This window comes from Triturus cristatus, chromosome 2_1 (assembly GCF_964204655.1).
Source record: "Triturus cristatus chromosome 2_1, aTriCri1.1, whole genome shotgun sequence".
NCBI lineage: Eukaryota > Metazoa > Chordata > Amphibia > Caudata > Salamandridae > Triturus > Triturus cristatus.
In genome coordinates, this window is record NC_140581.1 from 44,815,133 (window position 1) to 45,058,925 (window position 243,793).

A 243,793-nucleotide genomic window follows, 5' to 3' on the forward strand; every position below is an offset into this window, starting at 1 on the left:
TAAAATCGACCAACTGTCTCGCTATATTCATAGCATTGTTGCTTTTTCGCAAGATACTTCCCGGCTGTTATCCAGATAAAAATCATTCAAAGCAGCTTTAGTCACTTTTATCAAATCAGTAACCGTAGAGAGATCCCCACTTTTATTAACCATCTCAATTAGTTCAGTCTCCAAAAGAGCGATTTTCTGATAGTAGCCTTTAATTTGTTCTGAGCTCTTTCTTTGCTTAATCAAGCTATGCACTGCTGATGACGTCACATATTACATCACTCATGACATGGTCAGTGACATCACTGATGACATCACTGATGACATCATCCATGTGATAATCTGATGCACCTCCTTGTACCCTAATATAACTTTTGATACACCCACTCTAAATTACAGACTACCATTCTCAAACTATAGACACTCCAATACCAATAACTAGAAACCCACTCACTGATTCTTAGGACTACACACACACATCCAGTCACTCATCTGTTCAATCATTCATACTTATCGTCACTCAGTACAGGACTATCATATGCACTCATACACCTATATAAACACTCACACACCACCACTCATCCATAGAGGTACTCACACACCTAGTCAGTCATTCAAATAATTAATCACACTGTCATTTACTCACCTATACAGTTATCCACACACCAGCTCACTTACTCATAAAAATACTAGCACATACTTACTCTCTTATAAAATCACTGATACAAGCACAGACTCATCCATACAGCCACTCTCACAATCACACACTCTCACGTATAGCCATTTATATACTCCAACACACATATATACTAACTTTCATATATGTAGTTACTCACATATGTACCACTGAGATATACCCTCACTCACTACCACACCTATACACACACTCACCCACCCATACAGTCCATCACAGATGCACTCTAGAAACCATGCACCCACTGAATCACCCACTCACACATCTATGCACAGAGCAACACACACCCCACCCACATAAACACTCAGGCACCCTACAGATACTCAGACAAACAATCAATAACCCATATACACACTCATGTAGCTATTCACAAAACCATGTAGCCACTTACACACCAACAGACAGATGGATACAGACATTCACACAGTTTAGTCGCTAACCCATACATTCAGTAAGATACGTTTTATCACTCCCTTATAGAGTCAGTCACGCACCTACTAAATCATCCATTCAGACACTTATACACCCACTCATTCTTCAATACGCCTTTCCCTATATATATTAAACATATTTAAACTTTACAGAAACACACAGTCACTGGATGATGTCATTTGAGATGTCATCAGTGATGTCATCAGTGATGTCACTGACCATGTCATGAGTGATGTAATATGTGACATCATCAGCAGTGCATTGCGGGGGCGTGAGTTATAGTTAGCTGAACTAACTATAACGGGGGAATTTCTATGGTTTTGAACGAGTAAAATGTTCAACTAACTATAACTTTCCCTAAAACCTATGGTTTTTTCAGTGAATATATATATATATATATATATACATATATATATATATTTATATAGATATGGATATACATGTATTTTTTTTACTTTACTGCTACAAAAGAAAGAAGGAAAGAAAGAAAAAGAAAGGAAGAAAAAACCTTTAACGCCCTCCTATGTACTGTTCTATATCTCATCCTATACCTCTCCGAGTATATCCTCTGCCTCCACTCTCTGACTCATCTCAAAACTCAATCTACTACTATGATCTCGCTAAGATCCTTTCTTGACTCACCCCTCCTCTATCCCTCCTTGACTCAACCTAAACCTCAAACTACTACTGTGATCTCCCTAAGATCCTTTCTTGACTCAACCCTCCTCTATCCCTCCTTGACTCACCCCAAACCTCAGTCTACTACTATGATCTCCCTAAGATCCTTTCTTGACTCATCCCTCCTCTATCCCTTCTTGACTCACCCCAAACCTCAGTCTACTCCTATGATCTTACTAAGATCCTTTCTTGACTCACCCCTCCTCTATCCTTCCTTGACTCACCCCAAACCTCAGTCTACTACTATGATCTCCCTAAGATCCTTTCTTGACTCATCCCTCCTCTATCCCTTCTTGACTCACCCCAAACCTCAGTCTACTCCTATGATCTCCCTAAGATCCTTTCTTGACTCGCCCCTCCTCTATCCCTCCTTGACTCAACCCAAACCTCAGTCTACTCCTATGATCTTACTAAGATCCTTTCTTGACTCACCCCTCCTCTATCCCTCCTTGACTCCCCCCAACCTCAGTCTACTCCTATGATCTTACTAAGATCCTTTCTTGACTCACCCCTCCTCTATCCCTCCTTGACTCACCCCAAACCTCAGTCTACTCCTATGATCTTACTAAGATCCTTTCTTGACTCACCCCTCCTCTATCCTTCCTTGACTCACCCCAAACCTCAGTCTACTACTATGATCTCCCTAAGATCCTTTCTTGACTCACCCCTCCTCTATCCCTCCTTGACTCACCCCAAACCTCAGTCTACTCCTATGATCTTACTAAGATCCTTTCTTGACTCACCCCTCCTCTATCCCTCCTTGACTCACCCCAAACCTCAGTCTACTCCTATGATCTTACTAAGATCCTTTCTTGACTCACCCCTCCTCTATCCTTCCTTGACTCACCCCAAACCTCAGTCTACTACTATGATCTCCCTAAGATCCTTTCTTGACTCACCCTCCTCTATCCCTCCTTGACTCACTCCAAACCTCAGTCTACTCCTATGATCTTACTAAGATCCTTTCTTGACTCACCCCTCCTCTATCCCTCCTTGACTCACTCCAAACCTCAGTCTACTCCTATGATCTTACTAAGATCCTTTCTTGACTCACCCCTCCTCTATCCCTCCTTGACTCACTCCAAACCTCAGTCTACTACCACGATCTCCCAAATAACACTTTCTAGGCTCTTCCCTCTTCCCTTCTCTCCCCTATTCAATTGAACTAACTGACTCACATGTCCACCGCACAAATTAACAACTTATGTTTCCCTATGCTAATCCACCACTCATTCTTTGGGTTTTGGGGTAGCGTGCTACTTGCTGAAAAGCGCTTCAACTCCTCATCAGAGGTATAAGTGCTATATAAATAAAATTACAATTACACTGGGCTGTGCATGCTTCAAAAAAGGACTGTCTATCTCAGTCAAGGGGTGGCAAGGAGGTAACACCTCTCTAACCTACTTCAAGAAAACATGCCCTGCACTCCCTGCGCTACGCACTCTGGAGATGCTCATGGGAGCTAGTGAGGCAGAAGGGTTCCTGGCCTTCAACAAGTGGGTTATTCAATGTAGCTTGATACTTTCAGGGCTCAAAATTAGACGCTCTCTTAACAGGTGCATCTATTGATGCATTCACATAGTTCTTGTCTTCAGTGCTGAATGCAGTTCAATCAGTGGCTAAGTACTAATCGGAGATTAAAGACCGGCTCACGTGTTTAGCAACATATTTATTTTTGCAATGTTATTAGCATGAATTTAACCTGAGAGCATTAGAACACATTACATGAACATTAGACCTTGCATATTTTTTAGGCGCAGTGAGGTTGCATGAAGTGCCCAGAATCACAGGATGTTGTACTGAGGATGGGATTCGAACCTGGTGCCCCATTTCCAAAGTCGTTTGGCCTGTATCAAGCTCACCCAGGCTTCAATGCCTCTTGTTCAGTATATCTTCATCGAGAAGCATACCTCCTCGAGTTTGACCTGTTCTTCATCCAGAAGCACACTTAAACTGGCTAGACTGCTGACTTTGGAGCTGGGAAACCAAGGTTCAAGCCTCGGGGTCGACTCCACATCCTGTGAATCTAGGCTAATCACGTAATCTTCCTGTGCCTACCATAAAAAAAAAGAATGTGTCCTTGTGTAATGTAACTGGTGCTCATGTAAAGCGCTCCAGTACCTTTGGGAAGATTTCTACTGTGCCTTGCCTACTACTCTTGGTACGTCCTCTGCGCAGTCACATCTTCACAAGCCTTGAATCACCCCTTATATCCAGACACATAAGCTGAAGATTCATGTCCTACTCTAGAAGTCTGAAGAGACCTCCCCAACCATCCAGACATGTAAAAGGCCTTACTCGCCTGCCTCACCTCTACCCTCCATAAAGTCCAGCATGCACAGTTCCCCAATCTCGTTTCCCTCACGCCCAGCCTCACCAGCCTATCAGCGACCCTCCTTGCAGCCCCGCAGCACATTCCCCGCTACCCGCAGCCGGTGTACCCTGCTTGTTCATCTACAAGAGCAGCACAACCATGACTCACCAGTGACCTTCATCGGCATCATGTGCCACCTTCTGTACCTTCACACATGCTCACCTGCATTGCAGTCGAGTCTTTGAGGACCCTTCCCAGTGGATCCGGTGCCATCCTTGGTGGAAGCAGCCATTCCTGGAGCCCGTCCAACCCCTTTATACTCAACCAACTCTCATGTCGCTTATCGCCCAAGCAGACGCCTGCCTTTACCCTTACGAGGGAAGCCCTCTCCCTCTGTGCCCGTCCAACCCCTTTATACTCAACCAACTCTCATGTCGCTAATCGCCCAAGCAGACGCCTGCCTTTACCCTTACGAGGGAAGCACTGTGCCTCTGTGCCCATGCCGTTCCATGGATGCAGGTTCAGAGGCCATCGGGATGTCGTAAATTGGCTGCGATTAAATTAGCGTTAGCAGAATCCATCTGGTATTTAGAGGCTATCTTGTACATTTTGTGGAATCCATTTTGTATTTCTGGCAGCCATTTTGTTTACCCTTGTGCTCTGTTTAAAGGACTGGTTATACTTAGACTCTGCTACCCTGCACATGCGCAGGAATATCTAACTGTCCATACATCTGTTTTTAGTCTGTAACTATCAGGTTGTTTCTACCAGAGTCAGCAACTGCTAGCTCCTCCCTTGCTATTGACAGTGCATTTCTGTATGACCATCTATGTATGTAACTCTTCTCATGTATGCCTGCACCGCCCTTTTCCTGAGCCCCTGTGTGGGTATAAAAGACCCATGGTTCTTCTACTCTGTGTGCTACCTTCATTCAGCACCACAGGGTGCTGGGTGAATGTGGTTCCACTTCATGAAGGTTTATTAAACTTTGTATTTTCTATTTCAGTTTCTGTGCCAACTTCTTTCTAATAGTCTGAGGACTCTGTGCAGAGAAGGGCGAACCCCTTGCACTGGTAGGCCTAGCTGAGGCCTATTTTCTACAAATTGGCGCCTCAACGTGGGACTCATCGGTGACTCGGATGCCCAAAGGATTGGTCGCGACAAAAGGATTGGAATCTCGCTCTGGACGCGATCGCTGCCCGATGAGACCCCAGTCTTGGCAACCACGGCGTTTTTCCTTTCCTTTTGATCTGACCATCCAGGTGGTGCCGGTCCTCGACTGAGATCTCTTCTGTTGATTCGCCGTGCAGTGACCATTTGGTCAATTTTAGAACTTGGCAGTTGGAACCTGGACACCAAGTGATTGGTAAGTGTCCTTCTGTGGCGCTTGTTGTTGGTTTTGATGCCTGGGATTGGTAAGGTAGTTTAGTAACGCTTACTGTGGCTTTTGGAATTTGGAGATTTGTGTTGGCCAACTTGGTTTGTTATGATATATTGATATATGGGTTGCAATCTATATAGGCAGGTAATGAGGAGAATTTTCTCTATCTGAATTGATTTGAACGGCACATCGTACTAAAGGTACCTTAAGTGCTACTTTGATTATAATACTGCATATTCTGCACTATTTTTGGCATGCCTGTTTTTAGCACACTTCATTGGAGGTGTAGCTCTGGTAATGGTACCAATTTGAATTTTGAAACTAGATGAAGCACAACCAGGCCCCCGGAGGGGACGCCTAATAGGGATATGTATATTAAGTATGGTTTTTTCTTCTATAATGTACAGCGCATTATGGAATAAATACACTCGTAAGGATCCTGAGTTGCGTTGGCCTATGCATGGGTCATTTGATTTACGAAAGATTGAGTATGTGGAACAATGTATGTTTCAGCAAAAGACTAGGCAAAGAGATGTTTGATTGTGTACGAATGTGGCAGAAAAGGTGCGTGAATGAATGAATGTGTTTCTTTCTTGGATGTACCATTTCTTTTGTATATAATTAGCCGGCTCCCCTAGAGGGGATACTTAACTAGGTTTAGGTATATAGAAGTTTTTCTTCGTTGGTGACTAGTACCCCGAGGAACTAAAAATGTACATAAAAGGATCCTGGTCTGTGCACTTAGTAACATTCATAAGTGGTGAGATGCAGAGCGTTTTTTTTGTGTTCTGCCAGCCAAATCTAGTGAATATGACTTGCAACTAGTATTTACAAATGGTTTGGTTTAAGTACAGTCTGTGGGCTGTCTTTTGTTTCTGTCTTAAGTGTTGATCTGTGGGTTAAATGTGTGTTTACATGTTACGGTGTGGTAAATTGTGTTTTGGATGTTGCTAGCACTGGAAAAAGCGTGTGATTGAATGACTGTGAATATGTGAAAGAATTCTGAGAAGTGAAATTGTTAAGGAGTAAATTTAATTTGGTCTCATCACCATCAATAAGTCGCAAAAGGAAATTGAGAGGGGTGTAGCTAGAGAAAGAGCAACCTCTGTGATTTGATGACACCCTTAATGTACAAAAGTATTAATGAAGAGTAATTAGGGACCGGTTAAAAGTTTAGCTTGAGAAAATTGTGGGTATTTCGAATTTGCTAATTGTTCCTATGCAGCTTTGTGTTCTTGGTGGTTCAGTGAGCCAATGTGCTGGGTCCAGAGGGTTGTAGGTTCTAATTTAAGTTGATCCTGCTAATCTGAGAATTGAAAATAAACTTCTGACCCCTGAAAGGAAATTGTATATTAAAATAAATTTTTCCATAGGCCAAATTATTGCAGTGTAGATGAAATTAGGAAGGCTTTTTGTCTTTGACAGCTTCAGGGCTGTGCGAGGCAGATTTTGACCTTGCAGCCTGTAAGGTGGGGGCCAGGAGCACTCGCTGTGGCCCGGTTCTGCGCTGAGGGGCTATTTTTAGCTTCTCTGATAAGACAGGGCAGCTGAGGAACGAAACTCAAGGAGCCTTCCTTGGCCCTATTTGGTGCAAGACTAGTTAGACTTTCCATAGAAAACTGTTTTTATTTTTTTTAAAAACTGTTGCATTAATCCTAGAGAAAAAGTAAAAAGAGGCTCTTGCTTGAAATTTTAAGGGCTATATGCCTATATAAAAACGATTTTCCAATTAAGAATTAATTTTCTCATTGGAAATTGTGGCCCAAAGCTAACATGGACTCTCAGATAAGTAGTTTTACTTTTAGAAAGTTACAATTAAGATGATCTGTGTGTCAGAAGCGACACAGTCAGTTCAGCTGACAGCTGGTCATTCATAAAGATGACCTACTGTCAGATGGGGGTGAGTAAGGCAAGGAAATCTGTTATTGATTTTAAGCTTGACAAATTAAGCAGGGCAGAATATTCGACTCTGAGCTGTAGGTTCAGTAATTGCGCATCACTGCTCATTTATATATGTTATTGTAATTTGTCTATGCTTTCTGTGCTTGGTATACTGATGGCTTGGCATATGTATTTTTATTTTATATATGTTTTGTTTTTGTCGTATTGACAATTCTATTTTAATACTAGTACAAGGAAATCAGGTTTCCTTTTTCATATTCTTTATATGGGGATAAAAACCAAACGAAATTGTGTGTTTTACAATAGATTAAATTCAGATACAAAATGTCACAGCATTTATCCTTCTGTATTAGGTATTAAAAGGCGTTCACATTATCTGAGTGAGTTGGTTGTTCCTGCACTAAAGTACATATTACAGAACGACAGATTTGTGTTGGCTTGAAAGGTTTACTTGAAGGGCGTGTGAATTCGACTCCTTTACGTGTCAAACAGCTGTGTCAGCAAGACTATTTCTATTTCGGACTCCGGCCACAGAGAACAGCTGAAGTCAAACACGGTGTAAAATGCGGCATTTCAGACTGCTGTTTTAAAAGTTAGAAATATAGTTTCATTATTTTTGATAAATAGAGGACAGATTGACAGTAGGGATTTATTTTCTTAATGCCTTTTAAAATAAGGATAAGAGTGGTTTTTTATGTTAAATAATAATGACTGTCTTTTAAAAGTGGCGCAGACTCTCAAGTTAAGTTTCTGTTCTTAGGGCTGTGAATGACTGCGTTTAAATATGATAGGCAAGGGATGCAGCCCGCTTTTCATATGTAGACTCATCAAAATGATTAGATTTATTTAAAAAATATATATATATTTTGATTATATAAAAAATGATATTTCAAATAGGTGCATTAAATTCGTTTTTTACTATTCATAATGCCTAATCATGATGCTGTGACCTCCTAGCATCCAAACTGAATTTAAGCCGTGCTATACAGCAATAGGGGGTCCTTTATATGTGAGATGTCACTTTACCCAGGCGTACAAAACTCATTTTTATAAGGGTATACATTATAAATGCCTGATGCCACATCTCTGGGATATGTAGAGGACATTCTGGGGATGACTATTATGCAAAAACATTGTAGGATATAAATTTTTAAGTGCCTTACACATCAAAGTCGAAATTGAGTAAAATTCACTATTTAAATGAGGTTTTTTCAGTCAGAACACCTTATAAACTGCATTAGGCTCTAGTAAATGCACATGTGTAAGCATAGACTTAATAGCTAAACATCTATACTGCTAAGACAAGCACTCGGCACACTGCTTATACATATAACTATATACAAAAACTGGCAGAAGTTATTAAGCTTACCTCTGAATTGCTGGTAGACACGATTGGAGTGGGTTGCCTTCGGTCTCTAGGGTCACTTTGACTCTGGAGCACCGCATGACAATCTTGCATACAAGATGGAACAGCTGCATAGGTTAAAGGCCGAACTCCTACATTTAGAAGCCTGGCAGGGCTCAGCGCAATATGTGTTTTGACATTTCGACATTTGAAAGACGAAATGGCAGGGCAGGGAAAGAAAGAGGTTTTGCTTACCTTTTTTTTTTTTTTGGCAAAAGCAAGTTTTTGTGCACTCAATGAACATAGTATAATGGTATATGTGACCTCTCTTTAAAAGACAATGTCTCAGCCATATATATATAGCACTGATGCTTTTAGGGCTGGATTAAGGCAGCTATGGGATTTAGCTTGAATTCATGTGCCCTCATGTTGCACTAGTACATTTGCTAAAGGAATATGTTCTTTGGCTAGCTGAAATGTGCGATTTAGCTCCTCAGAGTTTGTTTATGCCCAGTTGCTACAAATTGGGGTTGATAGTGTTGACAGAATTAAACCTGGTACAGGTTTCTTACTGTCAAAACTGGGGAGAGGAGGATAGCTCCTCTACAAATTAAGGGTAGGCAAATTTATGTGTTCTCCCTCTTTTTCTTAATTTCTCATGAGACATTTAATTGGCTATTCAGTAATACTATTTTAAACATTATTAGCATTAATAAAATGAATAAATATATTTTGCTATGTTACTACCCATGCTCTCAGATGGAATTATGAGAGGATGAGTAGTCTAGATTGCTGCTTCCTTATTTGATCTTTAAGGGGAACTAGCTGTGGGTAGTTTTTGTTCGAAAATTCTCAGGTGACAACACCACTATTGTTTGTTATTCTCATGCTACATACAGTTTTGCAAGGGCATTGCTAGTTTTTATTAGCTAGTCTGTGTAAATAAACTGACAGTCCTTACTAGAGCTGATGTTGCATAGTTTGGATTGTGAAAAATAGAATGCAGAGAAGATGCCCATGTGATCCTTAGCAAACATTTTTGAGGAAAATATTGTTTTATAGGAGTCTGTTAGTCACAAGATGTTCCGCTGGAGAACATGTACCCATTATGTTGAAGTTTTTAGTTCTGTATGTAATAGGAATCCCTGTTAAATTAACAGTTTTAGATTTTCCTGTTGCTCCTATAACATGAGAGCATGGTCCTAAGTATACAATGTAGGTGCTTTTATTAAGAGAAATCATATTAGAAGTGTCTGCAGTCCTGTACAAGTAATGCAAAGTCTATGAGTAAAAGTGTATAACATTGCCCTTTTCTTGAGGGTCTTTAGAAATGAACACAGACTTCGTTGACTGCTTGGGATTGGGTGACGTATTACTCTTGTCAGTTCACTAAAGAGTTCCTTTTATACTTGCCAATAGGTTCAGGCTGTTGTTTTATTTACTCTCACATATATGAAAGTGGTTCTAGGGTGCCTTGTTAATATATGGGGCGTCTCTAGACTAGGAAGTACTCTGAGACTATCCTCTCTGTTGATAGATTATTTCTGTGCCTTGTCTAAAGACCTTTTGTTCTGTCCACCAATAGATATTTGCTGCTTTACAACCATTGCCAGAAGGGCGTGGACATCAGATCTAGCTTGAGGAGTCAACACCAGTCCAGCTTGAAGTCAAAGTGAAGGTAACCAGCACAGGCATTGCTGGCAACCAGGACCTCAGTGAAGGTAGAAGGCCGGAAGCACTGGGATGAATGTACCCCTGCTACTATCTTGGGCGAAAGACGGGGTCACAAATCAGAAAGGAGAAATCGTGGATCAAGCTTTTGATGCCCAGCCGAGAGTCACAGACTGACCAGGAAGGCGAGAACGTTTTTGCTTGAGGTAACCCCCTTTGAAACAAGGGTTGCTTCAGAGATCCTAGCATCAGGCCTCTGAATCCTGGCCCTAAAGTGGCTGTTAGGGAAGGACTTGAGTTCAGGGTACAGGTGCTGTGTCTCTGGTGCCTGTTACATTGAAATGAAGAAAACTGGTGCACTGCCTGAGACACTGGACAGGATCGCTGAGCGCATTTGCCCCGGTGGGTGATTGCCCTATCCTGAAAGAAGAAACTTTTCCCTTGAAACTAGGCCATGATTCCTGAGTTGCGAGTTGTGCAGCTCCACCGTGGGAACAACAAGAGCCTGCCTGTGAGGCTCAAACGGACACAGGGAGAAGACTCCCCTCTGGTTGGTTGTACAGCGGCTTTAATTTCCCAAGGACTTCTTTTTCTTTTTTGTTGGAAATGTACCCCATTGGTCGTCCCATTGTTTAGGAGGAGCAGCCCTTTGCAGCTCTTCGTCCTAATTCTCATGGTCCTGTGTAGCCCTCCTGGTCCTCTGGATCCAGGATCATTTTTGTAATAATATGTCTGACTGCTTTCATAATTGTATTAGGAATAATGTTTATTCTATGATAGAAAAGTTCATCTGAGCAGTAGAGAGATGGTGCATTTCCTTGATAATGATGGATACTCTAGCCCTCATAAAAGAAACACTGGAAAAGTCTAGCGAAAATGTTTTTATTAGATATGTACTATTGGACATTTTTTGAAATTGATGGTAACTAAAATGCATAGGAGCCTTGAAAATGTTTTTACTGGATGGTTCTAGGATTTGCTTAGGACTAGAAAGCTAATAGTTCTGTTTCTGATAATAGTAATTACTCTCTCCTGCTATCTGTATGACCCAATTCTCTGTTCCCTTTGTACTTCTGTTTATACCTCATACATACCCGCTTAACAATATTTAGAATGAGAAATGCCCACCTAGCAATGAATTAGGATATTTTCTAAAAAAAAAAACAATTTTAATTTAAAATTAATATGCATATTTTTCGTTTTCCTACTGGATTATGGGAGATGTCTTCAGCTAACGCTAAAAGGGTCGTCTGTCGTAAATTGGCTGCGATTAAATTAGCGTTAGCAGAATCCATCTGGTATTTAGAGGCTATCTTGTACATTTTGTGGAATCCATTTTGTATTTCTGGCAGCCATTTTGTTTACCCTTGTGCTCTGTTTAAAGGACTGGTTATACTTAGACTCTGCTACCCTGCACATGCGCAGGAATATCTAACTGTCCATACATCTGTTTTTAGTCTGTAACTATCAGGTTGTTTCTACCAGAGTCAGCAACTGCTAGCTCCTCCTTTACTGTTGACTGTGCATTTCTGTATGACCATCTATGTATGTAACTCTTCTCATGTATGCTTGTACCGCCCTCTTTCTGAGCCCCTGTGTGGGTATAAAAGACCCATGGTTCTTCTATTCTGGGTGCTACCTTCATTCAGCACCACAGGGTGCTGGGTGAATGTGGTTCCACTTCATGAAGGTTTATTAAACTTTGTATTTTCTATTTCAGTTTCTGTGCCAACTTCTTCCCAATAGTCTGAGGACTCTGTGCAGAGAAGGGCGAACCCCTTGCACTGGTAGGCCTAGCTGAGGCCTATTTTCTACAGGGAGGCATGCCACTTTGCTACAAAAAGTTGGGGCACAGTCAGTGCTTCAGAGAGGATACCCCGGACATCCCCCTGCAGGTGGGTGCAGTGATTCTATTTCTTTATGTATTTGTCACATCAGATAAAATCCATCAACAAAGAGAAATAAAACAAAGACATATTTACAATTCTTCTATTCACTTACAAAAGGTATTTAAAAGGAAGGTGAGTCCAACATTTCAAAACCATTTATTATAATACATTGACTATGGTTGGATGAGATTAATATATACATTTGGCGCCATGCATACTTCAGTCTCAACAATTATTTCCCTGTTTTGAGACAGAAAATACCACAGGAAGGCTCATGTCAGATGTACAAATCCTAACCGCTGCTTTGTGGCGTCTGATTCCCAACAAAGGACAGACGAACAATCCATTGTGATCTCTGAGTCACTGCTCGCACACACCCGCAGGAGCTCTGTGCTCCCCTTTGTGAAGCAGGCGGGTACCACCTGCACAGTTAAAGAGCGAGCGTCTGCGTTTCCTGTTGCACTAATGCCCTGCTCCGATGGCAACACATCTGGGGCTGTATTATATAGTGCGGTACATTTTCCTTGTTTGTGCGAGCGCACCTTTCAAAAGGTGCACCCAGCGCTAACAAGAAGAGTGCGCCTTATTAGATTGAATGCGCTGCCTTCAGGTCAGCTGGGAAGTCGTCCTGCCCTGGGGGCAGTGCATTCAAGTGAAATACTGAGTGCCTTTGAAGCCATCGCTCCGTGTTTTACCTTGCAGGCGGCAAACTGCTTTTAAGGAGGATTATAGATCCCCTTGGAGGCGGGTGCAGTGAGTGACTGCACCGGTCTGCAAGAGGTTCTATGGGAGATCCATGGGACCGCCTTCCCCCCTTCAAGAGGGGTGCTATCAGGGGGCGCACTGACTGGATACCTCCTGGCAGCTTCTTTGCCTCTGCGCCCGCATCTATAATACAGCGCGGCAGCAGAGGCAGAGGGATTCCCTCATGCAGAGCCTCTGGTGATAGCGCTGGCGCTGTATGTGCACCAGTACTATCTGTATTGAAGAAAGGGCCGCACAAGCATCTGCAGTCTCTTCTGCAATACCAAAGTGACCCGGGCGCACCCACAGCAGACACACATGCCCATCACCCCACACACCCCTAGGCACTTTTCATAATACAGTCACTGACTGCACCCGCCTGCAAGGGGATCTCTAATCCCTCTTAAATGTGCAGATGGGTTGCCGTCTGCATGGTGAAATACGGAGCACCTGCTTCAAAGCCGCTATGTATTTCACCTGAGTTTCCAGCTGCTCTAGGGGTAGCGTTTACTTCTTGATAGGCTGCAATTTCTCTGTCTGTGCCCGGTGCACCTGCTTTAAGGTGTGCCGTGGCACAAGCATAGAAAGTGCACCCTATCTATAATAGGGCCCTTGGTGGCCTCAATGTTAGAGAATGAGGACAAAGATGAACGTAATGCTAGAACTTCATGGATTTAATTGTGGGTCTGTCTGCAAAGTTATAACACGCCAAACCCCTTAGTAGGTGCAGCTTCAAAGATCCACAATTGAATACCTATCCCTGCCTGACTGGTAGATGTCTGCGTGTGCCACTACGTCACGCAATGAGGCTAGCACGAGCCTCCTCCCGCCGGCTAGGGCCTACCACGAGGCCTGCGCTTTGAGGTTGGACATGTCATTGAGGGAAGATCTGAGGACTGAGAACGTAGACTGAAACGCTCGCACAATTGTACTTGTAAGATGGATATTTTGGGCAGGGAGGGGTGCTGTTATTTTTTGTTGGAGACTATTCATCTGTTATATATAAATCATTCTCTGCCCCTGCCTGTTCAGTGCATTTTCTCAGTGTCCAAGTCTAGTTATTGCATGTGGCACAGGCGAAAATGAGAAGCTAACGATTGGATGGGGAAACGGGGCAGTGTTTATAACCTTCGACCCTCGATACAAGGAACTTGTACATATTGGAGTCACGTGGTTTCCCTTAATCTTTTGCAGAAGACACACTCTCTATTCAGAAACAAATTGGCTTTACTTGGGATCCAAGCAACCAGGTTTACTGAAAAAAGTATGGTAGACACTTGAACACCTTCACCATTGGGTTAAATGCAAAGGAAGAGCTGAACATGTGCAGCCGGACATCCCACCTGATATGTATGTTTTTATCTTCTAAATCTGTCTTGTGCATGAACAATTGGCAAGAAAATGAAAGAATCACTGTTGACGTGCAAACCGTCCTCCCATAATGAGCATGTGCCTGGGGACAACTGTCCTTTAAGTAGCTATTCACTTATTGCAGTAAGTCAATACTCTTTTAGAAGAACACTTCAGTATTGCGACTAGTCCAGTTTATGAGCCAAGTTTGGAATTGTGTCGTGCTGCAGAGGGCTGAACTACAAACGTATCCTTCTCAGTTTCAATAAAGCTGGTGCATAGAAACAAGCCTTATTTCATAGCATAGTGCGGCTAGGGCTTCCGGGCTAAACAATTTGAAGATTATTTCGACCAAGATGAATTTGTGTTTAAAGTGTGTTTCTGAGCATTTAATGCACATTTGAGGCAATGTCACCCCTTTTCTCTCTGCCCCTAAGAAACCAAGCAGTGTATGCGAGCTGCAGGGCTCCACTTGTTGAGCCTAGGGTTAGGCTGCCCGGTCTCCAACCCCTAGGGCTGCCATTGGCACCAGGTCACCTGACAAGCAGAGCTTTCCCTTCTACTTGAACAGTTCAACAGGCATCCAGCTAAAGGGTGACAGGTGGAGGTGCGGCCTCTTAAGCAGTGCTTAATTTGTAAAAGAATAAGTACTGGGCCCAAAGTTTTAAGTCGCGGTCTTTGCTATTGAATGTCAGGGTTGCTGAATGCCAATGTTGTTTACTTTTGATTCCAGCTCAACCCTCTTTCACCCACCACCAGGCACTCATTGCCCTTTAACTCACATTTTCAGGTTCTTTTTCTTGCCCACTTTCTTCCCTTGTGGCTGTTTTTCTTTCTTTCTCTTCCTCCTTCTTTCCCTCCTTTATGTTTTTCTCTCTCTTATTCTGGATCACAGTCTGATGAGGAAAAATAATTGGAGGTCCCCAAAAATGTGTTCCACTGCTCCATACCTGCAGCCACCGGCTCAAAATAAGCAGCGGGAAGGACATTTTAAGGGATGGCAAAGTGGACAATTGCCCTGGTGTCCCAAATTCCAAGGGCCCTCCCAGCGAAAGGACACTCTCTCCCTCCAGCTCACCTGTCTGCCTCCTTTCATCTCGCTGCCTAACTCCATCTACCATTGGTTCAGTTTAGCTTTGCCCAGAATTATTTTAAGGATGTGGGGGTCCCCAGGAAAGATGCATTTCATCGGTTTTGTGTCACCACTGTTTCTAAAAGTCTGTTTTGCTTCAATTAGGTGAAATAAGTAATGCAATTCAAAATTGTTATTAACAGAGGCCATTGAAATATGCCTTGCTCAGTGTACCCCAAAAAACGTAAACGTACGCTGCATTACTGGTGGGGGGGGGGGTATTTGGCAGCATTTCACAAATGCTGTGGGTCGTTTTAAAATGACAAGTTTGGTGTTTTTAGGTCTCGCATAGGCAGCGCATGCGCTGCCTCTATGAGGCATGAAGTAATCTGTATTGTTGGGTGGAACTCTGCCTATTGCTGGTAGTTTCTCCTGCTGCTTGCCGATTGTTAACTCTGGCATTTATTTTGTTAGTGGGCTTATAGTTGGCTTGATATCTGATGCAGCACTTCCGTTTTGCTTCCCATTTGCAGGAAGCAGCACCGACCAACTACTGTTTCGTTCGGCTACTCAGCGTTATGTAGTCTGGCCAAACCCGTTTTTTTTGCCTCCCACGTGCTCACTCTGCACGCGCACTACCTGTGGTTGCCCTGGTGATCTGCACGTGTTCGCACGACTCAAGCTGCTCACTTCCGGCCCTGGCAGCAGTTCCCCAGCACCGACACGCTTCATGCCTTCCTCCTCCTGCCTGTGTGCGGAGGTTCCCCGCAACCTCCTCACCTTGCCTGCAGAACTCCCAGACGTTGCAGCTCCATGTCGCTGCCGCCACACTCGACCAGCAATACCACCGCAGCACCGATGCAGCTCGCCACAAGCTCCACCACGGCAGCCCAGCACGTTGCGCGTTCGGGTACCGACTTGTTCCTAATATGGTGAGTGACCTGTGCCTTCTTGTTGGCCATCGCATAACGTTCACACTTCCTCCTTGTTTTATATGCGCGGTATTTTTTGTATGCATGCGCCCGTTTGTTACTTTTTCCACTTCTGCCGCATTTCCTCTTAAATCATGGCTGCCAATTACAAAGGCCGCATAACTTTGTTTTGTTCTGCCTGGTGCCACACTAGCTTCTTCCAGGCTTAGGGCGGCTACAGAGGACGCCACAGTTTATTGGTTGCTTTCTCTGCCCATTGGGGAGGGTCAAAGTCACTTCATATTTGGAAAATGAAAAGTATATTGTATGCCTATTTGGCACCATGGCATTTGATGTTGATAAACATCTCCTCATTGATTTTGATGTATAATCGTTCTGTGCATGTATCCCATAGACCAATGCATTAGAGACCTTCAAACCTTTTTTGTACTTGAGCCCTACAGCGCAGATTCTCCCCTCGGTGTTCATTATACAATATGCCACTTAGTCATCTCAGAGTACTTCTTTAATTTTCAGCGCAACTACAGTGGACGCTGCAGTCACAAAAAAATCTACACGATATAGAGGGCAGCGGATCACAAGTGTCAAAGCTGTTTTTGGAAGATTGTCGCACAAAGAGCCTGTGTCTGAAAGCACCTTTATAATGCAAATGGGTCCATTTTATGTTCTCTTAATAAATTGTTCTGCCTCACTGCTTTTCCCTGTGGCTTTGAGTTCTGCCTGCTTGGGTAAGAAAAAAGAAATAAATAATATATTGCAGACCGCATTCTGCCTTCTTATAAGCAGCGCATGTATTATTTGCTTAAGGACCAGTGACTATTATAGAAGAGTGTACGTTTTCACATCAAAAACATTTTAGCCATTTATTTTTTAAAGATTGACGAGGGTCCGACAGCCAAGTTCAAAGTACATTTATTTCAGTTAATAAAAAGCATTAAATTTTCTACATGGAATCTAGAGTTGGAATGTTAAACATCATTAACATATTCTGATAACGGAACATTATGTTATGTTCAGCCATACTTCTAGATTAAAGTGCAAGGTATTAGTGCAAATTTCGCTAAAAAGTGCAATACAGTAAGATTGTAAACTAGTTCAAGCAGGATATTCACATCCATATATTCCTGTTTGCTTGGTCAGCAGCAGTAAAGCTAAAATATTTGTTGAAATTTTGGTGCAGTGCAAAAGTCGTAATATGATACACTAATGAAGATACTATCATTGTCTCTCATAATGTCTCCTGTCATTACAGCCACGTTCTTGATATAAAGTGCAAAGCTGTTAGTGCACATCTCGCTGAAAGTGCAGAGCTGTAAACATAATACAAATAAAACCTCTGCTTTCAATATTTTCTTGTTTCCTTAGTCAGATAAATTAAGGATGGGGATAATAGTGCAAATTTCACTAAAAGTGTATGGCATTAAAATTGCTAATCGCCACATCCATATGTTCTCTATAGAGTGAACAATGATACAGCCTCATAGATCTAGCTCGCAATGTTTATTGTGCCTGCTGCAAAACGGTGATGTGTCCTTTTGCTGCCAATAACCTGTCCCCTATTGTGATGGATTTTATGAAGGCTGCAAGCGCTGGTTTTTAATGGCACCTCAAATCATGGGATGGCTTCTGTCCTGAATCAGTCATGCCACAATCTGCATGCCTGTGTTGCATCCATAACTTTAATTTCAATTGATTTTTTTTATTAGATAACTTCAAAGTCAAAGGGTCCTTATTATGGTGTTATTCAGAACTATTGATCCATATGATGTGTTCGATTAAATGTCACAATTCCATCACACACCTCGGAGAGCAGGCTTCCTCCCTTATCATGCTATATTCTTTGACTTTGGCCCGATTTGCGCTAACGCTTGTGGCGTGCGCTGTGTAATATACATTTAACATACTTGGGGGCATATTAACAAGGGCTTTATCTCCGCTTTTTTGGCTTTAAAAGCTAAAAAGGCGGAGATAAAACTATCGCCCCATTTACAAGAGGGTGCTAACGTGCATAATCACATGTTAGGACCCTTTTTCCCCGACGCCCTCCTTTGCATCTCTAATGAGATGCAAAGTGGCCGCCACTGGGCAGTACAGCCTTGCAAATATCGCTGATGTGCACATCGCGATATTTACAAGGCTGCCCCAGGATTTTAGCAGACGTTAATTTTTGGAGAAAACCGCTGTTTTTTCCAAAAACTAACGTCTGCTAAAATCCTGACTTACCCATCCCTAACATAGGGGGTGGATTAAGCTGCTACGACCACAGGGTCGTATCAGCAAGGTTATCGCCTTTTTGCAGGGAGCATCGCTGGAAAACCAGTGATGTTCCCTGTAAAAAGGGCGATTTCCCCGCTATCTCTGGAATTTTTATCGCCCTGGAGCAATGCGTTGTTGATAACGCGCTACCAGAGCGATAAATTCCAAAGATAGACGGCGATGAATAACAAAGCGCTAAGCGCGCTTTGCGTTATTCATCGCCGTTCCTTGCTGATATGCCCCTTGGAAAGGCCCAAAAACTTTAACATACACCACACCAATAGCTCTCGGGTTGCCAAAACCTATTCTTTCTTCAGCACTATTTATAACGGCTCCTAGTAGCTTTTCAAAATAACAAACGGGTACTTCATGATGTACAAAATACTACAGAAAAACACATCATTATTTTATTGAGGTTGGGAGGGAATATCTATTGCATAGGTAAAAAATATTGACATTTAAATGCCAATGGCTCCAACTTCAGTAAATGCGAGACATGTTGAATTTCCAATGCTTGTTTTATGTTTTGCACCTGCGCGTGTCTGAAAGCGCATCTCTCCCTCCAGATGCTGGAGCTGGGGAAGCTTGGCATCGACTGTGCCACTCGCACAACGGGGGCACCCACAGGGGGCTGCAACTTTTAAGCATCACTATTGTCTAGTTCCATCACTTTTCAGCACAGACTCTGGCTGCTCTTCCTACGGAGGGGAGTGGGGAGGGGAGGAGGGGGGTCAGACTGAATGAGAAAAAGGTTGGTATTAGGAAGTGATCGAGTCGAGTCAACCCGGTATTTCCCGGTATATCCATGTGGTGGGCAGAATGTCATAAAAACTGGTGTTGACAATTTAGTGCCGGTGTTTAGCACCGGAACCCATCGGCTCAACTTAAGTACTGCTCTTGGGCCTCTCAGCCTGAAATGGGCCAGGGCCATGGACTCTGCCTCTCTACCTCCAGCCCTCCAGGTAAGCAGCCACTCAACACCACATGAGATGTTCACCATTGAACTCTATGGGACTAGCACACCTGGGTGGCAACACTCAAAAAAACTCCAGGGGGAGGATTACTGGTACTGAGCTCCAGGGAGCTATTCCCCCCTGGGTACAGCTCATCTATAGGGGTCTACTGTCTCTAGGCACCTACCAATCTGGGTACAGTCCACCAGTGGGTCAATTAGACAGGTAACCGCCCCAGGTACAAGCCACCTCCTATTCCGAAGGAAGAAGTAGTTAACCCTGGGACATCAACTCTCCCCTCAGGCAGCTGCACCAGGGTCTGCCCGCTCTGCCTCTGCCACAAGATGGCGGTCAATGACTCTAGTCTTCCTGAGGACCCTCCCCGTCTCAGTCTGTGTCTACATATGACAGCACATGCCAGGACTCTGCCTGGCCCTTCTTCCTCAACAGGACAGAGGTTTGAAAAGTCAAGTGGAACATTACTGACAACTGGAGGCTCAGACACTGCATACAGCAGCCCTCCTACCCAACCACTCAGTGACAACCAGGCAGCTTTGCAAAGACTGGTGGGGGATGCATCCAGTGCTGGCCACCTTAGGACTCTAGCATAGTCCCCTGCTGACCCTAAACAGTCAGATACCCTGAACACCAAGAAGGATGTTTACAACAAAGTGCATCCCGCAGCCCCCCAGCCAGTCACTGTTAGACCTGGCACCTTGGCGTGAGTCTCCCTTCCACTTTTTTGTTGCTGTGCCTCATGTATTTTTATGGTGTTGGCCGCTCAGCGCACTGTGCCACTGCCAACCAGTGCCGCAGTGCAAGTGCTCCCTATGTAAAATGTATATGTTGGTTGGATTCCATGATTGGCCTATTTGGTTTACTGTCAGACCCCAGTAAAGTGCACCAGGAGTGCCAGGGCGTGTAAATACAAATGCCGCTGGTGGGCTTGCAGCACTGATTGTGCCACCCACAGAAGCGGCCTGGTAAAATGTGTCTAGGTCTGCCACTGCAGAACCTGCGTGCAGTCTGGTACTGACATGCTGACTGGCAAGTGCACACACTTGCCAGTCCCTAAACCTTCCCTTAACTTCATGTTAGTCATTCCTATGGTAGGCCCGAGGGCAGGGTGCGTTGTAAGCATAAGGTAGGACAAGCCCTGATGTGCGTGGCATGTCCTAATAGTGAATTACTGCCATTTTCGTTGTTCACTATTGTAAGGCCACCCTGTTCTCATAGGCCAGAATGGGCGGTTAAGATTGTTACATCCTATGATCCTAACCGACCCAGGGAACATGGCAGAAGATCGATTTTAGTATGCCTGAACTCGGAATAATACGGTACATTTTTTCGTAAGGTTTATTTTAATATTCTGCGTTTGCAAATGCCGCTTTTAGAAAGCTGGCCTTTGCTTGCCTGACCATTTCAGCCCACCTCTGCGTGATGTGTATCTGCTGTCTGGCTTGCGTGAGTGACAGGGCTGGGGGAACCCAGATGGGCAGGGCTAGGTAGCCTGGTGGTGAATAGAAAGATTGACAGGTAGATGGGTGGGAGGAGTACACCTGGACTCTGAATAGGACTGTGCTCTGCCACCACAATTCCGGCTCCGCCCCCTGTGGAGCATCTGATCACTCTGCCCTGCACTCTGAAAGAAGAAGCCTGCATCGCGTCAACAAAGTGCTCCAGAACTGGACTGAAATAGGAAAGGGCCCCCCTGGCCTGGGAGAACAAAAGAAATGCAGTATAAATGTAGGAGCCCTGCTCCTAAGAAATCAGATCCGCTTTGAATCAAGAAGAATCTCTGCCTGAGGAGGAGGCGCCAGGAAAGCTGTAAGGAGGAAGACTGTCCCTATCCTGGGGGACTGGCCTGCAGTGGTGACCTTGCTGCCAAAGGAGAGAAGAGGAACCCTTTTCTAAAGACTTTGCTTCATTTTTATTTTCAAGAAACTTGTGCTTTCAAAAACGATCTCCAAGGGCTTGGAAGCGAGCTTGCCCCCTGAACTGAGCCCTAGGACCATTGGGCTCATCCTGACCTTCACTCGCCTACCGCTGGACTGTGGTGTTCTCTCCCTCGCCGGAGCCGTGACTCCCGTGCCCATCAGAACCTCCTTGAGCCGTGACCAGACTGCTTAGCCGCCCCTGCCTTGGGAAAAGCCTTGCTCAATCTGAGCCGCTCTCCCTACGCGGTGCTGGGCTGCCCCCGTCACCTCGCTCGCCGGAGGCCCGCTGCGCACCTTCACCCCTCCCGCCGGAATAGGCGCTGTGAGCATCTCCAAGCCTCGGACGGCCCAGACGTGGAAAGCGTGCCCGGCTGCCCCGCTCTGCTCACCTGCCAACCTGAAACACCCCGCTCAGGCTGTGAGCCTGAAGGACCAGACCCCCCTCGTAAAGTGCTGGAGCCCCGGACGCCGCCTCGCCCTTCTGAAGGGCCGCTGAGCGCCCCGCACCCGCCTTCACGAAAAGAAACAAGGTACTGTAACTTACAAGATCAACCGCGAGCTCGCATCAGATCCAGGGTCCGCAACGTTCTGTCTGACGCGTGCCACCCGGTCACCGTCTCAGCGCGAAGAGCGCTAAGTCTCACAGTTCACCTTGTTGCCCGTATACTTTCCGTATAAAAGAACTTTCCGTAATCATAGAGATCGTGGCCCCACCATTTCACCGTTACTGGGTCTTGAAATATGTCTGCTTAAAATATATAAAAGCCTTATTTTTGTATACAACCTGCCTGGTGTCCGTTTGTGGCGCATGCAAGGTATTTGTTGTGTGTATTATTGCAAGTGCTTAACCGTGTACGCCCTGAAGTTTAGCCTTGACTGCTCGCGCCACGCACCTAGAGGGTGAGCAAGGGTTATTCTAAGGAGCCATCCTTCGCCCTGACTAGAAGTAAAGGGTCCCTGCTTGTCGCTGGTACTTGCCTGCGCCAACCAGAGCCCCCTCATTTCTAACAGTCACATACACTGAACACCAAGAAGGATGTTTACAACACAGTGCACCCTGCAGACCCCAAACAGTCACACCAAGAAGGATGTTTATAACACAGTGCACCCTGCAGACCCCAAACAGTCACATACCCTGAACACCAAGAAGGATGTTTATAACACAGTGCGCCCTGTAGACCCCCAAACAATAACACAGTGCACTCTGAAGACCCCAAACTGTCACATACCCTGAACACCAAGAAGAACGTTTACAACACAGTACAGCCTTGCAGACCCCAAACAAACACATAGCCTGAACACCAAGAAGGATGTTTACAACACAGTGCATCCTGCAGACCCCAGTCACATACCCTGAACATCAAGAAGGATGTTTACAACACAGTGCACCCTGCAGACCCCCAAACAATAATACAGTGCCCCCTGCAGATTCTAAACAGTCATATACCCTGAACACCAAGAAGGGTTTTTACAACACAGTGCATTCTGCAGACATCAAACAGACACATACCCTGAACACCAAGAAGGATGTTTATAACACAGTACACACTTGCAGACCCCAGTCACATACCCTGAACATCAAGAAGGATGTTTACAAACAGTGCACCCTGCAGATCCCCAGAAAATAACACAGTGCACCCTGCAGACCCCAAACAGTCACATACCCTGAACACCAAGAAGGATGTTTACAACACAGTGCACACTTGCAGACCACAAACAGTTACATACCCTGAACACCAAGAAGGATGTTCATAACACAGTGAACCCTGCAGACCCCAAACAGTCTCACACCCTGAACAACAAGAAGGATGTATATAACACAGTGCATCCTGCGGACCCCCAAACAATAATACAGTGCACCCTGCAGACCACAAACAGTCACATACCCTGAACACTAAGAAGGATGTTTACAACACAGGGCACCCTGCAGACCCCAAACAGTCACATACCCTGAACACCAAGAAGGATGTTTACAACACAGTCAATATTGGGAAAGTTTGTTAACTGATTTTTCGCAATGGCAATCATATGAAGGAGAACTGCAACAGCCAATCCAGGTGTATCACAGATTCTCACACACTCCTTCTCCATACCTGTGACCCCCCCCCCAGAGCCATATGTTTACAGATTGAACAACCTCCTGATACCACCAGCATAAGTAATGGGATTCACAACATTCAGAAACATTACCAATACAATCAAGGTACCTGCAGAGGTAATAACTGCTGTCGGCATGCCAAAAACTGTAAAAAGTTCACACTTCCTCATCTATCACACTGCCAAGCGCCACACCCCCTGACAAAATACCCGCATGCCACAAACTCTAAAAATGTCACACTTCCTCATCTATAACACTACCAAGTGCCCCGCCCCCTAACAAGATAACCACACGCCACAAACTTAAAATATTCACACTTCCTTTATCCAATGCACTGTCAAGTGCCTCGCCCCCTAACAAGATAACCACACGCCACAAACTTAAAATATTCACACTTCCTTTATCCAATGCACTGTCAAGTGCCACACCCCTAACAAGATAACCACACCTCAGTGCTCATCAGTTGCGATAGGGAGGAGAGGAATCAGGGAAACGATTGTGGAAAAATGGGGGAAATGAATAGAGAGAGAAAAAAATTGGAATGACCTGCAACTTCTGTTTACAATCAGTGATAGCCCTATACCCACATTGCAGGTTCTAGAAACTTTACTGTTCATCCGCGACTGGATAAACAGCAATCATCTGAAGATAAACTCTGCTAAAACAGAGATAGTAATCACTAAAAACAGACCCAACCTCTGGAACCCTTCCTTCTGGCCCAGTGAGATGGGCTGCCCCACCCCCTTCCATCCTTATCATTGATGAGGAGCTATCTCTTGGGCAGCAGGCTGGCACAGTGACGTCCGCTAGCTTTATTCATCTTCACCGCATTAAGAAGATAAAGACATTTCTCACCACAGACACCTTGGTTCAAGTTATCATGGCTATAATCATAACAAGAATTGACTTCGCCAATTCCCTCTATCTGTGTCTCCCTAAATACCTCACAGGTGGCTCCCGCGGATTCAAAACCAGGCCGTCCGGCTGATATATCGCCTGCAAAGACACTGCCACATCTCTCAGGTGACCAACGAGCGCCACTGGGTCCCAGTTGCACAGAGATCCACATTCAAAGTATGTTGTACTGTCTTCAAGGCCTTGCACATGGACAGTCCAGCCTTCATCAAATCTTGGATTATTAAATATTCCCCCAACAGAGAACTGAGATCCAGTCATCTACATTATCAAGTTGTCCCTCACTTCAGGAGGAAGAGCACACGCAGCACTAGGTTCTCAGTCACTGGCCCTGTTCTTGAAACTTGCTGCCTGTGGAACTTAGGACCATCACTAACTATGCTAAATTCAGACAGCCGCTGAAGACCTGGCAATTTAAGGAAGCCTACCAAGGAAATTCTTGAGCCACGCTGACTCAGTTACCTGGCGCAAAGACACCATTTGGTAAAAGTGTGCTCTAGAAATTGCAGTAACATAATATAACCATGCGGAGGAAACTTAGAGCAAAGTAAGAAAGATGCAGAAAGGAAGGCATGGAAAGTGGAAATAGATGGAGAGAGCGAAAAGGGAGTCAGAAAATTAGAAGAAACTGAGTGTAGGGACAGAATGATGGTGAAGGTAGAAAAGAGGTGAAGGAGCGCCACTGGCTCCCCATTCACAAACGAGCACAATTCAAACTCCCCACCCACACTTTCAAGGCACTACATAACACTGTCCCAGCATCACTCAACAACCGCATCTGCTTTCACAAACCTACCAGACACCTATGCTCACTGGGACTCCTACTTGCACAAATCCCAGACACACGGAAAACCAGATCTGGAGTTCTGGCATTCTCCTACATCGCTCCTAAAGCATGGGATGATCTGATGCTATACATTAGAGCCTCCTCGTCACTTCTTGAATACCGCAAGACGCTGAAGACCTGGCTTTTTTAGTATCCTCACGAGGCCCTAGGTGTGGCTAGATTCACCTGTTCCGGTTCAGGGAGGATCTGGCCTGGCAGTTCAGGCTGGACTGCTCTCATGAGGAACAGGGTCAAGACTGATTTGCATATAGTGGAGCGCAAACTGAGGTGGCATGGTGAGCAAAAGAACAATGGGTTGGAGTGCTACCCTGAGCAATTGCCAGTGATTTGATGTATTGCAAACAGCCTCCTTTCACCTTTTGTGTGTTTCATGGCTAGACTCACACCTGCTCAGTGCCAGGATACCCTCACCAGTGATAGTGCGCCCTGCCTAGATTCACACCCGCAAAGGTGCCAGGATACCCTCACCGGTGACAGTGCGCCGGGCCTAGAGTCACACCCGCGAAGGTGCCAGGATACCCTCACTGGTGATAGTGTGCCCTGCCTAGGCTCACAGCTGCTCAGTGCCAGGATACCCTCACCAGTGAAAGTGCACCCTGCCTAGACTCACACCTGCTCAGTGCCAGGATACCCTCACCAGTGATATTGCGCCCTGCCTAGACTCACACCTGCTCAGGGCCAGGATACCCTCACGGGTGATAGTGCGCCCTGCCTAGACTCACACCTGCTCAGTGCTGGGATACCCTCACCGGTGATAGTGTGCCCTCCCTAGACTCACTCCCGCTCAGTGTCAGGATCCCCTAACCGGTGATAGAGCGCCCTGCCTAGACTCACACCCGCGAAGGTGCCAGGATACCCTCACCGGTGATAGTGCGCCCTGCCTAGACTCACACCCGCTCAATGCCGGGATTCCCTCACTGGTGATAGTGCGCCCTGCCTAGACTCACACACGCTCAGTGCCAGGATACCCTCACTGGTGATAGAGCGCCCTGCCTAGACTCACACCCGCAAAGGTGCCAGGATACCCTCACCGCTGATAGTGCACCCTGCCTAGACTCACACTCGCTCAGTGCCAGGATACCCTCACCGGTGATAGAGCGCCCTGCCTAGGCTCACACCTGCTCAGTGACAGGATACCCTCACCGGTGATAGTGCGCCCTGACTAGACTCACACCCGCTCAGTGCCAGGATACCCTCACCGGTGATAATGCGCCCTGCCTAGACTCACACTCGTGAAGGTGCCAGGATACCCTCACCGGTGATAGTGTGCCCTGCATAGGCTCACACCTGCTCAGTGCCAGGATACCCTCACTGGTGATAGTGCGCCCTGCCTAGGCTCACACCTGCTCAGTTCCTGGATACCCTCACCGGTGATAGTGCGCCCTGCCTAGGCTCACACCTGCTCAGTGCCAGGATACCCTCACCAGTAATAGTGCGCCCTGCCTAGACTCACACCTGCTCAGGGCCAGGTTACCCTAACGGGTGATAGTGCGCCCTGCCTAGACTCACACCCGCGAAGGTGCCAGGATACCCTCACTGGTGATAGTACACCCTGTCTAGACTCACACCCGCTCAGTGCCGGGATACCCTCACCGGTGATAGAGCGCCCTGCCTAGACTCACACCCGCAAAGGTGCCAGGATACCATCACCGGTGATAGTGCGCCCTGCCTAGACTCACACCCGCTCAGTGCCAGGATACCCTCACCGGTGATAGTGCGCCCTGCCTAGACTCACACCTGCTCAGTGCCAGGATACCCTCACCGGTGATAGAGCGCCCTGCCTAGGCTCACACCTGCTCAGTGGCAGGATACCCTCACCGGTGATAGAGCGCCCTGCCTAGGCTCACACCTGCTCAGTGCCAGGATACCCTCACCGGTGATAGAGCGCCCTGCCTAGACTCACACCTGCTCAGTGCCTTGATACCCTCACCGGTGATAGTGCGCCCTGCCTAGACTCACACCCGCTCAGTGCCAGGATACCCTCACCGGTGATAGTGCACCCTGCCTAGGCTCACACCTGCTCAGTGCCAGGATACCCTCACCGGTGATAGAGCGCCCTGCCTAGGCTCACACCTGCTCAGTGCCAGGATACCCTCACCGGTGATAGAGCACCCTGCCTAGGCTCACACCTGTTCAGTGCCTGGATACCCTCACTGGTGATAGAGCACCCTGCCTAGGCTCACACCTGCTCAGTGCCAGGATACCCTCACCAGTGAAAGTGCACCCTGCCTAGGCTCACACCTGCTCAGTGCCTGGATACCCTCACTGGTGATAGAGCACCCTGCCTAGGCTCACACCTGCTCAGTCCCAGGATACCCTCACCGGTGATAGTGTGCCCTGTCTAGACTCACACCTGCTCAGTGCCAGGATACCCTCACCGGTGATAAAGCACCCTGCCTAGGCTCACACCTGCTCAGTGCCTTGATACCCTCACCGGTGATAGTGCGCCCTGCCTAGACTCACACCTGCTCAGTGCCAGGATACCCTCACTGGGGATAGTGCGCCCTGCCTAGGTTCACACCTGCTCAGTGCCTGGATACCCTCACTGGTGATAGAGCACCCTGCCTAGGCTCACACCTGCTCAGTGCCAGGATACCCTCACCGGTGATAGTGTGCCCTGTCTAGACTCACACCTGCTCAGTGCCAGGATACCCTCACCTGTGATAAAGCACCCTGCCTAGGCTCACACCTGCTCAGTGCCTGGATACCCTCACCGGTGATAGTGTGCCCTGCCTAGACTCACACCTGCTCAGTGCCAGGATACCCTCACTGGGGATAGTGCGCCCTGCCTAAGTTCACACCTGCTCAGTGCCTGGATACCCTTACCGGTGATAGTGTGCACTGCCTAGACTCACACCTGCTCAGTGCCAGGATACCCTCACCGGTGATAGTGTGCACTGCCTAGACTCACACCTGCTCAGTGCCAGGATACCCTCACCGGTGATAGAGTGCCCTGCCTAGGCTCACACCTGCTCAGTGCCGAGATACCCTCACCGGTGATAGAGTGCCCTGCCTAGGCTCACACCTACTCAGTGCCGAGATACCCTCACCGGTGATAGTGCGCCATGCCTAGACTCACACCTGCTCAGTGCCGGGATACCCTCACCGGTGATAGTGCGCCCTGCCTAGACTCACACCCGCTCAGTGCCAGGATGCCCTCACCGGTGATAGTGCACCCTGCCTAGACTCACACCTGCTCAGTGCCAGGATACCCTCACCGGTGATAGTGCGCCCTGCCTAGGCTCACACCCGCTCAGTGACTGGATACCCTCACCTGTGATAGAGCACCCTGCCTAGGGGAACAACCTTTACAACGCAACTTTTACAACGCACTACCATTACAACGAAACTGTTACAACGCGAGTGCATTAACAACGCAGGACATTACAACGCAAGTCTTTACATCGACTTGCACTAGATGGCGTGCTAACAGTAAAAATAGTGTAGTTTACTATCCCAACACCTTCCCTACTGTTACGTGGACTGGAGTTGGAATAGTAAATTACACTTTTTTAATGTTAACACGCCATCTAGTGCAAGTCGATGTAAAGACTTGCGTTGTAATGTCCTGCGTTGTAAATGCACTCGCGTTGTAAAACTTTCGTTGTAACAGCATGCGTTGTAACAGCATGCGTTGTAACATCATACATCCCCCTGCCTAGGCTCACACCCGCTCAGTGCCAGGATACCCTCACCGGTGATAAAGCACCCTGCCTAGGCTCACACCTGCTCAGTGCCTGGATACCCTCACCGGTGATAGTGCGCCCTGCCTAGACTCCCACCTGCTCAGTGCCAGGATACCCTCACCGGTGATAGAGCGCCCTGCCTAGGCTCACACCTGCTCAGTGCCAGGATACCCTCACCGGTGATAGAGCGCCCTGCCTAGGCTCACACCTGCTCAGTGCCAGGATACCCTCACCGGTGATAAAGCGCCCTGCCTAGGCTCACACCTGCTCAGTGCCAGGATACCCTCACCAGTGAAAGTGCACCCTGCCTAGACTCACACCTGCTCAGTGCCAGGATACCCTCACCGGTGATAGAGCGCCCTGCCTAGGCTCACACCTGTTCAGTGCCAGGATACCCTCACCAGTGATAGTGCGTCCTGCCTAGACTCACACCTGCTCAGTGCCAGGATACCCTCACCGGTGATAGAGCGCCCTGCCTAGGCTCACACCTGCTCAGTGCCAGGATACCCTCACCGGTGATAGAGCACCCTGCCTAGGCTCACACCTGCTCAGTGCCAGGAAACCCTCACTGGTGATAGTGCGCCCTGCCTAGACTCACACCTACTCAGTGCCAGGATACCCTCACCGGTGATAGAGCGCCCTGCCTAGGCTCACACCTGCTCAGTTCCAGGATACCCTCACCGGTGATAGTGCGCCCTGCCTAAGTTCACACCTGCTCAGTGCCTGGATACCCTCACCGGTGATAGTGCACCCTGCCTAGACTCACACCCGCGAATGTGCAAGGTTACCCTCACCGGTGATAGAGCGCCCTGCCTAGGCTCACACCTGCTCAGTGCCAGGAAACCCTCACTGGTGATAGTGCGCCCTGCCTAGACTCACACCTACTCAGTGCCAGGATACCCTCACCGGTGATAGAGCGCCCTGCCTAGGCTCACACCTGCTCAGTTCCAGGATACCCTCACCGGTAATAGTGCGCCCTGCCTAAGTTCACACCTGCTCAGTGCCTGGATACCCTCACCGGTGATAGTGCGCCCTGCCTAGACTCACACCCGCGAATGTGCCAGGTTACCCTCACCGGTGATAGAGCGCCCTGCCTAGGCTCACACCTGCTCAGTGCCAGGATACCCTCACCGGTGATAGTGCACCCTGCCTAGACTCACACCTGCTCAGTGCCAGGATACCCTCACCGGTGATAGTGCGCCCTGCCTAGACTCACACCCGCTCAGTGCCAGGATACCCTCACCGGTGATAGTGCGCCCTGCCTAGACTCACACCCGCTCAGTGCCAGGATACCCTCACCGGTGATAGTGCGCCCTGCCTAGACTCACACCCGCTCAGTGCCAGGATACCCTCACCGGTGATAGTGCGCCCTGCCTAGACTCACACCCGCTCAGTGCCAGGATACCCTCACCGGTGATAGAGCGCCGGGCCTAGGCTAACACCTGCTCAGTGCCAGGATACCCTCACCGGTGATAGTGCGCACTGCCTAGACTCACACCTGCTCAGTGCCTTGATACCCTCACCGGTGATAGTGCGCCCTTACTAGACTCACACCCGCTCAGTGCCAGGATACCCTCACCGGTGATAGTGCACCCTGCCTAGACTCACACCTGCACAGTGCCAGGATACCCTCACCGGTGATAGAGCGCCCTGCCTAGGCTCACACCTGCTCAGTGACAGGATACCCTCACCGGTGATAGAGCGCCCTGCCTAGGCTCACACCTGCTCAGTGCCGGGATACCCTCACTGGTGATAGTGCGCCCTGCTAGGCTCACACCTGCTCAGTGCCAGGATACCCTCACCGGTGATAGTGCACCCTGCCTAGGCTCACACCTGCTCAGTGCCTATATACCCTCACCAGTGATAGTGCGCCCTGCCTAGACTCACACCTGCTCAGTGCCAGGATACCCTCACTGGGGATAGTGCGCCCTGCCTAAGTTCACACCTGCTCAGTGCCTGGATACCCTCACCGGTGATAGTGTGCACTGCCTAGACTCACACCTGCTCAGTGCCAGGATACCCTCACCGGTGATAGTGTGCACTGCCTAGACTCACACCTGCTCAGTGCCAGGATACCCTCACCGGTGATAGAGTGCCCTGCCTAGGCTCACACCTGCTCAGTGCCAGGATACCCTCACCGGTGATAGAGTGCCCTGCCTAGGCTCACACCTGCTCAGTGCCAGGATACCCTCACCGGTGATAGTGCGCCCTGCCTAGACTCTCACCTACTCAGTGAAAGGATACCCTCACCGGTGATAGAGCGCCCTGCCTAGGCTCACACCTGCTCAGTGCCAGGATACCCTCACCGGTGATAGTGCGCCCTGCCTAGGCTCACACCTGCTCAGTGCCTGGATACCCTCACCGGTGATAGTGCGCCCTGCCTAGACTCACACCTGCTCAGTGCCAGGATACCCTCACCGGTGATAGAGCGCCCTGCCTAGACTCACACCTGCTCAGTGCCAGGATACCCTCACCGGTGATAGAGTGCCCTGCCTAGGCTCACACCTGCTCAGTGCCAGGATACCCTCACCGGTGATAGTGCGCCCTGCCTAGACTCACACCTACTCAGTGCCAGGATACCCTCACCGGTGATAGAGCGCCCTGCCTAGGCTCACACCTGCTCAGTGCCAGGATACCCTCACCGGTGATAGAGCACCCTGCCTAGGCTCACACCTGTTCAGTGCCTGGATACCCTCACTGGTGATAGAGCACCCTGCCTAGGCTCACACCTGCTCAGTGCCAGGATACCCTCACCAGTGAAAGTGCACCCTGCCTAGGCTCACACCTGCTCAGTGCCTGGATACCCTCACTGGTGATAGAGCACCCTGCCTAGGCTCACACCTGCTCAGTCCCAGGATACCCTCACCGGTGATAGTGTGCACTGTCTAGACTCACACCTGCTCAGTGCCAGGATACCCTCACCGGTGATAAAGCACCCTGCCTAGGCTCACACCTGCTCAGTGCCTTGATACCCTCACCGGTGATAGTGCGCCCTGCCTAGACTCACACCTGCTCAGTGCCAGGATACCCTCACTGGGGATAGTGCGCCCTGCCTAGGTTCACACCTGCTCAGTGCCTGGATACCCTCACTGGTGATAGAGCACCCTGCCTAGGCTCACACCTGCTCAGTGCCAGGATACCCTCACCGGTGATAGTGTGCCCTGTCTAGACTCACACCTGCTCAGTGCCAGGATACCCTCACCTGTGATAAAGCACCCTGCCTAGGCTCACACCTGCTCAGTGCCTGGATACCCTCACCGGTGATAGTGTGCCCTGCCTAGACTCACACCTGCTCAGTGCCAGGATACCCTCACTGGGGATAGTGCGCCCTGCCTAAGTTCACACCTGCTCAGTGCCTGGATACCCTCACCGGTGATAGTGTGCACTGCCTAGACTCACACCTGCTCAGTGCCAGGATACCCTCACCGGTGATAGTGTGCACTGCCTAGACTCACACCTGCTCAGTGCCAGGATACCCTCACCGGTGATAGAGTGCCCTGCCTAGGCTCACACCTGCTCAGTGCCGAGATACCCTCACCGGTGATAGAGTGCCCTGCCTAGGCTCACACCTGCTCAGTGCCGAGATACCCTCACCGGTGATAGTGCGCCATGCCTAGACTCACACCTGCTCAGTGCCGGGATACCCTCACCGGTGATAGTGCGCCCTGCCTAGACTCACACCCGCTCAGTGCCAGGATGCCCTCACCGGTGATAGTGCACCCTGCCTAGACTCACACCTGCTCAGTGCCAGGATACCCTCACCGGTGATAGTGCGCCCTGCCTAGGCTCACACCCGCTCAGTGACTGGATACCCTCACCTGTGATAGAGCACCCTGCCTAGGGGAACAACCTTTACAACGCAACTTTTACAACGCACTACCATTACAACGAAACTGTTACAACGCGAGTGCATTAACAACGCAGGACATTACAACGCAAGTCTTTACATCGACTTGCACTAGATGGCGTGCTAACAGTAAAAATAGTGTAGTTTACTATCCCAACACCTTCCCTACTGTTACGTGGACTGGAGTTGGAATAGTAAATTACACTTTTTTAATGTTAACACGCCATCTAGTGCAAGTCGATGTAAAGACTTGCGTTGTAATGTCCTGCGTTGTAAATGCACTCGCGTTGTAAAACTTTCGTTGTAACAGCATGCGTTGTAACAGCATGCGTTGTAACATCATACATCCCCCTGCCTAGGCTCACACCCGCTCAGTGCCAGGATACCCTCACCGGTGATAAAGCACCCTGCCTAGGCTCACACCTGCTCAGTGCCTGGATACCCTCACCGGTGATAGTGCGCCCTGCCTAGACTCCCACCTGCTCAGTGCCAGGATACCCTCACCGGTGATAGAGCGCCCTGCCTAGGCTCACACCTGCTCAGTGCCAGGATACCCTCACCGGTGATAGAGCGCCCTGCCTAGGCTCACACCTGCTCAGTGCCAGGATACCCTCACCGGTGATAAAGCGCCCTGCCTAGGCTCACACCTGCTCAGTGCCAGGATACCCTCACCAGTGAAAGTGCACCCTGCCTAGACTCACACCTGCTCAGTGCCAGGATACCCTCACCGGTGATAGAGCGCCCTGCCTAGGCTCACACCTGTTCAGTGCCAGGATACCCTCACCAGTGATAGTGCGTCCTGCCTAGACTCACACCTGCTCAGTGCCAGGATACCCTCACCGGTGATAGAGCGCCCTGCCTAGGCTCACACCTGCTCAGTGCCAGGATACCCTCACCGGTGATAGAGCACCCTGCCTAGGCTCACACCTGCTCAGTGCCAGGAAACCCTCACTGGTGATAGTGCGCCCTGCCTAGACTCACACCTACTCAGTGCCAGGATACCCTCACCGGTGATAGAGCGCCCTGCCTAGGCTCACACCTGCTCAGTTCCAGGATACCCTCACCGGTGATAGTGCGCCCTGCCTAAGTTCACACCTGCTCAGTGCCTGGATACCCTCACCGGTGATAGTGCGCCCTGCCTAGACTCACACCCGCGAATGTGCAAGGTTACCCTCACCGGTGATAGAGCGCCCTGCCTAGGCTCACACCTGCTCAGTGCCAGGAAACCCTCACTGGTGATAGTGCGCCCTGCCTAGACTCACACCTACTCAGTGCCAGGATACCCTCACCGGTGATAGAGCGCCCTGCCTAGGCTCACACCTGCTCAGTTCCAGGATACCCTCACCGGTAATAGTGCGCCCTGCCTAAGTTCACACCTGCTCAGTGCCTGGATACCCTCACCGGTGATAGTGCGCCCTGCCTAGACTCACACCCGCGAATGTGCCAGGTTACCCTCACCGGTGATAGAGCGCCCTGCCTAGGCTCACACCTGCTCAGTGCCAGGATACCCTCACCGGTGATAGTGCACCCTGCCTAGACTCACACCTGCTCAGTGCCAGGATACCCTCACCGGTGATAGTGCGCCCTGCCTAGACTCACACCCGCTCAGTGCCAGGATACCCTCACCGGTGATAGTGCGCCCTGCCTAGACTCACACCCGCTCAGTGCCAGGATACCCTCACCGGTGATAGTGCGCCCTGCCTAGACTCACACCCGCTCAGTGCCAGGATACCCTCACCGGTGATAGTGCGCCCTGCCTAGACTCACACCCGCTCAGTGCCAGGATACCCTCACCGGTGATAGAGCGCCGGGCCTAGGCTAACACCTGCTCAGTGCCAGGATACCCTCACCGGTGATAGTGCGCCCTGCCTAGACTCACACCTGCTCAGTGCCTTGATACCCTCACCGGTGATAGTGCGCCCTTACTAGACTCACACCCGCTCAGTGCCAGGATACCCTCACCGGTGATAGTGCACCCTGCCTAGACTCACACCTGCACAGTGCCAGGATACCCTCACCGGTGATAGAGCGCCCTGCCTAGGCTCACACCTGCTCAGTGACAGGATACCCTCACCGGTGATAGAGCGCCCTGCCTAGGCTCACACCTGCTCAGTGCCGGGATACCCTCACTGGTGATAGTGCGCCCTGCTAGGCTCACACCTGCTCAGTGCCAGGATACCCTCACCGGTGATAGTGCACCCTGCCTAGGCTCACACCTGCTCAGTGCCTATATACCCTCACCAGTGATAGTGCGCCCTGCCTAGACTCACACCTGCTCAGTGCCAGGATACCCTCACCGGTGATAGTGTGCACTGCCTAGACTCACACCTGCTCAGTGCCAGGATACCCTCACCGGTGATAGTGTGCACTGCCTAGACTCACACCTGCTCAGTGCCAGGATACCCTCACCGGTGATAGAGTGCCCTGCCTAGGCTCACACCTGCTCAGTGCCAGGATACCCTCACCGGTGATAGAGTGCCCTGCCTAGGCTCACACCTGCTCAGTGCCAGGATACCCTCACCGGTGATAGTGCGCCCTGCCTAGACTCTCACCTACTCAGTGCCAGGATACCCTCACCGGTGATAGAGCGCCCTGCCTAGGCTCACACCTGCTCAGTGCCAGGATACCCTCACCGGTGATAGTGCGCCCTGCCTAGGCTCACACCTGCTCAGTGCCTGGATACCCTCACCGGTGATAGTGCGCCCTGCCTAGACTCACACCTGCTCAGTGCCAGGATACCCTCACCGGTGATAGAGCGCCCTGCCTAGACTCACACCTGCTCAGTGCCAGGATACCCTCACCGGTGATAGAGTGCCCTGCCTAGGCTCACACCTGCTCAGTGCCAGGATACCCTCACCGGTGATAGTGCGCCCTGCCTAGACTCACACCTACTCAGTGCCAGGATACCCTCACCGGTGATAGAGCGCCCTGCCTAGGCTCACACCTGCTCAGTGCCAGGATACCCTCACCGGTGATAGTGCGCCCTGCCTAGGCTCACACCTGCTCAGTGCCTGGATACCCTCACCGGTGATAGTGTGCCCTGCCTAGACTCACACCTGCTCAGTGCCTGGATACCCTCACCGGTGATAGTGTGCCCTGTCTAGACTCACACCTGCTCAGTGCCAGGATACCCTCACCGGTGATAGTGCGCCCTGCCTAGGCTCACACCTGCTCAGTGCCTGGATAGCCTCACCGGTGATAGTGCGCCCTGCCTAGACTCACACCTGCTCAGTGCCAGGATACCCTCACCGGTGATAGAGCGCCCTGCCTAGACTCACACCTGCTCAGTGCCAGGATACCCTCACCGGTGATAGAGTGCCCTGCCTAGGCTCACACCTGCTCAGTGCCAGGATACCCTCACCGGTGATAGTGCGCCCTGCCTAGACTCACACCTACTCAGTGCCAGGATACCCTCACCGGTGATAGAGTGCCCTGCCTAGGCTCACACCTGCTCAGTGCCAGGATACCCTCACCGGTGATAGTGCGCCCTGCCTAGGCTCACACCTGCTCAGTGCCTGGATACCCTCACCGGTGATGGTGCGCCCTGCCTAGACTCACACCTGCTCAGTGCCTGGATACCCTCACCGGTGATAGTGTGCCCTGTCTAGACTCACACCTGCTCAGTGCCAGGATACCCTCACCGGTGATAGAGCGCCCTGCCTAGGCTCACACCTGCTCAGTGCCTGGATACCCTCACCGGTGATAGAGCGCCCTGCCTAGACTCACACCTGCTCAGTGCCAGGATACCCTCACCGGTGATAGAGTGCCCTGCCTAGGCTCACACCTGCTCAGTGCCAGGATACCCTCACCGGTGATAGTGCGCCCTGCCTAGACTCACACCTACTCAGTGCCAGGATACCCTCACCGGTGATAGAGCGCCCTGCCTAGGCTCACACCTGCTCAGTGCCAGGATACCCTCACCGGTGATAGTGCGCCCTGCCTAGGCTCACACCTGCTCAGTGCCAGGATACCCTCACCGGTGATAGTGCGCCCTGCCTAAGTTCACACCTGCTCAGTGCCTGGATACCCTCACCGGTGATAGAGCGCCCTGCCTAGGCTCACACCTGCTCAGTGCCAGGATACCCTCACCGGTGATAGTGCTCCCTGCCTAGACTCACACCTGCTCAGTGCCTGGATACCCTCACCGGTGATAGAGCGCCCTGCCTAGGCTCACACCTGCTCAGTGCCTGGATACCCTCACCGGTGATAGAGCGCCCTGCTAGGCTCACACCTGCTCAGTGCCAGGATACCCTCACCGGTGATAGTGCGCTCTGCAAATTTGCATAACATAACATAAAGTAAGAAGACAGAGGGCAGTAAGAGAGGAGAGAAGAAAGGGGTGGGAGTAGATAAACAAGGAAAGATAATGAATGCACTGAGAAGATGGCAAGAGAAGACGAGACAGAAGGTGGAGACGAAGAAGAGCTTGCAGCAAATGACAACGTTTTATTTCAAATGATTAACATTTTATTCAGATTATTTTGGAAAATGTGGTACAAAATGCATCGTTTCGGCCCATAAATTTCAAAATGTTCTCAGCCGGAGGGACCCTACCCCACCCAAACCCTTCTTGAGGATCAGGGGGTTGCTTCTGTCACTGCAATCCACCTTAGGTGGGCATCTCCATTAGTGCCAATGCATGGCACCGGTGCCTGACATACAAGACAGCTTATAAGAAAGTTTGGCCACCGGAAACTATGTTATTACAAATTCAGCTCTGGCCTTGACTGCCGGTTTGCTCCTGCTCCCCACTTATAATGTGGCATGGGCGCAGGAGTGATGGTGATTCTGCGTTTAATGGGGACAGCATACACATGTAAATGAGGGACCATCCCTCTGGAATTCCGCAAGTTAAACATTCATGCCCCCATCATTCAGACTGGGAGCCAGGGGCTGCACAACTGAAAGTGTTCCCTTGTGTTCCTTAATACAGGAGTACCCCAGGGATTCAAACATGGGATTAAAGGTCAGATGCCCCCTGGGGCACTTTCTGTAATACGGCCCTTTGTAGGCAGCATGGTCGCCACAGAACATTCAAAGAGGATTTATGGCGTATAAGACATGTCTGTGGCTGAGACGATAGCTACTCATCGCCATTCTCACAGAATCAACTAGTCAGGTGTGCTGGGAGGGCCTAAGGGGGCATGTGTTGAGGAGTGCCCAGATGTCAGAGCTGACTCAAAGAGTCCTGGGCCCAGATTACAGAACCAGCACCGGGTCCTGGTGCACCAGATGCAAAGCGGAGCATTTTGCCCTATTATCGTAAATGCTCTGCACCCATGGCAGCTCCAATCTTGGTCCTGCCATGAGGTCCACAAATTCAGTGAAGGAGGGGGTGGATGCTTCAGGGCGTTGCCTGTCTCTCAGTGCAGGCGGCGGCCGCCAGCTGTTTAAAGAGGGCGCAGGGATCCCTTTGCCAGTGACTGCAGCCAGTGACTGTGCCTGCCAATGAGGGGGCATCTGGCTCCATGGATCCCCCTTTTGTCCCCTCCACAGCTCTGCCCTCATGCGGCACACTAGCAAAGTGCCACCTTTTTTTGGTGTGCTGTCACTGTGCCTCCTAAAGCCCCCTTTGCCACTGCACCTGCGTGAGTGGCGACGCCATGCAAATAAGGGAACCCCCTCTCCAGATAGCTTTGGCGCGACATGTGCACCAGCACCATCAGTATCACTGACGCCCCTGCAGCCCCTTCTGTAAAACCATAGTGCCCTGGCCATAGTGCCCTCGAAGTGCACAAGGTGGATACATGTGCGCTTTGTGCCCAGGGGCACTGCATGTCCCTGGAATCCAGACACCCTGGCAATGCCCAGCTGTGAGCTGCCATCGAGTATATGTGATGGTGTTAAGGTCCCTGTCACTCCTCTGCATTGAGTGGGGAGTTTCTCGTGTCATCCCTTGCTGAGGAGGATGTGTTTGTGCTGACTCATCAGTTAGTTCAGTTTCTGTGCCGCTGACGCTGCTCATTCCTAGCTGTGTCTGTTGCAGGAGGTGGCAGCAAGAAAGAGCTGCTGAGACTTTCACTTCCTCTTTCGCATCTTTCTCCTCCACCATCTGATCTCTTGAAGCACTCTCAAATGGCTGAGGATATCACCTACGCAGACCTCAGACTCCCGGGGGGGGCTGGGCTATCCGCGGCAGACGGTGGCTCCAACCCGCGCAGCTCACAGACCCCAGGTGAGTGTTACTTACTAGCAACACATACATTCATCAGTGTCTCTCCTATCTTCTCTGCATCGCCCAGTGTTCACATCTGGACCACCCTCGTTGCCTCCCCCTCATCTTCTCTGCATCACCCAGTGTTCACGTCTGGACCACCCTCGTTATCTCTTCCTCACGTCTCTGCATCACCCAGCGTTCACTTCTGGATTGAGCTTGTTGTCTCTCCTTCACCTTCTCTGCATCACCCAGTGTTCACTTCTGGACCACGCTCGTTGTCTCTCGCTCATCTTCTATGCATCACCCAGTGTTCACTTCTGGACCACACATGTTGTCTCTCCCTCATCTTCTCTGTATGATCCAGTGTTCGCTTCTGGACCACACATGTTGTCTCTCCCTCGTCTTCTCTGTATCACCCAGTGTTCAATTCTGGACCACGCTCGTTGTCTCTCCCTCGTCTTCTCTGCATCACCCAGTGTTCACTTCTGGACCGCCCTCGTTGTCTCTCCCTCGTCTTCTCTGTATCACCCAGTGTTCACTTCTGGACCACCCTCGTTGTCTTTCCCTCATCTTCTCTGCAGCACCCAGTGTTCACTTCCGGACCACGCTTGTTATCTCTTCCTAATCTTCTCTGCATCACCCAGTGTTCGCTTCTGGACCACCTTCGTTGTCTCTCGTTCATCTCTGTATGATCCAGTGTTCACTTCTGGACTGCACTTGTTGTCTCTCCCTCGTTTTCTCTGTATCACCCAGATTTCAATTCTGGACCACGCTGGCTGTCTCTCCCTCAATGTCTCTACATCACCCAGTGTTCACTTCTGGACCACACATGTTGTCTCTCCCTCGTCTTCTCTGTATCACCCAGTGTTCACTTCTGGACCACCCTCGTTGTCTCTCCCTCGTCTTCTCTGTATCACCCAGTGTTCACTTCTGGGACCTGTGGTAAATAAAATATATTTATCCATTATCGATCTGAATTTAATGCTGGAACTTAAACAAATAGCTCAGAATAATGAGAGGCAGAATCCGTGGTAATAGAGGTTTCTGAATGGGCTTTATTCCAAAATAGCCTACTCGAGTGGCGGACCTCAGGTTCCGTCACCAAGAAGGTTCAGGAAGTGAAGTACGATTCTTTATTATTAGACATACATTTTTATAGTTATTACATTATAATGAAACGAATGTAGGAGGCGTAACATTTGATAAGAAAAGTGACATAAACGAAACTAGGCGTAATAAGGAGTAAAAAGAAACATAATTGGTTAAAGTTATCAAATATAGGTGGTTCTATAAGATAATACTTGACATAGATGCGCGCGCAGCAGCATGACGTGTAATTGACGTGTAACTAGGGGGATGAAGGGGACTTGACATTAACTCTACGTGTGGAGACGAAAAGTCTGAGGGTCAAGTCAACCTAATCCTAAATCATATCTAACATCCTATGTTTAAAGAACTATGTTATCCACAAGGAAGGACTGAAGGACTTCGAACATAATCTATTCTATACTGACTGTGTGCGTGCACAAACGTCTAAGTGTCTATGTGAAATGCATGAGGCAGAAAACTTTCCATGGCAACTGGGCTATGAATTACTTGCAGGAGGACAGCCCTTTGCACGAGAGCTAAAGGAAATGTTTACCTAAATCACTAGACAGGAATGCATCGGCTGAAGAGCAAAGTAGATAATTCGAAGGTGAAATACAGCTTCTTGGCAGACAGGCTAAACTGGCCGAGGCAGGCACCGTTAGCTGCACAAGAAATAGGACAAAGTTCATGGATGCAGCTGCGAGCTCAAGCTGACGCTTGTCAGAGACAGAGAGCAGGAAAAGGCTTCGAGGACAGAATCGGGCCTACTTTGCCTGAACTGTGAAAATGGAGTAGCTAAGCCATATAAAGTCGGTGGCCTTTCCTATTTAGGAATTAACTATCCGGCCCATTGATGGCGGATCTGACAGAGAACATGTTGACGGTGGACGCACATGTATTTGCGTCTTCAAAACTGGAACTGGAGAGAACATACATGTACTTGTAACATGCATATAGAACCGTTGGGGTCCAAGATAGGGGACATAACTGACCAGGGAAATCCACTTTTCCACATTCCCTCCTTGTCCCCTTACTTGCCCGTCAAGAAACATCAATCTTCATTAATCCATCGATTTGCTCATCGAGCATCATTTCTTCTTCTTTCTTCTTCCGGGATCTTGAGCGAAAACCTTGATGTGGAATACACGATGTGGCACACAGACCACAAATCGCTGGTCCACATTGCAGACATAAGCAGCAACTGAATAGTATAAGAAGGCCAATACCTAGGAAGGATAGAACTCTCCATCCCCAGGCTGATATCAGACTCCAAAACCACCCGGACCAAGTCCAAGTGCCTGGGTCTTCGTGTATCTGGCTCACAATCTTATGAAGGCGTGTTATAGCTTTATATACAGATGGCGAATTTTCTGGTATGAATACGCAGCAGCTGGATCCGATGACCCTACAAGCTCCGCCCCTATCGGCCAAGATGACGTCAAGGACAAGCCGATTTTGGAGGACAACGATCCTCATCACTGATTGTTCCTCTGTCAGATTGCCTAGGGCGGCTATAGTCTCATTCACTACGGCTTCAAGGGTCTTGGTTAGTCTACGTATCAGTTTACTATTAGTAATTGTACCTATATATGGGAAAATACCTTTATTGAAATCTACATACTTATCCCACGCCGTCTCAGTATAATCGACAACTGGGAGATCTCTTCGCTCTCTATTGTGTGCTAAACGAGTATTTCGATAATAATCAGGAGGAGCTAAGAAAACAGGTGGCAAAAGAAATGCAATGTAACAGGTACCATCCCAATCTAGAGGTAGACGCATGTATGCCGTCTGACCACATATAAAGTAGGAATGGCGGGAAGCTCTAAATGTAGATTTTCCTTCATCACTATATTCTACTGTAGTAACACATTTGCTATGGCCCATAGGTATGGAACCAACTTTTCTTACACATAATTCACCTTTAACTGGGAATACTGACATAGTGGGCAAAATTAGCTCAACTTCGGATTTGACATTCAGAATCATGAGATTAGGTGTAAAATTACCTAATCTATATACTTCATTTTCTAGATCAGTACCTGTTCTACTAGGGTGACCCTCCTTATCAGGGTGACAGACCTTGTATAACACTATATTCAGATTTCCCCATATCCAATGGTGTTGGTAAACTGCTGTGTTTGAATCTATAGAATTCAATAAACTAAACCATGCTCCACAGGTGCCATTATATGTGAACGGATGTGGAAAGAAAGGCAGAACTCCTTTGTTATTCTGATAGGGAGGGAGTCGACCACACACCCAACAATTAGTGGCATTACTAGTCTGGTGAGAATGATGTAACATACTAATGAAAGTGTTATTACGCAGCGCAAGTCTGTAGGACAACTCATGTGGGGGTAGGTCACTAAAAGAATGTTCATCGGTTACATTAATAGCACGTCTAGAAACAGGATAATACATATGCAATAATATACTTGCAGTAACTATTATAAAACTTAAGAAAAACAAAATTAATAAAGTCACAATACAGTGGCTACGCAGTAATTTACAGTAAGTATGTCTTTTCATTATTATTCTGGACTCTTCATGATTCAGACCTAAAGGAGACATGTCAGGACAGATTCAACCGCTTCACCTTGGAGAGGACTTAAACAATCAAATCGTCCGACGGTGTAGGCCTGGGCCTAAGTTTTTGTTTATAAAGTTCGGAGCTACTGGCCTCAGCCAAAGGTAGCTTTGAGTCAATGGGAGAAGATGCACGTGAAGTATTGTTCATATCAGGAGGAAGTCCATGAAATTTTTTAATATGGCTGGAATGGAGCCAGCCCTTCCTCCCTTCGATCTTCACAGCTGTTCTTGTTGTCAGCAGGACCTGTCTAGGCAACTTCCACCTGGGCTCCAATTGGCTTTTCCTATCGAAATTCCGAACGAGTACGAAATCCCCGGGGACCACGTCGTGGGGTTTCACCTCAGTGTTGTCAGGAAAAGCTGCGACCACCTGTGAACGAGAAGATTGTAGTGCAGACATCAAGGAAGCCAGGTAATCTGTCAGCATATTACAATCAACATCAGTTATTTTACGTGGTATAGGCGTCCCCCACATATTTGGTGGTCTGCCAAAGATCACCTCATACGGGGATAGCCCTGTTCGAGAGTGTGGTACCATTCTCATGTAAAATAGTGCAACTGGTAAGGCTACTATCCAGTCAACACCTTTTTCCTGACATATTTTTGACAATCTGATTTTCAAAAGTTGATTATGTCGTTCCACGAGACCTGCTGCCTCGGGGTGTCGGACGCAGTGGAACTTCCACTGATATCCCAGCAGAAGCGAAACATGTTTCATTAATTCAGATGAGAAGGGTTGGCCGTTATCTGAATATACCACACGTGGTAATCCATACCGTGGGAAGAATTCTCGAACTAGCTGTTTGGCAGTAGTCGGAGCAGTGTAATCTGATACAGGGTACGCCTCTGTCCAACGGGAGAGAGCGCAAACAACTACGAGAACATATTTGAATCCTCGACAGCGTTCCATCTGAATGTAATCCATCTGGAGGACTTCAAAAGGATGATCAGGAGGCTGAAATCCACCCTGTTCTACGGGGACACTCTTCCCTGGATTAAACTGACAACATATCATACAGGTACGGACTTTTTGTTTAGCAGCTGCTCGCAAATGTTTGTTAAACCAAATGTGCTGAATGCTGTCTAACATAGCCTTCTCTCCTAAATGTGCGGGACTGTGAACTGTAGCTATAATAACTTGAACCATGGAATCAGGGAGAAACCACACGGATTTCTCTTTCGTCATCCATCCTTGATCTGTCTGGATCCCTCCTAGTTCAGTCCACTTCTTTATTTCTTCTGCTGTGGCATGTGTCTGTATGTCAATTACATCAAGTGTGGGATCCTTAATTGTCATACACTGTGTCGGGGTCTGAACTATTGGCTTTGTCATGTCGGATGTATGAGTCTGAGCAGTCTGTTTGGCTGTTCTGTCAGCTAAATCATTGCCTTGAGAAATGATATCAGTAACCTTCGTGTGTGCTTTGCATTTCATAATCGATATTGCAGTCGGTAAATGAATCGCGTCTAACAGAGCATGAATGAGGGACCCGTGTTGAATATGGGTTCCATGAGAAGTTAAATAACCCCTCTCCCGCCAAAGCACTCCGAAGTCATGTACGACTCCAAATGCATAACGTGAATCAGTATATATGTTGACTTTCTTGTCCGTAGCTTGAATACAGGCTTGTGTTAGAGCAACAAGTTCTGCTGCTTGAGCTGACAGAGTATCTATACAGTTTGTTTCAATAACTTCGGTGTCTGTAGTGACTGCGTATGCGGCAACTAAACTTCCTGTACTTGTCCTCATACACGAACCATCTACATACAACGTCAGGTCTGGATCTAACAGTGGAACGTCTGTTAAGTCTTGTCTGGGTTTTGTCTTTATTTCAATAACTTCGACACAATCATGGGCTAGTGGGTCGGTTCCAATTACTGGCAAAAGTGTAGCAGGATTCAGTGTATTACAACGTCTGATTTCTATGTGTGGCTGAAACAGTGTCAATTCGTAACCAGTAAGTCTTGCTATGGTCAAGTGTTGTGTTTGCGTTCGGTTCACAAGAACCTCTACTGCATGTGGTACTTGTACTGTCAATGGATGTCCTAACACTATGGCATCGCTTTGTCTGATTGCTAAAGCTGTCGCTGCTACTGATTTCAGACACGCAGGCAAAGCCTGGGCTACGGGGTCTAATGTACTGGAGAAATAAGCACAAGGCTTACATGATCCTGCTTGTTCCTGAGTGAGTACTGACAAGGCAGTACCTGCACGTTCTGTAACAAAGAGTGTAAAATGTTTACTGTAACATGGTGTCGCTAGAACTGGTGCTTGACATAGAGCTTTCTTTAAGCTCTCAAAAGCTAGTGTGTGTTCCTGAGTCCAAGGGAGGACAGTCAATGTGGCTGCCTCCTGTGTTGTCAACTGAATGAGTGGCTTCGCTAGAAATGCATATTGGGGAATCCACTGTCTACAGTATGAAGTGAGGCCTATGAAAGCCCGCACTTCCTTTTGCGTCTGTGGTATTGGCATGTTTGCAATTAACTGAATGCGGTCAGGTGTAAGCTGCCTTCCCTCCTTGGACAGCGAGTGACCAAGATAAATAACTCGCTGAACACAGAATTGCAGCTTAGAAGGGGACACCTTGTGCCCCTTGTCGGCTAGAAAATGTAAAACTGTCAGTGATGCTTTTTCACATTCGGGTTCACTTCGTGCGGTGATCAACAGATCATCAACGTATTGAAGCAATGCGGTGTTAACGGGCATGTGTATACTGTCAAGTTCTCGTTTCAATGCTTGGCTATAGATGCTGGGGCTTTCTGTAAATCCTTGGGGAGCGCGTGTGAATTTGAAGCTTCGTCCATTTAAGCTGAATCCGAATAGGTATTGGCTTTCCGGATCTATTGGGACGCTGAAAAAGGCATTCTTGAGATCAATCACGGTAAAGAATGTAGCTTGAGAATCAATGGCTGTCAGTAATGATGAAATATCGGGGACCACGGGGAATTGTGGCACAATGCATTTGTTTAATTCACGCAAATCAATCACTAATCGATATACTGGTGGGGCCATAGGATCAGTTCGCTTAAGAATCGGAATTATCGGTGAATTACACACATTGGAGTTGGTTTCTACAACCACTCCTTGCGCGACTAGCTCATCAATGATTTTCAGTAAAGCCACTACAGCATCTGGTGGTAACTTGTATTGTCGCATTCGTGGTAGTACCACTCCTGCCTTCAGTGTGACTCGGTACGGTGTAATGTTCATGCAGCCAACATCAGTAGGGCCTTGTGCCCATAGATGCGCTGGTAAGTTCTGTAGTCGGGAATCCATGTCTCTGGATACATAGTGACCTTTAAAATCACGCAAAAACAATCTTACTCCTTCCGGAGAACAACAAATAATAGCCCCTAGGGCTTTCAATGTCTTTATACCTAACAAATTTTCTGGACATGATTTGGTAAGCAATAAGTCGGTAGTTCGTGTCAAGGGACCTATCGTAAGTGGAAGTGGCTGTGTTACTTCATTAACAATAGGCTTTCCGGAAAAACCAAGGGAAACATTTTTAGAGCCTGAGAGGGGTGCCCCTGGAACTTCACTACTTTTTATTGTTGTTCGACTTGCCCCTGTATCGAGTAAAAATTTTCTGTCATGACCTAATAATTCACTGTGGACATAAGGTCCTTCTTGATCTACTGGAATCTCGATAAGGGGTAAGTCAACTTCCCTCTCTAGGCTGCTTCATGCATAACGTTGATACTCAGGGTATTCATACTGTGCGGTCTGATACAGTTGTCGTGATGTTACTTGTGTGGCAGCAGCAGGCAACGGTGGTGCAGCCGGCACGAACTGTATGGACTGTTGTGCGGCTGGCATAGACTGCTGCTGAACTGGCATGGACTGTCCATGCTGCATAGTTCCTTGTTCATTCTGATCTTGTCTAACTAATCGTGGTCTCTCTTTTGCAATACCTGAGGCTATATTACGTTTCAGGACTTGACAATCGTGTACATGATGGCCTGGCTGTTTACAGTAATTGCAGGTTCCTTTTACAGGAACTGCAGAGTCTCCAGAATGTGTCGCGCCCTTTTTGTGACCATCCGCTGGCACTGTCTGAGAAACTAGCATTTTCATTTTAGTATCTTTCATGCGTCTATGCTCGTGTTCTTGTTCATCCCTAATTCTATTGTGATGATACTGTAACATTTGTAGCATTTGTGACGGAGTGTTACTTTGCCAGGTACTCTCGAATTTCAATATTCTATTTTTCACTCCAGGTAATGCATTTTCCACCAATTTTGTCACAAACAAATGTGGATATGAATCACTGCTTGCTTTTATACCACTGTTTATACCAAAACATTTTTCAAATCGGGCATAATAATCACTTGTGTCCTCATCTTGCTTTTGTTTACAGGCTGAGATTGCACCCCAATCTTCCTTTTTCGTTGCTAGTAAACGTGGCAATACCTGTACTAGTAAACCTGGTAACAGTTTAACTTTATCCCCGAGCCCTGACCCTGCAGTTCGGCCCCTTTCCTCCGCTGCTAATGCTGTCCAATCTATCTTTTGGTCTCCCACTTCCCACTCTTTTTCTTTCAATTTTTCATAAATGCCAGCAGGTAAAAGCACCTTTAATATTGTCATAATATCAGGAAAGGTGTACTCTCCCATCAGTAACATATCTTTAATTTCTCGGTGAAAACCCGCTGGGTCTTTGTCATGGCTGGGCACTACTTTCTTCATTTCTAATAATTCCATTTTTGATAGGGGTGTATAGACAAATACACGATGAAACTGATCGTCATCACCCTTTATTGGGTGCACTTCTCGTAAAGGGTTCTGTCTATCCATATAATACGGTGTTCCTTCTTTGTTGGGAATCGAGAAAGGATCCGCATTTCCTAAAAGGATGTACTGTTTACGTGACATTAGTATTTCTTTGATTAACTTGTTACTGGATCCTCTCCATCTATTCGTGAGAAGTTCGGTTAACATATCAGGTAAGGGACCAGGATCAGCATGTTGGCTCTTATATTGTATAAGAAGTTGCTGGATCATATAAATCCCAGCTATACATTGTTCGTCTGGACTGAGGTTCAAAAACGCGTGTGCGACTGTCACATCACCATATTTACCGGGACTGTCCATCCAATGAACAGCGGCCCTTGCTAATTCTTGTTCGTCCATAGAATCGAGGAGGTGGTAACCCCTTCGTTCTCGGAGTATTTTATCTGCGGCTTGAAACAAACGCTCGGGAGATTTCATATTTATTATTGTTGGACGCGTAGAGTGTATCGGATCAGAAAAACCTCCGGTATTATTACAGGACCTTCCTCTGCCTACATAGGCTATGGTGTCTGCCTGTCTTTCTGACTCTCCTGATTCGAACTCTTCATCCTGCTCGAACTCGTCTGTTTCCAATCTCTCTGCATGTATGTGTTCTACTTCTTTCCTAATTTTTCGGCACATGGCTACTATACTTCCCTGTTTATCATGTTTTCCCTCGGATATATTCTGACTCCATCTAGTAAGAGTTTGCATTACTTCCGGGTCTACCCCCGGTCGGTCTTGATTTCTGATCACACAATTTATAAGAAAACGTAACAATTCTCCCTGTATCTCGACTTTCTGGTATTCCATAGCTCTGTTAATACATTCAGGATCTTTCCCTGTTTGGACAAAATGATATATGCTATCTAAATGCGCGGCCATTCCTGGCAGCCTTCCTAAAAATGTTGCAGCTCGTCTAATACGTAATGATGTTATAATCATTTCATCCTCTTTACCAGGCACCGGATCATATCTACAATCCACCATAAGCTCCTTAAGCGTACGGTTATTTATAAGTTTGGGCGTGCGTGTGTGTGCTGTTTCCAGGAAAGAAAATTTACTCCCTTTGGGTGGCGTAAAATGGAGGCTAGCAGCACCTCCAGTAGCCCCCTCTGAGGTGTCAGACGTGAAAGGATTCGTTGAACGTGCTACAGCCACTACAGGTGTAGACACGGCTGTGGAAACAGTTGCGGGGACAGACGCGGCAGCAGATGTGCTTGCCGGAGCTTGTGTCGTGACTTGTGTCGGAGCTTGCTGTGGTACCGGGACAAGAACTTGGTCTTGATGTTGAACCCCCCCAGCAGCCGGTCTGTGCGGTGCGGGGTTAGCATATTCGGGAACTGTATCATCTAAATATGAGGAAAGAAAAATATCTTCTGCGGTTCTAGGATGTCCTTTAGGATGTACCTTTATTGGAAACAATGGGGGTGGCAAGTCTTTTGGTATGGCCGTAGTGGCCTGAGGCAAACCCTCGGCCAGAAGGGGATACATCCCTTTCATAAGGGCATTTCTTTGTCTCTCTGTTTGTTCTGCTTGTACTCGTGTACCTTCTTCAATCAACTGCTTCTCTCGGACCTTATTTGCACTTTCCTTACTTCTCTCTTCCTGTCTTAGCGCCTTTTCGGTGCGCCTATGCGACTCTTTACGCCATAATTCAATAGCGTCTTTCTGTGACTGTCTAGCTTTCCTCTTCCACAACTCTTCTTCTACTTTCATGATACAGTCTGCATCCCAGGTCCCAGCTACGGGCCATCTCTGATTCTCTGGTAACTCTTTGGTGTAGTCCACCCATAGATCTAGAAATAATATGGCATCTAAGCCATGTTTATGATACATGAAATGCCCTGGAGTGTCCCTAGGAGGAATAGGGACTGCCTCCTCAAGCACCCCTTTTCGAGTAGTAATTTGTCTTAACTTTGAAAAGAGCGGCATATTGACAACAGCTACTCTGGTACTTACTCTTGAACGTAACTGATCTGATACTTAAACTTAAACACACTTAGGACAAAAACACAATAATGAGCAAAGCACAGTAAAACAATCATCCATACCACAATATGCAGGACATTTAGCACGTTAAAAATAAAACACTAAACATTTTAAAAATGACCAACAATGATGACAGTCTGCATGACTAATCACCAAGCACTTCGGAATACTTGATATACGGCTAAACCGTACATATACACTGCTAAACAGTGCAGACCGGATTTGTGTACCCAAATCCGTCTTGACCGGCACAACCTATGTGCACGTCAACACGCCTCCCCGGCGATGGTACTCACCGAGTAGCTCACAACGAAAAGGCCTCGGACACTGGACTCGATTTCGGACATCGGACTCTCTGGACATCGGGACTTCGGAAGACCTGGTGGGCCTCTGGATACCTCGGATCTTGCTCTCTCAGCTAGGCTCTGGTCGGGATACTTTGCGCTTCTCACCGCCTCGTCTGGGTTGATCGCAGTCTCAGTCGCCCCCGCTTGACCGGAGGGAGCTACAGGAAATCCTGCTGGTACGCGTTATGGTCCGTCCAGCTGTGGCAGGAGACCGGGCCTGCAACGCACCGCCGGCGCGTGAGATGAGAAAGTGTCCCTATTCGGGCGCCATTATGTGGTAAATAAAATATATTTATCCATTATCGATCTGAATTTAATGCTGGAACTTAAACAAATAGCTCAGAATAATGAGAGGCAGAATCCGTGGTAATAGAGGTTTCTGAATGGGCTTTATTCCAAAATAGCCTACTCGAGTGGCGGACCTCAGGTTCCGTCACCAAGAAGGTTCAGGAAGTGAAGTACGATTCTTTATTATTAGACATACATTTTTATAGTTATTACATTATAATGAAACGAATGTAGGAGGCGTAACATTTGATAAGAAAAGTGACATAAACGAAACTAGGCGTAATAAGGAGTAAAAAGAAACATAATTGGTTAAAGTTATCAAATATAGGTGGTTCTATAAGATAATACTTGACATAGATGCGCGCGCAGCAGCATGACGTGTAATTGACGTGTAACTAGGGGGATGAAGGGGACTTGACATTAACTCTACGTGTGGAGACGAAAAGTCTGAGGGTCAAGTCAACCTAATCCTAAATCATATCTAACATCCTATGTTTAAAGAACTATGTTATCCACAAGGAAGGACTGAAGGACTTCGAACATAATCTATTCTATACTGACTGTGTGCGTGCACAAACGTCTAAGTGTCTATGTGAAATGCATGAGGCAGAAAACTTTCCATGGCAACTGGGCTATGAATTACTTGCAGGAGGACAGCCCTTTGCACGAGAGCTAAAGGAAATGTTTACCTAAATCACTAGACAGGAATGCATCGGCTGAAGAGCAAAGTAGATAATTCGAAGGTGAAATACAGCTTCTTGGCAGACAGGCTAAACTGGCCGAGGCAGGCACCGTTAGCTGCACAAGAAATAGGACAAAGTTCATGGATGCAGCTGCGAGCTCAAGCTGACGCTTGTCAGAGACAGAGAGCAGGAAAAGGCTTCGAGGACAGAATCGGGCCTACTTTGCCTGAACTGTGAAAATGGAGTAGCTAAGCCATATAAAGTCGGTGGCCTTTCCTATTTAGGAATTAACTATCCGGCCCATTGATGGCGGATCTGACAGAGAACATGTTGACGGTGGACGCACATGTATTTGCGTCTTCAAAACTGGAACTGGAGAGAACATACATGTACTTGTAACATGCATATAGAACCGTTGGGGTCCAAGATAGGGGACATAACTGACCAGGGAAATCCACTTTTCCACAGACCACGCTCCTTGTCTCTCCCTCAACGGTACTCCATCACCCAGTGTTCACTTCTGGACCACACATGTTGTCTCTCCCTCATCTTCTCTGTACGATTCAGTGTTCGCTTCTGGACCACACATGTTATCTCTCCCTCATCTTCTCTGTATGATCCAGTGTTCACTTCTGGACCACACATGTTGTCTCTCCCTCTCTTCTCTGCATCACCCAGTGTTCACTTCTGGACCACACATGTTGTCTCTCCCTCATCTTCTCTGTACGATTCAGTGTTCGCTTCTGGACCACACATGTTATCTCTCCCTCATCTTCTCTGTATGATCCAGTGTTCACTTCTGGACCACACATGTTGTCTCTCCCTCTCTTCTCTGCATCACCCAGTGTTCACTTCTGGACCACACATGTTGTCTCTCCCTCATCTTCTCTGTACGATTCAGTGTTCGCTTCTGGACCACACATGTTATCTCTCCCTCATCTTCTCTGTATGATCCAGTGTTCACTTCTGGACCACACATGTTGTCTCTCCCTCGTCTTCTCTGTATCACCCAGTGTTCACTTCTGGACCACCCTCGTTGTCTCTCCCTCGTCTTCTCTGTATCACCCAGTGTTCACTTCTGGACCACGCTCCTTGTCTCTCCCTCAACGGTTCTCCATCACCCAGTGTTCACTTCTGGACCACACATGTTGTCTCTCCCTCATCTTCTCTGTACGATTCAGTGTTCGCTTCTGGACCACACATGTTATCTCTCCCTCATCTTCTCTGTATGATCCAGTGTTCAATTCTGGACCACCCTCGTTGTCTCTCCCTCGTCTTCTCTGTATCACCCAGTGTTCACTTCTGGACCACGCTCCTTGTCTCTCCCTCAACGGTTCTCCATCACCCAGTGTTCACTTCTGGACCACACATGTTGTCTCTCCCTCATCTTCTCTGTACGATTCAGTGTTCGCTTCTGGACCACACATGTTATCTCTCCCTCATCTTCTCTGTATGATCCAGTGTTCAATTCTGGACCACACATGTTGTCTCTCCCTCGTCTTCTCTGTATCACCCAGTGTTCACTTCTGGACCACCCTCGTTGTCTCTCCCTCGTCTTCTCTGTATCACCCAGTGTTCACTTCTGGACCACGCTCCTTGTCTCTCCCTCAACGGTTCTCCATCACCCAGTGTTCACTTCTGGACCACACATGTTGTCTCTCCCTCATCTTCTCTGTACGATTCAGTGTTCGCTTCTGGACCACACATGTTATCTCTCCCTCATCTTCTCTGTATGATCCAGTGTTCAATTCTGGACCACCCTCGTTGTCTCTCCCTCGTCTTCTCTGTATCACCCAGTGTTCACTTCTGGACCACGCTCCTTGTCTCTCCCTCAACGGTTCTCCATCACCCAGTGTTCACTTCTGGACCACACATGTTGTCTCTCCCTCATCTTCTCTGTACGATTCAGTGTTCGCTTCTGGACCACACATGTTATCTCTCCCTCATCTTCTCTGTATGATCCAGTGTTCAATTCTGGACCACACATGTTGTCTCTCCCTCGTCTTCTCTGTATCAGCCAGTGTTCACTTCTGTACCACGCTCCTTGTCTCTCTCTCAGCGATTCTCCATCACCCAGTGTTCGCTTCTGGACCACCCTCGTTGTCTTTCCCTCTCTTCTCTGTATCACCCAGTGTTCGCTTCTGGACCACCCTCGTTGTCTTTCCCTCTCTTCTCTGTATCACCCAGTGTTCACTTCTGGACCACCCTCGTTGTCTTTCCCTCTCTTCTCTGTATCACCCAGTGTTCGCTTCTGGACCACATTCGTTGCCTCCCCCTCATCTTCTCTGCATCACCCAGTGTTCGCTTCTGGACCACATTCGTTGCCTCCCCCTCATCTTCTCTGCATCACCCAGTGTTCACCTCTGGACCACGCTTGTTGTCTCTCCCTCGTGTTCTCTGCATCACCCAGTGTTCACCTCTGGACCACGCTTGTTGTCTCTCCCTCGTCTTCTCTGCATCACCCAGTGTTCGCTTCTGGTCTGGACCAGGCTTGTCGTCGCTCGCTCGTCCACCAGAGTGAAACTACCTGGGAAGACAGGTCTCACCCATGGCAGCTGTGTGACTCTCCAACCCTTGTATGAAGAGGCGGCCCCTTCGCTGCCTTCACTTGGTTAGTTTTCAGGGGCAGCCAGAACTAACGCCATTGGGGGCTTGAGGCACAGATCGAGGGGGAGTGACTGGAACTGAGAACAAAGCCCTGAATGGCGCATCTCTCTCGTTGCACCAAAGAAGCTGGCGGGAAGATTTCCTTCCCAGACGCTCGCCCTGCGCTGGGATCCGCTGGGCTGTGAAGCGTCGGGTGTGTAGCAGCAGAGCACTCTTGATATTGCTGTGGTTGTGTCTCACATGTGCGAGCGACGCGTTTGGATAGGTTGCTGTGCACTCTTCCTATCCTGCTGACCGCTCTCGTCACGTGGCGGCCCCGCCCCACAGTGACCTACGAGGGACCCGACACTGGTGTCCTAAGAGGCCTGAGGTGTCTCCTTGTCGAGGATGGCCAGCGCTGGACTCCATCGATGGCCCTGGTGGGGCAGAAAGGCTACACATCCTTGTTGTCAGGTAAGCACGTCACCCGGGTGTGTCATCACGTTGATTGTGCGCCACCACGGCCTCCTGGCTGAAGGAAGCGCTACATCCTAGAAACGTACTGAAGTGTCGGGTCTGGTGGCTCAGTGGACTAATGCATCCACTGCAGGGGCCTGTGTTCAACCTCATGGTCACAGGTTCGAATCCTGGCGGACCCACTCAGCCTTTCATCCATCTGAGGGCCATAAAATGAGTACCATTGAGCGCCATAAAATGAGTACCAATTTCAGCGCCAAGATGCCTACGAGTGCACGCGCGCACATATGTTAAACCTAATAGATCTTTCTTTGGCATCAAAGGTTCCATAAAAAGCACAAAACAATTAAATAGCAATAAAAGTGAAGGACACGTTTGTACTGTTAATATTAGTTCAACAATTCAGACAATTGATACCACAACAACTTTCGAAACAGATCCACACCGTCAGCCGTGCAAGCCTCTATCGCAGCACCGTGGGCAAAACGACTCCCAGTTAATTAAACTAAAGAAATATCAGCCGTTAGACACGATCCAGAGGGCCCGCAAGAATGCGGGATCATATTTCCAAAACGTTAGTGCACAAGTCCTACGAAAAGAAGTGAGGGGACTGACCAAGTAAGACAATATGCAAATGCCCTCATAACGTCACGACGTAGAGCTATAAGAGAAGTAAAATAGTGCTATTTAAATTATTTGTGTAAATACTGGGACAGACTAACCCATCTGACAGTCTTACAGTGTCTGCATTTATATACAGGGACAGAACAAAGGCAAAAGCATGCCTCTCTTAAGTACCTGTGAAGAGAAGGCAAGCTGTGTGCCTTTGTTTGCCTCTGTGGCATTTACATTCAAATGTAAGGCTCCAGGTGGTCCCCAGTCAGCATATACAGACAAAAGGAGGCCTAATGGCCCCTTAACTTCGGCCCAGCTGGAGGTGCAAAAAGGCTCCCTCGCTGCCTGCACGTTGCTGCTGGCAATGGAAAGCAGGCAACGTGCAGGTGATGCTGAACGTGTCCCGGTGTCTAAAAATGACACCAGGACAAGTTCAGCATATTTCTGTGGGGCCCAACTTCTTGGCAGGGGGGATGGCGTCTACCCTGTGAAAAGAGTGGGGGGACGCCGTGTACCCGCGTGTACCCCCGACTCGAGCCCTGCAAAACATTGTGTTCGTCTTATTATTGAAGTGCAAAGTGCTTACACCCATAAGATTTCATAAGCCATACATACGAATTTCCTGTATTATACAAAGAAAGTTCATAACAGGGCATGAAAACCCTTTATACAAAAGAACCGATCCCACTTGGAGCCGCAGTTCGGGGTCCCGCGGGCGCAGCCTGTTCCCGAGTCGGTGTCACATTTACACTGACGCCGCTTTCAGCAAAACACATCTTTCTGAGACGAGTTGAAGCAGAACCAATAACGCCGTCTCCGACAGAAAGTCTTAAGTCCCGCCGTGGAGGAGAGAGATGCCATTTTGGGGCAAAGCATACAGGGGCAGATTTATGTTGCACTTGCGGCACTTTTGCGCCGCCGTTGCGTCACTTTTGTGACGCAGCAGCGGCGCAAATCCTGCGCCATGGTGCGGGGCATTTACAAACGTGACGCATCTCCCAGATGCGTCACGTTGTAAAGCCCTGCGCCACATGTAGGCGTTCCAGGGCAGGTGGGGGCGTTCCGGCGCAGGAACGCCTCCTAAAAGTGGCTGAGTGAAATCTACAAGATTTCACTCAGTCCCTTTTAGGCCCATGCTGCGTCAAAACCCTGCGCCTGCTTGAAGCAGGCGTAAGGATTGACGCAGCATTGTACAGATAGGGCCCCCCAGATCATTGCTGGAGCTGCGTCGCGCTTGCGACGCAACTCCAGCAATGCATCACTTTTCGGCACAGATGCGTCACGCATCTGTGCCGTTTTTGCCCCATGGTGCGCCGCATTATAAATGCGGCGCATCCATGGTGGCGCAGCTGTGGCGCATAATAACTGGCGCATCCCTGCTGATATGCAGGGATGCGCCAGTCGTCATAAATCTGCCCCATCATGTCCTCGAAAGCGGCAGAGTGCTGCGAAGATTGCAGCGGTCACCAGGCACTAGAGAGCCTCTAAACATGTCAACGCGCGAGCCACCGGGCAGCTGCCTGTCCTTCTTGGGCTATTCCTTGTGAGATGGAGGCCAAAAAGGCAGAGGTCCGATTCACGAAGGGTTTGCTGTGAGCAGCTGCGACATACTGTACTCCTGCCTTACTCCAAGCTTTCGGCAGTACTCCAGGCTTACTCCAAGCTTTCGGCAGTACTCCTGGGTTACTCCAGGCTTTCAGCAGTACTCCAGGCTTACTCCAGGCTTTCAGCAGTACTCCTGGCTTACTCCAGGCTTTCAGCAGTACTCCAGGCTTTCAGCAGTACTCCTGGCTTACTCCAGGCTTTCAGCAGTACTCCTGGCTTACCTTTAGAACTCAATTCACAAAAGTAAACCATTCAACTAGTTTGAATAACATATGTATTAATGATACTCTTGAAATGCTTTTCCATTTTTACATCTCAGGCCCTCACCCCACCTTGTGGCCAAGGAGGTGCATCTAGGGGGGACTTATTAACATGAAAGCAGTGTTTCTTGAACAGATCTCTGCACACAAGGGTTTATTCCTACGGTGCGGCAAACATCTCTGGCTAGAAGCAATTCACTAACTTTGGGGGGATTTACACTGGTGGTCGAAGAAGATTTCCCCACATCCCCCCACGTTTCCCCGCACCCCTTCGCCCATGGGTGTGCGGCCGTGGACAACTCAAAATGCTCAAAATCTTTATGAGTGTTTTTAGGGAATCCCCAACAGGTGCATGGAGCCCCCGCCCCGGGCTCTCACACTCCCACATGTGCTGGGAGATGCTATGAAGCCATCCTCTTTTCCAGTTAAGTATTCTATTTTTGTAACTTCATATGTATGCAAATCTCCTATGTTTACGTTTTTGAATTATGATTTTTATAGGTGCTATTTGTATCTGTATTTAAAAAAAAATGTTTCTAATGTGTGGAATGTGATCTTTCTATGATGTTTTATTTATTTATTGATTCATATTTTTTATAATTGTATACACTGTGGTGTACTTAGGTGTCGGCAACGTCTAAAGTAATGTCGCCGTTTTTTCATTTTGTTTTTGTTGATGGGCCTTGTGTTGATAGTGTGATTCCCTTCTTTTAGGTATTTGTACATTGTTTCTTTACTAAACCTGCAGTACATGGGAGTGGCCGTGTGTGGTGTGTGACGTTGTGGCTCGGGTGGAGTAAGTCTGAGCCTCTCTGGGCTGCATGCAGTACAAGGAAGTGGCCGTGTGTGGTGTGTGACATTGTGGCTCGGGTGGAGTAGGTCTGAGCCTCTCTGGGCTGCAGTACATGGGAGTGGCCGAGTGTGGTGTGTGGCCTTGTGGCTCGGGTGGAGTAGGTCTGAGCCTCTCTGGGCTGCAGTACATGGGAGTAGCCGTGTGTGGTGTGTGGCCTTGTGGCTCGGGTGGAGTAGGTCTGAGCCTCTCTGGGCTGCAGTACATGGGAGTGGCGTGTGGTGTGTGTCCTTGTGGCTCGAGTGGAGTAGGTCTAAGCCTCTCTGGGCTGCAGTACATGGGAGTGGCCATGTGTGGTGTGTGGCCTTGTGGCTCGGGTGGAGTAGGTCTGAGCCTCTATGGGCTGCAGTACATGGGAGTGGCCCTGTGTGGTGTGTGGCCTTGTGGCTCGGGTGGAGTAGGTCTGAGCCTCTCTGGGCTGCAGTACATGGGAGTGGCCGTGTGTGGTGTGTGGCCTTGTGGCTCGGGTGGAGTAGGTCTGAGCCTCTCTGGGCTGCAGTACATGGGAGTGGCCGTGTGTGGTGTGTGGTGTGTGACCTTGTGGCTCAGGTGGAGTAGGTCCGAGCCTCTCTGGGCTGCAGTACATGGGAGTGGCCGTGTGTGGTGTGTGGTGTGTGACCTTGTGGCTCGGGTGGAGTAGGTCCGAGCCTCTCTGGGCTGCAGTACATGGGAGTGGCCGTGTGTGGTGTGTGACCTTGTGGCTCGGGTGGAGTAGGTCCGAGCCTCTCTGGGCTGCAGTACATGGGAGTGGCCGTGTGTGGTGTGTGGCCTTGTGGCTAGGGTGGAGTAGGTCTGAGCCTCTCTGGGCTGCAGTACATGGGAGTGGCCGTGTGTGGTGTGTGACCTTGTGGCTCGGGTGGAGTAGGTCCGAGCCTCTCTGGGCCGCAGTACATGGGTGTGGCCGTGTGTGGTGTGTGGCCTTGTGGCTCGGGTGGAGTAGGTCTGAGCCTCTCTGGGCTGCAGTACATGGGAGTGGCCGTGTGTGGTGTGTGACCTTGTGGCTCGGGTGGAGTAGGTCCGAGCCTCTCTGGGCTGAAGTACATGGGAGTGGCCGTGTGTGGTGTGTGACCTTGTGGCACGGGTGGAGTAGGTCTGAGCCTCTCTGGGCTGCAGTACATGGGAGTGGCCGTGTGTGTGGTGTGTGGCCTTGTGGCTCGGGTGGAGTAGGTCTGAGCCTCTCTTGGCTGCAGTACATGGGAGTGGCCGTCTGTGGTGTGTGGTGTGTGACCTTGTGGCTTGGGTGGAGTAGGTCTGAGCCTCTCTGGGCTGCAGTAAATAAGAGTGGCCGTGTGTGGCCTTGTGGCTCGGGTGGAGTAGGTCTGAGCCTCTCTGGGCTGCATGCAGTACATGGGAGTGGCCGTGTGTGGTGTGTGACGTTGTGGCTCGGGTGGAGTAGGTCTGAGCCTCTCTGGGATGCAGTACATTGGAGTGGCCGTGTGTGATGTGTGGCCTTGTGGCTCGGGTGGAGTAGGTCTGAGCCTCTCTGGGCTGCATGCAGTACATGGAAGTGGCCGTGTGTGGTGTGTGACGTTGTGGCTCGGGTGGAGTAGGTCTGAGCCTCTCTGGGCTGCAGTACATGGGAGTGGCCGTGTGTGGTGTGTAGTGTGTGACCTTGTGACTCGGGTGGAGTAGGTCTGAGCCTCTCTGGGCTACAGTACATGGGAGTGGCCATGTGTGGTGTGTGGCCTTGTGGCTCGGGTGGAGTAGGTCTGAGCCTCTCTGGGCTGCAGTACATGGGAGTGGCCGTGTGTGGTGTGTGGCCTTGTGGCTCGGGTGGAGTAGGTCTGAGCCTCTCTGGGCTGCAGTACATGGGAGTGGCCGTGTGTGATGTGTTGCCTTGTGGCTCGGGTGGAGTAGGTCTGAGCCTCTCTGGGCTGCATGCAGTACATGGAAGTGGCCCTGTGTGGTGTGTGACGTTGTGGCTCGGGTGGAGTAGGTCTGAGCCTCTCTGGGCTACAGTACATGGGAGTGGCCGTGTGTGGTGTGTGGCCTTGTGGCTCGGGTGGAGTAGTTCTGAGCCTCTTTGGGCTGCAGTACATGGGAGTGGCTGTGTGTGGCCTTGTGGCTCGGGTGGAGTAGGTCTGAGCCTCTCTGGGCTGCAGTACATGAGAGTGGCCATGTGTGTGGTGTGTGGCATTGTGGCTCGGGTGGAGTAGGTCTGAGCCTCTCTGGGCTGCAGTACATGGGAGTTGCCGTGTGTGTGGTGTGTGGCCTTGTGGCTCGGGTGGAGTAGGTCTGAGCCTCTCTGGGCTGCAGTACATGGGAGTGGCCGTGTGTGGTGTGTGGCCTTGTGACTCGGGTGGAGTAGGTCTGAGCCTCTCTTGGCTGCAGTACATGGGAGTGGCCGTGTGTGGTGTGTGGTGTGTGACCTTGTGGCTCGGGTGGAGTAGGTCTGAGCCTCTCTGGGCTGCATGCAGTACATGGGAGTGGCCATGTGTGGTGTGTGACGTTGTGGCTCGGGTGGAGTAGGTCTGAGCCTCTCTGGGATGCAGTACATTGGAGTGGCCGTGTGTGATGTGTGGCCTTGTGGCTCGGGTGGAGTAGGTCTGAGCCTCTCTGGGCTGCATGCAGTACATGGAAGTGGCCGTGTGTGGTGTGTGACGTTGTGGCTCGGGTGGAGTAGGTCTGAGCCTCTCTGGGCTGCAGTACATGGGAGTGGCCGTGTGTGGTGTGTGGTGTGTGACCTTGTGACTCGGGTGGAGTAGGTCTGAGCCTCTCTGGGCTACAGTACATGGGAGTGGCCATGTGTGGTGTGTGGCCTTGTGGCTCGGGTGGAGTAGGTCCGAGCCTCTCTGGGCTGCAGTACATGGGAGTGGCCGTGTGTGGTGTGTGGCCTTGTGGCTCGGGTGGAGTAGGTCTGAGCCTCTCTGGGCTGCAGTACATGGGAGTGGCCGTGTGTGATGTGTGGCCTTGTGGCTCGGGTGGAGTAGGTCTGAGCCTCTCTGGGCTGCATGCAGTACATGGAAGTGGCCGTGTGTGGTGTGTGACGTTGTGGCTCGGGTGGAGTAGGTCTGAGCCTCTCTGGGCTACAGTACATGGGAGTGGCCGTGTGTGGTGTGTGGCCTTGTGGCTCGGGTGGAGTAGTTCTGAGCCTCTCTGGGCTGCAGTACATGGGAGTGGCCGTGTGTGGCCTTGTGGCTCGGGTGGAGTAGGTCTGAGCCTCTCTGGGCTGCAGTACATGAGAGTGGCCGTGTGTGTGGTGTGTGGCCTTGTGGCTCGGGTGGAGTAGGTCTGAGCCTCTCTGGGCTGCAGTACATGGGAGTGGCCGTGTGTATGGTATGTGGCCTTGTGGCTCTGGTGGGGTAGGTCTGAGCCTCTCTGGGCTGCAGTACATGGGAGTGGCCGTGTGTGGTGTGTGACCTTGTGGCTCGGGTGGTGTAGGTCTGAGCCTCTCTGGACTGCAGTACATGAGAGTGGCCGTGTGTGGTGTGTGGCCTTGTGGCTCGGGTGGAGTAGGTCTGAGCCTCTCTAGGCTGCATGCAGTACATGGGAGTGGCCGTGTGTGGTGTGTGACGTTGTGGCTCGGGTGGAGTAGGTCTGAGCCTCTCTGGTCTGCAGTACATGGGAGTGGCCGTGTGTGATGTGTGGCCTTGTGGCTCGGGTGGAGTAGGTCTGAGCCTCTCTGAGCTGCATGCAGTACATGGAAGTGGCCGTGTGTGGTGTGTGATGTTGTGGCTCAGGTGGAGTAGGTCTGAGCCTCTCTGGGCTGCAGTACATGGGAGTGGCTGTGTGTGGTGTTTGACCTTGTGACTCGGTTGGAGTAGGTCCGAGCCTCTCTGGGCTACAGTACATGGGAGTGGCCGTGTTGGACAGGCCTCACAGATGGCCCGCGCCCTCCCCGCTCGACCAGGCCCGGACTCCGGGCCACCTGGCATAACCCCGCGTCGAGCACCTGCACCCCGTCCCCCGACGGACCCTCTGCCCTCGGACCCCTACTCATCACGGGGTCCAGCCCCACCGGCTTTCCCGGCCGGGTCAAGCCGCCATCTTGGACCCTGCACCACGCGGCCGCCTGGCCTCCCCTCGACCCTAACCCCGGGCCTGGCCGGCCCCGACATCCCGGCACCACTATCCACCCAGGAGGTGAGCGGACCACTTGGCAGGTCAATGGGAGACCGAAGTGTCAAGGGCTCTCCCCCGCCAGGTGCCGATCGCTCCCAGCTCCCCCGAGCACTGGCTCCACCCCCTGCTGGGTGTCTGGACACCTTCATCCCGGACCCCCCGACCTCCAAGTGCGAGGGTCCGGACATCAAAGGGCACCAGCCCTATAACTGAGGCAGCTCCGGAGCAGGAAGGCAGTTGTATCCTGGAGTCGAGAGACACCGAGTGAACTCAACCCTGACGGACTACTGGCGCTGCCGTAGCCCGCTCTTGTGAACCATCGTCCTGCCTGCTGGCGCTGCCGCGGCCTTCTGCAACAGTCATCTTCCTGGGACCTGCTGGCGCTGCCGCGGCCCGTTGTAACGACCATCCTCACCGGGACCTGCTGGCGCTGCCGCGGACCGTTCATCTTCCTGGGACCTGCTGGCGCTGCCGCGGCCCGTTGTAACGACCATCCTCACCGGGACCTGCTGGCGCTGCCGCGGACCGTTCATCTTCCTGGGACCTGCTGGCGCTGCCGCGGCCCATACCACCTAAACCACCAAAGCTCGAGGATTGTGAGCTCATCACCATCTCATCTGGATTACCTGATTGGTAAATAGACTGTCCCGCTACCCCCTTCCCTACTTTGCAAGACTCTAATCGAGGGGACCCCTGAGTCCAGACCTCCTTGTACCATTTGACCGTACCTTACCTAAGTGCCTATAAAGATCATTGAACCTTCTCCGTGTGTGGTATTTGTCTGTGGGGGGGAAGTTACTTGTCTGTACGATCGCTGGAGACGGCTCTCTCCGGAGACCTCTCTCCCTGACCCCGGCCGACCCTCCCGGTCCGTCTACCTTTTCTAACATTGGTGGCCAGCGGCGCGATCCGAATCAACGCATAATCGTACAGAGAGTAGCTCACCCCACGACAAAGCACGATGTCGACCAAAGATAGCAGCTCCACCGAGAAGTTCCAAATGGAGAAACTAGACGAATACAACCACCGCGAACTGAGACAATTTTGTATAGAACTTGGCATTGCTACCACCGGCCTGAGTACCAAGGATGATCTAAAGCGCGCCCTTGAGTCGTGGACAGAAACGGGGGTCACAAGACCCTCCGACCAAAGCAGCGTCACACCAGACCAAAACAGCGTTACACCAGAGGGGAACGCCACGACTCCCGAGGAGCGGGGAACGGGCCTCTCACCGGAGGAGATACGAGAAAGAGACAGAGTCAGACTGCACGAATTAGAGATGGCACGACTCAAGATGGATGGAGAGCTCAAGTTAGCTGAACAAAAACTCAACCTCGAGCATATGCGGATTCGAGAGGAACGGGAAGAAAAACAGAGGCAGAGAGAGCTGGAAGAGAAAAAGATAACGCTCGAGCACGAGCGCCAATTGGCAGAAATAGCACTGCGCAAACAGCATAAGGACTTGGGGGTGCCTGAAAGACCACACACCCCGGGACCAACTGAGAAAAAAGTGCACATCCCCAAGGATGTGGTCCGCGAGTATGTCCGAGAAGACGACATACAACAGTGGTTTAAGGCCTATGAGATCGCAATGACCTCCCACCGGATCGACCGGAGTGATTGGGGAGCCGGACTTTGGGGGAGATTTATCAACGAGGGTCGCGATGCCCTGCTGCAGCTCCCCGATCACCAAATGTCGTCCTACGACCACATGAAGGCTGCCCTCCTCACCCGCTACGGCCTCACACCCGAGATGTACCGCCAAAGGTTCAGGGATTGCACCCGGATCCCAGGTACAACTTGGGTGGAATACGTGAACTATTTCAGCCGGGCCTTCGAGGGGTGGATCAAGGGAAGTCAGGTCACCACATACGAACAACTCTTCAACCTTATGGTATGGGAACACCTGTCGAACAACTGTTTCGTCGAGCTCAGGCAGCACCTGCTCGACAGTAAGCTGACTGACCCCCGGCAGCTCGCCGCCGAAGCTGACCGGTGGGAAAGCACCCGAGTGGGCCGGAAAGGGCCACACGACCAGAACAGAAGCAGCCAAGGCCAGCACCGACCTCGGGGAGGAGGAGGAGGCCAGGGGCGTGGGAGAGACGCCTTACCAGCAACAACCGTGGCCAGCACCCCGCCGCCGGCCGGCCGGGGCAACCCCCCGTTGCGGCCTGGGTACCGAGCCAACGTCACGTGCCACCGGTGCCAGCAACTAGGCCACTACGCCAACGATCCGAGCTGCCCGCTGAACCAAACGCCCAAACCCCGCCAGGTAGCTGCCGCTGCCCTGGGGGAGGAGCAGTTGTCGGAGGGACCCGAGGAGTGTGAGCCGGATCAGCAAGGGTGGGAACCGGCCGCCATGGTCCTGGCATGCTTAGGGGGAAGAGACATGGTCCCGCGGGCTCCCCTACCCGCCAACACCAGAAAATACGGTCAGTGGGTGACCATTAATGGACAGAGAGCTGAGGCCTTGCGCGACACCGGCGCCAGCGTGACGGCCGTCCGCTGTCACCTGGTGAAGCCCGAGCAGATCCTGCCGAACATTCTCTGCCCCGTCCGCTCGGCAGATAACTCCGAAAGCATGTGCAAGATGGCCTGCGTCCCGTTTGAATGGGGAGGGGTCTCCGGCCTACTGAAAGTGACGGTCCGGGACGATGCCCCCGTGGACTGCCTCCTGGGGAATGACCTCGAGAGTTCCCCGTGGGCCACCGTCGAGAGGAGAGAGCACCTGGGGATGCTGGGCCTCCCGGACTGGGCCTGCATAACCACCCGATCCATGGCCGGCCGGGCCGCCCCCCGATCAGAAGAAACCGAATGGCCGGCACCTCCGCCCCCGGTGGCCCCCGTAAAGGACAACGGCGAGTTCGACCTCACCGACCAGGCCCCCGAAGAAAACGCGCAACCCCAGGGCCTTCCGGGTCTGGCTCAGTGGCGGCAAGAGGGGGGGCCCACCCAAGAACAGTTCCGCCAGGAGCAAAAGACCTGTCCCTCCCTCGAGGGACTTCGCCAACAAGCCAGCACCCAAGCCGCCGGGGACACCACCGGAACCCACTGGGTCTACTGGGATAACGACCTGCTCTACAGCGAGCAAAGAATCGCCGAGCTGGGGGCCAGTCGAGTTCTGGTGGTACCGCTCCGCTTCCGAGACTTTCTACTCAACCTAGCCCACGACGTCCCCCTGGCTGGGCACCTGGGCCAAGATAAAACGTACAGTCGACTGGTGACCCACTTTTTCTGGCCAAAAATGAGGAATGACGTTCTGAACCACTGCCGATCGTGCCCCACATGCCAAGCAAGCGGGAAGAGTGGCCGGAAGCTGAAGGCTCCTCTACAACCCTTCCCGGTGGTCACCACCCCGTTCGAGAGGGTGGGGATAGACATTGTGGGACCGCTGGATCCTCGCACGGCTCAAGGACACAGGTTCATCTTGGTACTAGTGGACCATGCCACCCGCTATCCCGAGGCGGTGCCCCTACGGACCGTGACCGCTCCAGTGGTTGGCCGGGCCCTGATGGGGATCTTCTCCCGGGTAGGCTTCCCCCGAGAAGTCGTCAGCGACCGAGGTACGAACTTCATATCGAAGTACATGAAGTCCCTCTGGCAACAATGCGGGGTCACATACAGATTCACGACCCCCTATCACCCCCAAGGAAACGGACTAGTGGAGCGGTTCAACCGCACTCTCAAAGGGATGATTGGGGGATTAGAAGAGCCTCTCCGTCGCCAGTGGGATGTACTGCTCCCGTGCCTCCTCTTTGCCTACCGAGAAGTACCCCAGAAGTCCCTCGGCTTTAGCCCCTTTGAACTCCTATACGGACACCCTGTGCGAGGGCCCCTCAGCCTAGTGAAGGAGGGCTGGGAGCAGGCCCCCCTAACGACCCCTCCAGACGTCTTCAAATACCTCCTGGCCTTGCGAAACCAGACCCGGCGCTTCAGGGAGATGGCCAAGGCGAACCTCGAGGCCAGCCAGGAGGACATGAAGAGGTGGTATGACCACCATGCCTCCTCCGTGGAATTCGAGCCGGGGCAGCAAGTATGGGTGATGTCCCCCACCGAACCGTGTGCCCTGCAAGATAAGTGGACGGGGCCCTTCAAGGTGGTCGAACGCAAAAGCCCCGTCACTTACCTCATCGACATGGGGACCTCCCGGAACCCCCTTCGGGTCCTCCACACCAATCGGCTCAAACCGCACTTTGTGCGCTCCGAACTAAGCCTCTTGATGGCTACGGACAGTGGCACCGAAGAAGACTCCGAGCCCCTCCCGGATCTCCTGAAGACTCAAGAGAAGGACGGCTCCGTGGACGGGGTCCGGCTCTCTGACGCCCTCACTACGGAGCAACGACAGGACTGCCGGGACCTCCTGCTGCAGTTCGCTGCCCTGTTCTCCCTCACCCCCGGGGTCACCCCCTGGTGTCTGCACGACGTAGACACCGGGGACAGTCCCCCTGTCCGGCACCGGGCCTACCGCGTACCAGATCGGGTACGGGCCTGCATACAGGAGGAGGTAGCCAAGATGCTCACGATCGGGGTCATCGAGCCCTCGGACAGTCCCTGGGCCAGTCCAGTCGTACTAGTTCCCAAAGCCGCTGCCCCCGGCACCGCACCTGAACTGAGATTCTGCGTCGACTACCGGGGCTTGAACGCTGTCACCCGGACCGACGCTCACCCCATCCCCCGAGCAGACGAACTGATCGACCGGCTGGGGGCCGCCCGCTACCTTAGTATCTTCGACCTAACGGCGGGCTACTGGCAAATCGGCCTCACACCCAGGGCTCAGGAACGGTCAGCCTTCTCCACCCCCGATGGCCACTATCAATTTAAGGTCATGCCCTTTGGCATGAAGAACGCCCCCGCCACGTTCCAACGCCTTGTGAACCAGGTCTTAGCGGGGCTTGAAGAATTTAGCGCTGCCTACCTGGACGATATCGCTGTGTACAGCCGCCACTGGTCCGACCACCTCCGTCACCTCCAAGAGGTCCTACAAGCCCTCCAGCGGGCCGGCCTCACCATTAAGGCCGGCAAGTGCCAGATTGGCCAAGGGTCCGTGACCTACCTTGGGCACCAAGTGGGGAGCGGGCTGGTGGCCCCACTACAACTGAAGATCGCTGCCATCCAGTCCTGGCAGCCCCCCGTCACCCAGACCGAGGTCCGAGCCTTCTTGGGGCTCACCGGCTACTACCGGCGGTTCGTGAAGGACTACGGCAGCATCGTGGGGCCCCTCACGGGTCTCACATCCAAGAACCAGCCAAGGCGGATCAATTGGACTCCTGACTGTCAAGCGGCCTTCGAGGAGCTGAAGGCCGCCCTGTGCACCGCCCCGGTACTCCAGGCCCCCGATTACAGTCGGGAGTTTGTGGTGCAGACCGACGCCTCCGACCACGGCATCGGAGCCGTCCTCTCTCAGCTGAACCCTGAAGGTCATGACCAGCCGGTGGCCTTCATCAGCCGACGTCTCCTGGCCCGAGAACAGCGTTGGAGCACCATCGAGAGGGAAGCCTTTGCAGTGGTGTGGGCCCTCAAAAAGCTCCGGCCCTACCTCTTCGGTACCCACTTCCGGGTACAAACCGACCATCGACCCCTGCAATGGCTGATGCAGATGCGGGGGGAGAACCCAAAACTCTTGCGCTGGTCCATTTCCCTGCAGGGAATGGACTTCACCGTGGAGCACCGACCGGGCCAAGACCACGCCAACGCGGATGGCCTGTCCCGCTTTTTCCGCCTCGACGAAGAGAGTCCCCAAGGGGATGGGTGACTCTCCCCGCCTTCAGCTGGGGGGGACGCATGTTGGACAGGCCTCACAGATGGCCCGCGCCCTCCCCGCTCGACCAGGCCCGGACTCCGGGCCACCTGGCATAACCCCGCGTCGAGCACCTGCACCCCGTCCCCCGACGGACCCTCTGCCCTCGGACCCCTACTCATCACGGGGTCCAGCCCCACCGGCTTTCCCGGCCGGGTCAAGCCGCCATCTTGGACCCTGCACCACGCGGCCGCCTGGCCTCCCCTCGACCCTAACCCCGGGCCTGGCCGGCCCCGACATCCCGGCACCACTATCCACCCAGGAGGTGAGCGGACCACTTGGCAGGTCAATGGGAGACCGAAGTGTCAAGGGCTCTCCCCCGCCAGGTGCCGATCGCTCCCAGCTCCCCCGAGCACTGGCTCCACCCCCTGCTGGGTGTCTGGACACCTTCATCCCGGACCCCCCGACCTCCAAGTGCGAGGGTCCGGACATCAAAGGGCACCAGCCCTATAACTGAGGCAGCTCCGGAGCAGGAAGGCAGTTGTATCCTGGAGTCGAGAGACACCGAGTGAACTCAACCCTGACGGACTACTGGCGCTGCCGTAGCCCGCTCTTGTGAACCATCGTCCTGCCTGCTGGCGCTGCCGCGGCCTTCTGCAACAGTCATCTTCCTGGGACCTGCTGGCGCTGCCGCGGCCCGTTGTAACGACCATCCTCACCGGGACCTGCTGGCGCTGCCGCGGACCGTTCATCTTCCTGGGACCTGCTGGCGCTGCCGCGGCCCGTTGTAACGACCATCCTCACCGGGACCTGCTGGCGCTGCCGCGGACCGTTCATCTTCCTGGGACCTGCTGGCGCTGCCGCGGCCCATACCACCTAAACCACCAAAGCTCGAGGATTGTGAGCTCATCACCATCTCATCCGGATTACCTGATTGGTAAATAGACTGTCCCGCTACCCCCTTCCCTACTTTGCAAGACTCTAATCGAGGGGACCCCTGAGTCCAGACCTCCTTGTACCATTTGACCGTACCTTACCTAAGTGCCTATAAAGATCATTGAACCTTCTCCGTGTGTGGTATTTGTCTGTGGGGGGGAAGTTACTTGTCTGTACGATCGCTGGAGACGGCTCTCTCCGGAGACCTCTCTCCCTGACCCCGGCCGACCCTCCCGGTCCGTCTACCTTTTCTAACAGGCCGTGTGTGGTGTGTGGCCTTGTGGCTCGGGTGGAGTAGGTCCGAGCCTCTCTGGGCTGCAGTACATTTGAGTGGCTGTGTGTGGTGTGTGGCCTTGTGGCTCGGGTGGAGTAGGTCTGAGCCTCTCTGGGCTGCAGTACATGGGAGTGGCCGTGTGTGTGGCCTTGTGGCTCGGTGGAGTAGGTCTGAGCCTCTCTGGGCTGCAGTACATGGGAGTGGCCGTGTGTGTGGTGTGTGGCCTTGTGGCTCGGGTGGAGTAGGTCTGAGCCTCTCTTGGCTGCAGTACATGGGAGTGGCCGTGTGTGGTGTGTGACCTTGTGGCTCGTGTGGAGTAGGTCTGAGCCTCTCTGGGCTGCAGTACATGAGAGTGGCCGTGTGTGGTGTGTGGCCTTGTGGCTCGGGTGGAGTAGGTCTGAGCCTCTCTGGGCTGCATGCAGTACATGGGAGTGGCCGTGTGTGACGTTGAGGCTCGGGTGGAGTAGGTCTGAGCCTCTCTGGGCTGCAGTACATGAAAGTGGCCGTGTGTGATGTGTGGCCTTGTGGCTCGGGTGGAGTAGGTCTGAGCCTCTCTGGACTGCATGCAGTCCATGGAAGTGGCCGTGTGTGGTGTGTGATGTTGTGGCTCGGGTGGAGTAGGTCTGAGCCTCTCTGGGCTGCAGTACATGGAAGTGGCCGTGTGTGGTGTGAGGCCTTGTGGCTCGGGTGGAGTAGGTCTGAGCCTCTCTGGGCTGCAGTACATGGGAGTGGCCGTGTGTGGTGTGTGGCCTTGTGGCTCGGGTGCAGTAGGTCTGAGCCTCTCTGGGCTGCAGTACATGGGAGTGGCCATGTGTGATGTGTGGCCTTGTGGCTCGGGTGGAGTAGGTCTGAGCCTCTCTGGGCTGCAGTACATGGGAGTGGCCGTGTGTGATGTGTGGCCTTGTGGCTCGGGTGGAGTAGGTCTGAGCCTCTCTGGGCTGCATGCAGTACATGGAAGTGGCCGTGTGTGGTGTTTGACGTTGTGGCTCGGGTGGAGTAGGTCTGAGCCTCTCTGGGCTACAGTACATGGGAGTGGCCGTGTGTGGTGTGTGGCCTTGTGGCTCGGGTGGAGTAGGTCTGAGCCTCTCCGGGCTGCAGTACATGGCAGTGGCCGTGTGTGGCCTTGTGGCTCGGATGGAGTAGGTCTGAGCCTCTCTGGGCTGCACTACATGGGAGTGGCCGTGTGTGTGGTGTGTGGCCTTGTGGCTTGGGTGGAGTAGGTCTGAGCCTCTCTTGGCTGCAGTACATGGGAGTGGCCGTGTGTGGTGTGTGGTGTGTGACCTTGTGGCTCGGGTGGAGTAGGTCTGAGCCTCTCAGGGCTGCAGTACATGAGAGTGTCCATGTGTGGTGTGTGGCCTTGTGGCTCGGGTGTAGTAGGTCTGAGCCTCTCTGGGCTGCATGCAGTACATGGGAGTGGCCGTGTGTGGTGTGTGACATTGTGGCTCGGGTGGAGTAGGTCTGAGCCTCTCTGGGCTGCATGCAGTACATGGGAGTGGCCGTGTGTGGTGTGTGACGTTGATGCTCGGGTGGAGTAGGTCTGAGCCTCTCTGGGCTGCAGTACATGGGAGTGGCCGTGTGTGATGTGTGGCCTTGTGGCTCGTGTGGAGTAGGTCTGAGCCTCTCTGGGCTGCATGCAGTACATGGAAGTGGGCGTGTGTGGTGTGTGACGTTGTGGCTCGGGTGGAGTAGGTCTGAGCCTCTCTGGGCTGCTGTACATGGGAGTGGCCGTGTGTGGTGTGTGGTGTGTGACCTTGTGACTCGGGTGGAGTAGGTCTGAGCCTCTCTGGGCTACAGTACATGGGAGTGGCCGTGTGTGGTGTGTGGCCTTGTGGCTCGGGTGGAGTAGGTCTGAGTCTCTCTGGGCTGCAGTACATGGGAGTGGCCGTGTGTGGTGTGTGGCCTTGTGGCTCGGGTGGAGTAGGTCCGAGCCTCTCTGGGCTGCAGTACATGGGAGTGGCCGTGTGTGGTGTGTGGCCTTGTGGCTCGGGTGGAGTAGGTCCGAGCCTCTCTGGGCTGCAGTACATGTGAGTGGCCGTGTGTGGTGTGTGGCCTTGTGGCTCGGGTGGAGTAGGTCCGAGCCTCTCTGGGCTGCAGTACATGTGAGTGGCCGTGTGTGGTGTGTGGCCTTGTGGCTCGGGTGGAGTAGGTCTGAGACCTCTCTGGGCTGCAGTACATGGGAGTGGTCGTGTGTGGTGTGTGACCTTGTGGCTCGGGTGGAGTAGGTCTGAGGCTCTCTGAGCTGCAGTACATGGGAGTGGCCATGTGTGGTGTGTGGTGTGTGACCTTGTGGCTCGGGTGGAGTAGGTCTGAGGCTCTCTGGGCTGCAGTACATGGGAGTGGCCGTGTGTGGTGTGTGGCCTTCGCGTACTCCTGGCTTACTCCTGGAATGCATGAGGCGATTGACAAGGCCATTTTTGAGTCCATGAAGTAGTCATCCAGTAGCACCTTTGAGGTCCTCCTGCCTTACTCCTGGATTTCATAAGCTCTTTTACTGTGAGTCTTTGTGAATCGCTTTGAATCCCGTTTACTAACTCGACGGTCTAGTCTTTCTATTAACAACAAACGAGGTAGTCCATCGTCTCTGTTGTCATTGCCGGAACTTGACTTCCGGTCATTACGGAGGCTTTCCTTACTTTAACCAGTATGCCTCATACGACTCTGACTCCAGGCTCGGTGGTACAGGTAGGTTTAAGAACCAGGCAGTGGACTTGGAAGATGTAAGTACCGCCATTGGCTTTATTCTTTCTTTTACGGAACGCTGTTATGGTGGAGCAACCGAGGGACCGTTGGGTTAAATACGAACCTGTCGTTTCCCGTTTTTTGTTTCCTCTATAGCTGTTCTGTAGTCCCGCCACCCACCTTCCTGCCTAAGGAGCCCAGTTTATTTTGCGTATATGTAAGTGCCTTTGTTTTTCCAATTCCTGTTGTTTTTAACAACTCGGTTTTTAACACACTTGGTCATTAGTGCCTAGCCTTTATGTGATTACACTTGTTGACAACCTTATTCTTCACAAGGACTCTTTGGTCGAATGGTCCGATTGAGTATTTCCCAAATAGAGGTCTGGATTAATCATTTATAATGTAAATGTCAATCATATTCGTTATGAGTTATCTATTATGGTTATAGAATTTGACTTTCCTCTTATTTTTGAGTCACATACTGCACTTAATCTGTTTCTGGTAGTAAATGACACTCAGATGACTGTCACATGCTGAGACAATACATGTGTATTATTTGTTTTCTTTACAGATATCCTTTCGGAGTTGTGGAAGGCATATAGCAAAACCGTGAGTGTATCGGTTATCTGCACCTGAGGTCAGGATAAGCTATAGTAAGCTTATACCGCCCAGGTGGAATTTTTTGTTAGGTCCTGAAGAAAGGTTTGTGATATACAAGTAACAAGCTGAAACATGTCGACCAATATGATGTAAATAGGATGTACCTGACCCAATTATAGTCAGCATTAGACATCCTCCACTGTTTTTAAAGTGTTCAGGCTTCATCACAATTAAATATACGTGTGGATGAACCTTGACTTTTTAACCTTTTCACTTTTTCACTAGAAGTCACTATATTCCTTTAGTCTAATTTTTGCTCCCCTTTTTTTGCTCCGCCTTAACATAGCGTCGAAGCAACCTGGAGGTACACAAGGTACCCCCAGAGGAACCCCATGATGAAGCATGTCACCAACTATGTTGGTGAGTGAGGGTTCCATAGAAACACCAGATTGTTGTGCAGTTTTCACTATTTATTATTCTGTTATTCTTAGAATCACTGATTTTGCTAATACTAGTTTTCACACTCTTTTGTTGTTATTCTTTGTGAATCTGGCCTACGACATAGGACTGGTTTGGTAGCAAAACCCACGCCTGCACTTGAGTGAACGGCATTTAGTAGTGCAGGAAGTTCACTGGTCGAAACTTCACTCCTCAATCCTTCACAAGCTTGAAGATGCCTTTGTGATTTAGGCCCAGAGCCTCACTCCGCAGGAGTCAACTTTACCTTCGGTCTCGCTGTGATACAAAGGACTGAACCCTCATGTGAAGGAGGACATCTGGTGAACAAGGTCATAACATCTCAAAACCCAGCTGACATCACCAAACAAGTGACATCCCATGATGCCAAATGCTGGTGCTTGTAAGAGATTCAGGTCTGGAAATGAGAGGGTTTCCCTTTACACTGGATGACTCCTGTAAAGAGGAAGAAGTAAACCCAACCTTGTGATTCTACTGACTGACTGACTGACTGATATTTCCCGAGATTCCCAACTTGGAGGATAGGTAATGTGGAGATTGGTCTGGGCTCATTCAGTCTCTGCTACAGGATGGCTGAACAGCTGTCGGAGCAGGGACCTTCAAAATATATGGGGCAAAGTCTTGTCTCTCTAAATTGATCGATCATCTGTAGCGCACCAATATGATAAAGTTATGAGCCCCCAAATTGAAATATTTTAAGTAGGTGCTGTACTAGTCCATGTGATATATTCAAATTCCACTCTATACTGTGGTTTAACCAATGTTCACAGAAGTGAATGAAAAACAAACTCCCTCAACTTAACATCAACCATTGAAAAATAACTTCAGAATTCCATTCATGGATGCATTTAAACTGTGTTTAATAGGCATGTTTATATATATCTACGGTAAATCTACAGATAAACTACATAAGAAGACTCATGGGCTTGTTGGCTTTGCGAGTCGTTGAGTGAGTGGGGCATACAACCATCATGCACTGGTAAATGGAGTTTAGCTTTCCGACCTACTGATGTCATATTTGCTGTTTCCATTGGTGAGCTGCTGCTGCATCTAGGTACAAAGTGTTGTTAAAACTGAGACTACTGTGATACCCATATGACTCATATCAATGTCCAGTAGTAACATCCTTATAGCAGATCTACCTTCAATGCATGGTCCCTCCAGATGTTTGACCTTTCTTAAAGGCCCTATTGTGGCTGGTTTTTAAACTCTGTGCACTGGAGTAAAGTACCTGTGCTTCTCGTTTAAGCATGGTTACATTGGCTTACCCCTGATTAACACATTAACAGCAACATGAGGAAAGGGAATCGAATGATTGTTTTTTTCAGATTGCTGTCAAATCTTGAAATCGGTGGGGGATCCTGGAGGCTGGAAGCTGGGACATCAACCATCCTCCAATGGCCCACTCCAGTGGTCACAAAGAGTCAATTTGTCCGAGATACATCCGTCTGTGGAGTCAGTCTGTCCTCATGCCTGTGTACGCGTGTACCTATGTCTGTTGCCTACCAGTATAAATGACATGACCCTACACCTTGCAGTCCTCTGTCTTATGTAATATTTCCTATACACTGATATACACATGTATGATTCATTGTCTCTGTGTAATGTGTGTGTAATGTACTTCCGAATTTGTTGTAAAGCCTTCCTAGTAATGGACATTTTGCATCTGAGAGAGAGTGTGGTTATGGAGACGCGAGGAGCACTGTTAAAAAGCGGTGGTGAGAGAATTATTGGTGGAGGTGGTCATTGGGGGCACCAACAAACAGTGTCGCACCGGGCGCCACCAGCGCCAAAGCCAGCCGTGTCTTCAGGTTAATAACTTTCCTTTTTGGTGAATATCATTCCATTTCATGTGGGCCCTTTCTCACTCTCTTTCATTTTGTCTCCTTTTCGCTTAACAATGACACACAGGCTCAGCTCTATAGAAACAAACAACTTGGCATAATGTCTGTGTTGGTCTGTGTGCTTGCCGGACTGCATGTCTGATGGTCTGTATCCTCGGGTGCCTGTGTGTCTCATAGTTTGTGTTTGTTGGTCTATGTGTGCATGGATTTCTGCAGGTATGTTGTTGTGTCTGTATATTGTAATGCCAGTATGATCTACACCAATGCTGTGTGCCCGTGCATGCATGATGCATAATTCATATCCCTGGGTGGGTGCATATATATGATTTGTCTGAGCCTGGTTTGGAGGTGGCCGTAATCAGAAGATCTTCAGATTTCTGGAGGCTTCGCTACATCTTGAGGAATGACTGCCCTGGGAAGGTCCTCTCGGCACTGTCACTATTGTGCTGGTGGATTCACATATTCAATTTAATTCAAAATACTTTATTTCCAAGAAATATATTCTTATAGAAATATTACACACATTTCCAAATCATTAAAAGAACCAATTGTGAATTAGAATAACCATTCATGATTGCATCATTCAGCCAGGACTACTTATAAATTATACAAACTTTATCAACATAAAAAAAATCCTACCCAGACCCAATACAATCCACAGGCCAGAGTGGATTCTTCCCCCAGAGATCATAGGATTTCTCTCACCACCCAACTCTAAATCAGGCCAGTAAGCACTGCTCCTTCTCTGTTACAGTCCGGCATCGCCTGCACTGCTCCCTGCTTTCGGTGTCTCTGCTGCTGGCGGCTGTCCTGCTCCTTGGGTTCGTGGTTGGCATCGGTACCCACAGTGAGTACTAGAGTAACAGTGGAGGATGATACCTGGCTGTTTTACTATCTTGTGTTATTTGAACATGTCTATCAGTGCTGACTAAAAATCCATAATCTGGGGTCTGGTAAATGCTGGTTACTACAATGAGATGGAAAAGGAATTATGGCTGGACCACTATGTCCCTGGGTGCTGCTTCTATCTACTCATATGGAGGGTAGTGGATTTCAGGAGGCAAACGTCGGGATCCTGATGAAAGTGTGACTAAGGGAGATGTTCCCACCACTACCCCGGTTTCAGAACAATAAACCCAAGACAAAAAGAGAGAAGCACAAGGGAGAGGAAATAACCTCTAAAATAACCTAATTATTATACTTGAAAAAAAAGATATTGTATATAGGAAAAGGCAACCACGAGCCCAAAGAATAAAAAGGGTTCCTAATCCTGATGAAGGCTAGAAGACCCCGGTGGGGCTCAGAGAAGGCCGAAACATGTTGATAAAAGAACGCAATTTCTCAGAGGGTACAGACACTAAAAACCCTGCAAATCTCCTGTTTCTATTTTTAATCCTGCCAGGGTAAGTTAGGAATAAAGATTATTTGAACATCCACCTAGGTAGTTTTAATAACCCTTTTCTGCTTGAGAGGATCCCAATCCCAGTTGGGATAGAGGGTGGGTCTGTATCCCCTCAATTGCTGTGTTTTAAAAAAAATAATAATAATAAATTGCGCTCCATCAGATGACGTTGGTCTGCGTCCTGATATTGATGCGGCCCTATGATGAAGCATGACACTATCTAGTGTGTGAGGGCAGTATTAAAAACCAGGTGGTCTTCCTATATAAGTAGACAGAAGCAGCACCCAGGGACATAGTGGTCCCGCCGTTATCCCTTTCCCTGCTCATTGTGTGTGTGTGTAGGTTGTAGAAGGGAGGCTGAAGGGAAAGGTAGATAACCTCCCGCCCCCACCTCAGGCGGGTGTTTGTGTGTTTAAAATGCTAGTTACTACCATGTGGGGCTTTGGTTGAAGGCTAAGAAGTTAAATCTTAACTTTGCAGTTAGTGAGTAGGCCAATCGGCCTGGTGTATTCCCAGACACAGACAAGAAAAAAAAAGTTTGCTGTGAAAATAAACGTCAGAGCACTGATACTTTTCAGGTCAAAGAATGACTACTCCCTACCCACAATCCTCCTCATCTCCCCCCTGTAGGTGTTCAGGTATGGTCTAGTTGTACTCTTTAATGAGTCAATGCATGGGTGTTGTCATCACAATCAAGGAAGGACTTGTGAAGAATCAAGCTGGAATGGCACCAACAAAGATGGCTGCTCCCATACACACAAGTCTTAATATAGTCTGAAATCATAAAAGGGGACATGGAGAATGTTTGAGGTCAATGATTTACTTAGGACTTAACTCCCCCCCGGCTGTGATTAGAATCTTGTTCTGAGGCACATTAGGGACCCTGGTACAATGAACAGTGCAGTCAAGAGCTTGCGCCTGCAGTTCCAGAGAGCGCATTAGGGAAACGCCGACAACTTACTTGAAGCCTGCAAGTCTGAGTTTCCAAAGTGGTACACCTTTAGGTGGAACCAGGTGACCACTGGCGGCGAGCATGGATGACAAAAATATCCTACCTCTTATCATTAGCCATTACCTAACTCATGCCTCCACACGGTTATAAGGGTCCAGTAATCTCAGTTATGTACATCAGAGATCATTACAGACACACCAAATTAATTCGGGTCTTTATTTACCATGGCTGGTCCTTTAAAAGAGAGGGCTCAAAAAGTGAACAGTGTAATGCTGCAACGTGTATACAAGCAGAATTTCTTGTTTTGAATGTTTCCCGTATTCCCACCCCTTGGCTTCCGGGCGCGTCTACATATGGCTTTCCCTGGCATGCTTCCGGTTCTTGTAGCCGCTGGTGGAATTCATTTCTCTGCTAACCCTCTTGGCCTTCAACTTGCTTCTGCTCTCAGATTGTCATTTAGACTGAGGATCCTACACGATGCACCTCTACACGCTTGATTGAGTCGGTTCTACCCCAGGTTGTAAGCGATTCGTTATTTTTACCACATCCGCCTGGTCTTTTCCCAAGGTCAGATATTGTCTCTGAACCTTCCAACTGGCTCATTGTGAGGAATACGACAACCCGGGAGACCAAGCTGGAGTTTTTAACGGTTTTATTGCTTTATGTAGTCTTTTACGAACGGGGGTGGGCCTGTAATAAGGCAGGGGGGCCTCTGCGGTCCTTTCCCTGGGTTCTCTCCTTCCCGCCGTGGTCCTTCCTCTCCGGGCTCCGGCACTGTAGGGGTCGTGGTGGCTTCTTCTCCAGGGGCTCAAGCGCTCAAAGGAAAGGAAAGAAACAGCCCTGAGTAACTGATATTTAGGCTTGGTTTGTTCAGGAAAGGGGGTGAGGGAACACTCGGTGCATGTTCAGTCAGGCCGTGTATAAAGTGATGCTCGGGAAGGGGTGTGAGTGGGATGTGACACCAACACGCTAGCTTCTAGTGCCCGGTCGTCCCCTTAGTCAGTACCTCCCTTTCTACCTCCCCAGCCCGAGAGACGCTCTCGTACCTTGGAGAGCCACGCTCCTCCGGGAACGTGGCTGGGCGGCTCACGGGGTCGGTGGCCTCCTGGCTCTCGTAGCTTGGGTACCGCTTCCTCTCCGGCCGTCGTCCTCCGCTCCTCCATCGCTCGATGGAAGTCCCACGCCTCGTCCTTGTTCCTCCCGATGTTGACCTTCTCTCTCTCGCCTTCTGCTCCTCCGCTTGCCCAAAACACTCTCTCGCTCCGCTGCTCAAACGCCTCCTTCCTCTCTCCGGTGTCCACGCACACTGGAAGTTGGACCTCTCTCCCTATATCCGCCCGGCCTTCTTCGTCGTCACTGTTGGGGGCGGAGCCATCGTCAAATCCCTTCCAGTTAAAGGTACAGAGTCTGGGTTCTTCGTTCGTGACGGGTGGCTGTGCTCCTGTAGGGAACCACTCGTTCTGCTGAAGAAAAGAAAGAGGGGAAAGGTTGTCGGTCACAGTCCTGGCCTGTACGACAGGCTCCTCAGTCCACATCCCCCTGTGACACTCATCTTCAAGCCATTAGTTTTTCTTCCCCTCTCTACCCTCTCATGATATCTAGGGAAGGTTTCTGCTACTACACGTTCTTCCTCACTCACCAACACACGGTTATCTATGGATATGGGTCTGGAAGGATCAGTCAACAAGGTACACACTTGAATTACTACCGCGCTCGACTACCCTACTCTTTTAAAGCTCACTAAAGCTTCCTCCATTCCTGCAGCTCCTTGGTGCACTGAGGACTTGAGAGTTCTAGACAAATCATGTAAAGCTCCTTAAAGACTGTGGTGAAAAGACTGTATTCATGCTAAAAAAACTAAATACCACCTTACCATTAAAAACTATTGAAAGACAGTCAGACAGGCACATTCCTCTTGTACAGCCTAATCCCTGTGGAACATTTATTCGCATGATAGTTAATGTATCTGAATCCGTTTATCACTTTTCATATCTAATGTCCTTCCTTGTTTATCCGTCACATGTATAGTACAACGAATGCTGTCAAAAAGCGACTTGAACATCCCTCTGTTCGGCTGGTGATGTTCATGACATTAATACCACTGTCCTGGCTGCCACGTGAGGGGTCCCCTCACATGGGTCTGGCTCTTTATAATATCGCTGCATCCAACATGGCAAACTTGGGGGACTTTAATTATCAAATTGACAACATATCTGATGCCATGGCACAACAATTCCTTGAAGTCCTGCCTTCCCTTACTCTGACTCCAAGGGTTTCTCGTGCTGCTCACATGACTGGACATACTCTGGATTTCATCATTTCCACTTTTATTAACCTTTCCTGCGAAACTCCCCCACCAATAATCTGGCCAGATCATTGGACGATACCGTTGTCGGTTCCAATTCCATTGAATGATAATTGCATATATGCGAGATTCCGCTAGTAGCCCACCACATCTGGTCAACGAAAGAGAGTTCAACGCAGTCCCAGGCGCCAAGCTTCCGCTGATGATGGCAGCAGTAGACGCAGATACTACACTTACCATGAGCGGATCACTACCGCCTTTAACGAACCTGCCCCCTGGATAAACATAGGAATTCCTCTTTCATCTCTTCCGCTCCCTGGTTTAACCAACGTTTGTTTTTGTTGGAATAAAGAAAGAAGTGATGTCTGTCATTCTAATGATTCCTCACTTATAATCTATCTAAAGTATTACACCCATCACAGTATGTCTTTCTGTGAGTGCCGAGTGGGAAACACAAAGATAGCTCGTGCTTACTGAATGAGAATTATGAAGGCAGCGAGATGTTTCATCATTGATATCAGTCTCTCAAAAAGTATTTCATCTCTCAGTGATTATTCAGTCCCATTTTAACTGATCTAGCAATCAACGTGCCCAGTGCTTAATCTGTAAAAGTATGAGCGTTGGGGCCAACACCCCAGCTCAGAAGCCCGCAGCCGGAGCAAATAAATGTCGGCGGGCCGAATACCAAGACTGGGACTGTTTCATCTCCGACCAGACACTGCCCCTCTATGCCACTCCTGCAGGCTTCTGATTTCTCCTCCTATGATGGTCAATCTGTCTTTCTGCGGTGTGTGCTTTTTAGGTCGAGGACTACCGGTCTGCCGAAAGGCAGAACCGGAAGTCGGAGATTTAATGACTTGGAGAAGAGGGGCTTGATCCAGCCCCTCTTCTCCCCTGTTCTCCATTGGCTGGCCTCGTAAATGCTGGCCAGCCACTGGAGAAGAGGTCAGTCACTCCGATCAGGCCCCGTCCTTTTCGGATCGGGGGGCGTGTTTTTTGCAGTAAGTCTCTTTTATCTCCTCCAGCCAATGGCTGGAGGAGATAATTAGACAAACACGCCCCCGAATCCGAAAATGCCGCTGCCTTTCTCCGAGGCATTTCTTCTTGACCTCGGAGAAAGGCAGTGGGGTGCCTTTTGCTCTGCCTTGTTTGGGAGAAGCGTGGGGGGCTTGGTGTGGAGCAGAGAGCCTCTTAGGCAGCTCTCAGCACAAGGCCCCCTCCAAGGCCCCTCCTCAACGTGGCATTAATTTGTAAATTGGCAGATGTATGAGTACAGATAGCTGGACATGGCTGGACGGAAATCAGGGAATTCTTTTTCCACCGTCACGTCCTTTAGAGCACTGGGCAGGAAGTTGGAATTCTCAACAGTTGCCAAAATTGGAGTCTAAGTTTTATTTTCAAAATTACACCAAAAAACAAACAACTAGGTTAGGTCGATGGCCATTTAGAATGCGCCACATTTTAGAAATGCTCTGTACAGCATTATGCAAATGTTGTTTCCGCGATAACCACCGGGTGAAAAGCACACACTGTCTGTCTCAACGTGATTGCGTCGCCCTGTGTGTCAGAGCCGGAGGTCGCCGTCGTTATTTTGCGGAATCTGCGAGAGTTCAGCAAGTGACCAGCAACAGCACAGGGGCCTCGCGCTCGGGTCATCAATCAATCCATCCAGATTTGAAAGGATGGGGCTCCAAATGGTGAAGGTGGCAGCGCTCCTTATTGTTTGCGCATTATTCAGTACAAGAGGCTGCGACCGCCCTCCATCTTTCATCTCCCAGCACAGGCAGCGTCGAGGCTCGCGCTCTTCTGTCCCTCCAGCAGCACCACCGCAGGACAGACAGAGGTCATTATCAATCTTCCGCAGCAGCATCGCAGCAAAGAGGCCCTTCCCACCCATACAGCACCAGTGAGGCTCGCGTCACACCTCCGAGATGCCCACCTCCGTAATGAACACCAACGTCTGCAAGGACGCCGTCCCCGAAAACCTGCTGGGCGAGCTCACCCAGCAGCTGGCCAAAGCCACGGGCAAGCCGGCCTCGGTGAGTGCAGGCAGTGTGGGGTGGGGGGTGCCGAAGCACGCCTCTCCCTTTCTTTAGATTACATGAATGTTTATTTATTTGTCTTGAAGTTTCATTTCGGCGAGGACAAGCCCCCTCGGATGTTAGGGCGCCTCGCATTAATGCAGTTTATAATTGATGAGGTACACATGGCCACCTTACCACATATTGAAGAAATAACATATGGCAGGCGCGCAACACCCATTGAACTCAAAGGGCTTCAGCCCCCCCCCCCTCCCCCCTCTCCCCCCGTCGTGTGTGGCAGCCCGGGATGAGACCGCTTCCCGGGCAGACACAAATTCGCGCCCGAGCACTTTACAGGTCTTTAAAAAGACCATTTGCATGTTAATGAGGCCTCGCTGTTGTTTCACCCTTTCTAAAAGCCCCTTCAGCTCCACTCTGCCTAGATTCAGCCCCCCCCCCCGAAATCAGCACCACTCTGCCTACTGTTTAAAGATTCAGCCCCCCCCCGAAATTTTTGCTTAGCCCCCCCCCCCCGAAATTTGTCTCTAGTTGCGCCTCTGACATATGGGATACAGAACGAGCTTGCAGCGCCCCAGCATCATAAATTACAAAACGTTTAAACACAAACAACAAATGTTTGTGATTGTAGTTTAGTATTAAAAGTCTGAAGACCAGTCCTGTATCTTCATTACACACGAGTGCATTCTGGGAATCGTAGTCCAGGTTTAGTTCACTTGGACCCACAGACCTGAAAAAATAAAGTCTGTGCCATGCTTTTGAAGTTGATCCAATTAGTACCGTTGAGTTGGATGATGTAGCTCGTGCTAGTCACAGCACTGAAGATGGGAGATTTTAATGGTGTTCTGTACAAAACAAACGCATTCTACGATAACGGTATTAAAGTAATATAAAAACGACAGTAAACATCGCGTGTGATAATGACTTGTCCTAGATTTAGACAATAGTTTCACTGTTGCCTAATTTTATCGTACTCCGTCTTTCTACCTGGGAAGACTGGTTGGCTGAGTAGGCCTAGCTGCGATTTAAACTTGGAACCTCCATAGCTAAGCAATGAGCGTTTAGCTCACTGAGCCATCCAAGCTGTAATGTTTGCTTGGTTTCCAGTTCGGAGCAGGGATTGGTGCCAGTCTGCACATGTTCCGAATGGGAGCTGATGTAAATAATCTCCCATGCGTGAGGAGGCACATGGGGTGGCTGAGAGGAGTCTACAGGTGCTCAATAATCTCTCATGCGTGACGGGGCACATGGGGTGGCTGAGAGGAGTCTAGAGGTGCTCTACAAAACATTTTTGTGAAATCTATAAGAATGATTCAATTCCGGTTTGTGGGTGGTGGTTCGGAACATTTTATGGGGTCCTTTTACAGGGCAGCCCGTGTGCGGCCCCTGGGAGCTAGGAACAGTACAAGAGGCTGCGACCGCCCTCCATCTTTCATCTCCCAGCACAGGCAGCGTCGAGGCTCGCGCTCTTCTGTCCCTCCAGCAGCACCACCGCAGGACAGACAGAGGCCATTATCAATCTTCCGCAGCAGCATCGCAGCAAAGAGGCCCTTCCCGCCCATACAGCACCAGTGAGGCCCGCGTCACACCTCCGAGATGCCCACCTTCGTAATGAACACCACCATCTGCAAGGACGCCGTCCCCGAAAACCTGCTGGGCGAGCTCACCCAGCAGCTGGCCAAAGCCACGGGCAAGCCGGCCTCGGTGAGTGCAGGCAGTGTGAGGTGGGGGGTGCCGAAGCACGCCTCTCCCTTTCTTTAGATTACATGAATGTTTATTTATTTGTCTTGAAGTTTCATTTCGGCGAGGACAAGCCCCCTCGGATGTTAGGGCGCCTCGCATTAATGCAGTTTATAATTGATGAGGTACACATGGCCACCTTACCACATATTGAAGAAATAACATATGGCAGGCGCGCAACACCCATTGAACTCAAAGGGCTTCAGTCCCCCCCCCCCCCCCCCCCCCGTGTGTGGCAGCCCGGGATGAGACCGCTTCCCGGGCAGACTCAAATTCGCGCCCGAGCACTTCACAGGTCTTTAAAAAGACCATTTGCATGTTAATGAGGCCTCGCTGTTGTTTCACCCCTTCTAAGAGCCCCTTCAGCTCCACTCTACCTAGATTCAGCCCCCCCCCCGAAATCAGCACCACTCTGCCTACTGTTTAAAGATTCAGCCCCCCCCTGAAATTTTTGCTTAGCCCCCCCCCCCCCCAAAATTTGTCTCTAGTTGCGCCTCTGACATATGGGATACAGAACGAGCTTGCAGCGCCCCAGCATCATAAATTACAAAACGTTTAGTTTAGTATTAAAAGTCTGAAGACCAGTCCTGTATCTTCATTACACACGAGTGCATTCTGGGAATCGTAGTCCAGGTTTAGTTCACTTGGACCCACAGACCTGAAAAAATAAAGTCTGTGCCATGCTTTTGAAGTTGATCCAATTAGTACCGTTGAGTTGGATGATGTAGCTCGTGCTAGTCACAGCACTGAAGATGGGAGATTTTAATGGTGTTCTGTACAAAACAAACGCATTCTACGATAACGGTATTAAAGTAATATAAAAACGACAGTAAACATCGCGTGTGATAATGACTTGTCCTAGATTTAGACAATAGTTTCACTGTTGCCTAATTTTATCGTACTCCGTCTTTCTACCTGGGAAGACTGGTTGGCTGAGTAGGCCTAGCTGCGATTTAAACTTGGAACCTCCATAGCTAAGCAATGAGCGTTTAGCTCACTGAGCCATCCAAGCTGTAATGTTTGCTTGGTTTCCAGTTCGGAGCAGGGATTGGTGCCAGTCTGCACATGTTCCGAATGGGAGCTGATGTAAATAATCTCCCATGCGTGAGGAGGCACATGGGGTGGCTGAGAGGAGTCTACAGGTGCTCAATAATCTCTCATGCGTGACGGGGCACATGGGGTGGCTGAGAGGAGTCTAGAGGTGCTCTACAAAACATTTTTGTGAAATCTATAAGAATGATTCAATTCCGGTTTGTGGGTGGTGGTTCGGAACATTTTATGGGGTCCTTTTACAGGGCAGCCCGTGTGCGGCCCCTGGGAGCTAGGAACAGTACAAGAGGCTGCGACCGCCCTCCATCTTTCATCTCCCAGCACAGGCAGCGTCGAGGCTCGCGCTCTTCTGTCCCTCCAGCAGCACCACCGCAGGACAGACAGAGGCCATTATCAATCTTCCGCAGCAGCATCGCAGCAAAGAGGCCCTTCCCGCCCATACAGCACCAGTGAGGCCCGCGTCACACCTCCGAGATGCCCACCTTCGTAATGAACACCACCATCTGCAAGGACGCCGTCCCCGAAAACCTGCTGGGCGAGCTCACCCAGCAGCTGGCCAAAGCCACGGGCAAGTCGGCCTCGGTGAGTGCAGGCAGTGTGAGGTGGGGGGTGCCGAAGCACGCCTCTCCCTTTCTTTAGATTACATGAATGTTTATTTATTTGTCTTGAAGTTTCATTTCGGCGAGGACAAGCCCCCTCGGATGTTAGGGCGCCTCGCATTAATGCAGTTTATAATTGATGAGGTACACATGGCCACCTTACCACATATTGAAGAAATAACATATGGCAGGCGCGCAACACCCATTGAACTCAAAGGGCTTCAGTCCCCCCCCCCCCCCTCGTGTGTGGCAGCCCGGGATGAGACCGCTTCCCGGGCAGACTCAAATTCGCGCCCGAGCACTTCACAGGTCTTTAAAAAGACCATTTGCATGTTAATGAGGCCTCGCTGTTGTTTCACCCCTTCTAAGAGCCCCTTCAGCTCCACTCTACCTAGATTCAGCCCCCCCACCCCCAAAATCAGCGCCACTCTGCCTACTGTTTAAAGATTCAGCCCCCCCCTGAAATTTTTGCTTAGCCCCCCCCCCCCCAAAATTTGTCTCTAGTTGCGCCTCTGACATATGGGATACAGAACGAGCTTGCAGCGCCCCAGCATCATAAATTACAAAACGTTTAGTTTAGTATTAAAAGTCTGAAGACCAGTCCTGTATCTTCATTACACACGAGTGCATTCTGGGAATCGTAGTCCAGGTTTAGTTCACTTGGACCCACAGACCTGAAAAAATAAAGTCTGTGCCATGCTTTTGAAGTTGATCCAATTAGTACCGTTGAGTTGGATGATGTAGCTCGTGCTAGTCACAGCACTGAAGATGGGAGATTTTAATGGTGTTCTGTACAAAACAAACGCATTCTACGATAACGGTATTAAAGTAATATAACAAGCATTTACAATGCAATGGTCTCGGCATTGGTAAAGTTAGAGCTATTGGCATTGCTCATTACATTATTTTTGTTTATGTTTTTGTTTTCAAAACATTTAAAGAAACGGCATTGTCGTGAGCAATGCCAATAGCTCTAACTTTAACAATGCCGAGACCGTTGCATTGTAAATGCTTGTTCTCTCTTGCTCTTGGGAAATGTCTGATGCAGAAAAATAAGTTCTGGCCCCAAAATTGAGTGCTGTTGGCCCCCACCGGCTCAACTTAAGCTCTGAGAGGGCCTCGGTTAGTCTCACTTTCAGTGCTCTGTTCCCTCCTCTTATTTTGAGTGTCTCCATGCCATGAAATGTAAGATGAACGTCTCCTAGAGGCTGATTCATAAGCGACATCACAGTGTGTTGCGGGCGGGTGTCCAGAGTCGCCATGTTGGCTTGTGCTCAAGTGTTGCAGATGCATCCCTTCTAGATGCAGGTGGAGACACCTACATAACTCTACACCAGAGCAATAGAATAACCACATATCTAATCTGACAATGAATGGAAGCCTGATTTCAATCATTATGTCTGCACTCGACTTCAAGGATTCACAGCCATACACGGCACGCGTACATACATACGCCACAAGTGCCGCATATAGAAAGGGCGTTCGGACAGTCGCGTGCGTTCGGGCATCGGTCTCACCGAGTACCCAGGTCTGACAGGGATGTGAGTCCCATTCCATATACAATATGAGGTCTGGGGGACTCAGCCCCAGGAACTCTAGGGTCTTCCTGGGTACGCTGCCAGTGGTTTCCAAGCTTTTTCCTTAAAAAACCTCTCATTATTTTATCATCAATAATGTTCCTTTTCCTTGCTTTGGGTACCAGCAATGACTCTTGGTCACACGCATCACTGCACTTTCCTCTCTGTTCGCAGGTCTATGATAGTATGCATGTGCTCAAAACTTCCCCGAAGCACTTTAATATTTGGTATGAGGGGACCTTCATTACTACAGTTCCTGCAAGAGCTGCTGGTACTCTTCTGATGTCTGTGAACACCAACAATGTCCTGACCTAAAAGCAGTTTATATCCAAATAATCATTCGACACTCAGACAAAGGCTGTGTTTTAAATGTACTGAATGCAGCTGCCGGCCATCATATTTTGTCTTATCCCACATTATTAAAAGCAGATTCCAACTAAATTCTCTGAAATTTGCTTCCGCCTGGAACAGAAGGAAAACAGGCTCACAAACAAGGACTCACCGGTTCCACAGTTTGAAGTGGGGGTCATTGTTTCCACCAGCAGAACCCAGTACTGTGGGAACCGCGTGAACCCCAAGAGCTGCCTTGATTTGTGGACAGTCAGGGGAGCTCTTGGGTTCTGTCTAGACTTTGTTTTGCCAGGAAGAACTCCAGTAACCCACGGAATAGCAAAATGAGCCCATTAATAAGGTTTGCCTGCATGAACAATATAATTAAAATATTTAAGAGGGTCAATGTGTAGTATCTGGACTATCTGAGTCTTTGTAAGACCTTGTCAGTCTTCATAAGTATGAGTCCAAGTCAAATCAAATAAACGTGTGTGAGACAATATTCCAAGTCAAAATCATAAAGGTGTATTCAAAATAAAGATCATTACAGAAAGAAAAAAGTAGTTAGGTCATTAACAATAACTCTCTCAGTGGTAAAATTCAAAATAATGTAAGAGGATTAACTTAAGAGTACTCAAACGTAGTGAACAACTAGAACCAAATATAGTTAAACAAGAGGACTGACATAGGGTCTGCCTTCAAAGAGTGCGCCAAAAAGTCTTGAGTATTAATCAACAGATTGACAAGTGCAGAGTCTGCCTTCTAAGAAAGACATGAAAGAACTGGCTCACATCTCAGAACGATCATCTTTTATAGGGCTTTAGAAAGAAAAGCCACACACATTTAGTTACTTCTAATGGTCTGAAAGGGTTGGACTAGCAATGTTGCAAGACACAAACCAATAATGATTCTAGTACATAAGATGCAATTAATGAAATACGTCTACAAACACCTATTTTACTTCTTGCTCATCATCTCATGAGGTGTGTATAGGGAATGAAAGAAATTACAAGACAAATACATAATACAGAAATACAATAGAAAGTCCAACTAATGAATAGTCCCTAAGAAAAACTTGAGCAAAGGACCTTGAAAGTTGCAAAGAAAAGAACATCCTGAGCATGGCTTCTTGAAGAGAAACACACATTAATTCAATTAATTGATATGGACATCATGGAAAAGGCTTCTATTTCGAAGATTTTCTGAAAAGCGAAAGCATACAGAGCTATGCACGTGGAAAGGCTCATTCACATAACACAAAAGGGCACTTTTGTTTCTGCAAATATGAATAGATGTCAGTGCAAGCTGTTTAGGCATAGTCAGGCTAACTAGACTACAGCTAAGTTACCCATTACTTTCTAATTAGTAAAAATGGTTCTACACCTGTAGAGTAAAATTGGACAGCCTTTGTAACTTAATTGTACTATGCAGACAACTAAACAAGCATTTGCAATGCAATAGGTCTCGCATTTGCGAGAGTTTAACCCCTTCTGTGCCCATGACGAGATAGTCTCGTCATGGAGCGCGGTTGCGCTGTGCCCATGACGAGACTATCTCGTCATGGACCCCGCCCGCTAATGAAAGGGCCGGCACAGGAGGGGGAAAGGATGGGGCACTCAAGGGGTTAAGCTATTAGTATTGTTATTGACAATGCCTTTTATTTATGTTTTAAACCCAAAACATAAATAAAAGGCATTGTCATTTACAATGCTAATAGCTTAAACTTGTGTTAATGCGAGACCTATTGCATTGCAAATGCTTGTTTTAAAATCTCCTACTTGTCTGCTCAAAAATGTTGGCATGCATGAGGTAAAGTCTACCACGAACAATCAATGAACGCCCCCTCCAGGCGGGATCTGTGTTGTTTGTTGCATTTGTCAAATTTAGGGCGTCCATGTTGCATCACATGTGGAGTTATTGACTTTCCTTCAACAAATCATTTTCATCATTAATATCAGTCCAAGAAGGTGAAGTGAAACAAAGACCGCAACTCTCAGATTGCCCTTAATTGTTTAAAGAAATCCCAGAACTAGGTTCTCAGATGTCAAAGAAATAAGCATGTCTACTATATATTGCATCAAGGTAAACTAAACTCCTACATCCTTTCAATGTACTAGGGTAGCAAAAGCGTTCATAAGACAGTTCTTTACAGTCAGCGGATCACCATTAAATCTTTGCAATAACTTTTAAGATAAGAAAGAGAGCTTTACAGTGCACTTTTCACACGGTCACTCAGCTTACTGATGGTATGCATTCACGAAACGAAGTACTTGGGGGCATATCAGCAACAACCGGCTATAATTATCTCTAAGCGCACTTAGCGCTAGAATAATTATCGACGGCTAGCGTGGATTTTTATCGCTGAGATAGCGTGCTATTAGCAACGATTATCTGAAAAGCGATAAAAATCCTAGCGCTAACTGCCAAATGTGAGATTATCGCTGGAAACCCAGCGATAATCCCACGAAGTTTGGCGATAGCTTGCTGATAGCGCCTCACATACTTAGCCATGATATCCACCTTCCATAGGAAGTCAGTTTCAAAGCAGGCGTAAAGAAAGTAGCGATAACAGAGGTTATCGCTACTTTTCTTGTCGCTATGCTGCTTTGCGTGAGGCTTGATAATAGGAGAAATGTCGCTTAGCGACATTTCTCCCGTTATCCTGGGGAGGAACGCCCGCTTTGCATCTCATTAGAGATGCAAAGATGGGCGTTAGGAATTCAGTTGCTCAGGCAAGGTTTCACGCGATAGCGTGACCTTGCTAATATAGTGATAAAATTATCGCCGCTTTTCGCCGAAAACGGCCGCAAAAGCGGAGATAATTTTATATCGCCGCCTTGTAGATATGCCCCTTGGTTTCTACTACCTCCAAAACATTATACAGACAAACACAATTTGAAGGACTAGAAATAGAGTTAAAGCTTGGCTTCTAAATGACACTGGCAGCTCGTTTAAGGAGAAACAGCAGTTCCACCTTCAACGTCAATTACTACTATATTATTATCGGCATTCATGAAGCCAAACAACAAAAAAGATTCACTGATTCAGGTATAACATTTTTTTTTAAAAACACTGAGACACAGAAATGTCAAACTTTTTCAGAAGTAACAGTTAGTAATACACAAAGCTGCAGTAACTGTCCCAAGCATAGGCATAACTTTTCGTATGACGAGATCAGTTAAAAGTGTTCCCGACCTTCCAAAAACCAGTTGTACTTACCAGGGGCATCTACTCTGTTTTCGCTTGCCGCCTTCCAGGACCTTTCACAGAGCGCTGGCAATGTAGAATATGTAAGGCAGCCATTTTGGAAGGGGGTCATCTTCACGCTGAAAATGCACGAACATGCCTATCAGTAGTGTAATATTCTAAAAAAATAGTATTCATTCACCTAAAATATGAAGAGTGTAAAAATTGAGTTAAGGGATACAAAACAAACTCCCTTAAAAAAAAAAAAAAAACTTACAAAGAAGCCCAAACAAAGCCATATCCTACCAAACAAAAGCCCAACTGCTGATCGATATGGAAAATTGCAGAAAAGTTAAAAATTCAACCAATGAAGTGGGAGGCTCTGCGTGGGAGGCAGCACTGACCCAACTGTAGCATTAGGAGGAGGTGGGAGGGAGAAATTCCATAGTTAAATCTAAACAGCTATGCCGCGAAAGCTGAACACAGGCAAACAGTAACAGAGCAGGAAACCAAGAAAAAAAATAGTTCCCCGAAGAACAGAAAAAGAACCATTGCGTAATGAGACAGAACTTAGTCCATGCTGCGTGGGAGGAACGAAAGAGAAAAAGGAGGGACAAAGTGGCAGTACAGGCCACTAGCAAGCAAGGAATTTTAAAGGACACTGAAACAAACAAATCAAGAGAAGTGGGATGGTTTTAAGCTCACAAGAGAAATTACAATAGGTCTCGAATGCTCGACCTGAAAAGGGTGAATTTCATTGAATTCATGTTCTGCAAAATCGTTTTACACATTTCAAATGAAAACTACTGATTATGAAAAGGATACTCACCCACGTGCATACTTATGGGTCTTGTAACCAGTAGAAGCCCAACACTGGGATATCCTCCCTTTGAATGTCGGTTTCTCCAAATCTCTCTTCCAGCAAAAAAGAAGAGTCTGCTGTCACATCACACACACAAATCAAAAGAGTGGCCCTTTCCTAGACAATACTGACTCCATTTCTTCCAATACAAAAAAGTCCTAATGAAGGATGACCTTAACTCCACTCCCTGCAAGGTAGTTTGACTGAGGGCATCATATTACAAAAACTCACTGATTCTCACCCTGATCATACAACTCCACCCTCCCCCTCCAGCCTGCAGCTTCTACAGCGCATGAATAACTTGCCATGGTTCTTTCAAAATATAGATTTGTGGCAAATGGACGTGAACAGCATGAAGATGAGGAGCCTGGAAGAGGCCCTGGAACACATCCAACAAAAACTACAGGGCAGTGAGGTGGCAGTGCAGAGGATCAACGTCACGGTGAACGACTGGGACTCGCTGCTGTCAGGTAGCCATTGAAAGGTCAGGCTGAATGTATGGGGACAAAATGGGCACCATTGCACTGCTTTAGAAACATTATGTGTGTGCATAGTAGGTTAACACTCAGAATGAGAGAACTTTTTATCTAGCAACTGACTTAGGCGAGATTTGTGGATTGTGCACTTTTCAAAATTGTTTCATTTTGAACTATGCATACATACATACTCTCATGCGTACATACATGCATGCATACATACACACATACATACACTTATGCATACACACACACATACAAACATACATACATACATACATACATACATACATACATACATACATACATACATATATACATACATACATAATCTTATCTTTCACCTGGCCTCACTGACGTCTGCCCTTCTCCTCGCCTCTGGTTGCAACAATCAACACAAGCACATCATTTTAGCTCTAAGAACTCTTAAGTGGCTCCGACTGAAGCCAGGAACTCTTTCAAACTTTCGTACATTGTCCACAAATACTGGGGGTTCCTGTCTTGCAGAGAAAAAGGTCATTTCGAGTAGTATTCAACCCCCGAGAAGGCCTCACCCCTCCTACTTGAAATCCCTCCCTTCAATATAAATGAATTTAAAAATGAGTGTTCTTGAAGTGTGCAATCAAAAAATGTAACTCCATTCCAGTGTCGAGCAGGACTACTTAGTCCATCAAAAATTTCAAGAGAGACATTAAAGCTCTGAGAATGCACCCCACATTCTTCCTCAGGCACCCAAAAGCCGGAGAGTCTGCACAAAGCAGGTCTAAATGATCAGGGGTAGGCTTCCCCAGGGCTATCCTGGTCTCTAGCCCATCTTCAACAAGCTCAAGGAGCAGAGAAGACTGGAAGGGAGCCATGCCCAGTGGGCTGAAAGTGTGGTACTGTAAATTTCGGAACCATGTTGGTGGCATGGTCCCACCATGCCGATTTTGGTATCAGCGAACCGCAAATGACTAACGCGGTATGTATGAGTGTTTTCGTCATGTTTCACAGATGAATTCACCGTGTATACGATACTATATATCGTAACCTCGGGTTCCATTTTAAAGCGGTAGCCATTTTGTGGTTGCCCTCACATAGGCTGTGCACTAAGGCCATGCCTAGGCCTAAAGGACACGTACACTTTCTGATGACTTCTTTGTGACCTGTGCAAACTGACTCCAATGCCCGAGGTCATTCATGTCAGGCCGGTTCCTTTTACTGCGGCCAAATGGGATTAGCATCAGGGCTTGACACACCATAAAGTTGTTCTTCCCACACGAACCCTGACTAATCTCTTTCACACCTGACTCTGTTTCCTACTTTATGGCCTACTTTACGAGGAGGAGGTGTCCGTTTTATTGGGGTCTGCTGATATCTGATGAGGGTTCTGAGCCTCGTTGGGTAAATAATTGTGGGCTGACTGAGCTGAAATGTGGGATTATCATCATGATTTTGCTGTTCCCTTGAAGCGAAAATATACGAATGACCACTTGTAAAATGGGGGCGGTGTTGCCCAGAGCATAATATTTTGTATATTAGAAAAGACTGGTTTTTGGTTTGGGTCAGTCTCCTGAGAACATACATCGTGTTGTACTTCTCGGATACCTGTGATTGGTCTGCAGCCAATAAATACGATCTTTGACTTCACCTAGAAGACTCTGTGTTTCTGTAGTCTGAAACAGGAAGAACTCGAAGTCTTCGGGTGTGTCCCCTGGCACCGCTGGGTTGGTTCTGGAAAACCCAGTACTTCAAAAGAGCGCTACGCGCTGTAGGTCATCACTCATGCGGTCTCCAGTTCTAATCGGGAGACGAGGTCGGTCGGACCCAAGAACTCCTGACCATGGATTGGGCGAAGCTCGAGACTAAGGAGATTGCTCGTCTCTTTGATGGTACTTAAGGCGAAGCAAAACACCATTGGGACCCCCGCACAGGCTCATGTGTCTGCTGCCTCTCACCATTACCCATAACCCCCAGCAAAAGCTCATGGTACTTTTGGGTTACCGCTAGGGTGGCATGATCTACCCCTAGACAAAGAAAGAAGGAGTCCCACACTGCCCTGTGAGGGTGGGTGAGCATCTAGGACCAGAATGAGGGCAAGAGTGCATTCAAGTAGGCTTTCAATGGATAACCTGTTGACTCAGCTGCTTCACGCTGCTGTGGCAATGTAGGTGTTAGATTTGGGGGTCTCTAGTTGGCAGTGGTAGGTACCTTTGACAAATAGGGACCCCTGCGTCTAGTCAGGGTAAGGGGGTACACTCCTAAAATAACCCCTGCTCACCCCCTTGGTAGCTTGGCATGAGCAGACAGGCTTATCTCAGAGGCAGTGTGTAAAGCATTTGTGAACACATACCGTAACCAAGTGACAACACTACAGATGGACACCACACAAGTTTTATATTAAAAATACGTATTCTTTATATAGACTTATCACAAGCCCACAAACGATAAAAATCCACAATACTGTACTTAAAATGGCAAATTTAGCTTAGTTCCCTTTAAATATTAAAATGCGACACTTTGAGTTCAATGTACCTTAAGATGCGTAACGCTATAGAACGAAAGTGTTGCAGGTAAGGTGATGCGTTGGTTCCTTACACGTAAGAACAGTGATGTGTCGGGTCCCTACTGCTGTGTAGGGGATGCGTCAGGTCTTCTCTGCGAGGGGAGGTGATGTTTTGGTTTCTTACTGCGCTTCCGTGGTGATGCGGAACGCAATGCCGTGATGCGATGAAGATCCGGTGCAGTGAAACAAAGATGGCGTCTTTTTCTTGATGCGACACGATGCGGACCGCGACTGGCCCTGCGACATGCTTCTCAGTGAAGCGGCGTCATCTGATGCAACGTCGATCCTCTTCTCCGGCGATGCAAGGCACTTCGGCAACGATGCAAGCCACGACAGGCCCTGCGACACGCTTCCCGGTGATGCGGCGGCATCTGATGCGACGTCGATCCTCTTCTCCGGCGATACGAGGTGCTTCGACAACGATGCGAGCCGCGACAGGCCCTGCGACGCACTTCCCGGTGATGCGGCGGCATCTGATGCGACGTTCATCCTCTTCTCCGGCGATGCGAGGCGCTTCGGGGACCCTGCGATGACTCAACGGTTCTTCTGGGCCATGACAGGCCCTGCGACAAGCTTCCCAGGGATGCGGTGGCGTCTGATGCGACGTCGATCGTCTTCTCCGGCGATGCAAGGCGCTTTCTCATTGTGAAGCGACAGCGGCAGTTTGGCGACACACTTCTTGCTCGCGAGTCGTGCTTCCAGCTCCTTGCGAACACGCAGTCCCTCAGAAAGCCTCGCAAAACAACAAGCACTTCCAAAGAACCCTTGGGGAGCTGGTTGGTGAAGTCTGTTGTCCCTGAGACTTCAGCAGGAGGCAAGCTCTTTTCTCAAGCCCTTGGAGATCATTCACAAGTTGAATAAAGTGTACACAAAGTTCCTTTCTCCTCTCTTTGGCAGTCAGGCAACCACTGCAAGCCAATCCCTCAAGCTTGTCTATAGTCTCTCCTCAGTCTCTCTGGTTCCTCTCCTCAGCAGAGGTTTCTTCTAGTTTCCCAAAGTGATCTAACGTTCTTGGGTTTGGGTCCCAATATTTATACTCAGTTTCTCTTTGTTCTCTGAAGGCAGAAAGGCCTTTGCCTAGTCCAAACCAGTTCTGCTCAGTCCTGGAGCACTTTGTTGACAAGACTCCTTCTTTCCTTTCAGAGAGCAGGGCAGAGACATCAGACGCACCACAGGAGGTGGAGCCAGCATTGTGGAGGGAAGGCACAGCCCTATTCAGGTCCCAGGTGCAACTCCTCCTACCCATCTAGATGCAGATCTCTATTCAGCCCTGTGCTGACTTACCCTGTCTCCTGGAATCCCCAGCCCCTGTCACTCAAACTCCAGACAAGGAATACACAACCTAGCAGAGGTAGGCTTGGATGGTTAGACAAGAAAATACCTACTTTCTAAAAGTGGTATTTTCAAACACAGAATGTTAAAACCAACTTCAGTAAAATATATATTGTATCATTCTGAGTTCAGACATACTAAACTCGAATTTCTGCCATGTTCCCTCAGTCAGAAGATTATAAGCTGTAATAATCAAACTGCCCATACTGGCCTATGGGGAGCAGGTAGCCTTGCAATAGTGAAAAACGAACATGGCTGTACCCCACTATTAGGACATGCCACACACACCAGGGCATGTCCTACCTTATACTTACAATGCACTCTGCCCTTGGGCCTACCATAGGGGTGTCTGATATGAAGAAAAGGGAAGGTTTAGGGACTGGCAAGTGGGTGTACTTGCCCAGTCGCATGGCAGTACCAGGCTGCACACAGGCTCTGCAATGGCAAGCCTTAGACACACTCTTACAGGCTGCTTCTCTGGGTGGCACAACCAGTGCTGCAGCCCACTAGCAGCATTTGGGTTACCAGCCCTGGTCACTCCTGGTGCACTGTACTAGGGTCTGACAAGTAAACCAAATCAGTCAATCATGGAATCACTAATCCATATATCAATTTACAATAGGGAGCACTTGCACTGTGGCACTGGACAGCAGTGGCACAGTGCCCAAAGCATCTAAGACCAGCAAAAACACTTGAGGCAACAGCAAAAAATGGAAGGGAGACCCACGCCAAGGTGCCAGGTCTAACAGTAGGTAACTGAAGTCTAATGTGAATCCGCCTTTTAGTATGTACCATATAGAGTTGCACGTTACTGATCATTGCAATGAGGTAAATATGGTAAGGTTCCTATCCAGACCCTGATTATCAGGTGGGCTAAAAAGACTCTAGGGGAAACATTTTCATAGTGTGTATGGGTATTACACACATCCATACACACAGGAAGTAAATTCACCCCTGCACAGGTTAGCAACACAAGCCAGACGCTGTCCATGGGGTTGGTATCACAGAGATAGGAACTCGGGCTGCTTCACTGTGAGAGGAGAGGTACAACAATCGGTGCTGTGCTCCAGGGTGAATTGCATCTCTCAGTCACGTGTTTAATGGACAAACCAGCACATTACCAGCTCAAACCTCTGAAACACATCTCTAACTAGAACCAGCCCATGGTCATGAGCAGCCTTTTCAACCCTTTCCTTGACTATGACTCTTTTCACCTGTCTTAATTCCACACTCACTGACTTTAAAAAGTATAAACGTCCATCTCCTCCTGGTCTTTGAACTAAAAAAATACAGACACTCTCCACACACTTCATTGATCTCCACAGATACCAAGTCAAACCAGAACCCTGTCCCTAAACTTCCTCCAGAACAGGTGTTACCACCAGATGTGGAAGTGGCCCTTCCTGCAAAGATGGCAGCGACTTCCGCTTTCGACTCAGCTATGCATCTGCAATCAATGAGTTGACGCGTGCTTCCTTCGTGGCACCCCTTCAGTCACATTGTGGATGCTGTCTTAATGGTAGGGAGAGGGCCTTGGAGACCCTAGTGTTCTGTGATCTCCCAAGTGGTGGATTCAACTCCTACCTCAAGGGTTGTCTGGAAGGCTTTCATACCTTCCACATGGTTTCTGAGGCCTCAAAAGATCATCTTTAGCGGGCATCTCGGAGCGAGGTGCAGGGCCTTCCATAGGACTGGACCCGAGTGGTGGGCTAGCACATTACGCTCTGTGATCAGTAGAAACCTCTGGGGGTTGCCGTGCACAGCGGTGGTGCACAGACATCCCGTGAGTACATCACTTCCTATGTGGGATTCTAATGTACTCGCGAATTGGATAACGCGAATCTTTGGCTTGATGACCCTATTCTTGGTGCCTGTGAGGTGCAATGGAATGCAGTTTGCTTGATTAATTAACTGATGGAATTAATCACAATATTTATTTCTTAGCACCCACTGCCCTGATCCTAGCCTCTAACAGGCATTTTGTGTTCTTTGCATTTTGTGTTTATGACAGGAAAGCTCCAGTTCTGTATGGATGGCTGGCAATTTATGAAAGGAAAATGCTATTTCTTCTCATCATATCAAAAGACGTGGGAAAAAAGCAAAGAAGATTGTAACAGCAAGGGAGCAACACTGGCTATGATCAAGGACAATGACACCATGGTAAGACCTGGCTTTGTGACGTGACCTGCACTCCTGTCCATCTGTGCAAGAAACCTTCCGTATTGCACCCTGACTCTGCTCTTCTCTTAAGCACATCCCGCAACCTTCCGTATTGCACCCTGACTCTGCTCTTCTCTTAAGCACATCCCGCATCCTTCCATATTGCACCCTGACTCTGCTCTTCTCTTAAGCACATCCTGCATCCTTCCATATTGCACCCTGACTCTGCTCTTCTCTTAAGCACATCCCGCATCCTTCCGTATTGCACCTTGACCATGCTCTTCTCTTAAGCACATCCCGCAACCTTCCGTATTGCATCCTGATGAGTACAGGCCCCAGCTAGGCCCGCAGAATACAAGGGTTCGCTCTCCTGTAACAAAGTGCTAGAAGGAAGTTGGCACGGAAACTGCAAATACAAAGACAGAGTTTATTAACCCTTAAGGGTGGTCCTACAACCTACACAACACTCTTCAGTATTGCATAGAGTAGCACAAAGAACTTGCATACACCGTCCCCTTTTATACACAACAGAGGGGCTCATAAGTGGGTGGATACAACATAGAGCAAAATTCACTACCATTTATGGACATTTTCGATGCAGGATCAATATATGGGCGGAGTTAACAATTTCCTGAGCCCGCGAAAACATAGTTAAACAAGGACTAACTGATAACAGATGTGGTCAAGTCTGGACATGCGCCAGACGGACAAAGGAGCTATTTATAGACTGTTACTAGGCAGATTAAAGAGCAACTAGCGAGAAGGTAGGACTCTTCTCGTGCAAAGCAAGTGGAGATATGACAATACAAAATGGAGTCCGGACATTAGTCAACATAAGACAAGAAAACACGTTCTAACTAGAGAGAATTCATGTCTTGCTGAATGCTTAATCATATCGCTGTTTCAGTTTTCAACAGACGACCCTTTCAGCATTTACTGAAGACATTCGGCTTATTAAGATAGTCATCATATATGTCAATTTTCATCATCTCTTCCACCTCTTTGTTTAAATGTTTTTGATAGGTGACATTGGCAATAGCTTTCTTATCAGGAATACAAAATGATACACATAAAGAACAGAGTAAAGGACCACAATGAACACAGATGCAATAGGAAAACAGAACTGCTACAATAATACAGAGACCAGTTAAAACTTTCCATCCCCATGTAGTAATCAATGCCCAAAACCATCCAGAAAAGGTCCAAGTGCCATTTTCTGTATGGATCTCAGCTGCGATTTTATGCAATTTATTAATAGCGTTATAGACTGATGGCGTGTGGTCGGGAATAAATACACAACAACTACTTCCGATAATTCTACATGCTCCACCTCTGTCTGCTAATATGACATCTAATACCATACGATTTTGTAACGCAACAATTCTAGTGATTTGTAATTCTTCAATAAGATTCCCAAGAGCAGCAGCAGCTTGATTCGTAACAGCCTCTACAACTCTTGTTAATCGTCGAACCTTCCTACTATTTAGAGCAGCTCCAACAAAGAAAAACAATCCTAAGTTAAAATCAACATACTGCTGTAAGCTAGTGTCGGTTTGGTCAACATCATCAATAGATAGAGTACGTTTATACCTATTTACAGTTACATTGTTCAATAACTTCAAGTCTTTATGATAGGATGCAGGTGCTAAGAATACTGGGGGTAATAAGAACGCTACATAACATACTCCGGACCAGCCGGCTGGTAAGCGATAATAACCTTTATTCCCACATACGAAATACGTATTATGGGAAGCTAAGAAAGTACTATTATTTAATCCATCTATATTCAAAACAATAATACAATCACTGACACCAACAGGAATATGACCCACACTCTGGACTCACAGGTCCGCTTGAGCTTGTGCCACTTGAATCACAAATTGTTCATTTCCAGCAGTGTCTCTGGTGTTCGTGAAGATGTAGGGAATTGATTCATTATCTGGTCGATATTCTTCCCACTCCCATATTGTCCCATTCGCTTGTGGATAGCCTTCTTTATCTTGATGACATTCCCTATTAAGTCTAAAAAGTAGTCGTCCCACTGTAGGTTTCCGTGTGGCAAAAAGCAAAGTGTACCATGCTCTACAAGAGCCATTATGAGAGAAAGGAAGAGGTATAAACGGCGTTCCTCCTTTCTTCTGATGAGCTGGCATCATACCACATATCCAACAGTTCGTAGCATTTGTAGCAACATGGGTATGATGCAACATCTGGATAAAAGTATTATTCAAATAAGACTGACGATGCTTCAGTTCTTGATACGGAAGGGTATAAAAGTAGTGCTCCTCAGGCACTGGAGTAGTCGAAACAAGTAACTCACGGGCAGGAGTCACATCCTCTACAAACCACGTGATTATACCAACAATGGCTACAATGATAATAAAACTTGTCGCACAGAAAATCTTCTTTTTCTCCATTTTATAGTAAAAGTCAATATCTTCCTGAAACTAAAAGGTTGTCAGAACTCTTCCCCTTAGGCAGCCGTTGATTTCTTCACCAGCGGGCCAAGACGGGTGTCACTACACTAATGCAGGGCTGATCCCCCCCCTTGCCTCATTGGCTCTCCGTTTCACTAACCTAAGGGCCGTTCTGACAACATCTCCTGATACAGAAAGAAATCACTTCCTCGGTCTGAGATGATATCTTCTACTTCCAGGAATTGCTTGGTCCGGGAAGAGCTCCTCAACGTCGTTCGGTTCCACAGTACGGCCTTTCTCTGCAGTCAGGATTTCTCGATGGTCGGTCAATACCGCAGGCTCCACTAATCCAGCGGCACTTTGCGACAGTGCAAGGAGTGAATCCAGTTCTTCCGATTGGAGACTCGCACAGCTGTCCTCGTTGCGAGTAAGACCTGCTCAGGACCAACCCATCTCGGCTCCAGACTGTTCGTCCTTTCAAATACCTTGATCATGACATGATCTCCAGGTCGGAGGTTATGTCCTTCACCTGTGGACCGATCAGGGAGCGCTTCTCCTACCTGTTGATGAATAGAAACCAAATTATCCGTTAACTGTGCCAGATAATCATTCATCATTACACAAGGTACATCATACACTGACTTCGGTTTCGGCGGACCCCAAATATTCATTGGGCGTCCAAACACGATCTCGTAGGGTGTGAGACCGGTCCGAGAATGCAGTATCGATCTAATTGACAATAATGCCAGCGGTAAAGCGTCTGGCCAAGTCAAAGAAGTCGAAGCTTGGATCTTAGCGATCTTGAGCTTCAAAGTCTTGTTATATTTCTCAACCAATCTCGCAGACTGAGGGTGAAACACTGCATGAAACTTCTGGGTAATTCCTAGTCCTTTCAGAACATACTTGATAACGTCTGCTATAAAATGAGGTCCGTTATCACTCCACAACAATCTACAAACACCATATCGAGGGAAGAACTCCTTCAATAGCATCTTGGCTGTAGTCATTGCAGTATTGTCTTTCGTAGGGTATGCCTCAACCCATTTGCTAAAGGCACAAACCACTACTAGAACATACTTCAGATTGTTACAGCGCTCAAACTGAATGTAATCCATCTGCAAAACCTCAAAGGGTGCAGTAGGTGTTGCAAATCCTCCTGCTGGAGTTCGTGTACCCTTTCCTGGGTTATACCTCAGGCAAATCATGCAGGTCTGCACTACCCTCTTTGCCGTACTAGCGATCTCCGGATGCTCCCAAACTCGTGTGAGTAATTTTACAATTGCGGAAGCTCCGACATGCGCTAGTCCATGTGCCATCTGAACCATAGGTTGTACAAAAGCCGTGGGTAACTTCCATTTATCCATCTGCTTATTTCTCCAACACCCTTCATCATCTACCTCTCCGTCATTGGACCATTGCTCCCGTTCCTTATCGGAAGCGGTCCTCTGTATCTCCAAGACTTCTCTCCTAGCGTCATGCCATCTTTCTGCCTGTGACTTCACAACATACATTGCAGTAGAGCCAGGCTGCATCGCAGTCTCTCGTGCCACCCGGTCTACAAAAGCATTCCCTTCTCCAACTTTATCAACCACCTTTTTATGGGCACTACATTTAACTATAGCAATCTTCTTTGGATATGTTAATGCAGTCAAAAGGTTGTGAACTAACTCTCCATACATTATCTGTGCTCCATGTGACGTTAGAAACCCTCTCTCCTTCCAGAGTAGGCCAAAGTCGTGCGCTACTCCGAAGGCATAGCGGCTATCTGTATAAACATTCACACACAATCCTGCACTGAGCTCACATGCTCGTGTTAATGCTATCAGTTCCGCTGCTTGAGCTGATTTCTGCGGTATGCGTGCTGTCTCCACTATTGTTTGCAATGTGGTAATTGCATACGCTGCTGAAGTCGTACCATCTGGTAGCTTCAGGCATGATCCGTCCACCCATAGTTCTCCATCTACATCTGTAAAGGGCGTATCCTGGAGATCAATACGACCCTTTGTCTGTTCCTCAGTCACAAGAATACAGTCGTGTGCTTCTCGTGCTTCAGACTGAGTTTCCGGGAACGGCAACAATGTGGCTGGATTTAACGTTGCACATCTCTTTAACGTAATATGAGGAGCCAAAAGCGTCAACTCATATCCCGTTAATCGAGCACTGGCCAAATGCTGCATCTTTGTCTGATTAAGCAGGGCATCAACAGCATGGGGCACTAATACCAACAGCTTATGAGATAACACAATTCCCTCGCTTTGACGTATTGACACAGCTGTCGCCGCAACCGAGCGAAAACAACCAGGCAACGCTCGGGCAACAGGATCAAGTACAGCCGAAAAATATGCACAGGGGCCCTGCTTGTCGCCGTGCATCTATACTAAAACTGATAATGCACATCCATCTCTCTCATGTACATACAATGTGAAGAGCTTCGTATAATCAGGGGTACCTAACACTGGTGCTGAACAAAGGGCTTGTCGCAATTGCTGAAAGGCAATTTCACACTCATTTGGCCAGGGAAGAGGAATTGGGGTATCTTTTGTCAAAAGTGCTAACAATGGCTTAACTATATATGAAAACCCCAATATCCACTGCCTACAAAAAGAAGCAAGACCCAAAAATGCACGCACGTCCTTCTGTGTGGAAGGTACTGGCGTGTCCAAAATTGCTTGAATACGATCTGGTGTGAGTGCACGTCCCTCCTTAGACAAAAGGTGACCCAAATAAGTCACCTTTGGTCTACAGAATTGCAATTTCTTCTTCGACACTTTGTGATTGTGAGAGGCCAAAAAGGAAAGCAAGGATAACGTGCACTTCTCACACAACTCAGGAGTGTCGGCCGCCAACAAGATGTCATCGACATATTGTATAAGGGCTACACCATCAGGCAGAACAAAGGAATCCAATTGTCTTTTCAATGCTTGACTGTAAATACTAGGACTCTCTGTATAACCCTGAGGGACTCTACAAAATCTGTAAGACCGATTATTCAAAGGGAAGCCGAAGAGGTATCGGCTATCAGGATGAATAGGAATCGAAAAGAAAGCATTCTTCAAATCGATAACCGAAAATGTGGTCGCCGTTGGCGGGACCAGAGTAAGCAACGTCGTAATATCAGAAACCACTGGATACTGAGGTATCACTATCTTATTCACCTCCCTTAAGTCAATAATAAAACGATAAACCCTAGTATCGGTATCTTTCTTCAAAATAGGTAAAATAGGACTGTTGCAGACATTGTATGGAACTTCCTCCACTACTCCCACCTTAATCAAATCCTGCACAATCTGTATGAGTGCCTCCTCCCCGTCCTGGGAAATACGATATTGAGGGAGGCGTGGTAACACAGCACCCTCCTTGACACTAATGTGAACAGGCGGGATCACCATCTGTCCCACATCAGTATCTGAAGTGGCCCACAAAGTACGAGGGAGAGAAGCTAATACAGTATCCTCTGCAACCACACACATCCGTTCTGGCATAGGGTGATTATCGTTTAAGATCACACGTACTCCAGTAGGGGAGCAGCGGATCGTAGCTCTGAAGTGCTTAAGCATATCAAGACCCATAATATTGTCAGGCGTGTTCGGGGCAAGCAAAAACGGACAGGGTGCAGAAAATTGGTCAACATGAAATGCATGGGGTTGGGATAGAGGGCTTCGAGAGAGTGTACCATCAAACCCTACCGATCTAACCATTAAGCCAGATGGGGGAGCCCTCGGAACCAATTGTTTGGACAGCGCACTACGAGTAGCTCCTGTATCAACTAGGAACCGATCAGTAGAACCCAAAACATTTGCTAAAACATAAGGACCCCTCTGATCAACCGGCACTTCAACTGATTCCAACCCGCACCCAACGCAATCCTACGCATGCTGCGAATCATGGTACCCAGAACGGTCATTCCCAGACATTTGATACTGATTTTGCCGATCAAACACATTAGGTCTATCTCGTTGCTGTACGTTAGGCTCAAAGCGAGCACGATCATTGGAATTCCCTCTGAGATTCGAAAAGCCCCCTCTACCTCTCGACGGTCCCTGACCATGTCCCTGACGGGGTGCATATAGTACCGGACAATCCCTGGCCCAATGACCCAGCTGTTTACAATACGCACATTGATTTCTATTAACATCTGACCGACCCGAAAGGGGACCATAGAATCCTCCTCTACCTCTTTCGACACCCCGACGAGGCGGACCATACACTTGTGCAAACATCACCTTAGTTTTCAAATCTTTCGATTTCTTCTCCTCATTCCCCTTCGCTTCTTGCTCCTGACGCTCATAATACTGAGCCATAGTCAGGAGGGATGCCGGAGACGAGGTGGACCAAGAACTTTCACTCGCTTTTAATCGAGCTGCTATTCCCGGTAATAAATTCGCCACATATTTATCAACAAAAAGGTGTCGGCCCGTATCACCCGTAAGTGACTGACCACTGAAATCATGAACTGTTTCCTCAAAGCGCGTAAAGAAGTCTGAAACTGATTCATCAACCTTTTGTTTACACGAGGCTAACATATTCCAGTCAATCTTTTTAGGGGGATAATCGTTTTCAACTTAGTCAAGATAGCAGCGGGGAGATCTAAAATAAGCTGGGGCGGTTTTTGCGCGGGTTTTCTCTCCCTATCCTCATCCTCAATCTCAGACCATTTGGCCTTAAAAGCGGCTTGATCATCCACCTTCTGCACAGATCACCACATATCCGGTGGTAAAATAAGCCCAAAGAACAAATCTATATCTGCTAAAGTCATAGTACAAGAATTCAAGGCCCCCTCGACTTCTTCATAAAAGGCCGCAGGATTCTTGCGGGGGTCAGGCAATGCATTATTTAATGCCATAACATCAGTCCTATGCCAGGGAGTATAAACCCAATTATACACAAAATATCCCTTAGCATCGGGGGAAGACATGTCTGGACTAGTTCCTGCTCCTTTAGGAGGAACATACAAAGGTGCTGCCTCTCGCATCGGTTTAGCATGCACTAGTTCGCTCTTATCTGAATGGGAGGTAGACGATTGTTTCCCGCCGGCGTGCAAATCCGATTGCTCCTTTTCCCCTGTCTTTTGGCGTGCTTTCTCTTTGAGTTCAAACGCCGCGTCCCGCAATGCAAACAGCCGTCGGACCGCATCGGGTACCTTAGAGGGAGAAAAGACACCGTTACGTAATGCTTTAGAATCCAATACTACATCATCTGGCTCAAAAGCATCAGAATATTTCCGAAAGGCAGTAATCACTTCATCAGAAAAAGTTTCAACAAAATACAACTTTTCTCTTTCCCGCCAATGTTCCAAAAAGTCCAATAATTCAGTAAGAGATAGCTTGCCCTTAAGCGCACGAAGAGAAATTTTCCGAAGCTCACCCATACGATCAGTCGATAACATGGACCGCGTGTCTACCTTATCCGAAACCGATCCAGAATCCTGTGACCTCGGAGCAGACGCGCCAACATAGGGGGGCGGAGAGCGATCTAATAAATGAAAATCATCTTCGAGATTAGTAAGGACAGGATAAAGTGGCTGGCGGACAGCATATTGACCCGAGACTTGCAACCTACGCTCTTTCTCTTGTCTCTCCGCCAGTTCTCTTTCCTACCGACGCTTCGCTTCCTGTGCTCTCACATGATCATTTTTCCGTTGCTCTTTATCAATCAGCGCTTTCTCACGTTTCTCCCGTTCACGCACTTCCTTCACCCATAACCGTACACATTCAAACATGTCTTGCCGAGCACGCCGTTTACACATGCACTGTTCCACATACTCAATCTTACACATATCAAACGATCCATACAAAGGTCATCGTAACTCAGGATCCTTTTTGGTGTATTTCCTCCATACTGTGCTGTACATTATAGAGGAAAGACCATGCTTCACATACATATCCCTATTAGGGGTCCCCTCTGGGGGGGCTGGAACAGATTCCTCAAGATTTAACCGGTTTCCAAAACAGCAGCACCACTTACGGAGTGCGCTAAAAGCAGGCATGCTCAAAAATAATGCAAAATATGCAGTATTATCAAAAAAATGGCACTTAAACGTTGCGCCGTTCAAATTTAAACAACTCCGGAGAAATATCTCCACATTACTAAGGGTGGGCGTAGTTCGCGAAGTAGCACTTCGCGAAGCTACGCAAAGTGAAGTTCGCACTACGCGAGCTACGCGTAGCACTTCGCGAACTGCGAAGTAACATGTTCGCACTGTGCAAGATGTTGTTTTCAATGATTGCACAGTGCGGACAAGCAACCGGCACTGTGCAATCATTGAAAATGGCATCTTGCACAGTGCGAGCTGTAGTTTTCTGCTGCTCGAGTAGATTTTTACTCGAGCTGCAGCTTTCTCAACGCGAACTGGTAGTTTCTCATCGCGAGCGGTCGCGAGCATACGCGACCCCTCGCAATGAGAAACCTGACCTTCTCGCGTTGGGAATCTCGCCGGGAGGTTTATTTTCCATGCTCGCGATCGCGAACAAGGAAAAAGTCTCGCCAGGATGTCATTTTGCTTGCTCGCGGTCACCAACTTGACGTTGAGGACCGCGAGCAAGCAAAAAATGACCGCAGCACTACGCAACACTACGCTACGCGTGTTCGCACTGTGCTACGTGCAGTTCGCGTAGCGCGAAGTAGCGCGAACTTCGCAAACTACGCGAGCGTAGCGTAGTGCTTCGCCCAGGCCTACACATTACCTGCCTATATGTGTTGCAACGCATATATTCTCACAGTAATCAATACAAAACATGACCGGTCATCACAAATCAAACTCAAATAGCCAACCCAGGCTTCAAATACTCGGAGCAAGTACCGTACAACGGTTCTTACCAATTAAGAGTGTCCAGATTCCAACTGCCAAGTTCCAAATTCGCCCAAACGGCTATCACACGGCAAACCGACAGAAGAGGTCTCAGTCGAGGACCGGCGCCACCCAGATGGTCAGCTCAGAAGGGAAGGAAAAAACCTCGGGATGCCAGGACTAAAAGACGCCTCTGGCAGTGATCACATCCCCGGCCAAATTCCTCAACTTCGTCACGACCAGTCCTTCGAGCATCCGAGTCGCCGATGAGCCCCACGTGACGGGCGCCAATTGATGAGTACAGGCCCCAGCTAGGCCCGCAGAATACAAGGGTTCGCTCTCCTGTAACAAAGTGCTAGAAGGAAGTTGGCACGGAAACTGCAAATACAAAGACAGAGTTTATTAACCCTTAAGGGTGGTCCTACAACCTACACAACACTCTTCAGTATTGCATAGAGTAGCACAAAGAACTTGCGTACACAGTCCCCTTTTATACACAACAGAGGGGCTCATAAGTGGGTGGATACAACATAGAGCAAAATTCACTACCATTTATGGACATTTTCGATGCAGGATCAATATATGGGCGGAGTTAACAATTTCCTGAGCACGCGAAAACATGGTTAAACAAGGACTAACTGATAACAGATGTGGTCAAGTCTGGACATGCGCCAGACGGACAAAGGAGCTATTTATAGACTGTTACTAGGCAGATTAAAGAGCAACTAGCGAGAAGGTAGGACTCTTCTCGTGCAAAGCACGTGGAGATATGACAATACAAAATGGAGTCCGGACATTAGTCAACATAAGACAAGAAAACACGTTCTAACTAGAGAGAATTCATGTCTTGCTGAATGCTTAATCATATCGCTGTTTCAGTTTTCAACAATCCTGACACTGCTCTTCTCTTAAGCACATCCCGCATCCTTCCGTATTGCACCCTGACTCTGCTCTTCTCTTAAGCACATCCTGCAACCTTCCGTATTGCACCCTGACTCTGCTCTTCTCTTAAGCACATCCTGCATCCTTCCGTATTGCACCCTGACTCTGCTCTTCTCTTAAGCACATCCCGCATCCTTCCGTATTGCACCCTGACCATGCTCTTCTCTTAAGCACATCCCGCATCCTTCCGTATTGCACCCTGACCATGCTCTTCTCTTAAGCACATCCCGCATCCTTCCGTATTGCACCCTGACACTGCTCTTCTCTTAAGCACATCCCGCATCCTTCCGTATTGCACCCTGACTCTGCTCTTCTCTTAAGCACATCCCACATCCTTCCGTATTGCACCCTGACACTGCTCTTCTCTTAAGCACATCCTGCATCCTTCCGTATTGCACCCTGACTCTGCTCTTCAATTACGCACATCCCGCTTCCTTCCGTATTGCACCCTGACACTGCTCTTCTCTTAAGCCCATCCCGCATCCTTCCATATTGCACCCTGACTCTGCTCTTCTCTTAAGCACATCCCGCATCCTTCCGTATTGCACCCTGACTCTGCTCTTCTCTTAAGCACATCCCGCATCCTTCCGTATTGCACCCTGACTCTGCTCTTCTCTTAAGCACATCCCGCATCCTTCCGTATTGCACCCTGACCATGCTCTTCTCTTAAGCACATCCCGCATCCTTCCGTATTGCACCCTGACTCTGCTCTTCTCTTAAGCACATCCCGCATCCTTCCGTATTGCACCCTGACTCTGCTCTTCTCTTAAGCACATCCCGCATCCTTCCGTATTGCACCCTGACTCTGCTCTTCTCTTAAGCACATCCCGCATCCTTCCGTATTGCACCCTGACTCTGCTCTTCTCTTAAGCACATCCCGCATCCTTTCGTATTGCACCCTGACTCTGCTCTTCAATTAAGCACATCCCGCATCCTTCCGTATTGCATTCTGACTCTGCTCTTCTCTTAAGCACATCCCGCATCCTTCCGTATTGCACCCTGACTCTGCTCTTCAATTAAGCACATCCCGCATCCTTCCGTATTGCATTCTGACTCTGCTCTTCTCTTAAGCACATCCCGCATCCTTCCGTATTGCACCCTGACTCTGCTCTTCTCTTAAGCACACCCCGCATCCTTCCGTATTGCACCCTGACTCTGCTCTTCAATTAAGCACATCCCGCATCCTTCCGTATTGCACCCTGACTCTGCTCTTCTCTTATGCACATCCTGCATGAATTAACATAACATATCACAACATACATAAAATTACATAACATACATAACATAACATACTAACAGAACAAACATAATATAACATACTATGCTCTTCTCTTAAGTACATCCTGCATCCTTCCACATTTAACGTGATCCTGCCCTTCTCTTAAGCACATCCTGTATCCTTCCATATTTCAACTTGACACTAGTCTTCTGTTAAGTACATCCTGCATCCTTCCACATTGATCTCGACTCTGCTCTGCTCTTAAGCACATCTTCCATATTGAATTTGGCTCTGCTCTTCTTCTAAGCACACCCTGCATCTTTCCACATTGCCTATTAGTTGGAATGTGGAGCACTCCATTGCAGACGATGGAGTACTCTGTGCTTCTTCGGTCCGGAAAAGGCCTGCAAAGCAACATTCCAATGTTTTACAAAGGCCTCTCGGAGCTCGAGGGGATTTAAATCCCCTCGTGCTTCGAGATGTCTTTTTTAAATTTGTTATAACATTCTGCCCTCTAGTGGCAGAATGTTCTAATAGCCTTATAGCCCTTCGTAGCTGGGCTATACCGGCTATTAAAGTCCTGCTCCCTTGTTAAAGGCCCTCGCCTTCGGCTCAGGCCTTTAACGCTGGAGAGGGCCTTTAATAGCCGGCATAGCCCGCTACGGTGGGCTATAAGGCTATATTAACTCTGCTCTTCTATTAGGTAGATTGGCCAGACTATATTTGTTTAGAACCTAACAAGAAAGATACCCCAATAATGTGGCAATGGGCTTGATGCAGCGCGTCTGGCATAGTGCACACGATGGAACTATAATGTGAAAAGGTGCTAGGCAACAATCTTAGGTAAGAGGCTGGTGAGCACAGATGGGGTTCGTTGTACAAATGGCCTAGAGTCGTGCTCCGATTGTGGTGCAGCGAAAACACCTAAGAGGATAACACATTTTGCCCACAGCAAAGAGGAGTTGACTGTAGGTAGGGTCAAATATCCGTGGCATAGTAGTGATGAGCTTCTGTGCTTCTCTCGTTAACATTCCAGATGTGTTTTCCTATAGAGGAATGTCTAGGCCACGGCCGATGTATGCACAAGGAGATGATGGACAGAGCACTGAAACTTTTCAGACACTCACCCCCAGTCACAGATATGGGTTGAATCCATCATCATTCTTTAGCTCACTTTGCCACGGCTAATGTATGGTTGGTGGTAGTTGATTGATCGGCTTATAGTACAAGCAACTGAGTTGGAAGGGCTCATTAGGGGCCGGTCCTGGTAAATCGATGAAACTTCTCATAACTGGGACTTCTTGCAGAATGGGTCATGTGTGTGTGTGTGTGTGTGCGTGTGTTTGGGTGCATGCATGCTTGTAAATTTGTATGTGTATGTTTGTAGCCTCTTGTGGTGCAAATAAGAGGTTGCTGTATCTCACTATGGTGGTCCTTCATTCTCCAGGTAACCTAGAAAGGTGGATTGTTATGTAATATATTTTACATGCCTGTTTTAAAATGATGCGACACCACACAACAGGGGACTCCAACCCCCACTAACCTTTGCGGAAGGAACCACCACCGTGACCTTTGCCCTGCTTGCTGCCTGCTGTTTGTTCCCGGAGGCGCTTAAAAGGGGCCATCGTCTCCAGCAGTGCAGGACGCGACACCACACAACGGGACTCCAACCCCCACTCACCTTTGCAGCAGGAGCCGCCACCGTGACCTTTGCCCTGCTTGCTACCCGCTGTTCGCGCCCGGAGATGCTTAAAAGGGGCCATCATCTCTCGCAGCGCGGGACGCACCCGGGCAAAGCCCGGGCCAAAGGAGGGCCCTTCGTTGCCCATCACTGACCAGAGAAGGTCAGGCTGGGCCACCCCTCCGACGTCTACCTTAAGGTACTGTTACCGCCAAGACTGTTTTTAACCTTGGAAATGTGTGACTGTACCAGGTCCTTAATATATTGCATATTACTACTACAGAATGGGCTAAGTTGCTCAAACCTTTGAACCTTAACTGAACTAGAGCAACGCGCCCTCTGTCGTCATTTACCAGGACTTACCCCTTCGGATTACTTGATCACCCGCTATCACGACTGGTTGCTGCTTACTTACTTACATTGTACTTTGGTGTGGGCGCTTAGTTTTTCTTAGGTTGACATGGGCAAGATGTAGTGCTTGCAATTTTGACACAATTGGACACACCTGGACCCTGCACTCCCAAGATGAGGCAAATGCACCACTGCACCTTTAAACAGCACAAGTTAAACAGCACTCCCAAAAGACGAGGCGATAAAACAAAACTCAGCACTCTCTTAAGGCGAGGCAAGAAAACAAACTCAGGTGCATTTAAAGTGACATACACGTTTATTAATTCAATATTTAAGAAAGGTAGGCAAAATATATCAGTTAATGCAGAGTCCCAAATATCAAGTAATTCAAGTGCAAAACCAGAATAAAATGCAGCATATATACTTGTAGCAAAGAGCAAAAAAACTTAGAAATTATGTACATAAAGTAAGGAACACCTCACCGATCGATCATGCAACATCCTTGCAAACTCAAGCTGGAGAAGCCCTTCGACAGTCCAGGAAGGAGTTCGATCGGGACCCAAGTTCCGTCTGTTTCACAGCAGTACGTCTACTCTGTGATGAGCTTCTACTTGCCCCCCGAAGACCTCCAGCTTTAATACCTTTACTCAACGTGAGGCGCGAATTCTAGAAACCTCGGCCCCTTCTGTTGGAAAAAACCGAGCTGGCTGTACTGGTCGGTGTCAAGGTCAAGACAGAAGCTGGCCAGGCTACTGTATTTTGACTCCGAGACAGAGCTGTACATTCCGCACATTCCCTGAAAGGTACCAAGCACGCATCCCACACAACATGTTACAGTTCACTCTGATCGGTGAGAAGCGAAAAGCAAGTGAAGAGCAAAAAACATGCCCTCCCCACTTTGCAGCTACGTGCGAGCACAGAAAATGGAGTCTGTTGCACAAGATGGAATCAGCACAGAAAATGGAGTCAATTATGCCAAATGGAGCCAATGGTCAATATATCATTGTTAATATCAGTACATTCCACCCTTTGACCGTTGACTTTCATAACATATCGGTCTAAGATCAACTGGTTTAGGTCGAAGCAGAGATAAGAGATTAGGCACACACTGGATACAACACCATAATGATATCAAGATACATATTGCTAATGCTATCCCACTTAGAATAGAGCGAAGTTTAACAAAATGCGGCAACCACCCAAACAACCAACAATCCTACCATCCTTTTTCTACATCCTGCTTGACATCATTAGCTAACTTGTGTAAAGCGTAAATGTGGGATTGAATTGACTTAAAATGATCTGAAAGATTAAAGCAACACATTCTCTCAAAGTCTGAACATCCATGATCATGTTTTAAGAGTAAATTATCAATTGCGGCTCTGTTCAGTAATATAGCGTTTCTTGCCCCTCGCACATCTAATAATAATTCTGCTAAAGCAACTGATGTATGATTAATATTTTTCACCATCAAACATGCTAATTCACCAACAGCCCTAGAACTATAAATGGTTAGGCCTGGAATTCCTACTATTGAAGCAGCTAAACTAATATATTCAGACTTAGATAGAAAATGAATTTCAGAATCACAATGTTCACTGAGTTGAACAGCTTCTCTCGTATCCCAGACATGTAATGATGGATCTAATGGGAACATCATGAGGCCTAATCTAGTAAAGGCACACGGTCCACCTGTGATATTTGCTGGAATATACGTATATGTAACATTACCACATGAGAATAACCACCCTACAGACAATTTAACATGCCTGAAATGACTGGCAATCATCATCAGTAGTTTCTGGACAAAATCGGCAAAACTCCTAAGGTGACAAGTGAATTTTCACATCATGTTCCTCCACTGCCTCATCTGCATTGAATGTCTGCAACAGCACATCAACAGGGGTAGGTATAGCTATGAGGCACGTGGAAATAATATCCATGGTGCTTTTCATGTTTGTCATGCAAAAGTACGACCTGTTGAGGACTGTCTGTGCAAGATAGGACCACACATTGTCAGGCCGAGTCAGCAGTGCTGTTAATTTGCGCAGTCGGCTGGCCACTTCAGAGTAAGGGGCACCCGGTCCGTCCCGGCCCCACTTGAACACGACCAAACACACTCCAGCGAGCACAAGCAGAGCACAGACATACCATGCTGTGATCTAAAAGAACAGAGAACAAACAGGTATTATTCATTCTCGCCGGTAAAAATTTTCAGCAGGCACATGTTCCCATTTTTCCTGCCCTGGCTTCATGACTAACAGGACATTGTCCTTTCCTGTTGCAATAACCTCTGCATGTTCGGGGGGACCATTTGGAGATTCTACCCACACTTTGGCTCCTGGATTCTTGTCAGTAGAGCCAAACCCTGCTTCCCCACGGACAGTGAGAAGGGCTGGGGCAGTCCCCTTCTTTACCATCCCTCCGTATACTGGCATGATAACTATTTGAGTGACTGCATCAATGACCCCTCTCAGCACATGAATGCCATTTAGAGCCAATCAAGATCGAGGGGCAATCAAGCCAAAGAGCTCTGGGGGAATCTGGATTCCCACTCCTGTCTCAATGAGTGCTATTTCCCTTGGTTTGAGTCTGTACAGTTTCAAAGCATGCAGATCAAGACCTGCTGCCTCCGGTGTCGCCCGGTACGGATCCAAAGCTCCAGGATCTGTCTCCCAGTAGAAAATGGTATTGGCGGCTACATGAGGCTGAATCTGCAAGGCTGGGGTTAGCATTCGCATCAAAGGGGTTTCTGCATTTGCTAAGGGTCTATTGTTTACTATTTGCAATGCCTCATTTAAATGATCCCTCCAATTTTTCAATGACCCATCAGACAACTTTCTCAATTGATCTTTCAACAATCCATTCATGCACTCAATCAGACCCGCAGCCTGCGGGTAATACAGAATATGAAAGACCCACTCAATGTTGTGTTGTACACAATATTCCTGCACCAATTTGCCTTTGAAATGAGACCAATTGTCGCTTTGAATCTGTAATAGAATTCCATAATACAAAATCAGCAAGTCTAACGTTTTCAATGTGTTCAACTGAGTAGCACGTTTACATGGAAATGCCATCAAATATCCAGAGTATATGTCTACAGCCATGCACATATATTGACATCCTCGACTAGTTGGCAGGGGCCCAATGTAATCAATCTGCCAGATCTGTGCTGGTAATTTTCCTCTGCCTAGCTGGCCTCTCACTATTGGGGGACTGGTCTATGTTGGGTATGCTGACAAACAGGACATTGTAAGATCGCAGTTTTAATCAGATCTAGGGGAATGTGTATCCCTCTATTCTCTGCCCACCTGCTAGTAATCTTTTCTCCAAAGTGTCCGCACTTCTGATGTGCCCATTTTGCAATCCGAACCAGGTCAGAATCTTGTGTTGCCACCTCTGCCTCCTAAGTCTTAGGTTTTTCATCTGTGAGGGAATGAAACCAGCGGTCGAGTGAGTCGGTGGAACAGTGAGCATCTACATGATACACGGTAACTGTGCTTTGTGGCAACATGGTCCAGATCTCTTTCGACAGTTCCTTACCCCACAGTTCTTTTGAATATATCATCCAGTTATGAGCATGCCCCATGGGATGCCAAGTGGCTAACCCATTGGCAGTGGACCACGAGTCAGTGTATATGTGACATTTTCCTGGCAATTCTTGTTTCAAAGCTTGATACACAGCGTATAGTTCTGCGAACTGGCTACTCTTTCCCTCTCCAGTAGTGGTCAACAATATCTTGGTCACAGGATTGCATGACACCGCCTTCCAGTGCCTTTTAGCCCCTCCATACTTGGCTGAACCATCAGTAAACCACAAAACCTTCCTGTCCTCTAAGGACAATTCTTCAAATGGCTTACCCCACTTCACAGGAGACTCCTGTATCCTAGGTACATCTTGCAACACCTCTGTGTCTCCCATTGGGGCTTGCGCCACCTGCTCATGCAACACCGTGGTGCCTTTGGGACCTACTCAGGCCCTATCCTGTATGTACCACTTCTATTTGATTATGCTGGCCCCTTGCGCATTTCCTATTCTGTGAGTCTTGGGGGAACTCTTCACCCATTGCATTATAGGAATCTCGGGTCTAAAAATCACATTGCGCCTCAGGGTCAATTGCTCAGTATCCACCAGGGCCCAATAACAAGCAAGCAACTGTTTTTCCAAGGGAGTGTACAGCTCTCCAGCATCTGGAAATTTCTTTGTCCAAATTCCTAAATGCACCCTCATTTTTCCTTGCTTCTGCCACAGACTCCAATTTGCATGCAGTCCTTGCACTGTCACATTCAGCTCAACATCCCCCTCCCACACTGGCCACAAATCCAAAGCGTGCTGTATAGCCTGTTTCGCTAATTTAAATGCAACTTGCTGTTGCTCTCCCCATTTAAATGCATTTTTCTTTCGAGTAACTTTGTACAAAGGGGCCAAAATCCGACTCAAGTGAGCGATGTGCTGTCTCCAAAAACCAAACAAACCAATGAGCCTCTGTGCTTCCTTCCTATTTCGTGGCACAGGAGATTCTTTGATCTTTTGTTTCACCTGGGGCACCACCTCTCTGTGTCCCTGATGCCACTGAATACCCAAAAACTTCACACTTTGAGAGGGTCCTTGTAGTTTGGTGGTATTTATCTCCGCACCCTTTGCTCTGTAAATGCTCCACAATCCTTTCCAGCTGAATCTGCACCTGCTCTTGTGTCTCTCCCTGTATCATCACATCATCAATGTAATGGCAAGGCTGTACCCCAGGAATAACTGGCACCTCATCTAAGTGCTCCGCCACCAGCCGGTGACAGATGGTAGGACTATGCAAGTACCCTTGGGGCAAATTTCTGAACATGAGTTGTCTGCCATTCCATGAGAATGAGAATTGCTCTTGGCATTCAAAGGCTATTGGTATAGAAAAGAAAGCATTGGCAATATCAATAGCCGCATACCAAGTCCCAGGATGCTTCTGTATTTTCTCAATTAAAGTAACAGTATCTGGGATAGCAGCAGTCAAAGGAGGTGTGTGCTTGTTCAATTCGCGATATTCAACTGTCATGCGCCAAGTATTGTCACTTTTGCACACAGGCCACACGGGGTTATTCCAGGCGGTAGTGTTTGGAGTCGCCACCCCTGCCTCTCTCAAGTCCTGTATGGTTGCACTGATCTCCTCATGCCCTCTTGGGATTCTGTACTGTTTCAAATGAATTACCTTAGTAGCCTGGGACACCTTCACTGGAGGAATCTTCAAGCGACCCACCTTTAAGGCGCCAATTGAAATGCACTTCTTTGATCCAAATTGATAGTACCCATCCTCCAAATACAAAGTAATTCCCTTCAAGATATCAATTCCAATAATATATTCAGAGAGGGGCACAATCAATACAGTGAACTCTGTTTTTGGTATTCTCCCTATTTTCATTTGGACCTTTGTCTGCAGTGCTGGTGTCTCTTTTCCGCCTAAGCCTGTGATTGTGAAATACTGTCCTTTAAACTTTTTGGGATTTCCATATATCAAAGTGGCCTCCGCTCCGATGTCTACTAGGGCTTGGGCCTTCTGAACATTACGATGTTTCCAATGAATTTCTATGTCAACATAAGGTCTATTGTCTTTGCGAGCCCATCTCTGTACCGGAGCTTGACCTATTTCCTAATCTGCTTTAAATCTGTCAACCTTTGCCCAGGTCAAATCCGGGTACAACCTGTCATATCCTCGAGGGAGGAATTCCTCCTCCCTTTGGTTTTCACTCAGCAATTCACTTTATGAATCTCTCCCTTCCTTTGTACTCAAATGGGCAGCTCTCTCACCCTCCTTTTCCTCCTCATCTACCTCTGGCTTTCTTCGCATTTTATTTTGTTTATTCACTCTCCTGCTTCCTTCCTTTTTATCCAAACCTCTTTTCCGATACATCTTCCACAGACTTTTAGTTTCTATTCCATCTATCTTCTCTTTCTCCACTACATCCTTCAACAAAGCTAAAACTACTTCCTTCAACAAAGCTAAAAACATGTCTCTTCTAGACAGCCTGTTATTGTCTGTACGAGTCTCAGACCTGGAAGCTTTTTCAGTCTTTATCCAGTCCCCCAGCTCTCCCATCTCACGGACTGACTCAATCACCTGTGCCAAAGTATTACCAGTCTGATTAATTAGCAAAGTCATCATCACTCGTTTGTAAGCAGGGGGAGCCAAACGGATTATTTTATTTCGTACAGACACATTTAACAGCCCATCCATCAAATTATGTGCATTATCCAGGAAAATAGCAGTTTTCATCACCTGCTCCTTAAGCTTCTGTATAGCATCTCTCCGTGTATACCAAGGTTTATCATTCAATTGCCAGTCCGACCCAGTCCGTTGGGTATTTATGACTACATCCAACCACTGCCAAAATACAACAGGCTGGTTTGATTATTGTCACTGTAATTCCTAAACTGCTCCTGCACTGTAGAATCAGTACTGAGTGTACAAAATTTCACTGCATCTCCATGATCTAACATTACCCCAGAGGTGCCAAAATCAAATAATCCGTGTAAGCAGAGATTCTCCAGGTCTTTATCGGAAACTGTCTGAGATGTCATTAATCTCCTGCTGAGTAAAATCCTCCATACAATCCACCGCAACCCCCTGTGGATAATTTGGACCACCCTGTATCTACCGACGATATATGGGCTGCGCCTGAACCACTATGCAGTCTTTCGACTCACCCTGGCTGCCAGCTTGATCACACTCTCCTCCAGAGTCTGAAAACTCTGAAGAATCCCAAATATTTCCATCCCACGTTTCAGGGTCACAGTGAATTCCTACCTTTGCAATAGCTAAACGTACTTTTCTCTTGTTAACCCTTCCCCTCCTTTTCTTGTACTAGTATTGCGCGATACGAACCACAGCCTTTTCTGCCACAGTCTGGTAAGTTCCCAACTTATCTTGTTACAACTTATTCTGACAGGTTAACATCGTAGAGGTATTTTTGGCTTCAACAAACTATTTTTCTATTTTTTCATGTTCCTGCTGCAGCAAAACACATTTTTCATGCATTTTACGATAAGCACACAAGAGGATCCAGGCCCTTTGTCCTAACGTGCTTAACTCTTTTCCTTTCTTGAAAGGCACTTTTTGAAAACACTCAACCACTTGTGCTGGCTCAGCGTCAGCTAAACACACATTCCAATTCTCACTCAGACCAGCACAATGAACCCACTCATGGGCAAGCATACCCTATGGGACTATCTCCCATCCAGGTATTTAAATTGGTATCTGGGAATCTGCCTTCATATTTTCTTTCCCCTTCTAATTTTCTTTTAGAATCCTGACAGGTGACGCCAAGATGTAGTGCTTGTAATTTTGACACAATAGGACACACCTGGACCCTGCACTCCCAAGAGGAGGGAAATGCACTACTGCACTTTTAAACAACACACGTTAAACAGCACTCCCAAAAGACGAGGCGCTAAAACAAAACACAGCACTCTCTTAAGGTGAGGCAAGAAGACAAAGTCAGGTGCATTTAAAGTGACACACACATGTTTAATAATTCAATATCAGTTAATGCAGACTCCCAAATATAAAGATATCTTAAGTGCAAAACCAGAATAAAATGCAGCATATATACATGTAGCAAAGAGCAAAGAACCTTAGAAATTATGTACATAAAGTAATGAACACCTCACCGATCGATCATGCAACATCCTTGCCAACTCAAGCTGGAGAAGCCCTTCGACAGCCCAGGAAGGAGTTCGATCGGGACCCAAGTTCCGTCTGTTTCACAGCAGTACGTCTACTCTGTGATGAGCTTCTACTTGCCCCCCGAAGACCTCCAGCTTTAATACCTTTACTCAACGTGAGGCGAAGATTCTAGGAACCTTGCCCCCTTCTGTTGGAAAAAAACCGGGCTGGCTGTACTGGTCTGTGTCAAGGTCAAGACAGAAGCTGGCCAGGCTACTGTATTTTGACTCCGAGACTGAGCTGTACATTCCGCACATTTCCTGAAAGGTACCAAGCACGCATCCCACACAACATGTTCCAGTTCACTCTGATCAGTGAGAAGCGAAAAAACAAGTGAAGAGCAAAAAACAAGACCTCCTCACTTTGCAGCTACGTGCGAGCACAGAAAATGGAGTCTGTTGCACAAGATGGAATCACCACAGAAAATGGAGTCAATTATGCCAAATGAAGCCAATGGTCAATATATCATTGTTAATATCAGTACATAAGCGCAAAACAGCTAAGATTCTGCCAAAATGCGACACTGGCTGGGCAACCATTGATTCATATTTAGTGAGTGCAGTAAATGTGATTTCTCAGGAGATTGATAATGTTGAACGCCGCCTCTCAATCGGTGGAGGGCTTGCGTGTGTATCCTCGGAGACACCAACTGACATAATGGCAATGCCGCCAGTAAATGAGAGTGCAACCAGGGATAACATCAGCCTGGGGGTTAACGATAACCTGACCATTCCATTAAACAACAAGATAATACCATCACCTAGTATTACTTCTGATAGCCCCCCTACTGCCAAAAGGAAAAGGAAATGTAAAAATACATCTGCTGCGAAGAAAGTCTTTAAAGAGTCACGCACACTTAAAACCCTTGTCCCCTCTGGTATTGAGGCTGGGTCTACCCCAGGTGATCTCAGAGAACCGCAATGGGCATTGTTATTGGCTGAAATTACTTCCAGACTAGAAGTTCTATTGGCACCAATTGCAGAGAAGTTAGAAGCCCTGGCAGTTGAGGTAACTAAGATCGGGACACACCACCCCACACTCCTGACAGGACAAGCTAAGGAGGGCCCAAACAGGGCACTAGCACCTACTGTAAATGCACCAACATTTGTATCAAAGGCCAATCCAACCCCCCAAGTATAATGTCAAAGAAGCTACAGGTTGTAGGTGCTACACCTGAAGTTATCCCTAGGGGTCACACGCAACTGCAGTCATCTAGACCAAACATGTTGCTTCACCCGCAGGTCTTCCATGGGAATAATAATAACTTAATACATGGTGATAATATACGAGCTCCACTGGTAAGAGAGGCCAGTGATATTAACCCAAGGTTAACCAGCACCACTGACAAGCAAGCCTCTATCCACTTGCCACCAGAGTGTGTATCCTATGTGGCAGTTATAGTCAATGTTCCTCCCTTATGCCTGGGTCCAATAGAAATTAACAACTCTCTTAAGAATAGAGTGATTTACTGGCTCAATAGGTATTGTAATTTCCCAACCAGGAATGCCAATTAAATGTTGCTTGTCAGGAGAGTGCATTGGATTGGCCCCTTGAGGAAAAACTATGCGGGGGATTGTATTATAATCAATTTTAGGGAACCTTGATGCACCAAGGATGTTCTTAAGAGTTGGGTAGACAATCCTAACTCTGAATGCAACATGTCACTGCAGCCCCTAGGCTTCTTTTACAGGCATTTTAGGCCCTCTGCCACAGAGATGAGTAAATATAACCCATTAGGCAACAACCCTGTATTAGCACTCCCCTCATCTCAACTCTTGTTGGTATCTAATAGATTTGAGGTATTGGGTGATATCCAGGACATCGATTGCCTTGAGATAAGGAATCAATCCAATAAAGGAAGGGACAATACCGATGCAGCATACTCATCTGTTGACCACAAACTACTCATCAAGGTACTTTAAGAAAGAGTCGGAGATGAAGAGGTCATCGTGCAATGGTTCTCCACCTTCCTGCAAAACCGCACTCAACGAATACAAATCAAAAACTCCATGTCTGACCCACTCCCCATTAACAGGGGTGTTCCTCAAGGATCTGTACTCTCCCCACAACTATTCAACATTTATATGGAGCCTCTCACCAACACACTCAAAAAAGCAAATATTCCCTTCCACCTCTATGCGGATGATACCCAGATCTATCTAGAAACTTCCTCCATCGGTGACATTCAGAGACTAAACAACACCCTATAAGAAGTTCAACACTGGCAATCTCTCAACCACCTGAAAGTCAACAAAGATAAGACGGAAATCCTTCTCATATCTAATAAAGAACAGACTCCCTAAATCACAGAATGGCTTAAATCTATCAACGCTCTCAACTGCCCGCTCACCCCAGCCGACTCAGTTAAATCACTGGGAATCACTCTGGATCCCAACTTAGACATGATCAAACATATCAAGAGCACTGCAAGGAGCGCCTTCCTCAACCTAAAACTTCTCTACCAAATAAAACCCTTCATCCCTTCCAATGACCTCAAACAGGCAACTCAATCCCTGGTGTTGTCCAGGTTGGACTACGGGAACGCATCCCTCACAGGCACCTCAAGAGCCCATCTTGCTCCCCTCAGATCAACTCTTAATGCAGAAGCCAGGATGGTCACTGGAGTAAAGAAATATGAACACATCTCTCCTGCTCTCAGAGAGTTAAAATGGCTCCCAATCGAAATGCGTGCCAACTTCAGAACTGCCTGTCTCACACACAAAGCTCTGCACACTGGGAAACCTGCCTACCTGGCCGCCAAACTCATTAAGGCCGGCCATACAAGAACCCTCAGGAGTACTAACACTCTACTTCTCATTCCCCCGAAAACTCGCAAGCAAAAAACACCACCATGCTCCTTCTCTGGAAATGCTCCCAAAATCTAGAACTCCATCCCAGTCCATATCAGGACCATTCCTTCCTTCCTAAAATTCAAAAGTCAGCTCAAAGACGTCTACCTCAACCGTACTCTCCCGAATGGTTAACTGGACTCGTCGCGTCTCATTGTTTACTAATGTTTTACTGTGTGTACGACTGCCATACTATGTGCTCGATTTTCTTCACTATAAATGTTGTAAAGCACTCCGATACCTCTGGGTCTGGCCAGCGCTATATAAAACTCTTAAATAAATAAATAAAATAAACAATAACAAACATATGGGACCCCTGGATAATCATGATACTATCCCGATCTTACCAACTAGCCCTTCTGTCCTTTATGATAACACAGTGGCTCCTACACATGTAACAGCCGCCATATCTAATTTATTACAACCTAGTGGTAATGGCCAGAGGAAGGAATGTGGCAGCATTACCGTTCCTGGAATCCCCCCCATCGCTTCATGATAATGATGAGATCCCTACACACGCCACGACTCCTACATACAACCGACTGCAATTTAATAGTAGCAGCCCTGACGAAGATGGAGGCTATAGAATTGTGACCTGAAACGTAGGCGGGTTGGCTAAAAAACAGGGTAATCCACTATGGGCAGAGTTTATTAATAGCCTGAATATACTATGTATTCAAGAAACCTGGTGTATTGAGCCTTTTTACTTCACAGGCTTTATATCGTATTGGCTGGAGGCCAAGCCATCGCCAGCAGGAATAGCGAAAGGGGGATTTATGGTCCTTATATCTAATGAACTCTTGGTAAGTTTGAAGAGGAAAATAACTATTGATTCCCACTCTTCAATTCTTTGGCTAACCTTTAGGAGTGGTTGGGACATTATTTTGGTTAAATTCTATAACAATGTTTTTAATAATACCCGGGGTAAGGTGGCACTAGCCCTTGACGGGGGATTGGAGACCTTACTGAAACCCATTGCTAGAAGTTTTATATTGATACAGGCTGGAGATTTTAACATTAATTCATGCCCATATTCTACTACTTGGGTATGTGGGGTGTCTGACGAGATTGGGAAAGGCTATTTACATTTCCCCCTGTAACGACTATGGCAAACGATTAAACTCCATGATATCTAAGTTTAAACCCAAAGGCTGGTTCAATCACGTATGTACTATCGCCACCAGGGATTTGAAGCAGGCCCTTAGCAAACGACCCAGAGACAGCTTACTGATTACATCTCTGAGATTTAGACATAGAGAGGTACTTTCAGCAAGAGCAAAAAACTGCAGGAAGCAGCCTGGTAAAAATTGTCCTAAGCAGCAGAGATAGGAGATAGTAAATTATTCTGGGAACCTGTTAATTTGTCTTTTCTAAAGGATGATTCCTTTCCTGAATTGTTGTTGTATGTTACTAATGAGGCACGGGTGGCACATTTCACTAATATTTTTAACCCTCTCATAGTAAGATTTGTGCCCACTTCAAAGAGGGAACAGCTGATAGATCCACCTTTACCCCTGGACATTACATTACAGGAAGTGGATGGGGCTCTGAGCTAAAGCAAAGGGGGAAAAGCACCGGGCCCGGAAGGGGTACCAGTAGATGTCTTTAAGCATAATGTTAGCTTACAGGCGCCTATTTTAACTAGAGTTTTAAACATGGCTGCAGAGACAACAACTCCCTCTACTTGGAGTGCGTCTATTATAGTTTATATTCATAAGAAGGGCAATAAACCAGACCCTAAAAACTATTGGCCTATTTCATTGCTTGACTCATCTGTAAAAGTGATGAGCAAAGTCTTACTTAACCCCTTCTGTGCCCATGACGAGCTGGACTCGTCATGGGCCGCGGTTGCGCTGTGCCCATGACGAGTCCAGCTCGTCATGAACCCCGCCCGCTAATGGAACGCCCGGCACAGGGCGGGGAAAGGGCATGGCACACAAAGGGTTAAAAGACTAGAAGAATGGGCTTGGAATTGTTCCATACTTTCACCTTCTCAGTTTGGTTTCAGGGACTATCGAGCAATGTGTGAATCTTGATTTGCTTACAGGCACGTATACCCGTGCCAAAGGTGTAAGATTGTTTTGCTGACTTGAGCAGCGCTTTCGATCTGGTAGACCATTCCATTCTTTGTACCACCTTGCTCGGTATGGGAGCACCCAGACCAATTGTGTGCTTCCTGGCTAGACTGTATGAGAACCTGGTAAGCAATGTACGTTATGGAGCCCACCGAGAATGTACCAATAAATTTGCAGTTAAACGTGGTATTCGACAAGGCTGTGTTTTAGCCCCTATTTTATTCTCTTTATTTATCAACGGGTGGATCAGACTTTGTAAACAGTTCATCCTGATGCTCCCCAAGTGGGTGGGCACCACATTCCAGTATTACTGTACGCAGATGATGCAGTCCTGCTGGCCAGGACCTCGCTGGGGTTGCAACGTCTAATGGATGCCTTTGGGGATTTTATTGCTGCTTGGAAACTGGTCATTAATAAAAGTAAAACTTATACAATGGTAAGCGGGCCCAGGGCTAAAATATATAGATCATTTTTTGGGATAAATCACCAGTGGCTTCTGTTGATTCATTTTGCTACCTGGGCATTACTTTTTCTGGCAATGGTTCATGGACTCCCAAATTTACGACTGTTACGAGTAAAATGGACAGAAGTACCCATGGCATTTTTAGATTTTCTGCCAAGTTGGGCTCTAGACCAGTTAAGAAGATCACTACAAAATACAAGGAAGGGTTTTATCTATTGCAACATACGGGGCTGGTGTGTGGGGTCACCATGCCCCCTACTGCTTTGGCACTCTATTTAGTCCAAAGAAGAAACTAGTTTTACAAAAGTAATCATCCCAGACTGTTTCAATTTGGACATGATGATCCCTTGGTTAAACTATATTAATTCTGTATATAGCAAACTGTTTGATATGCTAATCCGGACTAACCCCCTACAAGTTTTATCACTTAGTAAGTCGTCCATTAGTAAAACCTTCATGAATATCTGGAGGGAAATCCTTCTAGCGAGCATGAGCAGGAAATCAACAGTCACTTTTTATCTAATGCTTGCTCAAGTAGATGGTTGTCAGGATTACTTAACTTATATACACAATTCTATGCATCGTTTTGTCTCAGTTAGACTTAGATTGGGTATTGTCCATCATTTAGTTGCCTTTCCCACAGTGAAAACCTGCCCCTCAGACACGTTTCCGTGCCCATGTGATGGACGAAGTAAACAGAGCACTGTGCACTTTATGCAGGGAAGAGGCGTGGCACCGCAGCCAGGGCGACTGACTCCGGAATCTGGGGATCACGGTTCGATCGCCGATGGCAGATTAGCCCAGCACCATGTGACTCTGGGCAATAGCTTGCTTAATCTTCCTGATGGCCCCCAAGCGCCTAGAGACCCTTACGGGTGAGTGTTCGCACTTTACAAATGTGGATATTATTAATATTATATGCTGTTCTGCAAATTTTATTCTGGTTTTAGAACTTATTACCTAAAACCACTTTTGCTTGTATATGGCACTGGATCACATCTTTATTTTATTTTAGAAGTTTTATATAGCTTTAGCCTGACTTGGGTATCGGAGCGCTTCACATCACTTACAGAGCAGAATAAAAGAGAGCAATACATAATACAATAAAGAGAGACGTTCCGAATAAGAGTATTAATAATGTCAATGATGTGCGGCGGCTGAGGGATGTAGGAATTGGGGAGTCGGCCCTGGCCCTCCTCTCCTCTTTTCTGGAGGACAGGAAACAGAGCTTGACCTGGAATGGCTTACAATCTGATAGTTTCTACCTTCCCTGTGGAGTCCCACAGGGATCGGCTCTGTCCCCGACGTTATTCAACATATATGTGACACCGCCGGCTAGACTAGTCAGGAAACATGGTTTCCCATTTGTCTCTTATGCTGATGACTCACAATTTGTGATATCTATGTCGGACAAGCCTGAGACCACAGCTGCTAGCTTTTACACCTGTCTAACGGATATCATGAATTGGATGAGACTAAGTTTCTTGAAGATCAATACAGAAAAAAACGAAGTGATAGAGTTTGACAATGGGAAATCCTTGTGGAACAGCTCCTGGTGGCCGCCAGAGGCGGGTGAATGTCCCCGCCCTGTCTCTTTTGACGACAAACTTAACTTCTCAGCGCAGGTTAATAGTCTAACGTCAGAAAACAAGCTGTGCACACGTTTATGGGTGTGAAGTGCGTATTAGCGTAATATATCAAAAAACATTCATTGAGCAAAGCAGTTGTCGAAACAATGGACCACAGGAAACAGGATTATATTCAGTTTCGCTGTTTATGTGGAGAAGTGTGGCTCACTGGTTAGAGTAGGCAGCCCTGGAAGCAGAGGTCAGCCCGGGACCAGGGTTCAATTCCCGGCTCGGCTGGGTCTTGAGTCCATAAATTGTCCATGGACTCGATAATTCTCGCTCCAGTGCATACTTGATTCATGGGTTCACACTCTGCAACTCTGGGCAATAGCTTGCTTAATCTCCACAATGGCCCCTCGCGGCGGGATGCCTGGCTTTCACCTTGTGGATGCCCTGCTGGGTTATCTCACAGGGGAATACCAGGACGGGTTCCCTAAGCAAGCGCTTAGAGACCGGTTGGTGATTTGCGCTATATAAATATCTGTACATTTACATTTACATTTACATGTTGGGTTAGGAGATCCAACCAGCCAACACGTGTTTCGTCAAAGGGCAAAACCCCAGACTTCTTCAGGGCTTCTAAATGTGTAGCAGGTGTATCAGACCTTGAAACCGGTGATAATTCCGACCCGGTGGGTCTTAAGGTGAAATACAAATCGTCTACGTCCTCCAACAGAATATATGGCTATTCGAGAATATATGGCTATTCGAGTAATGCCAATAAAAGCTGCTTCAATCTAGGACGAGTACATCCCGAAGTCATGAGCCTCCGTCAAATCGCGTGGATTACTTGCAGTGTTTGTCAAACTGCAATAGCCATATATTCTGTTGGAGGACGTAGACGATTTGTATTTCACCTTAAGACCCACCGGGTCGGAATTATCACCGGTTTCAAGGTCTGATACACCTGCTACACATTTAGAAGCCCTGAAGAAGTCTGGGGTTTTGCCCTTTGACGAAACACGTGTTGGCTGGTTGGATCTCCTAACCCTACATAAACAGCGAAACTGAATATAATCCTGTTTCCTGTGGTCCATTGTTTCGACAACTGCTTTGCTCAATGAATGTTTTTTGATATATTACGCTAATACGCACTTCACACCCATAAACGTGTGCACAGCTTGTTTTCTGTTTGTATGAGTGGGCTTTTGGTCCACCATTGGAGGGTTTTATGGGGTACATTTTCCCTCTCCTGTGGCACCGTTGCAGAATTATTCAGGCTCACACACTCACGTGATCCACAGTGCGCCAATAGAGACCTGACAGAGAAATAACACCCCCTTTTGGTTTAATAGTCTAACGTCTGCCAGTTTCTTTTTGGTAAAGACCTTACGTAAAATCTTTCCTTTTATTCCTCCCAAACTACAGAAGACGGTAATGGTGGCCCTCTTTCTGTCCAAATTGGACTATTGCAACGCGCTGTTCTTGGGTATCGACAAAGTCCAGATAAAAACAAACTGCAATTTTTACAGAATGCCGCAGCACAATTACTCTTGAACCTTCCCAAGGGCCATCCTACGTCACAGGGTATAAGGGCGTTACACTGGCTCCCGATACAGCAGCGGGTAGAATTGAAGGCTCTCTGCCTGGTGCACAAGGCACGTTATGGAGGGGGTTCAGATGACATGCAAGAAATTTTCAAGCCTTACACTCCCTCCCGAAACCTCCGATCTGCTAGTCTCGGCCTGATTAGCACCCCCAAGATGAGACAAGTGAGATGGGGTGGCAGGACCTTGTCCAGTTGTGCAGCAAAGCTGTGGAACAAAATGCCAGTGGCTCTGAGACTTCAATCCAACCTATTACTCTTCAGGAAAGCTCTGAAAACTCGGCTGTTTACACCCGAGCAGACTTAGCATAGTCTCAGCTCTTCGCTTACACACACCAGCGCCAAGATGCCTCGGCATTCGAGTGCTTAATAAGCTTCATATCATCATCATCAATGATGAAGAGTTTCATTTTGGGGTCTTGTTAACACCGCATCAGAGAAGAGTGAGGTGTCAACTTCAGCACTCCGACTTCTCCTATCTGTTCGCTAGGGATCGACCCAGGAAAAGGATTTTGAGCTGACTTTTGAATTTAGCGAAGAAGGGAATAGTTCTGATGTCGGGGGGAATAGCGTTCCAGATTTTGGGCGCAATTCCAGTGAAGGACCTGGCCTCGGTTTTTTGTTTTCGTGATTTCAGCAGGATGAGTAGTGGGGTGTTAGAGCTTCTGAGGTTCCTGTTCTGACCTGCTTATATGAGTTTGGCAGCCAGATATTCAGGTTTGTTGGTGGGAAGGGCTTTGTGGGTGAGGCAGGCTGTTCTGAAGCTCGCCCGCATTCCTATCGGTAGCCACTTGAGTTCTTTGAGTGCAGGAGAGATGTGATCAAATTTCTTTATTCCGGTGACCATTCGGGCAGCCGCATTGAGAGTTGTTTTCAGAGGAGCAAGATGTGGTTTAGCTATTCCCGAGAGGACTGCGTTTCCATAGTCCAATCTTGACAGCACCAATGATTGCGTGGCTTGTTTGAGATCTTTGGGCGGAATGAAAGGTTTTATTTTGTTTAGTAGCTTCAGGTTGAGGAAGGCGCTCTTAGCCGAGGTCTTAATGTGTTTGGTCATGTCCAGTTTTGAGTCTAGCGTGATGCCAAATGATTTAACAGAGTCGGCCAGGGTGAGGTTCCCATTGAGCACATCGAAAGCTTTTAACCACTCGACCATTTGTGGGTTCTCTTCTTTGTTCGATATGAGGAGTAGTTCGGTTTTGTCCGGATTCAGTTTTAAGTGGTTACTTGACAGCCAAAGCTGCACTTCCCTTAGTATGTCGTTGAGTCTTTGAATGTCTTTAACACAGGAGATTTCCAAGTACATTTGAGTATCATCAACATATAGGTGGAAGGGAATGTTAGCTTTCCTGAGTAGGGTGGTGAGGGGTTCCATGTAAATGTTGAAGAGTTGAGGGGAGAGCACTGACCCTTGGGGGACTCCCCTGTTGACTGGGTGAGGGTCGGATTCAAAGCCTTTGATTTTGATTCCCACGACCAAACCAACGCCCCCCACCACCACCCTCAACGCCTGGACACCGATCAACCTCGAAGACACCATCAGCACGATGAACTCCATCCACTCCGGTTCCCCAACCGACCCCTGCCCTCACCACATCTTCAACAAGGCCGACGCTGTCATCGCACCCCACCTGCGGGACATCATCAACACCTCCCTCAACACCGCCACCTTTCCTGAGAGCTGGAAGCACGCCGAACTCAGCGCTCTACTAAAGAAACCAACGGCGGACCCCACCGAACTCAAGAACTACCGCCCCATCTCGCTCCTCCCGTTTCCAGCCAAAGTCATCGAGAAGACCATCAACAAGCAACTGGCAGCCTTCCTCGAGACGACTGGTTCCCTCGACCCTTCCCAGTCAGGCTTCCAGGCCAACCACAGCACCGAGACCGCCCTCATCGCTGCCACAGACGACATCCGAACCCTGTTGGACAACGGAGAAACAGCGGCCCTCATCCTCCTGGACCTCTCCGCGGCATTCGACACTGTCTGCCCCCGCACCCTAGTGCAGCGCCTCAGCAACGTCGGGATCAAGGAGAAGGCACTGGAATGGATCATCTCCTTCCTCACCGGAAGGACACAGAGAGTCCGCCTGCCCCCGTTCAGATCAGAAGCCACGGAAGTCACCTGCGGCGTCCCTCAGGGCTCCTCGCTCAGCCCCACCCTCTTCAATGTCTACATGAGCCCCCTTGCGGCCATCGCACGCCAACACAACCTGAACATCATCTCCTACACCGATGACACCCAGCTGATCCTCTCCCTGACCAACGACCCCGCCACCGCCAGAGCCAACCTACACGAAGGGATGAAAAACGTGGCCGAGTGGATGACGACCAGCCGCCTGAAACTGAACACAGACAAGACGGAAGTCCTCATCCTGGGCTCCTCACCCTCCGCCTGGGACGACTCCTGGTGGCCCCCTGCCCTGGGCAACGCACCCAAACCGACAGACCACGCACGCAACCTGGGCTTCATCCTGGACTCCTCCCTCTCCATGACCAGACAAGTCAACGCCGTCTCCTCGTCCTGTTTCAACATCCTGCGCATGCTACGTAAGATCTTCCGGTGGATCCCCACCGAGACCAGGAAAACAGTCACCCAGGCCCTCGTCACCAGTCGACTGGACTACGGCAACGCCCTCTACGCCGGTACCACCGCCAAGCTCCAGAAGAGACTCCAGCGGATCCAGAACGCCTCGGCGAGACTCATCCTCGACGTCCCCAGACAAACTCACATCTCCAGACACCTGAGAGACCTGCACTGGCTCCCGATCAACAAAAGAATCACCTTCCGGCTCCTCACCCACGCACACAAAGCCCTACACAACCAAGGCCCGACCTACCTCAACAGCCGCCTCAACTTCTACGCTCCCAAACGCCACCTCCGCTCGACCAGTCTCGCCCTCGCAGCCGTCCCCCGCATCCACAGAGCGACTACAGGAGGTAGATCCTTCTCCCACCTGGCCGCCAAGACTTGGAACGCCCTCCCCACCGAACTACGCCTGACCCAAGACCACCTCTCCTTCAGGAAGAAGCTCAAGACCTGGCTGTTCGAGCAGTAGCGGACCCCCCCCCCCCCCAGCGCCTTGAGACCCTCCGGGTGAGTAGTGCGCTTTATAAATGCCTGTGATTGATTGATTGATTGATTCTCTGGCAGCGATTGTGAAGGGATGAGGAGAACCATTTGAGGACCACCTCGTCTAGACCGGCCCTTTTTTCGAGAGCCTTGAGGAGAAGTTTGTGATCTACTGTGTCGAATGCTGCTGATAGGTCTAGGAGAATGAGGAGGCAACATTGGTCCGAGTCAAGTGATTTGTGGATATCATCGATTATGTTGAGGATCGCGGGTTCTGTGCTGCAACCTTTCCTAAATCTCGACTAATGGGAGTCAAGGAAGATGGTATTGTCCAAGTGTTGGGTTAATTGTTGGAGTACACACCTTTCTAGGATTTTGAAAAGAAGAGGAAGGTTGGAGAAGGGTTTTAATTAATATCTAGGCCTGGTTTTTTCAGCAGTGGGGTGAGTGTCCCACTTTGAGGCAATCTGGAACGATTCCGCTTATTAGGGAGCTGTTTATAATCTTGCACCAGAGTGGGGCTAAGGAGAGTTTCAGCTTTTTGGTGAGTTGCGCGGGTAGAGGGTCTAGGGCGTGAGATGAAGGTTTGGAGGTGGAGATCAGTTTGACTATCTCTTCTTCTGGGATGGGATGGAAGAGTGACCAGGGTTTAGTGATGGGTAAGGGAGCGCTACCAAACACCCCAGATGGGCTGCTATTGGGAAGGGGGGTGCAATTGATGTTCAGTGAGCACTCGATCTTGGAGATCTTATCATTGAAGAAGTTGGCGTAGTTGTCGCACAGTTCTTTGGATGCCTGCCCTAGGGACATATCGGGTTTGGAGGTTTGTTGTCTGATGATATTAAAGAGCTCCTTGGGTCTGTTTTTTGCGCTATCTAGTGCGGAGCGGAAGAACGTAGATTTTTTGTCCTTGATATCACTGTTGTACTTCTTCCGGGCTGTTCTGAGTTGTATGGTTGTAGGATTGTTCCTCCAGCATCTTTCTATGGCTCTTAATTGTCTCCTTTCCTCATTGATGTCAGGGTCGAACCAAGAGCTGGACGGAATAGCTTGATTTATTTTTCAATTTCAGGGGTGCTAGTTGGTCAAGCAAGATTACCATATTCGAGTTATAGAGCGAGGTGAGATCGGTTTTGGAGAGGAGGCCATTGCCACTGGGGAAGAGCAGATTTAGCCTTTCTTCCATGACGTCAAAGGGAATCTGGGTGAGATTTCTGAACCATTTGGGAGGGTCTTGTACAGGTGGCAGGGATAGTTCTCTTTGGTTGATGTGGAATAAGATCATGTGGTGATCCGACCAGTCCACTGGAAGAATGTTGTCGATCGTAATTGCGTCTTGATGGGCGATGATGGCATCCAAGGTTGCTCCTTTATTGTGAGTTTCCTCTGAGCAGTGTTGGGGTGGATTATTGTCACAGAGGAGAATATTTAGAGATTGAATTAGCGTGTTATTGGCTTCGTTCCAGCGTAGGTTAAGATCAACCAGGATTAGGTTGTTAGCGTCTTTGAGTGCGCAATGGGCGATCAGGTCGGATAAGTGTTCCCCAAATGTGGGGGTGTTGCCTGGAGGGTGATAGAGAAGGTGACAGACTAATGGGCTATTATCCTTAGTCTTGATGTTGACAGAAAGACATTCAAAGCAGCTATACTTGCAGGTGTCCATTTCAGCGATGTCGTCCTTGTGGATGATAGCTACACCTCCACCTCGTTGATCTTTTCTATCTTTGTTGGTGATGGTAAAACCTGGGAGCAAGAGCATATCCAAGCATGGTGAGGAGGTCTCATTTAGGCATATCTCCGTGATGAACGCAATGTCTAAGTCTTGAGAGAGGATGGCTTCTGCTAATTCCGTTGCATGCTTGGGGGCTGATCTACAGTTAATGAGCATGCAGTTAGTGGATAGCTTTATTTTGCTAGGATACTTTCCAGATGGGGCCCTCGGTATGGTGGAGAGGGAGGGTGGGGGTCTTGTGATTTTCGTGGGGTGGTAGTCTCTTCTGAAGAATGTGATCACTTGAATTTTGTATTTAGGGGATGCTGTGGGAGGAGAGTCATATGTGGAGGCTAGATCCTCTGATTCTTCAGCGGACATTGCTGCTTTGGTTCCAGAAGGTCTTTGTGTCTGGATCTCAGCATCCTTACTTGGGAGACTCTGTAACCCGGACGCGGGGGCTTTAATTCTTGTGAGACTCTGTGACGGGATCTCATCGTCAATTTTAGAGTGTCACGAGATTACTACTCCTGGTCTAGAAGAGGACAGTCTCCCTGACCATGCCATGCCTTTTTTATCATTCCAGAACAACAATCTCGTGGCAACCTCTTGTAACATATCACCACAGGATTACCGGCCCTTTAAGAAACACTGACTTCCAGACGCCAGCCTCGCCCCAAGGGAATGCGTCACATACAGTGTCTTCCCTGAACCAACGGAGGTAAAGTATGTAACAAGAGAGGACCCCGGAAGACGCCGTCCGCTCGAGGGATCACGGAAGGCATCGGGAGAAGACGCCGTCGAAGAGTCCGACCAGCGGGAATCCCTGCTTTCGCCAGCTTCGGGAACCAGCGGAAGGACCGGAACCTCAGAAGCCTCGCCCGCCACTCCCGACGAAGAGCAGAGACCCCAGCAACACTGCGTAGAAGCCAGCCACGCTCTCGGAGGAGTGTGGCTAACAGAGGTACGTGCTCGGTTACGGGCACTAGGGGGGAGGCGGAATAGAACTGAGCGGGTGGTGTCACGTCCTGCCTGTTCTTTCCCCTCCCCCGTTCCTTCACATTTGGTGGTCGGCTGGTGTACATTCCTCACTCCCTAACCTTGCACCGAACAGAAGCAAGACAAGGTCTCTGATTATTGTTTTCCGTTTGTTTTGTTTCGAGCCTCCTACATTAAGAGAAGACCCTAGAAGAGATGTGCCAACGATACGAGGAAGACAGGTTGAATCCTCTTCTCCTCTCCAAGTGTGACGAAGGACACTTATATGCCTATCTACCCTATATTAGAATTCTATTCTCCTGTTCCAATGTGACGGAGGACGTGTGCCTGTCTAACTGCCCTTAATAAAGATTCGGTGAAACAAAAACATAGCTTCCCGCCAACCTTTGTCCACTGTAATTGATAACATAGAGGGTCTCTGAAGCCGGTTCTCGTGGATGGATGCGGGCCAAAAATGGCGTTTTAGAAGGTTGGAGTTGGTCGGTGAGGAAGCCCTGGGCTGGGATTGCCGGGGTTTTCGGGCCTTGTAAAGGTTGGTTAGAATTTCATTAAGGCCCCGGAATATTATTTTTAACTGACTTTCTAATAGGGCCAAACAGTGCGCCATGCTTTCTGGGGCTGGGGGCATGCAGTCTTGGGTAGGGACATCTCGTGAGGTGGGGGGTAAGGTTGAATTGTGAGGTCTATTGCTATTTGTGTCAGATATGCTGCCTCTATTTGAGACCCTCGGTAGGGGGTGCAAAGGGTCGAGTCGTAGGATCTGCCTAAAGGATTCTGCGGGAGTGGAATGGGGGTCAGTGGACCGTGCCTGTGGGGCGGTGATGTGATGATGGAGATGACAAATCTGTGGGGGCGGTGGGGTCTGATCTTCCTCGGTAGTTGTAGGTCACGATTCGTGGGGACGGGGGAGTGGGTGGAGACTCGGGAGGGGAGGCTGAAGGATCTCACCAGGGGAGTGGAAATTGATGTATGCTTCGCCTGATGGGGCAGGTTGACCGGGGCAGGGAGTTGGGGTGGAGCTGGACCAAGTGAGTGTAGGAGGGCGGAACGTAGTGCAAGGAAGAGGGAGTCGAAGGCCTCTAGGTTCTCATTGTTAGCCTGTATCAAAACTGTGCCATTTGAATAAATCATCTTGCTGCAGTTAAATTCTTGTCTGAGCTTAATGATGCCATGTTCTGTTTTAATGTGGCACTTTTTATTATAAATGCACTTAATAAACGTAAAAGTATGATTGTTCCAATGTAGCGCTGAACCCTTGACGACTTGATGAAATTGTATTACATCTTTTAACTGACACTTTATGAGCCTTTAATGTTGTGATGTTTTTTAAACTCATGCTGTCTAATAGGTGTCATTTGATATGTTATTGTCTTTTATTAATTATTTGCGATGTAATCGTATTTTAGGTACACTTTTATGGGTGTTTTATACACAACAAATAAAGTTAAGTGAATGAATGAATACCTGCTTTTTTGGTGGTCAAGCCCAGTTTTTAGGTTTTTGAGGGACTCACCTGCTGGTAATTTTGAACTCTAACATTGGGACCCTGCTATCCATGTATGTGCTCTAATTCCTAACACAAAGTTAAAATTGGCTTAAAACTCCATTTAATTTTACAGTACAGCCATTGTATTTGGTGTAAAAACTACACCCCTGGTATGTAAAATTAAATGTCAACTGTGGACTAAAGCACTATGATTAGGCTATTACTTTGTGACCATGTAATTATGACACAAGCCCCCACTCTGGCCTGGCTGCCTGCAGCCTGCGTGCTCTCATGTTTGCAGACAGAACTGTAAAATTAAACTCTTTTACAGGCTTAAAAATCTGTTTCTAAATGACTCGTTCCTTAACCTACTTTATTACCCATAAGGTAGCATGTCTAGGGCCTTTGAGTGGTGCATGAGTAAATTAATGCTTAGCATGTACCTGCAGTTATTAAAACTCACAGCAAAGAGAATAACCCCTCAAAATGCAAGGAGACAGATTTAATCCAACCACAAATTACCAGAAGTTTTCCTTTTTGAGATCTTAAAGAAACATCCTTCTTACATCCAGTCTTCACACTCAACCAAATCTGCTATGACGGGATCTTTCGAAAACACATATACCAAATGGAATCAAAATATTTAATAAAACAACCATCCATCAAAATATTATGAAGAAATCCAACAGTATATCTTCCTATGCAACATAGATAATACAGTCAGCAATACATCACATATAAATGACAATAATCAGCAATATATCACATATAAATAAAAACAAAACATCCAAAAAGTTAAAATCTCAGGTGGATGCAAAGTATCTAGAAACCTCCAATCAATTGCTTGGAAAGAGTTATACTCCCCTAAATTTGTCATTGGGTATCGTTGAATATGTACGATGACATATTTACCGTGCGCAAGCACTGTGAGTCATGTTTATAAAATCCGTCGACGTGTTTCGGGGGTCTTAATTGGAATATACTACCTTCGTCAGGACAAATATATTAGTTCACTCCTCCCAAACGAATATCTATCAAAACAATTGAACAAAACATTTAAACATACATCTGTAAATAAAATCATTGAACAACGCAGAAAGACACCACTTTCTACAGATAAAACGTATATGTGCAAACCCAATTGCTTGTGGCAGAAATTTGTGGTTGTGGCACAAGTACACCAACTAATCCCATCATCACACCTGTTGTTTTATTAAATAGTTGGATTCCATTTTGCATATGTGTTTGCATAGGGCCTGTGGTAGAAAAAATTTGGTTGAGTATGGAGACTGGATGTTAGGAGGTTGTTTTTAAGGTCTTATAAGGAGAATCTTCTGGTAAACTGTAGCAATTAAAACCACTAACTATTTTCACTGTATTGTGTTTAGCTGTCTCTTTAGGAAAGGCCAATAAACCAGATTATTATCTAGTAGGAAATGCTACCGGAAAAACAGTTCAATAACTTTTCTAACTAGTTAGGAATTCTAACTTTCAGAAAAGTGATATTTACTTGCCTGAGTCACTGTTGACTAATTAGCCATAGTTAGCAGATACTGGTCAGTCCTTCCTTGCCTGCAAAGAGGTGTGAAATGCCTTCATGGTGCAGCACAATAGACCCCTTTGATTGACAGGTCAATCTGAATGGGCAGGGATAACTTGTCTAAGCCACGTTCAAGGTGCGGGCTGCTAACCCTTCTATTGGCACAACAGGGTCAAACCCTTCATGTCAGAGCACTGTGAGGCACATGTAAAACGTTTATACCCTTGAAAGGATCACACAGGACCAGATCACAATTGTTGTGTATCCTCTGTCTGGTTACTGAGGACCCTACTTTGTCTTAGTAGGCGTCTGTCTCATTTTATGCTGCTGGTCCAGGGTTTGATTCAAACTGGATTTTAGTGTTCGATGTGGGAAGACACTAGTAATTTCTATAGTATACTCCCCTACACAACACAACTCTCAGATTACAAGTTTAGTGTGCCTGAACACTTTGCCCGTTCTTAGTTTAGCTGAAATTTTGCATTTTGCGCCTGTTCGTAGTAAGGTAAACCAGAACTACTGACAAAATAGGTAGGTCAGGGTCTGAGAACATTTACACCATTGGTCAGAGAGGGGCTAGGAATGTCTTAGGGAGTCTCCCACCCACAGGCTGGTCGACATGACTCAGCAAGGTAAAGCCCCCTGAGGGTACCTTCAGGGTATATAAGCACCATATCTTCGCTGAGGCGATCGGAGGAGAAAGACTTCCATGCTGACACTCGGACACGAGACGCTGTGGATCCTGCGCGCAGGCACTCCAGCAAGCTGTGGTCTAACATCCCTTGTGGAATTTCCAACTTAAGAACAAGACGGGGTCCTCCATTCCCTCACTTCAAGTAATGGGGTTGGCTTTATCCTAGGGGGATTCTTGGCGATACACCTACATACATGCTAGGTACACTTAGGTACATCTAGTTAGGGTTAGCATCATAGTAGTACACATCATTACTGTCATGTATTTATAGGTCAGCATATATCCATTGTTTTAGCACTATTGTAGAATTCTACTATGTATTTACTCTGTTAGTGCTTACATCTGTGTACATCTGTTTACGTCTTGTGGTTGTTGCAGCACACGTATTTTACCCTAGAATGACGCTTGTTCAATAAATCCTTCTTGGAAACGTTCCCATTGTTTATTCTGTGTATCCCTCTGAGACAAAGTGAGCACGAGTGACTGAGCGAAAATACCTGTACTGGTTCCATGACCCCTGAGGGGACAGGGTTGTCATGTTCGATAGTTGCCAAAAACTATTTTCACCTTGGCAAGAGGGGTTCATAGTGGCACTGTGAGCTAGCTGGTATACAGGGTGTCTGGAATAAGTCTGGACACCACTCCCACAGTTTATGTTGTCTAAACGTGCAGATCCTATATAGATTTATAGGGACTACATGTCAACAGGTTTGTATTTGCTTTCAAAACAGCTGTGAAATTACTTTGGATTACTTTTGCGTTACTTTTCAGTTACATCCACAATTCAGGATGATATGCCTAGATATCCCTCCATGGGTCCTACAATACCAAGGTAAGTAAGGCAATTTACTTTTCAAAGCACAGTTACTTTTTTCCATGCAAAAAGCAGGTTGAAACAGTGAACATTTGAGAGGAAAAACCACAACTGGAGGTTCCTATGGAGAAAAAGAATGTTAGCGGTTTGCAGGTACGTAAACGACTTACAATGCTAAGTGTCTGGGGTTAGAACCAAGGTCAAGGGGGCACTTGAGTTGCACCACTAGCAGCACTAGGGCGGCTGGGTGTAGAGTGCAGGGGCCTAATGTTAGCCAATGGTGCGAAGGAGGCCTTAGGTTAGGGGCTGCTCACGAGCAGGCCACTGGGTTGTGGGAGCAAAGCTCCTGGGGTTAAGATCAGCACTGCAGGGCAAACAATAGGCACAAGTGCTGCACCACCAGTTGCACGGAGGCTGGTGGATGCAGGGTGGCAAAGAGACATCAGGAGCCCTGAGGATTCCAATGGAGATCTCCGGTTCGCAGGAAAGGCTGCAGCCTCAATCAAGGAGGTTTCCTGAGGGCGACCACCAGCAAGAGAGGTAAGTTGGATAGTTGAGGGATGTCTGGACACCGTCGGTTGGGCCACACACGACCGGGGGGCGTCGAATGCAGGTATGTCTTATGGCGTCAGGTTTTCTTACCAGCTCCCATCGTGGTCAAAGGGACCCCTTAGGTTGAGGCTGCGGGTGTTGAGCAGAAGTTCGAGGCAGATCAGGGATCACCGGATCCCAGGTCAGGATCACAGGGAAGACCTTCTTGTGGTGTTGGGACACTCGGATTCGGGCTGTGGGCGTCGGGTGCAGAGTGGTGCAGAATAGTGGAGCCGGCTGGATCCAGGGTCTGCGTTCGAGTCTTTGGTTGATCAAATCTGCTGCTCACGGGAGACAGAGTCTTTTTGGTTAAGCCAGGGCAACATCCTCTGGTTTCTGGATGGCTGCTGACTGCTGGACCTTCTGGGGTTTCACTGGTTGCAGGTTGAGGTCAAGACAGGCTGGTGGGGCTGGGGCCAAAGCAGATGGTGTTCTCTTCTTCCTCGTTCAACACAGCTCTTTGGACCGTCTTCCTTTTTTCATTTCAAACTTGAGGAGGCAAGGTTGAGGGTTGCTCCTAAATACTAAATTTAGGGGTGTTACAGGGGTTGTAGGTTGGGATCTTTGGGTGAGTGCACCTCCTGTTCTGCCACCCTCCAGTGGGAGGGGGCATGGACTTATATCTGATTGGCTGTGTCTCTTCATCTTCAAGATGGAGAAGACTAAGGTGTGGGCTTCACCTTGCCTTCCCCACCTGATGGGTGGGGTTGGCAAAGGTGGGCACATCTCTCTTCCTGACTTGGATTTCCCACCAATTCGCCCATCCAAAGTGGGGGTCAGATCTGGCGGGAGCCAGTTGCTGTGGGCAGCATAAGGTAGAGTCAGCTAAAAAAGGCAGCTGGTCTTTGAACCTTACCCTTCGTGGACCCAGCCCATCCTGGGGGAGGCGGCATGACACCTCTCCCAGAGACCGGACGCTCTCTACCTAGGGGTCCAGAAACCTGTCTGGTGGTGGCAAATGGTGGGTAGCCATTCAGGAACGACACCAGGGCTGGTCATGTTTCAGGGTGGATCTCTAAGATGCACTCTGAGTGCTTATACATTAAATCTCATGCTGGCATCAGTGTAGGTTTATTGTGCTGAGACGTTTTCTACCAAACCTCCCAGGTTTCAGTAAAGCCATTATGGAGCTGTGGTGTTTGTAATGACCAACTCCTAGACCATATACTCTTTAACGGCTTTACTGCACTTACAATGTCTAAGAACGGACTTAGACACTGTAGGGGTACAGTGCTTTTCACCTGTGGTCTACTGCACCCTGCTAGAGGGGTGACTTACCCAGGCCTTAGGCAGTAGATCGCAGGCATGGCACTCAAGGGTGTGTACCATGTTGACTCTTTACTTTTCTCTGCACCAAAACATGCAGTCTGCAATGGCAGTGGGTGTGTGTTGAGGTGCAGGACCCCTAAGGGTGGTACAATAGGTGCTGTAGGCCTTAGACGCCTTCCCTCGTCACAGTGCCCTAGGTACCCATGGTACCTTTTACAAAGGGCTTACCTGTGGCTGGAGATGTGACAATAGTGAGTAAAAAGGTACAGTTCTGGGAAAGAACACAGGCCCTGGGAACCTGATTGTTCAAGCTCAGCCCAAAGAGGACAATCCATGAGGGTCTCAGAGAGCCATCTCGATGCTTGACAAATGTTTTTACAATATTTTAAGTCTTTACCTTCCTTAGGAATGAGACAAATAAGGGAGTCTGAAAAGGAGGCAAGGAATTCACCTGAGTGCAGAAATCAGTCTAAAAGATTATGCAATTTGGGGATTAGCAAATGTGCGAAGAGTGTAAAAAACTCAACTGTGAAGCCATCTGGCCCAGGGGCTTTGTCTTTCTTGACTGTCTGTAATGCGGTAAGGAGGTCCTTTTGTGATAAGTCGGACTCCAAGAGTGTGAAATCTGGATGAATACCAGAAGGTTGTTGAATATCAGATAAACATTGAGAAATGTGATGCTCTGAGGGAGGAATTTCTGATGTGTATAATGTCTGATAGAATTGGAGAAATTCATTTTAAAATATCATTATCTTTCGAATAATTGACTAGTATTTTCCTGGCTTTATTCTGACCTCCATAAAATTTCGCACTAGACTTTAATAAATATGTTGAAGCATTGTTTGTCGATTCCTTATTAAATTCAAATTTGATGTTTATAAGTTCTGATAAACAATCTTTTGACTTGGAAGAGTAATAAGAATGCTCCAATTTCTTCATTTTATCCAGGAGGGTTGTGGTGAGCTCTTTGGATTCTTTGCATTTTTTAGAAACATAACCAATAATAAAATCCCTAGTTGCTGCTTTGAAAGCATCCCATACCACATGAAAGGGTAAAGTCTCAGATTGATTAAAGAAACTATATTATTTGGAAAAGGAAACAAATGAGGAAGTAAATGTTGGATCTAAAAGAAGAGCATTATTAAAACGCCATTTCCAAAGTGTGTTAGGTTTCTGTAGAACAGCAAGCTGAATGGTGGTGGGAGCATGGTCGGATATCAGAATAGATCCAATGTCCGCCAGCATTAATGACTGAGAAATACTATGTGATATAAAAAAAGAATCTATTCGTGATTGGGTATGGTGGGCCAGAGAATAATAATTGTACTCCCTTATAGTAGGGTTACATAGTCTTCAAGCATCTATAAGCTTATATTGTTTAATAGTTTATATGAAATGTTTATGTGATTTATGAGGGACGAAGTAGATTGCTGAATTGCGGTCTGAAAAAGGATCAAAAACTTTATTACAATCACCTGTAAGAATAAAGTTATCATCAATACAGTTTGCAATCTGTTGACCCAAGGAATGCCCAAAAAGAAGAATCCCTAGCGGTGGGCGCATATATATTAAGTAAAGAGACCAGAGCATTTCCCAACAATAATTTAGTAAAAAACCATCTGCCATTTTTATCAGAACACTGTGAGAGCAATTTAACAGGAAGCGATTTACGGCAAAGAGTTAAAACTCCATTACGTTTACCATCCCCTGGGGAGTAAAAGACCTCCCCTACCCAACCTCTCTTTAATTTTATAGATTCTTCTGCCATTAAATGAGACTCTTGTAAACAGGTTATATCTGCCCACAGTTTAGCTAAATGTGTTAACACCCTTTGCCTTTTAATAGGTGAATATAAACCTCTGACATTCCAAGAGACAAGTTTTAAGGACATAGGAATGACATTAAAGTGAATAAAGGGCACCAATCAAAGCAGATCATCAAACAGCGGAAAGCATAACAAAGAGCAAACCAGCTATATGCAAAGTGAAACAAATAGAGTAGGAAAAAAGAGAGAGAAAAATAGAGATGTAAGTGTAAATGTGATATTAGAGAGACGAGGAAACAATAGAAAAGAATGAGCATGAAGTATGGATGAAGTACAAAAGAAGCTAAACTAATAGAATAATAAATATAGAATGTCGGTGAAAGATAAAAGAGAGAAAAGAGAGAAAAAGAAAGGAAAGATAACATTTAGAGAGTAATGAAGAAAGACAATATAACGAAGAAAAATATTGACATACCAGAAAAGACAGGTATGAAATGGGGGTGGTGACACCACATAAGGAAGATGGTACAACCGATCAGAGAAAACCCATGACGGACCAGGAGGTAGGGGTACACCAGCAACAGGATGTGAACTAGGATGATCAAATATGAAAACTGCACCTAACAAGAAAAAATACAAAAGAATAACAGTGAACGACCACAAACAATGTGAAAGTTTATCACAAACCAATAAGAGATATTCAACAATATCAAATAGCAAAGTCTATACACTTGAAAGCCTGAATATATCCGTTTCTCCCTCCCTGCAAGTGGCCAAGAACTGTTGTAACATCAGAGGATCCTCAAAAGTGGTAGTCTTATTTGTATAAGTCACTTTAGTTTAAACAGACATAGGTGAAATAGACCAAAATGAGCATTTAGGTTGCGAAGTGCCGGTCTCATGTCCAAAAACATTTTCCTCCTGTCAGTGGTTCCTTTAGCATAATCTTGAGAAAAGAAGAGAGCGGAACCTTGCCAAGACATCCGAACTTTAAGTTGAGCTGGTTGGATGAATTTCAGTAGCTCAGTATATTCCAGGAAGTAGATGATAACTCCTCTTGGCTTGGACTTAGGAGATGAATCATGACCCAAACGATCAGCTCTTTGGATGTTCAAGATTGAAGACGTTGGTAGATCAAGAATCTTTGGAAGACAAGACTTGAAGAATGCAATAGGATCTGGACCCTCCATCCCTTCCGCCAAACCATAAATACATACATTGTTACGTCTGTTGTGATTTTCAAGATTTTCCATTTGCTTCTTGAGATGTAAAATTTCCGATTGCATAGGAGGAACCTGAATCGCCGCTGCTAGGAAGGTGTCCGTACGTTGTTTTTTTTGCATCACCTATTTTTCCATGCATACCCATTTGCCTTCTATATTTTGGAGACGCTGATTGGTCTCTTCTATATGGCCGAAGTGAACAAATCTCCTCAAGGAGTAAATCCATAGAGCTAGATGGAGGAGAAGTGACTGATAAAAGAGGATCCTTTTTAACACGCTTTCCAACCACAAGTGTAGAAGCATGCATTTTGGCAATAGATTTAGTGGATTAAATTGGAATATTTGATGAAGGTAACATAGATCCGATAGCAGGAGGAACAATGTTGCAGTCATTCTCTTCCATGTCTGAGCGAAGAATGTTAAAGGGGTTATAATCTTCTAATGGCGCTGATGAGAAAGTGGTAGTAGATGTGTTACACAGAGACTTCGTTCTCCCCATAGAAATAAAGTTGATTTCAATTAGAGCTTTCAAGGAAGACAGAAACTGCCGCTCAGGAAAAATAAATTGACACACTTACTGCACTCTTACAAGCCTTTGTTTGCCCGTTTGGTTGACATCAGCATAGTTGTGACAAAAAAACTTCAGCGGACTCTAAAAAGAGAGCAATCTTTCCTTGAATTAATCTGACACTCACAAGGTTATCACAATGCCATTACGTCATATTAATATATGGCCACTGTAAAAAGAACTTCTGTCCTGTCTTGCCACATTACAGCACCAGCAATCTCTATCGTCTTCCTGAAGTGCGATATGCAGTATCAGGTGTTGGCATTGAAAGCAGACTTGGTAAAGAAGAAGTCTCTGTTGGGAAACATCAGCTGTAGAAAGAAACTGTTGCTGTTTTCAATTTGAATAAAAAAGTGAATAGAGAGAGCATTTACTGCCTTCATTTAAAAAGAGGAGCGCAGGAGCCCATTAAAACGCGGCTCCGTGACAGGAACAGCAGTTAGACAAAATGGCGGGCACGAGTACATACGGAGAAGCACACCCACCACAAAAGTAATTACCCGCGTCTCCAGGGGGAAGAGCAACAGTCGTCCCCAATGCTGCAAGTGTTTATGGCTTCACCATTATCGACGGAGAGCCAAATGCAGTGTAGATGTTGCCGGGAAGACCGCAACCCTCCAGCGCCACCACAGAGTTTCGCTAACAGGCGACCATCCTCAATGGCGCCTAAGCCACGCCCCCCAAAGGTATGCACCTCTTGAAACCAGTGCAAGGCACCAAGCCTACTCACTGAATATGTCATCTTTGTAGCTAGCTTTTGCACCTAATACTTGCATGGATGCAGTTGGAGTATTCCTTGCAGTATAATCTAAAACCATTAGTCATAGACATGCCCCATAGCAGCTGAAGTTCCAGACCCAGACACTGTTGCTTTACTATATAAATAACAACCACAAATGGGCCACAGAGAATTGTTTTGTTGTTCCCAAAGTCATCAAAGTGTCAACACCATGTATAGAAACTGATGACAAAGACTCCTCGACTGGAAAATCAGACACACGGGGACTCTGGTTCTGGACCCCCTGAAAGACTTACAAGGAACAATGCAAGGTGTAGACTGCAAAGCCACAGATATAGGGATCTGTGGAGCAGTTAAAATCAAGAAGCAAGGCACGTACTAGCAGTTCCAGAGGCTACAGTTGAGAATGGTGGGTCTGGAGCTTAACCTCAGAGGCAGGGGAAACATCTGAAGCAGCATATAATCTCGAAAGACGGTGCCCTATTCTTTACATTATAATTAGAAATGAAGTATTTCATCTCAAGAATTCAGCAAGAGGGGGCTGCCAAGATCAGGAAATATAGCGTTCCATGATTACCTATGGGTGAAGATGCCAAGACCCTGTGCACCATTTCCTGGCATCTATAGTTTGGAGATGTGACCAAGCAGCATCTTTGTAGGTTCCTGAAGTGGTTAGAAACCACAGAAGAGGTGAAGGAGTGAAGATGTCAGGATTGAGAGTCCCGAGAGCAAGGGTTCAAGAAGGAACAATCGCTGTTGACTTGAGAAGACTCATCTAAGAAGAGACGACGAAGTGGGTAACCAGGAAGAAATATTCATCCTAATGAGCCCTACTACCTAGACAGGATGGCAAGATCTGCAGCTTATAAAAAAGAATTCTTTGTGCTGAAGATTGACATATCACTCTTATTTCTGTCCCAACTTTGGGAATCAATAGAAGATATGCCCCATGTGTTTAGTCAAAAGCAATCAGATTGTGTATAGACATTCAGAAAGATACGGGCTTCTGTGAAGCTGGGACTCCAAATTTTGGCGTCTTCCTCCTTGGTGAACATAAGGCGAGAATCCTCACATGACTGAGGACCATGACGGATTGTCAGACCATCCAAAAATGTTAGAAATCCATGCTAGTTGTAGACAAACTTCTCTGGTATTGAGACACAACATTGGAAACACAAATATTGTGGGACAAAATATTGTGTCAAGAATATTGAGGACAAAAATATTATGAAGTTTACTTCTATAGCTAAGCAAAGTTTAACTATATATCTTGACAATATATAAATATATGTTCACGGTACGTAGATGTGGAGCTAAGGATAGTAAATCTATACTCACCCATCTGCACTTACTTTCTTGATATTTTGGTTCTTAGTATTTTAGACACAATATTCGGTCCACACGATATTTTTGTTTCTGATATTCTGTTAGTGATCCCCCTTCTCTCCTGGCTTTCCCCACAATGTATATGGGTAAAGGGGCTTGTGATGCTGCTCGACACGTGTAATAACAGGGGCACGGTACAGATGGTTTATAGTGTGTATCTTTTTTTAAAGGGACATGTTTGCTTACTGCTTATTTTTTCTTTGTATTATTCCATTAAGATGTTCTTAATAAGGTTTTGAAAGAAAGTGGCGATTTGTACAAGTTAGCACTTTTTCTTATGTATAGGTCATTCTGACTCTAGTTAGTCAACAGCAGTTATAAGTTATGTTACTACAAAGGGACATCCCTTTCTGGTGCATTCATTAATAGAGTCCAGAAACAACACTTTAATCTGCTTCATCCACAGTAATCCAACTGGTGAGTGTCATGGTATCATTCTTGGAGGAGAAAGGTTTTTAAATTTTGAGATAAAATGGATAAGTACTAAGAAACTAATAACTTGGGGGTATATCAGCAAGGAGGCGATATAAAATTATTGCCGCTTTTGCATCCGTTTTCGGGCAAAAAAGTGGCGAAAATGTTATCACCCAATTAGCAAGGTCACGCTAACCCGTGAAACCTTGCATTAGCGCCCGGATTCTTAACGCCCAGCTTTGCACCTCTAATGAGATGCAAAATGGGCGTTCCTGACCTGACATGACTGCTTAAACCATGAGTTTGACTAATGCACTCTCTCTCATGCAGTTGTAGCTGAGAGGTGGTGTTTATGCTCAAGAAACCAGTGGATGGGATTGTATTGTGCTGCCAGTGGATTACTTCATTCCTTTCATTATAATTAAAAGTTTCATATGTCATTTTTGAATTTTTGGGAGTTAGGATATTTGGTCTTCACTTTAGAAATATTCGTACGATCTCTAAAATGAGGAAAAAGCCACCTTAAAGGGTATAGTTATAGGCAGAATGTAATGAAAATGCTGTAACATCCCCCCCTTGTGCGTAGGTATCTGATTGTGAAAATTTAAGGTGAACTAAGAACCTTGGCTGTTTTTGTAAAATATGTATATTTAAAAATCGTTATCATTCTTTGAATTCACAATATAAGTTGGGGTGTGTAAATTTACATTCTTTGCAAAATTTCCAAAGTTCTATGAGAGTTTGCAATGTTTGAAGGTCTTTAAAGAGGCGTTACTACCTTTGCGAGATCTACATACATTTATCATTACAAAAAATGTAATTTCTCCCCCATCAGTCGATTGTCGGACAAAAGCAAAGTTGTACCAGAAAACTTCCCTAGCTTGGGTCTGATTTAGATCTCCGCGGATGGGTTACCCTGTCACAACGGTGACGGATATCCTGTCCACTGAAATATAAATCTCATTATGTCCTACGAGATTTATATTTCGGTGGATGGGATATACGTCACTGTTGTGATGGAGTAACCCATCTGCCGAGATCTAAATCAGGCCTGTAGATGGAGGTGAAAAATAAGAACTTTTATTGTGCTTTCTCCCTTTTTGTTCAATTATATTTAATGTGACAACGCTGTGTAACCAGGGTCCTGATTTAGAGTCTAGGGGACACGTTACTACGTCACAAGATGTTATCCCGTGCGTTATTACAAATGCATTATGTCCTCATGGACTTGTAATAAAGCAGATAGGATATCTGTCATGTTGTGAAGTAGTGACCCGTTCATCAAGCTCTAAATCAGGGCCTAAGATATTTGGGATCTATTTGCATGGACTCCAGGATCAGTTGTAGATCGAGGGTCCTGGAGAGGAGCATTTTTCCTGCTTGGAAAATGACTAATGTCTTGAATATAAGAAATTCAGAGCTCATTGTGCACTTTTCTTTATCGCAGACTTTCGTGAGGGAGCAGACCAATGATGCAGATTATATGATTGGCCTCAAGAAAGAGATCAGAACACACCCTTGGAAATGGCTGGACGGGACACCGCTGACAGGGTAAGGTTCAATGCTGCATGCTTTTCCAGGAAATGAAAAGCAGAGACACAGATGTGAAGAGATGAATACCCTTAACAGACACTGCTGGGCCAGAGAGTAAGGGCTGATTTATACTTGGGCTCCAAAGGAAAATGCTCTTACTTCTAGAGGAAGCGCTAAATTTAGAGTGGAATCCACTGCTGCAATTCTGATGACCATCATCAGCTGCCATTATTGATGAAAGGCGTGAGCATGAGATTAGGCCTGGGTTTAATTCAAATTAGGAAGGCTGGGCTGGTGACGTGGTTTACTGAGTTAGCACAACCATACCCGTCCATTTACTTGATCGGCCTTGAGAAGGAAATTTCACTGGTGATGTTTTTGCCTCACAAAGCTGACTCTTGTGTGGGGACTCCATTCTCCCCTAGACAGGGTAGGAAGCTCTCTCTGCTGGCTGGCACCACCATCCTGCAGGGACCGGGCCTCCAACATTTGGGATTACGGGAGCTGTTCAGCCCGCAGATATAAACTCCTCCTCGTTCCTATCCCACCCTTACACAGGTAAGGAAGATGGTCCTGCTCGGTGCCTGTAGCCCTGGCTTCACCCTCCTCTCACGGGGAATCACGGGAACTGTCCAGCTGGCAGCAGTCCCAGACTCCTCCCCAGTCCAATTCCACCCTGGCCTGGGTAGGGATGGTGACCCTGCCTGGAGCTCTTGCTTCCCATGGCTGTGCCTGCCTGTAATGGTGGGATTACGAGAGCTGCCCAATGCTCAGGTGCCCCAGACTCCTCCCCGGTGAAGCCAACTTGCCTCTGGTAGGAAAAGTGGCCTTGCCTGGTGCCAGGAGCCCTGGCTTTGCCTGCTTTTCACAGGGGGATTACAGGATCTGTCCAGCCAGCATTAGCCCCAGACTCCATCCCGTTCCAATGTTACCCTGACCCTGGTAGGAAAGATGGTTCTGCCTGGGCCTGAAGCTCTGCCTTTGCCAAATTCTCATGTGGGGATTACAGTAGCTGTTCAGTGCTCAAGAGCCCTAGACTCCTCCCCGGTCCAACGCCACCGTGGCCCTGGATGGGAAAGTGGCCCTGCCCGGTGCATGGAGAGCTGATTTTGCCTGCTTTTCATGGGAGATGATATTGATAAATGGTTCTCAGAATATTATTGTGCTCTGAGGGTACAGAAGGTCCCAGAGGAGTAGTGTGGGGGTAGCTTGTGGAGATGCATGCCCACGGTGCAGAGGGGCAAACTTCATACACTTGAGGTAGAGGGCCAAAGCAAGTATGTCTCCATGAAGGCCATTCTTCTGACCAGATTTGGGCTGACTCCTAAGAAATACCGATAGAGGTTCAAGGACGTCCATAAACTCCCAAACTAGTCCTGAGTGAACTTCTTAGATTACTCCAGAAAGGCACTGAAGGGCTGGGTGAGAGCAGGAAAGTGGATTTTTTTTTGGGCTGTACATCCTGATTCTAAGGGAGCACATGCTCAATACCTGTTTCACAGAGCGGTGCCAACACCTGGTAGACAGCAAGTTGATTGACCCCAGGAAGCTTGCTGAGTAGGCAGACTGCTGGGTCAGCACCAGAGTGTCCAAGATGGCATCGGTGGGACTCCCAAAAGGGTGGTCAGGGTTCCCACCAGAAAGAGAGGGGGATAAAAAGAAAGAGTTCTCTCAAGGCCAACAAAATAGTTCTCATGGGAAAGGGTCCCAATCCCAATCTGACCACCAAATAAGGGCTTTTTTGATAAGAACAATGGCAAGTTTGTCCCCAAGTGCTATGAGTGTTATGAGCATGGGCACACCAAGGATGAACACAATTGTCCTGAGCAGTGGAGGGCAACCCCCAGTGTTGGCTAGAGTAGTGCTTGTGGAGGAGATGGCCCCAGTTAGTGTAGGGGAAATCAGTGAGGTTACCCTATTGACCTTGGGTGATGGTGCCCAAAGCCCACATGCCTTCCAATACTTCCAAGTACAGGCACTGGGTCACAATGGGCAGAGGGTGGAGGCTCTGATGGACACATGAGCCAGTATGACTTCTGTAAGGTGTCCTCAGAGCAAGTGATTCCCACTACATTCCACCAGGGTGAAGTAGCAGACACACAGGGAAGCCATACCTTGTAGGTATGATTCCCTTTAAATGGGTGGGGGTCTCAGGTCTTCTGAAAGTTGCTGTGAGCCCTGCCATGCCTGTGGACTGTCTGTCTGATAGGCATTGATCTAGAGCACACTGCCTGGAAAGAAGTGGAGCTTGGGTCAGACCTGGAAATGTTGGGGTTGCCTAAGTGGGTTTGTGTGGCCACCTGGTCCATGGCTGGCCAGAGGGGGAGTCTGGAGCCTGTAAATATGTCTCTGGCAGCTGTCAAGAGAGGGTAGGGTAAGGGGCCTGGAAAACCAGCCCTCGAGTGTCCCACAATACAAGTGGATGCGGCACCGGAGGAGGATGCCCCTGAGCCACCTAGGAAGGACATTGCCTCCCTGCGTGACCTATCTGAGCTTGCTGGATGGCAAGCAGAAGGGAGGAGTTCTGTAAGACAACAGAGGGAGTGCCCACCCCTGGAGGACACGAGGCAGCAAGCTGAATCCCAGGAAGCTGATGATGCCTCTGGAGATCACCTCATATACTGGGAGAATGACCTGCTGTATAGTGAGCCTAAGGCTCCTGTGCATGGGGCAATACGTTTGTTGGTAGTCCTCCAATGCTACAGGGCCTTCCTCCCGGGACTGGCTCATGAAATACCCTTGGCGGATACATCTGGGGCAGGACAAGACCTTTGCCAAGCTTCTCTCCCACTTCTTTTGGCCTCGGTTGATGATCTCCTCAGATGAGTTCTGTAGGACTTGCCTAACCTGTCAGGCCAGTGGGAAGACAGGGAAAAAGCTAAAAGTTCCACTGAATCCCTTAGCTGTCATTGGCACCGCCTTTGAAAGGGTTTAGGACCCCTGGACCTCCAGGCAGCCTTAGGCAACAAGTCTTGGTGGACCATGCCACTGACTGCCCAGAGGCCCCTGACATAGGCCCTACGGTAGCTCATCGGACAGGGTGCTGTGAAATTAAAAGGTTGTACATGTACTTTTAGGTTTTACATGTCCTAAAACATGGAGATGTCTTATTAAATGTAATAAGCTGTCATTTTGAGCAGGTAGCTATTTCATGTTTGGTATCAATGACATTATAATGATAAACCCTCTTTAATTGTAAAGTTGGATTTTTCATTACAATTTTAAATATGCCACTTTTAGAAATTTGTGACAAGGGAAAGGGCCAGGATCTGTGTAGTTTATGGCGTCTTAAATTACCGCTATACCAAACTATTTATTTTCATTTGATCTGGTACAGGCTTTAGAAACAAGTCTAGATTTATTCCAACCCAAAACATTCCAAAGGAGATTTTTGCACTTGAACGAACAATACTATCATCTATCATTAAAATGGAGAAGAATAAGAAATATTTCAATCAAAATCTCAGCTCTAAACAGCAAGCTGCTATTAAAGAACTCAAAGCAGACTCTTCAATAATAATTAAGAAGGCAGACAAGGGTGGCGCAGTGGTTATTTGGCCCCGAGAGATGTATATAAATGAAGGAATGAACCAAGTGAATAACACAACATGGTATCGACCACTTGAAGAAGACCCAATGCTCTCAATAAATCAAAGATCACCGAAATAGTACAACCAGGCTTAGAAGAAGGCTACCTTGGCTCGAAGGAACACAACTTCTTGATTAAAAAATTCCAGAGGACACCAATTCTTTACTTTGTGCCAAAAAAATCATAACAATTTAGACAGCCCCCCAGGGAGGCCGGGATGTGATTCAGTATTTGAGCCAATTGCAAAATGTGTGGACTTTTTACTGAAGCCGTTTCTTGCTGAAGTTCCATCATATTTAAGTGACACGACTGATTTTATAACAAAAATTGAAGGAACCACATTTGAGGAACAAACCCAAATAATGATTACACTTGACGTCACCTCCCTTTACACCCAGATACCACAGGAGGAAGCTTTGGAAGTGATTCAACCGTATTTGGAAAAAAGAATGCGGCCCCATAGGGTCCCAACAGCTTTCATTGTCCAACTAGCAGAGTTGGCATTGAGAAAAAATTATTTTAAATTCGAGGATCAATTTTATGTACAAGTGAAGGGGACCGCCATGGGATGTCCTTTTGCTCCGGAATTGGCGGTCCTCTACATGGCCCAATATGAGAAAAAGTTCATTGAAAACAACAACCCTTATAAAAAGAACATAATACAATGGCTACGATATATCGACGACGTCTGGTGCCTATGGCACGGGAGCCAGACTGAATCGGCGTTGTTCCATGAATGGGTAAATTCAAGACATGCAGACATAAAATTCTCAGTCCAATCCAGCATCACCAATTTAACCTTTTTGGATGTAGAGGTGATACCTGTAGAGAGCGTATTGATGACTACATTGTACAAGAAGGAGACAGACAAGAACACAATTCTACACTTTAGAAGTAGACATCCGAAGAGCTTAAAAGAGAATCTCCCATATGGGCAACTACTCAGAATGAAGAGAAATTGTTCCATGATGTCAGATTTTGAAAAGCATGCGGCATCTTTCTGCAAAGATATGCAAAAGAGAGGATACTCAAAAAAGTTGCTTAAACATTCAACTAAAAGAGCTCGGTTCACGCTCGAGAAAGTCTCCTCCAAGTATAAGAAAAAAAGACGTTGGAAAGACTGGTGTGTGTGTCCACTTATGGCCCAGAAAATAACAGATTCAGACAAACCATTTTGAAGAACTGCCATCTATTAGAAAATTTAGAATGCTCCTTTCCCAAACCACTTTTCGCATGGATGAAAAATCTAAGCATTGGTCAACAAATAAGCAGAGCAGACCCTTGCCTGCCTAAACAAAAAAGCGACTTACTAGCTAAGTGGAATTTAAAGCCGGTTGAAGGACACAAAAAATGCGGAAATTGCATCGCCTTCGCCAACACCATAGAAGGCACAGAATTTGTTCATGACGGTATTAAATGGAAACACAGTGAGTTCACTAACTGTAAGACAAGAAACGCAATTGATGCAATAATTTGTCTGTGTGGAAAAATTTATATAGGGAAAACCAACCAACAGGTTAATACAAGAATAACTCACTATCGGTCCTGAATAAAGAAAAAAGTAATGACCGCACCTATGGTCGAACACTTTGTAGAAAAATGCCATAATGAAACACAATTCAAATGGACAGTTTGGGCGAGTTTCAAACCCTCAAGAACACTAACAGACATTGAAAATCTACTGTTGCGCAAAGAAGCATATTTAATTCTGAAATTTAATAGCGCAACAGTTGGCTTGAACAATATGACAGAATTGGCTAAAATCTAACTACTACAACTCCCATAATGCACTGGCATAATGCATCAAAGCCAGGGAGCTCAGATCGAGCAACATGATACTGCAAACCACAATACCCATGATTCTAAGCATAAAGCCATCTTTGAGATGTCTCTAAGTGGAAATGCCACTGCCTCACTTTGAGAAACTAGATGAGAGGGAACAGATGAAAATTTAGGTAAGGCGCCGTTTACTAAGCCCCGTTTTCTAATATATACAAGTTGACAAGCAAGAGTCATGCTTGATTGCACACTATACTCTGTTTTTCAGAGATACGAGTAAATTGTTACAAACAACGTTACCCAAGGATGAGTGTTTCGTTTAAAGGTACGTGTATATTTGTAATGAAACCACGAAACCGTGAGTAAATGTGTTTAGCAAAATGAACGCCTAAGTTAATTGAGCATCATGCTTGCTTTTCAGGATAATTAAAGTTGCCGTACACTAAGAGAACTTAAATTCATTCTAACAAGGGAATGCAAAGTTCAGGTATGCTAAAAGCTTTTAATCCAGACTCATTAGTGAATGCTTTAAGCTCCCATTAAACTAATGGCATGTCACTTTTCATATAGATATGAGGAACGAACTTGACAAATAGACAGAGAAATTCATCGCCAAACACTGGCTGAAGAAAAACGGTAGGCTGTTAAAAGCCGTTCAGTGCATTTTTGTGTTAGATCATTCTGCATATGTATAAAATGAAAATAACATCCAAAATGAGGTCTCTTCTTTTAAACAGATAGAGAAACTCGAGCTGCCAGGAAAACACACTGCAGTCCAGGTATAAACACTAGTGTATAGCTAAAAAGAGAAAGTACATTTTTAAAAAGAAGGGAGCTAAAATATCTGTTTTAAAAAAAAAGTTTTTTTACACATCCTGATTTCAAAAAAACAACAGTGCTGCCAAACAAAACCAAGAGCCCTGATGAGAGTCCATATATTTGTTAAGAGAGACTCGAAATGCGTTGGCTTTATCACGATATAGGATAAGAACACGGAGGAATTATACATTTGGATTTTGACTATATATAGAGGAAAAGTCCCATGTATTAGTGTTTTCCCCGTGTTCCCTCATTCTTCCTTAATTGAAATGTTTAAGCATGTACCATCTTTTGAATGTCTACAAAATATTATGTAGATTAGAAATAATATTTGGGTTGTGATGCTAAAGGCCACACAAGGTTATTAAGATAATAGGATGTATTGTTTATGATTTTTTCACTCCTGTATGTTCATATTGTGTATCAGATACTTATTATTTTTGTTGTTTAATGTTTTGTGAACCACATGCACATTAGTATTGTCTGCATATAGACTTCAATGTCTCTTCTGTTTTGAATATACTATAAAGACTTAAAAAAGATTGAAAGAAAAGGTACAAATAAAGTACCAGATCAAATGAAAATAAATAGTTTGGTCTAGCGGTAATTTATGATGCCAAAAACTACACAGGTCCTGGCCCTTTCCCTTGTCACAGATATATATACGGCCCAGCCAGAACCTGGCCTGTTGGGCCTAACTCCCCTTGCTACCCATTTTTAGAAATTTGCATTTTCCTGCCCTTAGCCCTTTCTGCATGCAACCTGTCTTGGGTCACATGACTGGGTGTAGCTTACAGTTAGACTTGATAAATTCCTCCCAGACAGTCATATAATAGAGGGATTAGGTGCTCCTCCATGGGCCATCTGCTGGCAGGATGGAAGGGGGCAGAGCTGAACACAGCTCACTTACAACTGAATAGCCTGTGCTCTGCCTTCATACAAAGGGCCCAAAGACCCCACATTGTCACTGCAGCCAGCTTAGAGCCAGGGTAGGGGAGTGAGGAAATGCCATCCACTTCAAAGAACCTTTCCAGAAGCTTCTCCTACCTTTCCGAACACTGGCAGCAGGGTGCAAAAATAGGACCTTAATACCCACTCTTCGGTGCACTTCTTGACCTGTCGATACTTGCTGCTCTGAAGGGCTGCTGTGCTGCTGGATTGCTGCAATGATTGTCCTGCTGTTCTGCTACCTTCTGCCTGGAACAAGGACTAGATCCTCAACTTTCCTAGGACCCCCAGAGTGACTCACAAGGGCTTGTTTGCTGGCCTCCTTTTCAGAGCCACAGGGACACAAAGACTTCCTCCATCTTGAACCCGTACCTGGACCCAGCCTGAGTGAGCCCAGACCCTCCAAGTGGTGCCCCTCCAGTCCTGGACTGTTGGAAGTGGTGTAAAAGGCACCCACATCACCAAAATCCAAAAAGGTGACTTTGAAAATGTTTGGATAGAAACTGCTCTGAGAACCAAGAGAAGACCAGGGCCAACCTACTCGCGTAGCCACCCAAGGTGTATTGCTGGCTGGATTGACTTTGTGGCTTCTCCCGCTACGTTCTTCTCCACAGCAGCAAATCCGTTTAAGAGGTCCTTCCCCAAAGGCATCCGACCTTGTGGAACTGTCTTTGGCTACAGCCCTCTGCCTCATCCCGCCAGAGATTTTTGACTTCTATTTTAGAGAGTAAGTCCTCATTTGAATATTTGCTACTGTCACCAAGATCTGTACCTGTTGTGGCTCCACCCTGGCCCTTGCTTAGTACCTATGGCATTCAGCACCATCCGGGTATGGGACTGATGCTCCAGAGCCATCCATTTTCAGGTCTATTTGATTCAGCTGATGAGTTGTTACACACTCCTTAGCAGATTTAAACTTCCATGGCCACCATCCTGCTGTCTTTATCAACTAACAACTTTTCTGGGGTCTTATGAGCATCTGCATCAGGCATCTCAGCCTGGTATTCTGTTCACCCTTCAGCCCCAGCTCTGCTTACCAGAAGTGGTCCTCTAGGGACTCACATTCAATGCCTTGCTCTATGCCAGCTATTTGGGCTTCTTACCCATTTAAAGTTTGATAACAGGTGGCGATAAGTGGTTGAAGTGGGGGAAAAAAAGTAGGGGAACTATGGGCAGAGGATCAGAGGGTGGGAATAACCAGAGGATTGGGTCAGTGGGTGGGGTCAGAGGTGTGGCAAGAAAGAGCAAATGATTCTAATTTTAAGTATTTGTTTGGTATTTCACTTCCCAGTGACAGCTTATTACGTTATTTAATTCAAACAATGGATACAGGTTTGTTTAAGATTTAATATGAGTTATTGACATGATAATTCATTCACAAAGTGGGATTCATTCCAATCACAGAATGTCCCAAATTCGCTTACAAGTAAAAGCACAAGCCATTTGTCTTCGAGCCATGGAGTTTCTGTCCTCAGCACTTCTCCTCCCTTTTTCCACAAGAGCAGTACAAACATGAATTGCAAAATATCCTAGTTTGCAAATGTGTTCTATATAATTGTGGCTGTGCAATATTTGCCACATAATGTGTCATCTGCTGCATAATTTGACGATTTTAACTAATACATTGTTTATAGCTCAAACGGATCAAAAGTTACTAAAAAAGGTGACTTGTGTTTCTGTGAAGTGGACGGCCCTTTGCAAAGTCTGACTGATCACCTTTCTCACTGCTGCATTTGTATATTTCACTGGTAATAATAGGCCAAAATCTTTGCAGAGGCTGATAGCATGTGTAAAAATGTCAAAATGATAAATTATCAGAAAATATACCGCATTACACTGCAGCCTTCTTTTTACTGCATAATTTAGTCAACACTGCGGCATAATTTTGTCCTCCATTGCTGCATAATTCCATTTGCTCCAAAGCAGCCTGCACATGTTAAATTTGCTTGTGCATGAAGCAGAGAGACAGTGTAGTTTGTAAACTTAGTTTGTTGTGCATGCAAATCCTGAATTGCCAATCCCTGGTCAGTGAGTGCTGAAACAAGGCCAATGGAGGTACCAATGGGTGAGGCGGACTGGGCTCAAGGCAGGGCCGAGTTTAGCGCTGTTGGAGCTCTGTGCAACAATGTTTGTTGGTGACCCCAATGACCACCTGCGCCTCGGACTCCCGCACTTCCACCCTTTAACAGTGCCCTCAAGTCTCCATAACCAGTGTAGGGTGTGAGGGCACTTTACATCACACACATTGCACAAAGACAATCAATCATACATGCGTAAATCACTGCATAGGAAATGTTACATAAGGCAAAGGATTTGTCGGTGTAGGAATCACATGACAAGCATACCAGTAGGCAATATAGTTTAATGTGATTTATCTGGAGAAACACAAACTTAGAATGTAATACCATGGTTGGTGGTTCTGTTTAATAACCAGAATTGATTTATATCGAAATGAACCCCTTTTTGCAGCATTAGGATAATCAAAGACTAGGGGAAAAACCATAACACTGTAGTTTATACCTTGCAGTTTGCATGCAGCTCTTAGATGACAGTTAATAGCTCACTGTTCTATGTTAGGATTTTGACTTATAAACTGCAAGTAACAAAAGGATCTCATGGACAAAAGCAGTAACCCACTCACCTATTTACCCTCTGCGCTACCTTTCCACGATCCACAACTTCCACTTGAGAAAACTCCATCTCTCTCTTGGAAGAACATTAATCACTGGAGTTATCATGACATTTTTATTGTTGCCGAAAATTGTTGTTGGCCAGGATGGAGGCATCAAATGCTTTTAAAACCATAATATACTTGCAAACACATGCCCCCACCCAAAGTCAGGGCCCGGACCAATCGCACCAGTCGCATTGCCCTAGAGCTGCCCTGCTCAAGGGCCCTGTGACCTCAGTGACAGTCACTGTTGCTCTAGGGTGTGCTGCTTCAAAGGCGTGCCCGCAAGACTAGAGGGTACCTTCAGCATGAATTGTGGTGGACAGGGCTTCAAGGTTAACCAACACTGGCCACCGCTAAGGTCCACCTGATGGTGCTAAGCCACCAGGGCTTCTAAGGTCTTGCGGGGCCTTCTAAGGTCTAGCACGGAATGTGCCCCCTCAGGAGAGTAGTCTCGTGGACTGGTCATGAAGGCGGAACCTGATTCCACAGTACCAAATTTGGCAGCACTGACCATAGTGCCACATCCTCTCCCCCAATGAACACCATACTGCCCAACTCAATCAATCAATCAATTAGGAAATTTTGTGAAGTGCACAACTCACCCATGAGGGTCTCAAGGCGTTGGGGGAGGGGGGTTTGTGCAGCTCCGTTTCCCCACTGAGGCAAAACTCGCACTGCCTTCAGCTATAACCCAATTGTTTCCCACTATAAACACCTGGATGCGAATGCACTAGACAAGAGTAAAATGCTGCCTAAAAAAAAACCTAACCACATCCTGGAACAAGCAAACACTCAAGGGAATGCAAGATTAAAGTAAAGCATGTGAAATGTAAACTAACAACATGGTTACCTTAATGATTTTGCACTTAATATTCAGAAAGCAGTGAGTGTTTTGCCTGGAAAGTTAAGGACATGACTACATGGCCCAGAAGGGACCCGTTTCAATGTCCATTGCTTATATCTTTGCAAAACGTAAGCAGCATGGTTTAAAAAGACCACATCCCTGAACACAGAGCCGCTGTATACAATTTGTTACCCAATCCACCATCAAACATGTATTGCACAGAACCTCCAGGACTGGAGCATTTCCCCACCCAGAGAAAACAATGTTGTCTAAAGAAAGACAAGAAATCACAAGTATTGCTTCACTGGCAAACTTGGTAAAGTGGCGCTAATGTGTTTGTGTGTGAATAAAATAAATATGGCCACTTTGCAACCACTCGATCTTGCTTTATTTATTTATTTTTCACATGTTTAACCTTTGATCTCTCTCCGTCCCAATGCCGCACTTTGGAATAGAAAAATGTCCAAAAAATACATTTGCAGTAAAAGTGTTTTTCTTTTTTGGATCCATTTCATGGAGGAACAAATAAACGAAAGGAGTCACGGTTTTAACCCCTTCGGTGCTCGCCCCTTTCCCCGCCCTGTGCCGGCCGTTACATTAGCGGGCGGGGTTTGTGACGAGCTGGACTCGTCATGGGCACTGCGCCACCGCGGCCCATGACGAGTCCAGCTCGTCACGGGCACCGAAGAGGTTAAGTAACTGTGTAAGAGCTAGACAAAATGAGAAAGGAATAAAGAGAGGGGGGCAGCTGCCAGCAACAGCAGAAGTGGACACTGTCCTTGTCTCCTCTGGGCAAGAAGGAAAAGACAGAGTTTTTTTCCTTCTCTGCACGCCCGCCCATTCCCGAACTGCCACGAATGCCGGGCCTTATCTATGTACCTTGGGAATTTCTGCCGTCCTGGAACACGTTTAAAATAAAAAAAAAGTAGGGAAACTGAATTTATTAAAATGAAGAAGGAGGGGCACGCCGTGCCCTGCCGATCCCGCCTACTTCGACCACTCTTTGAGACCGTTTTAGCCCCAGGATCTCTAATCAATCACTTTATCAAATAAATCTGGAGATCCGAGTGCCAGCTATCCTGAGGGAAACATCGGAGGGAACCAGCTACTAGATTGTTTGATTAGTTTTTCACCCCTACACCCAGGTCGGATGACCAATTTGAACATCAGGACCACTACAGACCTCCACCAGAGTTTCCTCTGTCTTCGCCCTGCCCAGGCATAGTTCACCATCTTTAGGGTCCTATTACAAACGCTCATGCTCCTTCTCCTGTCACAGAGGGCGAGATGGGCCGCTGGTGCGCCCACCATAAGGGCGAAGCAGGATCCTACCTAAGCCATCATGCAACTGCCTTCACCTTTATTGCACCACAGGGTTTTGATCAGCCTTCTGACTCATGTACTTGAAGCACTCTGTCTCACGCACTTCACATTTCTTTGTCCATGTTTCAAGATGGGTGAGGTGGGTAACCAACATCACCGCAGCCCGTGGCACCCGGCGTGTGCCTCCTCATCTGGCGACACAATGCAGTCACGGCACACTGTCCCAAGGCAACAACCATGCCTGGAGCAGGAGTTCCCGTTTTCCTTCCCTGTCTTGGCACACCCCATGAGGGACTGGGTGCTGGGAAGGTCATGGAGGCAGTAAATCTCCTTCAGCCTATGGATTCAGAGGGCTGTACCACTCTCTACCAGAACACAGGGTCACCTCCTAACTGAATCCTTGCCAGCCGACCACGAGCCAGTCGTGACACACCACTGCAGAGGAAATGCACACTGCGGGAGCCGGGTGCACCCAGGCGATGGTTCCACTGAGGGAATTTGTTCGCCCCTGACCATTAGCCTTCCCACTGTGTTGAATCATCCAGGGGGAACTGCACGGACCCCTCCCGTTTACCTCTTGACAGTGTCACATCCTCTTGAACTCTCTCTTTAAAATTCATTTAAACTTTTCCTTACTGTACTTGTTGGCTATCGGTGTTGCACCAGTATTTAGCCTTAGATGGACTTTACCACCTACTTTGAGCTGCATTCCCAAGCAGGGATCAGGTCAACTCCTACAAGACCTTATCCCAGTGCACCATGGGCCACTACTGGCCTAACACCATCCATTGGGTAAGCCTCGATCAAAATAGCTTGGCCCCCTCGAGCAAAATCAGGCTGTCAGCGTTCTGTTTGCCACTTTTCCTGCACCCGCAGCCGAGTGAGGATTCAGCGCTGGGCTCTTCACTCACCTTTACTGAGGGAATCCTGGTAATTTTCTTTTCCTCTGCTTAGTAATACGCTTAAACTCAGTGTGTTGCCATGTCTGATCTGAGTTCATCGTTGTGTGCCAAAGCATGAAAAGGAGGGGACCCTCTTTTGCATGGGGGGGTCTCAGCAGCACCTTCTTCCAGATCAGAGACCGAAGCCCACGGGGGCCAGCATGAAAGACAACACCAGCGGGCAGGCAGGGTACCGTGCCAGCCTCCTGCAGAAATGGGTGCCCAAGGTGGTGCACATAGGCAGTGCACAGCCAGGCACCCCAGGTTTTTAAGGCCTGGGGCAGACCGGGCACCCACCCCATCAAGGCAGGTAAGACTAGGCACATCAGCAGTGTACCTCTGCAGTGGGACTGGGGGAAGTGCCCCTGTATGGGCCTTCATGTGCCTGACCTTGGGAGACGAAAGGAGCAAAGACCCCCTGCAACAGTCCCACAGCGCCCTGTGAGTTCCACAGTGCAATGACATCAAGTATCCCTCAGACAGCTGTAGTCTGTGGAGAAACCAAGGACCGCAAGGTGCGTTCAAAGTGTCAGGGATCATTGTGTCCTACAGTTCACACTAATTTTAGCAGCTAGCTGTGTTCTTCATTGATGTGTGAGCCAAGTGGTTCACTGCCAAAAGTCACAGGCAACCTTTGCAACGTTCGGCCACCTGAAGGTGCAGAGAGGCAGGAAGAAGGAAGTAACAACCATCCACTGCCCACGCAGTGAGACAGCCCATCACGCCATCACACTTCCCCCTCTGGAAGTCAGCCTCCAAGATTTAAGAAGGTATTGCCAGGCATTCAGCCCAGGGGCCCAACCTGACCGCCCAAGCAGGCAGGCAGGCAAGCAAGTGAAAACCTCCCACAGCAGCAGAGGCAGGAAGCTCCACCACAAGCATTTCCACACAGGACCAGTCCACTGGATACCAGGCAATGAGGGGGTTTGCCCCTCCTACACATCAGCCATCCTACCAGGGCCAGTGGGAATCAGGGCTCCATATCTTCACATTGAGAGTCCCTAACTTAAGCAGGATACTCAGAGCCATGCCAGCGGGCTGGGGTCCCCCATGTCCAGGTAGGAGACAGCAAGGGGAGAAGAGCCAGTTACCTCCAGTTACCTCCACACCGTCAAAGCAACTCACCCACTTCCAGTACACGCATGGAAGTTGGAGCGGCCCAGGGCAGCATCTCCTCCCGCCCCTTGGAGCAGGTTACACTGGCTTCGAGGGGGCATGGTATCACAACCTTGAGAAGCTCGTGTTCCCTCATGGCCCTGCCTCCTACTCATCCAGGCTGCCCTGCCGTCGAAGACAGGCCATTTCTCAGTCACTCAAAAACTGAATGGAACAGGATTGAGCTTGAGAAGGGCCAAGTGGCAGGTCCTTCAGAGGGGCCTCAGCCTTGGGAGTCACTGCAATTTAGTTACCCCCAGGTGCGTGCTGGGTGAACATCTTCGTGGGGCTTTCCATCATATCGTGCCCCTCCCAGAGGGTCCAGGGCATCACCCTCCTCCGTCTCGTCACATGTCAGTTGGGTTCTCCGAGGTGGAGGATACCACCCAGTGCCCAGTCCTCACCTAAGTGCCCAACAACCCCGGACCACTTCACCGGCCAGTACGCACAGGGGGAGGGTCAGGCCATGTGCTTTGTGTTCCATTTGAGAGAAGCACAAGGGTTCAAGCTGTCAATGACAGTAACTTGGGGCGCCCGAAAATTAATGATCCTTACGCAGCTTTATCTGCGCAAATCTTGTTATGACTTTTAGTTCCTCTAAATAGTCAAGTTTGATAGTCTTCTCTGCGCTTCACCAGAGCAATTGCCAACCCCGGCCGGGCCAATCCAAGGACCTCACTAAGCCATTTAAATGGTAGCAGCAACGAGTGCTGTGTACAAATGGCAGGGACTAAAAGCAAGCTTATGACCTGCACTTACTGGAAATTCCTCGTTCATAGGAAATAATTGCAATCCTTTCATGAATACGGTTCAGCAGGTTAACTGCACCTGACGGAAAAGGGTAGACACATGCTGATCTGTCCAGTGTAGCACACATGCAGCCCCAGACATCTAAGGGCAAAACAAAACTGTTATTGCTCAATCTCATGTGACTGAACACCACTTGTTCCTCTAAGAAGTTGAACAGCAACCACTGGGGTCACGCAATTAGTTAGCATGAATGAGTCTTGTTCTTTATCAGAATTAACCAGACAAATCGCTCTAACAAGTAAGAACAGCCAAGTACCACCACCTACAGAATTGAGAAAGAACTATCAATCTGTCAATCCTTTCCGTGTCTGGGTAGCCAGAGCCGCCCCTCAGAATGGCTGTTCTGGCGGAAATGCACAGGGTGGAAAAGGGCAGCAAACAAGAACACAGAGCTCAGATCACCATGCAGCATCTGGGATTAGCACAACCTGAACCCATCCACTCTGGCCAGACCACTTGATAAGCTGCCATAGCCACAAGGGAGCCACAAGTGTACTGTCCCTACTATTCTGGACCAAGGCTACCCGCCATTCTTGTAATACATGCACATAAAGTGAGAGAGGGGGCTGCTGGAAAAAAACTCACCCAATCCCTGTAGCCTGGCTGGGTTCGAAGAGTCAAATGAGCACTCAGTGGAACTTCCAGGGCAGCCCGGCCAACTCAACGCACCATACGAACTCATAGTGAACGTTCAGATGCCCGGGGTTTGGCATAACTAGATGGACGGGCATCTGGTTGCAACGTGATTTCTGAAAAAGGATTCTACTCACCTTTGAAGGTGACAGGTACACTGAGGGACAGATTCTTTTGGAGCCTTAGCTGGGAATCAGCCAAAGGGTTATTGAGGGGCCCTCACAGAGCTCTAACCCAGGGTCTGCTGCAAGCTTCTGTACCTATTGAAAATAGAAGAATGGATGTATCCAAAAGTGATCCCATTACTATAATTATTGACCTCTATATCGGTCACTCCCTCACAAAATCCTTTAGTTAGAATCCTTTTAACCCATCAGATATTAGGCTTAGCGTACTTACAAGGAATACCATTCCAAGAGCTACATCATTGGTACCATTGTGGACATTGGAATATGGACAAAAGTAAAACTCTGGGTGTGCATAAATCGGTCCCATATAGTCCACTGATGCATACCTGGAGTTCATTCCTTTCTTTAATCTTTATTTCGACTTTGTAAAGTCATAAAAGAGAAGACAAAACATATACAATCAAATATACACAATAGGCAAACACCCAGGATAAAAGGTTACATCGACTGCAAAAAATGAACTTCATATAATACAGTTAATATTTCATATCTTCAAAAAAGTTCTTCTAATGTTCCAAGCAGCAGATAAAAACTTGCTGACAGCAAATACAGTCGAAGGGGATAGGTCAGATTTCAACAGACGATAAGCATCCAAATGATTCCTAAAACCCCAATTTCTGCAGATTGGAATGATCCATTTTTTCCTGGGTTGCATGTAAGATAAACAAAAAAACATTAAATGAATGTCACTCTCCAGCTCGTTTGTACAAGCTGGACAATTTTTGGGAGTGGGTGGGTGCCAGCTGCTAGTGAGGGCTCTAATAGGTAGTGCATTGTATCTCCATTGTAAAAATAATTTCCTGAGACCAATGGGGTTTATGTCGTCCAAAACTGTCTCCAGTTTATAGTAGTCCTTCACTATTAGGAAGGTGGTAGACATAGGCCCCAATGTGGTGGATGTTAATAAGAGAGTCAGATTGCGGTCATAGTACAGGGCAACTAAATTTGTTCGGGATATGGTACTGCATGCCTCTTGTGGGTTTGTCCACAGAGGCAGTAGGCCCATCGCCGTTAGCTCCTCTTTTATGTACTTGAGCCATGGAATTTTACGTAAAGCTATATGTTGGTATAACTCCATGAATTCACAGCGGTAACTCCGAAGTTCGAGGGTTGTCCAGAGTCGCCTCCAGAAGGTTAGGGGCTTCACACCTAGTTCTTCCTTAATTGATCTTAGACCCATATCAAGCCTAAGAGGGAGGAGTGGTGTGCTCGATGGAAGAGCTGCCAAGTTTCGTAAGAACTTGTTTTCCGTTGAGACAAGATCGAGGGCACAATTGTTGCCCCACAGTTCACCACCATATAATACTGCCCCCCGTGCCTGCATTTTGTAAATTTCTAGTGGTGAACCAATAGGATGTATCATGGATTCTTTCCATAGGTTCAAGATACCCCCTGCCTTTTGTGTCAACTTTAGGTTTGATTTTATCTGGTGGTGGGACCATGTCATCTTCTCATTCAAGGTCAGTCCCAGATACTCAAACGTATGGACTCTTTCTAAACTAATACCATGAATAACAGGATTAGGGCGGGATGACCTAGGAGGATTAAAAATGATAAATTTTGTTTTATCCGTGTTGATCTCTAGCCCCCGGTCAGCGCAAAAGGAAACGAAGCCACCCAGGACTCGCTGGGCACCCATGGGACTCTTAGCGAGTAGCAAGGTGTCATCAGCAAACATAATAGCTGAGATACCTATACCAGCGAGTCGTGGGGCGTCTCTGTTTGGTACTTCATTCAAGTGGGAGATAAGTCCATTTACATAGAGGCAAAACAGGGTTGGTGCCAAGACACAGCCCTGCCTTACCCCCCTTTCAACGGGGAAACTAGCTGATAAACCTCCTTCTCTCCCACATCTAACCTTTGCGAAATTATTAGTGTGGAGACGCACTATAATCTGCAAAAGAGGTGCTGGGAGGCCCAGGTCCTGCAACACAGTCCAAAGTTTCGAGCGTGGGACCAAATCAAAAGCTGCACGCAAATCAACAAAAATAGTATAGAGGGAGCCCCCCTCCACCCTGACCGTCTTCCAGAAGAGCATACATAGTCTGAAATTCTGGTCGGTTGTTGAAATGCGCGTTCTGAATACAGCCTGATAGGGGCTCAGGATGTCAAACTCTTCCATCCAATCCAGAAGATGGGATCAGCCTTGAGAAGAGTTTCTGAGCCACATCTATCAGACTGATGGGCCTGTAGTTACCAGGGAGCAAGAGGGACAACTTCTGCACCCGACCAAGTAGGAGGAACTGGCATACCCCCAAGAATTGCATTAAATAATGTTATGTTATGTTAAACTTTTATTTCTATAGCGCACGGCTACTCCGTAGAGTGTCCCGGCGCTTTATCGAGGCAGCTCAGTAAAAACCAGAAACATAACAACAAACACAAGAGAAAAAGAGACAGAAAAGCATAACAAACAAAGACATCCTAAAGATTAAAAAGCCACGTCTTGAGGCTCTTCCTAAACAGAAGAAGAGAAGAAGAAGACCGTAGGTCCAGAGGCAAAGAGTTCCACAACTGAGGGGCCCTCAGACTGAAAGAGCGACCCCCAGTGCGGGCCTTCCTCACCCGAGGAACCACCGCGAGAAACAAAGATTCCGACCGCAGAGATCTAGCTGGACAATAGAAAGACAGTCTCTGCTGTAGATACCTTGCTCCGGTGCCAAAAAGCGCTTTATGCGCCAGGGTCAATGCTTTAAACATAATCTGCTTCCGGATAGGTAGCCAATGAAGTGATCGTACCAGACCTGAAGCTCTCGCTCGCCTATGAAGGCCAAAGATGGCCCGGGCAGCGGAGTTCTGCACAACCTGCAGCCGCTGAACTAGATACTCCGGAAGACCAACATAGAGGACGTTGGCATAGTCCAATCTAGAGCCTATCAAGGCTTGCACCGTGATCTTTCTGTGCTCTTCTGTGAGTAAAGGCAGGAACTTCCGGAGCATCTTAAGCATACCAAAGCAGGTACCCACCAGGCCAGAAATATGAGAGCTCAGTGACAAATTATTGTCAACCTTCACTCCCAAATTCTTAGCCACGAGCGATGCCTGCACGGGGCAATCCATACCTAATGGCCACCAGGCCTGCCACTCAGGGTCCCGAGAACAGCCGAAGAATAACACCTCCGATTTACTGGAGTTTGCCTTAAGGCCATTTCGCTGGAACCAGCCAAAGACCGACTCCAAACAGCCACGGATGTTCTCTCCATCGAAAGCCTGTCCTTGCCTACACGTGAAAAGCAGTTGGGTATCATCAGCGTAGGATACGATCCGGGCCCCAGAGGACTCCGCCAGTGCCGCCAGAGGTGTCATAACGATGTTAAAGAGAGTCGGGCTCAACACAGAACCCTGTGGGACCCCAACTCCCAATGGCGACATCTCGGCGGAGCACGGAGAGGCCCAGACCGTTTGTCGGCGACCTTCAAGGAAAGATGTAAACCAATTGAACACCGTCCCCCTCAGACCGATGTCATAAAGTCTGGAGAGGAGCACCTCATGGGGGACGGTGTCAAAGGCCGCCGACAAATCCAAAATGACGAGCATGACCCTTCCTCCAGAATCCAGTGTCCCCCTGATGATTTCCGACACTTCCAGCAGTGCCGTCTCCGTACTTAAATTAGGACGGAAACCGGACTGCGAAGGATGGAACAAATCGTTGGATTCGAGAAAGCTGGAGAGAACACCATGTACATGCTTTTCTGTGATCTTAGCCAAGGCCGGTAAAAGAGAAATCGGCCTATAATTGGCCAAGACCTCAGAGTCCAACCCTGGCTTTTTGAGGAGGGGGATCACCATAGCTCTTTTCCATAGCACTGGAACCCTCCCCTCCCTCAGAGATAGATTCACCAAAGGGTTGACTAGTGGATTGATTACGGCCGCCATCTTAGCCAAAAATTTGGCAGGACAGGAATCCAATGGTGAGCCCGATTTCAAGCTGGTCAGAAGAGCAAGAGAAGCATCGGCCGAGACAAGAGGAAACTCAGTAAAGATCTCTTTACAGGAATTGGCGGCAGTCTCAATCCTCCTGGCCAGATACTCCTTTTTCTCCCGGAGAATATCCTGGTGATAGGATTTAATCATTTTCCTATAAGCCGATCTAGCTTCCGGGTCATACCGAAGACGCCATGCCCTCTCTGCCACCTTACACTGCGCACGAGTGGCACACAATGCCTTCGTAAACCATGGGGCTGAGACCCTCTTAGCACTATCCCGAGGGGCCATAGCCGGGGCCAGATCGTTCAGCCTCTCCAAAAGCCATCCCTGCAAGGACTCTACATCCTGCTCTAAATCCCCTGTAAGAGGGCAAGGATGGTCTATAGCAGCCTGAGCCAGCAACTCGGGTGTGACTCTATGTAGAGCCCTTTGAGCAGTGCCATGCTGTCTGGGGGCGCAACTGAACAATTTTTCGCCACCCAATACACAAAATCTGGCCAATCTATGGTCAGACCAGAGCACCGGAAGGAGCTCCACATCAACAAGAGGGAACGAGGAAAAAAACTGATCTAAAGTATGTCCCTTGTCGTGTGTAGAACCAACCAAAAACGGGGCAAGACCAAGAGGAGCCGTAATATCAAGCAGTTTTTTTACATTCGGGTCATTGTCATCGTCCATATGAAAATTAAAATCTCCTGCCAGAAGACAATGCTCCGTACTTAGTGCCATACCAGATATGGCCCCCTGAAGATCATCGAAAAAAGAGCCCACTGGTCCAGGAGATCTATATACCAGCAGCCCTTTGAAAGCGTGATGAGGGGTTAATCTGATAGTGAAGGCAAGAGATTCCGCTCCAGCAATGGTGTTCAAAGAAGTGATGGTGCAGGTAGCTGACTTTCTCACTGCTACCGCCACCCCTCCTCCCCTGCCTTTCACTCTATCCTGACGAAAGATTGTATAATCAGGAGGAAAAGCCGCCCTGATGTCCGGATTGGACCTCTCCCCCAACCAAGTTTCTGTCAGCAGGAGACAGAGTGGATTCTCCCTGACAAGGAGATCGAAGATCTCCAAGGCGTGCTTCCCTACCGATCTTGTATTCAGCATTAAGCAGAGATGTTTAACGCAGACCTCATCTCTCCGTGAGGAAGCAGCCGGGACAAAACCTGGCGACCAGCCACAGGCAGGGCACAACCGTTTACCTCGGTAACGGCCTGGGAACACGGAACGGCAAGCACAGGAGAAGCTATGCAACGCACGTAGTTCCCTGGCAGAATAACAAATCATATTACCCGAACACGGAACCAGGCACTCTCACCGCTCCGCCGCCTCCGAGACGCTGACGGGCGCAGACGGGCAGGACTCTGGCAAGACTCAGGCAAATGCGAAGGCAACCCCGCTGCGCGATACCGCTGCGCTAGAAGGAACGGTTTAAATAGGTCCTCCAGGTAAGGTCCTCCCTGTCCCAGAAGGACGCTACAAGATGGCGCTACCAGATCGCCACTGCCCAACCCAAAATGGCGCCCAAAATCGGAACGCTGCAGAATCAAGCTACCAGGGAGCCCGGACCCGCTAAAAGAGCGGTGAATCACCAGTATTATGTGCAGGTAAGGGGGGAGTCCTAACACCCAGCAAGGAAGGAGAGCGCAATCGATAAAAACACTGAAAGAGGCTAAAAAGCGCTAGCAATCCGCGCGAGCGTGCTTTACAGAGCCACCCCTCCGGGCAAATGCATCCAAAGAGGACAGGCACATCCAAGGACCGCCTTAAATAGGTCCTCCAGGTAAGGTCCTCCCTGTCCCAGAAGGACGCTACAAGATGGCGCTACCAGATCGCCACTGCCCAACCCAAAATGGCGCCCAAAATCGGAACGCTGCAGAATAATGCGGTGAGATATGGTGCCCAGACTCTTGGTTCGTGTTTATACAAATCGCCTGGGACACCATCCAAACCAGGAGCTTTGCCCGCGGGGAGCATCAGTATAGCAGATTGAGCCTCACTCAAGGTGAAATTAATATGGGCAACAGGACAGTGAATAGATAAAGGTGGAGAGTGAACCCCCCTATATAGGGCACTAAAATGTTCCTCCCAAACTTCAGAGGCAATGTTTGGAATCACAGCTGAGATGGGTTCGGTTGAGCCAGTAGAGACAATCAGCCAAAATCTACGGGAGTCTCTGCACTGGAGGGCAGATGTTATTTATCCCAGTTTTCGGATGCCCACTCAAGTTTGGCGTAATGTATTAGGGTCTTATAATTATGTCTCTTCTGTTTAATTACCTCCCTATTATCTTTCTTTTTTATTGCTGCCAGCAACTCACTTTTAGCTGATTTACACGCCCTGTTATACCATCGGGACCGACCATATATCCTTTTAGTACAACGAGCAGGTGGATTAAATATATCAGCTAAAGTGGAAAATAGTTCTTTATTGACCTCAGCCAGTTTTTCACAATAGTCAGGAGAAGAGGGGTGGTCCATGAGCTTTACTACATCATCCAATGCATAACCAGCCCTCCCATAGACTTGGGAGAGTTCTCCTTGGTTGGCTGCCAGTTTCGCCCACTTGAGTCTACGTTTGTGTTGGACTCGGCCTCGTGGCGTGGTCCTGACTTCCCTGGGATTGGGCCCGTTCCCCGCCCTGGCCTCCACGGGCCACCCGTTCGAGCCGCACGAGGTCACATACACCTCGGGGCTCCACCATTTTGTTGCCTGCCACGTGACCCTGCACACCAGCCCACATGACCCGGCTCAACCCGGCCTCGGCCCCAGCAAGGCCCAGACATTGAGGCACCAAGAACTGGCCAGGGGGTATCACGTGAACACTTCCTCGCCCCTGGCAGAGGGCGGTATCTATGGGACCCCCAACCGTCCCCACACACCGAGGTGCGATCGGCCTCCATCTCTCCTGAGCCGGGCGCCTCTCCCGCTGGGCGTCTGGCCACTCCCAACCAGGCCTCTCCGCCCCCCGGGCGCCAGGGTCCGGACATCAAAGGGCTCCAGGCCTATATCTGGGGCGACCCCGCAACAGACCGGCAGTTGTATCCCGGAGTCGAGAGCCCTGCTGATCGAATCGCGGCCGACCCTACGGAGAAGAACTCTTGCTTGAAACCACCACGAGCCCTGCAGACTGCGTCGCGGCTCCTTCTTGCTGAAACCTTGAAGCCACCCGGAACATCGGGGCCCTGCTGACGCTGTCGCGGCCCAACCTCGCTGAAACCTCCCTCGGAGCCCTGCTGACGACGTCGCGGCTCGAGCTGAGCAGAAACCACCTTGAGAGCCCCGCTGACCTGGTCGCGGCTCTCCACGAACTGAACGCCAGAGCCCTGCTGACGCCATCGCGGCTCGACCCTCCGAGATCAGGAGGCCCTCCAGCTTGAGGATAAGAACTGGGTCCCAGGTACCCTCGTACCAAGCTCCTGCCAAAGACTGTCCCGCTACCCCTTCCCTTCTAAAGAGACACTGAGACTTTTGTGGATCCCTTGATCCCGTTCGTGTAAATATTGATCCCGTAACCTTTAAGTGCTGATAAAGAATTGCTCGTCTTGAGACAACCTCCTTGAGTCCTGTGTGGTGGTGTTACTGTGCTAGTACATGATAGGAGAAGGACCTCCCTGGAGGCTTCTCAGCAGTGCTCGGCTACTTCGTACAGTGTGGGGGCCCCTCTGGGTGGTCTCTCCGACTCCCCGAGGTCCGCCTTCCAACATTTGGTGGCCAGCGACGGGATCCGAGCCGAACGCAGTACGTACAAGCCAGTAACCCACTAGCTACCCATCCAGACAAACGGAAGTCATGAGCAACCAAGAAAACAACGCGACCACGGAGTTCCAGCCCGAACGGTTGGAGGAATACACGCACAAAGAATTGAAACAGTTCTGCAAGGACAAGGGCATTGCAACCACCAGCCTAGGTACCAAAGAAGAGATGCAGAAAGCCCTGAGGACCTGGCTGGAGGCCGAGGCAGGCCCCTCCCAGAACGAAGGTCCCCTGCCCCTGACTGTGGCCACACCAACCGCACCGACCCCGGCAACCGGAGGAAGAAACAGCCTAGACACCGGCCTCTCCGCAGAGGAGATACGAGAACGGGAGAAGGTCCGGAACCACGAGCTAGAGCTCGCACGACTGCGGCTGGACGGCGAACTCCAGCTGGCGGAAAAGAAAATAGCCCTAGAGCAGCTACGGCTACAAGAGGAAATAGAAGAGAAGAGACGGCATCGAGAGTTGGAAGAAAAGAGACTGACCCTTGAGCACGAGCGAAGTCTTAAAGAGCTCGAGATCAAGGCACAGAAAGGGGGGACCGACACCCCCAGTAATAGAGACGCCCTACCGCCTGCCGAAGCCAAGGTACATATCCCTAAAGATGTCGTCAAGGAGTACTATAAAAATGACGACATCCAACAATGGTTCAAGGCATACGAGGTGGCCATGACCTCCCATCGGGTGCCCCGTAAGGACTGGGGTGCCGGCCTGTGGGGTCGGTTCCTTAGTGAAGGTCGAGACACACTGCTCCAGCTGCCAGAAGAGGTGATGACCTCCTACGACCACATGAAGGAGGCCCTGCTCACCCGCTACGGGCTAACCGCGGAAATGTACCGCCAGCGGTTCAGAGACTGCAAGAAGATCCCTGGTACCACCTGGGTGGAATATGTGGACTTTTTCAGCCGGGCCCTAGAAGGGTGGATCAAGGGTAGCAAGGTCACCACCTACGGGCAGCTAGTCGACCTCATTGTTTGGGAACATCTCTCCAACAACTGCTTCGTGGAGCTAAGGCAACACCTCCTCGACTGCAAGATGACCGACCCACGAAAACTCGCCGTCGAGGCCGATCGATGGGTCAACACCCGAGTCCCCCGGAACTCGATGGGGGAGTACCAGAGGAACCCCACCGGACCTCCCCGCCAACGCGGTGGAGGGGGAGGGCCGAACCGGAACCGGGACCCCCCCGCCGGGGCCCCCCGGAGCCCACCTCGAGGGCCGCCTCAGCAACACCTCTCCCCGAGCCTAGCCCGAAGAGGGGCGACCCCAGCCAGAACCGGACCACGGCCCCCAATAACCTGCTACGGCTGTCAACAAACCGGGCACTATGCCAGCGATCCGGTCTGCCCCCTGAACCGAAGAAGCGGGGCCGGCGGACCCCCGCCCCGGCAGCTGGCGTCCGCCGCCCTGGGGGAAGGAGAGGAAGAGGAAAAACCCCTCGACCGAGGAACCACCGAGTGGGAGCCGGCGGCCATGTCCCTGGTCTGCCTGGGCAGCCGAGAAATGGTGCCCCGCACACCCATCCCAAGCAACACCCAGAAATACCAGCAGCAGGTCACAATCAATGGACGACGTGCCGAAGCCCTTCGCGACACCGGCGCCAGTGTCACCGCTGTCCGCTGCCACCTGGTGACCCCCGAACAAATCCTACCCAATGTGCTGTGCCCCGTCCGGACGGCCGACAACAGCGAAAACCTTTGCCAGATGGCCCTGGTCCCCTTCGAGTGGGGAGGGGTGACAGGCCTACTAAAAGTGACTGTCCGCGACGACGCACCAGTGGACTGCCTCCTGGGGAACGACCTAGAAAGTTCCCCCTGGGCTCAAGTGGAGCGACGAGAGCACCTCCGAATGCTGGGACTATCTGAATGGGCCTGCGCCATCACCCGGTCCATGGCCGCCCAGGCCCCCCGCTCGTCCCTGGCCTCCAGTTCCGCCAAGCCCGCGGGGCTCGCACCACCCCCCGCCTGCAGCGAGGGGGAGGCGGACACCGATACTGGACCTACTGAACCCTCCCCCGAAGAGATCGCTTCCCTCGGTGCCCTACCAGAACTTGCACAATGGCGCCACGAAGGGGGCCCCACCCGAGAGCAGTTCCAGCAAGAACAGCAGTCCTGTCCCTCTCTCGAAGGGGTCCGACAACAGGCGTACGCACAAGCCAACGGTGACCAGACCGGCACCCACTGGGTCTACTGGGCCGAGGGCCTATTGTACAGTGAACAGAAAGCGGCAGAACTCGGGGCCAGCCGCGTGTTGGTGGTCCCCCTCCGCTTCCGGGAGTTCCTTCTCAACCTGGCACATGACGTGCCCCTCGCCGGACACCTAGGGCAAGACAAAACTTACAGCCGTCTGGTGACCCACTTCTACTGGCCCCGGATGCGGAGAGACGTGGACAACCACTGCCGGTCCTGCCAGACCTGCCAAGCCAGCGGGAAGACGGGGGGTCGGGTCAAGGCCCCCCTCCAGCCCTTTCCAGCCGTCAGCACCCCGTTCGAACGGGTCGGGATTGACATTGTGGGGCCCCTGGACCCCCGGACCGCCCTGGGCCACCGCTTCATCCTGGTCCTCGTGGACCACGCCACCAGGTACCCGGAGGCTGTCCCGCTGAGAACTGTCATGGCTCCCGTGGTGGGCCGGGCCTTAATGGGAATCTTCTCAAGAGTGGGATTTCCCCGCGAAGTGGTGAGCGACCGGGGCACAAACTTCATCTCCAAGTACATGCGGTCCCTGTGGCAGCAGTGCGGGGTCACGTACAAATTCACCACCCCCTATCACCCTCAGGGGAACGGACTGGTCGAGCGCTTTAACCAAACCCTAAAGGGGATGATTCAGGGCCTGGAAGAGCCCCTCCGGCGGAGATGGGATGTCCTACTGCCATGCCTCCTGTTCGCCTATCGGGAGGTCCCGCAGAAGTCCCTGGGGTTCAGCCCGTTTGAACTGTTGTATGGGCATCCGGTCCGCGGACCCCTCAGCCTGGTCAAGGAGGGCTGGGAGACGAAGCTCCAAGGCGCCCCTCCTGACGTCTACCAATACCTCCTGACCCTACGAAACCAGACCCGCAGGTTCCGAGCCCTGGCCGAAGCCAACCTCGAGGCCAGCCAGGAGGACATGAAGCGGTGGTACGATCGGAACACCTCTACAATCGAGTTCGAGCCAGGCCAGCGAGTCTGGGTCATGGCCCCTGTTGAGCCCTGCGCCCTCCAGGACAAGTGGACCGGGCCCTTCAAGGTGGTGGAGAAGAAGAGCCCCGTCACCTACCTAGTCGACCTGGAGTCTCCCCGGAACCCCCTCCGGGTTCTACACGCTAACTGGCTCAAACCCCACTTTGCCCGGACCGAACTGAGCCTGCTACTGGCGACCGACGAGGGGGGCGAGGACGACTCCGAGCCCCTACCCGACCTCTTGCAGAACGACGTCCACGACGGATCCATCAAGGGTGTCCAACTCGCCACCTCCCTGACCCCGGAACAGCGTAACGACTGTCAACAACTGCTGCAGGACTACGCAGCCCTCTTCTCCCTCACCCCGGGGGTGACCCACTGGTGCGTCCACGACGTCGACACCGGGGACAGTCCCCCCGTGCGGCACCGAGCCTACAGGGTACCCGACCGAGTACGGGCATGCATCCAGGCCGAAGTAGCGAAGATGTTGGCCCTAGGGGTCATCGAGCCCTCCGACAGCCCGTGGGCCAGCCCTGTCGTCCTAGTACCGAAGGCCGCCGCACAAGGCCATCCCTCGGAGTTACGATTTTGTGTAGACTACCGAGCTCTGAATGCGGTGACCAAGACGGATGCCCATCCTATACCCCGGGCCGACGAACTCATCGACCGCTTGGGGTCCGCCCACTACCTGAGCACGCTGGACCTCACCGCCGGGTACTGGCAGATCCAGCTCACCCCCGGCGCCCAAGAAAGATCAGCCTTTTCCACCCCTGATGGGCATTACCACTTTCGGGTGATGCCCTTCGGCATGAAGAACGCCCCGGCCACCTTTCAGAGACTCGTAAACAAGGTTTTGGCCGGGCTCGAGGCCTTCAGTGCGGCCTATTTGGATGACATTGCCGTGTACAGCAACCTCTGAGCACCTGGGTCACCTCAAAGCAGTCCTGGCCACCCTCAAAAGGGCCGGGCTCACGATCAAGGCCAGCAAATGCCAGATCGGCCAAGGATCGGTGACCTACCTGGGCCATCAGGTGGGAAGCGGTCAGGTGGCCCCCCTCCAGCCAAAAGTCGATGCCATCCAGGCATGGGAACCCCCCACTACCCAGACCGCTGTACGGGCCTTCCTGGGCCTCACCGGATACTACCGGCGGTTCATCCGGGACTATGGGAGCATTGTTGGGCCTCTCACGGAGCTCACCTCAAAGAAACAGCCCAAGAAAGTGCACTGGACTCCCCGCTGCCAATCAGCTTTCGAGACTCTCAAGGCAGCGATGTGCACTGCCCCTGTGCTCCAGGCCCCTGACTACAGTAAAGAGTTTATCGTGCAGACAGACGCCTCCGAATATGGGATCGGGGCCGTCCTGTCCCAGGTTGATGAGAAGGGACTCGACCGACCAGTGGCCTTCATCAGCCGACGGCTGCTGCCCCGGGAGCAACGATGGAGCACCATCGAGCGCGAGGCCTTCGCAGTAGTGTAGGCCCTTAAGAAGCTCCGGCCCTATCTCTTCGGTACCCACTTTCGGGTCCAGACCGACCACCGGCCCTTGCGGTGGTTAATGCAAATGAGAGGCGAGAATTCCAAGCAGCTGCAGTGGTCCATTGCCCTGCAAGGGATGGACTTCTCTGTTGAGCACCGGCCCGGCAATGACCACGCCAACGCTGACGGCCTATCCCGCTTCTTCCGCCTTGACGAGGAGAATCCCCAAGGAGATGGGTGACTCCCCTGCCTTCGGCTGGGGGGGACGCCTGTTGGACCCGGCCTCATGGCGTGGTCCTGACTTCCCTGGGATTGGGCCTGTTCCCCGCCCTGGCCTCCACGGGCCACCCGTTCGAGCCGCACGAGGTCACATACACCTCGGGGCTCCACCATTTTGTTGCCTGCCACGTGACCCTGCACACCAGCCCACATGACCCCGCTCAACCCGGCCTCGGCCCCAGCAAGGCCCAGACATTGAGGCACCAAGAACTGGCCAGGGGGTATCACGTGAACACTTCCTCGCCCCTGGCGGAGGGCGGTATCGATGGGACCCCCAACCGTCCCCACACACCGAGGTGCGATCGGCCTCCATCTCTCCTGAGCCGGGCGCCTCTCCCGCTGGGCGTCTGGCCGCTCCCAACCCGGCCTCTCCGCCCCCCGGGCGCCAGGGTCCGGACATCAAAGGGCTCCAGGCCTATATCTGGGGCGACCCCGCAACAGACCGGCAGTTGTATCCCGGAGTCGAGAGCCCTGCTGATCGAATCGCGGCCGACCCTACGGAGAAGAATTCTTGCTTGAAACCACCACGAGCCCTGCAGACTGCGTCGCGGCTCCTTCTTGCTGAAACCTTGAAGCCACCCGGAACATCGGGGCCCTGCTGACGCTGTCGCGGCCCAACCTCGCTGAAACCTCCCTCGGAGCCCTGCTGACGACGTCGCGGCTCGAGCTGAGCAGAAACCACCTTGAGAGCCCCGCTGACCTGGTCGCGGCTCTCCACGAACTGAACGCCAGAGCCCTGCTGACGCCGTCGCAGCTCGACCCTCCGAGATCAGGAGGCCCTCCAGCTTGAGGATAAGAACTGGGTCCCAGGTACCCTCGTACTAAGCTCCTGCCAAAGACTGTCCTGCTACCCCTTCCCTTCTAAAGAGACACTGAGACTTTTGTGGATCCCTTGATCCCGTTCGTGTAAATATTGATCCCGTAACCTTTAAGTGCTGATAAAGAATTGCTCGTCTTGAGGCAACCTCCTTGAGTCCTGTGTGGTGGTGTTACTGTGCTAGTACATGATAGGAGAAGGACCTCCCTGGAGGCTTCTCAGCAGCGCTCGGCTACTTCGTACAGTGTGGGGGCCCCTCTGGCTGGTCTCTCCGACTCCCCGAGGTCTGCCTTCCAACAGTTTGTTATTATTCAGTGTAATTTTATTCAGTGTTGGAGACTTGGGTACTAAGCAAGGGTCCCCAGGACAAATACCCGTTAGGGATACTTCCAGCACCAGGGGATTATGATCACTCTCACCCCTCGAGAGGACCTTAAAGTCAAAAACTCTATGCCACTCCTTGCACTGAAGAAAAATATAATCAAGTCTGGCCTCCCACCCAGGTTTATTAAACGTGGGCCTTGAAGGATTATCAGAAGCTGTTCGGCCATTGCAGGCCCTAATTGAATGGGTCATTGTCAGAGAGGTAATTTGAATAGCCAAAGGGGCCCAAGACCTGACCATTGGACCAACAACCTGTGGAATATGCCATATTTCGTCCTCATCATGGTTTATTTGGTCCACCAACCCCAGAAGTGGTTCAAAGTGGGAATTAAAGTCTCCAGCAACAATAGACATTATGCCCTCAGGGATCTTGCTTAAAACATTAGATAAGACATCAATCACCCCGGATTCCGCACACACATTCATGGGCCTGGAATACACATTAATCACTGCTAGTTTTGTGCCTAAAGACCAATCTAATAACACACAAAGGACATCTTCTGACCCAGTTTCCAAGGTCGTAGCAGTACAACCCAAATGGGTTGCAACCCAAGTGGATAGGCCACCAGAAGGCCGACCTCTACCACTCCACACAGCCGGGATGGAAAAAGAAGCATAACCCAAACGGTGACAGTCTTGTCTTGCCCAAGTCTCTTGGAAACAGCATATATGATGTAAATCTTTGAATGAACCCCACAAGGGGCAATCAAGCTTGCTGGATAAACCAGCTATATTCCAAGAGAGAACTTTATGTGTGACTGGTTGATTTACAGTGGGGCTGGGTTTGTTACATGTAGTGGGTTCACTCAAAATCGTCCGAGCAGTTGGAGGGGTAGCAGAAGAGGAGATGCAATTATAGAGTTGCTTAGGAGATAGCATCACAACAACAGTAGAATTAAGAGAAACAACCTCTGGACTTAGTCAATCGACCTCCTCAAGGCAAGCATACCTATTATTATGCGAGTAATTATCTCGTGTGGGCACATCAAAACGAATGTGCCCCTGTCTTCTTCTAAACGAAGTAGAACCGACCCTAGTCCAATTTCCGTCGAACTCAGGGTGGGAAGAGGTAGTAATTGGTGGATAGAAGAAGGACAATGGTAATGGTTTGATAGAGGTAACTCCAACATTGCCAAACGAGTTGCAGATGTAAGGAACAATCTGAGAATTACTGAAGTTCACCAAAATGCAATCACCCTTAATATTCTTTGTAGTAGTTCCCAACCAAGAAACCCTCCTAACCATTAGAACCCGAAAGCTTATGTTGGAGGGGAGAGGCCTGTGAGTGTTAAGCCAGCTAATCACTTTATTTTTAAGAGAAGCATAGGTCTCTAAATCAGGGTTAGTGAGCTCTGGGACGCCAGCTAAGACAATAACATAAGGTGATACCTCAGGGGGAAGATTGATCACATTTTTCCAATTCTGTCTAACCCTCTCTTCACCAATGCGGTTGCCGGGGTCCCCAGAGACTTCACCTTCACCTGTAAAGTTTGATTTAGACATTCGTGTAGGAGCTCTACATGTAACAGGTGGCTGGGTTTGCACAGGTAGAGAAACAAGGGTAGTAGAGGAAAGAAGGTTGGATGTAGGAAGTGATGCACTAGGTGAAATGGGTTTCGCTCTAGAAAGGGGAGTTGCCGAGGCTGTAGGTGTAGGGAGGGTAACAGATTGAGAATCTCTCAAACTACTCGCAGATGCATTATGCTTTTTGCCTCCGCTCCCCGGTGGATTGGCTGTGTCTAGGATTACCCTTTCTATTTTTTTGAGCTTTGCATCAATAGCATCAAACCTAGCCAACAACGGAGTAAGAAATCCCGTTAGGACTTTATTTAAAGTATCTATAGAGCAGGCGATCCCCGGATCGGAGCCAACACCCCTATCTAGAAGAGGAAGGACAGGTTCAGAATGCGGAGGGGTTATTACTGGGGATATAATGGATGTCACCCCATTATTTAAAGATGGGCGACTAAAAGTTGTAGTCAACGTATTATGGGCGTTGTTGTGTGAACGGTCCAATCTCGCTTTTTTCCCTCGTTTCAAATTACCCTCATGCTTCCTTTTAGGAACTGCTCCCTGGTGTATCAAATGGGTGTTGGTCAAAGTTGTGTCAGCTGGTGTTTCAAGCCTAGGGGGGGGGTATACACTCGGGAATTGGTTGAAGTGTGTCTCTCCCTGTGGAAGTGCTGCGCATAAGGTCATGTATGACTGATTCAATTGTTTGATCAATAGTCTCCAAAAGAGCTGTGTGCGAGTCATCCAGATTCGTTGGGGATCTAACAGAAGCAAGTAAACCCAACGAAGACCTACTAGTAATCCCGTCGGATAGACGCCTTTCCAACATATTCAGTTCACCCTGTACCACAGAATTTGCCCTAATAATGAAACTATCCAATGTGCCCGTTACAAAGGGCTGTGCTCTTGTACATGTACCTCGGGTCTCCATGATAAAAGTTGCTTTGCACCACAGGCAATGTCAGAGGATAAAAACCAAGAGAGTGGGCCCGGTCCGGTCTTGACCGGGCTGGAACGGGCTTTAACGGGCCCGCCTTTGGCCCGGGCTTCGCCCCTTACTACGCCCCACACGCGTCCCGCTAACGCGAGAACAGGTGAGGGTTAAATAGGCAGGGGGAGGAGCGGGAAGAGGAACCAGGTGCAGGTGATTAGCAGTGAAGAGTGCACCCTGGTCCTCGCAGTCCCGTAAGTAGAAATTTAAAAATTAAAAGTAAAAAGCCCCGTGCCGTTTCCAAAATAGGAGCGTACTGTCCTCACCAAGGTCCGTCTCAGAGCAAAGTTCGTGCCCATCCACTGTTTGGTGCAGAGTCCTGAGCCTACGAGCGGCTCCCGCGAAGCGGGGGCCGCGAGGCGTGAAGTACTGGCCGGGGGAGGAGCGGGAAGAGATACCAGGTGCAGGTGATTAGCAGTGAAGAGTGCACCCTGGTCCTCGCAGTCCCGTAAGTAGAAATTTAAAAATTAAAAGTAAAAAGCCCCGTGGTGTTTCCAAAATAGGAGCGTGCTGTCCTCACCAAGGTCCGTCTCAGAGCAAAGTTCGTGCCCATCCACTGTTTGGTGCAGAGTCCTGAGCCTACGAGCGGCACCCAAAAGTACTCGGATCTTTGTCATTCACCAAAGGGATCGTATTTTTGTACAGCACTATTCCTGAACAATTTATATACAGTGAAGTGTCAGTGCTATTCACAATGGGGCAGCAAGCGGGATAATAACCAGACTCCCGGGTAACTATCAATTCCTTGTAATGTCAACCCAACAATGAAACATTCTGTTTCTCCATGTAAAAATGATCACAATAGGTGTTGTTATCAGAGCCTGGATAGCCCACTACCAGTGGCTAGCAATGATACAGAGAAGGTCCACGATAACCAAAACAAAATACCCCTTTCACTTCTGTGAACTGAGGTGGCCGAGCATAAGTATAATTGACAAGTAACAATGGATATCCTGCCCACAGACTAGTAAGAGATTGGGTGGTGTAACAAGCTGTCCCTTCTCCAAAGAATCTCTTATGTGTCTCCAGGAATACATTTCTTGAGGCTGTTCCCTTGCTTCTTTTCAGGGAGATAACCTTAGTCTTACTGTGTAAAAGTACACCTTGATCATTTTCCAAAATATATGATACCCCACACAATATTATTATCAACAAAGCCAAAAGAACAACACATAACATTTTGTTTTTTCGTGTCCACATCGTTTTAAGCTGTGCAACAAGAACTATTGGCTGCTCTTTGTCAGCAACCTTTCTACAAAAAGGATGTATAATGGATTTGCAAAGGAGCAAGAATGCAAAGAAAATATACAAGTACCCAGTGTCCATCAGAGCCTCACTTGTACAGGCTCCTATTGTCCATCAATAAGTTGGCGCTCTTGAGCACGGGCGGTAGTGCTTGCTCTGTCCCAAGCTCTTCAATCTATCCAACGTCGATAAAGGTGGTATACCTTCAGGGTATACTTCTGGTCTCCGTAACTAATATTCAAACAACAAAGGCAAAGTGAGCACAAAATTCTCCACTAATTTCAATTAATACATTTGGTACTATGACTCAGTGCTACCTATTTTGTGTAGTCCATCCCTAATCATTTTTCTCCTTGGACTCAGTATCCGTCAGCCGAGGGCACAAATTGTACCAGGTAGCCCCGGGCGGTAAACAATGTTTACCACAAAACCTTTTCCCCGCAGGGAATCACAACGCGGTCGTTACAACGAGATTACAAGTGCGTAAAATGTTTAAAGTGTAAAGGGACAAGCTGATGTTTAGGGACTAAATGATTACATTTCCCAAAATTAAAATTCAAAACATACATTTTATTTAGAATCAGTATTACTGTCTTTAATGGTAATCTGTAAGATTAATATAACCTTTCTGTATTCCATATACGTGGGCTGTGTCAGTGGTAAACATGGGCTGTACTAGTGGTGGACGTGTGCTGTGTCAATGGTGGACGCGGGCTGTGCCAGTGGTGGATGTGAGCTGTGTCAGTGGTGGACATGGGCTGTGTCTGTGGTGAACATGGCCTGTGCCAGTGGTGGACATGAGATGTGTCAGTGGTGAAAATGGGCTGTGCTAGTGGTGGACGTGAGCTGTATCAATAGTGAACATGGGCCATGCAAGTGGTGCAAGTTTGCTGTGCTAGTAGTGGACATTGGCTGTGCCAGTAGTGAACGTGAGCTGTGTCAGTGGTAGACATGAGCTGTGCCAGTGGTGGAAGTGAACTGTGCTAAAAGTGGACGTGAGCTGTGTTAGTGATGGACATGGGCTGTGCCAGGTGTGAAAGTGGGCTGATGGTTGAAATGGGTTGATGTGTGGAGGAATTGGATAATTTAGACTGGTGTGCGGGGTGGGCTTGTGCTTGTGTTAAGCTGATTTATGGAATGTGCTGGTGTTTAAACAGGCTGATGTCTAGAATGCACCTCTATTTGGATGGGCTGGTGTCTGGAATGGGTTTGTACCTGGTCTGGAGTGGTGTTTAGAATGGGTAAGCACCTGGTCTGGGGTTATGTTTAGAATGGGTTAGTACCTGGGCTAGTGTTTAGAATGGCTTAGCGCAAGGCCTAGGATGGTGTTTAGAATGACCTAGTTCCTGATCTAGGATGGTGTTTAGAATGGGTTAGCACCTGGGGGAGCGACCCTTGACCCCGTCTTCAGGCAGGTCGCTCCTCCACTCCGCACAGCTCCACCAGTGTGACTGTGTGCCTCTGCTGCTTGACACCGCTGCTGCCGCAGGTTCGAGGCCCCTCTGCCTCAGTAGTGCGGTACTGCTGTATTCATTGTATTGCTGCCTCTTGTGTATTTTTGTCTCCCACTGACCTAACTTTGCCTTTTTTCCTTTTGTTATCTCTGTGCCCCCTTTGTTTTTGCCTTCTGTGCCCCCTGGTGCCCTTTGCCTTAATTCACCCATTTTTCCCACTGCTGCATCCCCTGCGGCCCTGCACGCCCATTCGTCACCCCGCTCCTGCCTCCCAGCTGCTCCTCCCTCCCACCTCCCCTTATATGGCGGCCACTGCCTGGACCGCGCCCAGCGCCAGACACCCTGGTCCCAGTGACCACCACGACGACAACCAACACCACAACGACGCCAGCACCCTCTATGATCTCAACACCGGACGATCCCACACCTGCTTCCATGCCATTCCAAAGCGCACCCAGGGCCCCTCCTCCTGCCGGAGCTGCAGCTTCACCAGCCTCCGAGCCACCAACCCGCCCACCGAGACAGGACACACCCACCTCAGATGCTTACTACTCAAACACTCAAACACGCCGTTGAACTCTGGGACCTGCTCGACTTATCCTCCCCGGACATCACCTTCCTGACAGAGACCTGGATGAACGCCTCCTCGGGGACGGACATCGCCATAGCAATCGCGGACGGCTACAAGATCACCCGCAGGGACCGCAACAAACGGAGTAGGAGGAGGAATCGCCATCGTCCACAGGAACACCCTCAGGGTCTCGACCAGCACCGATGACACCTGCACTTCCAGTTCCACACCGACCCCAACACCACCCTCAGAGGTACGCTCATCCACAGACCCCCCGGACCCCATCCACAGTTCAGCGACTCCATCGCCAACTTCATTGGCACGCACGCCCTCGCCTCCACAGACTACATTCTCCTCGGAGACCTGAACTTCTACCTCGAGAACAACAATGACAGCAACTCTACCACCCTGATAGACAACCTCGCCAATCTCAGACTCAGACAGCTCGTTACAACGCACACCCAGTCCGTCGGCCACACGCTCAACCCCATCTTCTCCGCAAGCTCCCACGTAACCATCAGCCACACCAGCGAACTCCACTGGACCGACCATCACTGCATCCACTTCACCTTCCGGAAACCCACCACGCACTACCGCTATCAACAGATCCCCCGCCACAGCTGGAGCTAAGTCACCAAAGACCAGCTCAACACCACCCTCGCCCGAAGCCCCCCCGACGACCCCACCGACACCGCCGCCTGCAACCTCAGGTGATAGATCGACGACTGTGCCAACACTCTCGCCCCGAACAACAAACCCTCCAACTGACGCACTGACAGAAAGCCAGCTAGTTCACTGTGGACCTCCAGGCCTCCAAGCAAAACTGCCGAAAACTCGAGAAGGAATGGCACTACGAACAAACACCGGACAGCTATGCAGCCCACAAGAACACCTTCCGCAGACACCATCACCTCATCCAATCCACCAAAAGAGCCACCTTCAAAGACCTCCTCGACAACAACGCACACAACAGCAAAGAGCTCTTCAACATCGTGAAAGAACTCTCCAACCCCAGCTCCAACACCAACGACATCCCACCATCGCAAGACCTGTGCAACTCCCTAGGCACCGTCTTCCACCGCAAGATTGCACACATCCACGACAGCTTCAACAACGAAACCGCCCTGACAGCCAACGACACCTCAGACCCTCCGGCCAACATCCACATCAACCCCCTGCTCGCCTGGACCTACGTGAATGACGACAACAACATCAAAATCATGAGCACCATTCACTCCAGCTCCCCGTCAGACCCTTGCCCGCACCACATCTTTAACAAAGCCAGCGCCACCATCGCACCCCATCTCCGCAAGGTCATCAACACCTCCTTCGAGACCGCAACCTTCCCAGAGAGCTGGAAGCATGCCAAGATCAATGCCCTACTCAAGAAACCCAAGGCGGATCCAAGAGACCTCAAGAACTTCCAGCCCATCTCCCTGCTCCCATTCCAGGCGAAGGTCATCGAGAAGATCGTCAACGGACAACTGGCCCGCCACCTCGAGGAGAACATCTTTGACCCATCCCAGTCCGGGTTACGCAGCAACCACAGTACCAAAACCGCCCACATCGCAGCCACCGACAACATCAGGGCACTGCTGGACAACGGCAAAACCGCGGCCCTGATCCTCCTCGACACAGTTTGCCACTGCACCCTATGCACCCGCCTCCATAACGCAGAGATCTGAAACAAGGCTCTGGAATGGACCACCTCCCTCCTCTCCGACAGAACCCAGATTGTCCGCCTTCCTCCCTCAGCCCAACACTGTTCAACGTCTACATGGCACCTCTTGCCCACGTAGCCCGACTGCACAACCTCAACATCATCTCCTATGCTGACGAAACCCATCTGATCCTCTCCCTCACCAAGGACCCCGTCACCACCAAAACCAACCTCCACGAAGAAATGAAGGCCTCCGCAAGATCTATAGATGGATCCCCATTGAAACAAGAAGAACGGTTACCCAAGCCCTTGTCAGCAGCAGACTGGACTACAGCAACGCCCTCTGTGCAGGAACCTCAGCTAAACTCCTGAAACGACGACAACGCATACAGAACGCCTCCGCACGCCTGATCCTCGACATCCTTTGCCACAGCCACATCACACCTCACCTAAGAAACCTGCACTGGCTCCCCGTCAACAAGAGGATCACCTTCAAGCTCCTCACCCACGCACACAAGGCACTCCACAACGCCGGACCGGCATACCACAACAGATGACTCACCTTCTACACCCCGAACCGCCAACTCCGCTCCGCCGACATCGCACTCGCAACCATCCCCCGGATCCGAAGAGCGACCACCTGTGGCAGATCGTTCTCCCACCTCATCGCGAAGACCTGGAACACCCTCCCCATCTACCTGCGGCAGACCCAGGACCTACTTACCTTCAGGAGACTACTCAAGACCTGGCTGTTCGAGCAGTAGCAGCACCTTACAGCCCCCCCCAGCGCCTTGAGACCCTCACGGGTGAGTAGTGCATGGATGGTGTTTAGATTGGGTTAGTGTCTGGTCAGGGAGGGTGTTTAGAATCGGCTATTACCTGGTCTGGGATGGTTTGTAGAATGGGTTAGTACCTGGTCAGGGATGGTGTTTGGAAAGAGTTAGTACCTGGTCTGGGATGGTGTTTAGAAGGGTTTAGTACCTGGTCTGGGATGGTGTTTAGGATAGTTTAGTACCTGGTCTCGGAAGGTGTGTCGAAATGAGTTAGCACCTGGTCTGGGATGGTTTTTAGAATCAGTTATTACCTGGTATGGGATGGCGATTAGAATGGGTTAGTACCTGGGCTGGTATTGGTGTTTGGTAAGAGTTAGCACCTGGTCTGGGATGGTGTTTGGAATGGGTTAGCACCTGGTCTGGGATTGTGCTTAGAATGGGATAGTACCTGGCCTGGGATGGTGTTTAGAATGGGTTAGTGCTTGGTCTGGGATGATGTTTAGAATGGGTTAGTACCTGGTCTGGGATGGCCTTTGGAATGAGGTGGTGTTTAGAATGAACTGGTTTTAGAATGGATTAGTACCTGGACTGAGATGGTGTTTGGAATGGGTTAGTACCTGGTCTAAGATGGTGTTTGGAAATGGTTAGCATTTGGTCTGGGATGTTGTTTAAAATGGGTTAGTATCTGATCTGCATTGCTGTTTAAAATGGTTTAGTACCTGGGCTAGTGTTTAGAATGGGTTAGCACCTGATCTGGGATACTGTTTAGAATTAGTTAGTACCTTTTCTGGGATGGAGTTTAGAATAGGTCAGCAACTGGGACTGGAATGGGTTAGTACATGGTCTGGGATGGTGTTTGGAATGGGTTAGCGCCTGGTAAGGGAAAGTGTTTGGAATTTGTTAGCGCCTGGTCTGGGATGGTGTTTGGAATGAGTTAATACGTGGTTTGCAATGGTGTTTAGAATTGGTTAGTGCATGGTCTGGGATGGTGTTTAGGATGGGTTAGGGCTTGGTCTGTGATGATGTTTAGAATGGGTTAATGCCTGGTCTGGGATGGTGTTTAGAATGAGTTAGTTCCTGGTCTGGGATGGTGTTTGGAAAGGGTTAGCACTTGGTCTGGGATGTGGTATAAAATGGGTTAGTACCTGGTCTGCATTGGTGTTTAGAATGGGTTAGTAACTGGGCTAATGTTTAGAATGGGTTAGCACCTGATCTGGGATGGTGTTTGGAATGTGTTAGCGCCTGGTCTGGGATGGTGTTTAGAATGGGTTATTTCCATGGTCTGGGATGGTGCTTACAATGGATTAGTTCCTGGTCTGGGAAGGTGTTTAGAATGGGTTAGCGCCTGGTCTGGGATTGTGTTTAGAATGGGTTAGTACCTGGTCTGGGATGGTGTTTAGAAAGGTTTAGCACCTGGTCTGGGATGGTGTATAGAATGGATTAGCACCTGGTCTGAGATGGTGTTTACAATGGGTTAGCGCCTGGTCTGATATGGTGTTAGGAATGGGTTAGCATCTGGTCTTGGATGGTGTTTGGAATGGGTTAGAGCCTGGTCTAGGATTGTTTTTAGAATGAGTGCATGCCTGTTCTGGGATGGTGTTTAGAATCAGTAAGCGCCTTGTCTGGGATGGTGTTTAGAATAGATTAGCGCCTGGTCTGAGTTGGTGTTTAGATTGGGTTAGTGTCTGGTCTGGGATGGTGTTTAAAATGGACTATTACCAAGTCTGGGATCGTCTGTTAAATGGGTTAGTACCTGGTCTGGGATGGTGTTTGGAAAGGGTCAGTACCTGGTCTGGGATTGTGTTTAGAATGGTAGAGTACCTGGTCTCAGGTGGTGTGTGGAATGGGTTAGCACCTGGTCTGGGATGGTGTTTAGAATGGGTTACTACCTGGTATGGGATGGCATTTAGAATGTGTTAGTACCTTGGCTGGTATTGGTGTTTGAAAGGGATAGTACCTGGTCTGGGAATGGTGATTGGAATGGGTTAGCGACTTGTCTGGGATGGTGATTGAAATGGGTTAGTACCTGGTCTGGGATGGTATTTAGAATGGTTTAGCGCCTGGTCTGGGATGGTGTTTAGAACAGGCTAGTACCCGGCCTGGGATGGTGTTAAGAATGGGTTAGTGCCTGGTCTGGGATGGTGCTTGGAATGGGTTAGTACCTGGTCTGGGATGGCGTTTGGAATGAGGTGGTGTTTAGAATGAACTGGTGTTTAGAATGGATTAGTACCTGGACTGAGATTGTGTTTGGAATGGGTTAGTACCTGGACTGGGATGGTGTTTGAAAAGGGTTAGCACTTCGTCTGGGATGTGGTTTAAAATGGGTTAGTATCTGGTCTGCATTGGTGTTTATAATGGGTTAGTACTTGGGCTAGTGTTTGGAATGGGTTACTCCTGATCTGGGATGGTGTTTAGAATGAGTTAGTACATGGTCTGGGATGGTGTTTGGAATGTGTTAGCGTCTGGTCTGGTGTTTAGAATGGGTTAGTTCCTTGGTCTGGGATGGTGTTTATAATGGATTGGTACATGGTCTGGGATGGTGTTTGGAATGTGTTAGCGCCTGGTCTGGGATGTTGTTTAGAATGGGTTAGTTCCTGGTCTGGGAAGGTGTTTAGAATGGGTTAGCGCCTGGTCTGGGATGGTGTTTAGAATGGGTTAGTACCTGGTCTGGGATTGTGTTTAGAAAGGTTTAGCACCTGGTCTGGGATGGTGTATAGAATGGATTAGCACCTGGTCTGAGATGGTGTTTACAATGGGTTAGTGCCTGGTCTGATCTGGTGTTTGGAATGGGTTAGCGCCTGGTCTTGGATGGTGTTTAGAATGAGCTAGTACCTTGCCTGGGATGGAGTTTAGAATAGGTCAGCAACTGGGTCTGGAATGTTGTTCAGAATGGGTTAGTACATGGTCTGGGATGGTGTTTGAATGTGTTAGTGCCTGGTCTGGGAAGGTGGGTGGAATTGATAAGCGCCTGGTCTGGGATAGTGTTTGGAATGGGTTAGGGCCTGATCCGTGATGATGTTTGGAATTGGTTAATGCCTGGTCTAGGATGGTGTTTGAAATGGGTTAGCGCCTGGTCTGGGATGGTGTTTAGAATGGATTAGTGCCTGGTCTGGGAAGGTGTTTAGAAAGGGTTAGCGTGAAGAACCAGAACCTTTTGGGCCTGGCGGCGCAGGGTACGCCCAATGTCTCCGGAGTTCACCTGCTTCGCTACACAGAGACACGGGACACTCTGTCGGCGTTAGAAGATCAGGTTTATTTAGCTGTAGCGAGTACAGTTATCCTAGAAGTACACAAAGTAGGTTCTCAGGAGACTGCCACTTCACTCTGTGGCGCATCAGATTAAATACTATACAACGATGCAATTATTAACGAGATACACTCCCAGAGCATATAAGAAAGAGCCAATAAGGAAAGTTAGAAAACAAAGCGGAACTAATAGGAAAGGTCCGAAAACAGAAATATCAGATGACTCGAAGAGACCTCTCCTCCAACTGTGTTTGTCACCCCACCCTCAAGCGGATATATTAACAGATTCATAACTAACTTGCAGGTGGAGAGATACGTTTGTGTGTATTGGAGGACAGTCGTGAAACAAGAGAATGCTAGCAGGAGACAGTGAAGGCCAGTCAATAAGATAAAGTCAGAAAAGAATAGTGTGAGCCAACAGATAGTTGAAACAAGGATTAGGAAAGCCAGACAGGGATTAGTGTACTCGGCTAGTTCTAACACCAGCTTTGCAAATAGAGGCCGAGGGCGTAACTCGACAACAGGCTACAGAAAAAGCAGAGTAGACTTTGTTCGCCGTGCTGCCTGAGTGATGGCAACACAAAATGGCGGCGGGTCACAAAATGGCGGGTCGATTCGATCGTGATCGAAAATCGAAGTTCCTCAAGCGCCTGGTCTAGGATGGTGTTTAGAAAGGTTTAGCACCCGGTCTGGGATCGTGTATAGAATGGATTAGAGCCTGGTCTGGGATGGTGTTTACAATGGGTTAGCACCTGATCTGGGATGGTGTTTGGAATGGGTTAGCGCCTGGTCTTGGATGGTGTTTGGAATGCGTTAGCGCCTGGTCTGATGTGGTATTTGGAATAGGTTAGTGTCTGGTCTGGGATGGTGTTTGGAATGTGTTAGCACCTGGTGTGCGATGGTGTTTAGAATGGGTTAGTTCCATGGTCTGGGATGGTGTTTAGAATTGATTAGTTCCTGGTCTGGGAAAGTGTTTAGAATGGGTTAGCGCCTGGTCTGGGATGGTGTTTAGAATGGGTTAGTACCTGGTCTGGGATGATGTTTAGAAAGGATTAGCACCTGGTCTGGGATGGTGTATAGAATGGATTAGCACTTGGTCGGAGATGGTGTTTACAATGGGTTAGTGCCTGGTCTGATATGGTGTTTGGAATGGGTTAGCGCCTGGTCTTGGATGGTGTTTGGAATGCGTTAGCACCTGGTCTGATATGGTATTTGGAATAGGTTAGTGTCTGGTCTGGGATGGTGTTTGGAATGTGTTAGCACCTGGTGTGCGATGGTATTTAGAATGGGTTAGTTCCATGGTCTGGGATGGTGTTTAGAATGGGTTAGTACCTGGTCTGGGATGGTGTTTAGAAAGGTTTAGCACCTGGTCTGGGATGGTGTATAGAATGGATTAGCACTTGGTCTGAGATGGTGTTTACAATGGGTTAGTGCCTGGTCTGATATGGTGTTTGAAATGGGTTAGCGCCTGGTCTTGGATGGTGTTTGGAATGCGTTAGCGCCTGGTGTGCGATGGTGTTTAGAATGGGTTAGCGTCTGGTCTGGGATGGTGTTTGGAATGGGTTAGTGCGTGGTCCGGGATGGTGTTTGGAATGGGTAAGCACCTGGTCTGGGACGGTGTTTGGAATGGGTTAGTGCCTGGTCTAGGATTGTTTTTAGAGTGGTTGCATGCCTGTTCTGGGAGGGTGTTTAGAATCAGTAAGCGCCTGGTCTGGGATGGTGTTTAGTAAAGATTATTGCTTGGTCTGGGATGGTGTTTAGAACGGGATAGTGTCTGGTCTGGGATGGTGTTTAAAATGGGCTATTACCTGGTCTTGGATCGTCTGTAGAATGGGTTAGTACCTGGTCTGGGATGGTGTTTGGAATGGTTTAGTACCTGGTCTTCGATGGTGTGTGGAATGGGTTAGTACCTGGTCTGGGATGGTGTTTGGAATGGTTTAGTACCTGGTCTGGGATGGTGTTCAGAATGGGTTACTACCTGGTACGGGATGGCATTTTAGAATGTTAGTACCTTGGCTGGTATAGGTGTTTGAAAGGGATAGTACCTGTTCTGGGATGGTGATTGGAATGGGTTAGCGACTTGTCTGGGATGGTGATTGAAATGTGTTAGTACTTGGTCTGGGATAGTATTTCGAATGGGTTAGCGCTTGGTCTGGGATGGTGTTTACTGAATACTGAAATATTTATAGAGCGCTCGAGTGCCGAGGCGTCTTGGCGCTGGGATAACGTAGAGAACGGTGAGAGTAGGTCATTAATGAGGAGAGAAAAGCCAGGTTTTTAATGCTTTCCTAAAACATTGTTTAGATTTTTGTGAGCGCAAGTGGGAGGGCAGAGAGTTCCACAATCTGAACAGATTTAGAACAGGCTAGTAACCGGCCTGGGATGGTGTTTAGAATGGGTTAGCACTTCGTCTGGGATGTGATTTAAAATGAGTTAGTAGCTGGTCTGCATTGGTGTTTAGAATGGGTTAGTACCTGGGCTAGTGTTTGGAATGGGTTAGCACCTGATCTGGGATGGTCTTTAGAATGAGTTAGTACCTTGTATGGGTTGGAGTTTAGAATTGGTCAGCAACATGGTCTGGAATGGTGTTCAGAATGGGTTAGTACATTGTGGGAGCCGGACTCGTGGCGTGGTCCTGTTCCCCCTCGCCAAGCCGCACGAGGTCCCATGCACCTCGGGGCTCCTCCATTTTGGATTATACGTCACGCAACGTGACCACCTGCGTGACCCCGCTTCACCCGGCCTCTGTCCCAGCGAGGCCCGACATCAAGGCACCAACCCCTGGCCCGGGGCATACCATGTGAACCCTTCCCACTCCCGGCGGAGGGCAGTATCGATGGGACCCCCAACCGTCCTTCCACACCTAGTTGCGATCACCCCACAGCTCTCTGGGGCCTGGCGCCTCTCCTGCTGGGCGTCTGGCCGCTCCCTACCCGGCCTCTCCGCCCCCTCCGGGCGCAAGGGTCCGGACATCAAAGGGCTTCAGTCCTATATCTGGGGCGACCCTACAGCAGGACAGCAGTTGTATCCTGGAGTCAAGAGCCCTGCTGATCGGATCGCGGCTGACCCTACGGAAGAAGACTTATCCTGAAACCCACCCTCTGAGCCCTGCTGACGACGTCGCGGCTCCATCGTGCTTAAAGACCTTCACGAACCTTTGGGGCCCTGCTGACGCTGTCGCGGCCTGACCTTGTTGAACTTTACCACCAGAGCCCAGCTGACCTCGTCGCGGCTCGACCGAAGCGGACCTACCACCGGAGCCCTGCTGACTGTGTCGCGGCTCGACCGAAGCGGAACTACCACCCGAGCCCTGCAGGCGCCGTCGCGGCTCTCCTCGTCCGAGCCGCTCCGAGACCAGCACTCAAGGTCTGGCGCAGAGCCTTCCCGTACCTGGCTGGTACTAAGACTGTCCCGCTACCTTATCCCTCTAAAGACATTGAGACTCTTATTGGATCCCTCGATCCCACTGTAAATATTGAACGTACTACTGTTGATAAAGAACCAAGTTAAGCAACTGATACGGAGTCCTGTGTGGTGGTATTACTGGGCCTGGTACGAACATAGGAGAAGGACCTCCCCTAGGGGGCTTCTCAGCGGCGCTCGGCTATAACTTTGCGGTAGGAAGGTGCCCTGGAGTAGTCTCTCCGACGCCCCGGTGGTCCTCCCTCCAACATACATGGTCTGGGATGGTGTTGGGATGTGTTAGCGACTAGTCTCAGAAGTTGTTTGGAATGGGTTAGCGCCTGGTCTGGGAAGGTGTTTGGAATGGTTTAGCGCCTGGTATGGGAGGGTGTTTGGAATGGGTTAATACGTGGTCTGTAATGGTGTTTGGAATGAGTTATTGCATGGTCTGGGATGGTGTTTAGAATGAGCTAGTACCTTGTCTGGGATGGAGTTTAGAATAGGTCAGCAACTGGGTCTGGAATGGTGTTAAGAATGGGTTAGTACATGGTCTGGGATGGTGTTTGAATGTGTTAGTGCCTGGTCTGAGAAGGTGTTTAGAATTGGTAAGCGCCTGGTCTGGGATAGTGTTTGGAATGGGTTAGGGCTTGATCCGTGATGATGTTTGGAATGGGTTAATGCCTGGTCTAGGATGGTGTTTGGAATGGGTTAGCGTCTGGTCTGGGATGGTGTTTAGAATGGATTAGTGCCTGGTCTGGGAAGGTGTTTACTAAGGGTTAGCGCCTGGTCTGGGATGGTGTTCAGAAAGGTTTAGCACCTGGTCTGGGATAGTGTATAGAATGGATTAGAGCCTGGTCTGGGATGGTGTTTGGAATGGGTTAGCACCTGGTCTGTGATGGTGTTTAGAATGGGTTAGCGCCTGGTCTGGGATGGTGTTTACATTGGGTTAGCGCCTGGTCTGGGAAGGTGTTTGGAATGGGTTAGCGCCTGGTATGGGATGGTGTTTGGAATGGGTTAATACGTGGTCTGTAATGGTGTTTGGAATGAGTTAGTGCATGGTTTGGGATGGTGTTTAGAATAAGTTAGTACCTTGTCTGGGATGGAGTTTAGAATAGGTCAGCAACTGGGTCTGGAATGGTGTTCAGAAAGGTTTAGCACCTGGTCTGGTATGGTGTTTGAATGGATTAGAGCCTGTTCTGGGATGGTGTTTACAATGGGTTAGCACCTGGTGTGGGATGGTGTTTGGAATGGGTTAGCGCCTGGTCATGGATGGTGTTTGGAATGCGTTAGCGCCTGCTCTGACATGGTATTTGGAATATGTTAGTGTCTGGTCTGGGATGGTGTTTGGAACGTGTTAGCACCTGGTGTGCGATGGTGTTTAGAATGGGTTAGTTCCATGGTCTGGGATGGGGTTTAGAATGGATTAGTTCCTGGTCTGGGAAGCTGTTTAGAATAGGTTAGCGCCTGGTCTGGGATGGTGTTTAGAATGGGTTAGTACCTGGTCTGGGATGGTGTTTAGAAAGGTTTAGCACCTGGTCTGGGATGGTGTATAGAATGGATTAGCACTTGGTCTGAGATGGTGTTTACAATGGGTTAGTGCCTGGTCTGATATGGTGTTTGGAATGGGTTAGCGCCTGGTCTTGGATGGTGTTTGGAATGCATTAGCGCCTGGTCTGATATGGTATTTGGAATAGGTTAGTGTCTGGTCTGGGATGGTGTTTAGAATCAGTAAGCGCCTGGTCTGGGATGGTGTTTAGAATAGATTAGTGCCTGGTCTGGGTTGGTGTTTAGAATGGGATAGTGTCTGGTCTGGGATGGTGTTTAAAATTGGCTATTACCTTGTCTTGGATCATCTGTAGAATGGTTTAGTACCTGGTCTGGGATGGTGTTTGGAAGGGGTTAGTACCTGGTCTGGGATGGTGTTTAGAATGGTGTAGTACCTGGTCTGGGATGGTGTGTGGAATGGGTTAGCACCTGGTCTGGGATGGTGTTTAGAATGGGTTACTACCTGGTACGGGATGGCATTTAGAATGTGTTAGTACCTTGGCTGGTATTGGTGTTTGAAAGGGATAGTACATGGTCTGGGATGGTGATTGAAATGTGTTGGTACTTGGTCTGGGATAGTATTTTGAATGGGTTAGCGCCTGGTCTGGGATGGTGTTTAGAACAGGCTAGTACCCAGCCTGGGATGGTGTTTAGAATGGGTTAGCACTTCGTCTGGATGTGGTTTAAAATGGGTTAGTATCTGGTCTGCATTGGTGTTTAGAAAGGGTTAGTACCTGGCCTAGTGTTTGGAATGGGTTAGCACCTGATCTGGGATGGTCTTTAGAATGAGTTAGTACCTTGTATGGGTTGGAGTTTAGAATTGGTCAGCAACATGGTCTGGAATGGTGTTCAGAATGGGTTAGTACATGGTCTGGGATGGTGTTGGGATGTGTTAGCGCCTGGTCTTGGAAGGTGTTTGGAATGGGTTAGCGCCTGGTCTGGGAAGGTGCTTGGAATGGGTTAGCACCTGGTAGGGGATGGTGTTTGGAATGGGTTAATACGTGGTGTGAGAAGTTGGCCTGGTATATGATGTTCACTAGTTAAAGTGACCACCTTGTACCATGCCAAGCAACCCTTATGGTGTGGTTGTAAGTCAACCTTTTCGGACTAGCTGCCCTAGTGGTAGCGTAGGCTAAGCAGTCTTTGAGGCTAAACTCGTTAAAGCGTGTTAAGCAGGCTGTTTTACCATATGTAACCCCCCTTTATACCAATGAAAGGACACCACACAGATATATATTCAAAATATATATGTATTTATTACTCAAAGTATCCCCTAGACTCTTTATGAGCACAGGAGCACAAATCGTTAAACAAGACAAGGTTATAATATACAGAAGTTGCACTTTATATGGATGGGCCCTGGTGGCCACTCAAACCATATACTAAAATAGTAGTATAAGTACCACGAACAGGAAAGTGAAAAGGCCTAGGGCCTCTAGAATCGCTGGGCCTACAAGGAGCTAACTTCAGTTAGTGACCAGGAGGTCCACGGGTCGCGTGTGCAGTGAGGAAAGTTACACGCGGGCTCCCATAGGTTTTAAATGGGTGCGTAAAAGTTTAAAAGTTACTGCAGAAAGGGTCTTCTGGATGGACTACGATCTTAAGATTCAAAACACAGACACTAGAGATGTTTCTCTACACTTGAGCACCGGAGTGCCAGCTTTACCTCACCCACAGGAAGCGGGTGCATAGGTCTCGAAGTGCGTCGGGTTTCTTCTATCGATTCAATGGAGCCTGATGACAAAGATGCTGCAGGCGGTCGGTCCAGAAGAGCTGCGTTGGATCCAAGGGTGGATCGGAGTTGGAGAAGACCTGAAAGCAGAGGGGACAGTGTTCACAGTCACTAGCCAGTGACCGGCGTGGCACCAGGTAGGTACCAGGGGATGTCGGGTGCAAACAGGTGGTTAGGTGTAGCTTGTCTCCGCAGCCACGTGGTCCCTGAAGGTCGACGATGTCCAGGAGTCGAGTCACGAGTTGTCCCACGCAGGCTCTCGCTGTCGGCGGTATCGGTGACTCGAAAGAAGCAAACAAGCCTTGGCAAAGGCAGGAGTCGTGGAAATTCAAGAAAGCTGATTGTTCTGACCAGCAAGGTCAGAGGGGCTGCTCTTTTGGAGAGCAGCTGGGGCCAGTCTGGAGCAACCAGACCAGCATTGTTGATTTCAAAATAGGTCACCAAAATGGCCACTAGCCAACGGGCCAGGGACCGGGCAGGCGCGTCGAGATGCAAAGTGCAGAGGGGCCCCACGCAGATCGTGGAGATGCTGGAGGGCTCACCTTTGGTGCAGATGCTGCTCGGTGGTTGGGCTTCTCAGGACCCAAAGCACAACTTGAAGGGTGCCTCTGTTGTTGCGCTTGCAGCTTGTCGTCGGTCTTCCAAGATGGCTGGCTCCACGTATCTCGGTGCCTCCACGGGTTCCTTCTTTGCAGGGACTGTGGATCAGGCTGTGAGAGGTCTGGAGATCCAGGTCTTGTCGGTCTCTGGGCTCGGGCACCGGCGGGAGGCGGCGGCAAAGCAGACGTTCAATAGCTGGTTGGTGCTTGCGTTAGCAAGATGGTCGCTCCCTGACCATAGGGGAGATTTCCTTCTGTCCTCTGTGCAGCAGAGCGTTGAAGTTCCCGTCTTCTTCTTGTGGTTAAGTTGATTCCAGGATGTCTGAAGTCTTAGGACACAGCTCCTACCTATAACCGGATTCTAGGCGCCGGACTACCTGCTAGGTCTCTCCCTAAGGGTGGGACCAGGAAGGGGGGTGGTTACACCCCCAATCCTTTGTCCAGCTCGCCCCAGGTCCGGGGCTGGTGTGCCCCAGGACCGGTTTGAACTGGCATATGCACCAAGGCTCCTTGTGAGCCTCAGGCATGTCTGATTCCATTCAAGCCCTACCTGACCAATACACAAAATCCTGTCTGGGGTGGTGCTCGCACCTACCCTGGCAGGAAACCCTTTGTCCACGTCTCCCAAGCTGAAAGGACTCCCAGCAGCAGGAGGGTAGACTTGTGTCTGTGGTGGCAGCATCCATTTTGTGGAGCTGAGGCTATGTCTGATTTTACCCGGGTTTCAGGTACTGTACATGTCGTGTCCCTCTAGAAGGGTGGAATGCTAACCCCGTCGCCAGAATTGGCGAGGGGTTAGTATTCCCATTCGTATGACACCTTACTCGACATGTTTTGATAAAGCCAAACCAAAGATAGCATTTAACCGCGAGGTTCATAATGCACCTAAGAGTATATGGTATGACGATATCTGGAAACGGTAGAAGGAAGTTGTTCCGACCACTGCAGACAGGCTCAGCTCATGCCAGAGCAACATCTCACATGGAACCAAGCACTCTGCCTTCAGGATTGTCAAGGCCTGCCATAGGAGTGACTTATAGGTTACCAGGTGTCCCATTTAAGGTTAGGTATAGGTATACTACACCTAAGTAAGAGGTGGTTACACCAACTTACCCCAGCTGAGTGATCAGCCAGTTGTGTCAAATTTGTTAGGCCAGGCCAGGGGTGGCATAATACATGCTTCAGCCCCTGGTAGGCCTTAGATACACCAATGCCCTGGGTACCTAGTGAACACTGGTACAGGGGCTCACAGGGTGATCCAATTCCAATTGGTTATGCACCTGGGGTGCATAGTGTCAATTTAGTTAGAGAGAGCAGCAGGCTGGGGGTCTGATTAGCAGGCCCACAGCCTCAATATGTCAAAAACCAGTGAAGCAAAAAGCAAAAATTTGGGGTGACCATAGGATAGCAGACCCTACTCTCCTACACGTGGTCTGTAATTGTGTTTGGAATGAGTTAGTGCATGGTCTGGGATGGTGTTTAGAATGAGCTAGTATCTTGTCTGGGATGGAGTTTAGAATAGGTCAGCAACTGGGTCTGGAATGGTGTTTAGAATGGGTTAGTGCATGGTCTGGGATGGTGTTTGAATGTGTTAGTGCCTGGTCTGGGAAGGTGTTTGGAATTGGTAAGCGCCTGGTCTGGGATAGTGTTTGGAATGGGTAAAGGGCCTGATCCGTGATGATGTTTTGAAAGGGTTAATGCCTGGTCTGGGATGGTGTTTAGAATGGATTAGTGCCTGGTGTGGGAAGGTGTTTATAAAGGGTTAGCGCCTGGTCTGGGATGGTGTTTAGAAAGGTTTAGCATCTGGTCTGGGATGGTGTATAGAATGGATTAGAGCCTGGTCTGTGATGGTGTTTACAATGGGTTAGCGCCTGGTCTGGGATGGTGTTTGGAATTGGTTAGCACCTGGTCTGCGATGGTGTTTAGAATGGGTTAGCGCCTAGTCTGGGATGGTGTTTACAATGGGTTAGCGCCTGGTCTGGAAAGGTGTTTGGAATGGGTTAGCGCCTGGTATGGGTGGTGATTGGAATGGGTTAATACGTGGTCTGTAATGGTGTTTGGAATGAGTTAATGCATCGTCTGGGATGGTGTTTAGAATGAACTAGTACCTTGTCTGGGATGGAGTTGGTCAGCAACTGGGTCTGGAATGGTGTTCACAATGGGTTAGTACTTGGTCTGGGATGGTGTTTGAATGTGTTAGTGCCTGGTCTGGGAAGGTGTTTAGAATTGGCAAGCGCCTGGTCTGGGATAGTGTTTGGAATGGGTTGGGGCCTGGTCCGTGAGGATGTTTGGAATGGGTTAATGCCTGGTCTGGGATGGTGTTTGGAATTGGTTAGCGCCTGGTCTGGGATGGTGTTTAGAATGGATTAGTGCCTGGTCTGGGAAGGTGTTTAGAAAGGGTTAGCGCCTGGTCTGGGATGGTGTTTAGAAAAGTTTAGCACCTGTTCTGGGATGGTGTATAGAATGGATTAGAGCCTGGTCTGGGATGGTGTTTACAGTGGGTTAGCGCCTGGTCTGGGATGGTGTTTGGAATGGGTAAGCACCTGATCTGCGATGGTGTTTAGAATGGGTTAGCGCCTGGTCTGGGATGGTGTTTAGAGTGGGTGCATGCCTGTTCTGGGATGGCATTTAAAACCGGTTAGCTCCTTGTCTGTGATGGTGTTTAGAATGGATTAGTGCCTGGTCTGTGATGGTGTTTAGATTGGGTTTGTGTCTGGTCTGGGATGGCGTTTGGAAAGAGTTAGTACCTGGTCTAGGATGGTGTTTAGAATGGTTTAGTACCTGGTCTCGGATGGTATGTGGACTGGGTTAGCACCTGGTCTAGGATGTTGTTTAGAATCGGTTAGCACCTGGTCTGGGATGGTGTTTGGAATGTGTTAGTGGCTGGTCTTGGATGGTGTTTGGAATGTGTTAGTACCTGGTCTAATGTTTAGAATGGGTTATCACCTGATCAGGGATGGAGTTTAGAATGAGTTAGTACCTTGTCTGGGATGGAGTTTAGAATAGGTCAGCAACTTGTTCTGGAATGGTGCGCAGAATGGGTTAGAACATGATCTGGGATGGTGTTTGGAATGTGTTAGTGCCGGGTCTGGGATGGTGTTTAGAATGGGTTAGTTCCATGGTCTGGGATGGTGTTTAAAATGGATTATTGCCTGGTCTGGGAAGGTGTTTAGAATGGGTTAACGCCTGGTCTGGAATGGCGTTTGGAAAGGGTTAGTACCTGGTCTGGGATGGTGTTTAGAATGGTTTAATACCTGGTCTCGGATGGTACGTGGAATGGGTTAGCACCTGGTCTGGGATGTTGTTTACAATGGGTTAGCTCCTGGTCTGGGATGATGTTTGGAATGGGTTAGTGACTGGTCTTGGATGGTGTTTGGAATGGGTTAGCACCTGGTCTGGGATGGTGTTTGGAATGGGTTAGCACTTGGTCTACGATGGTGTTTATAATGGATTAGCGCCTGGTCTGGGATGGTGTGTAGAATGGATTAGCACCTGGGCTGAGGTGGTGTTAGGAATGGGTTAGTGCCTGGTCTGGGATTGTGTTTTGAATGGGTTCATGCCTGGTCTGGGATGGTGTTTAGAAGGGTTAGCACCTGGTCTGGGATGGTGTTTCGAATGGGTCAGTACCTGGTCTGCGATGGTGTTTGGAAACGGTTAGCGCTTGGTCTGGGATGTGGTTTAAAATGGGTTAGTACCTTTTTTGCATTGGTGTTTGGAAAGGGTCAGTACCTGGGCTAATGTTTAGAATGGGTTATCACCTGATCAGGGATGGAGTTTAGAATGAGTTAGTACCTTGTCTGGGATGGAGTTTAGAATAGGTCAGCAACTTGTTCTGGAATGGTGCGCAGAATGGGTTAGAACATGATCTGGGATGGTGTTTGGAATGTGTTAGTGCCGGGTCTGGGATGGTGTTTAGAATGGGTTAGTTCCATGGTCTGGGATGGTGTTTAAAATGGATTATTGCCTGGTCTGGGAAGGTGTTTAGAATGGGTTAACGCCTGGTCTGGAATGGCGTTTGGAAAGGGTTAGTACCTGGTCTGGGATGGTGTTTAGAATGGTTTAATACCTGGTCTCGGATGGTGCGTGGAATGGGTTAGCACCTGGTCTGGGATGTTGTTTACAATGGGTTAGCTCCTGGTCTGGGATGATGTTTGGAATGGGTTAGTGACTGGTCTTGGATGGTGTTTGGAATGTGTTAGTACTTGGTCTGGGATGGTGTTTGGAAAGGATTAGCACTTGGTCTGGGATTTGGTTTAAAATGGGTTAGTACCTGGTCTGCATTGATGTTTAGAATGGGTTAGTACCTGGGCTAATGTTTAGAATGGGTTATCACCTGATCTGGGATGGAGTTTAGAATGAGTTAGTACCTTGTCTGGGATGGAGTTTAGAATAGGTCAGCAACTTGGTCTGGTATGGTGTATAGAATGGATTAGGACCTGGTCTGAGATGGTATTTACAATGCGTTTACGCCTGGTCTGATATGGTGTTTGGAATGGGTTAGCGCCTGGTCTGGGATGGTGTTTGGAATGGGTTAGCACCTGGTCTACGATGGTGTTTAGAATGGGTTAGCGCCAGGTCTGGTGTTTGGAATGGGTTAGCGCCTGGTCTGGGTTGGTGTTTTGAATGGGTTAGCGCCTGGTCTGGGATGGTGTTTGGAATGGGTTAGTGCCTGGTCTAGGATTGTGTTTAGAGTGGGTGCATGCCTGTTCTGGGATGGTGTTTAGAGTTGGTTAGCGCCTGGTCTGGGATGGTGTTTGGAATGGGTTAGCGCCTGGTCTGGGATGGTGTTTGGAATGGGTTAGCACTTGGTCTACGATGGTGTTTATAATGGGTTAGCGCCTGGTCTGGGATTGTGTGTAGAATGGATTAGCACCTGGGCTGAGGTGGTGTTAGGAATGGGTTAGTGCCTGGTCTGGGATTGTGTTTTGAATGGGTTCATGCCTGGTCTGGGATGGTGTTTAGAAGGGTTAGCACCTGGTCTGGGATGGTGTTTCGAATGGGTCAGTACCTGGTCTGCGATGGTGTTTAGAATGGGTTAGCGCCTGGTCTGGGATGGTGTGTAGAAAGGATTAGTGCCTGGTCCGGGTTGGTGTTTAGATTGGGTTAGTGTCTGGTCTGGGATGGTGTTTAAAATGGGCTATTACCTGGTCTGGGGTCGTCTGTAGAATGGGTTAGTACCTGGTCTGGCATGGTGTTTGGAAAGGGTTAGTACCTGGTCTGGGATGGTGTTTAGAATGGGTTAGTGCCTGGTCTGGGATGGTGTGTAGAATGGATTAGCACCTGGGCTGAGGTGGTGTTAGGAATGGGTTAGTGCCTGGTCTGGGATTGTGTTTTGAATGGGTTCATGCCTGGTCTGGGATGGTGTTTAGAAGGGTTAGCACCTGGTCTGGGATGGTGTTTCGAATGGGTCAGTACCTGGTCTGCGATGGTGTTTAGAATGGGTTAGCGCCTGGTCTGGGATGGTGTGTAGAAAGGATTAGTGCCTGGTCCGGGTTGGTGTTTAGATTGGGTTAGTGTCTGGTCTGGGATGGTGTTTAAAATGGGCTATTACCTGGTCTGGGGTCGTCTGTAGAATGGGTTAGTACCTGGTCTGGCATGGTGTTTGGAAAGGGTTAGTACCTGGTCTGGGATGGTGTTTAGAATGGGTTGGTGCCTGGTCTGGGATGGTGTGTGGAATGGGTTAGCACCTGGTCTGGGATGGTGTTTAGATTGAGTTACTACCTTGTATGGGATGGCATTTAGAATGTGTTAGTACCTTGGCTGGTATTGGTGTTTGAAAGGGATAGTACCTGGTCTGGGATGGTGATTGGAATGGGTTAGCGACTTGTCTGGGATGGTGATTGAAATGGGTTAGTACTTGGTCTGGGATGGTATTTAGAATGGGTTAGCGCCTGGTCTGGGATGGTGTTTAGAACAGGCTAGTACCACTAGACAGGGAGTAAATCCACCAATCAGCAAGGGCATACGCCACATAGTGCCTTAAGCACGACTGAGCCAACCCCTTGAGGTACTTGGGGCCGGCCTTGCCCCTAGCCCTGGCTCAGAAAGGCCAGCACCAGCAGTTGTTCCTTCCCGTACCATCAGCAGAAGCTACTAGTAAGTGCCCCTTCTCATGCATGTGACCCACCCAATGTTATTCCAGCACAAACCTTTGCATTTTGGCAAGGACACTTATACACTCATCCACAGTCCCATAGAGCAAGATTACACAAGCCATATCGACCCTTGGGATAACACATGTGTGTCACTTGCATTGTATGAGTGGTTAACATGCATGACCCATCTGTTTGTTGAATCTCCACCATTCTTGTTACAGCTCATAGACACAGCTAAACCCTCCACTCACAGCTATGCCCCCTATTTATATGGGACTGCATCACAATGTTATCTTTTTGTTTGTGGCATGTTCGGCTCCACATGTTCTAAAGCTTCAGGTACTTGTACCTTATTTTTTAAATCTTTTTGGTGCACCTCAGAAATCTTTAGCACCTTAAATGTGGTTACAGTGTGTATATCTTATTTTAATAGGTACTTCCGTTCTTCCAATAACCTGGAAAGGCCCACAGTTAAAAGGGCCCAAACGCTTCAACACTACCATTTGGAGGAGTCTTCAACGTGGAAATACTTTAAGCATAGCTGTGGACATGCACTAAAAACAGAGGACACAACTGTCCTCCGTGTGAGACCTCCCTAAAGATTACCACCTCTGTGGACTGTGCAATTAATTTGGAATACAGCCACATTTGTTTGAAACAACTGGAGGACTGAAAAAACATTCTAGTTGTTAGGTTTTTTTTTTTTGCCCTGCACATTGATTTGTATACACTAATAAGGCAATTTCTTGCCCTCCTTCTATTATCCTGGTGTGTGTGTGTATATATATATATATATAGTAATTGTGAACCCCCCTAAATTCATATGTACTGTTTTTCTTAGTTTTTTATTTACCCATCCCATAACACTGTAAATCCCATACCACCCTGTACCCCTACCACCCCTAAAGCTTAAAACTACCCATACCACTCAAATTCAATTCAAATAATCTTTATTCGGTGTGAAAAATCTCACCATAAAAGAATACACTCACAGAATATTTACACATGTGCAAATATATCAATAATACATGAGGGTACGTTAAAAATTATAAGAGTACATAAAAAAGATAAAATAGGGTAGTCATAAAGTACCATGTTGACACAGAATGCGATATAGGGTATAAGGTTTGTCCCGGGAGCAATACATTAGTCTTTGAGGGGGAAAGTGCTAGTGCTTAAATGTGCAGAGTTGGGTCAAAGTAGTGCAAAACATTACAACTCAAAATTACAGTACAACACTTCTTAAAAGTCATATATTTACATGCTAGTTAAAACAGTTGTCCAATTAAAAAGAGAAAAAACACATTATATCAGTACACATTACATTTGGATCGATTTCCTGCACCTAAAAACATTTTTTAAAAAGGTTGTTATAGAGGCCATTACATAAGGTGTCTCCAACTGTTGAAGGACTATAAGGGCTGGACGACATTGCCTCAAACCAAGTAGTTTTAACAGAGGAATAATCCATAAATTCCTCTGCGCTGAATAAAATTTACAAAAGAATACCACATGAATGGTCGATTGACCTGACGTATCATCACAAGGACATTTACACAGTACATTTGACCAATCATTAGCTGTAGGGAAGCTAGTTAATCTATGTAAAATGCCTAAACGAAAACGAGTTAAAAGAAATTTTTCATAATCAGATACTGTCAGGTCTAGGTATGGTTGCAATTTAAAAGATGTTAAAATAAGGTTATGCGCCTGGACCGTTTTTTTGTTCATTTCTATACAGAGCCTCTGGTCATTAAGAAAACCTAAGGACTCTGTCTTGAGGTCCTTCCTAGATCTCCTGAGCATAGTGGTAGGATCATCATAAAATTCTTGGTGACCCAGATTATATAGGAATGTTTTAACATAAAGCAACCATTTAACTTGTTTCACTCCATCAAGACCCATACAATCAGTGATAATCAAGCGATTAAGTTTAAATTCCTCCGTTGTCCAGACTCTATGCCACAGCAGAATCGGTTGAATCTTTATGGTGTCTTCCAAATATGTCAGCCCTAATTCTGTGTGGCAAATAAAAGAGGAAGTGCTATTTGGAACCATTAATAGAAACCTTAAAAAAATATTCTCGACTACCTGGATGGGATATACATCCATGTATCCCCAAACACCCGCTCCATATGTGGCTACAGTAACACATTTAGCTTTATATATATTTAGTAGTTCCACCGTTGGTCGTCTGCCCATTTTCCCACTAAAGTTGTAAAGGGCAGAAAGGGTTCTTATTAATAGTAGCCTTCTAGTTCGGACTGCCTCCAGCCAGGAACCCTTACGTTCAAAAAGGATGCCGAGGTAGGAAAATGTTTTAGTACATTCGATCCGTTTTTTATCAATAAAAATGGTCTGAGGCTTTATGCATCTAGTCCCACAATTCATTATAAGTGTCTTGGATGAATTAATGGTTAAGCCCCTCTCTAACATAAAATTTGCAAAACTATCTACAACCCTTTGTAATCCTTGTGACGTACGAGCCATTAAGACCGCATCGTCTGCGTATAATAATGCAGGGATGGGTCGCTTAGCAACTAGTGGTAGGTCCCTGCCCTCCTGTATTAAAACCTTTTCCAAACTATTTATATATAGCATAAAAAGAAATGGAGCAAGGACGCAGCCTTGTCTCACACCACGCCTCACTTTAAAGTGTCTAGTGCATTCCCCCTTTATCCCATAACGAACCTGCGCCTTGGCCCCGTGATATAACTGCCTTAAAAAGGATATCAAATCCACCTCCACGCCCATCTCCTCGAGTATGTGCCATAATTTATTGTGTATGACGCAATCAAATGCTGATGACAAGTCAACGAAAGCAAGGTCTATTGGACCATTTTTGGCTTTAATGTATTTATTCATTAAAATGTTGAGATTAAGGCCTTGCTCTATTGTGCCTAATTTTTTACGGAACCCATATTGCAAATCACTTAGCACTGCCTGTTCCTCCGCCCAGTCCTGTAATCTATTTAGGATCACTCGGCCTACAATTTTTACGGTACTATCCAACAGGGATATTGGCCGATAACAGGCCGGATCAGACCTGTTCCCTTTTTTAAAAATGGGTACCAATATGGATTCATACCATGTGGGGGGGAGGCCGGCGGGGCCACATGCATTAAAAACTTGTGTCAACAATGGGGCCCAGACTTCCAGATTGTGTTTAAAAATATCAACTGGGACGCCATCTGGACCGGCGGCTTTTCCACCCAGGCTTTTGTTAATTTCAAGGATTACCTCATCATGCTGGAAATGCAGATGTGAACCCTGCCCCCCTATATTCACTTGAACACTTTCCTGTTCAGAAGTGGTCTGGGGTCCAACGTTGGGGTCATTATACAGGGCAGAAAAATGGTCGATCCACTCCAGTTCAGTTATTGCCACCTCTATTGTGGCTGTATCTTTTGAAATGAAAAAAGGGGCATTAACTGCCTTCCAGAAGGCGCTAGTATCCCTACTGTGGGCGGCTTCATGTAAAGCTGTCCACGCTTCCAATTTAAGGGCCTTTTTTCTTTCTTTTAGGGCATAGTTGTACTCTTTTCGCGCCTCTCTAATCCTGGGCTTGTCTTTTTTTTCCAAGTGGAGAGCCTTTTTGAGATTCCTATGGGCCCTAGTACAGTTAGTATCAAACCAGCCCTCGTTCTTCTTGGAACCAATCTTACTTTTAATTGTCACAGTAAGCTCCTCCTTGATTTGATTTGTAATAGCAATGAAGCCTTTGATGACTTCATTACTTGTGGAATCCTCATTCAGGCAAGCCAATAACTTATCGTTACATTTCATTAAGACATTTTTCATTACCTCATTTGGGTCTATTTTATCCCACTTTAAGGCATAGCCATTTTGCCTTGAAAGGCAAATATCCCTTAATAGAGGATTAGGGCTTTTAGATCTCATGGCTTCATTTCCGCGCAATATGATAGCGACACTCTGGGGAAAATGATCACTTATGGCAATCTTATGTATATGAAAACTGGTGATTCTAGAACGGTGCCTATTAGTGACCAAAATAAAGTCAATTATAGAGAAGGTTCCCCGACCATTGAAAGTTGGACCAAAAGCAACCGGCGGGGAGCACAAAGTATTCGCAAAGCCCAAATCAAAGTCAGATGCTATTTCATTTAGGCTCTCACCATACTTGGAATGAGGGAAATGAGGAAAAGTAGTTTCCATGTCGTAAATCATACCACAGTTCCCCGTATCCGAATGTTGGCACAGGCCGGAATTAAAATCCCCTCCCCAAATAATAAGTAAGTCCCTGGATTCAGTTTCCTGTAATTTATGAAAATGACCAGATATAGCTTTAGTAATCATTTCTATTTGGTCTTGGGGCACATTGTTATAATAATTCACTAAGATAACTATTTGGGATTTTTCCAAGGATAGACTAATAATAATATAATATAAATCCTCCGCTACCGTGTGGATATTACCAGAATTCAGCAGGTTAGAAACATAGATACATAGGCCACCTTTGGCTCTGCCATGCTTAGAGGTTATTGCTGGCATGTGTACAGTTTTGTAGCCATTTATATGTATTGACTCCACTGACCAAGTTTCCTGTAGACATATAAAATCAAAGCTATGTACAAATTTATTCCAATCTACATTCCTTGTTTTTGATTTTAAACCTGCTACGTTCCAAAACAGGAAGTTACAGCTGTGATTATGTGGATCATTTATACGAACATCTGAAAACTCCCCTGGTTTGGGAACGGGCTGGTTAACCTCCTGCGTTAAGTGTGGTGCTATAATATTTTTAGCCAACAGTAACGTAGAGGTTGATGTTTTTGCACAGGCTGCTGAAGGTGGAGTATCATACAGATTATGTATCAGGGCAGAGTCCAATGTCCCCCCCTGGCTCGCGTGTTCGTATAAAACCAGTGTGTCTGTTCCCTCTCTTATATCCTTATCTCTCTGTATCGTAGATTTGGTAGGCCCAATAGTGGAATCCAAGGCTGGTATGCCCACACCTAATTCCTCCTTGCTTTGACTAGGGATACGCTTAGTTGCGTTAAAACCATTTGCCCTCAGTCAGTCCACTTCTTCCAGGTTTGCTAATGCCTGAAAGCGATTATATGTACTTACGCCCCCTTAAAAAATCTGAGCCACCAAAGGAGCATTTGAACCTTGTCCTGTATGGCCATGGTAGCTGGGTTTGTAGAAATAGCCTAAAGGTACAATATTGATGTGATGTAGTGAAATCTGATTACTTCCAGCCCTATTTAGGATTAAATTAATTAACTGGGGGGTTTTAAAATTTAGTATGACACAGTCACCTGCCAGATCTTTAGTCTCCCTACCTATCCACCTCACCCTTCTTGCCATTTTGAACTCTTGGAAGAGTCTCTCGGTTAGCCCGGTTCTGCTCCCCAGCCATGATATTGATTTATTTCTTAGACTCTCCCCAGTTTCACTCATACCCTGTTGCAGTCTAGGGACGTTGGCTAAAATAATAGTATATGGTGTTGAGGCTGGGGGAAGGTCTATATACATATTTAAATTTTCAGAGTCTTCTTCCGTCACAGAGCCCCTTATACCACCGGTCGAGGGGCCATCCTTAGAAACATAACTAGGTCTACTTTGGCCAGATGGATTGTGATTTGTCCTAATTACATCAGCACTTATTGGCCGATGTTCATGCCTGGTTGTAATATTTGGCTGAGTAACAGGATTAGTAATCATATTTCTTGTAATCATAGTATCTTTAAGTTCAGGGAGCTCCCGATTAGCCAATTTTGTCAAGACTTTTTCCATTTCCCCCACCCTATTTATTAGGTCAGTTACAGAGTCCCTTAAAAAACTCTCTAGGACATTGAACTTATTTTTTAAATCCAGAACTTCACTCTGCATCACATTACCATAGGTCTTAAATGCTGACTCCCCCCCAGTTTGTTTGTTCGTGGCAGAGGCCTTAACTTTTTTGGGTGGCTTTCTTTGTGTTACACCCACACTTGTCTTATTCTTTGATCCTAGTTCCTTACTCTTACTACAGATAGGGTCTGGATTTCTGGGGCGCTTCGGGGGTGGTTGGGGGTCACTCTCTGGATCACTATCACTAATATGGTCTAATATATTCACCGCACAGCAGTTGCTACTACCTGTCCCAGTGAACTTATCCGCTAAAGGGCCCACCAGGGGGTCTGTTGCGCCTTCATCAATAACCGATGTAATCAGCCCCATGCCTTTATCAGGGATAGTTTTATCAGGTTTCATTGCTTCCTCTACCGTCAATATTTGTTTTTCTATGGCGCCCACCGCACCTGTTAAATATGTCAGTAGTGATGAGCAAGGGGCTCCCCCTTCTTTAGACGATTTTTTCTTATTTGCTATGGAGGAAGCAATGGAGGATGTTTTTCTCTTCCCCATAGTGCGGCCGATTTACTATCCCTTACCCAGTACTTAAGAGTCAGTGTAATTCAGTGCAGGGGCCTTTGTTTATAGTCGATTTAAATAAACTTTATTCGACAATTAAGTCATGAAAGTATCATACATTGGCCAGCTACATACACATGCTAAAACATAAGTTAAGACAATACATAACATATTTCCATAGACACATGATTTTCGGACTTACACCTGTACTAAACATCAATTTAAATAAACAACGATGATATCTACTGAAACAGTTAATAAAGAAAAAACTTCCTAGTTTAATTTGAATTAAACAGATAAATCCGAAATTAAAAGATGTAAGATACATTATACATGACTTCAAACAAGCGCTACTAAATTGGCACTTTTGATATTTGTCTGTCTGGAACGTATTATCCAGGCCCACTTTATGTACTTTGCCATTGCAATTGCAATTAGTGGGCTTGGATCAGAACACAAGATTCTTAATGCCTCTACATGTCTTCGGGTGCCTAAGAGGCGACAGACAGGTAATACCCATTTTTTCCGTGGGAGCTCATAAAGGGGACAAAAGAAAACAAAATGGCTCAAAGATTCGATCTTGTCCCTACATTTTGGACATTTGTCCAAGGACCCTTTTGACCATTTAGATGTAAATGAGGTAATAGGGAGAGTGACTATCCTAAACTGAAAATAAAGTTTACGATCAGTTGGTGTTTCTATCAAATCCCAATAACGTTCCTGACTGGGATGAGCCTTGATCTCCAGGTATCTAGCTGTTAGCTGGGAAGTACACCCCTTTGCAGCAGATTCCATGGCAATAAATTCCCAGTACTTGGTTTTGACAATTTCCTTTGAGGGAAAAACAGCATTTAGGGGATCATCCCAAAGGTCGTTCCAACCCAATCTGTAGAGTAACACCTTAATGGACCTCAACCAGTCTATTCTATGGAAGTGATCTTTCTCCATTATTTCTTTTAGGCCCAGCGCATAATGCTTTAGCTCCTCAGTTGACCAGATCCTACGCCAATAAAGCAATGGTCGCAAATTGGCAGTGTCTTGTATGGTTTTCAGACCTAGGTCCCAGAAAAGGGGTAACAAAGGAGTACTTTGCGGTACGCCAACGACTTTCCTTATAAACTCGCTCTCCATGGCGTTCAATCGTTTTGGGTTACTACCATATCCCCATAGCTCAGAACCATATAAGGATGAGCTACGTACCTTCATCGTATAGACCTCAAGGAGTGGGGCTATTGGCTGGGTCTGCGAGGTTTTGAATCTTTTTAGAAGGAAACCTGTCTGCTGTTTAAACTTCAAAATAGAAGAGTCTATTTGGCTTTTCCAGTACATATTCTTCTGTAATGTTACTCCCAAATAGGTGAAAGCATCCACCTGTTCCAGGGGGGAGCCATTCATTACAATTACGCTACTGAAGGGTTTATACGATCTACACGGGTTCGGGCCATTCAAAACCATAAACTTGGTCTTGGAGACGTTAATCTCCAGACCACGTAGCAAGCAGAATTCTTCAAAGCGCCGGAGGGTCAGCTGTAGGCCACTCGGAGTTTTCGAAATCAGCAGAGTGTCGTCCGCGAACATGAGGACAGGAATGCGGGTACCGGACATTGCTGGAGCATCTGAGGGGACCCGGGAGAGGAACTCGGCCACCCCGTTCACGAAGAGCGAGAACAAGGTCGGTGCCAAGACACAGCCTTGCCGCACTCCTCGCTCCACGGGGAAAGACTCCGTAACCTCGCCCTGCCTTCCCCACCGGACCCGAGCAAAATTGCCCTCATGTAGGCGGACGACCAATGCCAATAACTCCGGAGCCATCCCCAAACCCTCCAACACTTGCCACAGCTTGTCACGTGGGACCAAGTCGAAGGCCGCCCGCAGGTCGACGAACACAGCATACAAAACCCCTTTTTCCAGGACCACTGTCCTCCAATAGAGGACAATAAACCTAAAGACCTGGTCTATAGTGCTGGTTTTAGGGCGAAACCCCGCCTGCAATGGACTTAGCACATTACTGGATTCCATCCAGGTCTGGATTTTGCCCAAGACCAGCCTACCCAAAATCTTTTGTAAAGCATCTATCAGGCTAATGGGTCTATAATTACAAGCCAACGATTTATCCCCTTTTTTATATATTGGGACGATTTCCGCACCTTTCCAAGAGTACGGGATCGGCATTCCCTGTGCAATAGCATTTGCTAGGTGCATGATATATAATGACCACCTCTCTCTTTTATACAAAAAAACGTCGGCCGGGATACAGTCCATGCCGGGCGCACGACCCTGGGTGACCTTATCGAGCGCAATGTCAACATCCCCGACACTGAACACAGGGATATCATAAAACGGCCTTACCTGAGAAGGCTTACTAGCTTCCTCAGGGCCTATCGAGTATTGAGACTTAAAAAAATCTACCCAAGAACTCTGTGGTACATGATTATGAGGGCTGTCAACTATTTCGCCCTTTTTCCATTTAAAAATGTTCCAGAATTTTTTCTGGTCTTTATAAGCACATGCTGCTTTTAAGTCTTGCCACTCACATTCGTTCCAATCCTTTTTTGCTTTCCATAGGGCTTTTTTATGAATATTACGAGCAGATTTAATCTTGCTCGGATCTTTTGATATTAGAGCAAGTCCCATCTCGGTGCGAGCTTGTTTACAGGAGGCGTTATACCAACCCTCCTGTTTGCTTCTTGGAGCTTTCAGCACTACGGGGGGTTTGCAGAAACAAGATTTTAGTTTTCCAACTAGCTTCCCATGGATTTCCTCAAATGTTACTGAGGGTTGTCCTAAATTACCTACTGCCGTAATTGACGACAGTGCCTCTTCAACGTGGGACTCTATACTATCCAACAAATCTGGGTGTTCTACTACGTAGCGCCATTTAAGGTGGCGTTCGTTATTTGATAGAACTACCGCTGGACCATTCTTATCGGGAATTTGATCTTTGCTAGCTCCCATTCTAAAATCAAACGCGGCTACTAGGGGATTGTGATCGCTTTCAATCCGTGTCTCAACCACCATGTCCACTAACATATGCCACATCCTCAAATGGACTAAGAGGTAATCTATATTACTTGCCCTTGTACCATTGCTATACGTTTTCTTACACATCCTATCTGACTTGGTTCTGCCATTGGCTGCCCTCAGCTGGTTACCCAGGCAGAACCCTTTCAGGTACAGGGCCGCCTCAGTCCATTTGCCGACTGTCTTTGCCTCAAGCTGTGGGACACCCCATTTTGCATCCTCTTCCTCTGTCAGGAGCATGTCTTGAGACCCGAGTGGCTCAAAGGTCGTATTAAAGTCTCCAGCGATAAGTGGGAGCACATCAAAGGGGCTAGATTCTACAATGGTGTTTAATGCAGATATCACCTCAGATTTTTTCCCACCTGGTAAACCCCTTGCATATACATTAAAAATGTCAATTTTAAGGTTTTGCGGACTGGTCAGCCTAATTCCCAATATATCGGGGTTCTGTGTTTGGATAATTTGAACTTTGCATTCCAGGTTCTGTTTAACCCAGATGATCAGGCCTCCTGATGCCCGTCCCCTGGGCTTTTTCTCTGCCGGGACAAAAAAGTTCAAATATCCCAGCATGAACACCGGGTCCACTGACCATGTCTCTTGAAAAAGACAGATGTCATGCTTACTGATAAAATCCACCCAAAGGGGAGATGATAGCTTAGAGTTTATACCCGCCACATTCCAAGATAAAAACAATACGTGGCTTGCAGAGTTGGATCCCCCTTCCATACTCCCTGTGATTGATATAGGGGAAGGGACTATATCTTGACCAAGACAAGGCCTGGGGTTAATGCCTAAGATTTCGTTCTGACATTCAACAGGGATACCTTGTACACTGGTCCCTATCATATTTACTTGTACAAGGGATGTATTAACATCACTACCATTAAGCGGATCACTATCACACATACCCTCATCTCCCGTACATTTGTTTTACCACATTTACCTAATGTTAATAAGGATACACATGGTATAACATCGTTAGAGTGTATACTACCATTAAACAGTCAGTCACAGTCCGCTAACCCAGAGAGTACATCGAATCTGTTAATCGATCTTATATCCTCAAAAAAGGTTCCATTAGTCAAGGGGCCCCTGCGTGTATTCCCACCTGTAAACTGTGGCTTGGATACATAAAAGTAAGACAGTGGCATTGTACTTATCATAGAAGAAGAAGCGGAAGCGTTTTGGGGCCAGGAACAAATGTATTCCACACACCGCCTATCCCTAAAATTAATAACAACACAATCCCCCTTGGATGATTTGGTATTTCTGCCCACCCAGTTTACACGCCTTGCATATAAGATCTCGGCACTCATCTGGGCCGGCAGTGGTCGTTTGGCATTAAGCCAATGCGTGCATTTGTTCTTTAAATCCCAATAGGATTCCCTTGCCCCCTTCGCCAGGTTGGGAACCCCAGTTAAAATCACCACGTAGGGGGCAGCTTCAGGGGGTAGATGTAGATCAATTAGGCCTGAAGAGGCCTGTGCTCCAGACTGAATGATTGGAAACTGCCTGTCAGTTCCTACTCTACTTTCCCTAGGGCTAGTTGGTATCGGGTGTGGGGAAAGATGTTCATCTACTATCCTAGTGTCCACTACTGGGGTCTGGTCAGACTCATGGGGGATAGGTCGATTATCTAGTGTAGAGTTAACCAAATTACTAGCAGTAGGTTTGGTCACAATCCGTTGGCCTGTTATACCAGAATGCTCTTTTAACGAGCTCAGGTGTTGTTTGCCACCCCGAGAATTACCCGATGCAAGTGAGAGTTCCATACATACGAGTCTACTCTCAATGGAGCCTAATCTTTCGTAGATGGGATCACATAATTTCTTAACAATACTTTCCATTTTAACCCAAAAAGATACTGTATCAGTTACTTCCACATCCACCGTCCCCAACGATGGTAATAGATGTGACCTTGATTCAGTTGTTTGGGGTTTGGGGTGTGAGGCAATAGCCTTCGATGGAACTGGGGCTAGGGATTGACCAGCCTTAGTATTAACGATCTTCCAAGCGGCTTTCTTTTGGTTACCCCTACAGTTTTTTTTCAGGGTGGTGGCTGGTTGTTGCTTGCCGGTAGCCGCATTTATGTTGCTGGTTGAGCGAGTCTTAACACCTAACAAAGGTTCAGAAGTGGAGACCCCATTACCCATGTTAACATTATCAACATTATCGTCCGTTATTTCAATCAAAGACATGGGGCAAATCATTGACTCGTTAGTTTGTTCTTCCATCACGGGCGATACTGGGCTCGAAGAATCCAACCTTACAGGCTGACCACAGGGAGGTGATTTTGAGTTGACCATACTCCCCAAAGAAGACCTCTTGTCACAGAGAATGTCTAATGAAAGTCTTTTCTCAGTTAATTCAATGTCCTTAGCAAGGGCTGTCTGCACTCTCACCAAGAAGTTGTCCAATGTTCCCATTAGGGCACCCCCAGTCGATTGCAAGGTAGGACCATCCCTTTTCTGCGTTTTATCCATTTTTGGCATCTGGTCACCACGTTTTAAAACAAAGCCCCTCTGAGTTACGAAGGTGCTGTAATTAGCTTGCACTTACCAGGCTCCCAGATTTGCAAGCAGCAGGTGTTAGAGAGGGGTCCCGTTCCGTTCTCTGGCGTTCTCGGACGGGCTCAGACGGGCCCGCCCTTGGCCCGGGCTTGGCCCGGACTTGGCCCGCGCGCGTCCCGCGAAGCGGGGGCCGTGAGGAGTTTTATAGCGTCAGGGCGGGAGGGCGGGAGTACGGGAAGAGGACACAGCTGTGTTCAGTCACGAGGCTGCTGGTCCTCGCAGTCCCGCATTACACTCGCTTCCTCGGGTGACAGCCTCCAATGAGGATTTCAGGCGACTCCTCCGCTGCTCTGCCTTGGATAGACCCCTCCGTTAAAAGCACGTTATTAAAATCAGTGTCAAACTCCTTCCACGAACGGCACCCGCGAAGGGGGGCCGTGAGGAGTGTTATAGCGTCAGGGCGGGAGGGCGGGAGTACGGGAAGAGGACACAGCTGTGTTCAGTCACGGGGCTGCTGGTCCTCGCAGTCCCGCATTACACTCGCTTCCTCGGGTGACAGCCTCCAATGAGGATTTCAGGCGACTCCTCCGCTGCTCTGCCTTGGATAGACCCCTCCGTTAAAAGCACGTTATTAAAATCAGTGTCAAACTCCTTACACGAACGGCACCCCTCCAGATACAAACAAACAGCATCCCAGGGGGGGAATTCACGCTCTTTGTCCCTCTCTCGCCTCCACTATCAGCCGTTTTTAGATTCGGGTGATAGAAATCCGAGAAATCCGCAAGGTAAAAGCTGCAATGGGAGCTGCAGAACGCCAACCAATCTCCACCACACAGAAAGGAGAAGTCCAAGGGATAACTAGGAGCTCAGTGTAAAAAAAAAAATACTTGGTTCCAAGTCTTTTTCACCAACTTCCTCCTTATAGTCCTCCAAAAAAGGGGGTTAAAGCCTTATCACTCCTTATTACTCCTTAAGACAGCTTATTTTTCGTCATGCAGAAACAGCCTGCCCCAGGTCTACCTCAAAAATACAGTCAGAAATTCCCTGTAAGCTATCCAGGACTCCAACTCCCAGAAGTCACCACTGTGCAAAAAAATGTTTTTTTTTTACTTTACTTTATAGAATACTCGTGCCAGTGGGCTTCGTACAGGTATAATTCTTACTGTAGCCCTCCAAGGTATAACCGATTGCCCAGCAGCAGGCTGAAGTCCTTCTCCCCCGTTTTACAGCAGCTGTTGCAGCAACCTCTTCATCTCAGCACTCCAATCCAGCACTCCACGCGCTCCTCTCAACGAGCCTGCACGAGACAAAATCTCCCCGGCTCCTCTGCTCACCCGCAGTCACCGCTATGGGCAAGAGAATTCCTCAAGGTGAGAGGAAACAAACGAAACCGGGCGCGAAGGTGAGCGCGAAATCGCCAGATAGCAGCTTCCCTCTACTCCATCCCCGTGTGTGCCTCCATTGACGGGGGGGGCGTGGTTCAAGCTTCACCTTTGTTTATAAATACCTCTAATTCAACAAGGCTGTAAACATCCACACCAGAACACTGTCTCTATGAAAGACCAGGTATGAAACAACAAGTCCTACTTCCGGAAGTACGCCTCCGTTACATAGCCATCAGTCACTGTGGGTCATGGATCTATTTAAGCAATTTTGTATCTCAGTACCTTCAAACGGATGGCACAACGTAGAACAGCCAAGGTACCTGGCCCAGCCCGGCCTCCTCTGGTCAGCGGGCTTCGCCCGGGCGCCGCCCGCGCGCGTCCCGCGCTGCGTTGAGCCTTTGGATCTTTTAAGTGTGCTGGGCGCGGGCTGATGTCGTCACAGCCGGGCGCCCAGCAACAGGGCTTCTGGGAGTTATAGTTCTTTAGGCCGTTTCCCTCACGGCGTTATCTGGCCAATGATGGTGCTTGATTCTCCCCCGCAGTAGCCGTTCCCCTCACGGCGGCAGCAAGAGCAATGTGGCAGGGTGTCCGGTAAGGTCCTCCAAATGCGCGTCCCGCGCTGCGTTGAGCCTTTGGATCTTTTAAGTGTGCTGGGCGCGGGCTGATGTCGTCACAGCCGGGCGCCCAGCAACAGGGCTTCTGGGAGTTATAGTTCTTTAGGCCGTTTCCCTCACGGCGTTATCTGGCCAATGATGGTGCTTGATTCTCCCCCGCAGTAGCCGTTCCCCTCGCGGCGGCAGCAAGAGCAATGTGGCAGGGTGTCCGGTAAGGTCCTCCAAATGCGCGTCCCATACCACTCAATACCCTTCCCCACCCCTAAACCCTAAAAACACCATAACCGACCTATACCCCTACCCACCCCTAAATACAAAAGAAACCCTTACCACCCTTTACCCTACCCACCCCTAAACACTAAAAACACCCTTAGCACCCAATACCCCTTCTCACACCTAAACCCTAAAAACATCCTTAGCACTAAATACTTCTTTACCCACCCCTAAAACACCCTTACCACTCTGTACCTCTACCCACCCCTAAACCCTAGAAAATACTTTTACCATCCTGTAGCCCCAAATCATCCCTAAACCCTTAAACACCCTTACATTATATACTTACCTTAAATACACTTACCTTGCGTATTAAAAAGGCATGCGTGGCAAAGGTATATGCATGGTAAAGCCAGTGTGTGCTAAATGATGCATATTAAAGGCATTGCATGTTAATGCCTGTGGGTGACTTTGATGTCTGCCTTTTCCAAGAGACGTGGAGTTTGGTCCCACTATATAGGGCAGGATACACCTACTTTCATATACCTGCAATTTCCATCGGGAGAGGGCGTCCATCTGGAGGTTTGATTGCTTGGATAAGTATAGCTTTAGATTGTCGAATCACTCTACAAACCAGCACAAGTCCAGACATTTTGTGGCTAAGCATCAGGGGACCTAGGGGTGGACTCCAAATACGCAAGAGGGACAAAGGGTGGCAGGCCCTCGGCTACCATTTCAGCATTAGATGGATGCCTACCTAACTGCTCAACCCAAGCACAAGTATTAGTTGCAGGAGATTTCAATTGCACCTATGAACCGCTGGCTATAGAAGACCTATCAGGAGCAGAAGATCAAGATAGCAAATGGGCAGTACCCCAACTTGACCTCCCCATAGTAAAAAGATGGACAAAACAAGTGCTCCAACTTAATGCTATTGCCATGGAGTATGGATTAAGGGCAACAAACGGAAGGTCGCTGTCTGACAAGCATGGTGCTAACACTTATAACAGAGCCAGCTGCCCATCTCGGATTGACTATATCCTCCTAGATGTTAAATTGTGGGGGGAATCTGGTCGATATGCTAGTGGGATCGACAACAGAGAGCGACCACAACCCCCTGTGCCTGACTCTGAAGCCCTTGTAGGAGGTAACCCATCACTAGCCGAATAATACACCTCTGACAATTACCAGAGATGTAGTCCCATCTAACTGCAGAAAATTCTTGAAATGGAAGGAGGTCATTTTAAGTAATACAAAGACCGCTAGTATCAAACAAGAGCTTAATTCAGGCATAGCCAAGCTCCAATCTGCAGCTAATAGTGCTACAAGATCAACAGACACTTCAAGGGTCCACGCACACACTGTTGCCCAAATAAGCTCATATTTCCAAGTTTCAGACATGAGCAAAAAATCTTGCAGCACCACCAAAGATCCCTACTCCTGGTACAATAAAGATTGGAGGGCTAAAAGATCAACTCTGGCCAAAGCCATTAAAGAGAAAAACCAGTTGCACATAAAATCTCCCAGAAAATCCAACAAAGTAGCCCAGTGCGAGGCCAAGGCAAGTTGGGACGAATCACGCTGGGTACAACTGAAAGATGCCTGCTTAACTAAAGACACCAATTTGTTTTGGAAACTAGTAACCTGGGGCAGCAAGACAGGTGCTCGCTCACCCCCAAACTATATTACCAGCCAGGTTTGGTATGACCATTTCTAAGGCCTTTATTCAGCAGTGGAGGCAAATGCGGAAGGGGAACCAGACGGCGCAAATGGGTCCATGATGGAAGAGGAACGCTTTAGCCTTCTGGAGGCAGAAGCTGCAATAAGCAGAATTGTCCCTTCAAAAGCTGCAGGTTCTGGCGGTTTGCCAGGCGATTTGTTCTTGGCTGATCCCGACAAATGGGCTCAATGCATCTTACTACTAGCAAATGCCATAGCTGATGTTACGCCAGTCCCAGTGTCTTGGAAGAGCGCCAAAGTAGTCCCCATATAAAAAGGGTGCAAGGGATAACCCCGCCCACTACAGACCAATCAGTCTGATAGATACTATACAGAAGGTCTTTGGCTGGATGCTTCTACACAGGACGAGTATATCCTTTCCCAGTATCACGCCGGATTCAGATCAAAGAGTGGGACAATGGACCACTTTTTTAGACTTCTCCTTATTTATTGGAAGGTAGTTGTGCTGGGCAAGGGCAGTCTTTACCTCGCATTTATCAATCTGAAGACTGCCTTTGACCTAGTCCCTAGATCTAAACTGTGGGCAACGCTTGGTGGGATGGGTATCCCCCCGTTCATCCTTAAACTACTAATTCGACTTCATGAGGGGAATGTCGCCCAGGTCAGGTGGGGGGAGCAGGGTCAAACAACAGAGCACATCCCTGTTAATAGAGGGGTTCAACAGGGATGCGTCTAGGCTCCAACCCTGTTCTCCCTATATGTGAACGGGGTAGTTGACTTCCTCCTGGAGGAGCCTGCTGACTCGCCCACTTTGGGAGGTAACAAGATACTAACCCTGCTATTCGCAGACGATACCCTGCTGATTTCCAAGACCCCAGCGGGGTTACAGTGTCTTATTAATAGATTTCAACTTTTCTGGGATAACATGGGATTGGTTATAAACAGCTCCAAAACCAAATATATGACTTTTAATTGCCACAGGTCATACAAAAGCGGCCCTTTGCTAGGTGGTGTCCCCCTCGAAAAGGTGGACACCTTTGATTATCTGGGTGTAAGATTTTCTGACAAGATGTCCTGGAAACCCCACGTAGCAAAGATGTTGATGGGACATAAAAGAATAACTGGAGTAATTGGGAAAGGACATCGCCTTTTGCATACTAGGCCCATGGCCCCAGCACTCCAAATCTATGACCTAAAAGCAGTCAGCTCTGCCGTTTACGGAGCAGAAGTCTGGGGGTTCGACAAACTTGATGAGCTCTGCAATTCAGAATGTACATTTCTGAGACACCTGGTCATGGTACCCAAATACGTCCCCCTTGCTCCCCTTTTGTTAGATATGGGTAGGCGGTCATTGGGTGACATAGCTAGGTTGCGCCCCCTACAATTTTGCGCCCGTATTAGGTGGACCCCTGAACTCTCTTCCTATGCAGAAGCCATGACTGAGATTATTAGCCTAGACACCTGCGGGAAAATAGGCTGGATTGCTAATATTAAAAGAGCACTGTCAGCTATGGGTCTCCAGGAGTGCTGGGCCGGCCAGGTACCCCCGAGGAGAGAGGAATTCAAACCCTTATACTGGGTATGGGTGGACCTACGAGAGAACTGAAATCCCAACGTGGGCAAACTAACACTAGAATTCTATTCCCACAAGCAGTCTAGATATTTTGAGCCCTTTCTCTACACAATTAAAGTACCAAGAGATGGAACACTCCACATCCACTTTAGGCTCGGAACTCTCCCTGTCCGTGAGGCGACAGCAAAGTGGAGCACAAGCAAGGAGAAAAACTGCCCATGTTGCAAGGCGCCGATTGAAAGCACTGCCCATTTAATGTTTGCTTGCCCGGCATACAAATCATCTCGGGCAAAATGGTTGAAACCGCTCTGTCGACAACTGGGCACACAAGACTACTATACAGCAATACGTATTCTTAGATCCGATCCGAGGCCGTTTTACGCATGTTGTGTAGCAAAGTTTCTAGGACAAGCATGGCTCACAAGTGTAAGGTGCTCGCAAGAAAGACAGCCTCAATTGAAAGCAGATTAGCGGGGACCTCAAAGCCCTGTTATATAAGATGCTGGACCCTCTTTGCAAATGCACTTTCTTCGTTAAAATGTTTGCTGTTAGCTAAGGAAAACTGAATGTCTCTTTGAACTTTCTTAATATTCCATTATAACAAGGAAATATTACATGATTTAATCCTAGTTTTAATGCTGACATGTACTATATAATTCGAACTAAATTGTGTATTTATTAATTGTTTTCCTGTTTTAAAGTTTTAATTTATTAACTCTTTGAATATGACATTCGTATCATTGCTTTATGCGCTTAATTGATCATTTTTGCTGTAGTAACATCCATGCAAAACGAATGACGCTGTAAATCTGAGTTCTGCTCTTCCAAAGAACAGCAATGTGTTTTTATTGTAACTGCAGCTTTTATGACATCTTTGTCAAAATAAAGCTTATATTGATTGATTGGTTAATGTCTGTGTTGTAAAGGCTGTTTCCCACTTGCATGCTCAGAGACTAGTTACACCTCAGAAACACACCAGCATGTATAATTGCTGAATTGTGTGAGAATGGTTGTCACAGCATGTGTGTAGATATGGGGTAGAGTTTGCCTATTTTGTTATGTGTTATGTTTCCAGAAATCAGAGGTCAAAACAGCATTGATAATGAAGGATACTGGTGACATGGGAATGCAGCCTTTTTTTTCTCTAGTTAATGGTCATTGTGGCAGCATTGTATGAGCTTTGAATATATGTCTATGTGTATTGAAATGTATCTGGAATCTAACACCCTGTATTCAGCTACAGCCATCAGTGCTCCAGAGAGAAAGCTGAGGCGCTTTTACTACAAATAAGATGACGTCCAGAATGTGGCTGGCATGTGAGCCATCCCTCATGTGCATTCTCCTTCCCATCAATTGTCGGATGGAGGCAGGAGGGTGGGTTAGGCCATCACCATGTGACCTCGAGGTCATCAGACTCATAAGCTCAGATGACTCTGTGACGCACGTATGTTTACGCATGCTTTGCTGTGCGTGCACAATGCATCTGTTTACTTTCACTATCTCCAATGTCGGAGAACTGCAGCTTCAGAAGACTGGCCGTGCGTCCTGCAGGTAAGTCAGCCGTCCCTCCATGAATGACCCCATGCCCTCTACTACGTCCTGGAGACAGCCTGCCTGAGTAGAGGTGGGAGACCCACTGAGAGCTCGAATCAGGCTCGCGCCAGAGCCCCGGCACTTGCTCAGCTCAAGGTGTTCTTGGTCCGCCATTGAGCGTAAAAAGAACTGCAAAACACTCATTAACCTGTGCTGTAAAATTGAAAACAGAAAACAATACCCACTTAATGACTGAACTCCAGAATGTGGAGCCAGAAAGCCTGTAATCAATTCCAGATGCCAGCTCTCAAATTGTGTGATCTTAGGCAAATATTTCATTTCACTGAGCCTGTATATATGACAGCTCACTTGCCTCTTAGTTCAGCAGTAGTGTCTATGTTGTCCCCGAGAGGGAGGGTGTTAACTAATATTTCTAAGTTCTTGTTTAAAAACTGTCACTTTTTAAAATGACCTCTAAATGCAGTGATCTAATGTATTAAGATGAAATGCTTCAATGTGTTAAATAAATGCCCTTTTTTTAACTTTGAAGACTTTGTCATATTTTTGAATGACGTTTGTTGGGTGATTCACACGTCAAATATTTTAAGTGCTCGGCTTGTACAAGGAATACAGACCCTTGGCTCAGCTAATTTGTTTCCTTACCCACCCTTTTGTGTGCCCAGCCCCTGCCATAAGCTGAGCAAGGCCAGTTTTGGGACAGGAAATGGTCCAATGGCACACTTTATTTTCCATGAATCTAGGCTTATACAAAGCATGCTGAAATCCATCACCAGGGCTTAAGTGACTTTATTAAAGTGATTATGAACCAGCCCCTGATTCTACCAAAATATCTGGAAAAAGTATTTCTTGTGAGTGATGCTGTCATTATTCCAATTTCAAGTTTTATTTCTTGCATTCAAAAAGAGTAATTGCTTTTTAGGTCGAGCCTAGAGGCATTGCCATGCGCTGCTCTGCGAGAAATGCTGTAATCCCTCTGTGGGGTTAGACCACGCCCACCACTTTCTATTTGTTGTTTAATGTGCCTTTCAAAAATGCATGAATGTTATTGGTGAAATGCTGGTCTTTGTCCCATCTTTGGGTGTGTGTTTACTTTCCTGGCGACATAACCTGTTACATATGCCCCTACTTTTAAAAATGTATTTAATCGTTTGTTCAGCGCACTTTTTTAAAATTGAGTGGTCCAGAAACGTTTCTTGATGCTTCTCTGACACGCGCTCGTTAATGTGCGCGTGTCAAAGTGACCGCTAGTTGGACATCCACTGCTTGCACTCAAGCTCTTACATAGGTTTCCTCTGCACTCACGTGCAAGCCGTTTTATAATAAAATTAAGTTTTTCACTGTAGCTAAGTAAGATATATGTCCACCAACCAGTGCTGCCGGATTGTAGAAGGGAGTAGTATTTCCCTTAGTATTAGAATTAGGACCTCATGAGATCAGTAAGGGCACTCGGGAGGGTTCTCCCGTAGTTGCAGGGCCGATCCACCTGCGAGCCTCGCGCAGTCTCCGCTGCTAAGGGAAATGATACTCCCTTCTACAATCCGGCTGCACTGGTTAGTATAGGCCACCGCTGATACAATACTAGAACTATCATTGGTCCTGACGAAGCGCTCTGGCCTCCTTCTGAGGCCACACATAGCACGAAACATGTTGACCATCATATATGTCCATTAGATAATATTACCCCTTAGAGCAGCACCACACACTTTGTTTTTTAACAATAACACATGGATCACCCTAATAAAAGTACTCACTCCCCCTCCAGTCATTTTTTAACACACCACTTTAGACTTCACTGCTACTCACACCCACGCACAAATACGGCTTCATCAAAAGATCTCCAAAAAAGAGACCCTTCGGGGGATCCGTAGGGCATCGCGGCGCCGGCCCGACTAGGAGCATAGCCCAATGATGAAGCATGACATCCTTCGGGGTGTGTAAGGGCATCATGATGAGGGCACACTATCCCCCACAGATAGAGTAGCACACAACAAAAGTACTCTCCATCTCTTCCTTTCCCTCTATCGAGGTACAGTGACTCCCTTTGTGTACTAATTGCCTTTCTGGAGCACGGGTCACTGGACCTAATAATCAGCTCCTAGTGTCCCCCCCTCTTCATAAATATGATAAGGTCTCGCATAGACAATAATTTCATATGAGTTCTATATAAGGAAACAAAAATGCTTATAATCCTTTTTTGTTATAGCATTTCAACATGCTGCACAGCACCCACACTGCTTGGCTGCATAGCTTAAAAACATTGGCAAAGCCAATAGCTCTGACTAAACACTTAGTCGGTCCTAAAAGCGAGACCTATTGGCTATGCCAATGCTTGTTTTTTGGTAGGCATGGGGAGATTAGGTGATTTGCCTTGAATCACAGGATGCTGAGCGGACGCCTGAACCTGGTTTCCCAGCTCCAATGTTTTTAGGCATGTTGTACAAAATCCTACCTAGTGCAGCAAGGCTGAAAGTATAAAATAAAAAAAAGTGCTATGACACCTTCAACGATGGCCCCGCAGAAGCGATTTTGTATTACTTTCAACCATAATGCACAGCAACCGCACAACGTGGCTTAAAAAACATAGTAAAACCAAATAATAGGACTATTTGGCTCTGTCAATGTTTTCTTTGCCACGTTGTACAAATGCGTGGCTGCTGTGAAGCTTGTTTGAAAGTAAGAAAAAAAGTGCTATTAAGAAAGAGGACAACGTTGACCATGTCACAGCACTTATTTTTTTAAGACTTTTAGCCAGATGCAGTGCAGTTAGACTGCTTTACAAAATGACTGTAAACATTGACAAAGCCAGTAGAACTTGTTCCATAATGTTTTTTATCTGTAGGGAAACTGGTTTGCACAGGAACTTTACTTTCTTATGATCTTATAATCCTTCTATTGGGGTAAAATTTCAAAGCTTAGTCCTTTGGTTTTATTTAAATAGGACTGCATCTTTAGTAATTACGAGCTCTGCTCTCTCCTATCTTTCTATTCTATTTTCATAATCTTTCCTCTGCATTTGCTGTCTGACGTTGAAGCTCTTTTTTGAGCATTAGCAGTAGTCTACCAATCCTACTACATACATACAGTTCTGTCTGTGACATCTGGGAACAGTTTGGGATTTGAAACAACTTTGGGGCATATTATCAAGACACGGCGTTAAAATAATAGCCGCTTTAGCGGCAGAAAACTGCCGCTAACGTGGCGATAATGGGCTTGATAATATGCCCTTGAGAATTCCCATAGAAGCCCATGTTCTGGTGTCAACATGGGCTTCTATTGGAATTCTCTGCGGCATATTATCAAGGCCATCATCTCTGCTTTAGCGGCAGTTTCCTGCCGCTAAAGCGGCGATAATTTTAATGCCGTGCTTGATAATATGCCCCTCTGGTTTTCTCCTTCTGTTTACAGGAGTTCTATGCTTTTTAGGTCGAGCATGGGCAACTGCAAATTAAAAAACAAAAGTAAAAAAACATTGCCATTTTAAACGCCAACAGCTCTAAAAAATGCGAGACCGATTGCATTGCAAATGCTTGTTAAATATAGTGTCTATTCCGGATTTGTTTTGGTAACAAGCTCTTCTTACACAAGATTGCACCTCTGTGTCTCTCGTTTCTTTTGATCACATTACTTGCTTTTTTCCTCTTTCTCCCAGTTATTCCTATGAAACAAAGGATGGTAGATTTGGAAAGTGCTTTCACTGCCAGCCAAGAATGTTGTGGTGAAATCTGGTTTTGGTGCGTGCATTAAAATACACAGGGCGAAATTCACAAAGGTAGACTTATACTTTAGGTGTAAACTTCGACTTTTGGTCTAAGTTTACCTTTGTTAATCAGGTCCCATTTCAAGGGGAGGAGGTGCGGGGGCATTGTTTGAACCCTCCAACATTCAGTAATTTAAGTGGAATGCCGAAACAATTATTTAGAACAACTAACCCTGAAAGTCATTTTTTCTGTTCCCAGATTCTCTGTTGTTCCCAAACATACACACTCCCTCTGCGCCACAGTGTCATCTGGGCAGCTGTGGGCAGAATCCTGCACCGCCGCCCATCATTGGGTCTGTGAAAGGCCGGCCATCACCATCCAGCTGGTGCGGGAGAGCCCTGCTCCCGCAAGCCTTCGCCTCGACGATGTGATTTACACCAGCCCGGGTCACCAGTGACGTGCTCTTGCCAGATCCGCTGTGGAGAGACGTTTGCCAAAACTTCGCTGAGGCTTAACGAGAAGGATATGTTTGCGGTTTACACGTCATTCTGGCGCCCACAACTGGCCGTTAAGTAGAACATTTCTGACCACAGCAACTAAATGAGCATGAACCCCAATCAAAGGAGTAGCCAGAAAATTAATATAGTCCCAACTATGAACCATGTCTTAAATAGCTCTGAGCAATCAGGTGAAGCAGACACGTCTGGAAGCTCAGGGGATTCTTGAGGCTGTGCCTGCATTTCACGAGGTGCTCTCCACCACTCTACGGACTAACCTGGCCTTCTATTGGAATTCTATAACGCATATTAGCAAGCCCATTATCGCCGTTTTAGCGGCAGTTTCCTGCCGCTAAAACGGCAATAATTTTATCGCCGGTCTTGCTAATATGCCCCTAGGTTCCCTGATTAAAATGGAGATAAGTCCTGATCCCTTCATCATCAATTACCCATCTAACCTCTCAAAGAATGCAGCAAAAAAACACAAACATAGAATCCTCAAAGCTAGTCCAGAAACCCTCGTCTATGTCCCCTATTTCTGCACAAACAAGGGCACTGTGGTTAATGACCTCATCTTTTCTACCAGGAAATGTGCTTGCTGGCGTACCGTGCTCTACTCCAAGTTACATATATCAGGAGCTAAGAAAACCCCTCATGGTCTCAAGCTAACAACGTCTCCTTCGACCTCCCTCAAAGCCTCCACCACTATCACCCTGTATAATAATGGGATAATTCTAATACAAGCCTCCAATGACAACCTTGCTAAGATGGCCAATATTTACCCCACCCTCAGAAAAGCGGTATATGCCAACTCCACTGTCCCCTACTCATCTACCACCTATTCGATGGGTTTACCTAGTACTCCCCCATTAACAGCTGTGAGTTCCTCACTCTCCCTAAACCTTTCCCCGTCAGGTGACCTTTCCACCTTCCCTATAATGCTAGGCTAGAACCTGTGCAACGCTTCCCCTCAGCCCCTGATCTACCCAACCCTCAGCTCAATGACCTTCCCCCCCTTGCTAAGGCCCCAACCTCACCATCTAAAGATCCTCTAGTACTTTCCCATCAGTCTCCTATCCAGGAATTTCTCACCACCACTGTGGACCTCACAGGCCTTCACCAAGTCCCTCCGATGCCACTTGCCTCTCCGGCACACCCTACATCCCTCGCTCATAATTCAGACTTAGCAGTACGCCTAGATGATATATCTCTACAATTGCTCCATCTCACAGCTGAGCTACATGACCTGAAAGCCCTCAAATGATCTTCTCACCATGTTCAGCTCTTTAAATTGGCCCAGAGGCTCCACTGGGGACATTGATCACATAGGTCAGTTGTTAGCCCCCTCCATTTCGAAATCCATTCCCTCGCCAAACTCCCCACCATACCCCAGAAGCAATGAGTCCCTCTCTGTGTCCACTGATCCCCAAGACCATCTCAACTCTTGCTCTTCCCGGACCAACTCTAGCATGACCCCGCCGAGGCAAATACACTCCATCCTTTCCAACACGAATAGAGTCCCTCTCCGCAATCTGAGATGCAGTAACTCTGACAACCTTACCAGGGTGAAAGGCACCTAGACTCTCCCCCCCCTAAATCCCCGACGACTCAATTTGCACTATTAAACTGCAGATCAGCCAGAAAACACGCCTCAGATATCTTTAACCTCATCCAACACAATGACTTAGATATCATCCTCACTGAAACCTGGCTAAATCCAGCCTCCACTCCTACCCTAGACCTCCTAGTACCCCTCACTCATAATATAATTAGGCTTGACAGAATTCTGCAGCTGGGTGGGGGTCTAGCCTGTATCTACAGGAATACTCTCTCGATTTCGTAATTGGAGTCCTCTCCCACGTCCTCCTGTGAATACCTCTGTCTTAGCATTGCAAGTAAGAACCTACCGATCTGTAAACTACAAAACTTTTACCACCCAACGGGGGACAATCTCACTTTCACTGAGCAATTAATGGATATCATGTCTAGCAATGTCGACTCTGCTGTGTCACAAATCTTCCTTGGGGACTTCAACTTGCATTGGTCCAACCCAAATGACCCCGCGGTATCCTGCCTTATATCATTTCTAAATGATCAAGATTGGATTCAGTACAGTGACCAACCAACCCACAGTAAAGGTGAAACTCTAGACCTCATCATCTCCAAAGAACAGATCATCTCCTTAGAATCCACAACCCTTTGCGACTGGTCGGATCATCACAGCATCCTCTTTTATATCAACAGGGAGGTGGTGTTGAAGAAGGCTCCACCTCTTAAATCAAAGATATGTAAAAGGGATATCAGATCAATAAACCACGACCACCTGGCTGCCCAATGTAAATCTGTCCTCTCCTCCCAAGCCTCGACTTGGTCGAGGTGCAAACTCTCACGGACACCTACAACTCGACCATGGCCGTCATCATGGATGGCATTGCTCCACTTCAGCTTAAAAATACCGCATCAAAAATATCCAAATCATGGTATAATGAGAACTTAAACTCGGAACGTCGCAACCTAAGAGCAGTTGAACGCTCCTGGTGATCCAATCCCTCCTCGGACCAACTAAAACTCCTGAGTGATGTCAAATCAAGAGAGCTAAGTCTCACTATTTCAGACTACAACTAGACCAAGCAGCAAACCGCCCCAGGAAACTCTTCGAATTGGTCAAACTGCAATCGGTTAATGGTCCAAATCTCTCAGATCCGAGTGGCAACCCACCCTCCTGTGAGGAATTTGCAGTTTTCTTCACGGAGAAATCACGACTCATCTCCACTGACCTAGTCTCTAAGAAGGCTCTATTGCCCTCCTCTATTGCCGCCTCATCCCATGACTTCTCTGAAAAGTACAACTCGACCCTCATGATAGCCAAGAACAATGCGGCATGGGGCACCTTTTCCCCATTTAGTTAAAGAGACTTAGTAAAAATTCTCTAGATTATTAACCCGTCCAACCACTTCAGTGACCCGTTGCCTCCGGCCATCTTCAAGGAAATCAAGAGCGCTCTCATCCCCACCTGGACCAGGATTGTAAACCCTTCCTTATCTCAAGGCTCGATCCCCGACTGCCTAAAAGCAGCCCAGGTCTCACCCATTCTAAAAAAAACCAAGGCTGACAAATCTGATCTCAATAATTTCCGTCCTATCTCCAACATCCCCACCCTAGCGAAACTCCTTGCAAAATGTGTGCAATCCCAACTCTGTGCTCACATAGAAACGTACCAAATTCTTGACCAGCATCAATCCAGTTTTCGGGAGAGACACAGCACCGAATCGGCCCTCACACACGTTATGGATGACATTTTGAAAATGCTAGACAAAAATGAATCCTGCCTACTGATCCTCCTTGACCTTTCCTCAGCTTTCAACATGGTTAATCATGACAACCTCTTATCCATCCAACAAAACAGAATGGGTTTCTCGGATCGGGTGCTTCAATGGTTTTCATCCTTTCTTCGTCACCGAATACAGAGTCAAGGCAAATCATTCTCTCTCTCAACCCTCTCCAGTACTCATGGGTGTCCCCCAAGGATCCGCCCCTTCACTTATCCTCTTCAACCTTTTCTTGGAACCTCTAGCTAACACACTAAACTCCATGAACATTCTCTTCCACGTGTCTGCTGACGACACACAACTCTGTTTGAAAATCTCATCCCCGGAAAACATCATCTCACTCAACAATATCCTCACGTCTACTCAAAACTGGTTAACTGAGAACCATCTCCTGCTCAACACCTCCAAAACGGAATTCCGGCTCATCTCCCCCCCGAATCACATCCCTAAGTTAGACCTCTGGTTGACGCACCTCACTGCTTTCAACTGCACTCTGAACATCATAGACTCAGCCAAATCTCTCGGAGTCACCATGGACAAGCACTTGAATATGAAAAATCATATCAGCAACGTATGTAAGGGAGCAAACCACTTGATGAGGACTCTCAGAAATATTAAACCCTTCCTGCCACAAAATGATTTCAAGCAGGTGGTCCAAGTGCTTGTCTTGCCAAAGTTAGACTATGGCAGTGCTACTCTCTGTGGCCTTCCCAAATACGCCTTGGCCCCACTAAGAGCCTCATTGAACACCACTGCTAGATGGGTTACAGGCGCCAAAAGAAACAAGCACATATCCCTAGTCCTTAAATCTCTCAACTGGCTACCCTTTGAAGCCCGAATTCAGCTAAAGATTGCAGTCCTGGCACACAAAGCCCTTCACCGCAATACTCCTACGTACCTGGCGCAAAAACTTGAACCATCCTGTGGGGAGAGGGCATCAAGAAGCACCTCAACATTACTCTTGAAACCTCTTGTCCTTAATAAAAAGAGAACTTGTCACCGAGCCTTCTCCGGTGCTGCCCCAAAGATATGGAACTCTCTGCCACCGGAAGTACGCAGTCTCTCCTCGACTACAGCGTTCAAATAGGAAGCTAAAATATTCTTAATGAGCAGATTCTTACCGTAAGGGGAGGAGTCACACCTAATTCGTCTGACTTTGTTCTTATCACCATGGTACCTCCATCTATAACGTATCTTCTCTTCTGCTTTTTTTTTTTTTATTCCACATGCGTACACCTGTTTACTGTATTATCTTTTTTTTCCTCCCAATTGATGTTTATACTACCCACTTGTCCTCTCTTCCTGCCTATTGTAAAGCGCTCTGATATCCTTCGGAATCTTGTTCGTGCTATATAAAACTTTGTAAATAAAATAAATAAATAAATTCTGAAATACTCACATGTTCTTCCTTCCTGCCCCCCTTCTCCTTTCTGTGTTTTCCCATCTCACTTCCATTCATTCGTCTCATTCTTTCTGCACTTTTAGCCATCCATCGTTCTGTCTTTTCAACCCATTCAGCCTTCTTTTAAAGCACCCTTCCTTCTCTCAGCCCTTGTTTTTCAATCCTTCCTTTTTCATCCAACATTCATCCTTCTTGCTAGCCATCCATCCATCATTCCATCCATCCATCCACTCATCCATCCATCGATCCACCGTTCCATCCATTGATCCATCGATCCATCCACTCATCCATCGATCCACCATTCCATTGATCCATTCACTCATCCATCCATTGAGCCACCGTTCCATCCATCTAACCACTCATCCATCCATCCACCGTTCCATTCATCCATCCACTCATCCATCCAACCATCCACCGTTCATCCATCCATCCATTCACTGTTCCATTCATCTATCCTCCGTTCCATCCATCCATCCACTCATCCATCCATCAACCATTCCATCCAGCCATCCTTCTTTCTTTCCATTCATTCTATCCTTTCTCTCGGTTCTTTCACCTGCCTGTAAACCCTTCCCTTTTATCTATCATCCATTATTCTTTCCATGCACCCCTCTCTCCAACCATCTATCGCTCTCTTAGTCATCCCTTCTCTCTCCATCCTACGCTCTCTCCTGCCTTCTCGCCACACCAACTCCCCCGCCCCCTTCCTTCCACTGCAAGAGATAGGATTCATGAGCTTCTTGGAGACCGAAGTGTCCGATTCAAGCCAAAGAAGTCATAAGCAACCAGGGCACAAGTCCTAAAAAAAGAAGTGACGTCACAAAAGGTGGCTTGCACCATCAGACTCATTGCCTCCCCTCGCTCACCCCTTAGATGCGATTGCATCAGAGAAGCCAGCGCGTGAGCAGTGTTCTCAATGAGCTCCGATTTCGCCCCAAAGAGGCCAAAGAGTGAATGTGTGGCTCCATTTGCTCCAGTTATCGAGCTCCCGGTAAAATAAGTGGGGGCACGCCGTCCACCCGCGTGGTACCCCGACTCGAGCCCTGTAAACATCGTAAAGGTTTCATGGATCTGCCGAGTGGCACCCATCCCCCGCTCAAGCTTTTAAAGTGGGGGTCTTCTCACATGGTTAGCACCTTGAATGCTGACCCGGAAGTGACACCTGCAGTCAGGGAGAGGGCAGATCCCGAGTTTGGCCATAGGATGTAGGGAATGTGAGAGACACATTGTAATAACCTTGACCCAAGAAAGCTGCCCGAAAGTGATGCATGCAGTCAAAGAGACGGGGGCAGCAGAGGACCGGTCATATGGGGGTAGGGGAGACACACATTGCTATTACCATGACACAAGAATGCTGGTCCGGAAGTGACGAATGCAGTCAGTCGGAGTGTGGACTCACCTTAGGTAGGCAGTAGGACTGACTGCACAATACAGATTCTGGTAGTTGGGTCGTGATGCCATCAGAGTGGCGATTGCGCAAAAACACAGAGTGAGGGACTAATGTCAGAGAAACTGAAGATGGAAAATGAAGGGGTGGGAGGGGGTGCGGGAAGGAGAGGGTCGGGCAACATGGGGAGGCTGGCAATGTAAGAGGGTGTTAGGAGGAATGTGAAATAAACTTTTTTAGGCCTAGCCAAGAAACTTTGGGGCATATCAGCAACAACTGGCGATAATTATCGCTCAGCGCTCTTAGCGTGAGGATAATTATCGCCGGGATTTTTATCGCTGACATAGCGTGCTATTAGCAACGCTTATCTCCTCAGCAATAAAAATCCTAGCGCTAACTGCCTAACGTGAGATTATTGCTGGAAACCCAGCGATAATCTCACAAAATGTGGCATTAGCTTGTTCATAGGGACTCACAAACTTATCCATGATATCCACCTTCCATAGGATATCATGGCTAAGTCAGTCCTGAAGCAGACGTAAGGAAAGTAGCGATAACAGGGGTTATTGCTACTTTTCTTGCCGCTATGCTTCATAGTGTGGGGCTTGATGATAGAAGAAATGTCGCTAAGCAACATTTCTCCTGTCATGTTAGGTCAGGAACGCCCACCTTGCATCTCATTAGAGATGCAAAGCTGGGCGTTAGGAATCCTGACGCAAAAGCAAGGTTTCACGAGTTAGCGTGGCCTAGCTAATTAGGCGATAAAATTATCGCCGCTTTTTGGCCGAAAACGGCCGCTAAAGCGGCAATAATTTTTTAACACCAGCTTGTAAATATGCCCCTTTGTCTGTCAGATCTTATGAAAATGATAAGACAATATCTGTATTTGTTTCACGTTCACACAGAAGTGTATCTTGGAGCTGAATAACAGATGTTTATTTTTACCCAACTCAATGGTACTCATACCTCAAAAGGGTGAGTGGACCTATGACCTTGAACCTGTGACAATGAGGTCAAACAAAGGTCCCTACAGTGGATGCATTAGTGCACTGAGCCACCAGAACTGGCATAATGCAGCTTGTCCCACGGAGGTGACGAGTGGATCCGTCACTACCAGGCCTTGCTTGTCTCACGTGCTCACATCCGTGATGAGCCCACGTTACAGCCATAGGCTGTTGTAACTGTCAGTCATGATCTATGGAGTAGTTCTTCCTTACAGTAGGAGTCTGTGAGGTAAAGCGTCCAGGAACACACCTCATAAAATGAAGTGAGGGGTTCTTGTAGCGCCGACACCAGGTGGGGTTGCCCCCTCCTTCCAGGTCTCAAGAACACACCCCACCGCCCAGTGTGGCACACCGGCAGGAGTGGAGCGCCTTGAAGCTGCCGCTGAGAGGGCATGGCAGCCGGGCACACAGCTCCGCACTGCCACACTTGGGGAGGATTCACTGGTTGTCACAGCAACTGCCAACATTGAACGTGGCAGCAGGTATGAATGTGATGATAATGTGATAATGTACCAAGAATATCTTAACCCTTCTACTGTAATGACTATGAAATATTCTCAAATCCGCACAACCTTTCACAAGAGGTATAAAGCAAAGACCTCTCATTCAAGCAACACATCACCAGGAAGACCAAGGCAGATTGGGTCAAAGTCTCCCTCTTGAGAAGCTACTCCCGAAACTTGACTTAAGAGTAACTGTAGAAGCCTTGCTCCTCTCCCACCAGGTGGAGGCGACGCTCTGCTCAACAGCGTCCCCGATACCACCCTTGCACCTCTGGAATGTGCCCTACATCCAGTGGAACAGCTCATCAAGGGCTTGAAGGAGTTTGACCCCATCACCCCCACGTTAGAAGACCTACACTGCTCCCCCCCCCCCAGCCTCCATCATTTTTAAGACCAGCTGTATCACTTACAAAGCCATCGGCAACAAGATCCCAGCTATCCAGGCAGAACAAGCTGACCACATCTCGGGGACCACTCCACCCCATGAGCCGGGATGTTTTCAAGGCTGGAGGCAGAAGATCGCAAGTGGGGAAAAACAGAAGAGAAGCTTTCTCATCAATGGTCCCAGGATCTGCAACAGCCGCCGTACTGACTTCCGATCAGCATCGACCCCCTACAATTCAGAAAAGAGCTGAAGACACCCCTCAACTCACCGGCAGCCTATCCTTGACCTTCCCCCAATGCTAAAACCTTTTTGGGGGCCTGTTCAGGACTCCACTGCTCTCGAGCTAAGTTTACGCACCAAAAACACTAGGGGAGGAGACGAGTAATGTACTTGTCACTTGCTGCAAAGCAAGTACACTACCCTAGCGCACTGCACTTTACACTATCAAACCAGGCACATCCTGGAACCCAGTGTATCAGGTGCGAGAATCCCGTCACTTACCCAGATCATGGCTGGCATTGTCCTCACTAACCTTGTATCACTGATGAAAGATGGGAAGAGGGACCTGGAAGCACGAGCACAAGCGTTGAGAGCAGGTGGACGTGGTGTTGGGAGGTGTCTTTGTGCCTATGGCCCCCACTTCGGTCTTTGTGACTGTGGCTCCCCTGCTGTCTTTGTGACAATGGCCCCCCCCGCTATCTTTGTGACTATGGCCCCCGCTCTGTCTCTGTGACTATGGCCCTCGCCACTGTCTTTGTGACTATGGCCCCTGCTGCTGTCTTTGTGACTATGATTCCCACTTCTGTCTTTGTGACAATGGCCCCCGCTGCTGTCTTTGTGACTATGGCCCTTGCCGCTGTCTTTGTGACTCTGGGCCCTCTGCTGTCTTTATGACTATGGCCCTTGTCGCTGTCTTTGTGACTGTGGCTCCTGCTGCTGTCTTTGTGACTGCAGCCCCCACTGCTGTCTATGTGACTGTGGCCTGGCTCTGTCTTTGTGACTATGGCCCTTGCCGCTGTCTTTGTGACTCTGGGCCCTCTGCTGTCTTTATGACTATGGCCCTTGTTGCTGTCTTTGTGACTGTGGCTCCTGCTGTTGTCTTTGTGACAATGGCCCCTGCTGCTGTCTATGTGACTGTGGCCCGGCTCTGTCTTTGTGACTATGGCTCTTGCTGCTGTCTTTGTGACTCTGGGCCCTCTGCTGTCTTTATGACTATGGCCCTTGTCGCTGTCTTTGTGACTGTGGCTCCTGCTGCTGTCTTTGTGACTGTGGCCCCCGCTGCTGTCTATGTGACTGTGGCCCAGCTCTGTCTTTGTGACTACGGCCCTTGCCGCTGTCTTTGTGACTCTAGGCCCTCTGCTGTCTTTATGACTATGGCCCTTGTCGCTGTCTTTGTGACTGTGGCTCCTGCTGCTGTCTTTGTGCCAATGGCCCCCACTGCTATCTTTGTGACTATGATTCCCACTGCTGTCTTTGTGACAATGGCCTCCACTGCTGTCTTTGTGTCAATGGCCCCCGCTGCTGTCTTTGTGACAATGGCCCTCCTGCTGTCTTTGTGACTATGGCCCCCGCTCTGTCTCTGTGACTATGGCCCTTGCTGCTGTCTTTGTGACTATGGCCCCTGCTGCTGTCTTTGTAACTATGTCCCCACTGACGCTTTGTGATTATGGCCCCTTCTGCTTCTTTGTGATTATGGTTCCTGCTGCTGTCTTAGTGACAATGACCCCCACTGCTGTCTTTGCGACTGTGGCCCTCGCTGCTGTCTTTGTGACTATGACCCACGCTGCTGTCTTTGCGACTACAGTCCCCGCTGCTGTCTTTGTGACTGTGGCCCTCGCTGCTGTCTTTGTGACTATGACCCACGCTGCTGTCTTTGCGACTGCAGTCCCCGCTGCTGTCTTTGTGACTATGGTCCCCGCTCTGTCTTTGTAACTATGGTCTTGCTGCCGTCTTTGTGACTATGGCTACCGCTGCCGTCTTTGTGACTATGGCCCAGGCTGCTGTCTTTTTGACTATTGCCCACACTGCTGTCTTTGTGGCTATGGCCCCCGCTGCTGTCTTCGTGACTATAGACCGGCTGCTGTTTTTGTGAGCGTGGCCCCAGCTACTGTCTTTGTGAATATGGCTCCTGCTGCTGTCTCTGTGACTATGTCTCCCGCTGCTGTTTCTGTGACTATGGCCCCCGCTGCTGTCTGTGTGACTATGGCCCCCGCTGCCATCGAAGGCCACAGTCACAAAGACAACAGCGAGGGCCCTAGTCACGAAGACAGAAGCAGGACCATAGTCACAAAGAAAGCAGTGGGGGCCATAGTCACAAAGACAGCAATGGGGCCACAGTCACAAACACAGCAGAGGAGCCATTGTCACAAACACAGCAGCAGTGGCCATAGTCACTAAGACCACAGCAGGAACCATAATCACAAAGAAGCAGAAGGGGCCAAATTCACAAAGATAGCAGCGGGTCCATAGTCCCAAAGTCAGCAGAGGGGCCAGAGTCACAAAGACAGCAGTGGGAATCATAGTCACAAAAGCAGCAGAAAAGGACATCATCACAATGACAGTAGAGAAGGCCATAGACACGAAGACAGCAGCGGGGGCCACAGTCACAAAGACAGCAGCGAGGGCCACAGTCACAAAGACAGCAGCGGGGGCCACAGTCACAAAGACAGCAGCGAGGGCCATAGTCACGAAGACAGCAGCGGGGGCCACAGTCACAAAGACAGCAGCGAGGGCCATAGTCACAAAGACAGCAGCGGGGGCCACAGTCACAAAGACAGCAGCGAGGGCCATCGTCACAAAGACAACAGCAGGGGCCCTAGTCACAATGACGGCAGTGAGGGACATAGTCACAAAAACAGTAGCAGGGGCCATAGTCACAAAGACAGCAGTGGGGGCCACAGTCACAAAGACAGCAGCGGGCCATAGTTACAAAGACAGCAGCGATGGCCATAGTCACAAAGACAGCAGCAGGGGCCCTAGACACAAACACAGCAGTAGGGGCCATTGTCACTAAAACGCAGCGGGGGCCATAGTCACAAAGACAACAGCGAGGGCCATAGTCACAAAGACAGAAGTGAGGGCCCTAGTCATGAAGACAGAAGCAGGGCAGTAGTCACAAAGACAGCAATGGGGCCACGGTCACAAACACAGCAGGGGAGCCTTAGTCACAAACACAGCAGCGGGGGACATAGTCAGTAAGACAGCAGCAGGAACCATAATCACAAAGAAGCAGAAGAGGCCAAAGTCAGAAAGATAACAGCGGGTCCATATTCACAAAGACAGCAGCAGGGGCCCTAGTCACAAAGGCAGCAAATAGTTGTAGAAATGTCTCCTCTGTAGCAACAGCTACCACTCAATGTGAGTAGATTTACTCTTGGGAGCATTGGTACTGGACCTTTTTTCCTTTTCTGTAGTTGCTCCCCGTCCCCTCTTTTTGTAATGTGTGACCTGTCTGAGTATGTTCCCCACTGCTGACTTTGTGACTATTATCCCCGCTGCTGTCTGTGTGACTGTAGCCCCCGCTGCTGTCTTTGTGACTGTAGCCCCTGCTGCTGTCTTGGTGACTACAGTCCCCACTGCTGTCTTTGTGACTGTGGCCCCCGCTGCTGTCTTTGTCACTATGTTCCCCACTGCTGACTTTATGACTATAGTCCCCGCTGCTGTCTGTGTGACTGTAGCCCCTGCTGCTGTCTTGGTGACTACAGTCCACACTGCTGTCTTTGTGACTGTGGCCCCGCTGCTGTCTTTGTGATTAAGGCCTCCACTTCCTCTTCGTGACTATGGCCCCCACTGCTGTCTTTGTCACTATGGCCCCCACTGCTGACTTTGTGACCATGACCCGCTCTGCTTCTTTGTGATTATGGTTCCTGCTGCTGTCTTAGTGACTACGTCCCCCGCTGCTGTTTTTCTGACTATGGCCCCCACTGCTGTATTTGTGACTTTGGCCTCTTCTGCTTCTTTGTGATTATGGTTCCTGCTGCTGTCTTAGTTACTACGTCCTCCGCTACTGTCTGTGTGACTATGTCCCCTGCTGCTGTCTTTGTGACTACAGTCCCCGCTGCTGTCTTTGTGACAGTGGCCCTCGTTGCCGTCTTTGTGAATATTGCTCCCCAGCTGTGTTTGTGACTGTGGCCCACTGATGTTTGTGTGACAATGGCCCCCTTTGCTATCTTTGCAATTATGGCCACTGCTGCTGTCCTTGTGACTATGGCCACTGCTGTCTTAGTTACTACGTCCTCCGCTACTGTCTGTGTGACTGCATCCCCTGCTGCTGTCTGGGTGAGTAATTCCCCCACTGCTGACTTTATGACTATGGCCTTCGTTGCTGTCTGGGTGACTGTGGCCCCCGATGCTGTTTTTGTGACTATGGGCCCCATTTCTGTCTTTGTGACTGTGGTCTAGCTTCTGTCTTTGTTACTGTGGCCTCCACTGCTGTTTTGTGACTACGGCCTCCTCTACTGTCATTGTGACGATGTCCTTTGCTGCTGCCTTTGTGACTATGATTCCCACTGCTGTCATTGTGACTGTGGCCTCTTCTGCTCTGTTTGTGACTCTGGCGCCGCTGCTTTTTTTGTGACTATGGCCCGCTGCTGTTTTTGTGACTATGGCTCCCCTGCTGTGCTTGTGACTGTGGCCCCCACTGATGTCTTTATGACTATGGCCCCCACCAATGTCTTTGTGACTATGGCCCCAACTCTGTATGTGTGACTATGGCTCCCCTGCTGTGTTTGTGACAGGGGCCTCCGATGCTGTCTTAGTGACTACATCCGCCGCTGCTGTCTGTGTGACTATGGGCCCCGGTTCTCTCTTTGTTTCTGTGGCCTCCACTGCTGTCTTCGTGACTAAGCCCCCCACTGCTATCTTTGTGACTATGGCCCCCACTGCCATCTTTGTGACTACAGCCTCTGCAACTGTCATTGTGACTATGTCCCTTGCTGCTGTCATTGTGACTAGGGCCCCCACTGCTGTCTTTGTGAATATGGCCCACACTGCTGTCTTTGTGACTATGGCCCTCACTGCTGTCTTTGTGACTACAGCCTCTGCTACTGTCATTGTGACTATGTCCTTTGCTGCTGTCATTGTGACTAGTGCCCCAGCTGCTATTTTTGTGACTACGGCCCCGCTGCTGTCTTTGTGACTTCGGATCCCGCTGCTGTCTTTGTGACTATGTCCCTCTCTGCTCTCTTTGTGACTCTGGGCCCTCTGCTGTCTTTGTGACTATGGCCCCTGCTGCTGTCTTTGTGACTATGGCCCCCCTGCTGTCTTTGTGACTATTCCCCCCTGCTGTCTTTGTGACTATCTCCCCACTGCTGTCTTTGTGACTTTGGCCCCCTCTGCGGTTTTTGTGACTATGACCCCCGCTGCTGTCTTTGTCACTATGGCTCCCACTGCTGTCTTTGTGACTATGGCCACCGCTGATGTATTTGTGACTTTGGCCTTTTCTGCTTCTTTGTGATTATGGTTCCTGCTGCTGTCTTAGTTACTACGTCCTCCGCTACTGTCTGTGTGACTATGTCCCCTGCTGCTGTCTTTGTGACTACAGTCCCCGCTGCTGTCTTTGTGACAGTGGCCCTCGTTGCCGTCTTTGTGAATATTGCTCCTCAGCTGTGTTTGTGACTGTGTCCCACTGATGTTTGTGTGACAATGGCCCCCTTTGCTATCTTTGCAATTATGGCCACTGCTGCTGTCCTTGTGACTATGGCCACTGCTGTCTTAGTTACTACGTCCTCCGCTACTGTCTGTGTGACTGCATCCCCTGCTGCTGTCTGGGTGAGTAATTCCCCCACTGCTGACTTTATGACTATGGCCTTCGTTGCTGTCTGGGTGACTGTGGCCCCCGATGCTGTTTTTGTGACTATGGGCCCCATTTCTGTCTTTGTGACTGTGGTCTAGCTTCTGTCTTTGTTACTGTGGCCTCCACTGCTGTTTTGTGACTACGGCCTCCTCTACTGTCATTGTGACGATGTCCTTTGCTGCTGCCTTTGTGACTATGATTCCCACTGCTGTCATTGTGACTGTGGCCTCTTCTGCTCTCTTTGTGACTCTGGCGCCGCTGCTTTTTTTGTGACTATGGCCCGCTGCTGTTTTTGTGACTATGGCTCCCCTGCTGTGCTTGTGACTATGGTCCCCACTGATGTCTTTATGACTATGGCCCCCACCAATGTCTTTGTGACTATGGCCCCAACTCTGTATGTGTGACTATGGCTCCCCTGCTGTGTTTGTGACAGGGGCCTCCGATGCTGTCTTAGTGACTACATCCGCCGCTGCTGTCTGTGTGACTATGGGCCCCGGTTCTCTCTTTGTTTCTGTGGCCTCCACTGCTGTCTTCGTGACTAAGGCCCCCACTGCTATCTTTGTGACTATGGCCCACACTGCCGTCTTTGTGACTACAGCCTCTGCAACTGTCATTGTGACTATGTCCCTTGCTGCTGTCATTGTGATTAGGGCCCCCACTGCTGTCTTTGTGACTATGGCCCACACTGCTGTCTTTGTGACTATGGCCCTCACTGCTGTCTTTGTGACTACAGCCTCCGCTACTGTCATTGTGACTATGTCCTTTGCTGCTGTCATTGTGACTAGTGCCCCAGCTGCTGTTTTTGTGACTACGGCCCCGCTGCTGTCTTTGTGACTTCGGATCCCGCTGCTGTCTTTGTGACTATGTCCCTCTCTGCTCTCTTTGTGACTCTGGGCCCTCTGCTGTCTTTGTGACTATGGCCCCTGCTGCTGTCTTTGTGACTATGGCCCCCCTGCTGTCTTTGTGACTATGCCCCCTGCTGTCTTTGTGACTATCTCCCCACTGCTGTCTTTGTGACTTTGGCCCCCTCTGCGGTTTTTGTGACTATGGCCCCTGCTGCTCTCTTTGTGACTCTGGGCCCTCTGCTGTCTTTGTGACTGTGGCCCCTGCTGCTGTCTTTGTGACTTTGGCCCCCCTGCTGTCTTTGTGACTATGTCCACACTGCTTTCTTGGTGACTATGTCCCCCGCTGCTGTCTTTATGCCCCCGCTGCTGTTTTTGTGACTATGGCCCCCACTGCTGTCTTTGCGACTATGGCCCTAGCTATATATTTGTGACTACAGCCCCCTCATGCTGTCTTAGTGACTACGTCCACAGCTGCTGTCTGTGTGACTATGTCCCCCACTGCTGTCTTTGTGACTATGGCTCCAGCTTCTATCTTTGTGACTATGGCCTCCGCTCTGTCTTTGTAACTATGATCTTTCTGCAGTCTTTGTGACTATGGCCCCCCTGCTGTCTTTGTGACTATGGCCCCCGCTGCTGTCTTTGTGACCATGGCCCCCCTGCTGCCTTTGTGACTATGGCCCTTGCTGCTGTCTTTGTGAATACAGTCCCCGCTGCTGTCTGTGTGACTATGTCCCCCGCTGCTGTCTTTGTGACTATGGGCCCAGCTTCTATCTTTGTTACTGTTGCCCCTGCTGCTGTCTGCTGTGTCTGTGTGACTACTGCCCTCACTGCTGTCTTTGTGACTTTGGCGTCCGCTGCTGTCTTTGTGACTATGGCCCCCGCTCTGTCTTTGTAACTATGGTCTCGCTACAGTCTTTGTGACTATGGCCCCCCCTGCTGTCTTTGTGACTATGGCCCTCACTGCTGTCTTTGTGACTACAGCCTCCGCTACTGTCATTGTGACTATGCCCTTTGCTGCTGTCATTGTGACTAGTGCCCCAGCTGCTGTTTTTGTGACTACGGCCCCGCTGCTGTCTTTGTGACTTCGGATCCCGCTGCTGTCTTTGTGACTATGTCCCTCTCTGCTCTCTTTGTGACTCTGGGCCCTCTGCTGTCTTTGTGACTATGGCCCCTGCTGCTGTCTTTGTGACTATGGCCCCCCTGCTGTCTTTGTGACTATGCCCCCTGCTGTCTTTGTGACTATCTCCCCACTGCTGTCTTTGTGACTTTGGCCCCCTCTGCGGTTTTTGTGACTATGGCCCCTGCTGCTCTCTTTGTGACTCTGGGCCCTCTGCTGTCTTTGTGACTGTGGCCCCTGCTGCTGTCTTTGTGACTATGGCCCCCCTGCTGTCTTTGTGACTATGTCCACACTGCTTTCTTGGTGACTATGTCCCCCGCTGCTGTCTTTATGCCCCCGCTGCTGTTTTTGTGACTATGGCCCCCACTGCTGTCTTTGCGACTATGGCCCTAGCTATATATTTGTGACTACAGCCCCCTCATGCTGTCTTAGTGACTACGTCCCCAGCTGCTGTCTGTGTGACTATGTCCCCCACTGCTGTCTTTGTGACTATGGCTCCAGCTTCTATCTTTGTTACTATGGCCTCTGCTGCTGTCTGCTGTCTGTGTGACTACTGCCCTCACTGATGTCTTTGTGACTATGGCCTCCGCTCTGTCTTTGTAACTATGATCTTTCTGCAGTCTTTGTGACTATGGCCCCCCTGCTGTCTTTGTGACTATGGCCCCCGCTGCTGTCTTTGTGACCATGGCCCCCCTGCTGCCTTTGTGACTATGGCCCTTGCTGCTGTCTTTGTAAATACAGTCCCCGCTGCTGTCTGTGTGACTATGTCCCCTGCTGCTGTCTTTGTGACTATGGGCCCAGCTTCTATCTTTGTTACTGTTGCCCCTGCTGCTGTCTGCTGTGTCTGTGTGACTACTGCCCTCACTGCTGTCTTTGTGACTTTGGCGTCCGCTGCTGTCTTTGTGACTATGGCCCCCGCTCTGTCTTTGTAACTATGGTCTCGCTACAGTCTTTGTGACTATGGCCCCCCCTGCTGTCTTTGTGACTATGGCCCCCCTGCTGTCTTTGTGATTATGTCCCCACTGCTGTCTTGGTGACTATGTCCCGCGCTGCTGTCTTTATGACTATGGCCCCTGCTGCTGTTTTTGTGACTATGACCCCTGTTGCTCTCTTTGTGACTCTGGGCCCTCTGCTGTCTTTGTGACTATGGCCCCTGCTGCTGTCTTTGTGACTATGGCCCCCCTGCTGCCTTTGTGACTATGGCCCGCTGCTGTGTTTGTGACTACGGCCCCCACTGCTGTCTTTGTGACTACAGTCCCCGCTGCAGTCTTTGTGACTGTGGCTCTCGCTCTGTGTTTTTGAGTATGGCCCCCACTGCTGTCTTTGTGACTATGGCCCTAGCTATATCTGTTGGACTACAGTCCCTTCATGCTGTCTTAGTGACTACGTCCCCCGCTGCTGTCTGTGTGACTATGCCCCCCGCTGCTGTCTGTGTGACTATGGCCCCAGCTTCTGTCTTTGTTACTGTGGCCTCTGCTGCTGTCTCTGTGACTACTGCCCTCACTGCTGTCTTTGTGACTATGGCCTCTGCTGCTGTCTTTGTGACTATGGCCCCCCGCTCTGTCTTTGTATCTATGGTCTCGCTGCAGTCTTTGTGACTATGGCCCCCCTGCTGTCTTTGTGACTATGGCTCCTGCTGTTGTGTTTGTGACCATGGCCCCCCTGCTGTCTTTGTGACCATGGCCTTTGCTGCTGTCTTTGTGACTACAGTCCCCGCTCTGTCTTTGTGACTATGACCCTTGTTGATGTCTTTGTGACTATGTTCCCCTCTGCTGTCTGTGTGACTGTGGCCCCAGCTGCTGTCTTTGTGACTATGGCCCCAGCTTCTGTCTTTGTTACTGTGGCATCTGCTGCTGTCTGTGTGACAACTGCCCTCACTGCTGTCTTTGTGACTATGGCCCCTGATTCTGTCTTTGTGACTACGTCCCCCGCTGCTGTCTGTGTGACTATGTCCTCTGCTGCTGTCTTTGTGACTATGGCCCCAGCTTCTGTCGTTGTTACTGTCGCCTCTGCTGCTGTCTGCTGTCTGTGTGACTACTGCTCTCACTGCTGTCTTTGTGACTAAGGCCCCTGGTTTTATCTTTGTGACTACGGATCCCGTTGCTGCCTTTGAGACTATGGGCCCACTGCTGTCTTCGTGACTATGTCCCCAGCTGCTCTTTGTGTTACTATGTCCCTCTCTGCTGTCTTTGTTCCTATGACCCAGCTTCTGTCTATGTGACTATGGCCTTCGTTGCTGTCTGTGTGACTACAGTCCCCGCTGCTGTCTTTGTGACTATGGCCCCCGCTGCTGTCTTTGTGACTATGGTCTCCGCTGCTGTCTTTGTGACTATGGTCTCCGCTGCTATCTTTGTGACTAAGTCCCCCGCTGCTGTCGGTGTGACAATGTCCCTCCTGCTGTCTTTGTGACTGTGGCCCCCGTTGCTTCTTTATGACTACAGTCACCGCTGCTGTCTTTGTGACTGTGACCCCCGCTGTGTCTTTGTGACTATGGCCCCCCTGCTGTCTTTGTGACTATGGCCCCAGTTCTGTATGTGCGACTATGGCTCCACAGCTGTGTTTGTGACTGTGGGCCACTGCTGTTTGTGTGACAATGGCCAACATTACCTTCTTTGTGATTATGGCCACCGCTGCTGTCCTAGTGACCATGGCCACAGCTCTGTATGTGTGTCAAGAGCCCCCCGCTGTCTTAGTGACTACATCCCCCACTGCTGTCTGTCTATGTCCCCCACTGCTGACATTGTGACTACGGCCTTCGTTGCTGTCTGTTTGACTATGTCCCTCGCTGCTGTCTTTGTGACTGTGGCCCCGTTGATTTTTTATGACTACAGTCCCTGCTGCTGTCTCTGTGACTGTGGCCCCCGCTCTGTCTTTGTGACTATGGCCCCCCCTGCTGTGACTATGGCCCCAGCTCTGTATGTGTGTCTAGGGCCCCCCGCTGTCTTAGTGACTACATCCCCCACTGCTGTCTGTCTATGTCCCCCACTGCTGACATTGTGACTACGGCCTTCGTTGCTGTCTGTTTGACTATGGCCCCGCTGCTGTCCTTGTGGTTCAATTTTCTGATGAAAACTTCCCTCTGTTCTGCAGAAAAAAGGGTGCATACCATAAATGTTGCCTGTAAAGGGAAGTTTCTACAGCATCTGCAGCTCTTGGGCAAGGAAGGGGGAAGCCGCTGAAAGCAAAGCCACATACTATTAGGCATCTAAGTATTTATGAGAAGAATCCTGCCATGATTACTAGGAGGGAAGGGTCAAAAAGGGTAGCTAGAAACCATTTACCTCTGTGCTAATATATCTCCTGATGTAAGGAGATTCAGGATTAATTTTAGGACGGGTGCTATGTAATAAAATGGAATGAGGGGGCTTGGAAAAGGACCCCTGATGAAGAGCATCACTCAAGTGCATCCAACTGATGAGCAAGATATGGCTCAAATTTGTTCTCACTAACTCTTATAAAGGCCTGCTGGGTTTCCTAAGGTTATAATTGTCATTTTGGTAGATTTGTAACGCCTAATCACAACCTTGAAGCTCTAATAAAACATTCCTAATGTCACAGGAACCCCCACTTCTATTTGGACCTTGCAATTTATTGTGGAGCAGATCAGAGGGTCATTGTTGGTTCTTGGGATGCTCAGGGTTTTGAGGTGGAGTCTAATGATGTTCAGAATATTCTGTGTAGTTTTGTGTTTCGCCAGTGGCACTTGTCACTCAAATGGACAACCTGTTGGTCGGTCTTACCTGCGTCTACCTCATCCAGCATCTTCTTTATGCCGGTGATGAGCAAATCCCCCTGTGCCTACGTGTTTAAGAAAACCATTTCTCAAGATTTGATCTACAAAAGTCTCATATGCTTGAGATCCCCATCGCCGAGCTGGGAGTCCCACGGTAACATTACATTATCAGTTCCATGTTAGTCATAGCCCTAATACTGTAACAATTGCTCTTTATTAGCCTAGCCACATCATTAAAAAAAAAGTAATAATCTTTAAATGATCAGAGACATTGAGTCTGAAGACCACAACCTGCGCATCAGACATCGAATGTGAAGGCAGTCCCCTCGGGCTCCGTTCAAGTCTCACTACAGAAGTCTCTTTTCTTCTGTTTATCTCTTACTAGTTTGTTGTGATATATACTTATTGAAGACGATTTTCAATCGTTTAAGTACCTCAGGATGTCAGATGCTGAAAAAAGGAACCTTTCAGTCCCTGTGGCTCTTGCAGCAAATGAAAATCTATAAGATGACCCTCATAAGAACTGTATTTATCGCTTCCACCCATCTCTCACACCAGCAGATTGCAAGATAAGCAGAACGTTTTCTTCAAAATCCTTAAAGGACAGGGACGCAGGGTTTTATTGTGGCTTCAAAATTCAAGAACTGAAGGTTCCTCAAATAAGGAATCAAGCTAGCCATCAAAGATGTCAAAAAAGAGGTCTCATTCTCAAGGGAAAAACAGGCTTTGAAACACTTTTAGGGGTTGAAGATCCAGCGATTTCTTTTTAAAAAATGTATATCTTTATTTATTTACACAAACAAACAAGAGTCTACGGCCGTATACAGTGAAATCATCAAAACATAAGTAGTCAGAGTCAAGGATCATTTGTTTATCAGAATAACAAAGAATAATAAGTCAAACATCCACCACTTACACTCAGACGGCTGATCCAGGGACTGAACGTATAGTCCACAGCCTGGATCCA

General features: G+C 48.2%; 1 protein-coding gene and 1 pseudogene across 1 annotated transcript; one reads left to right on the forward strand and one right to left on the reverse strand.

Annotated features, from left to right (window-relative positions):
- The first annotated feature begins 38,949 nt into the window (after positions 1-38,949).
- On the forward strand, positions 38,950-223,295 carry LOC146863688 (killer cell lectin-like receptor subfamily B member 1B allele C). The gene is made up of 6 exons (XM_085627826.1): positions 38,950-39,106; positions 74,610-74,702; positions 90,224-90,367; positions 96,262-96,410; positions 145,797-145,900; positions 223,089-223,295. The coding sequence occupies exons 1-6, from the start codon at positions 39,007-39,009 to the stop codon at positions 223,285-223,287; spliced, it is 789 nt and encodes a 262-aa protein (XP_085483952.1). The 5' UTR covers positions 38,950-39,006; the 3' UTR covers positions 223,288-223,295.
- LOC146863689 (5.8S ribosomal RNA) lies at positions 159,269-159,422 on the reverse strand (annotated as a pseudogene).
- Positions 223,296-243,793: the final 20,498 nt, after the last annotated feature.

What these genes read in the sequence shown, in the direction of transcription:
- LOC146863688 (XM_085627826.1), top strand. Translation starts at nt 39,007, where the DNA reads ATGGCTGAGGATATCACCTACGCAGACCTCAGACTCCCGGGGGGGGCT. An exon ending in GCGCAGCTCACAGACCCCAG is followed by an intron (nt 39,107 to 74,609) that starts GTGAGTGTTACT and finishes TCTCTGTTACAG; the next exon opens with TCCGGCATCGCCTGCACTGC. An exon ending in GGTTGGCATCGGTACCCACA is followed by an intron (nt 74,703 to 90,223) that starts GTGAGTACTAGA and finishes TTCAAAATATAG; the next exon opens with ATTTGTGGCAAATGGACGTG.